The 288,358-nt window shown below is 36.9% G+C and overlaps 4 protein-coding genes across 5 annotated transcripts; 1 reads left to right on the top strand and 3 right to left on the bottom strand.

Moving 5' to 3' along the window:
- Nucleotides 1-17,850: 17,850 nt before the first annotated feature.
- LOC150084135 (uncharacterized) lies at nt 17,851-31,304 on the bottom strand. 2 transcript variants are annotated; one of them, XM_090375056.1, is made up of 2 exons: nt 31,054-31,304; nt 17,851-18,322 (listed from the first exon to the last, which is right to left on the bottom strand). In XM_090375056.1, exon 2 carries the CDS (start codon nt 18,296-18,298, stop codon nt 17,927-17,929), a length of 372 nt encoding a protein of 123 aa, XP_090231182.1. In that variant the 5' UTR covers nt 18,299-18,322; nt 31,054-31,304; the 3' UTR covers nt 17,851-17,926. The 2 variants fall into 2 exon arrangements, with proteins under 2 accessions (XP_090231182.1, XP_090231183.1); XM_090375057.1 differs by having other exon boundaries at nt 31,050-31,304.
- Nucleotides 31,305-57,345: 26,041 nt separating this feature from the next.
- Nucleotides 57,346-118,399, top strand: LOC150084136 (diphthine methyltransferase). Its single transcript, XM_090376129.1, has 8 exons — nt 57,346-57,374; nt 64,523-64,675; nt 69,421-69,761; nt 77,844-78,001; nt 96,730-96,802; nt 109,346-109,411; nt 111,965-112,131; nt 118,122-118,399. The coding sequence occupies exons 2-8, from the start codon at nt 64,523-64,525 to the stop codon at nt 118,397-118,399; spliced, it is 1,236 nt and encodes a 411-aa protein (XP_090232255.1). The 5' UTR covers nt 57,346-57,374.
- Nucleotides 118,400-132,366: 13,967 nt separating this feature from the next.
- Srp68 (signal recognition particle 68) lies at nt 132,367-226,610 on the bottom strand. The gene is made up of 12 exons (XM_090375058.1): nt 226,409-226,610; nt 219,528-219,594; nt 212,537-212,650; nt 198,676-198,871; nt 191,383-191,465; nt 183,596-183,791; nt 178,381-178,620; nt 176,268-176,480; nt 170,306-170,400; nt 165,869-165,986; nt 141,091-141,222; nt 132,367-132,731 (listed from the first exon to the last, which is right to left on the bottom strand). The coding sequence occupies exons 1-12, from the start codon at nt 226,503-226,505 to the stop codon at nt 132,501-132,503; spliced, it is 1,782 nt and encodes a 593-aa protein (XP_090231184.1). The 5' UTR covers nt 226,506-226,610; the 3' UTR covers nt 132,367-132,500.
- A 20,908-nt stretch (nt 226,611-247,518) lies between these two features.
- Nucleotides 247,519-279,209, bottom strand: LOC150084138 (uncharacterized). Its single transcript, XM_090376130.1, has 5 exons — nt 278,548-279,209; nt 269,565-269,700; nt 260,129-260,258; nt 256,195-256,330; nt 247,519-247,598 (listed from the first exon to the last, which is right to left on the bottom strand). The coding sequence occupies exons 1-4, from the start codon at nt 279,207-279,209 to the stop codon at nt 256,245-256,247; spliced, it is 1,014 nt and encodes a 337-aa protein (XP_090232256.1). The 3' UTR covers nt 247,519-247,598; nt 256,195-256,244.
- Nucleotides 279,210-288,358: the final 9,149 nt, after the last annotated feature.

Here is a 288,358-nt window from a genome sequence, read left to right on the forward strand (position 1 = left end):
CAAAACTTCAAAGGCAGATATTGTTGGGATAACAGAGACATGGTTTCACACAGATATAAGGAATGCAGAATTGGAGTTTGGGGAGTACGTGTACAGGAAGGGAGGAGGGGTTATGCTATTAGTTAAGAAACACAAAATCCAAGGAAGTATAGCCAGTTGACATGGCAGGACAGTGCAGTGTCAAGTCAGTTTGGTGACGTAAGCACTGGGAAAACAAAATTGAGAGTAGGAGTGTGTTATAGGCCTAATGACTCTGATGAGTATAATAAACAACTGTACAGAGAAACAGAGTGGGCCAGTAAATCAGTGTCTTATAATAGGGGATTTAATTTCCCAGATATTGACAAATTTGTGGGCGAGGTTACTTACACACTAGAAGGGCTTTTGTGTATTTTTTGGATGATTGTTTTCTACAGCAGCATGTTTGGGAGGCAACTAGAGGGAGTAATACTGCTGATCTCATTACCAGTAGTGATTCTTCATGCATTAAGAATCTGTAGATAAAGGAACTATTAGGCAGCAGTGTGCTGAAGTGGGATTTACTCAAAGAGATAACTACCATCAGGGGTAAAGGGAAGGGTTTTTGCTTTTGTAAAGGTGACTACGGAGGACTGAGACAATTTTTAAATTCTGTACGGTGGGGCCAACTGATGATATTACCAACAGCAGATTCAAAATGGGAAGCATTCAAAGAATTAATCTTGGAAGCTACTAGGCTTTACATACCAAGAAATATTATTGAAGGTTTAGGCCTAAATGGATGTCAGATTAACTAATGAGGCATATTGCAGAGAAGAAAAATGCATGGGATACCTATAAATTGATAGGTGACACGGAAGCCTATGATAGATATAAGCTGGTCTGTAACCAAGTCACAAAGTAAGTTACGCAGGCAAAGGCAGATTACGAGAAATCTTTGGCAAAGGTTTCTCGTAATCTGCCAACCATGTTTAAATGACAACCATCAGTTTCTTTCCGTGTTAGTATGAAATCTGTTTCAATGTTCTATTAAGATGAATGTGCATCTAAACTCATCAAGGGAACCATTTTCCAGTACAATTAAGATGCTGCTGGCACCAGATCAAATGGACTTTATTGTGTATAGAATTTAGGGAAACACTGGCAGCTAGTCATCTCACATAAAGACTTCCTCCCATGGTATTCCACAGAAATTGTTAAACCTGATAGTGGAGACTAATGAAAAATTAAGCACTAACTTGCAGAGATTGAAATCTGCCTTTAATTTCTCAAAGTACTAAATATTCTCAGATGTTACATGGCATTTCCTATATAACCTCTTCAATGATTACAAAGATGCAAAAAAAGATAACTAAATTGCATCACATTCTTTCTTTAATTTTGAGCTATTTTAATCATTTTAAATATAAGCTTGCTTAATTAAGACAGGATGTATATTAAGATCCATTGTTAATTACAGCACTATTAATTGTTTGTTAATTAAATATGGATGTGAGACCCTCCCATGTTTTAAAAACCACATCATGCCAATCAGTACATTCCTGAATCTTCCTGATCTATGTGATCCAGATGAATATATACAACCAGTTCCATTATGCAGTGCAAATGTCAGTTAAGTTTCACCAATAAAAATATACATCAGAGTAAACAGATATAGGTGGAATGAACATTCCACCTATATCTGTTTACTCTGATGTATATTTGCATCGGTAGCTTTAATAAATTTGCTTGATAAATCGGAAGCTGCTTATATAGCAAGCTTTTTTACTGTTCCTGAACACACAATTGGGAGATCCTTTACAAAGTAAAGTCTATTACTCATGTCATTACCAGACAAGAAAAGATTTATTAAGGAATGCAAAACATCACCACAAACAAAAAAAAAAAAAACATGAAACAGCCACAAACCTACACAAATAACTCACTAAATAAATAAAATAAAAAAGGTTCAACAGTAGGACAACAAAAGAAAATGGAAGCCAGAAATTAATATTTCTGGTATTACTAAGAATTTTTCTTCCTTGCATCATTTAGCAATTATGATATTGATACTAAGAATATTATACTGTCACGTGAAACTTTTTGGATGATAAATGTAAGTTGGTAATATAAAAATTACCATAAACTTCACCTGATACTATGGTGAGGAGACAAAGGGTTGAGGGGGGGGGGAGTCTGCTGTTGTTGAAAGGTTTTAGGAGCATCAGCAACTGAGGCCATATTGTTCTGTATATACTGTCTCTAAATTGCATATGTTCTATAGTCAATTTTCTGTTTGCTGAATGAAAAACCTTGAGTTTTCACGAGAAAAAACCATGCTACCCTTGCCTGACTAACTCATCCACAATGTCAAAATGCCCATAAACATTCCTCACATCATTGACAGGACTCAGGTCTTTTCCACCTGGATTTGGGAGGATGGTGATTCCACCAACTGTGCTACCCACGAGAGCTGGAGAGTAGGCTAACAGCAATAATAACCGTTACACAGTATGGTTGTTAAACTGCAGGGTGACACATCTGAAAATTGTGAAGGGGAGAGGGAGACCAAAATTTATAGTTTCACCTCTGTTTTGACGTGTGTGAATTTACTTTTAAGAACATTAACATCTTATGTATTGTATCATATAAGATGTAATAAACATTTTTATAAATTAACTATACCATACTAATAAGGTATTAGCTACTATTTATACTTCAAGAGAAATTAACTTTAACTGTCCATTGGGAAGGATTAACTAAAAAAAATAAATTACTGAATGTCTTATTTAGTTCCCCTATCTTGTTACTCATAACAGATTCTTTTTCTCCATTTACCACAAGTACTTATATATGTAGAGTCCACATAACAAGTACAGTCTACTATCTATGCCAAACAAAGGAGTGGTAAAAATATAACAAATGACTATGATATTAAGGTGTTTTGTGGTGGTATTAAATGTTACAGCCTTATAATTATGAAAGTGTCGGTTAAACAAAAATGTCTATTGTCATTTTCAATAGTTATGTTTTATTTTGGATTCTTAATACCAATGGCAACTTTTTCTGTACCATTCCATCTCATATAACCATGAGGAATCTATAAGTAGGTCTGGAAGAAACACTAGATGCCTTTCAGGATTGTATCTTTCAGCCATTCATACTTTCCAGTTGTAATTTTCCAAGTTAAAGTGAGTGTTCTATCATTAATAATAATAATGTTTGTGTTGTCTGTTATATACATAATTTAAAAAAAAAGAAAACATTTAATGCCGATAATATGTACAAATATACAAAACAGCCAATATCATTTTTGTGAACAATATGTTTAATCTCTGAAAATAGTACATGTATGCCATTATATATATCACTGGTGTAACAAGACCAATCAAAGAACTGGAATTTATAACAAAAGCAATGGGTCCACAATAATGAAACATTACTTTTTTTTTTTTTTTTTTCAGCTGTCCAGATATATATTTTTAAGAAATAAAAAAATGCAAGTAATAATAACTAATAATTTTCACTTTAAAGTTTTTTTAACATCTGTATAACTTATCTCAAATCCTGCTTATTTCAGCATTTAAAATCAGATAATCAAAAAGAAAACGATTCTTCTCTAAATAAAAAAAAAGCAACTTACAAAGTACAAAAATCATTAAAAATGCAAAAATTCTGCAAAAGGTATGACAGCAACAAAAAATAAAAATTCTTCCAAAAATTACAAAACACTGTATATACATTGATCCGTAATTTATGTAACAACATTCTAAAAATGCTAATTTAGTTCACTTAACTTTATGTTCTATTTATATTATGTTTTTGCTATGTGAATGCATTCACTACTGCATTACATTTCAAGATGCTGCCATAGCTGCAGCATCTTCAAATGTTTATAAAGTTAGTGCATGCTATAAGTTATGTTATAAGCACTGATAGGTATAATGCAAATACAGAATGTTGGATATTTTGAAATGAGCAAAATAAAAATACAAGGGGAGTAAACAAAATGATATGAGTGATGTGTAACAGGTAAATTAGTTATATTGTGTACGTTAATTACTATTAATTAGATGTGTATGAGAATAAATGGAAAAGGAAGGTAGGTGGATAGTAGGCTATTTGAAAAATGGAGTCATAAAGTGCATGGAGTCAAGTGCAAAGCACAAGATTAAAAATGACTCAAATTGCAATTAAAAGATTTATAAGCAAATAGACCTGGAAAATAAGAGAAATACTAGAGCAAGGGATGGCCATATATGTATAACCAAATATATCCCTACATTGTCCTGACTATGGAGATCCATATTAAACTAATGTAATTTAGGAAGAACATTATGTGATGATTATCTACAGATTAAGTATGTAGTAAAAACACCTATACTATGTGAATATTTTTTGTTTTTCAAAGTAGGTTTATGCTTATAACCTACTACAAGCACCAAATTGCACTACATCATCTATGGATCTGATGACAGGATCTGGCAAGGTTTTGAAATTTAATGTAACTTTATAAAAATTTTATAAATCAGAAAATACTCATATAGTGAGTTTGTTATTGTTCCTGGACATTTTTTTTTTTTTTTTTTTTGGCAGCCTGAATAGAGGGTACTCCATATAATGCAACTGTAGGTCTATTACAAAATCACTCAAGTCATGGAAATCCAAGAGATTTCTGTCATGGATGCAAAACATTACCGCAAACAAGAAAAATACACAAATAGCCATGAAACCTATGTGGCTGTTTCAAGCTTTCTTATTCACATGGTATAAGGGTTTTTACCATATAATCTATATTACTAAACTGTTTTAAAAATAAAAGTACACATCAGCAAACCTAGACAACTGCCAGTAGTCTTGTACATAACAGCTGAAAGAAATAAAACATGTAAAATTCAGAGACAATTCTACTAAACTCCTAAATAAAATTTTCAGTATACATTTGTCATAATGTCTGGTAATTATTAACCTGATAACATCTCGCACAAATGGCCATTGCATTCACTGGACAACCTGCCTAATGAGGAAATATCAGTAATGCTCCCATGGGTTTATCTAAGAAATACATTAAGCTTTCCACAATTTTAACACATTAAAAAGGGAGTTGTTAACTACGCAGAATAACCAAATTATCTGTATGTTGGCTACAGAAAATCATAATAAATATTAAGGTGAAATAAAAAAAAAACACAAATGAAGAGAAGTAGGAAATATTTGTTTCAACTATTCCTTTGCATTATATAAATTACTTTCCCTTAAGAAAAGATAAAAGATTCTGCTTAGAGATGCAGACTATTATTTCAAGATTCTGTTTAGAGATACAGACTGTTATTTCACTTTTTCTAATAAAAAAAATTATTTGAATAGCACTAGTCATAAAACCATGCATTTAGACTGATTTTACCAGATGTTATTTCTAATAATAATCAGAAACAAAATTGAGTAAATTTTTTTCAGAAGAAATTCTTACAGTTCAGACACCTAATTTACAAAACTCTTCTAAAATGATTGTCCTACTTAAAATTTGTATAAATTTACTACTTAAAGTTTTGAAGTTATGCAAATCATATAACTAATGCACAAATACTAAAAGCATAATTTAGGTCATTTAGCGCCATGCAAACTTTCCTTTCCTCTCCACTTTCATTCCAAACAAAGAATGATAAATAAACTGAGCATAAATGATAGCATCAAATTTTGCAAGATATGGATACTTCTGTAGCTTTTGTTAAAGTGGTTTGCTGAACATGAACAACGTGAAACATTGGCCCTAAAACAATTAAGGAATGTCACAAAATTAATGACAGTAGATCAGTTACTGATGCCAAATGCAGAGTAAGATCACTCACCATCTACAAAAAAATGTTCAAAAATGCAAGGCTATTTTTTATGCAGGAAGTTTTGTCAACAACAGTAAAGAACAAACTACATTTATGTCCATGAAACCAAAACTGAGTATCTGTGCTTGAAATATCATCCAGAATGGATACACCTTTCTAGCAATCACATCAACTCATTAACATTCAATTAATTTAGTGAATTATATGCATTAAGTTTAACTATATTAAAACATTGTGAAATGGGTATTTATTTTATTAATTACACATAACTTGCATTTATTTGTATATTGATATTAATACTTTATAATATATTAATATATATAATGTACAATATAATATGTAATATACAATATCTATATATATAATAAAGCTCCTTATTACTTTAATCATCTTACATGCTGAAAAGCCAATGATTAGTGAGCAAAACTAAATTTTATTTTTTAGGCTATTATTTATCACCATAACTGAAATTTTATTAATTTAAAAAAATAATGAAGAGTAAAAATTTCATGGATGGAAGGTTTGTACATTACTGATAATATTACATATTATATAGAGTTAGCAAGGTACCATTACATTCTTATATGTTAATGGTCAAATGAAGGCTTTACAAAGAATCCTGGCACTTGTGTGTTAATCTGTTTTGCTTATGAAATTAAACATTTCAATCAGGATTCCAATTTGACTAACAATTGGCCTTTCATATAAAAAATTTCCTTTACTGACTACAAATAAAGGATTAATGAAAAAAAATTTTTATCTTGCTATATACATGCATAGAAGCAGTTGTGAGAAAGAACATCATGCAGAGCCTGATCAGTTAATTATCAACTTCACCTGTTAATGTGGTAATATCAATCCATTTTGTATGGCAAATCTTTTGAACAAATGTTGATAGTTTTGAATTTCTTTGATGTCTATAACTGTAAAAATGATTACAATGGCAATGGTCTGTCTCTGTCAGTGTTGAAAGAGCAGCAAAAAAAAGTGTAGTGATGGATCACTCTTTTTTTCAAAATTAGTTTTATATTTTGGAAGTATGCTCACATTTCAAATTCCAGTTTTTGGAATGTAGTTCTGCTTTTTTTTTGGTTCAGGTTTGTAAATATATTCTAAATCTCATATACTAAACAAAACACATAACACAAACTATTGAGCGACACTTCAACTTGGTGCTTTTATGACAGTCTTAAAAGTAACCATGATCATTAAAATGCATTAATCTAAAAATACATAGAATAAGTAAATAAATATATATATGTAACAATAATAATAAAGGAACTAAAAGAAAACTACACATAAGAATTTCATGAGTCAGATTAAAGAATATCCAGGACGAAAAATAATCATGTCCAACATAATACAATACAATTATATTGAACCATGAGCCACATAAACCAAACCTATCTACATACCTCCTACTATATTATGTAAAAATATATTCTCATAAACATTTATAAAAATAATAATAAAAAACAAAACAGTCAGTGAAGAAGGTAAAATTATAAATAAATGGACACAGAAAAATAGATTTCTCTAATTTTTTTCTTAAAAATTGTATTAAAAAAAAAAAGTATTACAAATATATATGAAGCATTTCTCACTAAAAATTTGAATCCCAACTTATACCTACAACTGTTATGTGAAATGCAAAAATACAGTTATAGATTATTATTTTTTTTTTGTATTAAAACAAAAGAAGTTAATACTAGTATGCCTATATAAAATAAGCTTGGAAAAGTCATTACAGGCCATCAGTAAATCACATCCATATCTATTTTTTCTTTCTTAGCAATTTTTAACATTACACAAACTCACCGATCACCAATTAGCATATTGTGATTATTCGTATAGTAGACATTAAGCTGATATCGCAAAGTAGAGGAAGCAGGGATACCAATTACAATCACAACAAGCAAATAAAATAATAAGGAATATTGCTGAAAAGAGTGTAAATGAATGAGCTTGAGAGGTCAAATATATTACATAAAAAGCTACTCACTGCCTAGTGATTAGACATCTGAGTTAAGTAAAGATCTTCACTGCATTTTGTGGGCCAAATAATATGAAAAACCAAATAAGATCAAATAATATAACAATGAAATAGCAAATAAAAGAAAATAAGTGAGAAATTTAAGTGGCAGGATTCCTGTATTGGCCTACTGTTAGCAGACAACAGGTCTGTACTTAACTGTTATTACTACCTTGAAATAAAGTTTCCCAAAGTCAATTTCTAATTTAGTTGGACTAGTCAGGGAGTTTATCTCTGGAACAGGTTTCATTTCTCTCACAAACTAAATCAAATGAAGCTACTGTATAATAATTTTTAGACTAGTGGCTGATCCAGACTGTTCTAGGAGGGATGATATATGTGACTGATAGCAACTGAAAATTAAGCTCAAATTCAGCATAATTTTATTTTGAATGTTTAACCAGTCTTTATGCAATATCCATACAACACAAACAGTTACTATAAAACTTAATATCATAAAACACACAGTATTTGTTTCAATTTACTCAGGCCCTGGGGAGGGGAGGCAATTGTGGTGATCAACCTCCCACTCCCCAAGTGGATCTGCTATTGTTCTAGACAAGTATGCTCAAACCTTGAATAGGCAGCACACAGAGTTTAAGCTGTGACTGGCTTGAGAGAGAGATGGGGGGGGCATCTAGTCACTGTTTCGAAAAAAAAGCACAGCCCATTCTGAATCTGGTGGTCTTAGCCAAACCACAAGATAAATTTAAAAGTGAATTACTGGAAAGAAGAAACCTCTATGAAAATAAATGGGAACGTGAAGCCTATAAGAATATGAAAATGCATATTGCAACATTCTTTTAAATATGAATCAGTATTAACAGATTTCATGTAAATCTGAAAGTAAAACAACTCAAAAGAATATTATTTAATACTTAAATGAATGAATGCTACATATCCAGCATCAGCAAAATATGCAATACAGTGGAATTGTTAAAAAACTGCAGTTGTCAACTTTAAAATAAATTTTATTCCAGTAAGCAAATACTCTATTAAGTGAAGCATATGAGGGATTTGATTGATCTAAGCAGTGCCAGCAAGCATGTTAAATACTGCATATATAAATCATACTGGGTAATAAATCTTTATTACTTCATTACTGAAAATCATTGTTACTCAGTAAAAGATTTTTCCACTTAATCTCATTATTTAATTTTGTTTTCCTACCAATCTCAAAATGCAACCAATGTAAGCGTGAATAATAAATTTTTACAAATTCAGCCCTTAATATTACAGCAGATATGTGATTAGTAACTAAGTAGAAAATTTTCATCACTGCTACCAAATTTCATCTGTAATGCAGAATATATTTTTGATAAATATCAAGTATACTTTCTATATCATACTAAATATTATTATTAGTAATCTTTTGAGAAATCATTTCTGATTTTGTTATTTACATCAAATACCAATTTTGGAAATACAGCATAATCAGACAAACCATATTACTCAGATATACATCCCACTATTTAAAAAACTGAAAACTGAAATTTGAAGATTAAGGATATTTAAGAATTATTTAGTTCTACTGAGCATGTTTTACTAAACATATTTTCAGAAATAATTAGACAAATTCATTACTAATTTCAGATAATGCTACTGAAAACTTTATAGCTTTATTTAATGAATAATCACAAAACAGTGAGAAAGGCATACTCTGCCTTGCTGCTATATTACAAATTTTTGAAATATGTATATAAAGATATCAACATAAGCAGTAAGTTCAAAAAAATAATTTTTTCACATGTAGAGTTGATCACATTGTGTGTGTAAATAGCCAAGGATAAATTTCTTAAGGCAAAACTATTATATATATTGAAACCATTATTCCTGTATTATATTAATATAAGAATAATAACATACAAAATATTGCATAACTGAGTGTTTTTCTGACCCGAGTGTGAACTACATTTGAATACAGCCAACGCTAAAGAGGATGTAAATCCTGATTAAAACTGATTGTTTATAAAACCCATAACACAACTATTTAAGGTTTATGTTGGTGGAAATAAATTAAGAAACTCAAATATGACAATGATCATGATATGAAAGATTCAGAGATTTTAGAACTCAAAAAATGCAATATGACATTTAACCCTTAACCAGATGTATAAGGTCTAAGGGATTGAAAGGGCTTTTTTTCAAGAGAAAAAAATTATTAGAAGAGACATTCAAAACAGTGAGTAAAATTTACTTTACCTTAAACAGACATTCTTTTTTATTCTCCCATTCCTTCTAATAATTAGTCCATTGGTCATGTTGCTTTATTAGATATTTCATGTGTCTGGTTAACAGACAATGCAACCAGTATGCATGCAAGATCAAGCCCATATTGCAGCCACAAAAAATGAGGAGGCCATTGTTAACTGTGACACTAGGCTGTCAAGAAACAGCTGCAATGAAAATGTAAACTTTCCTAGCTATTTTGTGACTGTATCAGAGTGTAATTTTTTTTTTTTTTTTTAATCTTCACCCAGTTATATAGCTGTGAAAAATCATGGAGAATATATTTCATTTAAACTGTAGTTTGCAATTTTTTAAAATTCCTTTAAAACAAATTAATATTATGGTTAATTAATTAAAGAAATTAATATTATGGTTAATTAAAAATTAATTAAACAAATTAATATTATGGTTTATTAAAAATTCTGATAAATTCTGAGTTCGACTGCTCAATAAAGAACTAAAGCAAATATAAATGCTCACAGGGTGTCTCAAAAAGTTGCACAGGTTATTCCAAGATTTAATAAATTTGCATAACTGCTCAATAATATATAATTAAAGTGAAGATAAATGCCTAAAGAGTTCCTCAAAGAGATGTGCATACATATTTCAGGAAATAAATAAAATTAATTACAAACTTCAGAAAATTATTATTGGGTGTAAAGAAAAGCAATAGTCTGTGGCACATGGTGAATTAGCACAGAAGATATAAGCTAGTCTGTAATCAAGTCACAAAAGAGGTTAGGCAGGCGAAGGCAGATTCCGAGAAATCTTTGGCAAAGGGTGCTAAGAAAAACAGCAAGGATTTCTTTACTTATATAAACTCTAAAAGGAAGGAGATGAATCTGATTGGTCCACTCGATATCAATGGTTCAACTGTTGATCCTGCTCAGATAGCAAACAAACTGAATGAGTACTTTGCATCTACATTCACACATGAGGAGTTATTAAGGATTGAAAATTCCAGAAGGTTATCAAATTGTAGCAGGGTGCTTAATGATTTTGTAATAACTGAGAGCAAATTGGAGGAGAAATTGTTGAAGTTAAACATAAGAAAGGCACCTGGGGTGGATGGGATCTATCTAATTATATTAAAGGAGGCGGCAAAGGAAGTAAGCAAACCCTTAGCCATAATTATGAGAGCATCCTTAGACTCAGGGGAGGTCCCCACGGACTGGAGATCTACAAATGTATCCCAAATTCACAAAGGGGGATCGAAGGGTGACACGAGTAATTACAGACCAGTTAGTTTAACTTCTGTTCCGGGTAAAATAATGGCGTCACTGGTTAAAGATGCATTACAAGATCATCTAGACAAGACTACAGCAATAATTCAGAAACAGCATGGGTTTGTTAAGGGAAAGGTCTTGTCTGACAAATTTGATTGGATATTATAATGTGGTTACAAAGGAACTGGATGCAAAAAATAATTTTGATATCATATACTTGGATTTCAGGAAAGCTTTTGAGCATGGAAGACTACTGTACAAATTGGAGCAGAATGGTATCAAGGGTAATTTGCTACAATGGATAAAAGGATGGTTGAATGGGAGAAGACAGAGGGTGGTAATCAATGGGCGCTGCTCTTCATGGACTAATGTTATTTGTGGAGTCCCACAGGGTTCGATGTTGGGTCCACTGTTGTTTTGTATATTTATCAATGATATTGATGAAGGTATATCAGGCTTAGTGTCGAAGTTTGCAGATGATACAAAGATTGGCAGGGTTGTTAATGACAGTAATGGCAGTGTGCTACTGCAACAGGATCAAGAAAATTTGGGCAGATGGGCTGAGAAGTGGCAACTGAAGTTTAACCTTGACAAATGCAAAGGCATAGTGACACTCCGATTTCTAGGCAAAATGATATAGCTCTTTTGGGGATTACCCTGACTTCTAATCTCTCTTGGCACAAGCACATTACAAATATTGCTTCCTCTGCATCTAAAAAACTTGGTTTTCTCTTTCACTCTGGGCGTTACTTCACTTCCAAACAGCTGCTCACTCTGTATAAATCGCAAATCCGCCCTGCCATGGAATATTTCCCACATCTGGGGTGGTGCCCCCAAAACCTCTCTCAGGCTTCTTGATTCCATTCAGAAGAGGGCAGTTAGGTTAATTAATGATTCATCTCTAACAGAGTCTCTCCACTCACTTTCTCATAGACATACTGTTTCTGCTGCATGCCTCTTCTACAGATACTTCCATGGGCACTGTTCTTCTGAATTGGCTTCTATAATTCCCGCTCTATCTTTTAGAACAGTCCGAACACGTGCCGCCACCAGCCAACATCCATTTACTGTCCAATTTCAAACCCACAGAACTAACTTTTCATCTTCCTCATTTATTCATTCAACTGCCGTTTTCTGGAACAACCTTCCTTCATACGTATTTCCTGAAAATTACAATCTACAGAAGTTCAAATCCAATGTCAACAAATATCTTCTTTCGTCTTCTCAACCTCCAACCGAAGCACGGTACTAAGTACTATAGGTTCTAATACCTCTCGTGTTTGGGGTTCACATAAAAAAAAAAAAAAAAAAAAGTACTGCATATGGGTAGAAGTAACCCCAGAGGAATGTACCAACTGTGTGGTACTACACTTAATTAAGGTAGTAGAAAATGAAAAAGACCTGGGAGTAATTGTGCAGTCAGATGTGAAGTTTTCTGAGCAATGCAGACAGGCTGCCAGGGCAGGTCATGGAGTTTTGTCAATGATATATAGGAATTTTGCTAGCAGGGAAAAGGAGGTGATTGTCCCTCTGTATAAGGCAATGGTCAGGCCATGCCTTGAGTACTGCATAGAGGTCTGGAGGCCTCATTTTAGGAAGGATGTAGATTTGCTTGAGCATGTACAGAGAAGGGCAACAAGATTGGTGAGGGGAATGAAGAGATCCTCTTACCAAGAGAGGCTTAAGTTCTGCAAACTGCAGCGGCTGGAGACTAGGCACCTGTGAGGTGATCTGATTGAGGTGTATAAGGCCTTGAATGGGTTGAGCACGCTAAATTCTGATGGGATTCTTCCACTTGTTCAGATTACAAACCTAAGGGGACATAAATTCAAATTGAGGAAAGACAGCTGTAGAATAGATGTGTGGAAATTTGCCTTTAACCAGTGGATGGTTTGGTTAATTTCTGGAACAAACTTCCATCTGTCATTGTGGAAGTTGATAGGTTAAATAAATTTAAGGAGGAACTAGACAAACATTTAGAGGAAACGGTTGTGTGAATTTTTTTTTTTTTTTTTTGGCTGATGCTGCATAAGCTCATACGCTTGCTTTCTTGCATCACATGCCACTATTACTACTACTACTACATATGTTCAAACTGTCTGGCATTTGCTTCTAGGCAGTGTTCACAGTGGCAAACAACCAAATGACAAACATTCTACAATGCTGCAACAAACTGCTCAAACATTCTTTAATTTGGTAACAAACTCATATGATCTCCAAAACTGCTGGAATAGCTTCACATGATTATTTAATTTCATCCTTTAATATTTATTTTATCAAAGTGCTTGGGTGGTTTCCTACCACATACTACATCCTTCAGGTAACCCCATAAGTAGAAGTCAAGTAGAGTAAAATCTGAAAGGGGAGAATCATGACAATAATGTGGGATGCTCCAGATTATTATCTGTTAGTAATAAACCATTTCATCCTCTCACAGATAAAACTGGAGGGCACAATGAACACATTAAGGAAGTACATATTACTAGTAACTGTTCCTTAAAAAAAATATAGGCCAACAATTCTCCTGGATGAGATAACATACCAGACTAATTCCTGGTAAATTCACTGCCCTCTTTATGTGAACATTTGGATTATCAGGGGATCAACAGACACAATTATGTTGGTTCATTGTACAACTGAACTTGAACACAGCCTCATCCAAACAAACAATCTTGTCCAAAAATCCTGCATCCTCATCCATCTTTTCTTTAAAACCACTCACAAATCTCAACTTGGAGATTGGGATAATTTTCACAAAATTTCCACTTAGCTCTTCGAAAATGATGTACCTCTGCTGATTCCAGTCTCAACAAGCAGCTTACCATTTTTTTGTGGTGTGGTGATTTTTGTGGTGATTGTGCAAATAACTGCAACACTAAATCAGAATTTTCTTTAAGCACTGATAAATGGGATTTCCTAGATCTTTGCTTGTGCAACACTACATCTCAAATTCATGTCTTCACTGTCTTTGAACTTTGCACTCATTCTCAGATTCCCAGTACCACTTTAAAATTGCTTTGCATTTTTTGAATGTCATATATTCAGCTACTGCATTGTTCACACTTTGCATTACGGGTGTAATTTTGCTTTTGTTTTAAAAAAGCAAAGTCAGACTCATAATGCAAGATGGCTAACACTATCTTTTATCAGCAAAAAATACTAATCAAACACAAAAAATAAATACAATTAAAGAAATTAAAGAACATTGCCAAGGCTGCTGAAGGGGATGCTGCTGAAACTGATGTAAGTCCCATAAATGAAAAAAGTTTTAAGCGTATACTCCTGTCACCTAACAGTTGAGACAAAGTATATATGCCTTTATGAAACATTATCTGTGATAAGGAATAAAAGTTTCAATTTTGAAAAATTAAAAAACTCATGTCATTAGGTATAACAAATGATTGCAATTTTCTTTTGTTCATCGGGAATGTTGTAACTGTATTTTGTGACTATGTAAAGTTTTTTTTTTTTATGTATTAGCAAATATATAAAAAATATGCAATAAATAATTAATAATAAAAATAATTCCTTAAGGGAATTTAAATATGCAGATTTATAGAGGCTTGCTAGCTTTAAAAAGATATTTCTGAACCTACTTTTATTAGCATTTGCATAACTAGAAATGTTTTCAGGGTTATAATTTGCATCATAAATTATTTCTAGAAATAGTATCATAAATTATGCATCATAAATTATTTCTAGAAATATGATGGAATTTTAAACAATGTTTAAAATGAACCACATATGCCTTTTCTGGAGTTTTAGAAACTATTTTGAATTCTTATTTTGCCTATTTTCCTGTCTTATTTGTAGCTTTTTAGGAACAAACATCCAAGCTCTAGTCATAACTAATAATCATGGCATCTCTCCACCAAAATATTAAAACTTTTGGTGGAGAAATGTCCTGTTTTAATAAAGTAAAGAAGAGAAGGGCTATTTCAATACAGGTAATGAAATGGTTTGAGAAATAATGCTTGCACTGTGTTCCATATTGCTATCTATATTGCCAAGGAACCACATTGACCATCCTATAGCCGTGACAGAATTTGGGTTCTTCAGAAACAACTAAGTTATCTACAAGTCAACCTAAAGAAAAATCCCAGCCTATTTCTTCAAGAAATAGTTTTTTTTTTTTTATTTCATAGAAATAGTACCCCATTTCTTTACTCGATTAATGCATTATGCCTATGTTGCCTACCAATAGGGATTTATTATTATGTAATGAAAGTTACAATTTAAATTAGAAGTTTTTCTTCTGAACACCACTTGGTTACTCATTTAGATTCAATACATTAATTTGCCACTTGGCACAAGGTCACTAACTGAGGCTAACGGTTGTCTGATGATAACACCAAATAGTTCCAAAACTTCATTGGGTGCTGCTCTTCTTGGACTAATGTTATTAGTGGAGTCCCACAGGGTTCGGTGTTGGGTCCACTGTTGTTTTGTATATTTATCAATGATATTGATGAAGGTATATCAGGCTTAGTGTCGAAGTTTGCAGATGATACGAAGGTTGGCAGGGTTGTTAATGACAGTAATGGCAGTGTGCTACTGCAACAGGATCTAGATAATTTGGGCAGATGGGCTAAGAAGTGGCAACTGAAGTTTAACCTTGACAAATGCAAAGTACTGCATATGGGTAGAAGTAACCCCAGAGAAACGTACCATCTGTGTGGTACTACACTTAAGGTGATAGAAAATGAAAAAGACCTGGGAGTAATTGTGCAGGCAGATATGAAGTTTTCTGAGCAATGCAGACAGGCTGCCAGGGCAGGTCATGGGGTTTTGTCAATGATATATAGGAATTTTGCTAGCAGGGAAAAGGAGGTGATTATCCCTCTGTATAAGGCAATGGTCAGGCCACGCCTTGAGTACTGCGTACAGGTCTGGAGGCCTCATTTTAGGAAGGATGTAGATTTACTTGAGCGTGTACAGAGAAGGGCAACAAGATTGGTGAGGGGAATGAAGGGATCCTCTTATCAAGAGAGGCTTAAGTTCTGCAAATTGCAGTGGCTGGAGACTAGGCACCTGCGCGGTGATCTGATTGAGGTGTATAAGGCCTTGAATGGGTTCAGCACGCTGAATTCTGATGGGATCCTTCCACTTGTTCAGATTACGAACCTAAGGGGGCATAAATTCAAATTAAGAAAAGACAGATGTAGATTAGATGTGCGGAAATTTGCCTTTAGCCAGCGGGTGGTTAATTGCTGGAACAAACTTCCATCTGTCGTTGTGGAAGTTGATAGGTTGAATAAATTTAAGGAGCAACTGGACAGGCATTTGGAGGGAATGGTGTGATTTTTTTTTTTTTTTTTGGCTGATGCTGCATAAGCTCTTACATTTGCTTTCTTGCATCACATGCCAACTACTACTACTACTACTACTTGTCATAACAGTGCCTTTTGGGTGATGATGTTATTCCATTAAAAACAATAATACAATAAACAGTAAAACAATAATTAAAACAATAATAACTTACAGATAACATAATTATTTCTAAAGGGCCTAAGTTCTGTCACAGGAGATGCAACATGGTTCCCTGGCAATACAGACAGAAATATGAACACAGTGAGTATCAAGCTATGTCCCATTTTTATAAAAATGTTTTGCATATCAGTTATAATATTCTAAGAATTCTAAATATATTTACACATCAAGTAAACCTTACCACAGCCACATGCATCTTAAAGTTCTGAGCAATACAAATTTACCTGTATTATACTTGCTTCAACACTAATATTGTGAAATCTACTTAGATAATTTCATTATGTAACATTTTATTATCTGTATATATAAAATGCTAAAGCATAGCTTGGCAACCAACAGATTGCATTCGTAAATTACATAAGATATCTTTTAACTTCAATGATGCATTACTAGCAAGCCTAGTGCTCACAGGCTATATTATTTACCTATTTAAATAATGTTATGTAAATAAGGATGTATTATCTAATTAGGTAAAGTGCAGCTTTAAGATATTTGAACTTGCCTATTTACACAAGTACTTCCATACAACAATTTCATAAAAAAAAAACAATAGGAATCCTGTTTGTATAGCTTAAAGAGCATTTCTGTAGGTTACTAACTTGTTTTATAAACAATAGTACAGGATTATAACATGGATCTGAAAACTGCTAAAACTAGATGTCTAGTATTCATCTTTACTCCAATGTTTATCTTTATATATTTCAAGGTATATTGAAACTTGTTGCTAAACACATAATGCAGTTTTTAATCCCCCTACTTTATTGAGTGTCCAGAAATCTTCAATATATGAAGATTATAAAAAAAAAAAAAAGAATAATGCTACACTACTGCCTCTAAAAATAGTACTTCCACTATTTTAAATTTTAAATAATCACTTTTTTTATAATAATACTAGTGTCAGAAATATACACATTTATCATAACTTGCTCTAAATAGTATTCATATTAGCTACATTATGCATAAAATCATTCTTTAGCCTGTCACTTAGATATATTTTAACTTATAATATTCATTACAAACTGCACTTTTCTGTGAATTAAACTGAATTTAAAATCCTTAATTTGAAGGGGGGAAAAGTGACTATTTACTTTATATACCAAAATAAACAAGCTAATAAAAAGTATTCTGAAGTCAGTACACTAGATCGCTCTTCATGTTCTAGCATTTCTTTCAGTTTCCATGAGGCATTCTCGTACTAATATTCGAGCATGAACAATTCCACGTTTCAATCTTTCTGCAGAACTTCTGCTTCCAGCATATGTTGGACGAATATCTCTTCCTAGTTCCTCAATGACAGCTAACAGCTGAGCATACTTTGATTGATGCTGTTGTCGAATGGAATTTAAACCCAAGGCTGTAGCACTAGTTGTAACATGAACAGAAGGAAAGTAAGTTGATGATACCACAGGCATGGTCAGATCATCAGTGTTTCGATCACTACGCGGTGTTCCAGGATTGCTTGCAAGAGGAGTTCCAGGATTGCTATGAGCTGGCGAATCTACTGAATGGTTATCTTCATCCATACTTCACTGTTTGGAAAAAGAAGCCTAAAATGAAAGAAATATTGTTTTAGTGTTGAAGTGGCATGTATAATTTAAAAAAAAAAAAAAAAAGCAATAAATCTTTAGAGTTATAAATACTTAATTTCCATATCCATTTCATGTAAAATATATAATTTGTAAACAACAAATGAATATACACTTCAACTATACTGAATAATTGAAGTGTACATTCAACTACTTAATTTGAATATATGAATATTTAATGAACATAACATTACATATATGGCCAGATGTTTCTGAGTATTTTTCTAATCTCTTAAATTAGTAAACAACTTGAATGGAAATGAAAAATACAGACTTAGAAGTAGAGAAGAAGAAGAGATAGCTCTAAACAGTGTGATCAATTTCATCCCATTACTAAATAATCCCCAAAATCTGCCATACTTTGATCAAAAATATTTCTGACCCTCATACATGTGAAGCTCTCACTTTAAACTTAAAATTACATTTATTCTAGTTCGTCCTTGAATTTATACAAACTACCCACTTCCACAAGAATAGATGGAAGTTTGTTCCAACAATCAACCACCCACTTGCTGAAGGCAAACCTCCGCATATCTATACTGCAGCCATCCTTCTTCCAGTCCCATCATGTGTATAGGCTGAGCAAGAAGATGTCATCCTCACTGAGCTTGTGCAACCCATTCAAAGCCTTAAACATATCAATCAGATCACCTTGCAGGTGCCTAGTCTCCAGAAGCAGCAATCTGCAAAAATAAAGCCTTTCTTGGTAAGACCACACTTTCGTTCCATTCACCAATCTCATTGTTGCCGTTCTTTGTACCTGTTCGAGCAGATCTACATTCACCTCTTTATTCTTGCTAGCAAAGTTCCTATATATCATTGACATAGCTGTCCTGTCTGCACTGCACTGGCAGCTTGTCTGCACTGCTCAGAGAACTTCATATCTGACTGCATAATTACCCCCAGGTCTCTTTTCATTTTCTACTACCCTGAGTTTAGTACACAAGTACATTTTTCTGGGATTGCTGTTAATCATATGCAGTACCTTGCATTATTCAATATTAAACTTCAACTGCTATTTGTCAGCCCATCTGCCTACTTTTTTTAGATCTTGCTGCAGTAGCTTACCCCGATTACTCTCATTAACCATTCTGTCAACCTCATATCATCTGCAAACTTGGATATTAAGCTTGTCAATATCATTTATAAATATAGAAAACTACAATGGGCCCCACACTGAACCCTGCAGAACTCCACTAATACATTAGTCCATGAAGAGCAGTGTCCATTAATAACCGCCCTCTCTCTTCTCCCACTCAACTTTATCCAGAGCAGTAACTTGCCCTTAATGCCACTGCTCCAATTTATACCGCAGTCTTTTATGTGAACGAGTAACAAAAGCTTTCCTGAATCCAAGTATATGATATCAATTTTTTTTTTGCATCTGGTTCTTTTGTTATTACATTGTAGTATCCAGTCAGATTGGTCAGACAAGATTGCTCCTTAACAAATCTATGCTGTAAATGCATTCCTGTTTAGATAGTTCTGCATTACTTCTTTAACCAGATACTACTTATTTTCCCTGGAACAGAAGTTATGCTAACAGATATGTAATTACTCATGTCCCCTTTTGAAGTGGGGATACATTTGTATGTCTTCAGTCCACAGGGACCTCCCCTGAATCCAATGGTCTCATAATTATGGCTAAGGATTTACTTACTTCCTTTGCTGCCTCCTTTAATATAATCGTTTAATAAGTCTGTAAGATATCTCTTAATAGTTCTGCTAAACAAGTTAATACTAAATTTATTTAATAGTTAAAGAAAAGCGCTAATCTGAAGTAAGGGATATTTTAAAGTAGATATTTTCCAAATATATGTGTCACTAATTAATTGTAACTTCTACAGAAATGTTCTTGCATCTTAATAAAGCTGATAAAAGGCAATGGCATCATTATTTTAGGCAAAGTTAGATGCAAGAAAGCAAGCTTATACAGCCTCAGCGAGAAAAAAAAAAACATTCCCACACTATCCATCCCATTTAAGAATTTATCTAATCCTTCCTTAAAATTATTCAAACTACCTATTTCCACAACACCAGATGGAATTCAAACTACCATTATCAGTTATATTACTCTTAAGCTATGTTACTATCATCTCATTTGAATTAAAAAATGTCAATAAAAAATGAATTAAATGAAGCAGTAATTAAAATAATGATATATTAATATTTAAAAAGGCATTAATCATAATAGCAGCAACTATGCCAAAGAATAAAATGTTTCAAATGTTGAGTATATGTACAATATTATTAATGATGGACTTAGATCGACATTTTCGAATGTTGAAACAATTCTGAAAAGCCCACAGAGCTACATATGGAAGTTTACAGGAAGCCCACTGATACCGGAATCATACTAAACTACAAATCTTGCTATCCTTTCTCTACTAAAAAAAAGTAGTTCTAAAGTCCTTCATCATAAGAACTTACAGAATTTGTAATGAAGATAATCTACAACAGGAACTACAAACAATAACCAGGCTTGCCATGAAGAACAGATTTCCTGTACACATCATCAACAAAGCCATAAAAGGCACCTCCAAATCCATCACACAACCCCAACCCAGCAGGGACAGGGGAACCTCCATATGTATACCGTACGTACCATCAGTCAGGGGGCCCTGCAAGAGTTTAGCGCCTCAGGCCCCAAGAAGTGTAAGTACGGCCCTGGCTACAGCATCAAATAAAAATAACTTTAGAAATTCCTCCAACTATCAACAGGAATCGAATCCAGACCTCTCCAAACAACAAGGCAGGCAGTGATGTTTCATGCTGACTAGGATACTGTGGAGGGCATGTGTGGACTGAGCAAAGAGCAGAACATCACTGAAGTTTGTGTGGGGTCTCAAAGACCCCACATGCACCCAACTCAGAATTAACATACTTCTACATTTGTTAATCCAGTAAATAATATCACTACCTCTATTAGTATGCCATGTTATTCCTAGAATCACTCCAAGGCTATTCTTTTTTCAGGAATCAAGTACATTTTCTCCATGTGTATGACATAATTTCATCATTGTGAATATTGAAACTACCATACGTAGTACATGTACAAGCCCCAGTTAAGAGTGCTAAGTGTGGGGGGGATTCCCCCCACTTAGCACTCTTAACTGGGGCTGTAAAAACAGAGCATTAAATTAATCTGAGTCAATCCCAGGGGTTCACATCTGGTGAGTATGGGCTTGGCACACCAGGGTCTTGAGCTGGATATCGTCATTCTTCTTTTTCTTGGTGATTCTCTCTCTCTCTCTCTCTCTCTCTCTCTCTCTCTCTCTCTCTCTCTCTCTCTCTCTCTCTCTCTCAGGGTAATTCAGAATTTTTTTTTGGTTGGTGCAACATAAGCCTGAGGCTTCCTTGCACCATATGGCTAATAATAATAATAATAAATAATAATAAGAGGGGAGAGTTATATACAAGAAATAATGTAAATATTTCCAAACTGGTTGGTATAGCTACTGTTTCTGGCTGATTTTAAAGCCACCATTTCTCTAAACAACAATATGAAATGCAGCAGAAACATTTAAACCTTTAAATGCAGTATATATTTATTATTATGAAATAGTTTTATTGCATAATCATAAATAATGCAACAAAATATAAACAGCATCTTCAAGAAAAGGCAAATAAACTTTCCTTAAAATTACAGAACCTTATATGTATACTGTATTTACATTATTTCAATAATAACTTGCAAACTGTTAATTTGCAGATTGCTCAAAACCAACAAATTTAGTTAAATCAAGCACACTCCCAAATAAAGTCTTTTTAAGGATGATCAATTTAGTTTCCAATGACAAGTTTTTCTGACAGCCTTTCACCTTAATTGCACTTGCTGACTCACTTGATCTCTTTGAGGGCATTTTAAAAAAGGAGAAGTTGAAACTACCTACATGGTAAACTAAAATCGGCCATGCAAAAAATGCACATAAAACAACACACAAATCAGAACTGATTGGAAACCAAAACTAAACTGAAAACAGCAGCTGCATAGTACTACTAAAAAAAGCCATGTGCAACTAAAAGCAACTTTATATCAAGAAATAAAAGTTCCTAAAAAGAAGTTTTATAAACACTTCAATAAATTAGAACTCCTAAGCAGATATCCCTTTCCCATAACACTACTGGGCAAGAAGATGTATAAAGTGTATTCAAGAGGTAGCCACATGTAATTCGGCCCTGGAAAGATTGTGCAAGGCTCAAGGGGTAAAATTTTTTTCAGCCTGGTCTGTACTTGTTAACAGAAGAGACTGCTTCTACAGGGATGGGATACACTTAAATAGAAAGGGTACAAGAATATTTGCTGATGCTATTGAGGCAGTGTTAGGTGGGTCGGAAAACTGCTAGCTTGGTGGGATACAAGGACTAATAGTTTAACAATAGCCACTGGCAGAGGTGAAAGTGATTCTTGCACTGCTTCTATTGGAATGAGCAGCAGCCTGGAAAACAAGTTGCAGGATATTTCGGAGACTGCTGAGAGTCATTGCGGTACAAGTAAACACATGGGTTGTGTTAGGGTAGCTAAGAATAGGAACAGGTGCATGTATGCTTGCGTGTATGCCAATGCTAGGAGTTTGGTAAATAAATTTGATGAATTTGAGATTTTTGAGATTGTTGGGATATCAGAGACGTGGTTTCACACAGATATAAGGAATGCAGAACTGGAATTTGGGGAGTACAATGTATACAGAAAGAATAGACAGGACAGGAAGGGAGGAGTGGTCATGCTATTAGTTAAGAAACACATAAAATCAAAGGAAGTGAAGCCAGTCAACATCGCTGGACAGTGCACTGTCGAGTCAGTTTGGTGTGACATATGCATTGGGAGATTAAAATTGAGAGTAGGAGTGTGCTATAGGCCTAATGACTCTGATGAGTATAATAAGGAACTGTACAGGGAAATAGAGTAGGCCAGTAAATCAGAGAGTCTTATAATGGGGGATTTTAATTTCCCAGATATTGACTGGAATTTGTGGGTTGGACACTCACACACTAGCAAGGCTTTTGTGGATTTATTGGATGATTGTTTTCTACATCAGCATGTTCAGGAGGCAACTAGAGGGAGTAATACTCTTGATCTGATTATCAGTGGTGATTCTTCAAGCATCAAGAATCTGCAGATAAAGGAACCACTAGGTGGCAGTGATCACAGTGTGCTGAAGTGGGATTTACTCAAAGAGGTAACTACCATCAGGGGTAAAGGGAAGGGTTTTTGCTTCCGTAAAGGCAACTATGATGGTCTGAGACAGTATTTAAATTCTATACAGTGGGACCAACTGATGTTACCAACAGCAAATTCAAAATAGGAAGCATTCAAAGAACTTATCTTGGAAGCTACCAGGCTTTATATACCAACTAAGAAATATTGTTCAAGGTTTAGGCCTAAATGGATGTCAGATGAACTAATGAGACATATGGCAGAGAAGAAAAATGCATGGGATACATATAAATTAATGGGTGACATGGAAGCCGTTGATAGATATAGACTGTTCTGTAAACAAGTCACAAATGAGATTAGGCAGGCAAAGGCAGATTGTGAGAAATCCTTGGCAAAGGATGCAAAGAAAAACAGAAAAGAGTTCTTTACCTATATAAACTCTAGAAGGAAAGGGATGAATCAGATTGGTTCACTGGATATTGATGGTTCAACAGTTGAGGATCCTGTTCAGGTGGCTAAAAAACAAAACAACTATTTTGCATCTACATTCACACATGAGGAGTTATTCGGGAAGGGGAATGCCAGAGGTGAAGTAAACTCTGGCAGTGAGCTAGATGATTTTGTAATAACTGAGGAAAGTGGAGGAGAAATTGTTGAGGATAAACATAAAAAAGGCACCCGGGGTGGATGGGATCTATCAAGTTATATTACAGGAGGCAGCAAAGGAAGTAAGCAAACCCTTAGCCATAATTATGAGAGCTTCTTTGGACTCAGGGGAGGTACCCATAGACTGGAGATGTGCAAATGTGACCACAAGTAATTATAGACCTGTGAGTTTAACTTCTGTTCCAGGAACATTAATGGAGGCACTGGTTAAAGAAGCACTGCAGGATCATCTAGACAAGTTTTCAGTTATAGCTCGGACACAGCATGGTTTTGTTAAGGGAAAGTCTTGCCTGACCAATTTGATTGGATACTATGATGCAGTCACAAAAGAACTGGATGTAGGGAATAACTTTGATATTATATATTTGGATCTTAGAAAGGCTTTTGATACTGTTGCACATGGGAGACTGCTGCACAAATTGGAACAGTGTGGCATTGGAGGCAAATTGCTGCTATGGATAAACGGATGGTTGAGGGGGTGAAGACAGAGAGTGGTAATCAATGGACACTGCTGGTTTGTTTGGTTTTTTTTTTTTTTTTTTTTTAGGAGCATTAGCAACTAAGGCCATATTGCTCCGAGGATAATCGGTGATCCTTCCCTGACCTTTCCACATTCTCTGTTTTTGGTGTTCACAGGCTCGAACCCCAGTCTAATCAAGAAGCGTTTGCTACGCACTGCTGCTCCTGCCCACCTGGCTATGGAGGCCATCGTGGACTAATGTTATTAGTGGTGTCCCTCAGGGTTCAGTGTTGGGTCCATTATTGTTTTCTGTATTTATAAATGATACTGATGATGGTATATCAAGCTTAATGTCCAAGTTTGCAGACGATACAAAGGTTGGCAGGGTTGTTAAGGACACTACTGACGTTGTGCTGCTGCAACAGGATCTGGAAAGGTTGAGCAGATGGGCTGAGAGGTGGCAAATGAAATTTAACATTGACAAATGTAAAGTACTACATATGGGAAACAGTAACCCCAGAGCAACGTATCAACTGTGTTACTACACTGACTGTGGTAGAGAATGAAAAGGACCTGTGGATCATTGTCGTGGCAGATATGAAGTTCTCTGAGCAGTGCAGACAGGCTGCAATAGTAGCTCATGGTGTCTTGTCAATGATATACAGGAATTTTTCTAGCAGGGATAAGGAGATGATTATTCCCTAAATAAATTTAAGGCCACATCTTGAGTACTGTATACAGGTCTGGAGGCCTCATTTCAAGAAGGATGTAGAACTGCTGGAACGAGTACAGAGAAGGGCAACAAGATTAGTGAATGGAACAATTGCTCTTACGAAGAAAGGCTTAAGTTTTGCAAATTACACTGTCTGGAGACTAGGCACCGGTGAGGTGATTTGATAGAGGTGTATAAAGTCTTGAATGGTTTGAGCATGCTCAATGCCGATGGGATTCTTCCTCTTGCTCAGAATAATCACCTGAGAGGGCATAAATTCAAATTGAGGAAAGACAGAGATGTAGGATAGATGTGCGGAAATTTGCCTTTAGCCAACAGGTTGTTGATTGGTGGAACAGACTTCCATCCCTTGTTGTGGAAGTTGATAGCCTAAATAAATTTAAGGCTCAGCTGGACATTTATTTCAATCGAACGGAGGGGTGAAGTGGAAGTTTTTTTTTTTTTTGGCTGATGCTACATAAGCTTGCTTTCATGCATCATATGCCTCTACTAATGTAATGCTAAAGAAATGGTACATGTGACCACCTCAATATATTTTTCTCCTTATAGCATTAACTGACCATAACATTTTACAGCCACAGACAGGAAACTTATGCTACAAACAGCTACTACAGAAAATTGACGCAGATTTCAATTACTCTTGTGCACAAAATATAACTTATGGAGACATGTTGTTGTTGTTAAATGGTTTTTAGGAGCATTAGCAACTAAGGCCATATTGCCCCGTGAATATGCGGTGGTCATTCCCTGACCTTTCCGCATCATCCGTATTTGGTGGTGACGGGCTCGAACCCCGGTCTAATCAAGAAGCATGTGCTATGTACTGCTGCTCCTTCCCACCTGGCTACGGAGGCGCCTTTATGGAGACATAAACAGATAGCTTTCAAAATTTATTCTTGTCATAAATTGGCACTATTTTGCAGCATTTCCAGTTTGGCCAGCAAGTCAGTCATCATCATCTCATTAATTATAGTATCAGTTAAAAGTCACTTTTTAATAGCAAAATAAAAGAATCCACCTTTGAAGACAAATACTGCAAATTACAGTTGATTTAAAAATTGCACTGAAGATCACAAAAAAGTTTTTTGGGAACCCTCAGGCATCCAAATACCTCCTAATGGGTAGCTCCACCCAAGGCATTTGGAGCGAATAGCACTATTCCTTTAGCCATTATTATGGAAGCATCCCTGGTTTTTTTTTTTTGGGGGGAGGGGGAGTCCCTATACATTGGAGATGTGCAAATGTCTTCCCTATGACTTCATAAATGGATATCAAAAGAAGTGAGTAATTATAGACCTGTAAGGTTTTCTGTTCCAAAAAATTATGGGGTCAGATCAAAGCAGTAATGTGGAATCATCTTGACAGGAATGCAGCATGGATTCATTAAAGGAAGATGATGTCTGACCAATATGAATGCTGCTATAACACAGTAACTGAATGCATAAATATAAAATAATTTGATATTGCAGGGGGGGGGCAAAAAAGATTTGTATTCACCCAGAAGTAGTGATAGAATGTTGAAACAAACACCATGTATTACACTTTTTCAACATAGTAACCAGACAAAATCATGCATTTTTACCATCTTTCGATACACTTCCGCAAGCCAGTTTTGTGGAAGTCTTCTGACTTTTTCAAACCATGGCTCGGCAGCAGAAATCACCTCATCGGCAGCAGAAATCACCTCATCATCAGCAGAAAGCACTGTCCATGAAAAAAGGAGTTCAGGGCAGGAAGGAGGAAGAAATCTGAGAGTGCAGTCGAGGGACTAAGCAGGATGCATCAATAATTCAGTTTTTTCCTGCAATATTGACAATATTTTGTATGCACATTGCACCTTTTCCTTCTTCTGGTAAGAGATCAGAAGTCTGGGAACCCATCTAGTAGAAACTTTACTCATATGACTGTTGATGGATGATGTTCTCCACAGACCCTACACTAGTTTGGAACTCTACAGCTATTTCTTTGATGCTAATACAATGATCTTCCATGATTAACGCCTCAACTTTTGGGTCTCTTCTATTAAAGCAGTTGTTAGGTATCTTGGGATTTCTTCATCATGCACTGAAGTTCTACCACATTTAACTTTTTTATACCAATGTGCAATAACAATGTTACCTGGGTAGTCTTCTCCATAAACACTGATCATTTCTTCATGGATTGTTTTGGATGTTTTCCCTTGCAAAAAGAGGAACAGAATCACTGATCTGTATTCCACTTTATCCATTGTGACACTTCACCTCATTCAGCACTGCAAAGGAAAAAAATGAATTGTCAGATTGAAACCAAAATTTGTGTGGCTGCTATAGAGATTTCAAAGTATCAAATAAAAAAAAAAATTCTTTTTATCACAACTACTTCTGGATGAATACAAACCTCTTTTTACACCCCTCCCCCCCCTTACCATATATTGAACAGCATCACAAGCTTTCAGGAAAGCTTGTGATGCTGTTCAATGTATGGTATTAGAGGCAAGTTTCTGCTATGGCTAAAGGAATAGCTGAGTGGTAGAACACAGATGGTTATTAATGGGTACTGCTCTTCCTGGACTAATGTTATTAATGAGTAGTTCAGAGTTCAATGCTAGGTCCTTTATTGTTTTCAATATTTATTAATGATATTGATGAAGAGATCAAGTTTTAATTTTTTAGTTTGCAGATGTTACAAAAGTTGGCAGGGTGGTTAATTGCAAAAATCAGGTGCAATGCTAAAACAAGACCTGGAAAAATTAGTCAGCTGGATTGAGAAGTGACAATCAAGATTTAACATTGAAAAATTCAAGGTACTGCATATGGGAAGCAGAATAACATGCCAATTGTGAGGTACCACACTCAAGGTAGTGGAGAAAGAAACAGCTCTGGGGATAATTGAACAGTCTGACATACTTTTCTGAGAGTACAGACGCACTGCTAGCACAGCTCACGAGGTTCTGTATGTGATATAGGGAATTTTTCCAACAATTACAGCGGTAATTTTCCCGTTGTATAAGGCAATGGTTAGGCTGAATCTTGAGTACTGCATACAGGTCTAGAAGCTTTGTTTTAGAAATGATATGGATCTGTTAAAATGGGTGCAGAGAAGAGTAACGTGATTAGTCAAAGATACAAAAACAGGGTACTCTTTACCATAAAAGACTTCAGTTCTGCAAATTGTAGCAGAACTGAAAACTAAGCATGGCATGTGTCCAGAAACTAAGCATGTGTCATGGAACCTGACTGAAGTGTTTAAGGCCTTAAATGGAATGAGCAAATTAAATGTAGATGGCATGCTAACTCTTGCTGATGATGCCTGCACATAAGGGAACATACACTTAAATCGAAACAGGATGGTTGTAGGATAGATGCATGAAAATGTCCTTTCAACCGATGAATGATTGTGAAACAAATTTCCATCAGGTGTTGTGGAAGTAGGTAGTTTAAAAGAATTTAAAGAATAATAAAACAAAATATTAGTGGGGATAAGCGGATGAGGTGTGCAGGGTTTTTTTTTTTTTTTTGACTGATGCTATACAAGCTTCCTTCCTCGCATTAATTCCTCCAATTTTCCCAAAGGAGCGATGAGCAGTAAACCCTGAGGGGCTCACATCTGGTGAGTATGGGCTTGGCACACCCAGAGTCCTGAGCTGGATATCATCATTCTTCTTTTCCTTGGTGATTCCCTTCTAGTTCTCTCTCTCTCTCTTTCTCTCTCAGGGTAATTCAGAAAATTTTTTTTTGGCTGGTGCAGCATAAGCCTCAGGCTTCCTTGCACCATATAGCTAATAATAATAACCCACCTTATTATTATGAAGGGTATCTCATGTGTGTGAGTAATTTTTTAATCGTTTCATTTTTGGTGTGGGGGGGGGGAAGTTTAATTGATAATTCTGAAGTTTTTTTCACTAAGTATACCATATAAAAATTGGTAACACGTTGCCATTTTTCACATCGATTACTTTGATCTTGGTGTGACAATTCCTTCTGGCATGCCAATTTGCTTGCAAAGTGGGATGAAGGCCCTGGAAAAAATCACAAAAAACCCCACTAATCCATTTGCTCAAGATCAGCCAACTACATGGTTAATGAGCTATTTAAAAATTCCTCCCAGTCTGTTTGTTTTGTTTGTTTGTTATTTGGTTTTCAGGAGCATTAGCAACTAAGGCCATATTGCTCAAGGATATGCGGTGGTCATTCCCTGACCTTTCCGCATCCTCCGTATTTGGTGGTGACGGGCTCGAACCCCGGTCTAATCAAGAAGCGTGTGCTACGCACTGCTGCTCCTGCCCACCTGGCTACGGAGGCGCCATCCCAGTCTGCAATCGGATTCTAACGTAAACCTCTCTAAGCAAGTGATGATTAAAAACTTGAGTTTTGTTTTGTTTTTTTTACTGGGGGCCTTCCAGTGGCTTCTTATACCTTCATGAGGCCCAGTGGAATTTGGGGACCCCATCAGCATTAAATGTTGGGTGACAGAAGAACACGGAGAGCTGAACTTAGTTCAGTTCAGCTCTCTGTGCTCTTCTATCACTCAATATTTAATGTACTTACACTCGTTCATTTAGGTTTTGTACACTCATTAAAATCAAAAACTGCAGAATTTCCCGCTGCACCTCAGTTCTGATTGGACAATCACTGAAGATTGGTTGATAAAATCATGGCTACCTTCTTCCTGCTACTGTACTGTCTTAACCATAAGAGTGCCAGTTACATACAAGGCAGTTTTTATTTTTTCAATTAACTCAACTATTTACGGAAGAACTAAATATAAAATTTCATCAAATTTGGTAAAAAACATAAAAAAACATAATTTTAAAATTAATCTTCAAGCAAAGTTCATTGACATTGGCAGATGGAAAGTTCAGTTCACGATAAAAATCGCTTAAAAATATTAGTAAAAAACAGCAAATGATTTTTCAAAGTGATTTCAGGTCCCCCCTCTGATTTGGGCCCTAGGCAGGTGTCTTTTTTGGATATAGGATAACGTGCCACTGAGGTCTTCCCTGGCAAGTTCATGTGATGCCCAGGGTACGTCCCAGGCAGAGACCTTTCACACCCTACTGCCAAACCCACCTCCTAGTGATGCTGGAGGAAAACTAGGGGATTGTGGTGTTCCACGGGGTTTCCCTAGGCCAAGTAGCAGGAGGAACAACAGACCAACATAACTCAACACCATGTGACGCAGACTACACAATAAACACTCTCTGGTCTTGACAGAGTTTGTAAGAGGGCCCAACGTTTACGACACAGAATTGAGGAAACCCACAGAGCCATTTAACAAGGAACACTATACAGTACACTATCATGGGGGTTAAAAATATGGTATACAAAAGTTCGGTATTTTCCGCCTACTTTTCAAGGATTTCTAACTTTTTTCCATAAACATGTCAAATAAATTTCCATTTATTTATGAATGTATCAAGCTTACACCATCGATGAATACGGATATGGCTTTCAGTGGCTATAACTTTATGATAAATCTCGGTAAGAATAGATTTTTCATAGTACATACAACGATAACAATTAAAAAATAATAATAAAATGGAAGCGATTGAACGAACCACAATAGGCTTTTTGCCATTTAAATTTCATTTCTTCATTTTATCATTTGCTGGTGTGGGGGGGGGGCGAAGAAACTCAAGATGCCTCATAAAAGAAATACAAAAAACTACATTTAAATACTTAAATTAACTCACATACTTTGCGATACTGCGAACAAAGTAGTCTTTCTCAGAATATGTTATCCATATTCCATTAATTAAAAAGTTAACAAAATGCAATTCAACTGCATATATCATACAACATAATGGCAATCTCTAAATGATGCTGGGGTTTTTGTGTATGTTTACATAGTAGACTAAAGCCACTTTCTGTAACAACCAATAACATGATCAATGATAATTTCACTACACTAAATGCTGCACAATATCTATACAAGCACGTTCCCAAGGTCGTAGTTTTGCGACAGAAAGTAGATACGGTAACCACTACCTTCCGGTAAGTGTCGCCACAAAGGGGTATGTTAGCATTAGTAGAGGCATATGATGCAAGAAAGCAAGCTTATGCAGCATCAGACAAAAAAAAAAAAAAAAAAACACACGCTCCCATTTCACCACTCCGTTCTTTCCAAGTACCTGTCCAGCTCAGCCTTAAATTTATTTTGGCTATCAACTTCCACAACAAAGAAAGGATGGAAGTCTGTTCCACCAACCAACCACCCACTGGCTAAAGGCAAACTTCCGCACATCTATCCTACATCTGTCTTTCCTCAATTTGAATTTATGCCCTCTCAAGTGATTATTCTGAGCAAGAGAAAGAATTCCATCAGCACTGAGCATGCTCAAACCATTCAAGGCTTAATACACCTCTATCAAATCACCTCGCCGGTGCCTAGTCTCCAGACACTGTAATTTGCAAAATTTAAGCCTTTCTTCGTAAGAGCAACCCTTTGTTCCATTCACTAATCTTGTTGCCCTTCTCTGTACTCGTTCCAACAGCTCTACATCCTTCTTAAAATGAGGCCTCCAGACCTGTATACAGTACCCAAGGTGTGGCCTGACCATTGCCTAATATAAGGGAATAATCACCTCCTTATCCCTGCTAGAAAAATTCCTGTATATCATTGACAAAACACTATGAGCTACTCTTGCAGACCGTCTGCACTGCTCAGAAAACTTCATATCTGCCTGCACAACCACCCCCAGATCCTTTTCGTTCTCTACCACTGTCAGTGTAGTACCACAGAGTTGATACGTCACTCTGGGGTTGCTGCTTCCCGTATGTAGTACTTTACATTTGTCAATGTTAAACTTCATTTGCCACCTCTCAGCCCATCTGCTCAACTTTTCTAGATCCTGTTGCAGCAGCACAACGTTAGTAGTGTCCTTAACAACCCTGCCAACCTTTGTATCGTCTGCAAACTTGGACATTAAGCTTGATATACCATCATCAATATCATTTATAAATACAGAAAACAATAATGGACCCAACACTGAACCCAGAGGGACTCCATTAATAACATTAGTCCACGATGAGCAGTGTCCATTGATTACCACTCTGTCTTCTCCCCCTCAACCATCCCTTTATCCATAGCAGCAATTTGCCTCCAATGCCACTCTGCTCCAATTTGCGCAGCAGTCTTCCATGTGCAACAGTATCAAAAGCCTTTCTGAGATCCAAATATATAATATCAAAGTTATTCCCTGCATCCAGTTCTTTTGTGACTGCATCATAGTATCCAATCAAATTGGTCAGGCAAGACTTTCCCTTAACAAAACCATGCTGTGTCCGAGGTATAACTGAAATCTTGTCTAGATGATCCTGCAGTGCTTCTTTAACTAATGCCTCCATTAATTTTCCCTGAACAGAAGTTAAACTCACAGGTCTATAATTACTTGTGTCGGCCTTTGATCCTCCTTTGTGAATTGGGGTCACATTTGCACATCTCCATTCCATGGGTACCTCCCCTGAGTCCAAAGAAGCTCTCATAATTATGGCTAAGGGTTTGCTTACTTCTTTTGCTGTTTCCTTTAATATAACTGGATAAATCCCATCCACCCGGGTGCCTTTTTTTATGTTTATCTTCAACAATTTCAACTCCACTTTCCTATTTGTTATACTACTATTTGTACTATTTGTTATGCTACTACTTTATATACTACTTTTTGTTACGCTTGTTTTTTTATACTTTTTATACAACTATTAATTACTTGTTTTTAACTTGATACCACTGTCTCTCACTACTCTTGCATGGGTGTCGCTCTGCAAAGAACAAAGTTCACTCATTTTCCAATACGACCAAATTATAAAAATGATAGCCGTCTAATGTGCCGTTCCTTCCTTTAGCTGTGTCATATTTGGCCCCTGCAATACGCTCATATGCCTTCGATGAAATAGTAGTAAAATCACAAGATACTGTGATCAGTGTAGTTAACATAAGCTATCAGGTTGTATGTAACATTTCAACACACTGGAGATCCAATGACGATGATGGGTAATGTGAACTGCAAATGGAAGCAGACTGGTGTGAAAACAGTCACGAAGCAATCCAAAAAACTTCTGAAACTGGTGGAATGACAGGGGACAGCCGCCGGTCGCGTTCCATCAGTTTCAGGCACAGGCCCTCAGTGAGACGACTGAGACATAGTGGTAAAAAAAAATTGCAATAGGTTCACTCGGAAAGTTATTTCATATACATATATGTATTATGTCTGTAAACTGCGTGTGTTCTCTGATCGATTTGCCTCTTTTTCTGGAAAAACGAGAAAACCCCAGTTTCTGGGGAAAAACCTTGCTATCTGCGCCCGAGACCGACTAACTCAGCCACGGGGTGAAAAAAGCTCATAAAAGTTCCTCGCGTTATCGACGGGATTCGAACCCTGGCCTTTTCCACCCAGTGTGGGGAGAACAGTGACAATACCACCGTGCTACCAGGACAAAATCAGCAGCAGTACTTAAATTAGTTTATTAGAGTCACCAAGCATTGTTACTATATACCCATACAAGTATTGTGTCTGTAAATTGCGAATGTCCTCTGGTCGATTTGCCTGTTTGCTGGACGAAAAAACCCCAGTTTCTTGGGTTAAAACCTTGTTAGTCCTGAAACCGACTAACTCAGCCATGGAGTGAAAAGAACCCATTAAAGTTCCTCGCGTCATCGAAGGAATTCGAACTCAGCAGCAGTACAGCGCCTTACGTTTTACTCCCCAGCCAACCCTAGTGATTCGAGAAATCATCCCAATAAATTTCCTCACCTTTTCTGATAGATATGTAACATGTTAGTTGAAAGTCCAAGATTCGTCAAGCTTAATGCCTAGATATTTTAATTTCCTTTCCCATTTTAGGCTCGACCCATTCATTCTCACAACTGGGGGGCTTCTACCCGAAAAATAACCCTTGAGGACCATTGTCCTTCTTTTGGTTCCTGATACAGTCAGTTTACGTAACTTACATCAGCTATTAAATTCTAGAAAAACCTGGTATGACTTGGTTTCTAGTTGCATCCGTGAATTTCCTTCAATACGCAGCAGAAGATCATCAGCATACGCCACCATCTCTGTATGCCCGAAGTCCTTACCCACCTATCCTCCAAAACTAGGTGCCACATTAGCGGTCCAAAAACCGGAAATATGGGCATTGTACGAGAGGTGGCCAGGGCATTCCCTGGTCACCTCTCCACCACCTTTACCACCCTAAAGATCTTAGTTGAACAGCCTGGAAGTCGCAACGTCATAAGAACGCTGTTCCACTGAATGGCGTCAAAAGCTCCCTCAAAGTCAGTAAAGATTCCAAGGACATACTTACTGTTCGAGCCTAATATATCGTTCCGCAGCGCTCATAGAGCATCTTCTGTTCCACGACCTGGTAACAGTCTAAAGTGTAAAGTATTTAGGGTATAACAGCACCAGAGGTCACCCCCCCCGCCATCTCCATGTTGTATGCATTGTTTGTGAAACACACAAAACCTATATACTTTTTAAATTTCTGGCCTCCTGTGGAGGCCAGAGATTTATAAAGTATATAGAGGTTTTGTTCTGTTGTGTAATGTCGTGGTGCGTTGTATCTTCTAACCACACAGTGCACAGAAGCTGGTATTATGGGTTACCAGCATCGTGTGGCTGTCACCAATCCACTAATCCCTGACTAATAACAAACGCTGCCAAGCTTGCTGTAAGGCCAGCCGTACTTGGATTGTAGACCAATGGAAAGTTGTGCAATGGAGAGACAAGTCATGATATCTGGTGTGCCAATTTAATGTTTATGTTGTGTGTGCCAGATTCCCAGAGACAGTTACCTGCTGGACTGTATCATCCTGGCAATGAAGTTTGGCGAAAGCAGTGTGATGGTCGGTGCTGCTTTCATGGTTTGGTCTGGGAACAGACAGTTCTTTTAGACAAAACCATAAATGCTAAGGTCCTGAACAATAAAGCATTATCTAAGATGTGGCTGGCCATTGGAAACAGCCCATACCCAAATCAGCAGGACAACGTTCCATGTCATACTACCCGCGTTGTGAAGGACTAGTTTGAGGATATGGGCAATGAAAAGTTAGGTTGGCCAGCCACAGCCCTGACTTGAATCCTATAGAGAACCTTGGGATGAACTGGATCTTCGGCTGCGCGTATGGACAGAGCGCCCAAAAACATAGTTGAAATGGTCTCCGCTTTGAAGGCCAAAGGACGAAAAATGATGGAGGACACTTGTAAAAATCAGATTGAGAATGATCCACGAGGCCTAGAGGCTGTGATAAAGGCTTGGTTTCAGCGCACCTATTAATTGAGGTTCGTCATCCGTGAACACAGTAACAGCCTCTGTCATCGACAAAGCACACAACCTATCAGACCTGGAAAAAGGCATGATCATTGGCTATCGGGCCAGGGATGCCAGCATTTCTAAAACAGCGGACTTTGTGAAATGCTCCCATGCTGCAGTGGTAAAAGTGTTTCAAGACTGGACGAATGGGACAGTTTTGACACCCAGCACGCCAATTGTGGAGCCCCATGCGCCATTGATCCCAGAGGTGAACGTCGGCTAAAACGGTTGGCCAGGACCGATCGGGACGCTACTGTTGCTCAACTGGCCATCCAAATGAACCATGGGGACACAAGAAAGGTCTCCAACACGACAGTGCAGCAAACCCCCTTTGCGCATTGGGCTCCGGAGCAGTCGCTTGGTGACAGCACCCATTCTGACGGCCGTTCATCGCAAACAACGCCGTCGTTTGCACAGCAATACCGACACTGGACCCCGGCCAAGTGGCAACGGGTGGCCTTCTCCAGTGTGTCAGTTTCTACTCCACCAAGTGGGGTGGCAGAGCAGAAACGTTTCTATTAGGCGTGAAACCTCCGAGAACAGGCACCCAGACACGATTGTTGGCAGAAGTCAGGCTTGTGGCGGCGGCGTTATGGTGTAAAGTGTGTAATGTATGTTGATGTCAAAGGGCACCAGGGATTCTCCCCCCCCCCTTCTCCGCATTGCTTTCATTGTAGGTGAACCAGTTCACTCGGAAGGGCAGATATTTAAAAAGTGTATGGATATTGTAAATATGTGATGTCATGTACGGTTGTTCCTCCCAGGCGACAGAATTCTAATCTCTGCTGATGTAAACTGTCGTTTCCCCCCCTCTGGCACAGTACCACCCCAGAGCACAGAGGATCCAGGAACGGACAAAAAATGGAGGAATTCTTGGCAAACAGTGGCATTGTCGTACTAAACAGTCCAAACAATCTTCCAACTTTTGCCTCTACACTCTGGGAGGCAACTCTGGATGTTACCTTATCAACAAGATCTCTCGTCCGCTATATAATGGACTGGAAGGTCCAAGAAGGTTGGACCACATCCGACCACCGTGGCATCACTTTCAACATGCCAAAACAATACATCAAGAGTCAATCACCAAGGGTCCATAAGTTCCAGAGATACACTGTGGAAAAGGCAGAGTGGAATTTGTTTGAGAAAGCGATCATTACAAACGCACAGAGACTGTCGACTGAGCACTACCAGACTCAAACCCCTGACCTCCACCAGCATGCGGTCAACAACGGAATTTTAGATGCAGCAAACCAGGCCACTAAGAGAAAATGCCCACAACCAGGGCCGTTCCCTGGTGGTCTAGGGAACTGGATGCCCTGCACAGAGAACTCAATCAAAAGAGCCAGGCGTTCCTGTCTCCCCCCCCCCATAGAGGTGTAGGCCCTCAGGCAACAATACCGGGAAACCAGGAATGCCTACACTGCAATGATCAGGCAGCGGAAAAAGCTGTCCTGGGAGCACCTGGTCTCCACAGCGGGAAACTGAAACCTCTGGGGCATAGTCTATAAAATCACAATGAGCAAACTGCCCAGAGGTGAGGTGACAACCTCTACAAGGACGCCCCAAGGAAGCATGACGAAAAATTGGAATGAATCGGTCAACAACATCCTAAACGCCATATGTACAGTAAAAACTCCCCTGAGCAAGAGCAAATCTACCGGGAGAATGACACACATCGCACCATCCTCACAGAGGCACCCTTCATGCAGCTGGACCTAATATCCGCAGTCGGCAAACTAAGAAACAAGAAATCTCCAGGAATGGATATGATAGAACCTGAAATAATCAAAAAGGTGGCAGAGCTTGCCCCGAATCTTCTCCTGGACATATACAACCACTTGATGTTCGGCATCCGTGAACACAGTAGTTGTCTCCAAAGCGGTCGCTTTCCCACAGACTGGAAAACTTCCAACATTAAACTGATTCTGAAAATCCCGACGAAGCCACAACACATGCCTGATTCATACCGCCCAATCGCACTTCGCTGTACTAAGCAAAGTCTTTGAGCAGCTCCTACGTCAAAGGATAGAACCCTACTACAACTCAGCACAGCTTCATGCACAGAACCAATTTGGATTTAGCAGAGACCGATCCACCACTGACAAACTTGTAAGAATCATCACTGCAGCTGAAAACTCCCAAAGAAAATACCTCCTCGTCATCTCAGTCGATTTTGCTGGGGCGTTCGACACCCTCTGGTGGCCGAGCCTCCTTGCGTGACTGAAGTGCTCAAACCTTGCCATGAGCCTGTACAACTGCCTGCAGAGTTATCTCACCGAGAGAAGAGTGGTGATCCAGGCTCCTTACTCTAGGTTTGAAAGACAGATCTCCAGAGGACGCCCGCAGAGCTCCGTCCTTTGGAACTATTTATTGGATGAATTCCTCTCCATGGACCTTGGGGCGTCCAGGCGTTGGCTTTTGCGAACGACCTAACCCTGATCTTGGAAGCTGACTCAAGTGCTCTGATGGAAACAACAGCAAATGGAGCCCTATCCGTCCTTCAGGAATGGACCAGAATGCACCACTTGCAAATATCTCCAACCAAGACTCAATCCATTCTCCTCAAAGGATACCTAACACCCACAGGGCCTGCACAAATTAAAATTAACAACAAAACCATAAAACAGGTCATGGAACTAAAGCACCTGGGTATCATTCTCGACAGTAAACTATCTTTCCTACCACATCTTAACTATATCCAAACAAAGATGAAGAAATACACAGCAATGGTGGCAAGTATCGTCCGCCGGGACTGGGGCCTAAAGAGGCGCACACTCGTCCTCCTCTACAAAACAGTCTTCATTCCAGCAGCTACATACGGCTCAGGTGTGTGGTTTAACAAGGCAACAAAAGCGGCAAATAGCAGGAAACTCAACATTATTCATCGACGAGTTCTTGCTATGACGCGTGCCTGTAACACCATCTCCACCGACGCCCTGCAGGTGATCACGGAGGCCTTGCTTCTTGACCTGGATGTGATACACACAGGCATGCTGTACCAGCTTGAACCAGGAAAGAGCATGATATACAGGGACCACATCATGTACCCCGCTGGGAATCGATCTACAGAAAAGAAACGACTACAAAATTGCATCCAATCCGTATGGCAACAACGTTGGTTGGAGTTCACAAAAGGGGGGGGGGTAACTCGCAAGTTCATTCCAGACGTACAAACATCGTATCCAAAATGGCCTTCGTGGTTCTCTCCGGTATTTTATTGCACTTACTTATTAACAGAACAAGCTGCTATATACAGCAAGCTAACAACACTGGGAATAGCCAACAATCCATTTTGCGCATGTGGATCACTGGAGACCTGGCACCACCTGATGTATGACTGCTGACTCTATGAGGACCTCTGGGGTCTATTCATCACTGAGCTACAGTTTATCCCTAAAGAGAGAGAGCATCACATCCTAGAGAGTGACATCACCTACACAGCATTCTCCAAATATGCCCAAAGTCTCTTCACAAGAAGGCCAACCCTGCTGCAACCACCAAACGCATTTGACTAGACAGCAACCCGGTACCATGAAGACTACAGTGCAACAAACCCAAGCAGCAATGACTTGTTGCCTGGACAGAGGCACCTGACCACAATAGGATAGGATGATGCCCTCACGAAAATCAGAGCAAACCAGATTAAGACATACCCATGCTTGGGTGTGATTCAAATTCGGAGGAGACTGACCACAGAACGCAACGAAGCCTAGAAAGAGATCTCCACTTCCCTGACAAGTCATCATGAAATGTGACTAACTGAAACACAACTACTGGATGACCAACAGATCTGGTCAGTAAACACCACTTCCCGGACAAGAGTGATGAAACGCGACAAACACTGGACTTGACTACCACTTGCAAAGACTACAATCAAGACAGAATGGACCGGACCTGAATCTCATGAAGGACAACTACTTGATCAGACCTCTATGGAGGCTAGACGGATACCGCTGGATTTTACAGTGCAGCTCTGCTGCAAAGCACCTTATTTGTGATCTAAATCGAGCTCCCTGTCTCGATTTACTTTATACCCTACTCCCCGGCGGGGGGTTACATTTCTCCATCTCCCCCCCCCTCGTTGGCAAGATCGTTGGAATACAACTCCTAAAGGCAGAACTACATATAAATTTATACCAGATGTCTCCTTTACTACCAACAAGAAAAATTCCCTATGGTTCTCTCCAAACCTCTGCACATCATTTATCATAACTGGACATGGCTCTTTCAACTCCAAACTCTTTCAGTTCATAATAAGCAATACTGATTCTTGCCTTTGTCTCCAACTGAAAGACTGGAACCACCTGTTTTATCGCTGCCTTCTTTATGCTGACCTACGGCAATTCCTACAAGACTGTGTAAACACCGTCTCACCTGGCAACGAAAACAATTAGTAGAATCTGCCTCACACCTTAGAATTCTACAACAATTTGCTTCTGATTTATTTGCTAGAAGAAAACTTCTGTTGGCCAATCCTGCTTCAGCTTCACCTCCTACGGTGCCTCCAGCACCTTCAATAATGTTAGCCTCAACAGTGAGTGGTGTCTTGCAAAGATAAAATATTGTCACCTTGAATAGCTCTTAGAAGATCACATAGATCCAGTTTTTTTTTTATTATTATATTTTTTTAAATTTTCTTTTTTTTTTTTTTTTTTACTTTCATCCCCTCAGGCCTGGACAACCCGAGGAAGCTGGCACCCACTGGAATTGCACTGCCTCCAGTGGGTGCGGGATTTGTCCAATCTTAGACAATTCACTTTAATTTTTTTTATCTATTTTTTTTCTTTTAAATTTCTTTACATATTTTTTTTCTCTCTTTCTCTCTTCTTTTTTTAATTTTATTTATTTATTTTCTAATATATTTTATTTTTACTTTTGCGTAATTTTTTTTTGTTTTTTCTTTTCTTCTATTTTCTTTAATCCTATTGGCTAAAGAAAATAGAAGAAAGTCTGGGCAACTGGTTTTTTATTTACTTATCTTATTTTATTTTTACTACACCATCATTTTACTTATTTATTATTTATTTTATTAGCAATTTTATTTTATTTCACTCTAAACCACACTCCCCTGCGGGGGAGTGTGGTTTAGAGTGAAATGGGCTACCGTGCTCGATTCAGGTCCACAATAAGGCTATTGGCAGCTAGGGACGTAGTCCATGCTCAGTGTGTAGCAGTTCAGTCCTAGGATTATGGTTATTCGTGTGGCATGGTTCCACGTCCATGTTTCCTTCAGTTAGGTGTAGCGTTGTGGTCATTTTACAGTGTCCAATTAGTGAGTCTCTTGTTGTGGCTGCGATTCTGTTCTCCAGAAGGGTGGGTCTTAGTCCACCTACCATTTTTTGTACTTAGGCAGTTGAGTCTTTTGTTTATGGTTGTTCCTTGCCTCAGATTTGTTGTTGTCCAGATCCCCATGTCGGGTTCCTCCTATCCCCCTCGGTTGGGTTGTTTGGTTCACTTGTTGGGGTAGCAGGGTTCGGCGTCTCGCGAATAGTTCCTGTAAATATTCAGAATAGGCCTTATACGTCTGCTTGCCTTCTAAGAGACGTTGTCTTGGTCTTTGGGACAGTATTGTATTCTTGTGACCATTTCACAGCGAAGGTCATCATATTAGTGGCAGTCATACATAAGGTGCTGCCATGTTTCTTGCTCGCCACAGGTACAGTTGGGATCGTCTGTAATTCTGAGTGAGGTCAACTTGGCCTTCATGGCACCATGTACTGTTAATAGGTAGGTCTTCAATAATCCTGATGAATACCAGGTCGGCGTCTTCGGCTGAAATCTGTGAACTTTAAGGAAATTCCTATGCAGCGTGCCTGCCACGCCTGCAGCAGGTCGGCGTTTCCCGTAGGTGAGTATGGTAACGCCGGGACCCACGAGGGGGCCCGGCAGCCAGCACACCGCATGAACAATGGACGAAACAAACTACATACCACATACAAATACCACCCGTACATTATTTTTAAACCTCTGACAGACTGGGTACAGTCACTCGATACATAGAACATACGCGGAGATGGGAGAAATCCCCGGAGCCGTCTGACCCTCAATATATCTATATCTATATTGTCAAAAATGCATTCATTTTTATCCATTTTGGTTCATCCTTGAGGAGAACAGGCATCCCATGCTTTTGCCACTGTCCTATATTTATAGAAGAAACACTCACTTCCCGGAGGAGGCTGTAATACTTTCGGTTTTGCACGTGCAGCAGAGGCCGCACCCATGAAATGCCAAACCCCCATCAGGTGCCTGCTACGTAGCGGCCAGAGGTTATTTATTCGATTGGAGCGGACAGGCAATGGGCGCACTGTTGAAAAAACAGGGGGGGGGGGATATACGCGACGCTAGTCGTAGAGAAGAGGAGTCACATTTGGGAGAATAATACTTCTGTTGTAATTTGAATCAGGCATCGGCAGAGTGTTCATTATTTCGTAGATTCCTTGTGTCAGAGTGGGCGAGTTTTATGTCCGTTTGGCCTTTGTCCGGTCCAGAGGTGCAACCTCATACAAACATGAAGTTTTCTTTACTACCTTCATAAATCGGTCTTCTGGTTGAGTCAGGTCTCTGTGAATGACAGTTTCCCCAGATGTTGTTCTGCCAGCTGAAATTAACTAGAGGAATGCAAGAGGGGTGGCAAGAAAAAAGGGGACATATAAATACGCGAAGAGGGGGAGTTAGTGGGATATATAGTTGGCAGTTGGTAAGCTGATAAGTCGTCGTGATTGTGTTTTTTGCAGGTTGTGTTGAGTTTTCTTTTGTGTGAAAAGAAGACGGAGAACTGAGAAGAGAGGAGGAGAAAAATGAGAAGAGAAGAGAGAGAGAGAGAGAGAGAGAGAGAGAGAGAGAGAGAGAGAGAGAGAGAAAGGAATCGGTGATGAACCGCTGTTCTGAAACTACGGCCTCCGAGACGATGCTGAATTATTCGGGTAAGTCAACCCTTGTTGCTTTATGACAAACCGTACTAAGTGCCCAAAGTTGAACCTCCCCCCCCCCTTGTATTATTCGCGGCGCCTCCGTAGCCAGGTGGGCAGGAGCAGCAGTGCGTACCACATGCTTCTTGATTAGACCGGGATCTGAACCCGTGACCACCAAATACGGAGGATGCGGAAAGGTCAGTGAATGACCGCCGCATATCCCTGGAGAAATATGGCCTTAGATGCTAATGCTCCTAAAAACCAAATAACAAACAAACAAACAGTATTATTCGCATTTAAAGACATCTTTCCTTATGGACACTCACACTTTGATAAGAGTTTTGAATATTCAATAGATATTGTAACCTATCACCATGAATGTCTTAATATTAATTATAATCTACAAACTTACATGTTCCACAAGTGTGTTGTAATATTGGTCAGCTACATGGTGTACGTGCAATAATTGGCTGTACGAATCCACATGAAGAACAGAAAAACTTTGCAAATACATACCACTGCTATATTAATACATCGGTTACCTAAATATGTAAAGGTATAAAGCATAATGTTGCTATACTAAAGGTTATATGCACTGTTTTCGCCTAACTATATGTGTAACTTACTGTATTGTGTAATAAACCATGTTTTGTCCTGTTTGTTAAAGTTTGCCTCATGATTACTCTCTGATGACACATAACACCCTAGACGGGCTATTGATGAAGAGCTATAATTAAGGCGGCACTCTGGAGCCCAATTAAGTAAGTAGAGGGTTTAAAAGTGAGTACACAACGCAATCTTCGATGCTGCGAGCTTGCTCTCAGTGTCAATTTGAGTGTCAATCTTGAGGGCACAAGATTTTTTGTCCTAATATAAATCGCTAGACAATCATGGGAAACCCAGGTTTCTCCGGATGCAAATATTAGTGTTCGTTCTTGCCAGAGACCGTTTGGTTTCCAGCTAATTTTGACCAACTAACATATCACATCATAACCAAGAAGCTTTGGAACATTGGCAAGCACACACACTACAATGGAGAAAAAGCCTGCGCAAAAATATCTATATCTATATCTATACCTGCAGCAGATGAGCCTGGAGCCTTCTTTTTTCTGCAGCGTGGTTGTTTGCGGGGTTTGCATTGAAATCCAGCTGTACCCCAGGTGAGCTCATAGAGCATGCATCTGTTGACCACCTAAATGTCAAGGGGGAGGGCTCCTGCGATAAACTGTAATGTGTGCTCACCGTGCTGCAGGCGCTGGTAGAGGACAATAGCCTAGTTCTGTGGGTGGAATCCAGAATCCTTAGGTTGAAAGCAGTGCCGGCTTTTTTATACCAAAAAACTGAAAACCAAACTATTATTTTTAGGCCACCCGAATAATTAAATTCGTGTGCCGTGTTGTATGTCTTACAGTATGTCTGTTAATTGCATGTGTTCTATGGTCGATTTGTCTGTTTTCTGGACGAAAACCCCAGTTTCTATGCGAAAAACCTTGCTATCTAACTTGAGACCGACTAACTCAGTCATGGAGTGAAAAGAGCCGATTAAAGTTCCTCGCGTCTTCGACGGGAATCGAACCCGGATTAATTGCATTTGTTCTTTGGTCGATTTGTCTGTTTTTCTAGACGAAAACCGCTGTTTCTGGGCGAAAAATCTTGCTATCTACGCCTGAGACCGACTAACTCAGCCACGGAGTGAAAAAAAAGCCCATTAAAGTTCCTCGCGTCATCGACGGGATTCGAACCCAGGCCATTTCCACCATGCACCCGCTGCATATGTTGCTATTGGCAGAAGTGCTGCCTTGTAGTACAGCTTTATTGTGCATTGGTTTAATCCCCAGTCCCTGGGCGATTCTTTTAACCAGGACAGTGCAGAAGCATAGCTTCCTTCTTTGGTGCTTGAGGAGTGGTTTGAAGGAGAGTTGTGTGTCCAGTGTGGCTCCCAGATATTTGAGTTCTTTGCTGAATCAAATGGTTCTATTGCTCATTTTTATCTGGGGAGGTTTGGGTATATCCAGCATTTCCTTGAGGAGTATGGAGTTAGTTTTAATGGGTGAGATTTGGAGCAAGTGAAGTCCGACCCAACAAAAAAAATTACTCCTACGGAGTCGTCATTTTTTATTTTTTTTTAAGGCCCTTTCCATTGAAATCCCAGGAACGATTTGGCAGGGCCTGCCAGAGTTCAAATTATCTGCTGGTGTACTTGGTCTGCCTCCACAGGACGATGGGTGGGTTGGGTTGGGTCCCATTAGTGGCTTAGTGGCTAAACGTTGGGTTGGGTCCCATTAGGGGCTTAGTGGCTAAATGACTAGATGAACAACGGTACACAACACTACTCCATACAATATCTACACACTTTTAAATCTCTGGCATTTACAGTGTACTGAGTATCACACGACAATGTAAACTCGCGGTGATGGAGAAACCCCTGGTACCGTTTGACCCTTAACACACTGAACACTGTATTACAAGGCTAATGTCAAGAGGTATGGAACATGGTTCTTGTTGAATGGCTAGCCGACACCTTCAATTCCACAACAATGTTCTTTTATGCCGACGATCTCGTCATCTTGAATAGAAGGCCCACCAGGTCTCTGCTGTTCAGCCAACTCCTTCCTGGCTACACTTACTGACTGGGGCATCACACATAAGCTGCCAATTTGCACCTCCAATACAAAATTTTACTTCTCAAAGATTCACTGAGCTTGACGACCACCAGCAGTTAAACTTCATGGCCAATCCCTGAAAATCGGTAAATCCTTGAAATACCTGGGAATTATTATCGATTATAGATGGACCGCATCAAGAAGAAAATCAAGAGTTATATAGCTTGCTGGCAAGATTAATCAGGACTGACTGCGGCCTGAATGGAAGTGCTTTCAATCTCATGTACTCAGAAGTTTTCCTCTCCAAAGTTTCCTATGGGGTACTTGTGTGAGTTTGCCATGCTGATGAAGTAACCTTATCTCAGAAGTTTCAACAGATTCAGAGGCTGTTTTTGCTCTGCATGACCAGATCTTGCTGAACCTCATGAACACCTGCCTTGCAAGTACTTACAACACAACTGCCATTGGACTTATACATAGCCTTGAGTGGTCTACTATACAGTCGGTCCTCGTATAACACGTGTTTACATTACACGAATTCGATCATACACGATTTATAAATAGGGGAACGTTATCTTATATAACACGAACCGAATTCGCTTATGCACGATTCGCCTTTGTGTTTACAAGAAATGGCAGTCGAACGCGGAATCACCCCAACTGAACGCAACACGATAGGAATGAAGAAGATTCTGAAAATGTATTTATGTGTTTTATATCAGTGAAGGGGAAACACATTTCACCATAATAACGTAAAAACCAACACAATTCCAGTTATCGATATAATAGCAAATGCAATTAGATGGAGTTTACTACCAGTTTATAACAGATTCCACTAGCAGAAACGCAACTGGAAATTGTTTTTATTGTTTTATGGTAGTAACCCCCAGAAATGTGCTTTAGTAAAATGTGAGGTGTTAATAGTGTATCTCGGCCTTTACGGTGTTGTTTATTGAGTTGCTACACGCGCGCAGCTTTGTTTATGTGTATCAAGCGTGCCTCCTCGTTTTGTAATTGTGCTTTATTCCCTAAAAATTAGTAAAATACTAAAAGGTGTGAAAAGGAAGCGTTCTGGCTAAGACACTGCAGATTCAGTGAAAAAAAAAAAAAGCAATATCGATAAACAGAGGCGGACTGGATCAAAAATTCTTAACCGGGAAAATTTATAGTGGCCTCATACTACGGTTTATGGCCAAAATCACACCGGCAACCGGCTCACCGTGGTTTCCCCCGTAAGGCTTCTGTCCGCCTCTGTCGATAGAGAAAAAATATGAAATTGTGAAACGCTTTGAGCGAAATGAAAGGCCATGTGATATTGCACGTGCTATAGACCTAAATCAGGCAACGCCGAGAATTACAAAGAATGCAGAGAAAATAAAAACAACTTTCATAGCAGGAACAACTCAGTGTAATTAAAATCCATTAGATTAAGACACAAGAATTGGAAGAGATGGAACGGCTGTCATCTGTTTGGATAGAAAATCAAACAAAAAGCAAGTTTGCTTCCGATAGAAGCAAAAGCATTAGCAATATTTTATTACGACTTACGTATTATAATTTATACTTACGTATTATAAAATACGTAAGTATTTTATTACCACTATTTTATTTAATATAATAAATTTTTTACGAATAAAATACGTATTTTATTCGTAAAAAATACTTTTTTAGTATTAAAAAATACTTTATTATAATATTTTTATTACGTATTTTAATCGTTATAAAATACTTAACATATTTTATAACGATTAAAATTACCCGATTATTTATTGCTTGGTAATGTTTTGGTTCCAAATGTGTGTTCAATCTTGTGTGGTCGGCACCTAACCCTACTTTTCCCATAGGGCCTGTTGTTTATATTGCACGATTTCGCATTGCACGAGGGTTTCTAGGAACGCAACTATCGTGCTATACGAGGAGAGACTGTATTGTAAAATGCCAAACCAAGAAACAGAATTCATGGGTATCACCATCATCCCCAACCAAGACATCAAGGTTGAAAAGAAGCATCTGTGGGCTGAAGTAGCTCCACTTTGGCAAGATAGATGAGCCCTATGTTTAAAAGGTGAAACTAACTAGAAGAAAATGCTTCGCTTCAATTTGATTTTGTAACTTCTAAGGCTTTAACTTGGCTTACTCCAAACTTGGAGACAGCATATATACTAACCGGGCGTAGCTTTGTTAAAATCAGGCTTATGAATCTAGGACTTTTTCAGGATGACCGCTGCATTTGTTGTGGAAGAGAAACTTCGATTAACATGGTAACTAACTGTGACACCTCGACTAACGTTAACAACTCATTACAAGTGCTGAGTTTACATCTATCCAGTTTTCATTCGCTTATGGCCACCAAAAAAGTTTTTCACTGCCGTCATATCCTTTTGTACTGCTCTCTTTAAGAGAAGAAGAGGCGCTTGATGACAGTGGCTGTCGAACCATCGAAAATGTCAGGACACTGTCTTTGATAACCTGGAGGCTTCTTTTTGGACCGTCTTTTCACGCACTACTGCTAAAACAAGTTGGTGTTGCCAAAATTTCGGCTTGGTATTTCTAAAGTGGGTTCTTCTACACTTGATGCTAACCCCTCTTTGGCATAGGATGAATTCGTGAGGCACCATTTGGCGACTTCTCACTCCTTCGTCAATGATGCCTATGACCTCATCCCTGTTCCCTTCTCATTACAGGTGTTTGAGAATAGTAGGCTGGACACACTTCACGGCATATCCTCCCCTTTGCCTTCAGTACCTATCCCTAAATTCTAAGTAAGCTTAATCTTTTCCAGCTTTACCCTTACCTTCCTTAAGGGCTCCTCTCCCATTAGTATCTTCATTCTTCTGCTCATGTTGAGGGATATTCTCTTGCATCCCTTCTTTACCTTCCTATCCCTTTTTTTAGTATAATTCCCTGTTTAATTCCTTCTGCCCACTCTTTTCCTGCTCTGCTGGATTAGTGGTCCCCGACAGTTTTTCTCCTACTGACCTGGCACTACTCCTCGTGCCAATGGATGGATGCTGGAAGAACCTTTCCATGGTGAGCGAGCCTCCCAGTAACTAAGTGGCTAGATGAACAACACAAACAACATAACACAACTCACGCCCTACACAGCTCTTGACAGAGCTTTGCTTGAATACAGAGACACATCTTGCGGTGTTGTGGGTGACCACTGACACCGCCACAGCTACACACACTGTATCAACCCTTCTCTGCACTCATCCCAACAGATCCACATTCTAAAAGGATGCTTCCAGAACGTGTACTGTACTCAAGATATGGCCATAATTATTGCTGGATAACGGAATAATTACCTTCTTAACTCATCTGGAAAAATTCCAGTATATAATTGGCAGAACTTCAGGAGATACCCTTGCAGCCCGGATGCACTGCTCAGAGAACTTTTTTTCTGACTGCACAATTTCCCCCGGCTCTTTTTCGTTGTCTACAACTTTGAGTGTGTTACCGCACTCTCGTTTCGTCTGCATAATTACAACCATACACCCTCGTGGGTAACACAATTGATAGGATGGTCGTCCTCCACACACCGGATGGAAAAGACCTGAGTTCGAGTTCCGTCGAATGGAGGAAGTTTTATGGGCTTTTCACAATTTGGCTGAGTTAGTCGGTCTCAGGAGAATATAGCATGGTTTTTCATTCTGGAAACTCGAGATTTCGTCCAGAAAGTGAAAATCGACCGTACAACAGACGCTGTTGCTGTTGTTGCTGTAGTAGGATTTTTGGCGTGTCAGCGACTAAGGCTATATTGTTCTGTGTATGTGTGTCAATTTTCTGTTTGTTGAATGAAAAACCGACTTTCCAGGAGAAAAAACCATGCGAACCTCGCTGAGACCGAATAACTCAGCCACTTGAAAACGACCCATAAAAATTACTCACCTCATCGGCGGGACTCGAATCGAACTCAGATCTTTTCCACTCGGTGTGGCATGGACGATGATCCTATCAACAGTGCTTCCCATGAGGACAGAACACATGCAATGTACAAAAAATATACACAGGTGGAAGATGCCTTAGTCGCTGAAGCTGTTAAAACCTTACAACTATAATAGCGGGTGTTCTAAAGTGGATTTTCTGTTTGCTGGACGGATATCAGACAAACTTCCACTGATTTATTAAAAAAATTACATTGTTGCCATCACAGGTAGTAGAGAGAACTATGAAAAAACGTCAGAAACACCTAAAAGCAGTCCCTTGGTGGTGCAGGAAACTAGAAAACCTAAGGCGCCAAGTCCACACTGCCCGAGATGTTGCCATCACAGGTAGTAGAGAGAACTATGAAAAAACGTCAGAAACACCTAAAAGCAGTCTAGGGAACTAGAAAACCTAAGGCGCCAAGTCCACACTGCCCGAAAAGCCTTCCAGAGAGCGAGGCACTCCTGGCCTCCTGCTGAGGTCCAGGCTCTACGGGAAGCATATAGAAGATATCGTAACGACTACACAAGCCTCATTCGGCAGAAAAAGAAAGTGTCTTGGCAGAACCTTGTGACAACTACTGGAAACGCAGATCCTTGGGGGGTCGTTTATCGCATTGTTATGAACAAACTGCCCAGGAGAGAGGTGTTAAATGCAACCCTGACTCCTGATGGCAATCCAACACACACATGGGCTGAATCCATGAATAATATTCTGAATGCCCTACTTCAGACTGATGAGAGTCCCCTCAATGATGAACAAAAGCAAATTAAACAAGACAACCAAGCCTTCTCCAACAATAAAATAGAACCTCCTTTCACCTCTGAGGAAATGAACAAAGCACTAGACAGAACAAAAATAAATAAATGCCCTGGTCATGATAATATTGAGGCTGAGGTCATCACGAAAGCAGCAACACATTTCCCAAACCACCTATTAGCACTGTTCAACAAATGCCTTGCGAAAGGAATTTTCCCTGATTCTTGGAAACAGGCAGTGCTTCGACTCATCCTAAAAGGTCCAGATAAAGATCCTACTCTACCCAAATCTTACCGCCCCATTGCTCTTCTCCCGGTCTTGGGAAAGGTAATGGAGCGGCTGCTTCAATCCAGATTATCCACCTACTACCAGACAGCCAACTTAGACTCTCCAAAGCAGTATGGCTTTAAGCCAGGATGCTCCACTGAAGACACTATGAACAATCTCCTCAACACAGCAAACTCAACCACAGAAAAATATCTACTGGCTATCTCCATTGACTTTGCTGGTGCCTTCGATTCCATCTGGTGGCCCAGCATTGTCAGGAGATTACGTTAACTCAATATTCCACTCAACCTCTACCGCTGTCTCCAGAACTACCTCTTCAACCGCTCAGTAACTGTTCAAACAAATTTTCAGAAAACCTCCCGACCAGTTGTTAGAGGGTGTCCACAGGGCTCAGTTCTTGGGCCCTACTTCTGGAACTTGTTACTAGATGAATTCCTTCTTATGGATCTAGGTCCTGTGGACTGCATGGCCTATGCAGATGACCTCATCCTCCCTATCAAAGCTGATTCTAGAACTCAGCTTGAGCAAATTGCCTCCCCTGCCTTAACGATCCTCCAAAATTGGGCAAACAACCACAAGTCAGTCATCTCTGGGAAAAAAACGAAGACTATCCTCCTCAAAGGATCCTTGGACATAAGAAGACCGCCCCAAATTAAAATCTCTGGGCAGACATTGCAACTCAAAACACAACTAAAATATCTAGGAGTAACCTTCGACTCCCGATTAACATTCTTACCTCATCTTAATTACCTCTCCAACAAAATACGTCGTTATACTGCCATGATCGTAAGAATTAGCAGAGCAGACTGGGGTTTGAAGAGGAGGACTCTCATGCTACTTTACAAAACCATCTTCTTACCAGCTGTGTGCTATGGTGCAGCCATATGGTTCCCTCGTGCCATCATTGCCCGTAATAAAGCAAAGCTACATACAATTCAACGCAATATCCTATTCACTGTGACTAGAGCTTGCCGCACAGTCAGTAATCCTGCCCTGCAGGTCTTAGCAGGTACTCTTCCTCTGGACCTGGAGGTTATTCGTCGCGGCCTTGCATACCGCATAAAGAGAGGAATTCCCACCACCATTCTGGATATAACACTCGATCTTGCTAATGATCCAAAAAACAAAATGAAACAGATTTACTCTAAGCTCTTCCAGCATTGGCAAAGATCTTGGGAGCAAACAACCAAAGGTGAAACAACTAAAAGATTTCTTCCACAAGTTATGATAACTGCACCAAAACCTCCTCCGTGGTACTCACCAGGCCTTCACGTCCTATTCTTCCTCACTGGTCATGGATCGTTTCGGGCCAAGCTGCATGCCCTGGGTCTCACCGATTCTCCTCTGTGCACATGCGGTGACAATGAAGACTGGATTCACCTCATGTATAATTGCCCTCTTTATGATCTACCCAGAAGTCTCCTAATTACCAGAACTGGAAATATACCAAGTGGGCAGGAACATCTCTACATAATTGACGAAACCAACTACAAAGCCTTCACTACTTTTGCCCAGACTGTATTTGAAATGCGCCAAATTCACCTATAGCAAACTGTTCAACGCACCCCCATCATATAATGAACCCGAAACTCAATTCACAGAACATATCCTGAATGGAATCAAAGAAAACACAAACAGGATATTGATCTTTATCCTGACCTAACAGGAATCTCTCGACGTTCACAAAGGAAACTATCTGACAAACCCCCGAACCCAAAAAGGACTTTTCTACAATAGACACAAGAACTCCAAGCAATCCTCGAGCTTCATGAATCCATGTGCCTCCTCTCATCCCCTAAGAGAAGATTATCCAAGTCCTCTACCCAGTGTGGGACACTGCTCATTGCCTACAAGTCACCCTTGGATGAAGAAGATTAAATTGCTGACACTGGGCCCCTTGCCCAATGTGGGACCCACTCACTTGCCGGCACCTCTTCTCTTCAAGTTGTAGGACAATATCTGATTTTCCTACTTGTGTAGGAACTCATATAAATACTCCTCTGGGAGTGGGACTGGCATTTGACATCAAATGCAGGGTCATGCTATTAGGCAATCTGACTTTGTGGGTCACTTGACCTCACAATCTTTTCTCTTCTTCCTGAGGTAGGGTGGGCTCCCCCCAAAGGGGGAGCCCACCCTACCTCGCCCTCTTTCTTCTGCTTACCTTCTTTCTTCACCTCAATCTCTCACCCCTTCTCCTATTTCAAAAAAAAAAAAAAAAAAAAATTATTTTTATTTTATTTTTTATTTTTATTTTATTTTTTTTATTTTTATTATTATTATTTTTTATTATTATTTATTTTTTTTATTTTATTTATTTTATTTTATTTTATTTATTTTTTTTATTTATTTTTTTTATTATTATTTTTTAAATTTATTTTATTTATTTATTTTTTTTTTGGCTCTCCCTGGGAAGCTCAGGCGAACCCCAGGGTCGGCCAGCCAGAGTTCTCTTCCCACATACCTGGTCCGGCTCCCAGTGCCAGTGACAGTAACTAGCGGTCTGTGGTGTTCCACGGACCCTAGGCCAAGCGGCCAGATTAACAACATAACCCGCAATAAGCAAACATGAACATACACTAACATATGCTGGCCTTGAAAGTACTGTACTGTCTTACTTCACAAGAGATTCAAATGCGGAGTTGTGCGAAAGCACCGGTGCCGCTTGTCAAAAAACACTATGTCATTATCACAGGTAGTAAGATATCTTACTACGCTGTGGTTGCCATTACACACATGCAAGCCAAACAGTAGTGAATTCAAATTAGCATTAGTAGGGACTTACGATGCAAGAGAGCAAGTTTATGCAGCATCAGCCAAAAAAAACAAACCTTCCCATTTCACCACTCCATTCGTTCCAAATGCCTGTCCAGCTCGGCCTTAAATTTATTTAGGCTATCAACTTTCACAACAAAAGATAGAAGTCTGTTCCCCCAATCAACTACCCGCTCGCTAAAAGCAAATTTCCCCACATCTATTTTATATAACTGTCTTTCCTCAATTTGAATGTGCCCCCTCAAGTTCTTAATCTGAGCAAGAGGAAGTATCCCATCAGCATTCTGCTTGCTCAGCACATTCAAAGCTTTATACACCTCAATCAGATCACCTCGCAGGTGCCTACTCTCCAGGCGCTGCAATTTGCAGAACTTAAGCCTTTCTTAGTAAGAGCACTCCTTAGTTCCTCTCACCAATCTTGTAGCCCTTATTGGTACTCATTATAGCAACACTACATTCTTCCTAAAACGAGGCCTCCAGACCTGTACACAGTACTCTAGGTTTGGCCAGATCATTGCCTTGTATAATGGGTTCATCACCTCCCTGTCCCTGCTTGCAAAATTCCTATGTATCATTGACAAGACTCCATGACCTGCCCTGGCAGCCCATCTGCACTGATTAGCAAACTTCATATTTGACTGCACAATAACCCCCAGGTCTTTTTCACTTTCCACTTCCATGAGTGTAGTACCACACAGTTGGTATGTTTCTCTTGGGTTATTGCTACCCATATACAGTAATTTGCATTTGTCAATGTTAAACTTCCGTTGCCACTTCTCAGCTCTTTGCCTAACTTATCTAGATCCAGTTGGAGTAGCATATTATCTTTACTGTTGTTAACAACCTTCCAACCTTTGTATCATCTGAAAACTTGGACATTAAACCTGATATACCCGAATGACTCGAATGAGTACAATGAACAATTCTAAAGAGAAATAGTGCGGGCTAGAAAATGAGAATATCTTATAATGGATGATTGTAACTTTCCATATAGTGACTGGAACTTGTGGTTGGTCACTCGCACACTAGTAAGACTTTTGCATATTTATTGGATGATTGTTTTCTGCAGCAGCATGTTCGAGAGGCAACCAGAGAGGGTAATACTCTTCATCTGGTTATCAGCAGTGATCCTTCGTTTATTAAGAATTTGCAGATAAAGGAATCACTAGGTGGCAGTGATCACCTTGTACTGATATAGGATTTACTTAAAGATATAATTACCATCGGGTGTAAAGGAAAGGGTTTTTGCTCCAGAAGGGTGACTGCAGTGGTCTCAGACAGTTTTTAAATTCTGTACAGTGGGATCAATTGATGATGTTATCAACAGCAAATTCTAAGTGGGAAGCATTCATGGAATTAATCGTGGAAGCTACTAAACGTTTGATACCTATTAAGAAATATTGTTCAAGGTTTAGGCCTAAATGGTTGTCAAATGTACTAATGAGACTCGTGGCAGAGAAGAAAAATGCATGTGATGCATATAAATTATCACAGAAGCCTATGGCAAATATTAGCTGGTCTGTAATCAAATCACATAGGAGATTAGGCAGGCGAAGGCAGATTACAAGAAATCTTTGGCAAAGGATGCAAAGAAAAACAGCAAAGAGTTCTTTACTTATGTAAACTCTAGAAGGAAGGGGATGAATGAGATTGGTCCATTTCATATCGATGGTTCAACTGTTGATGATCCTGCTCAGGTAGCCAACAAACTAAATGAATATTTTTGCATCGACATTCACACATGAGGAGTTATTTAGCGAGGGGAATGCCAGAGGTGTATTCAACTCTGGCAGGACGCTAGATAACCTTGTAATAACTGAGAGTAAAGTGGAGGAGAAATTGTTCAAGATAAACACAAGAAATTCACCTGGGGTGGATGGAATCTATTCAGTTATATTAAATTAGGCAGCAAAGGAAGTAAGCCTTTAGTCATAATTATGTGAGCTTCCTTGGACTCAGGGGACCTACCCATAGATTGGAAATGTACAAATGTGACCCCAATTCACAAAAGGGGATTGAATGGAGACACGAGTAATTACAGACCAGTTAGTTTAACTTCCTTTTCGGGTAAAATAATGGAGTCACTATGCAGGGTCATCTAGACAAGACTGCAGCAATAATTCAGACACAGCATAGGTTTGTTAAGGGAAAGTATTTTCTGACAAATTTGATTGGATATTATGATGTGGTTACAAAGGAACTGCATGCAAAAAATAATTCTGATATCATATACTTTGATTTTAGGAAAGCTTTTCACACTCTTGCGCATGGAAGACTACTGTACAAATTGGAGCAGAATGGTATTAAGGGTAAATTGCTACAATGGATAAAAGGATGATTTAGTGGGAGAAGACAGAGGGTGGTAATCAATGGGTGCTGCTCTTCGTGGAATAATGTTATTAGTGGATTACTACAGTGTTCAGTGTTGGGTCCACTGTTGTTTTGTATATTTATAAATGATATTGATGAAAGTATATCAGGCTTAGTGTCGAAGATTGCAGATTATGCAACGGTTGGCAGAGTTATTAATGACAGTAATGACAGTGTGTTACTGCAACAGGATCTAGAAAATTTGGGCAAATGGGCTGAGAAGTGGCAACAGAAGTTTAACCTTGACAAATGCAAAGTACTGCATATGGGTAGAAATAATCCCCAGAGAAACGTACCAACTGTGTGGTAATACACTTAAGGTGGGAAAAAATGAAAAAGACCTACCTGCGAGTAACTGGGCAGTCAGAAATGAAGTTTTCTGAGCAATGCAGACAGTGCAGGTCATGGGGTTTTTTCAATGATATATAGGAATTTTGCTAGCAGGGAAAAGGAGGTGATTGTCTCTCTCTATATATATACAGGGTGATTTACTACCAGTGCGACAAACTTGCAGGAGGTGTAGGGGCACAAAGACGAGTCGGAATCACATAGCATTGCAGGGTCCGAAATGCCTTCGTCATGCGGTAGAGGAGTTGAACTGGAGGTTGCGTGAACAGTGATCCCGCTGGATGTCAGCATTTGCGAACCATTTCTGTTGAAGAGACCAAGTAGCAAAAGTCCTCCGGAGTGGATAATCCACAGGCGTTGCAGATGGTATGAACTCATTTGGTTTGTTGACAGTATCCTCCATACAGCGGATTGGGAAATACCCAATCGTTGGCCTATCGCTCGAGTACTCGTACTCGGATTGCCTTCTGCAAGACGTAGGACATTCTCCTCATTGTCTGGCGTCCTCGTCGTTCGCTCTCGATTCATGGTGCCTCTCGTGAAACAACCAGTCTCACGTAACCTTCTGTGCACACGTGCGAAAATCGTATGATGAGGAGCACGCTTGTGCGGGAATTGTTCCTGGTACAAGCGCAGAGCGGCGCGCCCGTTACAGTCGGCATCTCCATACGCGAGGTGCATGTCAGCCAGTTCAACGTTTGAATACTCGTCTGTCCTACTGCCTCGGGAACCGGTTCGCAAATGCTGACTTCCAGCGGGATCGCTGTTCACGCGACCTCACGTTCAACGTCCTCTACCCATGACGAAGGCATTTTGGACCCTGAAATGCTATGTGATTCCGATTCGTCTTTGTGCCCCCTACACCTCCTGCAAGTTTGTCGCACTGGTAGTGAATCATCCTGTATAGGGCAATGGTCAAGCCATGCCTTGAGTACTGTTTACAGGTCTGGGGGCCTTATTTTAGGAAGGATGTAGATTTGCTTGAGCGTGTGCAGAGAAGAGTAACAAGATTGGTGAGGGTAATGAAGGGATCCTCTTACCAAGAGAGGCTTAAGTTCTGCAAATTGCAGCGGCTGGAGACTAGGAATCTGTGAGGTGATCTGATTGAGGTGTATAAGGCCTTGAATGGATTGAGCACGCTGAATTCGGATGGGATTCTTCCACTTGTTCAGATTACGAACCTAAGGGGTCATAAATTCAACTTCTGAAAAGACAGATGTAGAATAGATGTGCGGAAATTTGCCTTTAGCCAGCAGGTGGTTAATTGCTGGAATAAACTTCCATCTGTTGTTGGGAAGTTGATAGGTTAAATAAATTTAAGGAGGAACTGGACAAACATTTAGAGGAAATTGTCTTTTTTTTTTTTGGCTGAAGCTGCATGAGCTCATACGCCTGCTTTCCTGCATCACATGCCACTACTACCTTCATCAATATCATTGATTAATAAACAAAACAACAATAGGCCGAACACCGAACAATATTATATCATCATTCTTCCCTTTCTTGGTGATTCCTTTCTACTTCTCTCTCTCTTTCTTTCCCGGTGCAGCATAAGCACCAAGCTTCCTTGCACCATATGCCTAATAATAATAATAATGACACTGTCTGTCACAGAATAATATCTTACTAGCCTCAGCTGTGTGTCATGTGGCGCAACAGTCGGGGAAAAAAAGAAAAAGGAGTGAAGTTAAAAAGTGTAAGAAAAAGGATTTTATGTAATAGTAATTAGGTATTTTTTTTTTTTTTTTCTTTATAGAGCTGAGAAACAGTTAGTTTTTGAAAATAAGAGGCATTAGTCTGATTAATGACTTCGTTCTGTTTTAGAACAAATAAGAATAGCCACGAGGAATAAAGATAAGTTATAAGATTTGCCTAGTTTGAAAATATTATTACCAGCCATATGGTGCAAGGAAGCCCGACGCTTATGCTACACCAGCCAAAAAAAAAAAAAAAAAAAGTTTGTTATTCATTAGGTTCGCCATAAGTTTACCGACCCAATACGGGATATGTGGTGTTCTCGGGGAAGGGATGTAGTTGGTTGAAACGAAAGACAAGATTCTTGCTTCGCAGTATCTTTAATGACTTCCAGCTTTAGTATAAACAAAAGAAAGTATACTAAAGTTTAACTGTAATTGTAACAAGAAAATAAATTCTAAACCAATTAAAGTACCAGTTTTATTATATTTTTTGTCATATCAGTCATACTTCTCTGAGCATTTCATATTTTTGAGTAGGGCTTTCTCATTTCAAACTTGTAAAATTCTGCGCAGCTGAAGTTAAAATTACAAAAAAACTTGAAGGATAGCTTCAACAGTATCGGGGTTTCTCTCGTTCATCCACTGCGCCTTCATCAAATAAAATATTCTTTCTACAGAGCCATTGTGGCCTGGAATGGCAAAAATGAAATGTACTCACATAGTTTTATTAGCCCCGACTTCTGCTTGTTATGTTTTGTTTCCTTAAGAAACTTGAGCCACTTCTGTTGCATATCATTTAATTCCATTTTTTATCATCTGACAGTTTATTTTTCTCTGTATAATATCTGAGATAAATAAACTGATCGAAATACATGTTCGAATTTCCCATATCCATGTTTTTTTCTTGGAGATAAAGAAGGGACTTTTTGACAGATTCCCAATTCGGATTATTGTTTAGACACATCCACTCAAAGATGGAGAACATTTGAAAAGACACCGCCCATTTCTGCATGTAATCATAGGCTGAATCATAAAAACTATTTACCTCCTTCAAAAAAATTTCAGTTGCTTTCAGAACTGTCTTTGTTTTTCAATTTATTTAGGGTTTGTTTAGTTTGCAATCCAAGAAATTTAGAATTTTTACACTCGATAATGAATTTGATAGACTGTTCTAGTAGAACTTTCACTTCAATCACTGTGATATTGGATTTCTCAGTTTTTTAATTTGCTTTTCAAAAGTGTATAACTTAAAATATATGAACAAAAAGTATACCTCTACAAGAGGATGTGAAAAAAATTCAATTATTTTGTTTGGAGGTTTACTGTTGGCTGCAAAAAAACTCTTTCAGAGGCTCCCAAATCTTCAATATTCGTTTGACAGTAAACATTAATGATATCCACCTAGTTCCTGAATGTGATAGCAATTTTTGATATGTAACGTCAGCATATTGATAAGTCTTTCAATCTTTCTGTTCTTACAGCATAGTTAGCAAAATAATTGAATATTTTAACCACAATCATTTCTACATCAAACTACAATTTTTCAGCTGCCGTTGAAATTGTATTGTGTAAAATGTGTGCTGGACATCCTACTCCTTTGACTTCTCTCCCTAATTCTGAGTTCAGTCTCCGGAAAACGTTATTTTGGCCTTTTCTTTCTAACCCGCCAGAGTTTGTGTTGGTGTTATCACCACAGAAAGCAACAAGTTTTTCAGCATGAATTCCAAGATTTTTCAGAGAAGTTAAACAAAATTCTCTGATAGTTTCTGACATCTCATTAGGCAATGAACTTATCTTAATTAATTTTTGTTGCTGACCTTCTGTTTCCATAAAATACTATACCAAAGGTGGAAATATTTTCTCTGCCTTATGGGTGCAGACATCCAAAACAATACCGTAAAATTATATTTTTTTCAGCTCTGCAATGCATTGTCTTACTGAGAAAGATGCAAGAATGTTTTTTATAATCACCGAAGCTTATTTCTTGCTGTTGATTGTTTATTAACTACTTTTGAATCTGGATATTTCAAGACATTGAGCTTTGTAGTACAATCTAAAGAAACAAATGACTCGTGATGTTTTACAACATTGTACGCTGTGGTCAATTTAGCAGCAGCAATCAAGAGATGTTCTGAGTCCTTTTTGATCATAAAAGTTCAAATATCTTTTGAACTTGAAGCTAGTTTGATGTTTGAATTATAAATCCTTGTTGATAAGTGTTGTGTTGCTGTATATCAGATTTGCCGCTGTGAGAAATTAAAATATAGGTGCTACAAATACAACAATATGCTTCCTCATTTGACTGTCCTTTCTTTATGTACGACCATTTTTTTGGAATAGTCTTCAGAAAAATGGCACTTTCTTTTTTGCATTTTATTTCATTCTACCCTATACACAAACAAAAATAAACTCGTAACGATGCAGATAAATAGGCAGCACGAGTGAACGTTATATCCTTACTATTGTCTGTGTCAAACTAAACTGTCACAAGGGAAGATTTCGCCACCACACTGTTTCTAAGTTAGAAGGTAGGCTAGTTAGTGAATTTAGCGGAAATTCCTTTATTAGGCTGATTCACATGACTTGAGCCACACGAATGAGTGTTCATGTGTTCAATTACTTTTACGCTAATTATCTTACATTTGATCACCTTTTTAATAAATACGGGACAATTTACATGGCATACGGGACACAAGACCTCAATATGGTGATATTCCAGTATGTATTGTTGATCCCGAATTGTCGATCAATTCGGCTCTGGAAAGATTGTGCAAGGCTCAAGGGGTAGAATTTTTTTCAGCCTGGTCTGTATTTGTTAACAGGAGAGACTGCTTCTACAGGGGATTTTAATGGGGGATTTTAATTTCCCAGATATTGACTGCAATTTGTGGATTGGTCACTCACACACTAGCAAGGGTTTTGTGGATTTATTGGATGATTGTTTTCTACATCAGCATGTTTGGGAGGCAACTAGAGGGAGTAATACTCTTGATCTTATTATCAGTAGTGATTCTTCATGCATTAAGAATCTGCAGGTAAATGAACCACTAGGTGGCAGTGATCACAGTGTGCTGAAGTGGGATTTACTCAAAAAGGTAACTACCATTAGGGGTAAAGGGAAGGGTTATTGCTTTCGTAAAGGCGACTACAATGGACTGAGACAGTATTTAAATTCTATACAGTGGCGCCAACTGATGATGTTACCAACAGCAAATCCAAAATGGGAAGCATTCAAAGAACTTATCTTGGAAGCTACTAGGCTTTACATACCAACTAAGAAATATTGTTCAAGGTTTAGGCCTAAGTGGATGTCAGATGAACTAATGAGACATATGGCAGAGAAGAAAAATGCATGGGATACATACAAATTAACACGTGACACAGAAGCCTATGATAGATACAAGTTGATCTGTAACCAAGTTACAAAGGAGGTTAGGCAGGCGAAGGCAGATTACGAGAAATCTTTGGCAAGGGATGCAAAGAAAAACAGCAAAGAGTTCTTTACTTATGTTAACTCTAGAAGGAAGGGGATTAGCATTAGCATTAGTAGAGGCATTTGATGCAAGAAAGCAAGCTTATGCAGCATCAGCCAAAAATAAAAAAAAACCACTTCCACTTCACCCCTCTGTTCGTTCCAAATACCTGTCCAGCTGAGCCTTAAACTTATTTAGGCTATCAACCTCCACCACAAGGGATGGAAGTCTGTTCCACCAACCACCCACCCGCTGGCTAAAGGCAAATTTCCTCACGTCTATCCTACATCTGTCTTTCCTCAATTTGAATTTATGCCCTCTCAGGTGATTTTTCTGAGCTAGAGGAAGAATACCATCAGCATTGAGCATGCTTAAACCATTCAAGGCTTTATACACCTCTATCAGATCACCTCGCTGGTGCCTAGTCTCCAGACACTGTAATTTGCAAAACTTAAGCCTTTCTTCGTAAGAGCACCCCTTTGTTCCATTCACTAATCTTGTTGCCCTTCTCTGTACTCGTTCCAGCAGCTCTACATCCTTCTTGAAATGAGGCCTCCAGACCTGTATACAGTACTCTAGGTGTGGCCTGACCATTGCCTTATACAATGGAATAATCACCTCCTTATCCCTGCTGGAAAAATTCCTGTATATCATTGACAATACTCCATGAGCTACTCTTGCAGCCCGTCTGCACTGCTCAGAGAACTTCATATCTGCCTGCACAACCACCCCCAAGTCCCTTTCATTCTCTACCACTGTCAGTGTAGTACCACAGAGTTGATACGTTGCTCTGGGGTTGCTGTTTCCCATGTGTAGTACTTTACATTTGTCAATGAATCAGATTGGTCCACTTGATATCGATGGGTCAACTGTTGATGATCCTGCTCAGGTAGCTAACAAACTGAATGAATATCTTGCATCAACATTCGCACATGAGGAGTTATTCAGCGAGGGGAATGCCAGAGGTGTATTCAACTCTGGCAGTAAGCTAGAGAATCTTGTAATAACTGAGAATAAAGTGGAGGAGAAATTGTTGAAGATAAATACAAGAAAGGCAGCTGGGGTGGATGGGATCTATCCAGTTATATTAAAGAAGGCAGCAAAGGAAGTAAGCAAACCCTTAGCCATAATTATGAGAGCTTCCTTGGACTCAGGGGAAGTACCCATGAACTGGAGATGTGCAAATGTGACCCCAATTCACAAAGGAGGATCAAAGGGCGACACAAGTAATTATAGACCTGTTAGTTTAACTTCTGTTCCTGGAAAATTAATTGAGACACTGGTTAAAGAAGCACTGCAGGATCATCTAGACAAGACTTCAGTTATAGCTCAGACACAGCATGGTTTTGTTAAGGGGAAGTCTTGCCTGACCAATTTGATTGGATACTATGATGCAGTCACAAAAGAACTGGATGCAGGGAATAACTTTGATATTATATACTTGGATCTTAGAAAGGCTTTTGATATTGTTGCACATGGAAGACTGCTGCACAAATTGGAGCAGTGTGGCATTGGAGGCAAATTGCTGCTATGGATAAAGGGGTGGTTGAGGGGGAGAAGACAGAGAGTGGTAATCAATGGACACTGCTCATCGTGGAATAATGTTATTAGTGGAGTCCCTCAGGGTTCAGTATTGGGTCCATTATTGTTTTCTGTATTTATAAATGATATTATATTGATGATGGTATATCCAGCTTAATGTCCGTGTTTGCAGACGATACAAAGGTTGGCAGGGTTGTCAAGGACACTACTGACACTATGCTACTGCAACAGGATCTGGAAAGGTTGAGCAGATGGGCTGAGAGGTGGCAAATGAAGTTTAACATTGACAAATGTAAAGTACTACATATGGGAAACAGCAACCCCAGAGCAACGTATCAACTCTGTGGTACTACACTGACAGTTGTAGAGAATGAAAGGGACCTGGGGGTGGTTGTGCAGGCAGATATGAAGTTTTCTGAGCAGTGCAGACGGGCTGCAAGAGTAGCTCATGGTGTATTGTCGATGATATATAGGAATTTTTCTAGCAGGGATAAGGAGGTGATTATTCCCTTGTATAAGGCAAGGCGACTACAATGTGGTCAGGCCACACCTAGAGTACTGTATACAGGTCTGGAGGCCTCATTTCAAGAAGGATGTAGAGATGCTGGAACAAGTACAGAGAAGGGCAGCAAGATTAGTGAATGGAACAAAGGGGTGCTCTTACGAAGAAAGGCTTAAGTTTTGCAAATTACCGTGTCTGGGGACTAGGCACCAGCGAGGTGATCTGATAGAGGTGTATAAATGGTTTGAGCATGATCAATGCTGAAGGGATTCTTCCTCTTGCTCAGAATAATCACCTGAGAGGGCATAAATTCAAATTGAGAAAAGACAGATGTAGGATAGACGTGAGGAAATTTGACTTTAGCCAGCGGGTGGTTGGTTGGTGGAATAGACTTCCATCCCTTGTCGTGGAAGTTGATAGCCTAAATAAGTTTAAGGCTCAGCTGGACAGGTATTTCAAACGAACAGAGGGGTGAAGTGGAAGTGGTTATTTTTTATTTATTTATTATTTATTATTTATTTTTTTTTTTGGCTGATGTTGCATAAGCTTGCTTTCTTGCATCAAATGCCTCTATTAATGCTAATGCTAACTTGGAAATAAAGGTTTTATTTATAGGGGGAATTGCTGCTGTTGAATTTTTTTGTAATTTTTTTTAGGAACCACAACACATTTAGCTTTAACTTAATTTGAGCATAAAGGCTAAGAGCTAACACTGAGTTTCTTCAGCTCAGCAGAGTTTGGGTGAACCCCTGGTTCAACTTGTCCAGTAACACTAAACTGTGTTTCTTCAGTCATAGCATCTATCATTTTTCCAAGGAGAATAGACTTAATGGTGCACTTTATTTTATTTTATTTTATTTATTTACTTATTCTTTTTTTTTTTTTTTGTGTTTATTTCTGATTATAGGCTTCATCTGGTCATGGCTTTGGCTTATATTATTGGATTCCTTACTTCATGGCATTACAGTCCTTGTAGAACCTTGGCCTTCTCAATGATTTTTCTCCAGCTGTCTCTTTTTGAGACAGTCTGGCTATTTCCTTGAGATTTATTTACAATTGTTTGTTTTCTGGGGTGGGGTTGTTAGCCCCACACCCAACCCCCAACATGGAGGACAAGGGTAACTCTCTTAGTCTGAGTGATCACCTGTAACCTCTCCAGCATGGGAGGCCCTGCTGGTAGTTAGACTACTGCCATTTTAGCTCACAGGATCATTTGGCCACACAAGCCCCACCACTACGTCAAAGTGGAGATACTTCCGGGAGGTATATTATTGGATTAAAACGTGGAATTTCACATGATTTATATTGCTAAGTATTGAGACTGGGTGTGCTTTTTTTATATTCATTCATGGGCAGTTTTACAAACTATCCTCTGATTTCTATTGGTGATAGCAGGAGTGTTTGACATTATTTTAATTCTCAGCAATTAATTTATGCTTATTAGTTTTGTGCTTACATCTGTAAGTTAACTTAGTAGCCATGTTTTCTGCCATTGCTCTCTGCTAATTTTTCTTACCTTCTCCCACCTTTGTTTCAAATCTTTGTGTGATATTTCTGCTTTTACCTTTCTGCAAAATATTACTTTATTAATATTAAGAGTGCGTGTGAAATAATATGCATATGTTTATTTGTTATTATATTTTGTTTTATTTCTATTTTTCAGATGGAAGCATTGGAAGTATATAAATTGGATGCTTCCAAATCTAGATCAACCACTCTTTGGAAGACAGAAACAGAGTATTGTGCAGATGCTGTAGAGTGGTGCCATTTAGAACAAAACAGGGATCTTATGGTTTGTGGAATGTATCAGCTTGAGGTATGTGCCACCATATTACTTAGACATTAAGTGAAAGAATAAATTTTGGATTTTAAATGCTGATGTAATGATTGTTCTTTCAAGAGAAAATTGATGACACAGGTAAATGACAAGTAAATGCCAAGTTTCTTAAAGTAAGATTTTCTTATAAAGGTGGGCGTTTGGGTGAGTTGTTGCTACATTTTTTTTTCAAGTTTCATAGTTTATTAACCCTTTCACGAGTGAATATGCCACATGTGTGGGTCCACCAATGGTGAAATTTTGAGTAGCAGGCTCTGCTGAATGAGTTTGTTTAGGAAATTTTGAAATTTTCCAAAAATGAAATCTTTGTATCTAAATGCTTTTAAATATATATTTTTTTCTTATTTTGATCTGATTGCCAAAAATCAAATCAGAAAAAGTTAAAATACTTTAAAAAAAAAATTGTAAAAAATATAAACTAGTGGATGTTGTTATTACTCTTTGCTACATTAATGTTCTATGTACAGTGAAATAAACAAATAATAAATAAAATAAATTTTCTGTTTATACTCCAGGACGACCAGGTCAGAGGAGTTCACAAGATAGTATTTAGCAGTCATGGGCTTGAACCCCGGTCAATCAAGGCAGGTGTACTTATGCACCTGTGCACTTGACCACTCGACTACGGTGGCCAAATTGCATTTTTGTATTTTGTAATGAAAAATTCAAAAATTTTGTGTTTCATGCTTATTTTCAGTGAACAAAACTTATTAATTTTGCTTGAAAAAAAAGAAAGAAAAACATTATAAACATGAAACTACAGTCTCTTCTATTTTCAAATTATAAAATTACAATAAGCACATTATAAGATGATAATATGATGTAAACAACCATACTCTTTTACACAAAACTGTAAACAATTATAACCTCAACACTGGCATCTCATTTACCAGCATGTTTCACTAAATAAATATGTAACACTGTATAAACAATCCCTGTCACTTCTAAAATTACTCAAGTAGGACTTTAGGAAGGTAAACAGATCAAAAGCCACTGATCTTGAACAACAATTAGCTGCTCAGGTACATCTTTGCCAAAGTCCAATTGAAACCAAATTTATCACACACATGACCGCACATCAGGGTGTTCAAGTGCTCTAGTAGAGAGGCCAATTTTATCTGCCATTTTGAAATAAAATTTGATCGAGATGACCAAGCCTTTCCCAAAAGATACTGAGAGATTTAGCATGACTGACATTCCATTTTTCTCTGGTAAAATTAATTAATTGGTAAGGTAACAAAGCCAATTTGATTTTTTTACCAAACCAATTTGTTACTTCATTGGATTTATTCCCCAACTTTGGTTGTACCAAATAAGAAGCTATAGTACCATAATATACTTCTTCTTTCTTATTCTGAAATTAATTGCATATGTATTTATTGCTGAATTGGTTAGCTTCTGATAGTACTAATAGAAATAAGTACAGTGGATTCCAGTTATTTGGGCCATCAGTTAATCGGGGCAGCCGTTTATTTGGGGTAAATCTTAAAAAACAGAACCCAATCGAGAAAATAGCCAGGGTTTACTTCGCTTAATTGGGACAACATGCCGTTTAATCAGGGCAAGAGACCGCAGCACTCTAGATTACCCTACGATTGTCTCCGACTGAACCACGTGGTACGGTCGGATTTCTGGAGGTCACAACCATAAAACAATAAAAACAATTAGCAGTCACCTGTTTATTGGGCTTTTCTGTTAGTTTGCTATCCATTTACTATCATAAATGGATAGTAAACTCGATCTTAATGAATTTGCGATAATACCGACAGATGGAATTCTGTGGGTTATTATGGTGAAATGTGTTTACACTTCCATGAAATCTTCAATCATATAAAAAAATTAATTTTCAGAATCTTCTCTTCATTCTTGTTTATAAAGCTTCATAACTTGTTACTCCATTCTCACTTGCGCGTATCGTGTTACTTGCAGTTTGTGTGTGTGCCGTGTTCTTTGTTATTGATTTCTTATCTTTTTACTGTTTTAAATTTTAACCCGCATACACAAATTTCAGTGAACAGAAATGTCAACTAGTTAGTATGTGTGTGCCGACCGGGCTAGCTGGGTGGGTAAAGTACCTGCCTGGCAACCCAAAGGTTGCGGGTTCGAATCCCGCCTCGGGCTTGGATCAGAGTAGTGCAAAAACTTTGGGAGGTGCATTATAGCCATAGAAGCCGATGCACCAACAACTAACAAAAAAAAAAAAAGAAAAAAGTTAGTATGTATTAATTATTCTGATTATCACGTATATTCTTCCGATTTTCATGTATCATTTAATTTTTTAATTGGTAAGGCAATAAAGGGTAAATTTGTGCTTAATATAGCTTTACTTTTATAGCCTGTGGATAATATTCCTTCTATTTTCACTAATTAGAATTGCTGTTTAATAGAATTAAAATTCAATTCACAAATGTGATCACAATGACCGGCACTTACTACACATCTTATAATGAATGGTACTTTACTATGGTGACTCCACCGTAACGTGATTTGATTGTACAGTGAACCAATTGTAAAGCGGGGGTCCATTGTATTTTTAACTTTTTTTACGTGAAACTTCAGATAATTGAGGCAGCTGCTTAATCGGCCCAAAATGCACTAGTAGTAGTAGTGGCATATGATGCAAGAAAGCAAATGTATGAGCTTATGCAGCATCAGCCAAAAAAAAAAAAAAAAAAATTACACCATTCCCTCCAAATGCCTGTCCAGTTCCTCCTTAAATTTATTCACCCTATCGACTTCCACAACAACAGATGGAAGTTTGTTCCAGCAATTAACCACCCGCTGGCTAAAGGCAAATTTCCGCACATCTAATCTACATCTGTCTTTTCTTAATTTGAATTTATGACTCCTTAGGTTCGTAATCTGAACAAGTGGAAGGATCCCATCAGAATTCAGCGTGCTGAACCCATTCAAGGCCTTATACACCTCAATCAGATCACCGCGCAGGTGCCTAGACTCCAGCCACTGCAATTTGCAGAACTTAAGCCTCTCTTGATAAGAGGATCCCTTCATTCCCCTCACCAATCTTGTTGCCCTTCTCTGTACACGCTCAAGTAAATCTACATCCTTCCTAAAATGAGGCCTCCAGACCTGTACGCAGTACTCAAGGCGTGGCCTGACCATTGCCTTATACAGAGGGATAATCACCTCCTTTTCCCTGCTAGCAAAATTCCTATATATCATTGACAAAATCCCATGACCTGCCCTGGCAGCCTGTCTGCATTGCTCAGAAAACTTCATATCTGCCTGCACAATTACTCCCAGGTCTTTTTCATTTTCTACCACCTTAAGTGTAGTACCACACAGTTGGTACGTTTCTCTGGGGTTACTTCTACCCATATGCAGTACTTTGCATTTGTCAAGGTTAAACTTCAGTTGCCACTTCTTAGCCCATCTGCCCAAATTATCTAGATCCTGTTGCAGTAGCACACTGCCATTACTGTCATTAACAACCCTGCCAAACTTTGTATCATCTGCAAACTTCGACACTAAGCCTGATATACCTTCATCAATATCATTGATAAATATACAAAACAACAGTGGACCCAATACCGAACCCTGTGGGACTCCACTAATAACATTAGTCCAAGAAGAGCAGCACCCATTGATTACCACCCTCTGTCTTCTCCCACTTAACCATCCTTTTATCCATTGTAGCAACTTACCCTTAATACCATTCTGCTCCAATTTGTACAATAGTCTTCCATGCGCAACAGTGTCAAAAGCTTTCCTGAAATCCAAATATATGATATCAAAATTATTTTTTGCATCCAGTTCCTTTGTAACCACATCATAATATCCTATCAAATTTGTCAGACAAGACTTTCCCTTAACAAACCCATGCTGTGTCTGAATTATTTTACCCGGAACAGAAGTTAAACTAACTGGTCTGTAATTACCCATGTCACCCTTCGATCTCCCTTTGTGAATTGGGGATACATTTGCACATCTCCAGTCCGTGGGGACCTCCCCTGAGTCCAAGGATGTCCCAAATAACCAGAATCGACTGTATTTGTTTGCACTTTTCATTGATTGAAAAATAGTTTATTAAGCCGGATTATAGAACAGCAGTTAACATTTATTAACTTTAGTAAATTAACTTTGAATAAATAAAGTAAATTGAAGTGAATTAACTTTAATTTATTGATACCATATGTTTTGACTTCTATTAGCAGATTTTGAATTAAAGAGGAAAAAACTCTTAACATTTTATTAGCTTATAGGTAGTAAATGCCGTTGGGTACTGAAAACTTTATGTAGTTATTCTTTATAATCTAACGAAATATTAGAGTTTTTTTGTAAAGTTTTTTTTGTTAGTTAATTTAAAAGTTTTCTTTAATTTTAAATGCATTGAGAATCACCCACAAAGAGGATGCTGGAACATATCGCTCACTAAATTTAAATGTTAATGTTAATTAATTATCTGTAATCCAGTTTGATAACCATTTTTCAGTCAATGTGATGAACTATGTTTCATTTGCAAGTTATTCTGCATTAAACTCTGCCTTTCAACAAATACAAAATAAGTGAAATAAATAATATAACTGAGTAATAAATAATTATAGTAAATAATAACTACAAAATAAGTACAAAATAAATAATATAACTGAGTAATAAATAATTATAGTAAATAATAAATAACTACAAAATAAGTACAAAATAAATAATAGATTTATTTATTTTTATATAAACGATAATTGTATAATCAATTTCATTTTTTTAAGGAATCCGATGCTGTCTCTGCTAAGCAATCTCGAGTTGGAGGTATTTGTCTTTATGAATTATTACCAGACAAAGGTGGATCATACTTCTGTAAATTAGTTAGTACTGTTGCCACTAGTGGTGTATTGGATATGAAATGGTGTCCAGATTTATTTGATGATATCTGTATATTGGGTGCTGTTTTAAGTGATGGTTGTATATGCTTATTTAATTTGGAAAGTTCACAAGAATCTTTTATAAGAAGTCAGAATAGAAAATTACATGAAATGTTCAGATTACATCTACAGCATTTGAAGGACAAATTACCTTTGTCTTTAGATTGGTCATCATGGATCCATAAACAGTAAGTATTTGAATAAAAACTAATTATTTCTAGAAACCAGTGCCGAATTTACTGCAGAAATTTAAAATAAAAAATTTAGATTTTAAATTTTAAAATTTAGAAATGCAGAAATTTAGAATAAACCATCAGAAATTTAACTATTTGAAAAGGGAAGGATATATGGCATTTCTTAGCAAATTATGTTAATATAAAGAAAGACACTATTAAACCACATGCAAATGCTAAGTACATTTATTGGAAAGGTTACTGTGCTGTGGTAGTTATCGTGTTCTCTTATAACTTTCCATTAAACATAAGTATTTGCACATAGTTTAATTAATAATGTCTTTATTTAAATTAATATCATTTGCTAGAAATCGAAATGTTTTCTTTGAATTATAAGTACTACTAATATTCATTATTTAGGTATATTCTTGTATTTTCTCAATTGCAGGGCAGTAATATGACTTTGTTCATATGAGGAGTAAGGTTTTAGTTTTTGTAACTTTAGTTTTTTCCCAGTATTAATCCTTACTGACAGACCACTTGCTATATTATTAATAGATTGGTATGGCCTCCTGCGGTCACTAATTGCGTGCTTACTATCTTTTCTGATTTTTGCAGATTTCTGTGAATTGTGTTTCTTTTATGGTTTTGTAGAAGATTAACTTTTTATTCTGGATTTCATTTAAATTTCTGTTGTTTTTCAAATACAGGCTTACTGTTAGGTGGCTGTGCTCATATTTAGAGAACAGCATATACGGCATGTGATCTTAGTATATGCATTTTGTTTATAGTTCTGTTAGTGATGCTGCTGTTACAGTAGCAGCATCACTGTTTTCTGTGATTTCTTCAGTCACTTCTTTACTTGTCTAGTTTTTCTAAAACAACTAATAATAATTATTTGCCCTTGAAAAAATATTGGGAACATACAGTTTGTCTGTGGAGTGAGTTGTTTTCTGTGCTTATTGTTTTGTACATATCTGTTACTTGTTAAACAATTATTCAAGAATAAAAATTCCTCCATTTCTTACATGGAGAAATGGTTATTTATTTTTCATACAAATTATTTTTTTCTTTTTCTTTTCTTTTTTTCTGTGTGTATGCAATAATGAAAAAAATATGGTAAATCATTACATTACTTCAAATACAAAGAGCACGTAATCAAGTAAAAAAATTAAGAAGTATTATTTTCAAAAATGGAACAAAATGGAATTAAAGTTATCTGCATCATTTAAAATATTAGAGCCTATTTCAATTCTAGAACAAAGAAAATTTGGTTGTTGCTAAAAACAGACTTTTATTGCAGATTTCCTGAAAAAAAGCAAGGGCCACTGTTATTTCTTTAAAAGTAATCCATCAAAATAGAGAATTGTAGGATTTTAATTGTGGTAAATGAGTAGTTTGAAGGTGCTAATCACTTATGTTAGTAAATATATACAGTATAAAATATATTTCTAACTAACTAATAGCAAAAAAAAATAAACTAAATATATGTAATATATACACTGTGCTGCCACTTTATTAGGTACACCCCTGCTGGGCACACAAATGTTTGTCCCACAACATTGCAAGTCACATGACCACAGTTGTGGATATGAATGCAGCAGAACAACCTTTCTAGTATCAGTTAAGCGTACAAACCGTAGCAAGAATGGGAAAAAGGAGTGATCTAATGGACTTCAAATGTGGCATGGTAGTAGGTACAAGACGTGCTGGACAAAGCATCTCTCAAACATCAGTTCTCCTGAACTTTTCACGCAGTTTCAAGGGTGTATCAAGAATAGTGCAATGAACAGAAAACATCCTCTCAACGGCACTCCTATGGAAGAAAATCGCTTGTTGATGAGAGAGGTCAGAGGAGGATGGCTAGAACTGTGCAAACAAACAGATGGGCCACAATGTCGCACATCACGTCAGAATACAGCCTTGGTGCGCAGAACAAAATATTGCAACAGACCATTAGTCGCACTTTGTCACAAATGGGCTACAACAGCCGACGGCCACATCGCGAACCTTTGTTATCAATGAAGAACAAGAGAGCACACCTCCTGTGGGCACGGCAACACCAGCACTGGACTATCGAGGATTGGAAAACAGTTGCTTGGTCTTATGAGTTGAAGTTCCTGGTGTATCATGTTGATGGAAGGCTCAGAATTTGGCAAAAACAACATGAATCCATGGACCCGTCATGTCTGACAACTACTGTGCAAGGTGGTGGGGACAGTGTTATGGTGTGGGGAATGTTTTCTTGGCACCCAAAGATTCATGTCTGAATGCCACATCGTACCTAAACATCGTTGCTGACCAAGTGCATCTGTTCATGTTGACAGTTTATCCTCAGTCAGATGGTTACTGCCAGCATGCGCTGGCGCACAAAGCCCGAATTACTATGGAATGGTTCCAGGAACATGACAATGACTTTTCTTTGCTGCAGTGGCCCCCCCTCAGTTCCGGGATCTCAATCCTATTGAACATCTTTGGGATGAGCTGGAAAGGGCTGTTCGCTGCAGGCCTACATCTCTGTTGAATCTCAAGGAACTGCATGACACACTCATGTCTGCATGGTACTCCATTCCTGCACAATGTTTTCAGCATCTTGTTCAATCCATGCCTAGACAAATTCAGGCTGTTTTGAAGGCTAAAGGAGGCTCAACACACTACTAGGTAGGTATACCTAATAAAGTGGCAGCACAGTGTATATCTTAACTAACTAAAAGCAAAAAATGTATTTATATATTTTTTGTTTTTAGTTAAGAAATTTTATTTATAGTTGCAAGTTACAATTACATTTGAAAGTTGCTGCAATTCTGCCAAGACTAATTTAAAATTCTAAAAACAATGGTATAGTATAATACATATAACGTAAACTTGATAGTATAATAGATATTATTGCAAATAGAGTAATACGTATTATTGCTGCATAACCTATGAATATTATTGCATTTAGGTATCTATTAGTTCAGAGTAGTATTCTAAAATTAAATTGAATTTAAGCAGAAATCAGACTAGAGTAGCAAAGCAACAGGCTCAATGTAGCAGAAGTGCTTTGACTTGGGGGAGAACTGAAGGGGACAGTTTTCTTATGAATCATGGCCTTACAAAATGTGCTACTTGTGAAATGTTTATGGATCTATGTGGAACAGGACAAGGAGGATGTCTTTGTGTATGTTTGGTGCAAAGAATGTAAGGAAATTAGGCATGAACTCAGTGCCTTGATGGGCATTTATGAGAGCTTGAAGAATAGGATCATGCCCTCAAATGAATTAAAATGGGACTGCCCATCAAGCTCTCAACTGCCCAACTCAATTCTAGAGCTTACACTTGTACATCATACAACACAGCAGCAATCCCCAAGGCAGATTGCACTGGTCCCACAGGAGGTAGTCATTGATGGTGACCCTGTTGTCAGGGAAGCAGGAAATATATTGTACAAAAAGATAGGTGAAATAGGACCATGGTCTGTCTGCCAGGATCAAAAGTAGGTGAAGTTGTAGTTGTGATATTGTTGTACACATTGGCCCTAATGATATTGTTGTACACATTGGCCCTAATGATATTAAGAGTAGAAGATCTGATGAGTTATTTAACATGTACAGGGAAATGTTGGGAAAAAGTTGCAAGTTACAATTACATTTGAAAGTTGCTGCAATTCTGCCAAGACACGATAGGAGGAAGTACATGTTGAGAACCTTGTCAGTAAGTTGAGTCTTGGAAAGGCTGTGCAAGGCTCATGGGTAGAATTTTTCTAAGCATGGTTTGTGCTTGTTAACAGGAAGGACTATTTTTAGAGAGATGGGAAATACTTAAATAGAAGGGATGCAAGAATATTTGCTGATGCTATCGTGGCAGTGTCCGGTGGGTTGGAAAATTGCTAGCTTTGGAGGATACACAGACTAATATATATAAATTAGAGTCACAGGCAGAATTAGATAAACAGGCAGAAGTGAAAGTGATTCTTGCACTGCTTCTGTTGGAATGTGCAGCAGCCTGGAAAGCAAAGTATGGGTCATCATGGAACAAGTAGGTACATGGGCTGTGTTAGGGTAAATAAGAGTAAAAACAGGTGCATGTATACGTACACATACACTAATACTAGGAGCATATTAAATAAATTTGATGAATTTGATGCACCGATGAAGTCATCAAATTCAGACATTCTAGGATATCAGAAAAGTATCACTCAGATATAAGGAATGCAGAATTTGAATGTGGGGAGTACCAAAATGTGTACCAAAAGGACAGACAAGACAGGAGATGGAGGTTGTTAGCATTAGTAGTGGCAAATGATGCAAGAAAGCAAGTGTATACAGTATCAGCCAAAAAAAAAACAAGATGCCTCCCATTTCATCTATTCATTCCCACCAGTATTTTATCTAGTTCTTAATTAGATTTAAGATCTATCAACTTCCACAACAATAGATGGAAGTTTGTTTCAGCAGTAAACCACCTGCTGAATCTCCAGATGCTGCAGTTTGTAGAACTGAAGCCTTTCTTGGTAAGAGCACCCTTTTGTTCACCTCCTGACTAATTTCTTTGCCCTTCTCAGTACTCATTTTAGCAGCTCTGCATCCTTCCTAAAATGAGGCCTCCAGACCTGTATGCAGTACTCAAGGTGTGGCCTGACCATTGCCTTATACAATGGAATAATCACTTTTTTAACCCTGCTAGCAAAATTCCTGTATATCATTGACAAAACCCCATGAGCTCTCCTGGCAGCCTGTCTGCATTGCTCAGAGCACTTCATATCTGACTGCACAGTTACCCCAAGGCCTTTTTCATTTTTCACTACCCTGAGTTCAGTACCATACACTTGATACATTACTCTGTGCCTACTACTACCCATGTGCAGTATAGGCACTCTCCGGCTTATGCGATACTCGACTTAATGAAATTCAAGTTATTTTACATAAGTTTTTGCCAGCCAGTGCAAACTTAAAAAAATTGTGGAAACATATTTTGCATTCCATAGGAATAAATGGAGGTATCATGAAAATATTGTTGTGAAAGTATCGTAATGTGAACTTAACACGTTTTTTTTTTTTTTTTTTTAATTCGTTCCAAGATCTTGGAAGTTGAAATTTTTGCTATATAACTAAGTATTTATCTCTCTAAAAGGTCATTTTAATAATGGAAATTGCACCACACTTTCATTGTTATCATATGTTCCATTATAAGAATCAATTTTGAACGCCTTTGTGATATTTTTCTAAAACCCATTTCTGGAGGTCACTACCATAAAACAGTAAAAACAATTTGCACTTTCCAGTTTATTGGGCTTTTCTGTTAGTGCAGTCTGTTTATAAACGGGTAGTAAACTCGATCTTATTACATTTGCGATAATACCGATAACTGGAATTCTGTGAGTTTTTACGTTACGGTATCATGGTGAAATGTGTTCCCCTTCACTGAAATTTTCAGTCATATAAAAATCATAAATAAATTTTCAGAATCTTCTCTTCATTCCTATTCACTTATTACAATGGTGAAGGGAAAGGGACCAACGGAAAGTGCAAGTGCTGGCAGTGCTAGGAAACGAAACAAAATTGATTTAGAAATGAAGTTGATTAATTAAGAATTACGAAGCAGGACAAAGTTGTCCTCTATTGCATGGAATTAGGTCTCGCTCTTCAACAATGAATACTATTTTAAGGGACAGTGCATGTATAAAAGAACATGTTAAAGGATCAACGCATTTAAAATCAACAGTGATCACAAAACAGCGTTCGGATGCTATATTGAAGATGGAAAGGCTATTAATAATATGGATGGAATCAGATTTGGAAGCAAGTTCCCCTGAGTCCAATGGCCATTCAAGCAAAAGCAAGAAGTATTTATGAAGATATTAAGGATAAGTATGGTGAACCCCAAGCCAAGTTCGTGGCAAGCAACAGGTGGTTTAATAGGTTCAAGCATAAGCATCACACTGGTTTCCAAAACATTAAAGTATGCGGTGAAGTCACCTGTGGCAATTCTGCAGTTGCAGAGAAATTTTGTGATGTGTTGGAAAAAACCCCTTCTAAATCTCCACAGCCCTCAACTTCCGCAGCGGCGTGCTTACCAGCTGGAGAGTTAATTCTGACAACAATGCTCGAAAGGTAAAACTTGATGACGTTATGCCTGTCTCCTCTTTCTTTTTGTAATTTTATAATTTTGAAATTTTTGTAATTCTGTACACTTTTGTAATTTTTCCTGTGCATGAGATAAAAAAAATTGAATAAATAATTCTATTTACATGTTCGTCGAACATTTCTTTTTTGCTTCAATCAAATTCAGCGGGCATAGTTGTGAGTGCTGCATAAGCATTTAGGGAAATTCCGACCTATGCCTATGTAAAATTCGACTTATATAGAGTTCTGCAGAATGAAACCCTTACGTAAGTCAGGGATTGGCTGTACTTTGCATTTGTCAATATTAAATTGCCATTTTTCAGCCCATCTGCCTAACCTTTCTGGATCCTGTTGCAGTAGCATTCCTGTCATTAACCACCCTGCTAACCTTTGTATTGTCAGCAAACTTGGATATTAAGCCTGATATGCCTTCATATTTATATTTATCAATCTCGTTGATAAATATAGAAAACAACGATGGGGGCCAACACTGAATCCTAGGGGACTCCACTAATAATATTAGTCCATGAAATGCAATGCGCATTGATTACTACTGTCTGTCTTCTTCCACTCAACCATCTCTTTATCATTTACAGCAACTTGCCCTTAATGCCATACCACTCCAATTTGTATAGCAGTCTTCCAGGTGCAACAGTATCAAAAGCTTTCCAGAAATCCAAGTACTGTATATGATATCAAAATTATTTTTCGCACCAAGTTCCTTTGTGACCACATCATAGTATCCAATCAAATTGGTCAAACAAGATTTCCCTTTAAAAAACCCATGCTATGTCTGAAGTATAATTACAGCCTGGTCTAGATGATCCTTTATTACTTCTTTTACCAGTGACTCCATTATTATCCCTGGAACAGGAGTTAAACTAACAGGTCTCTAATTACTTGTGTCACTCTTTGATCCCCTTTTTGAATTTGGGATATATTTGCACATCTCCAGTCTGTTGGGATGCCTCCTGAATTATGGATGCTCTCCTAATTATGGCTAAGAGTTTGCATACTTTATTTGCTGCCTTCCTTAATATAATTGGATAGTTCCCATCCACCTCAGGTGCCTTTCTTATGTTTAACTTTAACAATTTCTCTTCCACTTTCCTCTCAGTTATTATTACAAAATCACTTAGCTCATTGTTAGAATTTGATATACTTCTGGCATCCCCTTCCCTAAAGAATTCCTCACGTATGAATGTTGATGCAAAATAATAGCAGTTAAATGGTTTTGAAAGTTTCATTTTTAATTGTGTTACTAAAAATATGAGACAATTGAAAATAACAGGCTAATTGAATTCATTTTAAAATAAAATGAATTTGTCTTACTTTCTTCATCCAGTATAATGAAATTTCATTATAACAAAGTAATTTGTGTAGTCCTAAGAGTTTTAACAGGTATAACATCAGTTATAGAGGTGTGTTCTAAATTAAGTCCTAGTTTAAATAAAGTATACCTCTGAAATGAACAAAGGTACAGATATAATTCAAAGTGTATTTTACTAGAGTAGCCTTAAATTTTTTTGACAATTTGCAATTTAAAAATGCTCAATATGGCTGCCGCGAGTAACTCAACTGATGTCCCATCTGTATTGCAGCTCATCTCACACAGGTGAGCATGTTTGTATCTATATCAGCATCAGCTGGAATAATTCTGGCTCCGAGTTTATCTTTGGTGATTGGTAGAGGGGTAAGACACACTGTATCCTTGATGTATCCCCACAAAAAGAAATCCGATGGGGTTAAGTCTGGTGACCTTTACTTTTTTATTTGCCATCAGTGTCATCACCAGAAAATTGACAGGAAATGCCATAAACTAAAATAGACGATGTGAAATGCTTTTTTTTAAAATTGGGACTTAATTTACAATCATTCTGTATATTAGTTAGCTGTAATACAATATATTACTAATGTATTTGTATTGTTATTGATAAACTCATCACCATCATATGCAAAAGAAATACTCATAAATAAATAATTTTATCTTTAGGAATGACCATAATATTGCAGTTAGCGATAGCTCAGGATTTCTTAGCTTGCTCCAATTATCTGCAAGTGATTTTAAGTGTTTGTCTAACTGGAAGGCTCACGATTATGATGCATGGATTTCAGCCTTTGACTATCACAACACTTATGTCATTTATTCAGGTAGTATATATTCATTTTCAATTATCATGATAGTCTTTTTGTACATACACTGATGAGCCAAAACATTATGACCAGCGAGTCGTTATGCAAATCGAAGCAACTGAAGGTGAACTACGGCGTGTGCACGGGTTGGGACACGGTATAAAAAAACACCTGATACTGAGCCCCGTTAATCAGTGTTACTCTTGTTCTTCAGATGGGAAAGGCAGCAGGCTTAAGCGAGGGCGCCTCCGTAGCCAGGTGGGAAGGAGCAGCAGTGCGTAACACATGCTTCTTGATTGGATCGGGGTTCGATCCCGTCACCACCAAATATGGAGGATGCAGAAAGGTCAGGAAATGACTACCGCATATTCCTGGAGCAATATGGCCTTAGTTGCTAATGCTCCTAAAAACCAAATAACAAACAAACAACAAACAGCTTTAACGAGTTTGACAAAAGCCAAATTATAATGGCCAGACGACTGGGTCAGAGCATATCCGAAATGGCACGGCCGGTGGGATGCTCATGGTCAGCCATCTACCTACTGAAAGTGGTCCGAGAAGGGAGAACCCACGAACTGCCGGTGAGGTGTTGGACGACCATGGCTCATCAATGCTCAATGTAAGTGAAGGCTCTCCCAGATAGTACGTGGCAACAGAAAGCAACTGTGGTGCAACTCACCAGTAATTGGAATGCCAGTGACAGGAGTAATGTGTCACAACACACAGTACATCGAATCTTGCTGAAAATTGGGGCTGCATAGCCGCAGGCAGCTCCGAGTGCCCATGCTAACCACGTTTCACTGACGACAGCGTCTACAATGGGCACGCGAGCATCGAAACAGGACCTTTTGTGATTGGAAGAAGGTCATCTGGTCTGATGAATCACGTTTCCTGTTGCACCATGTGTGCATCATTTACCTGGGGAAGTGATAGTGCCTGGATGCACCGTGGGACGAAAATAAACCTATGGCGGCAGTGTCATGCTTTGGGCGATGTTCTGCTGGGATACCCTGGGTCCAGTCATCCATGTGCCGGGCACTCTGACGTCTACCATCTACCTAAACATCATTGCCAACCAGGTACACTCTTTCATGGCAACGGTCTTCCCTTCTGGTGGTGCCGTCTTTCTGCAGGATAATGTTCCATTCCACACCACCTGGATTGTTCGAGACTGGTTTGCGGAACATGAGGAAGACTTCCAGGTATTGCCCTGGCCTCCAAATCCCACAGACATCAATCCCATCGAGCATCTGTGGTTTGTGTTGGAACAGCAACTCCGATCTGCGGCATCTCAACCACAGACCTTACAGGAGTTAAAGGATCTGCTGGTTACGTGTTGGTACCAGATACCACAAGACACATTTAGAAATCTTGTAGCCTCCATGCCTTGCTGGGTACGAGTTGTTTTGGCTGCACATGGAGGAACAACATTATATTAGGTAGGTGGTCATAATGTTTTGGCTCATCGGTGTATGTGTACTAAATACAGTCGATTCTGGTTATTTGGGACACATCGGGACTAGTGCATTTTGGCCCGATTAAGTGGCTGCCCCAATTATGCGGAGTTTCACGTAAATAGTTAAAAATACAACTTTACGATTGATTTTCTGTAAGACCAAATCACGTTATGATGGACTCACCAAAGTAAAATACCGATCACTATACAATGTGTAGTAAGCGCCGGTCATTGTGATCATGTTTGTGAATTGAAGTTTAATTCTATTAAACGGCGATTGTAATTAGTGAAAATAGGAGGAATATTATCCACAGGCTATAAAAGTAAAGATATACTGTATCAAGTACAATTTTACACTTTATTACATTAACCAATTCAAAAATTAAATAATACGTGAAAATAGGAAGAATATTTTCCACAGGTTAGCAAAATAAAAATAAATTTACGCTTACGTGCATAGCTTAATTAATACTTACTGTAATATGTACATACTAACTAGTTGACATTTCTTTTCACTGACATTTGTGGGTAGGGGTTAAAATTTAGAACAGTACAAAAGATAAGTAATCAATAACAAAGAACATGGCACACACAAATGGCAAGTAACATGATACAGCGAAGTGAGAACGGAGCAACAAGTTACAAAGCTTAAAAAATAGGAATGAAGAGCAGATTCTGAAAATTAATATTTTATATGATTGAAGCACTGACAGAAAAGCCCAATAAACAGGGGACTGCTAATTGTTTTTATTGTTTTATGGTTGTGACCTCCAGAAATCCGACCGAACCACATAGTATGGTCGGAGACAATCGTAGGGTAATCTCGAGTGCTGCGGTCTCCTGCCCGGATTAAACAGCATGTTGTCCCTATTAAGCGAAGTAAACCCTGGCTATTTTCTCGATTGGGTTCTGTTCTTTAAGATTTGTCCCAAATAAATGGCTGCCCCAATTAACCGGTGGCCCAAATAACCGGAATCCACTGTATATAAAAATATATGGGGGTATCATTGTAAATAATCAATTAAAATGTGAATAACATTGAGTAAAAGATTGATGCTAGAGACATGAAATTTATAAATAACATCATTTATCCTGTGCATGGTGTTGTCATCTGTTAACAACCCATAAAACTACAAATGTACATGTGAATTGAAGACAGCAAATGGACTTTGCATTCACCATAGAAGAGCATTTGTTCATGGTGGATCGTTACCCCAAATTGGTCATTCAAAACTACTGAATTTTTACTGATTTTTGTAGACAATTTTGATGTTGTAAGGTGCTATCAAAATTGGCAATATGGAAATTTGTGAAAATATTCAAGGAGACTGGGAATTGAAAAGAAACATATCCATTGTCATTTCAAACATCACTCCTGAAATTCTACTGGAAGTGTTTTCAAACATGTTTTGAAAACATTGTTTGCCTCATACTCATTATGTTGGGATTGCGACGATGATCATTTCAACATTTTTTGTGATAAATTAAGTAGTATCAGAGAATAAAGAGTGTTACTTGTAAATTTCACATTTCTAGCACTCTTTTTAAGTTCTTTTATTGAAAATGTTACAAAGTTAATTGAACACATCTCGATAGAGCCACTCGGTTTGGTGATGTTTTGAGTAGTCAATGTTTCTCTTCACAAGCCTATTAGAATGGCTCCTGTATTGATGTAGAATGAGAGCTACTGGAGTTCTGTTGATGTTTTCCATTAACTTTGTAACTTTTTCAATAAGACAGCTGAACTTTTACACATTTAGATTGATGTCACTTCATTGAATTTCATATCTATGAGATGAATAATTACTCATATCATCTTTCAACTAATTAGAACTATTGCTTCCTTTTTGACATAGTGTTTATAACTCCTAATTACCTCATAAACGAGGCGCCTCCGTAGCCAGGTGGGAAGGAGCAGCAGTGCGTAGCACACGCTTCTTGATTAGACCGGGGTTCGAGCCCGTCACCACCAAATACGGAGGATGCGGAAAGGTCAGGGAATGACCACCGCATATCCCGGAACAATATGGCCTTAGTTGCTAATGCTCCTAAAAACCAAATAACAAAAATAACAAAACCTCATAAACGAGTTTCTTTCCTTCATGTTACAGAAGTATGGATTGTGACAAACAAATTAAAACTTGGTACTTTGCTGGATGAGATTGAATCACATCCATCAAAAATTGACACTAGTTTGGTTATAATATATTTGTTCCACAATTTTGCCCAGGCACATTATAAGGGAATATATGTTGATGGATTGGCAAAAAAGACTTGAGGGACTCTGCAAGGCTTTTGTAGGGAAATTTTTATCAGATTGACCTGCCCTATTAGGTAGGAGAAATCCTTTTTTGTAGACATGGATTGCATTTGAACAGAGGGAGTTAAAGGGTATTTGCTGATATCATTGAATAGGCTTTTGTGGATTCAGAAAAATTAGTAGTGGGAAGCACTGTAAATTTTATTGATAATATATATCAAAGTAACACTTACACACACACATCTCTCAAAGTTATTTGTGTAAGGCTATGTAAGTCAGTGAGTCTTCTGGCATTAGAAAGTTAGTGATGATTCTAAAACAGGAAGCTAAAACTAGGTCAGCAACAGCTTTTTTCTGTCACTCATAATTAGGAGATGATGAGTTTCAATATGGTTGTGTTTTTAAACCATTTTTTGGCAGTGGAACTGTTTTGTGAATTCAGTTTTTTCGTGTGAGCCCAGCACAGGTAGTTCTCGACTTTACAAGTTAATTCGTTCCTAGCGCGTGCTCGTAAAGTGGGAATTTATATCCCATAGACATAAGGTTAAAAATAGGGGTTACATTCTCAACAATAAAATTAGTTAGCTAATTAGTTTATGTTTAAACAATGATTGATTTATTGAAAGAAATGAAAACGTAGCCTGTAAAATCAAACAAATTATAATAATAGAGAAATTATTTACGACTTACAAATGTTAAAGAATGTTTATTCTTCATCATCATCGACTAAATGCACACTCATTAATCACTCATTATTGGCTCGGCAATCGTTGGTTTGTTGCACAAGGAGTCGTCTTCTTCAGAAATGCTTCAAGAGACATTTATTTCCAAGATAATCTTCTCTTTTAATTATAAATTTCACAATTGCATGCATAAGCATTTTTTAATGGCACACACAAATTGCAACTAACACGATTCGCATGGAGTAACAAGTTTATGAAGCTTAAAAAAAAAGGAGTGAAGAGAAGATTCTGAAAATTTTTTATGTATTTTATACGATTGAAGATTTCAGTAAAGGGGAAATATATTTCACCATAATAGCGTAAAAAACCACACAATTCCAGTTATCGGTATTTTCTCAAATGCAAGAAGATAGAGTTTACTACCCGTTTATAATTGCTTGCAGTAACAGAAAAGCCCAATAAATCGGAAAGTGCAAATTGTTTTTATTGTTTTATGGTTGTGACCTCCAAAAATGTGCTTTAGAAAAATATCACAAAGGCGTTTAAAATGGATTCTTATAACGGAACATATGATAACGATGAAAGGGTAGTGCATTTTAATGATTTGAATTGGTAATTAATACAATTTACAAGCCACGCTCATGACCTTTATTTGAACTTAAGGTCACGTTCGTGACCTTAAAAATGACATTTTAGAGAGATAAATAGCTTATTTATACAGCGAAAATTTCAATTTCTGAGACCTTGAAACGAATTACGAAAAAACAATGTGTTATTGGGTTCACATTACGATATTTTAACGAAATGATGGTGTCTCTAAAACTGATTAATATCGTAGAGTGGGGTGCACTCTATTGTATAGCTACACATGTGGTTTGGAATGAGGTATTTATGAATGTTTAACATTCATTTTTTGCAATTGTTCATATTTTCGGTTTTGTTGATACTTGATACTTGGGAAAAAAACTCGTAACCCCGGGAACTCGTAAAGCAAGAACTGCCTGTATATTAAAAAAAAAATTACCATTGTAGAATTAAATAAAAAATCAATAACAAAACATTTGCAGAACCCTTAAGATAACTTTTGTGAACTCCAGAATTCTGCAGGACACACTTTGAAAACCACTGCACTGTGGCATGTACAATGTATTTAGGAAGGATAGACAGGACAGGAAGGGGGGGGGGGAAGTCATGCTAGTTGTCAAAAGCATCGTGTGTGTGTGTGTGTGTGTGTGTTCCCAGATTTAGAAGTAACACATGTTAGAATTGTCTGTGTGATTGATATGAAGTAAAAGGAATCAAAGGAAAAATAAATGTGATATGCTAGAGGCTACTTTGTGGTTTCAGTGGTCATTATTTCCACATGCAAATGGGTTGGGGAGTGAGTGCTATGTTTTGGGAGATTTTAATCTCTCTTTGTGATTGGAGCAATCAGGAGGAAACTCTCTAAGGGGGACAAAACTTTTAAATACATTAGATAACTGTTATTTTTAGCAGCTTGATGAAGAAAAGAATGTCCTATAACTGATCATCACCCACAGTCCAGATGATATCATAGGGTTGACAATACAGGAATCCTTTTTTTTGGAGGAGTGATCATGGAGTGTTAAGGTGAGTGGTGATGAATGATATCTTAGTTGTTAAAGGTGAAACTAGGGGTTTTAATTTCGGGAAAGTAGACTGTGACAGTCATTGACAGTGTCAACTGGGAAGAGAGCATTGGGAGAGAAAGGAGAAAATATAGGCATTTCAGAATAATTTTAAAGCTCTCATCACATCATGGGAAAGCTCTCATCTCACACCACCATTAAGAAGAGGATACCTATAGACTAGTGAATTTAATAGAGCAAAAAAAACACAAAATAATAATAATAAATAGCACTAGTTAGTTGTAGAGTGATGAAAAGCTCTCAAGAGTATAATAAGTTGATCTGTAATAGTACCACAAAAATTATTAGGCTGAGTAAGAAATTGCTAGCTCAGAGAGCAGAGAAGGGATACAAGAATTTTTGCATATATACAGTATAATACAAAAAAGAAAAGTACAAATCGCATTGGATGTTTATATAATGGATCTAGGAGAGTCATTGATAACCCAGCTGACATAGCTGATGAATTGAATGGGTGCTTTCATCAATCTTTACAAATGAAATACCTAAAATCTATCAGTCTCCTAAATTTCACAGGAAGAAGAAACTCCAAAGCTAGTGATTTAGGAATTACAAACGATTGTTTTCTAGAAAAATTGAGCCTAAAGGTAAGTAAGCCTGCCTGGGACGTATTTTTTTTTTTTTTTTTATGTGAACCCCAAACACGAGAGGTATTAGAACCTATAGTACTTAGTACCATGCTTGGGTTGGAAGTTGAGAAGACGAAAGAAGATATTTGTTGACATTGGACTTGAACTTCCGTAGATTGTAATTTTCAGGAAATACGTATGAAGGAAGGTTGTTCCAGAAAACGGCAGTTGAATGAATAAATGAGGAAGATGAAAAGTCGGTTCTGTGGGTTTGAAGTTGAACAGTAAATGGATGTTGGCTGGTGGCGGCACGTGTTCAGACTGTTTTGAAAGAGAGAGCGGGAATTATAGAAGCCAATTCAGAAGAACAGTGCCCATGGAAGTATCTGTAGAAGAGGCATGCAGCAGAAACAGTGCGTCTATGAGAAAGCGAGTGGAGAGACTCTGTTAGAGATGAATCATTAATTAACCTGACTGCCCTCTTCTGAATGGAATCAAGAAGCCTGAGAGAGGTTTTGGGGGCACCACCCCAGATATGGGAACAATATTCCATGGCAGGGCGGATTTGCGATTTATACAGAGTGAGCAGCTGTTTGGAAGAAAAGTAACGCCGAGAGCGAAAGAGAAAACCAAGTTTTTTAGATGCAGAGGAAGCAATATTTGTAATGTGGTTGTGCCAAGAGAGATTAGAAGTCAGGGTAATCCCCAAAAGAGATATATCATTTTGCCTAGAAATCGGAGTGTCACTAAAGATAAGCATAGGAGCAGAAGAATCCTTTTTCCGAGATATAAGACAAGACTGAGTTTTAGAAGGGTTGAAATTAACTAAGTTGTCGTTGCCCCGCTGGAGAATTACCTGAAGATCGGCATTTAAGGAATTGGTAGCAGATTTTCTAGAAGTTGAAGCTGATTGAGCAGGACAAGGTTCTCAAAATGGAAAGTTGAATGCAATGTGCTATCATCGGCAAAACTATGGATAGGATTTCCAGTCAATGGAAGAAGGTCATTGATATACAAGAGGAAAAGAGTGGGGGAAAGAACTGAACCTTGGGCGACACCGGCATTAGTGGAGAAGTTAGAAGACAGAGAGCCGTCTACCATCACCCTCAGTGAGCGATCAGAGAGAAAACTGGATAACCAATTACTAAAAACAGTTGGCAAACCATAAGATGGAAGTTTGTTTAGAAGACCTTTATGCCAAACACGATCAAAAGCCTTTGAGATGCCAAGAGCAACTACTTGTGTTTCACCGAACCTTTCCATTGAATTAGTCCATAAATGGGTAACATAAGCCAGAATATCACCAGTGGATCGACACTGACGGAATCCATACTGGTGATCATTGATCAGACGGAAGGTTTCTAGGTAGTTTAAGAGTTGGCAGTTAATTGATTTCTCCATTACTTTAGAAAGAGTAGAAGTAATTGCAGTGGGACGATAATTGGATGGGAGGGATTTGTCACCCTTTTTAGGAACTGGCTGGATATGAGCAAATTTCCAAGCAGAAGGAAAAACACCTTTGGAGTAAGAAAGTGAAAAAAGGCGGCAAAGAATAGGAGTAAGTTCAGGAGTACAGGTTTTGAGAACAAGTGGAGAAATACCATCAGGACCTGGAGCTTTCTTAGCATCAAGATTCATCAAAATCCTTCTGATATCCTTTTGACGGAAGACCACAGGAGGCATTGAATGGAGCGTGTTGGGAATGGTGGGAGGTGTTTTACCAAGATCATTAATACATGAGCTGGAAGAAAAATGGGATGCTAGCAGGTCAGCTTTATCCTTGGCTGAAGTGACAACAGAACCATCTGGTTTGGACAGAGGTGGGAGCAGAGTTGGGCAAAAGTTGCGGCCAATAGCTTTGGCAAGAGACCAGAATGCTCGGCTACCATTAGGGCAAGAAGCAAGTTTTCTACTCTTAGCCTGTTCAAACTCTAGTTTGGACTTATTAATAACTGCTTTACAATTGTTGTGAGCTTTGGTGTAGGCAGAAAATGAAACTGAAGAATTAGAAACAAGCCAATTACGATATGCAACATTCTTCTCTTGGACAGCCTTAGCACATTTATTGGAAAACCAAGGTTTAGATAAAGGACGAGATTTTAAAGTGGAGTGTGGGATAAAGGATTCCGTTCCTGCAAGAATAATTTCACTGAAACGATCTGAGCAAACGTTGACATCAGAAGTTTTGAAACAGTAATCCGACCAGGGAAAAGAAGAAAAGAAGTCTCGCAGGTCATCCCATTTTGCATTCTTGTAATGCCAAACAACACGAGGTTGGGAATAGCCAAGAGATAAAGGTTCCATTGGAGAAGAGACAATCACCAAGTTGTGATCTGAAGTGCCTAAAGGACCTCTCACTTCGACCGTGTACTTAGAAGGGTTGTTTGATATATACCCAGTTATTTTTAGGGAAACAATAAGGGAGGCCTCAGATCCTTAACCAGTGGTAATGGCTGGTCACCTGACAGGTGATCCCCAAAAATAACGTTACTGCTTTAACTGCTAATCAGTGATTAAAATTATCGTCAAATTTTTACTGCAGTAGTTTCTTAAAGTGATATTTTTATAGTTGTGTGTGAGACCTCTCAGGGATCCCACTACTGTCTGCAACTATTTGCCTTTTTTTTGCTTGAAGAATAGTGGGATACCAGACAAGTACCAATGCAGTGTTTGTTTAAAGTTTCAGGTTACTTGTTTTTCTTTTTCCACTAGTTCCATGAACATCATCAATCTTACCCTAGTTATTCTAGGGTAAAAAGAAAGAAAAATGATTAAGTAAGATTTATTACTGTTTTCACAGATTGGGAAAATGAAACCCAAATGGCTGCTGCACTGCTGAATGCAAGATACATAAATTCAAATTTCATGCAACTGAAATCTGAAAACAAAAGGAATTAATAGTATTGAGTATATATAATGTTTTTTAATTTTATAATAATATGTACAGTATATACATAATCGGTAGAAATATATGAACATGCATATGTTTGAAATTTCATGTACTTAATGGTCTTTTAAACTGGAAAATGGAAGAGACCAAGAAACATATTTCTATTTTGTCTAAAATGGGTTTTTTTTTTTGCAATTTTCAGCAGAATTAATATTTTTTTATTTTTAAAAATAAAAGGTGTAAAATGCAGAGCATGTTTCAGATTTTCAAATTTTCTTTTAAAACTTAAAAAACGTACATACAGTAAGTATTCTAATCCATTAAGGAAATATGAATATTGTTACTGTTTAAGCAGAATGGAAAAAGCCCAAAACATTTTCTGAAAATTAAAAAGAAAGACCTGTCAGGTGATCTGCCACCATTTTTGTTACATTTTGGGCACCACCACTGCTGGATTAATGTTAATTACGAAGACTTCTAATGTATCACTAATCCATAACGGTGGCTCTAAGAATGAATTGGATAGTTACGGAACACTCATTCTGACTTGAGTGGTAGAAAAAATCATCAAGGCAATGATTAAGAATACAACACAAGGTCATCTTTACAAAACTCATATATTTTCAAGGGTATTTCCATACTGCATTTTCAATACAGTATGTCTTTTGTAAAAGGAAATCTTGCATATCTAATCTGATGAACAAGAGGTTTAGCTTTTATTTGGTAAGAAGGAAACTATGAATTCGCATGTCTGTACAACTACGAGGGACATTCAAAAAATAAGTTACACCTGCTGCCATCTCTTGGTATAATTGCGCAACAAATGTGGTGCCTGCATGGAATGGAGTTCTATCGTGTGCCTCCTGGTAGCTGAGTTTCGTTGACGTAGCGGTAACAGTTGTGTAGGAGCAAGCGTTCATGATGGCACATCAGCTAGAATGTTACTCCAAGTTTGAGGTACGCAGAACAGTATGATTTTTGTGGGCAAAACGTCTGAATTGTTCCGAGATTCATTGTGAAATAATGGCAGTGTATGAAGAAAATTCAATGTCGTGTCCAGCCATAGTGAAGTGGTGCCTGCAGTTTGAAAGTGGTCGCACAGAATTGACGTACTGATTGAAAAGGAAAGTCATCAACGTCGACCACTGCACACAACGTGATGCAGGTTGATGAAATGATTCGCAATAATCAAAGACTGACAGTCACAGAAATGCAAAGGAGTTGGATATTTCGATGGGCAGTGTTCATTCCATCGTCCATGAACATCTTGACTATCGCAAATTGTGTGCATGATGGGTTTCTTGTTCACTGACAGATGAACACAAAAGTCAACATTTTCTGTCTTCACCAGCCTTCCTTAAATGCTATTCTGTGGAAGGCCATGAATTCTTACACCGCATCATCACTGGCGATGAAACGTGGGTGCACCATTTCACCCCAGAAATGAAGAGAGCGTCTATGGAATGGAGACACACAACATTGCCTGTGCAGAAGAAGAAGGTGCCTCCCTAGCCAGGTGGGAAGGAACAGCAGTGCGTAGCATACGCTTCTTGATTAGACCGGGGTTCGAGCCCGTCACCACCAAATATGGAGGATGCGGAAAGGTCAGGGAATGACCACTGCATATCCCGGAGCAATATGTCCTTAGTTGCTAATGCTCCTAAAAACCAAAAAACCAAATAACAGCGGAAGAAATTCAAAGTTGCACCATCAGCAGGAAAGGTCATGGCCACTGTTTTTCGACTGTGAAGGAGTTGTTTACATGGAATTTATGGCAAACGACACAACAATTAATGCTGCCTCATACTGCCAAACATTACAGTCTTTGCGAACAGCCATGAAAAACAGGAGGCCTGAAAAGTTAAGCAAAGGTGTTGTTCTCATTCAGGACAATGCCACACCCCACAATGCACGCACAACATGACACTTGCTCCAAAGTTTTGGATGGGAGGTATGGCAACATCCGCCATACAGTCCCTATCTTTTGCCTTGTGATTATCACATCTTCGGCAAGCTGAAAGAACATCTAGGGGGACAACGATTTGCAAATGATAAGCAGGTGCAAACAGCAGTTCGACGGTGGCTGAATGACCAAGGAGTGGATTTCTATCATCAGGGAATCGAACGTTTAGTCACACGTTCCGAGAAGTGTTTACACCAACTCGGTGACTATGTGGAAAAGTAGTACAAGGTATGTTGGGCAATAATGGCCTATAGCTGCCGTTGCACCGTAAAACATACAACAACAACAACAACAGCAAGGTATGTGCTTTCTGTTGCATAATGTTACATACTTCAATAAATGTCTCTTGGGCTACAATGGTCAAGTGTAACTTATTTTTTGAATTACCCTCATATATACTAATTAATGATAAAGTTCTTTATTAACTTAGATACAATCATGATTCCTTACACAGATGATCAGAGGAATCTTACAATAAGCTGTGTCTACTGATAAACAATAATAAAATTCAAACATATGCTATGTAGTAGCAGTACTTGCAAGAAAGCAAGCTTATATAGCATCAGCCCCCTCCCCCTAAAAACAAAAACCTACACAGTTCACTCATCCATACCCTCCAAACATTTGTCTAGTTCTTCCTTGAAGTTATTTAACCCAACTACTTCCACAACAGTAGATGGAAGCCTGTTCCAAAAATCAACCACCTGATGGCTGAAACCAAACTTCTGCAAATCTATTCTGCAACCATCCTTCCTCAACTTGAATTTGTGCCTTCTCATATGTGCAGTCTCAGCAAGTGGAAGAATTCCATTAAAATTCAGCTTACTCAATCCATTCAAGGCTTTAAGCACCTCAATCAGATCTTCCTGCAGGTGCCTAGTTTTGAGATGCTGCAGTTTGCAGAACTGAAGCCTTTTTAGCTAAAAGCACCCTTTTGTTCCCTTCACCAGTCTGGTTGCTCTTCTCTGCACCCATTCCAGCAGATCTACATCCTTCCTAAAATGATGCCTGCAGACCTGTACATAGTACTCAAGATGCAGCTTAACCATGGCCATAACAAAGGGATAATCACTTCATCCCTGCCATCAAAGTTTTTAATATTATTGGCAAAATCCCATGAGCTGTCCTGGCAGCATGTCTGCATGCTCAGAGAATTTCATATCTGACTGCACAGTTACCCCTAGGTCTTTTTCATTCTCCACTACCCTGAATGTAGTATCACATAGTTACTCTGGAGTTACTGCTACCCATATTCATTACCTTGCATTTGTCAATATTAAACTTCAACTGCCATTTCTCAGCCCATTGTCCCAATTTTCCCAGATGACTGTCACTAACCACCCTGCTAACCTTTGTATCATCTGAAAACTTAGACATTAAGCGTGATATACCTTCATCAATATCATTGATAAATATTGAAAAGAATAATGGGCCCAGTATTGAAGTCTGGAGAATTTCAGTAATAACATTAGTCCACAAAGAGCAGTGCCCATTTATAACCACTCTCTGTCTTCTTTTTCTTCTTCTCCCAGTTAATCATCCCTTTATCCATAGAAGTAACTTGCTCCTAATGCCACATTGCTCCAGTTTGTATAACAGTCTTTTATTGCAACAATATCACTGCATTATAGTAACCTATTGAATTGGTTAGACTAGACTGCCTATTAACAAATCCATGCTGTGATAAGAGTATAATTGTATGTCTGTCCAGATGGTCCTGCATTACTTCTTTAACCAGTGATTCCATTATTCTCCCTGGAACAGACGTTAAGCTAACAGTTTCATAGTTACTCATGTCGCCTCTTGATCCCCCTTTATGAATTGGGGATACATTTGCACATTTCCAGTCCATAGGAACCTCCCCTGAATCCAAGGATGCTCTCATAATTATGGCTAAGGGTTTGCTTACCTCCTTTGCCACCTCCCTTAATAATTGTTGAAAGTGGACATAAGAAAGGCACCAGGGGTAGATTCCATCTATCTCAGGTGCCTTTTTTATGTCCATCTTCAACAATTTCTCCTCCACTTTCCTTTTAGTTATCACAAAGCCATTTAGCTCCTCATTAGAGTTTGATAAACTTCTGGTATCACCCATTCTCTAAAGAATTCCTTATGTGTGAATGTAGATGCAAAAATTCAATTTGTCTGCAACCTAAGCAAGTCCATCAACTGTTAACCATTAGACATCAAATGACCTAATGTGATTTAACACTTTCCTTCTATTGTTAAAATAAGCATAGAAGTCTTTGCTGTTTTACACTGCATATGTACAATCCATTCAACTGTATTGTCAGAAGGCTTCCATTACATTAATTTAGTGAAATAATGCAAATATAATAGATAAAAAAAAAACAATTGAAACTAAAAACAAAAATACCAGAAATTAAAAAAAAAAAAAAAAAAAAAAACATTAAATAGTACATAATTGAAACAAAATATAATAAAATTACATTATAAGGCTAGGATTGACAATGACACAGCTGCTCTTTACACACAGAAAGAGAGTCCAATTATGCTGTTGCAACCCCGGGGGCTCACATCTGGTGAGTATGGGCTTGGCAAACCCAGGGTCCTGAGCTGGATATCATCATTCTTCTCTTTCTTGGTGATTCCTTTGTACTTCTCTCTCCCCTCTCTCTCTCTCTCTCTCTCTCTCTCTCTCTCTCTCGTCTCTCTCTCTCGTCTCTCTCTCTCTCTCTCTCTCTCTCTCTCTCTCTCTCTCTCGTCTCTCTCTCTCGGGGTAACTTGCGATTTTTTTTTTTTTTTTTTTTTTTTTTTTTGGCTGGTGTAGCATAAGCCTCAGGCTTCCTTGTACCATATGGCTAATAATAATAAAAACAGAACTTGTCAATAAACCATAGATTCAGATCGATATTCAGCGAGTTGAGTGTATCAAGGTCACATTTGGGGGAGTGTCTATTGAAACTATGTAATCTCTGAATCTATGGAGCTTAGAACATAAGGAGTGGAGGGCTGTGGAGGGCTGGCAACCTCCATCTCACCATGTTCTGAATATTTATATGATCATGTTTAGATGAGCACAGAAGAAGGAATTCTTTTCATTTTCAGCATATGGTCCCTGTGGGCAAGTACCCAAGGTTGGTAGCCAGGTGTGCAGGAGCTGCAGTGTGTAGCACACGCTCCTTGATTAGACCGGGGTTCGAGCCCATGCCCTCCAAATACGGACGATGCGGAAAGGTCAGGGAATGACCACCGCATATCTCCGGAGAAATATGGCCTTAGTTGCTAATGCTCCTAAAAACCAAATAACAAACAAACAAACAAACCCAAGGTTGGAGCAAATTGCAGTCTTGGGTATAGTGTAGGTCTGGTGAGACCACTCATCGATCCATTTCAACACCCAGAATTCCAGACCCCCATATGTTTCTTGAGCATGGTGCAAGAAGTACAGCAAAGTACAGAGTAAATAAATGCTGATACTAATATTAATTATAATAATAATTTATAATGGCAGTGTTATTGTAGCTATTGATTTAATAGTGTTCATATATGAGTAGAATTTATTGGAATAGTATTTAATGAGAATTTGGAATAAGCAGGATTGCTATATTTGTCATATATATACTCATGAGCCAAAATGATATGACCAGAAAATGAGCAAAACATTATGACCAAAACATTTAAGTGTTGTGGGATGCATTACACAACACCTAGTGGCACCACTGACCAGTGAACCATATATAGTGATAGCATGGGTAATAAGTGTCAGTTCGTCAGTACAAAGCGCCTGTGCATAGTGGCATAGCCTCTGAGTTGGGGCACCTCCAGTGGTTTCCACACATCTGTGCCGTTTACTCTGTGTGGTGATACAGTACTCTGTAAAAGCCAAAGGTGTGTTGTTTTGTGAAGTGTAGTGTTGGGTTGTGTTGTGTTGTACTCTGGCCTTTTTCTATGGGGACCAGACAGGAGCCCCACGTTGTCTACTAATCTCTGGGAGGTAGCCAGGTAGTCCCAAAATCTCTGGCAGGTCCTGCCGCCTAATTGCCTGGGCTTTCAGCGGCAAAGCCCAGGCAATATACAGGGTGTCTCAAAAATATTGGTACAAACATTTAGGGGAGGTAGGTAACATTTAAAGGAATGTGAATTGCATAGGAACCCATAACCGGAAACGTCACCGTAAATCGGTACACAGCGCTGTTCATCAGTTTGTGAGAGGGAAAATTTCTGGTTTACTTATTCAAGCAGTAGTTTCTGCACGAAGAGCATGCATCGATATACGAACTGTGAGCGGGCAGACATGCACCTAGTGTATGGATTAGCAGAGGGCAATGAACAAGCCACTCAATGAATTTATGGAGAATGCTTCCCAGACAGACATGTACCGGACTACCATTTGTTTGCGTGTGTGTGCATCAAAATTTGTGTGATTATGGGTCATTTAGAGGTAATAGGAGTAGTGTGGTCAGACCACGTTCGACGCAAACTCCCTCCATGGAAGAAAGTAAGAAAGTGTGTTGAATGTCGTCCATTATAATCCTACTACCAGCACACATGCCATTGCCTCTGCCTTAGGAGTGGCTCGTTGCAGTGTACAGCGTGTCTGGCACCACGATTCCTTATACCCCTTTCATCTCCAAAGGGTTCAGTTACTGCTCCCCCAAGATCATCCTGCACGTGTGGCTTTTGCACAGTGGTTTCTCCAAGAAAGTGTTCAAGACTTGAGTTTTTCAGCCTATGTTTTGTTCATGGATGAGGCTTATTTCATTCGGGAAGGCTTATTCAATCAGCACAATGCTCATGTGTGGGCTCACAACAACCCGCACAGTGTGTACCCCATGCGGCACAACATCGCTTTGCAATAAATGTGTGGGCAGGTATGGTCAGTGACTGCTTAGTCGACCCATACCTGTTACCATCCTGCATGAACTCTGCTAAATATCGGATCTTTCTTGAACAAGTTCTACCAGGGTTACTTGACGATGTTCCAGCAAATGTGAGACACAACATTTGGTTTCAACATGACGGGGCACCTGCCCATTATGGAAGGTGTGTTCGTAACCATTTGAACAGGCATTTTGGGCGTCAATGGATTGGCCGTGGTGGACCTGTTGCCTGGCCCCCACGCTCACCTGATTTATCGAGCTTTGATTTCTTTCTGTGGGGCCCTCAAATCTATCATGCATGTGGAGATGGAAATGGATCTCAGGGCGAGACTCATCTGCGCTGCTGCTACTGTCAAAGAAACTCCAGGTGTGTTCGACCGTGTCCGCCAATCCATGCTGCGTCGGTGTCACTCATGCATCGCGTCTCATGGTGGAACCTTCGAGCATCTGTTGTAACATCATGAAATGCATCCATCTCGTACTCCATTGTTAATATTATGTCAAATAAATGCCACTAATTACTGTCATGTCATTTCTGCTTCTCGTGCCTCTGCTACTACTTTCCCATGACGTTTCCGGTTATGGGTTCCTATGCTATTCACATTCCTTTAGATGTTACCTACCTCCCCTTAACGTTTGTACCAATATTTTTGAGACACTCTGTATAAAAAAAAAAAAGAAAAAGTGAAGTTAGAGTGATGGGGGTTCAGGGTTGAAGAGAAGGGGGAAAAAAGATGGAAGTATGAGGATAAAAGGGAAGGCATCCCCAATTACAATGGAGACAAGACTCCATCAGGCAAAAGGAGGGGAGGGGAAGTGCGATTTGAAAGTAAGCCAGGCAAGAGAGCCCAGCTGATTGCCAGTTAGTGCAATGTCAGGTTTGTATAGATGGTCAAGTCCTTTTTCTATGTTGGGGTTCACTACTGGTGGTTATTGTGGCATCTTCTTACATTTCAGGTGGTGGTGGTCTGTCATTTGGTTGGAGCAGGGTTCTTCTGCCGAAGAGATCCTGTGTGAAATGTGAGAGAGCGTTGTATTTTTCTCTGCTGTCTAGAAGTGATTTTCCTGGTCCTTTGGAATGTAGGTGATCGTGGAGATGAGTATACTCCTAAGGTCATCATATAGAGTGGGCATTCATGGAGTGCCTGTGCAGTGGGGAAAGGGAAAAACCTGATAGAGTTTGATATGGGAAATGATTAGTGGCATTAGGAAAATGGGACCCAGCATCTGAACAACTGCAGGCATTGTTGGCTGTTTGATGGCCACCGTAGTGAAGGACTGGTGAGAATGGTCAAAAGAGGAGCACACAACCACCCAATGTGCTTGCATGGAGAGACCACTTGGTGAAGGTCAAAGTGAACAGTGGTTGGCATGTACTGTCCAGGACAATCTGATGTTCACGATCCTTCAATTAACAGCAGATTACAATCAGAATACACAGAGAAATGTTTCTGAGCACACCATCCAGCGGACACACTTGCAGCCTGCAGATTAGGCAACCTGTGGTTTATGTGCCGTGTTTGACTGACTGACAACATTTCGACCTCCAGTGGGTATGAGAGCATTGTTACTGGTTATTGCATGACTGGAAAAAAGTTGCCTGGTCTAATGAATAAAGGTTATAGCTCCGTCATGCAAATGGACAGATGCATATTTGATGGTGAGCAGCTGAATCAGATTACACAGTTAGGCATAAACAGGCCAGTGGCAGTGGTATCATAGTTTGGGAGATGTTTTCATGGACATCACTGGCCCCTCTCATTCTGATTGAACACACCCTCACTGCCAGATCTTATCTCAGCATTATTTTGGACCAAGTTTTGCTTTATATGGTGCCTATGTATCCAGATGGCATTGGAATCTTTCATCATGACAGCACCCTCACCCTTTGTCACAAAGCCCACCTTGTGCAGAATGGTTGAAAGATTATTTCCAAGCATTTCTTATGCTCCCTTGGCTGCCAAATTTCCCCAACATCAGTTCCACCAACCATTTATGGGATGTGGTGGAATGCAACATTTGCCAGTCCATGTCAGTGCTTCATACCATTGATGAACTCCAGGATGTCCTTCTGTCCAGCTGATCCAAGATACCCAAGAACACCTTCCGTGGCCTCTTGGAGTTGATGCCATGCTGGGTGAAAGTAGTTATCACAGCTAAAGGCAGCCCAAAATCACTATTAAGTAAGTGGTCATAATGTTTTGGCTCATCAGTGTATATCCTCCTCCATTGTTGTTTGGTGATAGGAAGCTGAATTTCTGAAATGCCATCCATCTAAATTCATCTTGAAGTGTCACTAACAAAGAAAATTTTTGAAATTTCGAAATTTCAACCACATCAATTGTATTATAATTATAATATGTGCACATGTAAATAAGCTGATAATATTCTTTTTATTGTAAGTGATCTAGGTGGTGATGATAATTTTTTGAATGGATGGGACATAAGGACATGTTGTGATACACCCATTTTTCATAAAAAAAAGTAAGTTGATCATTTTATATTTATACCAAAAAAAAGTGTGCACAAAATATGTTTTACACACACAATATGACATTATTTATGCAAACTTTTAAAATTTTTATTCTTTCCTTTTGACACAGTAAAATGTTCCTCTAAGTTTTCCTTTTGTATATTACTTTCTATGATAGTTTTGAAAAAGGTATTGATCACTTCTCAGTACAGTACATTGTAGTTATGGTTTGTTTCCTTGTAAATGGTAATAAAAAGAGTGCTAGTAAATAATGTGAGTTGTAATAAGCACTCAGCTATTGTGCTAGGGAATGTAACAAGAATGTGTTTCAAAGCAATACATGTTTTAAATTTAAATATAATTTAATAATGAACCATAAATTTTAGAAATTTAATTATGAGAGAGAGAGAGAGAGAGACAAAATCTTTATTGCAACCTAAGAAAAATATGGTTACAAAGAACTTAATGTTGAAACTGACCTGTCACGGCATGCAGTCCAGGGGTTAACAATGCCAAGACATACAAAGTGAAATAAACTAAAAAAAAAAAGGTCAGTCCAACTGATGTCATTGCATGGAAAACACCTTCTTTCTATATCTTTTATCACATGTGAATTTGTTAAGGTCAGCATCAAGTTTGTAGATCTGGGAGAGCATCTGAAAAGGGAGGAATTGATCTGTTAGGAAAAGTCTCTAATTCTGGGTGGCCCAATCTAGGAGTAGTTTGCAAGGCAGAGATAGGGATTCTCCAGCAGCATGTATCTCATATGGATGGTTCGGAGATAAGTTCCACAACCCTTTTTGCCGAGGCGACGCTGGGCAATGGGCAGATGGTATCTCATATGGATGGTTCCTATTGCATCTGCTGAGACATAGCAGATGCAATAGGAACCTTTGCTTTTGTTAAGAACCAACGGCATTAGCAAATGCAATGGGAACCCCCATTGCATTTGCTAATGCTGTTGTTCTACCTTGTGGTGGCAGATTGAATTTCCAATTGGCACATTTCGGTAGCCAATATTCAGATTCAGATGCAATGAGAGGCTTTTTAGTTGTTTGGATGGCAGAAGAGTTGTTTGGATAACTTCCAAGTACAGGGATTTTCCGGTAGGCTGACAGGTTGCAAGTAACAACCAGTTTCATCAAAAACTCTGCAACAGATATGTATGAAATGTTAAAAACTGTGTATGGTGATGAAATGTTAAAAATGTCGCACCAGTGTGTTTGAAGGATACAAGTGGTTTAAAGACAGATGGATGTAAGGATGTTTGCAATGACCCAAGAAGTGGGCATAAATCAACCTCTCAAAATAAGGATAGAATTGCAAATGTTCAAGAAATGGAGGCAAGAGATCATAATTTGATCCTCAGAACGATCTCTAATGAGTTGGATATGAATGAGATGTTTCGTCAAATTCTGCATGAAGATTTATGGAAAAGGAAGGAAGGAATGTGCAAAATTTGTGCCTCGTGGACAAGCAGAACTAGTGAAGAGTTCTTTTTATGGTGAAGAGTGTGAAGACTCCATCCAGACTTATCAGGATAATCCTTATTTTCTCGAATGTATTGTCACTGGAGATGAGTGTCAAGTGTTTCAGTACCACCCAGATGTGAAGCATCAGAGCATGCGATGGACTTCAAAGTTTCACTTACCTTGTAATTCACAAGGAATTTGTACCTAAAGGGTCTCCCCTTTAGGTACAAATTCCTTGAGAGAGAGTCAATACTGCATTCTAGGTGCTTCAGAAATTATTGAACCAGGTGATTCAAAGACTGATATGAAGCACATTTCTTGTAATTTTGAAAGGCAGCTAATTTTGCACAACAGACATTTCTATTGAAACATGATCTTGTACAGATCAGTCTGCTCTATTCTCCTGATCTAGCACTAATGGACTTCCTCTTTCCCAAGGCGAAAACTGTTCTTAAAGGAAAGCAATTTCAGAGTGTTGAGGACATAAAGAAAAATGTAATCACGAAACTCTACCTCATCTCTTCGGATGCTTGCACAGACTTTTCAGAAACTTTTAAAACAATAATAAGCACATTCAATCAAGGGATGATTACTTTGAATAAAATAAAACCATTTTTGAGCTCTGTTACTTTATGTTCTTTTTTTGCAGCAGTCCTGGAACTTGATTACCACACCTCATATAGTTATTTTATTTTACTTTATTGGTTAAAGCAGAAGTTTTATCAAAAAAATTTAAGTTGGTATATATCAATATTTAATTTCAAAATAAGAAATAATAGCTAATAAAACTGTATGTATAAATATTTACATCTAAAAACATGTAAAATATAACAAATAAAAATATAAAATATATCTAAGCTTCAGAAAATTACAATAAAAATATCTATAAAGTTACCTTTAACTTGAGGCAATATATGGTGTGCACCAAAAGTCCTAATTATCCTCATTACCATTAGTTCATTCTGCTGTGCATTTTCTCTTTGTATCTGTGATTTTAGTCATAGATATAAATACACATAGTTCTCGTGATACCATTACTGATTTTACTTGAGTAAATCTAATGAAGTGCATCCAGTTGACGTGGGTGGACAGTGCAATGTTGAGTCAGTTTGGTGTGACATAAACACTGGGAAAGGGAAAATGAGAGTAGGAGTGTGTTATAGGCCTAATGACTCTGATGAGTACAACAAATAATTGTGCAGAGAAATAGAGTGAGCCAATAAATCAGAATGTCTTGTAATGGGGAATTTTAACTTTCCAGATATTAACTGGAACTTGTGGGTTGGTCGCTTGCATGCTAGCAAAACTTTTGTGGATTTATTGGAGGATTGTTTCCTACAGCAACATGTTCGAGGGGCAACCAGAGGGGGTAATACTCTTGATCTGATTATCAGAGGAGATAACTCATGCATTAGGAATTTGCAGATAATTGGAGGACTGTTTCCTACAGCAACATGTTCGAGGGGCAACCAGAGGGGGTAATACTCTTGATCTGATTATCAGTGGAGATGACTTGTGCATTAGGAATTTGCAGATAAAGGAACCACTAGGTGACAATAATCGCAGTCTACTGATGTGCGATTTACTTAAAGATGTAACTGCTATTAAGGGTAAAGGGAAGGGTTTTTGTTTTTTTTAAAGGTGACTACAGTGGTCTCAGGCAGTTTTTGAATTCTGTATAGTGGAATCAACTGATGATGTTAAAAACAGTGAATTCTAAATGTGAGGCCTTCGGGGAATTAATCGTGGAAGCTACTAGGCTTTTCATACCAACTAAGACTCTTCAAGATTTAGGCCTAAATGGATGTCAGATGAACTAATGAGGCTTGTGGAGAGAAGAAAAATATGTGGGATGCATATAAATTAGCGGGTGACACAGAAGCCTATAGCAGGCATAAGTTACTGTGTAATCAAGTCACAAAGGGAGTTAGGCAAGTGAAGGCTGATTATGAGAAATCCTTGACAAAGAATGCAAAGAAAAACAAAGACTTCTTTACTTATGTAAACTCCAGAAGGAAGAGGATGAATTAGATTGGTCCACTTGATGTTGGTGGTTCGACTGTTGATGATCCTGCTCAAATAGCTGACAAACTGAATGAGTATTTTGCATCTACATTCACACATGAGGAATTCTGTAAGGAAGGGGAGGATAGAAGTTTACTAAACTCTAACAGGAGGCTAAATGATTTTGTAATAACAGAGAGCAAAGTGGAGGAGAAATTGTTAAATTTAAACATAAAAAAGGCACCTGGGGCAGATGGAATCTATCCAGTTATATGGAAGGAGGCAATGAGGGAAGTAAGCAAACCCTTAGCCATAATTATGAGAGCATCCTTTGATTCAGGGAAGGTCCCCATGGACTGGAGATGTCCAAATGTATCCTCAATTCACAAAGGGGGTTCAAAGGGTGATGTAAATAATTATAGACCTGTTAGTTTAACGTTTGTTCCACAGAAAATAATGAGGTCACTGGTTAAAGAAGTGATGTAGGATCACCTAGACAAGAATGCAGTAATAGTTCAGACAAAGCATGGGTTTGTTGAGGGGAAGTCTTGCTTGTCTGTCTGACCAATTTGATTGGATACTACGATGTGGTTACAAAGTAACTGGATGCAAAAAATAATTTTGATATCATATACTTGGATTTCAGGAAAGCTTTTGATACTGTTGCACATGGAAGACTGCTATACAAATTGGAGAGGTATAGCATTAAGGGCAAGTTGCTGCAATGGATAAAGGGATGGTTAAGTGGGGGATGGCAGAGAGTGGTAATAAATGGACACTGCTCTACGCGGACTAATGTTATTAGTGGAGTCACCCAGGGTTTGGTACTGGCCCCATTGTTTTGTGTATTTATTAATGATATTGATGAAGGTATATCAGGCTTAATGTCCAAGTTTGCAGATGATACAAAGGTTGGCAGGGTTGTTAATGATAGTAAAGACAGTATGCTACTGCAACAGGATCTAGAAAAATTAGGTAGATGGGCTGAGAAGTGGCAACTGAAGTTTCATATTGACAAATGCAAAGTACTGCATATGGTTGCAGTAACCCAAGAGAAATGTACCAACTGTGTGGTACTACACTCAGGGAGGTGGAGAATGAAAAAGACCTTGGGGTTATTGTATATGCTGTTCTTTGAGCAGTGCAGAGGGGCTGCCAGAGCAGGTCATGGAGTTTCATCAATGATATATACGAATTTTGCTAGCAGAGACATGGAGGTGATTATACCTTTGTATAAGGCAATGGTCAGGCCACACCTTGAGTACTGCATACATGTTTGGGGGCCTCATTTTAGGAAGGATGTAGAGTTGCTAGAATGACTACAGAGAAGGACAAAAAGATTGGTGAGAAGAACAAAGGAGTTCTCTTACCGGGAGAGGATTAAATTTTGTAAGTTACAGCACTTGGAGACTAGGCACCTGCAAGGTTATCTGATTGAGGGGTACGAGGCCTTGAATGGGCTCATTGCTGATGGGATACTTCCACTTGCTGAGATTAAGAACCTGAGCAGAGATTCAAATTGGGGAAAGACAGTTGTAGAATAGATGTGCGGAAGTTTTCCATTAGCAAGCTGGTAGTTGATTGCTGCAATAGATTTCCATCTGTTGTTGTGGAAGTTGATAGCTTAAATAAATTTAAGGCTAAACTAGACAAACATCTGGATGGGTGAAATAGGAAGGATTTTTTTTTTTTTTTTTTTTTTAGCTGATGCTTGAAAAAGCATCAGCTAAAAAAAGCTTGCTATAAGCTTGCTTTCTTGCATCATATGCCTCAACTAATGCTAAATAGTAATTTTATGTAAGTAAAAAGTGCATTAATTTAGCTTCCTTGGCATAGTATGCTAAGGAAGCTCAATTAATGCACTAGTGACAATCAGCAGACATTATTCAGAGATAACCTCAATTATTTTTAATAAAATCATAATAAAAAAGCAGCTTTGTGCTGAAGGTGGAATTGAACTATGTTTATCATAACAGGAAACATATGTGGAAACCACTGCACTATATATTAAAACTCTGTTGCTATAATACAAAGTTGTTATATTTTTAATGTGTAGAGGTCACCTACACATCAGTCCTTCTGGACAACAGTCCAGAAGGACTGATGTGTACTATCAACTTCCCATTCTCTGTTTTCTTCTCTGCTACCTTATTTTTTGTTATATCTTCAGCCCCAGCCAATGTACACTCTCTTTCCTTGAACGTTTTCCTGACACCATCATTGCACACTTTCATGGTATGCCTGCAAGCCTATCACCATTTATTTTTGCTTTGAATATTTGTTTAGCCAATTTCCCATCTTCTGTCCTTTCTACATACCTATACCATCTTAAGTTTGCTTCATTTACCTCTGATTGAATATTTGTTATCCTAAGATAGTTTTCTTATTTGTAATATGGTCTTGCCTTTGCTTCTGTCAGTTAGTTCCATTGATTTTTTCTTTTATTTTTTTCAGCTTTCAGCTCCATAGGTTAAAACGGGCTTAAAAATGTGTTATAAACAGCTAATTGTGTCTTTTAGATAATTTCTGCACTTCTTGTTTAGCTTATTCTCTTGTTGATTTCCATGTGTAATATTAATAAACAATATGAGGAGATGCACTGATGTTTTCTGTTCACAAAGGTGACTAAAAGGATGAAATGAGCAATTACAGATCTGTCAGTCTGATTTAAAGGCCAAGGAAGATTGTAGAATCCTTAGTTAAAAATGTAGTATAAATCATTTGGATAGGTTTGTTTGTTTGTTATTTGGTTTTTAGGAGCATTAGCAACTAAGGCCATATTGCTCCGGGAATATGAGGTGGTCATTCCCTGACCTTTTCGCATCCTCCATATTTGGTGGTGACGGGCTCAAACCCCCGTCTAATCAAGAAGCGTGTGCTACGCACTGCTGCTCTTTTCCACCTGGCTACAGAGGTGCCTGTTTGCATAGGTATAGAACTATAAGGAGTCATAACACGGTTTTGTGAAGGTTGCATCATGTTTGGCTAATGTAATTAGTTACTATGAGATTGTCAGTGAATAACTGGATATAAAGAATAACTCTAATGTCATTTACTTAGATTTCAGTAAAGCTTTTGATGTAGTCCTACATGAACAATTGTATAAATTGGAGCAGTTTGGCAAGGACAAGTTACTACTATGGATAAAAGGATTTTTAAATGATTGGAGACAGAGAGTAGTCCCACAAGGTTCAGTTCTTGGCCTCTTATTGTTTCTAATATTCATTAATGATATTAACATAGATATTTCAACTTTGCTGAAAATACAAAGGTGAGCAGGGTAGTTAATTGCAGAAATCAGGTTATGCTACCTCAACAAGACTTGGGCTGAAAAATGGCAACTGAGGTTTGACATTGGAAATGCATGGTCTTGAATCTGGGTAGCAGTAACCTAGAGTAATGTACCACTTGAGTAATACCAAGCTGTAGACAGGGACTTGGGAGTAACTACAATCCGAAGTTTGGAGTAATTATACAGTTTGAATCCGAATAGTGTAGACAGGCTGCTTACAGCTTATTGGTTTTTTTTTTTTTTTCAATGATATATAAAATATATATTTCCATAGAAATAAATAGGTGATTATTCCATTATAAAGCAATGTAATTCTTAGAACCTGTCGGAAAGAGTTTTTCTTTTATTTCTTACTCAGCTTTCAGCTCCATAGGTTAAAACATTCTTAAAAATATGTTATAAACAGCTAATTTTGTCTTTTAGATAATTTCTGCACTTCTTGTTTAGCTTATTCTCTTGTTGACTTCCATGTGTAATATTAATAAACAATATGTGGCATACACAGGAGGGTATAAATTTAAATAGAAAGGTGGATAATTATTGAATAAATGCTTCATATTTTTCCTTTAGCTAAAGAATGATTGACTGTTGGAATAAACTCTCACCTGCTCTTGTGGAGGGTGCAAGTTTATCTAAATTTAAGGAATGGAGTTGGATAAATACTTGAAAGAAATGGGTAATTGAAGTGAGGGATGGTAACATTGGTTACTTCTTTTTTTTATTTAATTTAAATTTGATTTATATCATTATTTTTATTTATCTGGTGCTACATAAGCTTGCTTCCTTGCATCATTTTGCTGATACTAATAATAATACTAATATACAAAATTATTAATGTTCAAATATTTTGATTATTTACACAAAAAATATTATATTTTAGGCAGATATTTTAGCCTTCTTACACTTTATATTCCAACGGTGATTTATTAGTTTTATTTGACCAAAATTTCTTTTAGTTTTTTTAACTGCTTCTTTAACTTCTTGAGTTCACCATTGAATTTCCTGTATTTAGAGACCTCTCCACTTACCTCTTTTGTAGCTTCCACTAAAGTTCTCTTAAATTTTCGCCATTTTTCATCTAAAGTGATGTTAACATCAGGTATGTCATTTAACTTTTAGGTGGTGCCTCCGTAGCCAGGTGGGCAGGAGCAGCAGTGCGTAGCACATGCTTCTTGATTAGACCGGGGTTCGAGCCCGTGCACCAAATACGGAGGATGCAGAAAGGTCAGGGAATGACCACCACATATCCCCGGAGCAATATGGCCTTAGTTCCTAATGCTCCTAAAAAAAAAAAAATAATAACAAATTTAAATTTTAAGCAAAAGGTTTTCTATGGTGGTTGGCAAATTTGAGAGCTTTTCAATTTTTATCCATTTAAGCACTTTTTGTACAGTGAAGACCCCTTTATCCAGCATCTCAAAACTTGAATATCCACTGTGATTTTTTTTTTTAATACATTTTTCTAAAATCTTATTGAGTTTGCTGTTCTCTAGCTTGCCACAACTTGGTATGTATAGAAAAATGTACATAGCTATTATTAATCAAATTGTATCATAAAAACTTGAAAAGCAAGTTTAAGAACACCATTGGCAATGGGAAAATAAGCACTACATCTCTTTGGCATTGGGCCATCATTATATAATATTCATAGTTGCCAACTTTTGACTTCCAAAAAAGCTGGAGATCAGGCAATTATAAGCAGGAAGAAAACAGGAGGTTTTTTAATGTCTACACTGCACTGACATTTAGTCAGTGAAATTAGAAATTAATTTAACTGACAAAATACATTTTATATCAAACTACAGCTATAAGAGTGTTTACCAGTTTAGTATGCTTTTGAACATTAACATACCTAACATTTTTCTGTCTGTGGATTTTCATGTGGTTTGTCTATTAGACCTCAACTAATTATGATTTCTTCAAGGAAGATATGATAGCAGACTTTGCATATCTTCAGAAATATTGATCAAAGTTCTGTCTATAACAATGGCACTACTGTTCAGGCTTGGCTGATAAGAGTATTTCCAAAACTACACCAGAAAGATCTAAATACAATTTTTTTTTTTCACATGGTTAAATATTCTTTGATACTCAGTATTGCTGTGAGAAATAATTAAAATTCCATGGATGACTTCAAATAACTTGTTATATTTCATGCTTCCATGTGCACTTGTCAGTACTCAGACCAAGGATTACTGTACATTCAGTTCTTTCTTCTTTGATAATAGTCTGGTAGGTTCTCACATTGAAAATGACAGAACCAAAAATATCTATTTTATTACCTTCAGTTATTTTGCAAAAGTAATTCATTTCAATTTAGTTGATAAAAATATTCTCAAATAGCATTACCAGGTGAACTGGTTCTCCAAATATGATTAAAGTTAAATATTATTTAACTTAATGGTTTCAATAACCCTGAACAATATTCTATCTATGAATTCTGTTTGGAACTAACAGATTTCTTGACTGTCATAAGGAAATCAGATAATTGGAGAATCAGATAATAATTCACAATAGAAAGTTAGCTGGCTGCTAGACTGTCTCCAATCTACCAAACTTATTTATTCACAAAATCATATAGCTTCTGCCTTGAGTATAACTTGCAGTAACTTTTTTTTCTTTTTTTTTTTTTCCATATGTATAAAACACTTTATGGTAAAGTTTTGACAGTCAATACATATTGTCTCTGCACTTGTCACTCATTGGTCTTTTATAATTGTAATTGACAAGGAAGGTGGCCTTTACTATTTGACAGAGAGGATGGTGTTTTGGCTAATATTTCTAGACTCTATCAGCAGTGTGAGATAGGAGTTGAAAATGTGTAATTTATTTTGTTTGAAAATAAATCCTTTTAATCAACTTTTAAGTTCTTTTATTAATCTTTATTCCTTTCTAAACTGAGAGAGGAATAATCCTTGGACCATATCTTATGTGTTGCATTGGAATTTAAAACCTGTGAATTTTTAATAGCTAACTGAACAATTGTGGGGAACTATTCTCAGATGTTTATCAAGGCCACATTTGATAACAAAAATTAGGGGGGGGAAAAAGAATTTTTTTTAAAAATTCTGATTTAAATATAGTTTTACAATTTTTTGTGAAAAGAAAAGATGGAGAAGATGGTGTTCTTGAAATAAAAAAGGACAGAAAAACTATGGTACTAGCTCTAGTACGAATGATAAGTTGTAGAAAGGGGGTCAAATCAAGTCAAAAAAGACTGATTCTCCATCATAAATATGGAGTTGGCAGCTGTGCACATTTATTCTGCAACTATCCTTTTTCAATCCAGTTTAAATTTTTATTTGTCATAACTGGAATGTATGCAAATTACACATAGAAGCAATGGTAGGGTATTATTACCTATATAAATAAATACTTGTAATAAGACTGTTATTAACAGGTAATACCATATTTGGCATTACATAGTTTTTATAAAGACTGATATTTTGAGGTGTTTCAAATTGTATAAAGAGGTTTAGTGGTAATGAAGTGGCACATGTTTCTGTAGCTGACAATTTCGCCGGTTGGCTGACAACAACAACAACAACACCGGCTACTCCGTCTTTCATGCTCGAATCCTGCCCGGTGCAACAGATTTCTCCAAACTTTCAGTCTTTTAGAACAGTGAACAGAGTGCTCTTTGGGATGCTGAACTGTTTGGTGATGTCAGCCTTAGAATGCATCAGCTTGCAAATGGCAAAACTATCTGCTTTCTTGGAGCCATACCAATAAACATACACATGTAATGAAATTAACATTAGCCAATGTTCATTCCATTACCGCAATGCAAGAAAAGAGAAATGGGAAATCCTGACCATGAGAAATGAATTCTCATGGTCAGGCTGAAAGCTTGTAAATTACTTCAATATATTTGAAGCTTTCTGTTATTTTTAAATGCAAATATTGTAATAAAAAAAGTAAAAATTCAGATTAAGAGGTAGAAATTTATGATCATTTTAGAGAAATTCTTTTATTTTCAGTGTTGTTGTACTGAATGTAAAATGGTATTAGGTTAATGAGATTGTGGTTAATTGGCTGGGACCAGCCATATAGGGACATTATAATGTGTTGGGACGTTAAAAAGAGGGTCACTATAAAGAGCTTCGACTGTAATATTTTTTTGTGTGATTTCAAAAATTAATTAAATTTTCACAGCAACTGAGCTTTCCGATCTTTTTTACTTTTTCTGTATAGCTGTCTTTTGACGCCTTTGCTATCTTGGTGAAAGAAAAAAAGGATCAGAAGACTTCTAAAATATTTCTATCTGAAGTTTCATATGTTATAGGCAAGAAAAGATTGGTTTCTTGTAGAAATTATCTTTTTTTATTTTAGAACTGCTTTTGAGAGAATTTTCTTCTTAGTCGACTTCTTTTGCCTGGTCTTGTCAAATTTTTTTGTGTGATTTAAAAAATTAAAAGCTCAAGACTTTTACAGTTCAATCTCAGTATAATGTGGGTGTTGGGAGATAACTTGAACACACAATTTTAAGGAGAAAGTCATAATTCAGTGGTGCTGTAATAATTCATATATTTACATACCTTGTGATTTATTACAATTAGTACATCCACTGGCATTTGAAACAGTTAACAATGTTGGTAATTTTCTTTGACTACAGTTGTCCATCTTCCTCTGCTTGTCCTTTAAAAAAAAGAATTCACCCTAGATAATTTTGGATTAATCACCTAGAAAGCGCATACTGCCAAGAGAGAAGGTTATCTGCGTATGGCTCTCTGTAAGGTTGTAATTCCAAAAATCATATCTATTTCAGTATAAAGGATGTTTTGTGAGTAAATATAATTCCCACATATTTGTTCCCTTTGCCCATGCACTTGAGATAAAACCTGCTATTTTATAACCCACTCACAAAACTTCAGCCTTCTAAATAGAAGTTTCCCCATAGTAATTTCTGATTATCCTTCCAAATGCTGTTTTACAACATCCTTTTTATTCAGCTGATCTTGTGTTATGTGGTCTTTATATTTTTTTGCCAAAACTCACTAAAGAGAGAGAGAGAGTTATCTATTGAAGCAGAATCTGTAGCAGCAATGACAAGCACAATCAGTGAACTCTCATAAATGGGGGGGGGGGGATGGCACTTGTGCCAAGCACGGATGGTAGATGTTTTTATGTGAAACATCCTTGGCTTGGAAGAGGTTAGTGAAATCCAAGCCAATAGCCTAGTTACCTGTTTGATTTTAGCCATTTGTTGAATAGTATGATTGCAACAATACAAGTATTTGTATTGTTGTAATGTTTGATTACAAATACTTATATTGTTGCAATCATACAAGTTACAATAATTGACCTCTGGTAGAAACTGCAGATGATGTCACTTCTGCGTCGCATTTTTCTTGACCAATTGGATTTACTCAGTTGAGGTGCCCCAAGGATGTTTCACATCAAAAACGTGTAAATAGTTGGCTATTGACACATTTTTTCCCAATGTCATTATTTTGAAAAATTCTTATGTAATTATCTGTAAATATTATATTTGTTTAAAATAAAAATTCAGTCCTTGAAGGGTTTTTTTTGATTCTTTGTATAAGGAAATATTATTTCATAACTGATTATCTTTTGTTATTTTATTAATCAAAAATTTGAGCAAATAACAAGATATATGATATTTTTCTGTTTGGTGTATCTGGCACTTTTTTTTTTTTAATCATTTAGATAACAAAATACATATTGTATGATATAATTTTTATTGAAGATGATATTTTTAAAATTTTGTTTTCTTTATTGTTTATTCCTTTCAGAGATTTATTAATATTTTAAATTTTTTGCAGGCATACTTCAGGTGTTACTAGTATCAGGAAAAGTTTAAAGAAAGATTTTCTCCTAGCAACAGGGAGGTATAGTATAAATCTGGATTGATTTAATTTCATATTAAAATCATACCCTTCATCATTTCAAATGGGACTTCATTTACCTACTTTTTATTTCATTTGCTTAATTTCTCTTGACTCATTTACTTCTAAATGAATAAACAGATCAGTAAGTAAATAAATAATTATACAGGGCCTGTTTCAATTTTTCTGAATACCGTGCATCTTGAAACATAGTACTGTATGTACTCCAACATTGTACTCCTTGATACTTCAGTAACAGGTAGATGTATGATGTTGATTCACAAATACTAAATTTCCTCAAGATACCAATTGATGGTACCTTAGCTGATTGTCTCTGAACTTGTTACACCATATATAGAGGGTCCTCTTCATAGGTGCATTCCAAAGTCTTGAACAGTACTTGATCAACCTCACTGTGTTCTCACTAAACTCTAGGAGAATATATTTTGTTTCTCATTTCCTAAGTTACTGTTAAAATGACAGAACAATTCAAGGAAGCATTAGCATTTATCAAAAAAAGGGAAAGTTTCTCTCTAGTTTCCTAATTTATCTTTTTCCAAATATATATCTGATCCTTCTTTAAACCTATGTAAAATTCTTAGATTATACAAGACTAGGCAGTACCTATTCTAATGATTACTCTTTGACTAAAGAGTAGTGGCGTAACTAGGGTGAGGCAGGTGGGGCATGTGCCCTGGGTGCCAAATTTGGGGGATGCCTTTTATGGTTAAAAAATGCAAAAATTCCAAAAGAACAGTTTTCAAAGGACACCATTTTTTTATTTTCCCTGGGTGGCACAACCCTAGTTACACCACTACTAAAGAGTAATCACTTATTAGCAAATTTTCTTCTATCCAATAAACAATTATCTTTCCTTAATTTGAATTTATGTCCCCTTATCCTAGAAAGAGAAAATTTGCATATAATTAAATTTGCTCACCCCTTTTTAAGGCATTTTAAAAGTAAATGAAGTAAACAATAATAGCAAATGGTGTGCAAGAATTTTAATAATTTTGATCTTTGAACTCATAAGTTATTTTAATTTCCTAATTAGAATTTTCTGGATTTGAAATTTAAAACCAACCAGTTTGATTGCAGAGTAGGTGTTCTATATTAATTACATCTGTAAGGTACAGCAGCTATTGTTTGAAGTGATTCTGCATTTATCATTCTGTTTCTCAGATAGAGAGTGATCTGTATGTTTGAAATCACTGGCTATTAAATTCAAAAACTCAAAAAAAAAAAAAAAAAAAAAAAAAAGCATGAAATGGATTTTTTAATTTGGTTTTTACATCTTGATTCCTAAGGAAATGTGTAGAAATCTGATAACATAGTGATCTAAAACAATTTATCATGCCAAAATACTCAGACTTCGATTATTTCTTGGAAATATTTACAATGGTACTTGGGATGTCTCATTGTAAAGTAAAGTAAAAGTAAAGTGCAGCCATTATCAACCCACTGCAGGATGGAAGCCTCCTCAACAATTCATGCTGAGGGAAATGGACCATAATCTGCCACACTGGTCCAGTGCAGGTTGGCAGATCGACCGTATTCAGCAGTCAGGGGCTTGAACCCCAGTCTACTCAAAGAGCGTGTGCTACTGCACTCCCGCTCCTGCCCATTCGGCTACGGAGGCCGTTGTCTCATTGTATCCTCCAGAATCCACTGAAACAACTCTTTTAAAACATCGATTTTCATCCTCAAATATTCTAATTGGTTTATGGCATTGGAAAGTGTTGTTTTTTATGTCATTTTAGTTTCTTGTGGAAAGTCAGTGGCCCTTTGATAATTTTAATCCTGTTCTATAAGTGCAATGATTTCATTCATGTGGGTCAGTACTTCTAGTGGCTATGAGCTGTTTTAGAATTAGCACTCAGGAAATAAGACTATAAAGTCAGTCACTGGTATAAAATATCTATAAATTGCATATTATGTGGTCCATATTCCTGTTCTGCTATATGAAAATCTCAAGTTTCCAGGAGTAAAAGCCATTACACTTGCTTGAGACTCTAGTATGGAATAAAAATTCTTCCTCAGCAAATTCAAACCTAGGTCTTTTTACACAATGTGGAATTGCATTCATAAACTACTGTATTAGTGATTATAGGGCTGGATCTTCTTTATATTACTACTTTTAAATTATCATTTTATTTTAGGATACCTTTTTAAAACCATATCATTATATTATGTTTCAATCATTTGAATGTGAACAGGAAAAAAAAAAAAAAACTGATAAAAAATATAGATATACTTTGAAGGTTGTAATGGTTGAAAATTTAAACTTTGATGAAAGTATTCATCAGCAATTTAAGGATGAGCCATCACTAGCATTTACACTGCAAAATTGAACACACTAAAAGGTTAACCACCTCATTCTGAACCTTGATCTACAAAATTAATTTTCATGATACATTTGTGAAAATTAATGTTGTAGATAAGATTCATGATACATTTGTACATTGCTATCCATAATGAAGTAGATTGAATAATCAGCTTAATTGTAAAATCCTAAAGTTGAAACAATTTTAATCATTTTATTTCCATCTTTTATAGCTATGATGAGAGTGTTATTTTGTGGGATACAAGGCAAATGTGCCAACCACTAGCAGATATTTCTGTAGGAGGTGGTGTCTGGAGACTTAAATGGCATCCATATTTGGAAAACTACATAGCTGCAGCTTGTATGCATAATGGCTTTAAGATTTTGGATGTTTCCAAAGGTTTGTTGAATACTTGAATATTAGCTTACATTATTCAAAATTAATGAGTTCTGTTTATGAATAAAGTTGCCCACCTGTTGACATACACATATTTTGTAATTATAGCAACAGTGAAGAAATATTTTTTATATTTATTCTCACAGACACATGAGATGTGGCAATAAAGTTACCAGATTGGTGCTATTGCAGTCATGTTTGAAAATAACAGAAAGTGGTACGTTGTAGTTCAAACTTCCTTCAACAGATGGTGGTACAGAGATTGTCCATTAGGCTGACAGGTTGCAAGTAACGATAAATTTTGTTAGTAGCACTAACGTTCATCATGATTTTGCAATGGAACAAAGAACAAATATAAAATTTTGTTTTAAACTGGAAAAAATTAGGCAACAGAAATGTATGAAACATTGTCATACCAATGTGTTTGAATGGTATAAGCAATTCAAGACAGATGTGAGGATGTTTTTCAATGAAAAGTGGGCATCCATAAACCTCTCAAAATGAGGATAGAGTTGCAGAATTTCAGGAAGCGGTAGCAAGGGATCATCATTTGAATATCATCTCTTTTAATGCCTTTGTTGCCTCTTTTCAGAAACTTTTAGAATGGTGTAATTAAGTGCATTAAATCAGGTGGTGATTATTTTGAATAAAAATAAAACCATTTTTGAGCTCCTTCACTTTCTGTTCTTTTTATTACACCAGCCTGGGAACACACCTCGTACAGTCTATTTAAGCATGAGCTAAGCTCATATTTTTTATTGTCTTTTGTCACACTGAATAAGACAGGTATCAGGAAAAAAATAGAAATGCTTTCTCCTCCCAAATTTTTTTGGGATACATCAATTGAATGGGTTTGTTGCTTGTAAAATGGATCTGAATAAAATAATTCGATCCCCCAGTTTAGATTGGAAGGGGAAGCACGGTGGTGATCTGAACATCAGTGTTGGGTGCTAACTAGGAATTATTTGTTTCATTCTAGAAGTTCATTTCTTGTTCATTCCAGAATAAGTAATTTTCACTGATATAACATATAAATTTTTTTTTTGTTGAGCCCTCTAAACCACACTTGCTGATAATAGTAATAGCCATATAGTGTAAAGAAGAGGCTTTTGCTGCACTGGTTAGAAAAAAAAAAAAAAAAAAAAACCAAGTAGATAAGAAAATACAAATTTGCTTCCCTCTTCACATAGGTAACTATCTAGTTGACTTTTGAATCTATTCAAACTGTTGGCTCTCAACTACTTCCCACAATCTAGTCTCTTCCCCTGTAATTTAAATTTATCCTCGAGTTCTGGAATTCTCTATAAAAGTGAAAATTCTGCCTTTGTTCATTTTACTAACCACTCGGAGCCTTATAAACCTCAATCAGGTCACCTCTAAGCTGCCTCCTGGTTGCCAAGCTCTGTAGCCCACATATACAGTCTTTCCTCATATGGTCACCCTTTTGCTGATCTCACCATTTGAGTTGCCAATCTTTGGACCCTTTCAAGAATCTTATTTTTTTTTTTTTTTTTTTTTTTTTTTTCAGATGAAGTCCCCATACTTGAACACAGTATTCCAAATGTTATACTAAAATTGCCTTATAAGTGGGATTATGACCTTCACATCACTACAGGATGTTTGATAAATCATCAATAGGACACCATGGGCTTTCCTGGCTGCCTGCCTGTTTATACTGCTCAGAAAACTTCATATTTGCCTGTATTATAACTCCAAAATCCCTTTCTTCCTTTATTGTTTTTAATTCAACCCCACCAAGTGTATAATTTATATTGTGATTACTATTTCTCAAGTGTAAGACCTTGCATTTTGCTGCATTAAAACATAGCTGCCACTTTTCTGACCATTCTTGCAGCCTTTTCAAGTCATCCAGTTTAAAAATATGAAATATGATTGTATATTTAGGAAGGATGTAGATTTGCTTGAGTGTGTACAGAGAAGGGCAACAAGATTGGTGAGGGGAATGAATGGATCCTCTTACCAAGAGAGGCTTAAGTTCTCCAAATTGCAATGGCTGGAAACTAGGCACCTGCGCAGTGATCTGATTGAGGTGTATAAGGCCTTGAATGGGTTGGGCACGCTGGCAACTGAAGTTTAACCTTGACAAATGCAAAGTACTACATATGGGTAGAAGTAACCCCAGAGAAACGTACCAACTGTGTGGTACTACGCTTAAGGTGGTAGAAAATGAAAAAGACCTGGGAGTAATTGTGCAGTCAGATATGAAGTTTTCTGAGCAATGCAGACAGGCTACCAGGGCAGGTCATGGGGTTTTGTCAATGATATATAGGAATTTTGCTAGCAGTGAAAAGGTGATTATCCCTCTGTATAAGGCAATGGTCAGGCCATGCCTTGAGTACTGCGTACAGGTCTGGAGGCCTCATTTTAGGAAGGATGTAGATTTACTTGAGCGTGTACAGAGAAGGGCAACAAGATTGGTGAGGGGAATGAGAGAGGCTTAAGTTCTGCAAATTGCAGTGGCTGGAGACTAGACACCTGCGCGGTGATCTGATTGAGGTGTATAAGGCCTTGAATGGGTTGAGCACGCTGAATTCTGATGGGATCCTTCCACTTGTTCAGATTACGAACCTAAGGGGGCATAAATTCAAATTAAGAAAGGACAGATGTAGAATAGATGTGCAGAAATTTGCCTTTAGCCAGCGGGTGGTTAATTGCTGGAACAAACTTCCATCTGTCGTTGTGGAAGTTGATAGGTTAAATAAATTTAAGGAGGAACTGGACGAGGGAATGGTGTGTGTTTTTTTTTTTTTTTTTTTTTGGCTGATGCTGCATAAGCTCATACACTTGCTTTCTTGCATCACATGCTACTACTACTTATTTTCAGGTTTAGGCTATTTGTCTTCTCAGTAGCTTTTTTTCTCAATGGGAAAGTTGTTACAAAACAATTGTAAACAAACAAGCCTGATAGTTGTAGCATGAGGAAGCAAACAGCAGTACCTATTGTTCAATGCCACTAAACATGTTATATCTGTTTAGTGGCATTGAACAATACCACACACCAACTATTATTATTATGTTGTTTAATTCAGTTAAAATCAGTTTGGCCTATGTTCCTTTCAGAAGTACACCAGTGACAATTTTAGACTAAATGGAGTACAAGGAACAATTTTTCCATTAGGAGAATTAAAAAAAAAACAGTTTATAAAGCAAAATTTAAATTTAGAAATTTTAAAATCTATATGATAATACTTAGTCCAGTTTTAAAATCAAATTCAAAATTTTCAGCTCTACAACAACAAATAGTCTAAAAATAATTCAAACACTGTATACTTTTGGTGTATTAAAAACAAATTACCTTTAACTACCAAAAATTGCTAGTTGATGCAACAAACTTTTTTCCGATGAGGGACTTCTGGTCCCTCATTCAACGTAAGCTAACATGCACTATGTGAACTTACAACTTCAAGATTATAAAACAATGAATGCTTTTTATTATTTCATTTCATTAACTATTTTTTTTAACCTATTTTAAGTATAGAAATCACTGTGTAAGGTTTTCAATCAAAATATTTATTTTTGATTTTATGTGATAAAGAATACTCATTACATTCCTGATGTGAGGGTGAGCTGAAATGTCAATTATGAATGTATTATCTTCCATTACTTTTTTTTAGTTTTTGGGGAAAGGACAAATAACTGCATTAAATACAACTTTGCTTTTATGTAAAATAATTCTTAGTTGGTGGGTGGAGATCAGTTCCTCACTGTATTTCCTGACAGCAGCTTTCTGGTGTAAGGTGTACAAATTAATTTTAAGGCAGTAATTTTAAGAAATAGACAGTCTTTTACATAGATGATGTATTAGCTAAAATAAATATCATAGAGGAACAATAAATGGATATATATAATTTACAAAATATTACTTATAGCTTCCTCCAAATGTAAGCATTTGGAGGAAGGTTCTTTGAAGGGCATGTTATATGTGCAGGGATTACTTTTGAGGAAACAGAACAGTACAGCATTCTATGTCCTTTACTGGGACATGCTCCTCAGTTTTCTTGTAGAATTATTGCTATTAGGCCACATCATGAGTATTTTGTATACAACATAGTTTAATTTAGAAATGGTTTAGTGTGGACCTGCTGGAAAGGGATAGAGGAGAACAGTGGGGTTAGTTAAGAGTGCAAATGGTTATTCTTAAAGGGAGAGATTTAAATTTTGTAAATTAAGAGTAAATTTTAATGCCAGTAAGTCAGTGGTCTGTTTGATCTTATTAAAGTATTTAAGGCTTTGAAAAATTAAATAAAAAGTGTTTATCTAATCTCTTTTTAAATTTTTTAAATATACATAAGGTTTTTAGTTCCAAAATATTACATGGTAGTTTGTTCCAGTAGCTAATTTATCCTTTGGCTGTGGGCAGACGTTTATAATTTAGTCTGCAGTTCTTTTTTTAAATTGAAATCTTAACTCCTTGTGCATATTGTCTGAGCAAGAGAAAAAAAAATACCCTCAGCATTTAGTTTTAACCTTTGCAAAACCTGATAAGGGATATGTGCCTTACATTTAGCAATTATTTTTAAAAAATGGTATTACATAAGCTTTACTTCTGTATATCATTTTGCCCATACTAATACTAAATGTACTGTTTTTCTAAAGGTTTCTCACCCAACCTTACTGTTGTCATTGTATGCCTTTACAAGTTATATTTCTGGAGACCTGGGCTTCTCAAACTCAGGCTACTACCTATATAGCCTGATCTTTATTCATGCAACTTTTGTTTTACCCCCATTTAATGAATCAGAAAATTCTCCTTATCATGCATGCAAGTAGTGCCAATTTATGTGCTAGAAATATTGCTGTATTTCCCATGGTTACATGTACTCCATGTTAAACCTCATTTATAAAACTTAGCTGCTTTTTTTTTTTTTTTTTTCCCCCTCAAACTCTGCACTAGGTAAAGAAAAAAGTCACATGAGTAAGCATGCTGTTGAATTGCTTGCAACACAGTATTTTTTGTGAAAGGGGACAAGAATTAGTTTAAGTTGTGCACTTTAAAATATTGTTCTTTATTCAGACACTATTGGGTAATAAGAATAAAAAATGCCTTTAGTAATAATATCCTTATTATCCAGACATTTATTTCTCAACTTCCAATGCACAGTCCTGGAATAAAATAAATTAAAGCTGAAACTAGATCTCTTTGGGAAAATTATACAGGGCAGTTTTGTACACTAACATAGATTTTTTTTCCAGTTAAAAATAATCAGTGATGCAAATCAAAATTGAAGAAAATTTTGGGAATATATTCAAAATTCATACTGACGTAATTCTGATAGGTATTTAAATTTAAAGCAGGAATGATGGATGTACAGCAATCTGCAGGGATAACTCTGTCAGCTAAGTAAATTTATTTTTAATCCACACAAGTGCTTTGGGGGGGAGGGGAACCTTTTATAACCTTAAAAATTTGCAAGAAATAATTCCTGCATTTATTTTCAATTTATTATAAACAAAAATTTGTGTAAAATTCATATCAAATCCCTCTGGTGCACTTTAAACATCCTTTTTTTTTTTAATACTACATTTTGGGTATTGTATCTTTGTTGGCAATCAAAACTTAAAAGAAACAAAAATCAAAAAATCCTGCAATGCTTCAAACAATTGGATGTCAGCCAGATGACATCAAATGAGTGCCAACAGCTGGGAGACACTGTGATCACATAAAGCCAGCGTGCTTGATAGGGCTGATTATATTATTATTTGTTCTAATGTTATATTTATTAACTGTACAGCTATTGTAATAGTAACCTGTAATAGCTATTTAAAAAGTTATACTGCCTGCAGTTTTACACTGTTTCCATATGGTCAAGGATTTGAAAAATATCTTTAATATTTCATATGATTATACTAAGTCCAGAATTATTCAAAATAACAAGCTTTACAATTTTCAGTTCTTAACATAAATCAGATTTATGGGCTCCCAAATGTGAAATATTGAAAGTTCATAGATATATATTTTTTTTCTTTTCTAGATTACAGCTTCTCTGACGTTATTTCATATTCTGAGCACTCATCACTTGCTTATGGAATTGATTGGTGTTGGTTGGCAAATCTCAATGATTCCAAATATGGCTTGACATCTGATACACATGAGAAGTTAGAGAAAAATTTTTCAAGAGATGTGGATAGCATTCCTGAATTTAGCCAGCAATTAATTTCATCTTGTTCATTTTATGATCACTCATTACAGCTGTGGTTCGGGAATTCTCAACAAAGTGTACAATCAAACATCATTAATAAAATTAAATGAATTTAAAAAATATACAGTCGATTCCGGTTATTTGGGACACATCGGGCTAGTGCATTTTGGCCCGATTAAGCGGCTGCCCCAATTATCCGAAGTTTCACGTAAATAGTTAAAAATACAATTTACCCCCCCCCCCTTTACAATTAGTTCACTGTACAATCAAATCACATTACGACGAACTCACCACAGTAAAGTACCGTTCACTATACGATGTGTAGTAAGCGCCGGTCATTGTGATCACGTTTGTGAATTGAATTTTAATTCTATTAAACAGCGATTCTAATTAGCGAAAATATGAGGAATACTATCCACAGGCTATAAAAGTAAAGATATATTAAGCACAGATTTACTCTTTATTACCTTACCAATTAAAAAATTAATGATACGTGAAAATCGGAAGAATATACGTGATAATCGGAATAATTAATACGTACTGTAATATGTACATACTAACTAAACTAGTTGACATTTCTGTTCACTGACATTTGTGGATGGGGGTTAAAATTTAAAACAGTAACAAGTTAAGCAATCAATAACAAAGAACACGGCACACACAAATTGCAAGTAACACAACACGCGCAAGTGAGAACGGAGTAACAAATTACGAAGCTTTCAAAATAGGAATGAAGAGAAGATTCTGAAAATTATTTTTTTTATATGATTGAAGATTCCATGGAAGTGTAAACACATTTTGCCATAATAACCCACAGAATTCCAGCTGTCGGTATTACCGCAAATTCAATAAGATCGAGTTTACTGTCCGTTTATGATAGATTGCACTAACACAAAAGCCCAATAAACAGGTGACTGCTAATTGTTTTTATTGTTTTATGGTTGTGACCTCCAGAAATCCCACCGAACTACGTGGTACGGTCGGAGACAATCGTAGGGTAATCTCCAGTGCTGAGGTCTCCTGCCCCGATTAAACGGCATTTTGTCCCAATTAAGCGAAGTAAACCCTGGCTATTTTCTCGATTCGTTTTTGTTTTTTAAGATTTGCCCCAAATAAACGGCTGCCCCGATTAACCGGTGGCCCGAATAACCGGAATCCACTGTATATTCTTTACAGAGTATAGCAATTTTCTGTAAATTTTTAATTTTGAATGTAGGAGAGCATTTTATAATTATTACATTGTTATTCTTTAAACAACAAAACAGTTTCATTAAGGAAAATGTTATCTGTACCTTAAATGCTCCTGTTGCTAAGTTAAAACTATCTTACTGGGTTAAAACTAAACTGGAAGCACCCTGCTGGTATTAAAATGCATTTTCCTCTCAGAAAAATTTAATTGTAATACCCAATTTCAGAATCAGAAAGGACCAGGAGGGTACTAAGAAAAATATCGGAGGTTCTCTGGAGCTTTACTGAGGCTCTGGAATTATTTAGCCTAGCTGAAATAATGAAAAGCATGAGGCTTCAGGGCAGAAAAGAGGAAGAAATCTGAGGGTGCAAGGTTGGGGCAATAAGCAGGATGCAGCAATATTTCAAACCCACATTCTTCGGCACACCTCACTGCAGCAGGCAAGGAATGCACAGGGGCATTATCATGGAGGAGGTGCAGACCTTTTGACAGTTTCCTATCTTTCTGCTTTTATAGTAGGACATAGCTTTATGAGGAAGGTTGGAATAATAACTGTCACAGTATGGCCCTTTTGAGGGTAATCTGTTAGCATTACACCATGCTGATCCCAAAAAAATGACAGCATCACCTTGCCAGCACTTGTTGCACCTTTGCCTTTTTTTTGGGGGGGGGTGATCTGCATGCTTCCATTAGTTTCAAGAAAGGTTTACTTCATTATCAATTGAGCATGAATGGGCAGGTAAAATAAATTACGATGATATAGTGAGTGATTTTGTGGCAAAAAGGGCCAGGAAACTGTATATGATAAATAAATACAGGGTGATCATAAATGAATAATAGTCACGTGACAACAAATTATCCACAATGTTATTAAAACTATATTCTGTTTTCCCAAGTTATTATTAGCTACATGGTGCAAGGAAGCCTGAGGCTTATGCTGCACCAGCCAAAAAAAAAAATAAATAAATAAAAAATTCCTGAGTTACCCTGTGAGAGAGATCCAAAAGTAGAAGGGAATCACCAAGAATGATGATGATCCAAACTACTTTCCGAAAATGACAGCATATATGTCAAAATTTAATTTTATTATTCAACTTTGGCCGTACGTTACATCGTTTACAATTTTGGTTACTGCATATATTTAGAAGGGTTCTTTTATTCATTTCTGTAACGATTATCAGTCATTTTTATGGCCATAATTCTGAATTAATAATGGATTTATATCAATTAGCAGCACATGTCATATTTCTATGAAGCGGCACACTTCAATAATTTTTGATAACCCTGTTTATGCAACAAGAGTAAAAAGTGGTGTATTATTTCACGAATTCGTATGAGTTAATAAAACACTTTACTCAAGTTGCATATAATATTTTTTCAACGCCCGTAATTAAAACAGTTTGAAAGAAATATTTGACATTTGTAATGGCATAACCTAATGAAAACAGTATAATTTGAATTCTACCACTTGACACTGTTTTCCCAAAGTTGAAGATTATTGGTTAAAAATGACTCGTAACCATGGTAATCAGTGTGTAAGAGTGAAATAATGACACGTAATGGACTTTTATCACACTCTTCCTTACTTTTTTTTAACTGTTAGAAAAGACACTAAACACACATATGAATGAAATATAAGGTACTGTTTATCTTGGGTGTAGAAAAACTAATTTATTGATATTTTTGGATAATTGTTTGAATGGATCATTACTGATTGTTTTTCTTTCCTTATTTTTGTAACATGAATATGCATATGATATTTCTAGTCAATTGTTTATTATTTATCAGTATATTATCATAATATCACATTATTTTCTTATATTCTTCCTACTTCCTGTATGAAATTTTGAAACATTGGTTAACCCCCCTCTTAGTCCGAACTTCCTAGACTGTTTGTCTCACCTTGCACAGGGCCCCCACAAAGTTTGTGGCTGGCTCTGACCACTGGTAAGCTAGCCTGACTTGGTTCATAATGTAGGCCCTATACATTATTCTCCAAGTAATGAGTCACCTCACTTCTGGGAAGGAATGGTTAATTATAGAGCTCAGATGACACATAGATGTTGTCAGTACCAATTAAAATAGGATGTAAAAGGCATGTTGGTGAGCATGTTATAAATAAAATTACATGCTCACCAACAAGCAGATATAACTGAATGGAACAAGAGGACCTGGATTTTTTCACCAGAAGTGATAGTGGGTATGTCCATTTGCTAGAACAGCAGAAAGAACCTAAAATCAGCCATTGGCCATATTCCTATTGAAATTATGCAATCTCCAAACAAGAGGGACAGCTTAGACATAGACACACATGTGAAGCATGACTTGTTGCACTATCTTGCTGAAACGACACTTTTAACAATCTCCTCCTCGGTGAGGTTAGGTGTCTAAGAAATTCATGGCCTACGTGTCAGTGTAATGCTGAGAGGTTATGGTTGCTGCAGAAAAGATGGCTGCAACAATCCCATGACAAGTTATTGCACACTACTCTGCAATCTTCAAAAGGTATAGGAGTTTCATATGCTTCACGGGGGTGGATTTTCTGTACACCACAGACAAGTAATCTGAGAATTTACATACTCAGTCACATAAAACCAGGCCTCATTGAGGAAGCAGCAAGCCCAGTCTACTCATCTGTCCATTCTGGTGGTAAAAGTTGATGCATGACATGCAATTTGTATGGAAAGAGTTTTAATTTCTTCACTGCCCTGGGACAACTGCTGTACGATATTCCCTTTTTTGTACAAACCTTCCTTTATATTCCTCAGGCAACAATCTACGTGAAATTATTACAATCACATTCCCAGTCTCCCTAAACATTTTCATACACTTCCATATTGTAGATTTCAATAGTGCTTTATAACAAAAATCCCTCACTGATTAGTTTCTGTTCTCAAAACAATTCTGTTTTGAGTTCTGCCATGAACAACGCATGCTCCTCTATGCTGAATTGCATATTCATTAGTTTCCCAGGTTGCTGATAGATGGCAGCACAAGCATATAATAAAGAATATTACTTGTAAATTTCATGTATGAATCACTCTTAAAAAGATATAAGGAGAGTTTCATATGTTACACTCTTTTGCTCAAAATTATTTGCATTTTTACGGGGTCTCATTTAAAATGATCACACTGTATTTTCCTTCATTTAAATAAATTGCAACAATCACTGAAGGTACGGATGTATCAACCAACATAAATTTAGATTTGGTTTCACTTTAAAATAAATTATTTTTTTGAAAAAAAAAAAAATTAATGAAAAAACTTCAAATTTCCATTAAGAGAAAAAACACTGACTGTAAAAATAAAGAGCAGTCAGATACAAACAGAAATCAGTAAAAAGGACAACGAAATATTCTACTATACAAGGTACCATAATTTATAAGGACCTGTGACAATTCCTGGCCCAGATCCTGTTGCACTGATTACATTATCTTTTGAAATTAAGCATGCATAAGCAGTTTCTTTAGGCAAGAGTACACCATTTTTAAAATAACACTCATATTTGCCAACACTGAGCATCATTGTAAAAAAAAAAAAAAAAAAAATCCCCACTGTTCCTCTATAAGGGCTCATATATGGATATATTGTCTGGGGCCAAAAAAAAAAAAAAAAAAAAAAAATATATATACACATATATATATAAATGCACTCCTGCATGTAGCCCTTCATCAAAGTGGTTGATTTTTTTTTTTTGGGGGGGGGGGAGGGATGAATGCAAGTATGCTGTCAAATAAATGAAATCATTTTGCTACAAAACAATTTTTCAGAAAAACTCACTATTTATTATTAGGCAAATATCCCAATGCTGTGTCATATATAGTAATTTTGTGGCTTCCAAATTCTAGGGCCATTCATGGCCCCAAAATGTGGGGCTCAAAATTGCTATGATTACTGCTTGTCTCAATTATCTGCCTTAAATCTGACAGTTTTCTAAGAGAATAACTTTTACTTATTAAATTTGAGTTGTTCACTGAATAAATAGAGTTTATACAAAATTATATCAAGAAACTTCTTATGACTTACTGCATATAATTATAATGAAACGATTTTGTTAATTAGGTATTTATAAAGACTGTTCCGTACACAAATAAATATAATTGAATAATTAAGCTAATTTATAAAATTAATGACGTGAAATAAGATAATGTTTTTATTTCTGATTGCTGTTTGATTGGTTAGTAGCTTTGTAGAAACATTCCTTCATACCACTCCATGAATTCCTTTTCAGTTCTGCACTTTAGAAAAGACTTTTTGTTTTTTCATTGTAAAGCATACAAATGGTGTAAGGTTAAATTTTTGTGTTATCTCTATTACTGGGATATTTTAATATATTTTTTTCCATGATTATCAGCTTCTAAAGCTTTATGGTCATAACTAACAAGAGATTTAAAAAATGCAATAAAGAATCACTAATGACAAAATTTTACTATCAAGCACAATGAACAATCATCTTATGCAAGAATCAAATAGAATGCAATGCCACAAGTGGTGTGGTTCAGCGTGGGTTTAATAAATGACATAACAGGATCTAGATAATTTGGGCAGATGGGCTAAGAAGTGGCAACTGACGTTTAACCTTGACAAATGCAAAGTACTGCATATGGGTAGAAGTAACCCCAGAGAAATGTACCAACTGTGTGGTACTACACTTAAGGTGGTAGAAAATGAAAAAGACCTGGGAGTAATTGTGCAGGCAGATATGAAGTTTTCTGAGCAATTCAGACAGGCTGCCAGGGCAGGTCATGGGGTTTTGTCAGTAATACATAGGAATTTTGCTAGCAGGGAAAAGGAGGTGATTGTCCCTCTGTAAAAGGCAATGGTCAGGCCATGCCTTGAGTACTGCGTACAGGTCTGGAGGCCTCATTTTAGGAAGGATGTATATTTGCTTGAGTGTGTACAGAGAAGGGCAACAAGATTGGTGAGGGGAATGAAGGGATCCTCTTACCAAGAGAGGCTTAAGTTCTGCACATTGCAGTGGCTGGAGACTAGGCACCTGCACGGTGATCTGATTGAGGTGTATAAGGCCTTGAATGGGTTGAGCACGCTGAATTCTAATGGGATCCTTCCACTTGTTCAGATTACGAACCTAAGGGGGCATAAATTCAAATTAAGAAAGGACAGATGTAGAATAGATGTGCGGAAATTTGCCTTTAGCCAGCGGGTGGTTAATTGCTGGAACAAACATCTGTCGTTGTGGAAGTTGATAGGTTAAATAAATTTAAGGAGGAACTGGACAGGCATTTGGAGGGAATGGTGTGATTTTTTTTTTTTTTTTGGCTGATGCTGCATAAGCTCATACACTTGCTTTCTTGCATCACATGCCACTACTACTACGTCAAAATTATGGTTCCATAGGTATGTGATTTAAAACATAAAAAAAATGTGCTGACTTATTTTTATTACAATCACACAATCAAGGTACAAGCTCTCAAAGGCTAAAATTGTTTTCACTAAATACAGGAAAATAATGTTTTTCATAGTGGGCTTCTGGCTCAGTGCTATAGGACTGCAGGGATATTCCAATGCAGCAGTTGAAATCAAATAAAATTTATACACTTTAACTGTATTTGATTTCAATCACAGAGAGACCCTTTTCTCTCACTGAAGATTGAGAGGGCAGAATATTCAACTCTGTGGCCGGTGCTTAAGTTCAACTTAGAGACAAATACTGTTATCCATAGTTCTACCTAACAAACTAATATTTTTTAGCATGTATAGCATCACCTGAAACCTGTTTGACTTTTTCAAATATCCTGGATGTAGCTTAACTAGGAAGGATTGGGGAAAGAGGAAGTTTACACAAGAATTCATCATGCCCTAAACTCTATATGGTGGGACAACAATATTTCCCACAGAACTTAAAAACATATTGAACAGTCTTTAGTGGAATCTGTACTTTGCTACAGATGTGAGGTGTGGACACTGAAAGAGTGTGACAAAAAGAAGCTTAGAGCCCTAGAGATGGACTACCTATGTCGGAGTGCTAGGGTTTTTAGGCTAGAGAGAATAACAAATGAGGAAATAAGAAGACATATGCAAGCAGATGAAGATATTATAGAATGAATAGAAAATAGGAGGTTGAGATGGTTTGGACATCTGCTGCACATGAATGAAGTGAGATATCTAAAATTATATATGAGTGGACACCATAGAAATTATATATGAGTGGATGCCACAAGGGAAGAGAAGGCGAGGATGCCCTAGAAAAACATGGAAGGAAGGTGCACTATCAGCCATGAGAAAGAGAAATTTGAAAGCTGAAAATGCCATCTCGCAACTTTGGAAAATATGCCAAATTGTGAATAATGATTTTGTTTTTAAGTGAACAGCTAGGCAGTGATAACATGGATAACAGTATTTATCTAAGTTTAACATAAACCTGAGCCACAAGGTCAAATACTCAGTCTTCAGTGAGGGCAGAAAGTCTCAACACAATAAACCAGATGCAGGTAAAGCACAAGAACTGATCTGATTTCAACTAGTGCACTGAAATACCCCTGCAATCTTATATTATTGTACTGCACAGGACAAACAGCCACGGTCCAGGGATTAAAGTTATGTTTATAAATGGAAGATTTCTTTCATATACCATTTGGCCGTTTGCTCAGACAAAAGTACATTATGCACAGTTTCACACACGTTCATTAATCCAACTCGTGATGATGATGAAGATAACAATAAAAGTGCAGTGGCCCAGTGGTTATGACACTGGACTGCCAGCCTGATGGACCCAGGTTCAAGTCCCGTCTTCGCAGAAGCAAACATGTCTCCATCAACGCAGGACTTCTTATGTAAGTCGATTTTTATGTAACTTGGGAATGACTAATAAAATATTGCTACTATATCTCTGACATGCCAAAATTACAAAAACCACATAATATCCTAAGGATGAAGAAGAAAAATAGTTACATACCATAACAATTAAAAATTGTTAATAAGCAATCTTGCGAACTTTTCTATTTTCAAGACACCTTCGGTGTTTTTATCCATTCCATCAAACATAGACCTTCCTGAATTTTATGAAACACTTCTGCCATTTCCTTTAATTTGAACTGCTTCTTGGGTTGCTCTGATTCCTCAACATATAACACTGTCCCTTGCTCCTCAACTCTTTGCAAATTCGACTGGGCTAAGTCTTCTGTTGTTAAATCTTCACCTTCGTTCATCCACAAGCTTGGCTACATCTTTGTCCTCCAGGACCAGCTGCAACTCCTGGGCTAAGTTTACAATTTCTTTGGTAACAGAAGACATCAGCTCATCTTTATTGAAATAAAGCCTTCATTGATAAGCTTGGAATGTTTTAGAAGTTTTTTCTGAACTTCGCTCATATAAGTTGTCACATCATTCCAGGCTCTTGAAATACTGTGCATTCCATCAAGGATGTTAAACGTCTTCCAAAATTGGTGCAGATCCATCTTCCCTTGCTTTGTTGCAGTTACAGCCTCAGAAAATGTTGTCGTTATGTAATAAGCTTTGAATACCTGGATAACAAAATCTCCCACTTTGCTCTCAAACAAAACTGAACTGACTCTACATTCCAGAAAGAAAGAGAGGAAAGGATGTAGCAATAAAGGGCTAGAGTGCAATTCTTTGAAGAAATAGCTGATGGGACACAGTCCACGTGGCTTGAATGCTGTGGGGTTTCTCTGAAGTGCTTCGATGTAGTTCACCTGTCTCAAACACGTCGAATATTTCTTCAGAATTTTTAAAGCAGAAAATCATATGTTAACTCTAGTTATTTACCTAGATTCTAGTTACACCATAGGTTATTATCCAATGTAGTTTGTAGGGGAACAAAAATAAAACTTATACTTATTGTTCCTTCATACAACTTCGCTCTTAAAAATTATACGATTTTATATCTTTATGATTTCACCAAAAAAATTTACGTAAGTCTGAAGTTACATAACTTGGGGACTAACTGTAATAATAATAATAAAATTGCAAAAGTCGCTTCAGCAGACCTACCTACCCCAAGGTTGAAGTGATGGCTGAGGCAGATAGTGTCGCTTCCAAAAACTAACACCACCACTGGACATAAGCCGAAGCTAAACAGGTCCACCTTCATTGATGGATGATGATGTTGAATAGAAGTAATGATCATGGAGTGTGGCACAGGATAAAGTCCTGTGCCACACTCCATGTTCAGGCCTTAGGCAGAGGAGTCGGTTTGAAAAGTCAGAAAGTCTCACGAGGAAGACAATGGAGCAAGTGGCATTGTCTCCCATATGGCTACCACAACGGAAGGTCAAGACCAACCAGCCAAACCAACTGGAAGTGCTTCCTGCACAATTGTCCTAGTGACCACTCAAGAAGGAAGAAAATGGCAACGCATGAAGAGGAGCATAGAAATGAATATATTTGTCGTGTGAACATACTACAAAATAACCAAGCTAGAGACTGATATGACAATGTATAGGCCGAGACTACGTACCAAGCCGCTAAAACAATTCCCAGATGTTCAGGTCACTGAACAGAAAATAGAGGACTAGAGAAAGACCATCATCACAAAGAACCTGATAGCTCCTGCAATCTTGGAAAAAATCAAGCAGGAACTACAAAGAACAAAGAATATGGACAACATGGAACCAGAGGAGGAAGAGCAAGAAGAAATACAACCCATAGCAACTTGAAGTGGAAAGAGATGACGTCATGATATCCAGAATAGAAGACAAGTAGAAGGCCTAACAGAATTTGAGGGAATGGACCCCAAAAAGACCCACAAGATATCAAAGCAGAGACCCAATAGAATCCTGTAGTAAGTCAGACCACCTCAATCACAAATAATACTACATTACCTCAACAACAACAGTGCAACACAGGAGGCCATCCACACAGTGTGCTGCCATAGCAGTCACTGGGATTAATGGAAGAGAAACAAGAGACCAGCAGTAGAAGAAACAAAAAAAAAAAAAAAAAAAAAAAGACAAGGAACTGCCAATTTGGGAAAGAAGACTTTAGCAGAAGACAGAAGAATTAAGAGACAGGATAGGTCAATTAATCCAATACCGAGTAACAGGAGTAAGGGATTTAATACCACCATGCTCCAGAGAAACAACATCCATGGCAAACACAAGACCAAACATCAGAATAGGAGAATACCTAAGTATTCTTCTATTCTGATTTTTCATCTGACTGAAGACACTGAAGCAGAACCTTGCTGCGCTCAAAAAGAGACTACTGATATAAAGGAAGCTATCAGAGGAAAACAAACAATCTTCAATGAAAACCAAAAAGACTTCTATAGGAATATGGAACATGAGGAGAAAGAAGGTACCCAAGCAGAAGACAATCAGGGAGTGCTGAGGCAATATATGGAGCAGTGAAATGACATAATACCCGAGCCCCCTGGATAGAACTAGAATGGAAAGAAAACCAAGGACATACAAGAGATGACAAAATGGGAGATTCATAAGGAAGTACAACAGATGATTAGGAAGTTCCATGACTGGTGAACCTCAGGAATAGATAACGCCTGCAACTACTGGTATGAGAAGTTCACTTGCACACACACAAGCACCTAGCAGAGTAGTTCTTGGATGATGTCACCCAGAAACAATCCCAGTTTCTTACTCAAGGAATCACATACCTGAAGACTAAGGACTAAAATACATGAAACCCGGCAAAATACAGTCTGATGACCTGAATCCCAACAATGTACAAGGTCCTGACCAAGAACATAATCAGACCACTTGGAGAGAGCCTGAAAATCATGACCGAGCAGCAGAAGGGTTGCAAGTGGATGAGCAAATGATGCAAGGAGCAATTAACCATTCATGCGCCACTTATGGAGCAAACCTACAGCCATCATAACCTGTACACAGCCTACACACCTACCGTAAGGCCTTCGACTCCATGCCTCATAGCTGGCTAACAGAGATGCTGAAGATATACAGTCAGTCTGACAGTGACAAACTTCCTAGAAGCAACTATGGAAAAATGAAGTACCACCATCAAGGTCAATAACATCACAACCAGACCAATCCCCATTAGGAGAGGAATCTTTCAGGGAGATACCCTGAGCCCACTGTGGTTGTCTTGCACTTAACCTGCTATCCACCATGCTCAACAATAGCAAGTATGAATATAACCTCAAAGAAGGAAGGAAAAACCTGTACATCTACTCCCACCTGATGTAATGGATGACATCAAGCTCTACGCTGTAACAGAGAAGCAACTCCAGCAGCTCACTACTTGGATCACCAAAGAATTCAACAATGATATCAAGATGGAATTTGATCTAGACCAGGGTTTCCCAAACTTTTTCAAACGCAGACCGGTGTTTGCAGATTTTTTTTTTTTCGCAGCCCACCTATAGCTATAAATTAATGTATTTTCTATAATTATACTAGTAGGTTCAGGAAATAATGACACCACCATTAGGACATTTAACATACCAGTAATAATGCAATTATTACTGGTATGTTAACATCAGTAAATATAAATAAAAGATGGGTAATTCATTTCTTTGTTTATTATCAAAAGTTTACATAAAATTGATATATTTTTTGTGTTTTTGGGCAAATAAATATTTATTTAATGAGTATTTTTAGTATAACTGGGTATTTGGTATTTTATTATTTTTATTTCTTCAGGAAATTTTCTTATAGTTTTATGTAGGTATATTTCAAATAAGTTGTTCGTGGACCGGTACTGGGCTGCGGACCGCACTTTGGGAAACCCTGGTCTAGACATATGCAAGACCCACAGATTACATCAGGGGAAATTAGTCGGCTGAAACTACCAGCTGGAGACTGGTAAAGAGATCAAAGCCATGACGGGAGAGACCTACAAATACCTGGGGATGATGCAGCTCAGCAGTTACAGCACGAGGAAATTAAGGCCTGCCTGACCGAAAAATACCATTAGACTCAGAACCCTGCTGAAAGCAAAGCTGAATGGAGGGAACACAATTAAAGCCATAAACACCTATGCAGTCCCAATGCTACCATACTCCTCAGGATCATAGATACCAGCTGATCAAAGATCAAGTACGAACCCTAGGCCACTCTAGAGATCCCCAACCCACAAGTTGTACTGGAACTGCACCATTATAATGGACAAGACAATCCTGCACAACAAACCAAATATAACCCTTGCTAACAAGAAGGAAAAGGCTACCTATCTGATCAACACAGCAGTGCCCAACACTGGCAACATTAGTTGGGGATTGCAGGATTGAGGAACTGTACCCCTCCACTCCACCATGACACAACATAGCACTCCTGCAGTGATCTATGCACGTTACATCTGTGAGAATGTCTTTACACTGTTATGTAAGCTGAAAAACCCCAGAATAACTCACAAGGGGGAAAACCTACTTCCTCCACCTAAGGTCAACTAACTACAGCCTCAACTGAAGAGTGCTAGAAATTTCTGCAGTCTTGGATGGAACTGAACCCGGGCCTCTTGAAATAAGTAGATAGTGAAGTTATCCTGCAGACTATGCTGCCACTGAGGATGCCAGCTGATGAGAAGTTAAGTTTTGAAACAGTTGTCCTGAGGGTGCCTCAGATTTTTAAATATACAATTAGCTCGCCTGAGGGTGCCTCAGATTTTTAAATATACAGAGGGCCAAATACTTGGCCCTCTGTCTTCAGTGAGAATGGAAAGTCTCTCCACGATCAGATTCAGATAAAGCATATGAATTTTGATTAGAACTTCAGAGAACATATATTCTCTTAAATATGATATTTTACTGTACATACAAATTTATTGTGTTGATTTCAGTTTACTGATCTTTAAAATGAAAAACACATTTTTCAAGTTCTCGTACTTCTATTTTATTTTTTGGATTGTTTATGTCTGTTCCATATTTTAACAAAGATTTGCTTTACTGAAAAACCTATTTCCAGCAACTGAGTCCCATATTCTCAAAACCAACACTATTCAAAGAATAAATGAATGCTAAAAAATAAAGGAATGTCAAATGCTAAGACATTTGACTTCAGCTGTGTGCATGGTTATTGACTGTAAATAATTTTTCTGCTCCTAACTCATCCCTTATTGTGTCTCTGAAAAGATAACAAAGGCTATATAAGAAGGGTCCCGATGAACCTGCCAATAAGTTAAATACAGCAATTTAAATAAATCAAACCCCTTGACTCTGAAGTTTTTGAATACTTGAGTGGGCCACTAGAAGAACATACTAGCAACCTTGATATAGAATGGAAAAATACTGAATGAAGACCTCATTCAATATGAATAAAGAACAAATAAAGATATAGTCAGAATAAGTGTGTGACAATCCCTACATCAACCCAATCATATGCAACTTGTTAATCAAAGCCATGCTAGTCATAATGAAAAACAACTTTTGAGAATTGATAAATCCTAAGAACAATGATAACATTATTAAAAATGTAATTAAATCATTTTTTTTACAACTTCCAGTAATTTCTCAATTATATTCTGCAAATTAAAATATTTGCTCATATTCTGATGTAGTGTAGTATAACAAGGAAAAATCTAATCAGTGAGTACAGGAAAATTTTTTTTACTACTCTATACTAACTGTAAAATTAAAATAAATTACACAACAGACCACTTCTTCTAAAAAAAAAAAGAAGTTTCTTCTAAGATTTTCTCCCTGAAAATCCATTTTAGTAATTTACAGTATACTTGTACAATTATATTAGCTTGTCTTAAGGATGAAAACAAGCAGAATATAACACATGACAGTGTCCTTTCAAGATTGGAAAATGAATTTTAAAATACTGTACATGCACATGTTTATTTTCAAATCTGCAAGAAAAAGCCTGTACAATATATAATTTTCAATAAACAAACTGACAGTTAGTAAATTTTTAATGCTGAAGAATTTTCAATAAATACACAAAAGATTAAAATATTCATCATTATTTACACCAAATTGATAAGGGCCCACCATTAATAATACCTGGACAGCATGTAAATAAAAAACAATTCCCTCAAATTGGAAAATATTTAAAAAAAAGCATATCATTAATTTGACTTTTTTTAATATATATAATTTGAACTGTAACATAATAAAAATATTCCTATTTTTTCCAACCTCCTAGCCAACCACGAACAAAACCCGTGATTCCACCACCTTTTTTTTGTTCCACACGATCTTCTAATGATGGAAATTCCATATGATTCAAAGCAAGATCGAAGAATAATGGTTTGCATGGAATAGGTTTAAAGTCAGGAGGAAATTGGGATATATGAGGCTGTCTTGAAGTAAGTTTTGGATCTTCATAGTATTCATCAAGTCGTTCAGCCAAAGTCTAGAAATAAAATTTAAAAATTTAGTAAATAAATACATTAATTTCTGTTAAAAAAGCACTTAAACCTGTACATGAAATTTCATTGACTAGAAAATTTTAATTGTCTTCTCATTAAACAAGTGTATTATGAACACCATTTTCTCATGGCATCTAGATTTTCCTTAAAAGTTCTGTTATCAAATGGTGGTTAGAGTATATCAAAGTTGTTGCAAATTGGATAGATGCAGATATCTACTCTGAAGTGCCTATTCTAACTCATCCCACAGGTGTTTAATTGGATTGAGTGACTGGAGAGGCCAGCACAGACTGAATTAACTCTCATGTCCCCAGAACCAATTTTGTATAATGCGGGCCTTGTGACATGGTGTATTATTCTGTTAGAAGAACACATTGAAGGGATGCGCCTAGTCAGAAACAATTTCCAGATAATCCATGGCATCCAAATGTTGCTACTGGTATCAAGGAGCTCAATGTGCACCATGAAAACATTCCCCATCATTACACTACCCACCACCACCACCGGCCTGAATCACTGACACTTTGCAGGATTGATCCACAGACACTGATTTCACCATATCCTGGTCTTCCCATCAGGGTAAATTGGGGAACCAGGTTTCATTGGACCAGGAAACATTTTTACAATCCTCCAGTGTTGGTACTCATTGAATTGGGTCCACACTAACCAGACCTCCTTGTTTTTGCTGACAGGAGTGGAACCTGGTTTGGTCATCAACGAGGTACAAGTTGTATACTCCGAAAGCCTCTTTGGTTACTACTGATGTACTGAGTTGTTATTTGAATGATCGTAGCTTTTCTGTTACTCTGCTCAATTCTTGTCAAAAATATTGCATCACCACATTTTTTAGGTTGTTTATCTTTATACTGGCAGCTAATCTTTTAGAAATACCTGAAAGACCATAAATAAGTAATAACAACATACATAAAATAATAGCATGTTAGTTATGTTCATATAATATCAAAAATTCTATGAAAGCAGTGATTTTTTTCATTACTTTGCTCATATTAAGATGGCAGGCAACTATACAACCAAAAAAGACAATAAAATGCACACTAATATTTCGTTGGTCCACCCCTTGCTTTGATGACAGCCACACACTGTTGTGGCATCAGACTGGATAAAGTTTTGAATGTATTCCAGGGAAATCTCATGGTACCAAACACAATAATGTCTCCTGCAGCTTTCTAAGTGCTTTTGGTTTCCTTTGCATTACTGAAACAACAATTTTGTTCCAACAACTTTTAGGGGCCATGTTATTGTACAAATTGATTTATCCTTCAACCATTTTTGCACCTGTAGTCAGTAAAGACAGCAAAATAAATTTAAGCAAGATTTATTTATTTAAGCAAGAGTGCAATGTTTCAAAAATTTAAAACTTTTGTTAATTTTATGAAATAGTATGAAGTAGCATGAAGTACTTATAGTTTTGGCTCTATGATATGGAGCAGAATAGTCCTGAAAAATGCAACTGGCCAATATTCCCATAGAGATCTCTAATTGTGGGAAATAATTTTGTCTGAAGAATGTCCTCGTACACCTCCGCATTCACTGTACTCTTCACAAATTTAAGATGGCTAACTCCTCTATGTGAAATACAAACCCACACCATATGGCATGCAGAATGTTTCACTATGGTGATGATATAGTCAGGAAGAAATTCTTCTTCGTATAAGTCTGCTGGTCATCCAAACGACACAAATTGAATTTTGATTTATCAGCAAAAATAACACATTTCCACTGATCCTCAGACCAATTAGCATGCTATTTTGCCCACTGCTTGCTAGCTGGGCTTTCATTTTTGCATCAAAAGTGGCATTTTCCATGGGCAACATGTTACTAATGTTGACAAGAAAAGATGTATAGGTACTGTAGCAGTGATTGCCTTTACTCCTGTATCCTCCCCCTCATACTATTCAGTGTGGATCTTCTGTTTCGGACACACAGATGGACCAGAAATCTGTCCTGCGCTGCAGAAGATATTTGTGGACATCCACTTCCTTTCTTTCTGTTTAGACTGCCAGTTTATGATAATTTTCATAATAAACATGCCACTGTTGACTAATCACACTGAATCCTTTTAGCTATTTCATGCATAGAATGTTCCTCTGCATTCAGTGCTGCAGCAGCAGTGCTTTTCCTATTGGTGTTAATTTTGAAAACTTAGCCATTGTAATAGCATACAGAATACTGGACTCGTGGCATATGCATTGTGTTTATACTGCTACTAGGATGATGCAATCATGTATGGCATGTAACATCATCTAAGAGAGATGATGCAATAGGGTAATGCTATTACAAAATATATAATATACTGCCAAATTTCACAGACATTCTGTGAATTTTGCAAATGGTGCAATTTGTTTTGAGTACCACTGTACTTTATAATACATAGTACAAACAGATGATGCTGTTACTAAAGGTGTGCTCCATTTCATAAAAAGGAGAGTTGTACCTAATAAAGTGACCACTCGGTGGTCACTTTGCAATCTATTCACAGAAAGGAGAAAGTAAATGTAAATAAACAATAATGCACAATTACCATATATTCACTTGTCAGAGTAATCAGGCTGTACGATTAACAGAACCTATAAATCATAATTTTTCTTAGGTGTTTACATGTACTGTCTCCTTTTTTTGCGAAAGGAGTATAGTTTCATAACGAATTACTACAATTAATTTCCACAGTACCCTGCAAAATCAAATTGTCTATCAAAAATGATTACAGCCTTTCAAAAATAAAAAATCATTATAAAGGCATTTATGGATTTCAGTTTTAACTTTATTATTCCATAGTATGCAATGAATTGGTATTAGTATTGGAAAAATGATCAATAAAGCAGAGCTTATGGCATCAACACAAAAAAAATCCACATCATTTTCCCATAATTTCCTTCTAATAATTTTGTCCAATCCTTCTTTAAACTTATTCAAATTACTCACTTCCATAACACTAGGCGGAATTTTTTCCAGCAATCAATTACTCTGGCCGAATGAACATTTCTGCACAGCTGCCAACTTTCATTCTAAAAGATCAGATGATTAGATATTTGTACACAAGAGGAAAACGGGAGGTTTTTTGGCCAAAACAAGTTTTTGTGCAAAATGCAGTTCAGAAAAAAAAAAAAAAAAAAAGATTTTTCAGAAAGTAAAGAGGTTTTTTAAAGTCCACACTGCACTATAAATTAATTTCAATGTCAAAACGCATTTTTACATCAAAATAGAGCTATAAGATTGTTTACCAGTTCAGTATGCTTTTAAACATTAACATACCCAATAATTTTCTGTCTGAATTTCTGTGTGGTTTGTCTGTTAGATATCAACTGATTATGATTGCTTCAGTAGCAGACTGTACATCTTCAGAAATATTGATTAAAGTTCTGTCTATAACAATAGACAGAACTTTGATCAATATTTCTGAAGCACTACTGTTCAGGCTTGGCTGATAAGAGCATTTCCAAAACTTTGTCAGAAAGAGATATGAATCTAATTTTAATTTTTTTCACCTGGTTGACTATTCTCTGACATAGCATTTTAGCACTGTTAGAAATTATTAAAATGCAAGGATTACTTCAGATAACTTATTATATTTCGTGCTTTTTGTGTGCACTTTGTCAGTAATCAGACCAAGGATCACGGTACATCAATTCTTTCTTCTTTCATAATAGTCTGGTAGGTTCTCACATTAAAAATGGCAGAATTGATCTACGCAATATCCATTTCTTTACCTTCAATTATACTGAGAAGTATTGGGATTTTTTTTTTTTTTTTTTTTTGTGAAATCAATTCATTTCAATTTGGATAAAAAAAAACACGTTCTTGAACTGGTTCTCCAAATACAATTATATTTAAGTTAAAGTTAACATACAGGATATAGGGCTAAAAGCGTCAGAATGTGAGAAGAGTTTACTGTCATATAAGTTAGTGCAACAGCATCATTTCTATACACAGTAAACCAATCAATATCGTGCAGTGGCATCAATACATAATATCTCATATAGCAAATTCCTTCACGAGTTGCCTATCTCATTATACTTTGAATAAGTAACACTTTTCCAGTAGAGAAGACTATTGTTACTTATTATCAGTGGGTACCACCACCACCCGGATGGCCATTTCAGGCTCCTCATCGGTGAGTGAGTAGGTACCCCGATGGTCTAACAGTTGTGAATTAATTTCACAATATGAGAGATGCCAAGTGGAGTATAGTTTAATACAAATATAATTAGGACTAAAAAGCATCAGACTACAAGAAAAGAGTTCACTGCCATCTAAATTAGTGCAATAGAATCATTTCTATACACAGTAAAACCAATGTTATGCTGTGGCATCATTACATAACATCTCATATTGTGAATTATTTCACAATACCTATCTCATTATACCTTGAATAAGTAATGTTTCCCCAGAGAGAAGGCTATTGTTACTTATTCTCAGAGGGTCCCACCCACAGACAGCCATTTCAGTGATAATTTGGCCCCTCACTGCTGAGTAGGAGTATCCTGATGGTATAACAGCTGACAACCTACTGGTAAATTAATTTCACAATATGAGAGATGCCAAATGCAGTGGAATTTGATACAAATAACATTTATGCCTAAAAAATATGAGATGCCACTTGGCATCTCTCATATTGCAAAATTAATTCCTATCTGAATTGTCAGCTGTTATGCCACTGGGGTACCTATCTACTCACTGACAAGGGGGCCAAACGGCCCTGAAACAGTGTCTAGGTATTGGTATCATTGAGAATAAGTAACAGTAGTCTTCTCTACTGGGGAAGCATTACTTATTCAAGGTATAATGAGACAGGAAATTTGTTGTGAAGGAATTCACAATATGAGATGTTAGGCAACTTGCTATCTATGAATTCTTTCTGTAACTAGCATATAGCTGTAAGAAAACAAACCTTGATCTCAGGAATTCACAGCAGAAAATCAGCTGGCTGCCCCTCTACATCTAAAATTTAACAAATTTATTCACAGTCATACATCTTCTGTTGAGTGTAACTTGAACTAATGCTTTTTTTTTTTTTTTTTTTTTTTTTGCCACATATATAAAACACTTTATGATAAATTTTAACATGTTAACCTGTTTGATTGTATCTGCACTTGTCTGTCACTGGTGTCTTGTAATTGACAAGGAAGGTGGCCTTTACTAATTAACTTGTGTTTTAGTTATAAATTTTTCATATATTAAACTAAAATGCAAAAGAGTTTAATTCTAAGAATGAATATCTTGTGTACACGTATGTGCATTTACATACACTATGCTTTTGTATTCCTTAACTGAAAGTAAAAAGGCCTTTTAAGCTACTTTTATTTTAACACCCAGTGGAAAATTTTATAAAAGGGATTTAAACTCATAGAAGAACATTAAACAGAGTACTACTAAGTAAGAAAAATTTTAAAAGTCCAGTTAAAGAATTATATTGTATTTTAACAATTATATTATTTTGCATAAACCTCTGTATGGGATAGTAGATAAGATTATCCTGTAGAGTAAATGTATTTTATGATAAGGATAATTCATAATTTAATTTTAAACTCTAATTTAAAACTATTAACTATAGAATTGGATTCATGTTATATTGTTAACCTTTATTAACTTCTCTTTTAGTCCTAATTTTATAGAACCCAAAACCTAGGCCTGAAGATGGATTTCGATATTAAAATCCAAAATGTAACCAGTTGATTTAGTTGTTGGGATTGTTTGGAGTTTTAACTGTCCTTTGCATACCAATAAACTAATTAAAACTCTTTACATGGAAAGATGTCTTACTTTAGATCTTTCTTACTTTCTGAAAGTGAGGAACTCTAAAAATTACCATTAGTATTAGTAGGTCTAATACTAATAATGGACTAAATCCATATAAATTTAACTGTCAAGAATAAACAAAGGAATTACCTTTATTCCATCTATAGGACCTTTTCTTATCCAACTCAAAATGCCAATAAATTACGAATGATAATTTAAAATAATTTAAAACTCAAAATGTATTTCTCACCATCAGCCCACGAGTAATTTAATACCCCAGGATCACGGTCGCAGACCCCAATCCGACCGCAGAAATATCAAACCTCGTGTAACCTTTAGTGATGGAAGACATTATGTCAGAAAATCACAGGTTAAAAATATAAGTTATAATGCCATGGTTTTCTGACAAAATGTCTTCCATCACTAAAGGTTACATGGAGTTGGGATATTGTGGGCTGATGGTGAGGAATTAATTTTGAGTTTTATTATTTTAAATTATTGGCATTTTAGGAGAGTGGGATAAGAAGAAGTCCTTGAAATGTAAATATAACAGGATAAATTGAGCCCATGGAAGCTCTTATTTATTTAGTATATATTTAACTGTATATTTTCAAGTGTGAGAGCAAAATAAATCACAAAAATAGTGCAAAAATATAGTTTAAATATACAGGTAGTTCTCGACTTTACGAGTTAATTCATTCCTAGCGCATACTCGTAAAGCGGGAATTTATTTCCCATAGACACAATGTTAAAAATAGGCATTACGTTATCAACTATGAAATTAGTTAGCTAATTAGTTTATGTCTAAACAATGACTGATTTATCCAAAGAAATGAAAACGTAGCCTGTAAAATCAAACAAATTATAATAATAGAGAAATTATTTATGACTTACAAATGTTAAAGAATATTTATTCTTCATCATCATCGACTAAATGCACACTCATTGATCACTCATCATTGGCTCGGCACTCGTTGATCTGTTGCACAAGGAGTCGTCTTCTTCAGAAATGCTTCAAGAGGCATTTGTTTCCAAGATAATCTTCTCTTTTCTTTATAAATTTCAATAGCATGCATAAGCATTTTTTAACGGAACGCACACATTGCAACTAACACGATTTGTGCGGAGTAACAAGTTTACGAAGCTTAAAAAAAAACAAGGAATGAAGAGAAGATTCTGAAATTTTATTTGTTTTCTATACAATTGAAGATTTCAGTAAAGGGCAAACACATTTCACCATAATAATGTAAAGACCCACACAATTCTAGCTCTTGGTATTTTGACAAATGCAATAACATCGAATTTACTACCTGTTTATAATTGCTTACAGTAACAGAAAGGCCCAATAAACCGGACAGTGCAAATTGTTTTTATTGTTTTATGGTCGTGACTTCCAGAAATGTGCTTTAGAAAAATATCACAAAGCCGTTCAAAAATTGGTTCTTATAACATATTATAATGATGAAAGTGTAGTGCATTTAATGATTTGAATTGGTAACTAATACAATTTACACTATAAAAACGACCTTTTAGGGAGTTATATAGTGAAAATTTGAACTTCCGAGGTCATGGAATGACTTACCAAAAAATAATGTGTTGTTGGGTTCACATTAGGATATTTTCACAATATGATGGTAAAGGATTAATATCGTAAAGCGGGGTACACTGTATTGTATAGCTACGTGCATGGTTTGAAATGCAGTATTTATGAATGTTTATCATTCATTTTTTGCAATTAATGTTCATATTTTCGATTTTGTTGATATTTGAAAAAAATAAACTCGTAAACCTGGGAACTCTTAAAGCAAGAACTACCCGTATATGCATTGCTCTAATGGCATAACTAACTTTGCCACAAAAAAGCAGCCTGACCATTTCACATAAAATAATTCAAATAAATAAATAAGATGTATTGCTCTCTTAAGAATATACTGCTATTTATTTTCAATGAGTGCTGTTATTCCGATGGATTGATTTTAGGCATTACTGTTCTTTCATTACAGCTCCTGCACTAAGGGTACCTAAGCATCCTCAATGCAAGTACTTATGGAAATTATCATAATCATACTTATGGATTATGATATCATAATTATCATAATTGAGTTTGTCAGTGCTACAATTTCTACACTGGCAGATATGATCATGGTGTATAAGGCAATGGAGGAAACAAAATGAATGAATGAATTTTCACATTGAATTCAGACCCAAAAATCAGTGGCTATAAATACAAACTACAATACTGGAGAAACTAAGATTATACACCTCAAGAAGTTTGGTCAGCATGCTGTTGATCACTGGAATAAACTGCCCCCCCTGGAAGGCTGAAAATGGATATATTTAAGGGGCAGCTGTATTGAACATTCTGGAGCAGGAAGAGTGGGATAAGACTGGATATAAGTTGTAAACATCAAAAGTTTTTTTTTTTTTTTGGTTGATGCAGTGAAAGCTTGATTTATTTGCATATTTTGGCCAATACTAAGTTACAGAGAAAAAGACATATTTCAAGCCATATATTCTGAAAACAATAGCAAAAAATTATCTATTTAATAACTGGAAAATAAGTAAGAACACTTTGAGACTGCTTACCCTTTTCTCTTTCTGAGATGACTCAATCAACTGGTCAGGAGATTTATCATTTCCAAGAATACTCAAGGCATGAGTGGTATATTTGCATCCTTCAATCTGACTTTTTAAATCTTCTAAAGATAACTTTAGTTTCTTTAAAAAATCCAAGAATCCAGTTTTACTGCTAAAGTGTCATATTTATAGCAATTATTGTATAAGAAAGCTATGCCTATTTATGCTTAAACTGTTATATTTTATAAAACATGAATCTTACAAGAGTTAACTTCTTTTGCTTTAGGTTCTTAAAGGAATGATGTATATTCTTCCAAAGACAACCAGGAAGGTGTGCAAGCAAGACTAATCACTACTCCCACTCAAGAGTGCATAAAAACTTGGTGATATACAGTAGTCTCTCAACAATCTGAGGTTACCACTAGCAAAAAATGAAGTTAACTTCATAGATTTGCATAAGTATCAAAATATGCATATCAAGTTGTTTTTAATTAAAAAAACTGTTTAAACAACAGTTTAAAAAAATTTGAAACACTTTAATTGTAAACCTGCTATAGAGCTGAAGAACACAAGTATGCACTTTGTGTTTGTTTTGCATCTTTTTTCATTAGTGATTTCATTTTAATATAACTTCTTTCATTAGTTTAAAAGTTATTTTTATTAATATTAATAAATAATACTAAAAATACATTTCTTCTTTTAATATTCTGTATGATCTTGTTGGCCTAGTCCTGTTTACCAATAATTATTAGGATAAATACATACAAGTAGTTAATATTTTGTACATTACTACTTCAAACAAACACTGCATTATTGAAAAACAAAAATTTCATCAGTACAAGGTATGAGAGCCAGATATAGCAAAGGTTTACAACTTTTAAGATCATAAATAAATATACTAAAACAGCAACACAGAAAAACCACTGACAAATGGCTGAAGTAAATTTATTTGTGTGGAACATTAAATTTACAATATTTTAATCCCTTCAGTGTAATCTGAGAAAATGAATATTTAGTATTTTAAAATATTATTAATTTATTATTTAAAATGGGTTCATTATTTACTGCTGGAGTAATCTGACATAACTAAGTTATAGAGGTTGCAGAGTAATATTTTTCAATTCAGGTATTGAAATAATTTGAAAATTGTATTTATTTTGGCATTCAATTTCCACCTTTTGGATGATTTTATCCCTCTAGTGAGGGACTAAAGCATCAAGAAGAGCAGATTCACCTTTTTATATAAAATGATATTAGCAATTTAAGTGAACTTGCAAATTACCATGTCGTCTCTAATGTGAGTATAACCTAAACCTTGATACTCAAAAGTCAGCCTGTGTTGCTGGAGGGACCAAAGTATCCCCATGATGGCAACCAAATGAAAAAAAAACAAATTTTAAAATATACTGCTACAATTAATTTAGCTGTATTGAATAAATTTATGGTTATTATGAATAAAGAGATTAATTAATCCATTATTCACAATTAAAATAAAAGTATTCTTTCTAGTATACAATTTTTATATATGTATAATACACATTTAAATATCAACAAAAGAGCAAGACCAAATGAATTGGAGATCACTCGTGATCTATCCTCACACACCATCTATAACTAAAACAGGGTTTAAAAGTTTTGCAAGCAGGTGACTTCAGTCTCTCAATGTCCGAAAGATGATGTAAGGAATAATTTATTTGAAAACTTAGTAACAGCTGGTTCTGTGTGTGTGTGTGTGTGTGTGTGAGAGAGAGAAAGAGAGAGAGAGGAATGTTGCAATAACAATAAGTGACTCTGCTGAGTACAACGAACAACTGTAGAGAGAAAGAGAGTCGGCCAGTAAATCAGAATGTCTTATAATAGGGGATTTTAACTTCCTAGATATTCCGAAATATCTAGGAAGTTAAAATAAACTGGAACTTGTGGGTTAGTCACTCGCACACTAGCAAGACTTTTGTGGTCTTACTGGATGATTGTTTTCTACAGCAGCTTGTTCGAGAGTAAACCAGAGGGAATAATACTCTTGATTTGATTATCGGCAGTGATTATTCATGCATTAAAAATCTGCAGATAAAGGAACCACTAGGTGGTAGTGATCACAGTATACTGATGTGGGATTTATTCAAAGATGTAACTACCATGGGGTTTTCATAAAAAAAAATAAAATAATAAATAAATAAAAGTAAAGGGAAGAATTTTTGCTTTCGTAAAGGTGACTACAGTGATCTCAGACAGTTTTTAAATTTTATACAGTGGTACCAACTGATGATGTTACCAACAGCAAAGTCTAAATGAGAAACATTCAAGGAATTAACCTTGGAATTTACAAGGCTTTTAATACCAACTAAAAAATACTGTTCAAGGTTTAGGCCCAAATGGATGTCAGATGAACTAATGAGACTCATGGCAGAAGAAAAATGCATGGGATACATATAAATTATCAGGTGACACAGACGCCATTAGTAGATATTAGCATTAGTTAAGGCATATGATGCAAGAAAGCAAGCTTATAGAGAATCAGCCAAAAAAAAAATTCACATATCCATTTCCTCTAAACATTTTTCCAGTTCCTTCTTGAATTTATTTAAGCTATCAACTTCCACAACAACAGATGGAATTCTCTTTCAGCAATCAACTACCCGCTGGCTAAAGGCAAACTTCCGCAAATCTATTCTACAATGGTCTTTCCTCAATTTGAATCAATGCCCCCTCAGGTTCTTAATTTCAGCAAGTGGAAATATCCCATCAGCATTGAGCCTACTAAAAACCATTCAAGGCCTTGTGCACTTTAATCAGATCACCTCACAGGTGCCTAGTCTCCAGATGCTGCAACTAACAGAATTTAAACCTCTCCTGGTAAGAGAACCCCTTTGTTGCTCTCACCACTCTTGTTTCCCTTGTGTGTACTTGTTCTAGCAACTCTACATACTTCCTAAAATGAGGAAGTATGTATTGACAAAACTCCATGACCGGCTCTGGCAGCATGTCTGCACTACTCAGATAACTTCATATCCGACTGCACAATTACCCCCAAGTATTTTTCATTCTCCACCTCCCTGAGTATAGTACCACACAGTTGGTACATTTCTCTTGGGTTACTGCTACCTATATGCAATACTTTGCGGAATTTATTGTAGCTTAAACACAGAGCGTACAGATAAAGTAGAAATATATGAGCTTTCGGCTATATGGTAGCCTTCGTCAGAATTAAAATACATGAATGGCAGTTGGAATAGAGATGTGCACTGCCAGGTGCGTGAGACGCGAGGTTTAATTGTTTGTTGACGTCTGTGGCTGTGACGCATGATGACGTGGCCAGCGCTTGTCCAATGACAGAACTACTGACTCTGTGATCGGGTTGACTTGGTAACCACTGTTCCTGTTTAAGGATTTATCCGAAGATTTTATATTTAATGATTCCAACCAGGTACGCTTTAGGTAATGGTGGGATCTGTCTACCACCACGACATCGCGGTGTGGGTCGATGTCGTGGTGGGTTGTCCAGACATGCTCGGCGATGGCTGAGTGTTCAACATCCGCTAAACGGATCGCTCTTTTGTGCTCCGAGAGACGTTTCTCGAGTCGACGTCCAGTCTCTCCGAAGTAGCAGCTAGTGCAGTCACGGCAAGAGATGCGGTAGACTAAACCGCTCTGCAGAAGGGTGGGGACAGGTGTTTTCACGTTGGAAATGAAAGAACGCAGTTTCCTGCCTGGGAGCTGGATGCACTTTATTCCGTGCGTTCTCAGGATTCTGCCGATCTGTTGTGACAGGTTGGGGTAGTATGGGATGAATGCCCTTGTGGATGGCTCGTCACTGTTGGTGTTGTAGCTGGTCGTCACGATGTCACGTGTCTGTAGATCACACCTGTCGAGGACGTCAATGGGGTAGCCACACCTCGTAAGGTCTACTTTGACCCTAGTGACCTCTTTGCGTCTTTCATCAGCGGAGCTGGAGTGTGTCCAGGCGCGAGTAAGCAAGGTTCGGGCCGTGGAGAGGAGGTGGCCTCGCGCGTGTGCTGACCGGAAGTTGGTAAACTGGCCAGCACACATGGGCTTACGATAAACTGTAGTCCTCAGGTATGTGCCTTCACGTCGGACAAGTGTGTCTAAGTATGGTAAAGAGTTGTTCGACTCCAGCTCAATCGTGAATTTTATGAAGGGCGATAGTGAGTTGAGGTATGATAGAAGTCGCTGACCTGAGTCTCTAGGGATTACCACGAACACATCGTCAACATAGCGACACCAAAAGGCGATGTGATCAGGTGCGTGTGCAAACGCACGTCCCTCTAACTCCTCCATCACGATGTTTGCTGTGACTGAGCTGACCGGGGAACCCATGGCCGTGCCATGTATCTGCTGGTAGACTGAGTCATTAAATATGATCGCACCCCCTGTTAAGCACAGTCTGAGGGCGGTGGAAATGTCATCGGGTGTGAGACCAGTTCTTTCGTTGAGGGTTCTATCATTGTCCAAGAGTTGTTTTGCACAAGAAATGGCAAGTTCCACAGGGATGGAGGTAAAGAGCGATATGACGTCGAACGATGCCATAACTTGATTCTGCGAGATGGATACAGTGCGAATCCTCTTTATGAATTCAACACTGTTGGAAACGGTGTGGGTGGTCTTGCCAACCAGAGGAGAAAGAAGTCTCGAGACAAATTTAGACAGCTCGTAAGTCGGTGATCCACAGCAGGATACAATTGGTCTCAGTGGTGTGTCTTCTTTGTGCACTTTCGGTAGGCCGTAAAACCGTGGGATCTGACATCCGGAAGCACGGAGGTGATTACGGGTTGACTGTGTGATCTTCCCTTGTTTCAGCCAACTGTTGATGAGGATATTCACCTCTGATTCCCATCGCTCTAAAACTCTGTTGGGGTTGATGGTCAGGGGTTTGTATACAGTAGTATCCCGTAAAAGTAGTAGCGCTTTCGCCATGTAATCAGTGTGATCCATTACAACCGTACGGCGGCCTTTGTCTGCCGGTAGAATGACGATGGACGAATCCTGTTTCAATGCCTTGAGGGCAGAGAACTGTGTACGGTTGAGGTTAGAAGGGACGGGGCGAGCACGGTGTAGAACTGCTGCAGTCTTCAAGCGGATTGTGTTGGCTACATCTTCTGGGAGGCGTGATAAGCTGGCTTCCACACCTAAGGCGATGTCGGTGATCGGCGGGTGCTTAGGAAGAACGGCAAACGTCATGCCAAGAGTCAATAAGTTTACTTGGTCCGCAGATAACTGTTTGCTGCTTAGGTTCAATACGAAGTCCGTGGAATTAGTGAGAGGGGTATTACATTGGCTGCGCAATTGACGGGATTCATTAATCAAATTACAAAACTTACGTTTCTGTCGGGTACAATAAAGATCTGATTCTCTGATGGCCTGGTGACATAAAGTGTTGACCACATCGGTGTAAACGGGATCGGGAATCAGAGTCTTAAGGTCGGCTAGTAGGGTTGCCTTGCTCGCTGAAGCACGTTGTATGTCATGATGGAGGCAGCCGATCCATATACGTAGGGTTTTGAGGCCGAAGTTCCGACAGGCACGTCTCATGCGCTCATTAGAAAACGGTTGTTTGTAGCGAAACCCTTTCGGTATAATCTCGTTAGCTTTGCACCTATGCGCAAACCTCAGGTGTTGTCTACTACGGGCTATGAAGATAAAATCTTTCTGTAGTCTCACGACCATGTCGTATGCTGGTTGGCCAAGAATAGTACGAACATAACGAAACAGGCCTAGGCGCTCTGGATTCATTGAGGAATTTATTGTAGCTTAAACACAGAGCGTACAGATAAAGTAGAAATATATGAGCTTTCGGCTATATGGTAGCCTTCGTCAGAATTAAAATACATGAATGGCAGTTGGAATAGAGATGTGCACTGCCAGGTGCGTGAGACGCGAGGTTTAATTGTTTGTTGACGTCTGTGGCTGTGACGCATGATGACGTGGCCAGCGCTTGTCCAATGACAGAACTACTGACTCTGTGATCGGGTTGACTTGGTAACCACTGTTCCTGTTTAAGGATTTATCCGAAGATTTTATATTTAATGATTCCAACCAGGTACGCTTTAGGTAATGGTGGGATCTGTCTACCACCACGACATCGCGGTGTGGGTCGATGTCGTGGTGGGTTGTCCAGACATGCTCGGCGATGGCTGAGTGTTCAACATCCGCTAAACGGATCACTCTTTTGTGCTCCGAGAGACGTTTCTCGAGTCGACGTCCAGTCTCTCCGAAGTAGCAGCTAGTGCAGTCACGGGTCCATGACATTTCCACCGCCCTCAGACTGTGCTTAACAGGGGGTGCGATCATATTTAATGACTCAGTCTACCAGCAGATACATGGCACGGCCATGGGTTCCCCGGTCAGCTCAGTCACAGCAAACATCGTGATGGAGGAGTTAGAGGGACGTGCGTTTGCACACGCACCTGATCACATCGCCTTTTGGTGTCGCTATGTTGACGATGTGTTCGTGGTAATCCCTAGAGACTCAGGTCAGCGACTTCTATCATACCTCAACTCACTATCGCCCTTCATAAAATTCACGATTGAGCTGGAGTCGAACAACTCTTTACCATACTTAGACACACTTGTCCGACGTGAAGGCACATACCTGAGGACTACAGTTTATCGTAAGCCCATGTGTGCTGGCCAGTTTACCAACTTCCGGTCAGCACACGCGCGAGGCCACCTCCTCTCCACGGCCCGAACCTTGCTTACTCGCGCCTGGACACACTCCAGCTCCGCTGATGAAAGACGCAAAGAGGTCACTAGGGTCAAAGTAGACCTTACGAGGTGTGGCTACCCCATTGACGTCCTCGACAGGTGTGATCTACAGACACGTGACATCGTGACGACCAGCTACAACACCAACAGTGACGAGCCATCCACAAGGGCATTCATCCCATACTACCCCAACCTGTCACAACAGATCGGCAGAATCCTGAGAACGCACGGAATAAAGTGCATCCAGCTCCCAGGCAGGAAACTGCGTTCTTTCATTTCCAACGTGAAAACACCTGTCCCCACCCTTCTGCAGAGCGGTTTAGTCTACCGCATCTCTTGCCGTGACTGCACTAGCTGCTACTTCGGAGAGACTGGACGTCGACTCGAGAAACGTCTCTCGGAGCACAAAAGAGCGATCCGTTTAGCGGATGTTGAACACTCAGCCATCGCCGAGCATGTCTGGACAACCCACCACGACATCGACCCACACCGCGATGTCGTGGTGGTAGACAGATCCCACCATTACCTAAAGCGTACCTGGTTGGAATCATTAAATATAAAATCTTCGGATAAATCCTTAAACAGGAACAGTGGTTACCAAGTCAACCCGATCACAGAGTCAGTAGTTCTGTCATTGGACAAGCGCTGGCCACGTCATCATGCGTCACAGCCACAGACGTCAACAAACAATTAAACCTCGCGTCTCACGCACCTGGCAGTGCACATCTCTATTCCAACTGCCATTCATGTATTTTAATTCTGACGAAGGCTACCATATAGCCGAAAGCTCATATATTTCTACTTTATCTGTACGCTCTGTGTTTAAGCTACAATAAATTCCTCAATGAATCCAGAGCGCCTAGGCCTGTTTCGTTATGTTCGTACTATTCTTGGCCAACCAGCATACGACATGGTCGTGAGACTACAGAAAGATTTTATCTTCATAGCCCGTAGTAGACAACACCTGAGGTTTGCGCATAGGTGCAAAGCTAACGAGATTATACCGAAAGGGTTTCGCTACAAACAACCGTTTTCTAATGAGCGCATGAGACGTGCCTGTCGGAACTTCGGCCTCAAAACCCTACGTATATGGATCGGCTGCCTCCATCATGACATACAACGTGCTTCAGCGAGCAAGGCAACCCTACTAGCCGACCTTAAGACTCTGATTCCCGATCCCGTTTACACCGATGTGGTCAACACTTTATGTCACCAGGCCATCAGAGAATCAGATCTTTATTGTACCCGACAGAAACGTAAGTTTTGTAATTTGATTAATGAATCCCGTCAATTGCGCAGCCAATGTAATACCCCTCTCACTAATTCCACGGACTTCGTATTGAACCTAAGCAGCAAACAGTTATCTGCGGACCAAGTAAACTTATTGACTCTTGGCATGACGTTTGCCGTTCTTCCTAAGCACCCGCCGATCACCGACATCGCCTTAGGTGTGGAAGCCAGCTTATCACGCCTCCCAGAAGATGTAGCCAACACAATCCGCTTGAAGACTGCAGCAGTTCTACACCGTGCTCGCCCCGTCCCTTCTAACCTCAACCGTACACAGTTCTCTGCCCTCAAGGCATTGAAACAGGATTCGTCCATCGTCATTCTACCGGCAGACAAAGGCCGCCGTACGGTTGTAATGGATCACACTGATTACATGGCGAAAGCGCTACTACTTTTACGGGATACTACTGTATACAAACCCCTGACCATCAACCCCAACAGAGTTTTAGAGCGATGGGAATCAGAGGTGAATATCCTCATCAACAGTTGGCTGAAACAAGGGAAGATCACACAGTCAACCCGTAATCACCTCCGTGCTTCCGGATGTCAGATCCCACGGTTTTACGGCCTACCGAAAGTGCACAAAGAAGACACACCACTGAGACCAATTGTATCCTGCTGTGGATCACCGACTTACGAGCTGTCTAAATTTGTCTCGAGACTTCTTTCTCCTCTGGTTGGCAAGACCACCCACACCGTTTCCAACAGTGTTGAATTCATAAAGAGGATTCGCACTGTATCCATCTCGCAGAATCAAGTTATGGCATCGTTCGACGTCATATCGCTCTTTACCTCCATCCCTGTGGAACTTGCCATTTCTTGTGCAAAACAACTCTTGGACAATGATAGAACCCTCAACGAAAGAACTGGTCTCACACCCGATGACATTTCCACCGCCCTCAGACTGTGCTTAACAGGGGGTGCGATCATATTTAATGACTCAGTCTACCAGCAGATACATGGCACGGCCATGGGTTCCCCGGTCAGCTCAGTCACAGCAAACATCGTGATGGAGGAGTTAGAGGGACGTGCGTTTGCACACGCACCTGATCACATCGCCTTTTGCTGTCGCTATGTTGACGATGTGTTCGTGGTAATCCCTAGAGACTCAGGTCAGCGACTTCTATCATACCTCAACTCACTATCGCCCTTCATAAAATTCACGATTGAGCTGGAGTCGAACAACTCTTTACCATACTTAGACACACTTGTCCGACGTGAAGGCACATACCTGAGGACTACAGTTTATCGTAAGCCCATGTGTGCTGGCCAGTTTACCAACTTCCGGTCAGCACACGCGCGAGGCCACCTCCTCTCCACGGCCCGAACCTTGCTTACTCGCGCCTGGACACACTCCAGCTCCGCTGATGAAAGACGCAAAGAGGTCACTAGGGTCAAAGTAGACCTTACGAGGTGTGGCTACCCCATTGACGTCCTCGACAGGTGTGATCTACAGACACGTGACATCGTGACGACCAGCTACAACACCAACAGTGACGAGCCATCCACAAGGGCATTCATCCCATACTACCCCAACCTGTCACAACAGATCGGCAGAATCCTGAGAACGCACGGAATAAAGTGCATCCAGCTCCCAGGCAGGAAACTGCGTTCTTTCATTTCCAACGTGAAAACACCTGTCCCCACCCTTCTGCAGAGCGGTTTAGTCTACCGCATCTCTTGCCGTGACTGCACTAGCTGCTACTTCGGAGAGACTGGACGTCGACTCGAGAAACGTCTCTCGGAGCACAAAAGAGCGATCCGTTTAGCGGATGTTGAACACTCAGCCATCGCCGAGCATGTCTGGACAACCCACCACGACATCGACCCACACCGCGATGTCGTGGTGGTAGACAGATCCCACCATTACCTAAAGCGTACCTGGTTGGAATCATTAAATATAAAATCTTCGGATAAATCCTTAAACAGGAACAGTGGTTACCAAGTCAACCCGATCACAGAGTCAGTAGTTCTGTCATTGGACAAGCGCTGGCCACGTCATCATGCGTCACAGCCACAGACGTCAACAAACAATTAAACCTCGCGTCTCACGCACCTGGCAGTGCACATCTCTATTCCAACTGCCATTCATGTATTTTAATTCTGACGAAGGCTACCATATAGCCGAAAGCTCATATATTTCTACTTTATCTGTACGCTCTGTGTTTAAGCTACAATAAATTCCTCAATGAATCCAGAGCGCCTAGGCCTGTTTCGTTATGCAATACTTTGCATTTGTCAATATTAAACTTCAGTTGCCACTTCTCAGCCCATCTACTTAACTTTTCTAGCATACTGTCTTTACTATCATTAACAATCCTGCCAACCTTTGTATCACTGCAAACTTGGACATTAAGCCTGATTAATAAATACAAAAAACAACAATGGGCCCAGCACCGAACCCTGGGGCACTCCACTAATAACATTAGTCCAAGTAGAGCAGTATCCATTTATTACCACTATCTGCTGTCTCCCACTCAATCATCCCTTTATCCATTGCAGCAACTTGCCCTTAATGGCATATTGCTCCTGATAACGCTTTTGATAACAGTATCAAAAGCTTTCCTGAAATGCATGGGATGCATATAAATTATCAGGCGACACAGAAGCCTATGGCAGATATAATCTAGTCTGTAATCAAGTCACAAAGGAGGTTAGTCAGGTGAAGGCAGATTACGCGAAATCTTTGGCAAAGGATGCTAAGAAAAACAGCAAGGATTTCTTTACTTATATAAACTCTAAAAGGAAGGGGATGAATCTGATTGGTCCACTTGATGTCGATGGTTTGACTGTTGATGATCCTGCTCAGAGAGCAAACAAACTGAATGAGTATTTTACATCTACATTCACATATGAGGAGTTATGAAGGTTTGAAAATGCCAGAAGGTTACAAATTGTAGCAGGGTGCTTAATGATTTTGTAATAACTGAGAACAAAATGGAGGAGAAATTGTTGAAGTTAAACATAAGAAAAGCACATGGGGTGGATGGGATCTATCCAGTTATTTTAAAGGAGGCGGCAAAGCAACTAAGCAAACCCTTAGCCATAATTATAAGAGCATCCTTGGACTCAGGGGAGGTTCCCACGGACTGGAGATGTGCAAATGTATCCCCAATTCACAAAGGGGGGATCGAAGGGTGACACGAGTAATTACAGACCAGTTAGTTTAACTTCTGTTCGGGGTAAAATAATGGAGTCACTGGTTAAAGATGCACTGCAGAATCATCTAGACAAGACTGAAGCAATAATTCAGACACAGTATGGGTTTGTTAAGAGAAAGTCTTGTCTGACAAATTTGATAGGATATTTTGATGTGGTTACAAAGGAATTGGATGCAAAAAATACTTTTGATACATTTTTTTTGGATATCAGGAAAGCTTTTTACACTGTTGCACATGGAAGACTACTGTACAAATTGGAGCAGAATGGTATTAAGGGTAAGTTGCTACAATGGATAAAAGGATGGTTAAGTGGGAGAAGACAGAGGGTGGTAATCAAGGGGTGCTGCTCTTTGTGGACTAATGTTATTAGTGGAGTCCCACAGGATTTGGTGTTGGGGCCACTGTTGTTTTATATATTTATCAATGATATTGATGAAGGTATATCAGGCTAAGTGTCAAAGTTTGCAGATGATACAAAGGTTGGCAGGGTTGTTAATGACAGTAATGGTAGTGTGCTACTGCAACAGGATCTAGAAAATTTGGGCAGATGGGTAGAAGTAACCCCAGAGAAACGTACCAACTGTGTGGTAATACACTTAAGGTGGTAGAAAATGAAAAAGACCTGGGAGTAATTGTGCAGTCAGATATGAAGTTTCTGAGCAATGCACAGGCTGCCAGGGCAGGTCATGAGGTTTTGTCAATGATACACATAAATTTTGTTAGTAGGGAAAAGGAGGTGATTGTCCCTCTGTATAAGACAATGGTCAGGCCATGCCTTGAGTACTGCATACAGGTCTGGAGGCCTCATTTTAGGATGGATGTAGATTTGCTTGAGCGTGTACCGAGAAGGGCAACAAGATTGGTGAGGGGAAATGAAGGGATCCTCTTATCAAGAGAGGCTTAAGTTCTTCAAATTGCAGTGGCTGGAGACTAAGCACCTGCAAGGTGACCTGATTGAGGGGTATAAGGCCTTGAATTGGGTTCAGCATGCTGAATGCTGATGGGATTCTTCCACTTGTTCCGATTACAAACCTAAGGGGGCATAAATTCAAATTGAGGAAAGACAGATGTAGAATAGATGTGTGGAAATTTGCCCTTAGCCAGCGGGTGGTTAATTACTGGAACAAACTTCCATCTGTCGTTTTGGAAGTTGATCAGTTAAATAAATTTAAGGAGGAACTGCACAACATTTAGAGGGAATCGTTTTGTAAATTTTTTTTTAGCCAATGCTGCATAAGCTCATAAACTTGCTTTCTTGCATCACATGCCACTACTACTACAAATATATGATATCAAAATTATTTTTTGCATCCAGTTCCTTTGTGATCACATTGTAGTATCCAATCAGACTGGTCAGACAAGACTTCCTATTAACAAACCCATGCTGTGTTTGAACTATTACTGCAGTCTTGTCTAGGTGATCCTGCAACACTTCTTTAACTAGTGACTCTATTATATAGGCTAGTCTGTAATCAAATCACAAAAGAGGTTAAGCAAGTGATAGCAGATTATGAGAACTCTTTGGCAAAGGATGTAAAAAAAAACCCAGCAAAGACTTCTTTACTTAATTAAACTCTAGAAGGAAGAGGATGAATCAAATTGGTCCACTTGATAACGATGGTTTGATCATTGGCATCCTACTCAAGTAACTGATAAACTGAACGAGTATTTTGCATCTACGTTCACACAAGAGGAATTCTGTATGGAAGTGGAGGCCAGAAACTTATCAATCTCTAACAGGGAGCTAAATGATTTTGTAATAACTGTGAGGAAAGTGGAGGAACTGTTGAAGTGAAACATAAGAAAGGCACCTAGAGTGGATGAGATCTATCCAGTTATATTAAAGGAGGCAGCAAAGGAAATAAACAAACCCTCAATAATTATGAGAGCATCCTTGGACTCAGGGGAGTTCCCCAAAGACTAGAGATGTGTAAATGTATCCCCAATTCACAAAGGTGGATCAAATGGTGACATCAAAGGGGCCCATTGTTGTTTTCTGTATTTATCAATGATATTGATGAAGGTATATCAGGCTCAATGTCAAAGTTTGCAGATGATACAAAGGTTGGCAGGCTTGTTAGTGACAGTATGCTAGTGCAACAGGATCTAGAAAAGTTGGGCAGATGGGCTGAGAGGTGGCAACTGAAGTATAACATTGACAAATGCAAAGTACTGCATATGGGTAGCAGTAACCCCAGAGTAACGTATCAACTATGCAGTACTACACTCAGGTTAGTGGAGAATGAAAAAGACCTGGGGATAATCGTGCAGTCAGATATGAAGCTTTCTGAGTAGTGCAGACAGGTGCCAGAGCAGCTTATAGGGTCTTCTCAATGATATATTAATTTTGCTAGCAGAGATACGGAGGTGATTATCCATTTGTATAAAGTAATGGTCAGGCCACACCTTGAATACTGCATATAGGTCTGGAGGCCTCATTTTAGGAAGGATGTAGAGCTGCTGAAATGAGTACAGAGAATGGCAATGAGAATGGTGAGGGGAACAAAGGGTTGCTCTTACCAGAAAGGTTTTTAAGTATTGAGGAAAGGCAGTTGTAGAATAGATGTGTGGAAATTTGTATTTTTTAGCAGGTGGGTGGTTGATTGTTGGATTGTTGTTTCCCATTTGCTGGTGGGAAAGTTGATAGCTTAAATAAATTCAAGGAAGTACTGGATAAACTTTTGGAGTGAATGAATGGGTGTAATGGAAAGGTTTTTTTTTTTTTTTTTTTTGCTGATTCGGTATAAGCTTGCTTTCTTGCTTCATATGCTTCTACTAATGCTAATCCTAAGTGTTGAAAGAACTAGAATATAGAAACTAATGTAGGAAAATATATATACAGTCGGATCTCCATATAACAAAATTGATAGTTCGCATGAAAAAATTCATTATACAGAAATTTCATTATAAAGAAATATGACCTTTTCAATAATGAAAAATACTGTAATTCAACTCAGAAATACAGTAAAATATGGAAAATAAATCAGAAATAAGTGGGAATGAAAAAATTTTCTAAAATTTTAAAACAATTAATTTATTACTACACACATATTAAGAAATGACTACCTACATGATAAACACAATGACAGTTGGACCTCTATATAACGAAATCGATCGTTCCCTTGAAAAAATTCGTTATATAGAAATTTAATTAAAGAAATATGACCTTTACAACAATGAAAAATACTGTAAATTCAGAAATATAGTAAAAGATGGGAAAGAAGTGGGAATGAATAAATTTTCTAAAATTTTAAAACAATTTATCAATACATACATATTAAGAGATGACTACTTACATGATGCCCACAATTTATTAGTACACTTTTAAGAATAATGTCATAAAATGTTTGGTTATTTTTTGTTGTACACTGGATTTTACTGTACACCGTTCATAAAAACATTCGCATCTGTTTAAACTATAAACAGTCAGATATTTACTGTTACATTTTCTTCCTACTGAAAGCCTCGATGCAAAGTTTCAAATGCTGCCAACATTTGTTTGCAAGGTTTAATATTGGCCTCATTTTCATCCAACCCATCGTCGATATTATCACTAGTTCTTTAAATACGGTCCAAAATGTTGACGTCACTCAGATATTCAGCTACTGTGACATCATTATCAACTCCTAAAAATCTGTCAAGAACAATTTCTCCACTGATCAAACCTCGCTTGGAACTCTTCCTAAGATTGCTCAATATCTTCTAGTAGTTAATCCCACTAATCTCTGTTAATTAGCATTTTAGCAAAACCTGCTTTTGTGAAACAATTCTTAATCATTATTTCCGTCACATCTTGACTCCACACTTTTGCCAACTCTGATATGCACATCCACAAATCTATAACAGAATCTATAGGTTGGTTGGCTTCTATTGTTAGTTTAATTTTTTTTCAGTATATGCCTTTGATAGTGCATTTTCAAATTCTTGATAATGCCTTGGTCCATTGGCTGCAGTTAAGACCAATTATTCAGAAGGAAGAAAACAAGCTTCACACTTGTAAGTTTTGAAGGTGGGCAGGGAAGTTGTCGACAATCAACGTGAGTTTTCTGGTTTCTTTCGTCATCTTTCTATCGAAATTCAAAATCCGCTGCTCAAAAATTTCGCTTGTCATTTAAGGTTTTTTGTTGTAGTTGTAGTCCAACTTTAACGACTTTACTCCTTTGAAACATTGGGGTTATTTACTTTTACCAAAAGCTTCAGTTTTTCATCACTAGCCTTATTTGCAACCAAGAGTGTAATTCTCTCCTTACTGTTTTTACAACCAAAATATTTGTCACTTTAAAAGACAGTGTCTTCTTCGGCAAATATTTAAAAAATAAACAAGTTTAATCAATGTTGAATATGTCTTTGGACTTGTAGTCCTCCATTGCAGCAATTTGCAGTATGGCATTAAGAGATGTTTGAGTGGGAGACAGCAGAGAGTGGTAATAAATGGACACTGCTCTATGTGGACTAATGTTATTAGTGGAATTCCCCAGGGTTCAGCGCTGGGCCCATTGTTGTTTTGTGTATTTATCAATGATATCGATGTTGGTTGGCAGGGTTGTTAATGACAGTATGCTACTGCAACAGGATCTAGAAAAGTTAGGCACATGGGCTGAGAAGTGGCAACTGAAGTTTAACATTGACAAATGCAAAGTACTGCATATGGGTAGCAGTAATCTAAGAGAAATGTACCAATTGTGTGGTACTACACTCAGGGAGGGGAGAATGAAAAAGACCATTGTGCAGTCCGATATGAAGTTCTCTGAGCAGTGCAGACGAGCTGCCAGAGCCGGTCACAGAGTTTTGTCAATGATATATAGGAATTTTGCTAGCAGAGACAAGGAGGTGATTATCCCTTAGTATAAGGCAATGGTCAGGCCCCACCTTGAGTACTGCATACAGATCTGGTGGCCTCATTTTAGGAAGGATTTAGAGTTGCTAGAACGAGTACACACAAGGGAAATAAGAGTGGTGAGAGGAACAAAGGGGGTGCGCTTACAAAAAAAAGGCTTAAGTTCTGAAAGTTGCAGCATCTGGAGACTAGGCACCTGTGAGGTTGTTGTTATTTGGTTTTTAGGAGCATTAGCAACCAAGGCCATATTTTATTTATTTATTTATTTCGTATGGCAAAATGAAGATACATTTGTAGCAAACAATATTTACAGAGTAAATTGTAGATAACATTTTGGTAAATTAAAATGTAATGTCCAGTTTATTCAGCCAATTAATAGCATCATCAGTAGCATTGTGTAAATCTTGGATGGGTCCTTCAAATCTCCTCTTTGGGCACTCCGTGACGACATGTTGGATAGTCTGAATCATATTGTCACAGTCACAGAATGGGTTTTCAGTTTTTCCCCACTTGTGCAGCCAGAACTTATATCTTCCGTGACTTGTTCCAATTCTATTTAGGGATGTCCATTCCTTTCTTGGTAAGTTGAAACCAGGTACAACTCTGTATGTTGTTGTTGTTTGTTTGTTTGGTTTTTATGAGCATTAGCAACTAAGCCATATTGCTCCAGAGATATGCAGTGGTCATTCCCTGACCTTTCCGCATCCTCCGTATTTGGTGATCACGGGCTTGAACCCCGGTCTAATCAAGAAGCGTGTGCTACGCACTGCTGCTCTTTCCCACCTGGCTACGGAGGCGCCAACTCTGCATGGATCATTGACTAAACCAAGGTGGTCGGGTTTGAAGTGGCCCATTCTTCACGCCAGGTCTGATCAGCATTAAATGTGACTTAATAAGTTTCTCACCTAGCTTCCATGGAGGGTTCCTGGATTTCAATCTCTCCGGTTTCTGGGGTTTGCAATTGAGCAATTGAGGATTTGCAATTGAGCAATTGATGTATGAGCAATTGAGGATTTCTGTGATATTTTTGCCATTCTTTCAGCAAAGCTGTTTCTGGATAATCAAAGGGCTAATTATATGCCTCAAGTGGAATATAAAGACCAACGACTGAAATATAACCCTTGCCCAAAATATCTGGGAATCACAATGGATCGGACACTGACGTACAAACAACACCTTTGTAATATTGCAGCAAAGATAAAACATCTTGCACAAACTCAGTGGAACAGGCTGGGGAGCAAACGCAACGGTGCTACGAACATCAGCCTTTGCCTCAGTCTACCCAGTTGCAGAATATTGCTGTCCCGTATGGCTTAACAGTGCACACATTGTAAAAGTTGACACCCAACTGAATGACACAATGAGGACAATATCAGGCACCATTAAATCAACACCTTTAAAATGGTTACCAGTATTATCTAACATCCATCCCCCTCATATAAGAAGGCCATATTGCTCCGGGGATATGCGGTGGTCATTCTCTGACCTTTCCGCATCCTCTGTATTTGGTGGGCACAGGCTTGAACCCCGGTCTAATCAAGAAGCATGTGCTACGCACTGCTGCTCTTGCCCACCTGGCTAAGGAGGTGCCCACCTGTGAGGTGATCTGATTGAAGTGTATAAGGCCTTGAATGGTTTGAACAGGCTCAATGCTGACGGGATACTTCTGCTTGCTCAGATTAAGAACTTGAGGGGGCATAAATTCAAACTGAGGAAAGACAGTTGTAGAACAGATGTGCGGAAGTTTGCCTTTAGCCAGCAGGCAGTTGATTGCTAGAAGACTTCCACCTGTTGTTGTGGAAGTTGATAGCTTAAATAAATTTAAGGCTGAACTAGACAAACATTTGGAGTGACTGGATGGGTGAAATGGTTTTTTTTTTTTTTTGGCTGATGCTGTATAAGCTTGCTTTTTTGCATCATATGCCTCAACTAATGCCAATAATTTTTTTCAAAAAACTGTTTCTTTCCAATGGCTATCGCCTTCTTCGATTGCAACTCCACTTTCATCAGAAATAACTTTTTTGAGCAAGCCATGGCACGCTTTGAATTTGTCAAGCCAACCAGAACTGCCATGGAATGTTTTGTGTCCCAAAAAAGATGCGTACTCCATAGCCTTTTCTTTTATTAATAGCACTGATATCACCATGTTTTGGTCTCAAATCAACTTCATTCACTCAAAAACTGATTCATCTAAATCTTCCCAAAAGCATAATTTTGCACTCTTCCAACTAGGTCCCATTTCCTCAAACAGTTTGAGAATCGAAACAGGGTTTTTCAGAATGGTTGACACTACTTGCAGGCACATCAGGTTTTAAAGCGATTTCTTTTTTTTTTTTTTTCAATGCCGCAATCTACACTATTAAGCACTTCCACTTTTTCCACTACAATCAAGGATTTCCTCTTAGACATTGTACGGTTACTTGCACAGCAGTTAAAACAAAGCTGAAATTAGGGGCCACTTGTAGCTACCATGTAAACACAGGTGAAATTTAGTGAAAGTGTGGATGACTCATTTCTTCGAAACAACAGATGAATTTCCGGGATAAAGATAAATCACTCTCTCCTAATTCTCTAATAGGATGCATACAGTAGAAAATAGGTTGACCAGAGCTAATGAATATGCTTGCCTTAATATTTGCCAATGGCTGTGGACAGCTGACCAGCAGGACTTCTCAGCATAGTAGTGTATAAGTTGTATAGGTTTTACTTCTTTTTAGCCATTGCTGATCCATTGTTGGCAAAGGCTTCTCCCAAACTTCCATCTTTTTCTATCCCATGACGTGGCTGGCCAGTTTCCTCCTGCAGGGTTTTACAGGCAAAACTGTAAAATGTTTTAGCTCTCAATTCATTGAATTAAAGCCTTTAGCTTTATTGCCTAAAGGTCAGAGGTGCGAATGATGCGTACCCAGGTTTCTCGAAATTAGTTCGTTATATGAAAATTTTCTTTGTTATACAGAAACTATTTTCAATGTAATGACCAAGGGGAAAGCAAAAAAAGTTCACTATATGGAAGTTTGTTAAAGAGAGGTCCGACTGTATTAGTACACTTTTAAGAATTATGTCATAAAATATTTGGTTATTTTTTGTTGTACACTGGATTTTACTGTACATCATTCATAAAAATGTTCGCATTTGTTTAAGCACTCAAATATATTTTCTGGCACATTTTATTCACACTGAAAGTCTCGACGCAAAGTTTCAAATGCTGCCAACATTTCATGTTTGGAAGGTTTAATATTGCCCTCATTTTCATCCATTTCATTGTCAATATTACCACTAGTTCTTTGAATACTCTCCAAAATATTGGAGTCACTCGGATATTCAGCTACTATAACATCATTATCAACTCCTAAAAATTCTTCAAGAACAATTTCTCCACAGATCAAACTTCTCGCTTGGAGTTCATCCCAAGATTCAATGCCTTGTAGCAGTTCGTCCCTCTCATCGCTGTTAATTGGCGTTTCAGCAAAAAGTATTTTTTTTTACAAAAAAAAAAAAGTAAGTTGTATTTTTATAATTTTAATAAAATCTAAAAAATAAATCACTGACATAGATTTGTTGTACATAAAATAGTTGGCAATTTGTATTTTTTATATATAGCCTGAAAATAAAAAATGGTAACATGAAAACAGAAACTTCCTTTTACATGTAACAAGATATAGAAAATGTAACCCACTAATTTTTCTTGAATCACTCAGTGTGGCCCACAAAACAAATCTAATTTTGAATATGGCCCCTGCAAAGGAAAAGGTTGGACACCACTGACCTAGATGATTTGAGGCTTTGCAATGTTCAATTAACAGCATTTTCTTTCACAAATTACAATGTATTTCTCTGTTAGTGTTTCCTCTACAGTTAATAAATAAAATATTGAGTTCTTTTCCTATACAGGTCTAGAGATTTCTTTCTGTAGGTATAAACAAATTATACCTGTGTGATTTCTGAAGTTTAAAATCAAATCAGACAAAAATTGCTTCTAAAATTAAAGTGTAGGTGGGTGTGTGTGTGTGTGTGTGTGCATATATATATATATATATATATATATATATATATATATATCAATGAATGCAACAGGTTAGAACATAATTTAATAGATCAGAAGTGTAATTTCCATTACAAAGCAGGCATAGAGGTTTATCAGGCTAGACTTTCCAGTAGCATCAGAGGGATAGTATACACAGGTGTTCAAAGAAGATGCATCACCTAGGAATTTCACATTTCCAACCCTTTTTTGCAATGGTATGTTACATTAATGACTAGCATCACAAATAGAAATATAAACAAAAGATATTTATTAATAGTTAAGGAGCTAAGTAATAATTGACAGATGCTCTCAAAATATTCCAAAATGAGCATTTGCAACCTTTATACAACAGTTTTGGTAAACATGACAATTATGGCTGAAATGTTATCAGAAGCCCTCAATTTATCATTTTAAATGGAAAATAAAATGAAAAGTTCACCAGGTGCAAACTAACATTTAGTTGAACCACCTCTGGCCCTGATGATAGCAGCACACCGTCAAGGCATTAACAAGATCAATTTCTGAAGATAATCAACTGATAGTTTGTGGTTCCAAACACAAATTATGGCTTCCTGATGTTCACGAAGGTATCACGAAGGTTTCTTTCTGGCAACTGCAGATTCCACATGATGCCAACAGTTCTCTATAGGATTCAGGTCCGGGCTGTTTCCTGGCCAGCTAAGAGTTGTAATGGACCGTTCTTCCAACCATTTTTTCACCTGTAACAAACGTAAACACATTACTGTCAAACCTCTAATGCAGAAATGAAGCTAAAGTAACTAAGAAGTACCTACTTACACTTTTCGTCCGATGACAAGGAGCAGAGCTGTCCTGAAAGATGCAGTTACTTGGCAGGTTGAAATGGTCTCTAATGGTTGGCAGCAATTTGCCTTCGAATATAGCCAGGTATCCATTGACATTTACGGAACCTTTTATAAACTGCAGGTGACCTACTCCACGATACGAAATGCACCTCCATATCATTTATTAGCTGGTAGGGAATTTCACTATAGACACCACACAGTCTGGATGATATTCTTCACGTCTACGGCAAATAGTTTGTATCCCATCAGAGTCATGCAGGTTGAATTTCTTCTCATCCGAGAAAATAACTGACTTCCACTGCTTGAGGGTCCATTTGACATGCTCCTTACACCAAATTAATCAGGCCTTTTTCATTTTTTGTGTGAGGAGGGGGCTGCTTCTTAGGACGACGGGCTATAAGTCAATTTTTGAAGAGGCGTCTTCTGGCTGTTACTGGCTCTTGCTACCACTCCTGTATATTCTTTCCATTCTCTTTTCAGCTCAGATGAAGAAGCTTTACAGTTTTTAAGGCATAAGCATTTCAAAACGCGGTCCTGTTTTGTCATAGAGAGTTGCATCTCGTTTGCGTCCGGTTCCTTTTTTCCTATCAGCAGAACCAGTATTCTTGAGTTTGGAAATAAATCTACTCACTGTCAACTGATTACAAGACACTCTAAAAGCAATATGATGGGAAGAACATCCTTCCTCATGTAAAGCAACAATAGCACCATTTCTTCGTGGCGTCAACTGCACATAACTCACCATCCTGACACAAGCAAGGAATGACTGCAACTCTTGCAGAGCATGCTTATATAGCTGAAAGTAACAGTTGATGCAATATTACGAGTAAATCATCACCTATGCGTGTCAATCTTATCTGATGCAATCTGTAAGAAATATTGCCATATACTTACGTTATTCAGACGACAATTACAATTTTAAGGGGTGATGCACTTTCTTTGAACACCAGTGTATATACTAATGCAGAAGGGTCTCTGTCTAGCATTTATACTAAATGCGGTGAAAATATAATGGGGTAAAGAAAATCAGAAACCACAATTCCTCTTGAAAACCTAATAGTTCAGGAGGTGGAATGTACTAGAAAAATAGCAAAAATGTCAAAAGAGAAGAAGAAAAGTCATAAAACCTAAAAGACCAGTGACACTGTTCCCAGGGAACATGGTTTACTGGGGACTTTGTTCTCGTCTCAGTAGCTGGGCCAGGGATTCCATCCAGGGATCAGCTATTGGGACAGGAATGAGGTGGAGCATGCATTGGACATTAACATGGTTGGGGTGTCACAGCCGACAGTCCACCCAAGTAACCTTGTCAAGGTCCTATTACAAGCAAATGAACCTACAATGGGAAGTGAGCACTGGAGCAGAGTCAGTGGACAGTGAATAACGAGAAACAGGTTACCTGCTCCAACGAATCACATTTCCTAAAGTAATACACATATGGTAAGTGAAGATGTAGCAACTCAAGTTTTCGAACCTTACTGAATGAAAGGAATTGTACAAGCTGGTCAGAGTGTGTAATCGTCTGGAGCATGTTTGGATGGGATAGTTCAGGGGCCCCCTGGTGCCCATCAATCAATGGCTCACTGGAAACTCAATACATTTCTAACCACATCAACCCTTATGGTAACTATCTTCGTGAGCTTGCAAGGCATTCAACAAAACAATGCTCCATGTTACAGGACTGTCATAAAACCTAAAAAGGTACTGTATACAGCTAGAAAAAACCAGGTGTTGGACTGGTTCAAACATTCCAGCAAGTTATGCATCCTATTCATGTCCATTAAAACTCATCCAATCCCAGCCTAATTGAACATGTGTGGGGGAAATTGTAACATGCCATTCAGAGCCTGGATCCAGTCCCATTTACCTGGCAACGAAGGTATGGTTGGCAATGTTTACCATACCTGCGGACACCCTCCAGTATTCATGGAATCTATATGATATATCCAGGAGATGTGCTCTGTACTATGGCACAACCAGGTTCTAGTTAAGTTCCTAAGGCAAAGCTAATCTCAGCTTTGCATTAGGAACTTTTGTCTGAATATTCAAATAGACCTCTGGGGTTGGACGGGGATGAATGATTCCGTCTGGCATGCTCCCGAGCCATTTCCGGTTTCCGTGCACAGGATACTGCTCATGCTCCTATGATAACACATGCTACCAGCCGTGATCCTGCAGTTAAGGATGTACTGTGACAAGTTAAGTCTTACTGTTGATAAAGAAGGCGGTTGCCTCTGAAAAACTATTGTTTTTATCGATTTTAATTCCATATAGTGTAATTTTTATATTTTTATTTATTATTTTATCACTTTTATTGTACAATCAGTGTATTTTATTTTATCACTTTTTATCCCACACAAAATGCAATCAGTGTATTTTATTTTATCATTTTTATTTTTACAAAATTTAATCCAGTCTTATATTATTATTATTTTAATAAAGTTTCAGTTATACAATTTTTGCCTGAATATGTGTGTGAGTACACACACATATTCAGGCAAATTTCTTTCCAAGTTTATGGAGTAGCCTTGTATCTTATAAGCACATAACCTTTTCAATGTTGCAAAATCTGCAAAAGTTATTTAGCAAATATTTTTTCCTATCATGCAAAGAAAATTTTTCCTGAATCCTTTATAGGAGAAAATGACCAAAAAAATTTTCTTTGGATTCAACAAAAAAACAGGTACAATTATTTTTATAACAGATTCTTTCAGCTGGCTAATTGTGATTGCCAGCTCTGAAATTTAAACCTCTGAATCTTCTGCTACACTCTGAAGGTGGAATTTTTAATCCCACACAAAATCAATGATTTCATATGCTACAATAACATAAAGTATCACTACTTATCCAGCTATTAAATTTTTCTTTTTTTCTCAACAACAATCCAACTATGTTCCAGCTGTTTCCATGATGACAAAAATATCCACGATAGAGACAACAGATGAATTTGACAGAATGAGGTAGAGAGATTTTAAGCCAGAGAAGATTGAAAAGAGGAGATTCCAAATTACCAAGTCTCTGACAGGGAATATGGGAAAGGACATATGCACAAGTACCACCTTTGAGGCGAAAGGAATCATACAGCGAATAATTTGGGCAACTTGATGGGCAGTGGTTGAATCAACCAATAACTAAGGTTCTGATATTCGAGTGACACTCAAGTCAGGTGGACCTAACTTCGGCAAATTCCAGACGGTATGTGACAGCCAAATCCTCTGCTTGCACCTTCACGATTGTGGGACTGTTAGTAATCCTGGTATAACCCCCATGCGCAAGTACACTGTGGGTGACCACCCACCAATGTAAGCAGGGGTCGAGGTGTGGTACCCACATCACACGGAGGAATGCCACCCCTTTGTGTTACCAGGCAAAACTAGGTGGTAGATGACTCTCATCAACTGGTGCAATACCACCACTTTGCTTATTGGAGGCTTGAAGTGGTGGAACCCATATCCAGCTTCTCACTCAGCAATAACACAAGAACTTCCTATTTATGTGTGATTCAACATAGCACAAATCCCAGATCACCTGTACAGCTCAATCAACTCTTCTCTGCTAGTTCAACGTTATAATAGAAGTTATAAAATCATGCAATGAATAGCTATAACTTTGAAAAATTACAAAGAAATAAGTCTGCTTAAATTAATGTAGTGCCACTATTATAAAGAGAAATAAGAAAATAATTTATTTCTCTTTGTGATAATTTTTTAAAAATGAAAGTCATCATTCCACTAGTGATATTCTCATGTGCAAGTGGTACTCACATAAAACAGTGAGTACCAATCACATGACTTAAAAACAACCATAGCATAGAAAAAACTTTCCAATATAAAGTTACAGAGAAAGTAAGAGTTACAAAGAAACTGCAAACCACTTAAAAAATTTAGTATAATTACTCAAATTATTTTTTTGGAATCTAGTTACAAAATATTACCTTTTTTAAAACACCACTATCCAAGGCACGACATAAATACTCTTCTGCTCTTAAGTAAAGAGCTATAGCTTCAGTCCATTTGTTGGCAGAGGCAAAGGCTTGAGCAATATAATAACACCTAAACAGAAGGAAGAATTAAATCTAAAATCACCACAAGAATTAATTTTCTTTTAAAACAGGGGTGGGCAACCTTTATACATGGCAGGCCAAATAAAATGTCTGTGAGGTACATGCAGGCCAAATTCTTTTTAGCTTTCCATGATTTTTAAGATTATTTTTAGAATTATTAAAATGGTGTATAATGAAAAAGTTATCATAAACAGTTTTATGTATTGTAATATTTATACACGTACACGTACATATAAATAAATTTATTGATAAGAAAAATGAAATACAAATTGAAGATAAAATTACAAAACTAAAATTAGTAACAAAATACAATTCCATTAACAAAAATTGTAATATTTTATTTTTATAATATTTAATGAAAGATTTGATACTGTTTATTTTTAATCAGTGAATCAATATCTGGATGAATATTTGTCATAGTAATGCACAGAGTATTTTCTAAATTTACGTAAGAAATTCCATTAATTCAAAAAAATATATAATAAACAGCGGGATGTTTATTGTATATATTTTGAAAACGAACACAGGCCAGATCACACATGTTCATGGGCTGGAATTAACCCACGGGCAAAAGGTTGCCCACCCCTGCTTTAAAACAAAGTTGACTTTCAACTGCACTGTTTCCAACTATATATACAGGATGTTTCAAAAATGATGGTCAATAATTTAAAGGTGAAAAGTACAAATGAAAATAAGCAAAAGGTCCCAGTGAACATCAGGACGCAAATGAACTGTTTTCGAGATAATGCACATTTTCTGTTAAGATCCGCCACTGACTATGGGAGCACTGGTTTAGCAAAAAGCTGTGAATCCTTTGCTAAGGGTGGTTTTATTAAACATAAGATAATATATTTTTAATTTTTGGTTTCAACACCACAGGATTTTACAGATGTTACGTGTTACGGAGTGATCTTTCTTCAGGTGTTATGCTTCTGGCCTACCTGCTCATACTCCATTTGTGAAGCACCCATGTTCTCTAAGGCGTTGATGTACCCTGATGAATATGCACCTGTTTGGCTGCCTTCGGCAGGGAAATGCTTCTTGGTACAAACATGCAGCCTCGAGTGCACTGCCATTGGCTTTACCATACATGAAGTGCATATCCGCATACTCTTCATTGCTGTAACCTCTTTCTATGTTGACTATCCTTTGACAAGTACTAGTATGCCTGCTACGTCTTGGAGCATTGAGAGAGGGGAAACGGAGAGAATGAGCATAATCTAACCTAAACAAACAAGTCAATGGTGGATTCAAACTCTGTACAGTTCACCTTGTCAGTGGTGGATCCCAACTAGAAATGTGCAATATCTCGAAAACGATTCACTTAACAAACCCGTGCTGTGTCTGAATTATTACTACAGTCTTGTCTAGATGATCCTGCAATGCATCTTTAACCAGTGACTCCATTATTTTCCCTGGAACAGAAGGCAAACTAACTCGTCTGTAATTACTCGTATCATCAGTCGATCCCCCTTTTGTGAATTGTAGATACAGTTGCACATCTCCAGTCCATGGAGACTTTCCCTGAGTCCAAGGATGCGCTCATAATTATGGCTAAAGGTTTGCTTACTTCCTTTGCCACCTCCTTTAATATAACTGGTAGCCGACCGGGCTGGCCGAGTGGGTAAAGTACCTGCCCGGCAACCCAAAGGTCGCGGGTTCGATTTCCGCCTCGGGCTTGGATCAAAGTACTGCAAAAACCTTGGGAGGTGCAATATGGCCACAGAAGCCGATGCGCCAACAACTACCAAATCAATCAATCATTAATATAACTGGATAGATCTCATCTACCCCAGGTGCCTTTCTTATGTTTAACTTCAATAATTTCTCCTCCACTTTGCTCTCAGTTATTACAAAATCATTTAACTCCCTGTTAGAGTTTGATAAACAACTGGCCCTCTTTTCCCTGAATAACTCCTCATGTGTGAATGTAGATGCAAAATACTCTTGTTCGACAGCTGCCTGAGAATGATCATCTACAGTCAAACCACTGATATCAAGTGGAACAATCTGATTCATCTCCTTCCTTTTAGAGTTTATATAAGTAAAGAAGTCTTTATAACCTTTGCCAAAGATTTTTCATAATCTGCCTTTGCTTGGCTAACCTCCTTTGTGACTTGATTACAGACTAGCCTCCATCTACCATAGGCTTCTGTGTCTCCTGACAATTTATGTGCATCCCATGCATTTTTCTTCTCTGCCACGAGTCTCATTAGTTCATCTGACATCCATTCGGGCCAAAACCTAGAGCACTATTTCGTAGTTGGAACAAAAAGCCTAGTAGCTTCCAAAATTACTTCCTTGAATGCTTCCTATTTAGAATCTAATTTAACATCAGTTGGTACCATTGTATAGAACTTAAAAAATCTCTGAGACCACTGTAGTCGCCTTTACAAAAGCAAAAACCATTCCCCTTACCCCTGATGGTAGTTATATCTTTAAGTAAATCCGACATCGGTACACTGTGATGCCTTCTAGTGGTTCCTTTATCTGTAAATTCTTAATGTATGAATAATCACTGCTGACAATCAGAACAAGAGTGTTACTCCGTCTTGTTGCCTCTCTAACATGCTGCTGTAGAAAACAATCATCCAATAAATCCACAAAAGCCGCGCTAGTGTGCGAATGACCAACCCCACAAGTTCCAGTCTATATCTGGTAAGTTAAAATCCCCCATTATAAGACAATCTGATTTACTGGCCCATTCTATTTCTGTATAATTGTTCATTGTTCATCAGAGTCATTAGGCCTATAACAAACTCCTACCCTCATTTTGGATTTCCCAGTGCTTATGTCACAACAAACTGACTCAACATTTCACTGTCTATCTATGTCAACTGGATGAACTTCCTTAGATTATGTGTTTCTTAACCAACAGCATAACCTCTCCTCCCTTCCTATCATGTCTATCCTTTCTGTACATATTGTACTCCCCAAATTCCACTTCTGCATCCCTTATATCTGAGTGACACCACGTTTCAGATATCACAACAATATCCGCCTTGGATGTCTTAACCAGCACTTCAAATTCACCAAACACATGGATTAGAAACTTAGTTCACAGGATGAGTGAGAGCCATAGAAAAATTTTGCTGTTTGTGATAACTGCATCCCTCATTGTCAGGTAAACGATCTACGTGCAATCACTGTCAAGTACCTACCACCACATATAATGCAAGTTCTTCGGCCACTGGATCAAGGTATAATCTAGTGTTTTAATAAAAACTACCAGAGAACGCTATTAAAAAAAATTGTGCTGTCTTGAAAGCAAAAATCAATGTGAAATTGACATCCTGCAGGCAATATGTGAAGCAATATGTATTTGTGTGTTTCAGCATGGGATGAAGTTGATGAAAAGTGATCACCAAATGCTTCAAGCTGCTTTTACTGCCTTGAATGATGCAAATGTGTGAAGTTTTTTATACTTCTTCCTCTATTAATTGCAAAGACCAGTCCAATAATAGGAAAGAAATATTTGAGAATGTGCTTCATCACCTAAACTTACAGGAAAACTCGAGTTTCAAAGATTACGCAGAAGTGGATGCAGACATCGAATGTTTCAGGATATACATGAATGAAGAGGAAAGACTATTATTAATGACTAATTCAATGTTAAATATACAAAGTACTTTAAACTCATTTTATTCCAATACAGTATCTTTTATTTTATTAATGTGAACCTGAAATTCTGGAATGTTGTTATTGATTTTGTAAAACAACAAGAGTTTTTAAAGAAGCCTGCACCTCTGTATTAGATACCACTTTCACCAAACATTGACCATCCTCCTCTCCTTCCCTGTCATCTTTATTACAATGCTTGTTTGGTATCGTAATAATTTATAATTAATAATAATTTTATTTATGAAGGAAAGTAGATAAAGTAAAGTTCTGATATATAAAATAAATAATAATGAATATTCAGTCTTCTCGTTACATGTTAGTTGAACTTCACCAGTGACTGCTAATAAAGAAAACAATGAAATTTTCAATTTGAAAATTGAAATTTTCATTATTTTCTCCTATAGCTCTTGCCAAAAAGATTGCTCCCAAGATGTGCAGATGCCTTACACTGATTTGCTATATATGCATGTTTGAAATCCTAAACTACGATCAAAGATACTGGAAGCAGTTAACTTCTACTGCAAAGAATAAAAAATAAGTAAAAAAGATTTTGTAATCTCACCTGATTCTCCCGAGTAACCTCATTCCACTCAAACATTTGGCTCAATAATAAATCATTTATAACTATCTTTTTACAAATATTTTAATTTAAAAATGTTCACTTATTGGAAAAAATAATCAAAATACCTGTGAGCTTTGTATGCTACAACTTGGGCATGCACCTCTTCAACAAAACTAGAATCTGGATCTACTCCAACAAGTTGAGTCATTTCAGTAAGGTTCTGAAAGTAAACATTTATTTAAAAATATTTTATACTTTGCTATAGTTAGAAAAGTGTGAAATATTACATCAATAAAATAATTAAAATCTCTAATTCATGCAGATAAAAAAATACAGAACCTTTAAAAAAAAAACTCAGAAAATATTCTATTTGTTACCTGCAATTTGATGACTTATAAAGATTAAATTTCATTTTTAGACCTATGATTCATTACTCTATTTCTACTGATACAAAAGTTCAATTTATTATGCTTGACTTGCATTATTTAACCATATTCTGTATAATTGCCAACATTTTCTCTTACTCTCTCTCTCTCTCTCTCTCTCTCTCTCTCTCTCTCTCTCTCTCTCTCTCTCCTCTCTCTCTCTCACAACATGGGAGTTTTCTATCAGGAGAGAAATAAGGAAACAGAACCTTTGTCAATTCAATAAAAATATCTAAAATTCATTTCTTGTATGTAGCTGACTAGAGATTAGAATGAAGCAGCAAGAATATTTACTTCGACAATTTACTTTTACCACCCAGTCTACTATAGAATGCATGGGTCCGCATATGATTTTCTTGTATTTTAAGAGATGTTAATGCCAGAAGAGCCGATCAACAACAAAGTTGATTTTCTTATAATGTAGTCACTGTTTTAACTATCATAAATATTTGAGTACAAGTCAACTTCAATTAAAAGTTGACCCCTAGTTTTGGATCTCAGGAAGTCAGAAAATGTATTGAACTATGTATAAATTGATAGTGATATAATGAAATGGGTGAAGTATGCAAAACTATTTGTTTACAAAACCTTTTTAGAAATAAATGAATTAAATATTTACATTAATGTATGTTATAAAATTAGAGACTGTTTTATCAGTTACCATAATGTTAAACAGCTAAGCAACTGTTTGAAAAATAATGTACTAGCAAAACTTGAAATGCAATTTTATTCAGAGCCACGAAAGTCCTCATCTCCACTAAGACAGTGGAGATGAGTCTTTGTTATCACTGAAAAGAAGTTTAGCTATTTTTCCTGTAATTTGTGGATAACTGTAATACACATCAAATGAGTCTTTATTATCACTAGTTTCAAACTTGTCATCATTATTTGATTTCTCAAACACAGCATTGTCTTCAGTACCATCCATAACATTACTAATGTTGCATTTTAAAAATGCACATTTAATAGGCAGAAGATAAATCCTTGCATGCTAATTGTACCCATTTGGGTTAACAGTTAAATTGAACTTGTTTCCTCAATGATACTGATGAAGGCAGGGAAAGCTGCCAAAGTTTGTTGATGATTTAAAGGTAGTTAAAGGTGGTTAACAATCGGGACCGGTGAAATACAGACAAGGGTATATGGTTTGTTCAGGATGAGAAAATTTAGGGGTTGTGATACAAGTAGATATGAAGTTTTCCTTGCAGCGTAAGCAGGAGGCCAGGAATGCTTGGCATACCGATGATCAATAAGATCATTGCCAGCAGGGAGAATGATGGTATTATTCCTCTTTATAAAATGATGGTGAGATTTAACTTGGAATATTGTATTCATATCTGAAGGTGCCAATTAAATGGATACAGAAGAGAGAGTTCAAAGAAGGGCAACTAGATTGGTTGAGAGCATGCTAAAGGATTGCTCCTGTGAGGAACAAATTAGGTCTGGATTGTAGAGCCTGGAGGCTAAACCTCAGGGGTGACCTGACAGAGTTGTTTAAGACCCCTAATTTTATCTGCCAATATTTTCACACTGGCAGGCGAAACAAGAACAAGGGAACAAATATAAAATTTTGGGAAGTAATAGAAGATTAGATCTCATAATTTCAGCTTTGAGCAGCACATTGTTAATCATTGGCATAAGCTGCTTCCCAAGGTATTTGAGGTTTATCTTTTAGCTGCTCTCAACATTGTTTTTATATTCTAATGAATGCATTCAAAAAGGTTCTAACTGTTCATTTGTTTCTTGAAACAAAATAATGTTATCTGCAGTTAAATTATCTATCTTGCATTATCTAAAAATGTAGTATTCATTAAAACGATAAATCTGTAGATAATGTAATGTAGATCTTTCTGCAAGCCTGGGAATGTTTACAAATAATTAAAACAACTTTTCTGTTGTTTACAGGATGTTGAAGAGAGGGCTGTGAGAAAAATAATGCCTTGTGCTCAAATTCATTGGCATTGCAAAAAACAACCTGCACATGCGCGCACACACACACACACACACAGAGAGAGAGAGAGAGAGAGAGAGAGTCAACCTTAAATGACAGCACTATCCAAAAGTGGATGTGTCACTTCAAAGAGTCAGAGATAAAGTGAGGATGACATGGGTCATCTTGTTGACATTTGACTAACCTTGTCATCAGGTTTGTCAAATATCGTTTCACAAATAAAGGCAACAGTTTCTTTGCCAAGGAAGTTACTGCACATATTTTTCCACATTTCACACAGAGTTGAACATGAGTAAGGTCTGGAATAATGACTACAGATTTTACTCTGAAGTCTAAATGCAAATAAAAGTGATGATTTCCACATCCATAATTACGAGACACAACAGAAACTCAGGAATTATCAGATAGGTCATTACAATGGATGAATCAAGATTTCCATTGTTTAACCCACAATAAACATAAATCTGCCCAATGAAGATACATATACGCTCACTACTACTGAAAAACTTTCAGACGGCTTTTTTGTTTGATGGTTCAACGTGCAATTTTATTGGATTCACAAAGAATCATTTGGCTAATGATACACTAAAGGGCATAACAATTAGTGGGGCAAGTTACTTAGGTCCTAAAAAAAAATTTATTCTGCCTCTGAAACAGAAGAGGCCAGAAGTGCTATCAAATGAAACTTCTGGCCTCCCCTCTATGTCACATTAACTTTCACATTCCTGCTCCATACTCACAAAACTCTCAAACAACTTCTGGCTTTTCAGAGGACTGAAAAATAATTGTCATGGATGCAGATATTCAACTCGGTTGAGATCAGCAATCTACTAACCCCCCCCCATCCCAAGCCTTCATTAGAGCCTTTAGGGTAGATAGAATATGGCAGAAAATACATATCATCACTAAAGGGTATGTTGTAAAAATGGTTGGACTGGACTTGTACCACTAGCAAAGTAATAAAAAATTAATGTACTAAATAAAAAGGTCACAAAATTCAACAAAAGATAAATGAAAATTAATAAATTAGTAATAAAATTAATGAAGAACTATTTGAGTACTGTACTATTTTTTCTTAGTATGACTACTCATTTATACTATATCCTGCTTGATGTGCATAAAATGTAGTGCTATACCTATAATGTATGTTGTAAACTCAGGATACATATATTTATTAAGACTGATAATTATATACATATATGTATGTAACACAGTAGCAACACTACAAATTCTGCCCTCACCTGTGAGACACACAAGCAATTCCATGTGTTTTAACAACCAACTTTTTTTTTTTTTTTAATGAAAACCCCAAACACGAAAGGTATCAAAACCAATAGTACTTAGTACCGTGCATGGGTCGAAGGAGAAGTATGGGGGGAGGGGGATGCTGGAAACTTTGCTCTAGAAACTAAACATGGGTTTCACCACTTCAAGCCTCCAATAAGCAAAGTGGTGGTACTGCCAACCCCCACAGGAAGCAGATCTAGTGGTATGGTAGTTTTGTCAATGCTTAAAGAAGCAATAATATAAATTAAAAATGTAACACACTGGAGATAACAAGTCTGCAAAAGTTAAAAATTTGATAGGAGTGAGTCAAATAAATACTTTTTTTTGAGTACATCTTGTTGAGAATCTAGACTGATATATCATAGTGAATTGCTGCTGGTCTAAAAGCAAAAATTTGCCAAGAAAGTGGTTTAAAGAGAATTTTGCCTAAATGATGTAGAAGGGGAAGAGCAGAGATAGGCTTGAAGTTGTTTGGTTCCTGTAGTTTTGCACACTCAAGAGTCTGTAGCATTTCCAGTCTTTAGATATATGAGCTTGAGTGAGAGTTTGGTTATAAAGATTCACCAAGGTAGCAGTTCGGAATATAATTTGGTTCCAACTGCAGAGAAGTTTAGAAGGGAGTTAATTAGCCACTTTTAGTAGGAGGATGAAATTGAGATTTTAGATGGCATGTCACAACATGGAGAGTCCTTGAACAGCGGCCCTGCATAGGTGGATGAGATAAGACTAAATTTGGTAATATAATCTACTAGACTTCAGGTTTTGAGGGATGAATGTGGATTTTTGTGAAAAGATCCTCTTTCCTTTTTAAGATCACACATTGATAAATTCAGTTATGGGCTCCATTCTCAGCAATATTAAACAGGGGCCAGTGAGCTCAGGTATCAGCATTCGTTCTGTGAGAGGGCTGCCTTCAAAACTTCTGAAATGTTTTTTGCTTGTTCTGGAAAAGGATCAAAAAGTTGAATATGCACCATAGTTTGTTTTGTAAGGAGAACCATCAATGTCACATGTGAAATAAAAGTAAGCCAATGAGCTTGCCGAAACCAGGCAGAAGGGGAGAGGAATCTAAAGGCAGATTGACCAAGAAAAAAGTGAACAGGAACTTAGCAAGATCTTTGTTCAGGAAAAGTGGTCATGAAGTTGTCTTGCCTAGAGCTGTAGGAAAAGGTCTTGAAGTCGCAAGATGGCAAGACACTGTGGATCTAGTTTGTAGGGAGAAGGTGAACACGAATTCTAAGTCAAAGAAAATTGGTAGATTTTTGGTGAAAACAGCAACTTCAGTATTAGAAAAGATTCTGTCTAACTTAGCAGCACTCTCTGTAGGTGGGGAAGTAGCTTCCAAGCAGTTGAGAATCAAAAGCTGGCTAGACAAGCAAATGTCTTTGTGGGCGGAAGAGAATTATACAAGTTAAAGCCATCAATATCAGATGGTTTAGTGATGAAGAATAACCAAGAGCTGAGATCATTGAATTGACCACAATACACCACAACAAGGACAGAGGTGGCACGAATATGGATGCAGACAGCTAGAGATTCAAGTTGAGAAGTCTGACACGATGATGGGAAATGACAGGAAAGTGAATGGGCAAATGCCACCATCCCATCGATTTTCACGACATGGAGCACAAAAATGAAAGTTAAAACTGGCAGTGAGAGTGGCAAAGTTAATTTTGGTATAAAGCCATGTCTCAGCAACTGAAATAAAATTGCAGTCATCACTGGCAAATAGATCCAGAATCTTTTTTCAGGAAATCCTGGAATTTTGGAAGAATATGAGGATAAGTGTTGAACAGTAACCATTAAAGAAAGTGGGATGGCAACATGAATGCAAGATGGATAGCTATATCACTAATGCAAACAGGGATTAACTCTGAGGACAGGCCAGAGTTAGTATGAGTGATATCACAACAGGCTTTTTTATCTGCCCAGTAACACTTGTCTTCTTGAACCAGCTTTCTTGCCTTGTGGTAGATTTTGGTGAAAATAGCAACTTGAGCAACAAAAGATTCTGTCTAACTTAACAGCAATCCCAGTAGGTAGGAAAGTGGCTTCCATACAGCTGATAATCAAAAGCTGAGCAGAGCAGCTACAACTACATGCAATACATATAAAGAAAACGTATACTTTAATTTTCCACTTCTAAAATTAAACTATTGTTTATATAGTAATACAAAGGCAAAGAGGATTTTAATCTAACTGCCATGAATGGATATATTTTCTTACTGTGACTTGGATTTAATTATTAAAATTTTCAACTATCATTTTTATTATTACCTCCAAAATCTTAATGTTTTGACTGGACATAAACAAATAAAAAATAATAATAATAAATAAAGTCAAATATTCTCTCTTGACTCTGCATGTAACCTTTAATAAAAAAAAAAAAAAAAAGAACAATTTAATAAAGTACTGCCATTTCACCTGAATGATTATTTCATATGGCCTTATCAAATCTTGAGGCTTTGTTGGCTTTTTTCCATCACTGTTACCCTCTGCCATGTCAATGTTCCTCTTCAGCGATTCAATGAGTAACAAATTTCTCTCTATTGTCATATTAAGTCTTAGGTACACCAAATAGGAATGCAAATATGTAAGGCTAGAAACAGGACCATCTGACTGTACACGTCCCTTTGTCTAAAGACAGATAAGAGATAAAAGTACATTACACAATACAATGAGAGAAATAGGAAAAATAATTAATTTATAAAACTTTTTTCTATCAATAAACAAGTTACCTTTCATATCTAAAGCAATTCTATTTTAGGATATTACTCTAATTTATTAATTTGAGTTATATTTCATCTAACAAGAGTCAAATTACATTCAAAGTACTTGAATATACCCAATTCATTGCAATTCAGTCATTGAACAAGAATTATCCATAATATAGCAATTCAATTTAATCTTAATTATTTATTAAACATTTTAAAAAATATTATTTTTAAAATTTGAAAATTTACAAGAGGCTATTTCTAGATATGTAAATATTATTCAGAAACATTATATTCAGTGGTTTCAACAAGCATCCATCTATCTAATGAGTATATTTTTAAACCTTGGCTATCCTGGAACTATTTCAGTAATTTTCCAATAAGAAACAAACTTAAAACATTTTCTTGAGCAAAACAAATATGAAAACTGTACGATGAGAAATCTGAGATGAATGGAGGAAGGAAAGGGGATCTAAATCCTACTGGCTGAAATAGAATCAGTAAGTTCATTGCACCTGCAGATGACTTTTTTGTTGTGCTTTATGGTGCATCAACATTTTAGGCCATATTGCACAAGAAAGAGAGAGGAGTGTGTGTGTGTGTGTGTGTGTGTGTGTGTGTGTGTGTGTGTGTGTGTGTGTGTGTGTGTCGCGCGCGCGCGCGCGCGCTGCATTATCGATCCACCTGAAAATAGCTAACTAGATCCCTGGTTAAAGACACTTCTATGAATTCTTCTAGTCGTCGCTGAAAGATTCAAACTGAGCCCTCTCTAAATAGGTGACCAAGTAGCAAGACCATCATTTTGTCACAGAACACTATTAATGTGAAAAATGTAAAGCTATAGCCAGGTGCATATAGATGGACAGTTTAATCTCTTTGGTTAAAAAATTAATTTTTTTAATTTTTTAACGTTTAATTTAAAATATTAAATTTTAATCTTTTTGGTTAAAAAAAAATAGGAATAAGTTCTTTACCCAATGGAATTCTAACCTTACCCTTTCCATGTGAAAGGTATGTAATAAATACCTCTTAAAAGGAGTGCCATTCCAGCAGTAAAAGATAATAAATGTTAAAATGATTAGTGTAACCGAGTCCTTGCTTACTTCAATCACAGCCACCATCCAGGACTCCATCCTGCAGTAGATTGACAATGACTGCAGATTTATTTATTATGTTATATAAACACACAAACACAAATATATATATATATATATATATTTCTGAAAATTATATTTCATACACATTTATCTTGGAAGAAACTTCTGGCCATTAAATCATTACTTCATTGTGTCCCTCTGCCATGTAACAACCAAAAGAACATAATCAAGTCCCAACCCCCCAGTTTTCAGAGAAAAAGAAAAACAACTCCACTCACATATCATTTCAGTACTTCAGCGAACAAGATGCCATAGCTCCAAAAAAAAAAAAAAAAAAAAAAAAAAAGAAGTGAAATGGCTAGGTTACAGAGATATTACGTTAGAGAATTCAAAAATATTATTTCGCAGGCAAAATGTTGTATTGAAAAGTTTAGCAAGGTGAGTGGTGGGTGTTCAAAAGAAGTTTTTAGTGGTTCAATGTCTGGTGCCTAACTGGTATCATATAAATAAATAAATAAATAAATTTTCTGTTTATACTCCAGCACGACAACCAAATCAGTAGAGTTTACAATAAATTGTCAATACAAATATTTATCGTATTTAGTAGTCACGGGCTTGAACCCCGGTCCACTCAAGGAACGCGTGCTATGCATTCTCGCTCCCGACCACTGGGCTACGTCAGGACTTACTAAAGTAGGAAGAAAATTAAATAAAATATTAAATTACCTGTTCTGATTTCAAGTCATCACGCAGTACTTGGAGAGCATCTTTAGACTCTAGAAGCAATCTTTCAAAAACAACAATTTTTGCCTCTGTGTCAGGAGCTTTGTTTAATTCAGCTTCAGATTCCTGAACATTCAACAAAAATACTCTAACTTTTTCTTGACGAACTGGTACAGAACGTCCTAGCCAAGAAATCTCAGAAAGAGTAACAGCTTGTTTTTCCCGTGTTTGAGCTATTAAATTCTGTAAAAAAAAAAAAAAAAAAAAAAAAAAATTTTAAAACACAAATTTAATTCAAATTTATCAATGAATAACTTTTAATAAATAAAATGAATATATTAAAAAGCAATGATATTTTATACTCAACAAGTTCGACGCTTACAATTAAAATTACAAAGCAAAATACAGATTGAGCATAAAATAATTTCTAATGATGAATTTAAATTTTATCAATGGATATATTTATTTATTGCCTCAAAAAAATACAAACTTTTGATTTGATTTGATATGCTGGCCCACTATTTCTCTGCACAATTGTTCATTGTAGTCATGGGTGCTGGCAGGATATTTTGCAAGTTGGTGCACGTAGGAATAAATATTTTGTTCACCAAATTTTCGAATACATGCAATATTTTAATTAAATCAAGTTCGACTAAGTTACGTGTACAGCCGAGCCAATGTTTCGTAATTAGTTAGAGAAAGTACTTGTATTTTGAAAGAAATCAATTTCTATTGTTTTAATGTTTCAATGTTTTACCATGCTGCCAGCACTCATGATTATAATTATTTGGCTTATAACATACTCAAACTCTCGTTTTTGTTTTCCTAGTGCCTATGCCACACCAATCTGACTCACCATTACATTGGCCATCCTTAACAACCAGTTGAACTGTCTTAGGTTATATACCTCTTAAACATTTCCCCTCCCCACCAGTCTGTCCTTTCTGCACACAATTTACTCACAAGATTCAAATTCTGCATCCCCTGTCTGAGCGGCACCATGCTTTTGATATCCCTGTAATGTCCAGATTGGACAACTTCACCAGTACTTTAAATTCATCCAGGTAATTTACAATCCACTTAGTATTAATATACAAGAGAGAGTATGTGTGCCTGTTTTTGCTCTTGATAACCATAACACAGCCCATGTATTTGCTTGTCCTATGATAACCCCTAGCAGGAACTGTAATACCCCACACCTTGCTCTTCAAGCTGCTGCATGTCCCAGTAGAAGAAGCACAAAATGAATCAATTATCAATTTCATCTCTGTTTGCAGCTGCTGTATCATCTGTCATCTGTATCATGCTGCTGTATCATCTCTCCCCCCCCCCACAAAACCTAGCATTTCTCTGACCACACTAAAGTAATTATTATCAATTCAGAAATTCAAATCCACAAATTTAAAATAATAGCTTCTGATAATGATGATCTGAATGTCCAGATACATCCCAATTATATGTTGCATTGAAAACAGTAATTCTGAAATAAATTATACAATATGAAACTCAAAAAGAATCGCACAGATGAGCATACTAAAACCAACTGTTCACAAGATTTTTAATGAAAGTCATCACATAGGTGTAAAAATTACATATAAAACAACTATTTAATTAATAGATAACAGAGCAGCAATGGCTCTGTATGTTCTGTTATAAGTAAATCAGTTTAGAAATGGAAGAATTGCCTCTACAATGTCTTGCAGAATGCTTCAGTGCTGATACTCTCCATAGTTGAATATACAAATCAATTACATGTATTCCACTCCCTCGTAGACAAGATCAGTGATCCAATGCACCGCGGAATGGGGGACCTGCGAACCCCAAGCCCGACCCCAAAATATATCACACCACCACCCCAATCTTTGAGCAAGAGAATACAAATACATCCGTATTTTAAAAATAGTTTAAATGCTTAGGGACCAAATAAATACATAGTGAATCCATACTTTTAATACTTTAAAAACTAATATAATTAAAACATAAAAAACATTAAGAATCCTCTAAAATATTAAGAGGCTAAGGAATTGTGTTACTTCCCTGAAGTGGACGGGGCTTTTTTGACCAGGGTGATCACAGAAAGTGAAACTGCAGGTATTGGGGGGGGGGGAGAAGATTTTATAGCATGGAGATGAGCTGCAATGCTGGTGCATGCACGTGAAGAACTATGAATCTGAGATGGGATAGGGGCGACGTACATTAAATTACATCAAAATTCAGTCAATTTCAACTGTCTGAAATTAATAGTTTGGTGTAAATCGTGTTGGATGCTGAGAATTTTTGCTTTGTTGAATAGAAAGGTGTGGTCTTTACTGATTGCATGGAATGCGAGTTCCGAAGCCAAGGAGTGGAATGAGAGGACAGATATTGAATGTTGTCTCATTCTCATATTGAGTGTACAACGAATGGATCCCTGGTATGAGGAGTTGCATTCCTTGCAAGATAAATTGTAGACTAAGTCATTTAATTGGAATGTGGAAGAGGACAGGACTTTGTGGTTTTTTAGGGCAGCATGTAGTTTTGTTGTGGGTTTGGCTATGATTTTGAATTGTGTGTCTTTGAAAATACTATTTACTTGTTTGAACCATTGTTCAATATACGGTAAGCAATAAAATATTTTTTTATGTTATTATTGTTGATAACAGGACAGGTATTACATAATCTGTTTTTTGCTTTTACTCTTATTTTGTTTATAATAGGTAGGAGTAACCTCTATTTTGAAATCTGTTTTGTAGCATTTGTATTTCTGTGTTTAGGACTGATTCAGACATTGAGTATTTTCAGGCATTAAGAAATTGATTAAAGATGATGGATCTTTTGTAGGTGAATGGGTGGTAGCTGTTGTAATGAAGAAGCATTCCAGTGTTGGTAGTCTTTCTGTATATGCTGAATTGAATTTTGTTCGTAACCCTTGTGAGGTGAAATTTAAAAAATGCAATGATTTTGTTTCAGTATTTTAGGATTCTAGAGTGAAGTTTAATCTTGCATGGATATTATTTAAGTTTTGTACATCCATAATAAATTAAGAAAATACCTTCACCGTAACGATTGGTCAAACTTGAAAACCACTATAAATTTTCGTCGCGAAGCACTAGCTTTGGAAATTAGAGACCGTCACCGAAATAAACTAAACAGTCTATCTCAGATACCTGAAATTCCACAAGCTAATTACCCAAAACCACCACTCTCAACTTGCAGCACAGCTTCCCAGCCCCATGTCACTAATCTCTCAAAAAGCTCTCTAACCTATGACTAAGTTTCGTTTCTGTCGAAAGGCTTAAACTACAATCGAACCCCCCCCATGCAATTTGCCTAAGAAACAACTTGTTATAGACATTGAATTTGAACTTTGGAATATCCCACAGAAAGACAATCATTCAACAGATAAACCAAGTAGTTATTTGTTATTTTTTTTGGTTTTTAGGAGCATTAGCAACCAAGGCCATATCACTCCAGGGATATGTGGTGGTCATTCCCTGACCTTTCCACATCCTCCGTATTTGGTGGTCACGGGCTCGAACCCCGGTCTAATCAAGAAGCGTGTGCTATGCACTGCTGCTCCTGCCCACCTGGCGACTGGAATCAATTATATCACCTTCCTAGGTAAAGTCTTCAAACAGGTTCATGGCCTACCCATAGGGTTAAATCTAAGGGTTTACTTGCAGAAATAAACATTACCAATATTGAAACAATACATTTAACTCCCTTTCTTCTACAGATCACCTACTATGGTAGATATCTGGGCAATATCCTCTGCATCACAGATGTGGAGACCATACAGGATACTACAAAACTTAAATAATATCCATGCAAGATTAAGCTTAACTCTAGAATCCGAAAATACTGAAATAAAATCATTGCATTTTTTAAATTTCACCCTCACATGGGTTATGAACAAAATTCAATTCAGCATATACAGAAAGGCCACCAACACTGGAATGCTTCTTCATTACAACAGCTACCACCACTTCGCCTATAAAAGATCCATCATCTTTAATCAATTTCTTAATGCCTGAAAATACTCAATGTCTGAATCAGTCCTAAACACAGAAATACAAATGCTACAAAACATATTTCAAAATAGAGGTTACTCCTACCTATTATAAACAAAATAAGAGTAAAAGCAAAAAACAGATTATGTAATACCTGTCCTGTTATCAACAATAATAACATAAAAAAATATTTTATTGCTTTACCATATACTGAACAATGGTTGAAACAACTAAATAGTATTTTCAAAGACATACAATTCAAAATCATAGCCAAACCCACAACGAAACTACATGCTGCCCTAAAAAACCACAAAGTCCTGTCCTCTTCCACATTCCAATTAAATGACTTAGTCTACAATTTATCTTGCAAGGAATGCAACTCCTCATACCAGGGATCCATTCGTTGTACACTCAATATGAGAATGAGACAACATTCAATATCTGTCCTCTCATTCCACTCCTTGGCTTCGGAACTCACATTCCATGCAATCAGTAAAGACCACACCTTTCTATTCAACAAAGCAAAAATTCTCCGCAACCAACACAATTTACACCAAACTATTAATTTCAGAGACAGTTGAAATTAAATTACATCAAAATTCAGTCAATGTACCCCTATCCCATCACAGATTCATAGTCCTTCACGCACATGCACCAAGATTGCAACTAATCTCCATGCTATAAAATTCCCCCGCAATACCAGCGGTATCACTTTCCTGTGATCATGACCCTGGTCAAAAAAAAAAAGAAAAAAAAAAAAAGCCCAGTCTGCTTCAGGGAAATAACAAAATTCCTTAGCCTCTTAATATTTTAGAGGATTCTTAATGTTTTTTATGTTTTAATAATATTAGTTTTTAAAATATTAAAAGTATGGATTCACTATATATTTATTTGGTCCCTAAGCATTTAAATTGTTTTTAAAATACGAATGTATTGTATTCTCTCGCTCAAAGATTGCGGTGGTGGTTGGATGTATTTTTGGGTCGGGCTTGGGGTCCGTGGGTCCCCGATTCCATGGCGCATTGGATCACTGATCTTGTCTACGAGGGAGTGGAATACATGTAATCAATTTGTATAGTTATTGAACTATGGAGAGTATCAGCACTGAAGTGTTCTGCAAGACATCATAGAGGTAATTCTTCCATTTCTAAACCAATTAAACAACTATAAATAAAATTACATAAATAGTTGCTCAGAAAAAATATAGCTAAAAATTAATGTTAACTTACATCAAGATCAACAGCAAGAATGTCCTTTCCTCCTGTTTTGCTTGCCAGGCGCATCTGCATCAGATCATTAATTGCAGATTCATCTCCTATATTATAAGCACAATAGCGTATATTAGGCATTAATTCTTCTACTCGTTGTACATACAATTCCTGTTCATCTTCATTTAGGGCACTGGAAAGTTTCTCGTAGATGGTTCTGAAAAATTGAAATTTTATAAGCTGAAGAGCACATAACAAAGCTATACTAGGTATTACACCAGTATACTTTTTTTTTTTTTTTTCATTTTTAAAATATTTTTTTAAAGCAGCTGGGTAAACTTTTACACACAACTTTTAGGTGCTAATTCAAAATCTATAACTGATTTTCAACACAAAAAATAAAAATGTATCACCTAAACAAAATGTATACAAATCACTGGACCATATTAACATGCATTAGAAAAAATATTTTATTGTATATATCTGAAATACAGAAGTGCAGGTGCTTACTGAACAAATGTCAAATGTAAATGCAGAATGAGGCATTTACTCATTACTGAATCTCCCAAAAACTCTTTACCGCTACCATCACACTCATTACTGATGTTATGGCTTGAACTCTCAAAGCAGGGTGAGAAAAGTGGGACTCGGTATTTCATATATGTTGAAATCAGAGAGGAACACCATGGTAATTCCTTCCTTATTTATTTAATATTAAACTCATTACAATTGCTTACACAACTGTAATATGAATCATTTGTGTAACATAATAAGTTTCCCCAAGACAGCATGCAAGGTGAGGTAGGGTTAAAATCAATTAGCACTTACTCGGTTATTTGAAAATTGCATACAATAAACAAGTACAGTTGGCCTTTGAATACAACAAAACCTTTAGTAAAGTTCATGCATTTTACAGAGTGGTGATCTTGAGCTGAGATTTTGGTTTCTATATCATGGCAATAACTAAATATGCAACACAATCAAAAATGCCAACCACTGAGCACTTTGAATATGGTTACACATTACTGATCATGAAATATATGCATTGGTGACCACCTACATTAAACTCAATATCACAGTCAATATGAAACATATTTTATACTATATGAAACCTACATACAGTACACCCCGACTGTTGAAGTAATGGGAATAATTGGAAGGCCATAAGAAATCTGCTGATATGACAAAATTTTGTAGGTTGCAATTTTCAGGAAATAAATGACATTATCAAAATACAAAGATGGCTCAAATGCAAATAAGAATTTTTTTATAAAAAATTTATTGGTATTAATATTGTTAAATATTAATAATACAAGCAATGTTACTTCTCAAGACAGTCTCCTTCTTTATCTACACTGGCAACCTTTCTGCTGACTTTCAAATGCCTTTTTAAAAGCTTTGTGACTGTTTTTGTCAAAATCAGAATTACACAGCATCAGTAATTTCCTCATTATTTTGGAAAGCTTGAAATTATTTTGAATTTTTTACTGCTTAAGAACTCTTTAAACAAATAATATGCAAATGTTGCTAAATCCACATTATAGTAAATAAGCACTTTCTATATCAGGTTCCTCACTGTCCTTGCAGTTGACATAACATGACACTGGGTTGATGGAAACAGATGCCTTTAGGCTACTGACTTTTGTGATTTGTTAATAATATCAGCCTTGCCTTATTCTTCAATAACTTGAAATAGTAATCTGCATTAACAGTTATCTATTGAAGAAACTCAATGAATATGATACCAGTTGAATCCCATAATTCAGCAGCTCCCAAACTACTGAGATGTATGGACCCCTTCAAAAATTAAAAAAGGTTTGCAGACCACTGCATATATATATATACATATGCAGGGACATACATCCATGCACGCACATGTATATGTGTACGTACGCATTCCCAGCTGTTTTTCCACTTCAGTCTTTTTAAGTTTTATGGCTCCTTCCAAGTAACAGAGGGTAACAGGTTTTGATTTTTTTTAATTATTACTTGATTAATTTATTGAAAGTTAATAAAACTTGTGACAAATGTTTGTGATCTCTTTCTCCTGTTATTCCTGTTTACAGCAATCTGATTTTATGGTTTCTTCCATATAATAGAGAGAAATCACATTCTTCCATCAATTTTTGGATAAGACAAGCTGTACTAAACTTTAGCAAAACAATTCAGCTGTAGTAATCAAATTAAGTATTACATTTCAGCTTTGGAGGCAACCACATGAGGAGAATTGTGGTTGCCTCCAAATTTTCCTCGATCAAATTCCCTCCCTCAAAAGCTGCAAACCTCAATCTTTTTTTTTGCATAGAAATGTGCAATAGGGATACTGTATAGCCCATGCATGTGAGGGTAAGCAAAAATTTATTATCTTATTATTTTTTTTATTTTTATTTTTTTCATTGTTAGCAAATCTGTGTCTTCGACACTCATCATTCTATCTTTCCTCCCCCAATGCTACAAACTATTACATTTCTCAATTTAAAAATAAGACTATGACTTAATATCAGGCACTCTGTATTTTAAGTAGTTAAATACCAAAACAAAACAATATTGTCTTCAGAATAGAATACTGAGCATTTAAAAATAAACATAATTTAGAATGCCTTCAATAAATCTTGCAGCAAGACAACAAGAAAATCTGACTGCATACATTTTTAAGACCAAAAGTAATATTAAAAGAAGATTCAGTCTTACATTAGTATAAGAGGATGATCTGAATGAAAACTGCAAGTTGCTGTATATTATATCAAATACAGAAAATGACATTTTTGTGGCATTATTATTTTCACAGTCTGCTGACAACAATCAGTACATGTACTGCTCTGATTGCTAACACTGTCCTTAAGCAGATAGTTACAAGTAGCAACTTCACTGCAGTCTTGCATAAAGATAGAGATGTTGTTGTTGTTGTTTTTTGGTTTTTAGGAGCATTAGCAACTAAGGCCATATTGCTCCAGGGATATGCGGTGGTCATTCCCTGACCTTTCCGCATCCTCCGTATTTGGTGAACACGGGCTCGAACCCCAGTCTAATCAAGAAGCATGTGCTACGCACTGCTGCTCCTGCCCACCTGGGATAGAGATGTGATTTGTAATTAGAGTTGCAGAAGGTGAAAACTGAAATTTATTGTAGAATGCTGTTCCAGTATGGTGAAGCTTCTACGAGTCAACTGCAAGTTTGAGTTAGTGAATAAAGCAAAAGCAGCATTAATGTGTTGAAGGTTCTCCATGGGCTATGCTGATTAGTTGATTGGTTGACTACAGTCAGTCCTTGAATAACACGTGTTTACACTACACAAATTCGATCATACACGATTTATAAATAGGGGAACGATATTGTATATAACACGAACCGAATTCGCTTATGAATGATTTGCCTTTGTGTTTACAAGAAATGGAAGTCGAACGCGGAATCACCTCAACTGAACGCAACATGATAGGAATGAAGAGAAGATTCTGAAATTGTATTTGTTTTTTATATCAGAAAGAAAGCCAGCTGATAACATACAAGAGTGGGGAAAGGACAAGCCAGATTGACCATATCATGTGCCGTTGGAGGCATCTAAAGGAAATGAGGAACAGCAAGGTGATAAACAGAGAAAGTGTGTCTGCGCAACATAGATTGCTCGTGGTCGATTGCAGTGGACAAAAGTAGGAAATATTCAAGACAGGAGAAGAAAAGGATAAAATGGTGGAGATTGAAAGAGGAGGGTTTGAAGAAGGAGTTTAGGGAAAAGGTGCTAAAAGGAATAAAGTTACCGGAAGACGTGCAAGAGTGGTGGAAGTTAAATAGTTATATCATAAGGAAAGTTGGAGAAGAGTTGTTGGGAAAAACATTAGGAAAGGGAGTGCCGGAGGGAAAGGAGGCCTGATGGTGGAATGAGGAAGTGCAAGCAGTGATAAAACAAAAGAAGGAGAAGAAGAAAAGATGGGATTTAACAGGTAGCCAGGATAATAAAGAAGCATATAAATTAGCAAATAAGGAGGCAAAAAGGACTGTGGCAGTAGCAAAGGCAAGGGCAGTGGACGAGGCCTATGGGGAACTGGAAAGGAAAGATGGAGATGGGCAATTGATGAGAATAGCCAAAGCGAGAGACAAGGCATCAAAGGACTTCTCATCAATAAAACAGATTAAAGATGAGAGGGGAGTTGTTATACAGAACAAGTAGAAGGTTAAGGAAAGGTGGAGAGACTATTTTAAGAAGTTACTAAATGAGGAAAACCCAAGAGCACTATGCGAGGATGGAGAGACGAATGAAAGAGTAGTGGAAGGCATAAGCAGGAAAGAAGTGGAAAGAGCACTCAGAAAAATGAAGAGGGGGAAAGCAGTAGGTGCGGATCAGATACCAGTAGAGGTATGGAGAAGTCTGGGAGAAGAAGGGATCGATATCCTATGGGACTTTATGGAAAAACTGTGGCAGCAGGAGAGGATACCCGATGAGTGGGGGGAAAGTATACTTGTGCCAATCTATAAAGGAAAGGAGGATGTGCAGGAATGTGGGAACCACAGGGGAAAAAAGTTAATGTCTCACTCGATGAAGATCTGGGAAAGAATTGTGGAAGGAAGGATAAGGCAGGAGGCGGAAACAGGAGAGGAACAGTTTGGTTTCATGCCGGGAAGAGGAACAACAGATGCGGTCTTTGCTTTAAGGCAGGTGATGGAAAGATACAGGGAGATGCAAGTAGAGTTGCACATGGTGTTCATAGACCTGGAAAAAGCATATGATAGAGTGCCCAGACAAGAGGTATGGAGATGCATGAGGGAGAAGGGTGCATCAGAAAAGTACATAAGGCTTGTGAAGGAAATGTACGAGAGAGCATTGACTCAGGTTAAGAGTAATGTAGGTATGACTGAGGGATTCTCTGTAGAAATTGGACTGCACCAGGGATCAGCTCTCAGCCCATATCTGTTTGATCTGGTAATGGATGTGCTGGTGAGAGAAGTGAAGAGTAGAGCACCATGGAGTATGCTGTTCGCGGATGATATCGTACTGTGCGAACCGTCTCAAGGAAAGGTAGAGAAGAAATTGGAGGAATGGAGGAAAGCGTTGGAAGAGAGAAGCTCTGAGTAAAAAAGTAGAAAAAAGATAAGTAGAACAAAGACAGAATATATGATATTAAATGGAGAAGATGAGCGCTCTATAAAACTGCAGGAGGAAAAGCTACCATCAGTTTCGAAATTTAAGTATCTGGGATCAAACATTGAGAGGGATGGAGGACTGAGTGCAGAAATACAGCATAGTGCAATGTGGATGGTTGAACTGGAGAAAGATGAGTGGAGTGCTGTGTGATAAGAAAGTAAATTGTAAAATGAAGGGAAGAGTGTATAAAACTGTGGTTAGACCCGCATTGATGTATGGTGCTGAGACATGGGCGATTACAAGGGCCCAGGAGAAAAAGATGGAAGTGGCGGAGATGAGGATGCTAAGATGGATGTGTGGTGTGACGAGGAAAGACAGGATAAGAAATGACTACATCGGAGGTACGGTTAAGGTGGGGTCTCTGAGTAAAAAAATGCAGGAATCTAGGTTGAGGTGGCTTGGACATGTGGAACGAAGAAGTGAGGAGTATGTGGGGAAGAGGTGCGAAAAGTTGGAGGTGATAGGGAAGAGGAAGAGAGGGAGACATAAGCTGAGATGGAAGGACAAGGTGGCAGAGGATTTAAAAGAGAGAGGATGGAGCAGAGAGGAAGCCCAGGATAGGGAGGAATGGAGGAAAAGAATTAAGGACGGAAATGCTGACCCCATATAAACGTGGGGAGAAGGCGATGATAAAGAAGAACACGAAGATATCAGGGAAGGGGAAACACATTTCACCATAATAACGTAAAAACCCACACAATTCCAGCTATCAGTATTATCGCAAATGCAATTAAATCGAGTTTACTACCAGGTTATAACAGATTCCACTAGCAAGAACGCAACTGGAAATTGTTTTTATTGTTTTAGGGTAGTAACTCCCGGAAATGTGCTTTAGTGAAATGTGAGCTAGTGAGGTGTTCATAGTGTGTCTCTGCCTTTGCGGTGTTGTTTATTCAGTTGCTACACGCGTGCAGCTTTGTTTATGTGTATGAAGCGTGCCTCCTCATTTTGTAATTGGGCTTTATTCCCTAAAAATTAGTAAAATACTTAAAAGGTGTGAAAAGGAAGCGTCCTGGTGAAGACACTACAGATGCAGAGAGAAAAAGAAAAGCAATATCGATAAACAGAGAGGGACTGGGTCAAAAATTCTTACCCGGGAAAATTTATAGTGGCCCCATACTAGCATTTATGGCCAAAATCACACTGGCCTCCAGCCCACTGGGGTTCCCCCCGGTAAGACTTATGGCCAGTCCGCCTCTGTCGATAGAGAAAAAATATGAAATTGTGAAACATTTTGAGCGAAATGAAAGACCATATGATATTGCACCTGCTACAAGCCTAAATGGGGCAATGCCGAGAATTACAAAGAATGCAGAGAAAATAAAAACAACTTTCATAGCAGGAACAACTCAAAGTGTAATTAAAATCCATTAGATTAAGACACAAAGAATTGGAATAGATGGAACGGCTGTCATCTGTTTGGATAGAAAATCAAACAAAAATCAAATTTTTCTTAAAATAGAAGCAAAAGCATTAGCAATATTTTATTACAATAATTTATTGTTTTTGGTAATGTTTCGGTTACAAATGTGTGTTCAATCTTGGGTGGTCAGCACCTAACCCTATTTTTCCCATAGGGCCTGTTGTTTATATTGCATGATTTTGCATTGCATGAGGGTTTCTAGGAACACAACTATCGTGCTATACGAGGACTGACTGTATTTAGATTTTTCTGGCAAACTAATTACTTCAGTCAGAATGTGCTAGTTCATGTGATGCACTATGTACTATGTCTGTTAAAGTGAGCGTGCATGTTCACAGCTGATTTGCATGTTAGAGAGTTAGGTTTTCCTCAGAGAGAGAGAGAGAGAGAGAGAACCCAACTATCCTGCCCAAGTTTAGCTAACCACTGCCAAAACCAAAGAGGCCTTTAAGAATTCCTGAACTGACAAGTGTTCCAGAGTCATGCATTCAAATTACACTGTGATACCAGAAAATACTGCAGCAATGGAATAGCTTATGTGGTAAACTCACCAATAAAGAGGTGGCAAAAATAATGTCAGTTCTGCTATAACTATTCAAGAACAGTTGCACTTAATGGAGCTATGCACTTGATGGGTTCCTTGGTATTTAATACCCAAGAAGTGAAGAAATCTTAAGAACATGCAATGACTGGTGATGAATCCTGAATGCATTATTCCTACCACAGAGGTTTAGAAGCAGAGTAGGGCTATAGTTGGTATGTAGGAATTGAGTTGCTATACCAACTCAATTTGAGTGAAGAAATCTGCATTCAAGTAAATATTCTGCAACACATTATGAGTACAATATTCTGATATTTAGTTGTAAATCAACTGAAACCAGCAATTCAAAACAAATGTTGAAGTTTGTTCTCCAGATGTGTGGGCTTATAGCATGATAATACTATTCCAACAAGCTAGACATACAGTAGATGTAGCTTAAAGTGTTACATCATATCCTCCAGACCAAGAAGTAATTTTCATTTTCTGGACTGAAAGAGGAACTCTGATGGCACAATTCATGAGACAAAGTCAAGACAATGGTATGTGAATGGCTCAAGACCAGTAGGAGTCATACATGAACTACATAAAGACTGAAATTGTTTTGCCTACTGTGTGATCAAAAACTTATATAGCTTGTGGTTTTCATACAAACCACCCTCATAACATGTTCTTTGGTTTTAAGCTCTTAGTTAAATTAATGAACTCACTGAGCCTTCCTGAAGCATTCCATTGCAGGCTGCCACTCTTGTAGCTCAAAAAAGAGGGAACCCCTAATCCATGCAGCATATGCCTTATTTAAAAAAAATATATTTCAGTTATTCAAAAAGGCACAATATTTTAACTTCAATATTTATAAAACCATTATTTTAAAATATATTCATGCATAATTTTTATTATCAGAATATGTGCATTAAACTATAACAATATATCATGAGATATAATGATAACATGTAGCCACCTCATGTCCTTAACAGACTACTCAATTGAACATGTTTGAATTGTTCAGAAGGATGATGATAAAGATATTTTTAAGGTTTATAGGAAATGCTCCCACACAAAAAACTATATGCCTTAGTAAAGGATAGGTGACCTTTTTGTAAGCAGGGGCCACTGCACATATAGCTTTTGCATTTAACTGGAAGCAACAAAAATTGATAAAATATATTATGGTGCCATTTGTTCATTTTTTATTAAGCATTAATTATCAAGACCTACAAAAATCTTACGAAAAAAATTAAAACTAATAACTACTACAAACAACAAAATAGCAACTTTCCAGATAAGCTCAAGCAGCTCCTGGCTACTTTTTCCAAACTTCACACAAGATTCAATAGCTAATCTGTTTTAAAGCATAAATAACATTTGCATCTGCCATGGTGAAATGTACTTCACAGATTATAAGTAGAAAACTATTTTTAATGGCAACTTCTATAATACTAATCAATACCCTTAACACTACCCCACAACATGCTAGGTCTCACTATACCCTTAACACTACCCCACGACATGCTAGCAGTCTCACTATACTCCTCTTATAGTTCTTAAGTGTGATCATTCATGGAACATTTCAACTCTCCTCCTCCACCCCCAAGTAAATGTGAAATGCAGTATAAATCTATCACACTGGCACTGCACTAGGCATAGATCAATATTGTCATATGCCACGTCAGCAAACACTACAGAACTTTAAAAATAAAAGGTTTACCAATACAGTAGAGTCCCGAATATCTGAGTCCCGATTTTCCAAGGTTCTGTGTTATCCGCGCTAGCTCGGATAACACAGTTAATTCCATAAGCATCTGTGTTATCTGAGCTAGCTCGGATAACACAGATGCTTATGGAATTAACCACAGATTTAATGAAGCATATATTTTTTCGGCTGTACTTACACTGGGCATTTTCTATCTTTCTTTGCTCTCAGCTGTCCTAAAATGATGTCAAACTGGTCATTGGCTCACACTAGCAAGTATGATCATTTGTAAGAGCAGCTTGCACTAAGTTATGAAGTTTAGCGAACAAGCAATTTCACTAAAAGAAAGAGAACTGTCGACCTTTTTCACATGGATTCTAAAAAGTCAAATTCGATCACAGATGTGAAGTGCTGGATTGTTATCTTAATATTTCCAGATTGTAAAATGATTTTTTTTATTTATTTATTTTTTTTTTTTGTAAAATGCATCGATTTTAAATAATTCTGGATTATAAAGTGCCTGATTTCTCAGTTTCTTGTAGTAGCAAGTGTGACTGTGGAAGTGATCAAACACTTCCATAGCCATACAATGAAACTGCTTGTCCCTGGAATTTTCTGCAGATTTTTTTCTCAGTAATGATGGTTAATACCACCACTGGGAGAATTTAAAATATTTATTAGCTGATATTCAAGTGTCACTTTCAAGTGAAGTGCATCAAATTTGCAAAGCCCAGTTGTTGCAACAAAATCCTCTGTTTGCACCTTCATGCTGGTGGGACTGCTAGTAACCCCATGGAAGTGGTGTAAAAACCACTATACTTAGTATAAGAAAGGTGGCCAAGCAAGAAATGCTTAACCTCTGTGGCAATAGGCAATATTAGATGTACATGACTCTTATCTGTTTAATATGTTCACTGCCACCTGCACGTGAGGGAGTGCATTCAGCACCAAATTTTCGAATCATAGAGAAATACCAGGATCAACTAGACAAGACTGCAGTAATAATTTAGACACAGCATGGGTTTGTTTAGGGAAAGTCTTGTCTGAAAAATTTGATTGGATACTGTTCTTAAGTGTGATCATTCATGGAACATTTCAACTCTCCTCCTCCTCCACCCCCAAGTAAATGTGAAATGCAGTATAAATCTATCACACTGGCACTACACTAGGCATAGATCAATATTATCATATTGATCTATGCCTAGTTATCTATGGTTTCAAAGGAATTGGTTGCAAAAAATAATTTTCATATCATACACTTTGATTTCAGGAAAGCTTTTGATAACTGTTGCACATGGAAGACTAGTACAAATTGGAGCACTATGGCATTAAGAGCAAGTTGCTACAATGCATAAAAGGATGGTTGAAAAGGATTCCCTCTAAAAGTTTGTCCAGTTCCTCCTTGAATTTATTTAAACTATCAACTTCCACAATGACAGATAGAAGTTTGTCTCAGCAATTAACCATCAGCAGGTTAAAGGCAAATTTCCGCACATCTATTCTACAACTGTCTTTCCTTAATTTGAATTTATGCCTCCTCAGGTTCGTAATCTGAGCAAGCAGAAGAATCCCATCAGAATTCAGCATGCTCAACCCATTCAAGGCCTTATACACCTCAATCAGATCACCTTGCAGGTGCCTAGTCTCCAGACGCTGCAATTTGCAGAACTTAAGCCTTTCTTGGTAAGAGGACCCCTTCATTCTCCTCACCAATCTTGTTGCCCTTCTCTGTACACGCTCAAGCAAATCTACATCCTTCCTAAAATGAGGCCTCCAGACCTGTACGCAGTACTCAAGGCATGGCTTGACCATTGCCTTATACAGAGGGATAATCACCTCCTTTTCCCTGCTAGCAAAATTCGTGACAATACCCCATGACCTGCTCTGTCTTCATTGCTCAGAAAACTTCATATCTGACTGCACAATCACTCCCAGTTCTTTTTCATTTGCTATGACCCTAAGTATAGTACTACACAGTTGGTATGTTTCTCTGGGGTTACTTCTACCCATATGCAGTACTTTGCATTTATGTTAAATGTCAATGTTAAACTTCAGTTGCCACTTCTCAACTCATCTACCCAAATTTTCTAGATCCTGTTGCAGTATCACACTGCCATTACTGTCATTAACAACCCTGCCAACCTTTGTATCACTGCAAACTTCGACACTAAGCCTAATATACCTTCATCAATATCATTGATAAATATACAAAACAACAGTAGACCCAACACCGAACCCTGTGGGATTCCACTAATAACATTAGTCCACAAATAGCAGGGTCCATTGATTACCACTCTCTGTCTTCTCCCACTCAACCACCCTTTTATCCATTGTAGCAACTTACTCTTAACACCATACTGCTTTTTTTTTTTTTTTTTTTTTGGTAATTGCTGGCACATTGGCTTGCATCTGTGGCCATAATGCACCTCCCAAGGTTTTTGCAGTACTGTGATCCAAGCCCGAGGCGGGATTCGAACCCGCGACCTTTGGGTTGCTAGGCAGGTACTTTACCCACCCGGCTAGCCCGGTCGGCACCATACTGCTCCAATTTGTACAGTAATCTTCTATGCGCAACAGTGTCAAAAGCTTTCTTGAAATCCAAGTATGTGATATCAAAATTATTTTTTGCATCCAGTTCCTTTGTAACCACATCGTAGGTCCGATCAAATTTGTCAGACAAGACTTTCCCTTAACAAACCCATGCTGTGTCTGAATTATTGCTGCAATCTTGTCTAGATGATCCTGGAATGCATCTTTAACCAGTGACGCCATTATTTTACCCAGAACAGAAGTTAAATTAACTGGTCTGAAATTACTCGTGTCACCCTTAGATCCCTCTTTGTGAATTGGGAATACATTTACACATCTCCAGTCTGTGGGGACTTCCCCAGATTCCAAGGATACTCTCATAATTATGGTTAAGGATTTGCTTAGTTCCTTTTCCACCTCCTTTAATGTATACTGGACAAAGGAATCAAATATGGAATGTGTTATATCATTGTGCCATCAACATTAACTGAGCATCAATGCCAAGAATACTGTACTTTACTAATCCTATGTAATACAGATGGACAAGCCAATTTCCTTATTTGATAATTTTTTTATACAGGCCTGTCAATATCTTTTTGTCATCCGTACAATCAGGAATTGTACAGGAAATAAAAATACTTCTCTGAAAATTGCCTATTTGGATCAAAGCTCAACCAAACCCTTTGAAGATATCTAATGTCAGCTCAGAATAACTGTAGAATGTCTCTAGTCATGCATTCTTTAACAGCAACCACAAGGTCAATCTGCTGAACAGAAGATGAATTGCTCAATGGTTCATACTAAACATCTTGTTTTGGTGATAGGAAGCAATTAGGACAGGCACAGCCTTGTTTTCTCAAAAAAATGCAAAAGTTCATATTTCCTTACATAAATACAGTAAAAATCCAGCATCCATCTGGAAAGCTAATGCAACTAACACATTTCAAAAATCACATATTAAAAAAAAAATAAAAATACAGCTACTTGACTTAACATTACAATAGAAAAGAGAATGTTAATTAAGATATTAAACATTACAAAATGCATTAAATTATAAATAAAATTATATTTATATTTTAAACTTATAATTATAAACTAATGGTTACATGCAGAAGACTACAGTAAACCCCCGCTATTCGCGGTATCTATATTCGCGATTTTGCATATTCGCGGTCGCTGATTTAATATAAAATGAAACCCAAAAAAATGTGAATTTTTAAGCGCCTTGAATATTTTCCGCCATAAAAAAACATGGGCATGGCTAAAATTATCTTTCTCGGTCAAAACAGCGCTCAGTGGGTTGGGGAAGAGGGGTGACAAAATTGCGAGCGTGGATGTTTCTCGCTAATCCTTGTTCAGTATGTGTTATGCGCTTGTTGTGGAAGTTTTCGTCGTTTGCTTTTAATTTATATGCTTATAAATTGATATGCTTACAAAAGTGATAAATCTATCGTTTTGCAGTGTAAAACAGACTTTTTCGAGTGTGTTAATGGAAGAAAGTGACTTTATTGTGGACAAGTTCTTTCTAACCCGTACAAAAATATGGCTACGAATAACAAGAGAAATGTGAAAATATGAAAGAAGGTGATGACATTAGCGAATAAAATTGAGTTATTAGACAAAATTTCTAATGGTGAAAGTGTCTCAGTGGCAAAACATTATAAAATCAATGAGTCAACGGTACGGTCAATCAAAAAATCGGAAGAAAAATTCCGCTGTAGTGTCCGTGAAAATGCGCTAATTGCTTCAAAAATTTGCTCTGTAACTCGTGATGTTAGATTAGAAAATATGGAAACCCTTTAAATCTATGGATAGAAGACCGAACTCAAAATAAAATTCCCTTAAGTTCACTCATCATTTGTGAAAAGGTAAAACTCCTTTATCAACACTTTAGCAAAACTGGTGATAGCACTGGCTGGATAAGTTTTTTAGCTAGCAAAGACGCTGGTTTGAAAGATTTGTTTGAAATTTCTAATAAATATTACATTTAATATTAAATTGTTTCTTATTTTCATTTCGATGCCATATGCTTGCATTTCACTATGTACTGTCTATGTACATAGTCATATTATGAAGGTACATATAATACATACATAGACAAAATTTTAGACTAGTTTTTCTTATATATTTCATACTTTGGAACGGAACCCCTTTATTACTATGGGAGCCATAACTCAGTATTCGCGTTTTCAGTATTCGCAACATTTTTCAGGAACGTAACCCCCATGAATAGCGGGGGTTTACTGTATATATAAAAAGGCGAAAATTGTAATGATCTTATGAAGGAAAGTACAAGTTTGGCTTTTGAAAAATTTATGATATAAAAGCACAATTGGTGATAAGTTTTTAGTAATAAAGAATAAAAAAAAAGTATTTTAAAATTAATCCAGAGGAAATAGTGTATGGTGTATTCAGTAACGTGACTAAGAAATTTAACTTCATCTTAGAGCATTTCATTGAATGGTATAGGCACTTAGGTAATTACTACTTGGATGAGCATTCCTTGTATAGTGTAGGCACCTAGAAGAGTAATGATCATTTAATCAGCAAATTCATGCATGCCCTTATTTATGCTGTATAATAATGGGCTTATAGTACATTCTAATAAATTAGAAGGAAATTCATACAATGGTAAAGTCTGTAGAAGCAGAAAAGTGAAAAAGAAGCCATTACCAACTTTTTATTGTGAATCTCCTCAGAATTTTCTTGAATTATATTACTATATTAATGGTATTTCAAGAAATTTTCATGTTCAAGATCATCATAAAATTATATATAAACAGGTGCAAGTTCAACAGCTTTTAAAACAAATACATTATTCAATACTGTATTATGTAGTCAATGCTGCAATTTGTTGGACTGCTTTCAACATGTTGGAGGAGGAAATTTTAAATCTGCAATGGTAACGAAATTATCAGACTCAAATGCTATCAAAAGTGTCATAATATTTGGTACATGATATTTGAAGCAATGCCACACAAGCCACTTATAAGTTCACTCATTAAGACTTGTCTTCTAACCTTCAACAGATACTATTTATTTTTCAGGACAAACCAGTTCACTTCTTAGTAGCATGCCATGGTGGGAACTGCTGTTATGTTTTGCCATAAAAAACACCAAGGTAATATGTGTAAAACACCAAGGTAATAGTGTGCATAGCACAACTGTTTTCTGTTCAGTGAATCTACCATGGCCTGTACAATCACATTTTGGACAAATAGCACAGTGCTTACATATTGCTGTTGTTGTTGTTTGGGTTTTAGGAGCATTAGCAACTAAGGCCATATTGCTCCGGGGATATGCGGTGGTCATTCCCTGATCTTTCCGCATCCTCCGTATTTGGTGGTCACGGCTCGAACCCCGATCTAATCAAGAAGCGTGTGCTACACACTGTTGCTCCTTCCCACCTGGCTATGGAGGCACCCGCTTACATATTGCCCAGAAGGCTACAAAGGCTGAAACCACTTGAACTTTGCAGCCAAATATTCTTCCTAATTTCATTTATATTAAGATGTGCAAACATGCCTTATTCTGAAATTATACAATGTCTTTCCAATTTCAACATATTCATAACAGATTACGAACACCTCTAGTATTCAGTCTCAAAAGCTTGTGACAACATAATTTTAAGAAATAAATACGAATCAGCAACATAACATAAATATGTATTTATGAACTTCATCTATGAATTACTATTTACTGTTTGTGAACATCATTCAGATTTCTAAAAAAATCTCCTTGAATCCCATAAATATACATATTTAGGCATTGGAAATAATACCTGAGCTTCAAGCTTGGTTCTAGCATCACATTTGACACTTTCACATAATTTCTCCAAATGATCTGCATGCTTTGAGGCCTTCCTCAAACGACTAATCAAGTGAAAACGCTTCCTTAGTTCAGTATTAGATTCTTGCTTAAGTTGCATTGCATAACCCCAAGCCCTCTCAGCTGTTATTAATGGAATGTATAGATATCTATTGAGCAGGAATAAAAATGTAACATTTTGATTAATATAATGCAATGTAAAATGATAAAGTATTTCTATTTTTGAAACATTTAAAAAAAAATAAGAAAAATACAAAAGTTTTATAGAATAACAAGCACAAACAAATAGTATACGTAAAAGCAATCCTGTCGCCTATCTAAAATGGATTTAATTTCCTAAAATTGTATTAAAATATCTTTTGAAAACATACTAATTTAAATTACAAAGTTATGGTATCATACAAAGATTTCATGAGAACAATTATTAAGATCTTGAATAAGTTCTATCAAAATGATAGGATCAAGTATACATCAAAATACATTATGGAATTACAAACACATGTAATAGCTACATGCATATATGAAGGTGGTTTAGAGTTGACCTAGATTGGCATTTCCTTTTTTTTTTTCTACAAAAAAATAAAAAATACCAGAATCACCAAGCTTAATACTCTTTCAAAAGATATATATTATCCCTTGACATTTACATATTTTTGCTATCATTACAGAAGGCACTGATGCCAGCAGGATAGAAAGTAGTTCACTGATTACATAACCAATTCAACACATTGTGCTTAAATTCATCATCTGTTTTTGAATTTCTGGCCAATGTAATCCTTCATTGGCCCAAACAAGTAATAAAAATCTGAACATTACAGAGAATAGTTAAAAGTCCAAGCCCAAGGCTGCCAAATTTGCTATATATGAACATACACTGTTGTGATTCCTCTTGAGAATTTTCTAAGTCTTTTCTTGTGTTTACTACTGTATCATGGACTTCCCATGAATCTTATCAGACTGCTGTCTTGAATTCTTTTGGGTAGTGGGGAATCCTTTGTAGCACCATTCAATACTGGACTTCTTTGATTCTAGAGTGAAGTAGTATATCCATGTCCTGTCAAATGTCACTATTCACCGAAGGAACTAACTCGAATTTTCAAAATTTATGCATACTTTCAATGTAATATGTCTGTTTTCAATACACACACTGTAATTCATCTGTTTTCCAAAATCAGAAAGATCAAAAAGATCCTTGATGTAACAAATGTTCACATCTATGGCTGCACATGAGCATATGGTACATTAAACAACTTCAAATACTTTGGAAAACTTCTTGCGCCAATTGTACACACTGGCAAACATGATAGGGTCTCTTCCCTTTATGGCATACTTAACTCAGAGAATTTCAACTTCCTGTTTTATATGGTGTTGATTGATACTTGGACTGACAGGGATTCTAATGCCATCTTGAACTACTTTCATTGCACAGGCATGGAGGGACAGCTATGCATCAGAGAATAAGAGCAGCATTCCCATCTGCCAGAAAGTTCTGTTGTTCTGGTGCACATGCCTTCTATAAAAAAAAAAAAAAAAGGTGACCTCAAACCACCCTTGTATATAAAAGGTATTTTCCTATCTCAATATGAAGTGGTATTATACCTAAGCAACTTATACAAGCAGGGATTTTATAATTTTATAACTGCACACATTTCTACATTTGATTTTTGTCTCGGGACACTTTAATCTCTGCACTTACAGAAACTGACTTTCCACCATCAAGACTTGGGCTTATTTTAACATCAGAGATAACAGCTGTTTTGAGACTGATCTCTCATTGGACAACAGGTGGTCTCTATCCATTAGCAAACTTTGCTGACTGGTAAATAATATATCAAGTTTGTTTGTTTGTTAGTTTGTTATTTGGTTTTTAGGAGCATTAGCAACTAAGGCCATATTGCTCAGGGATATGCGGTGGTCATTCCCTGACCTTTCCGCATTCTCCGTATTTGGTGGTGACGGGCTCGAACCCCAGTCTAATCAAGAAGCGTGTGCTATGCACTGCTGCTCCTTCCCACCTGGCTACGGAGGCGCCGAATATATCAAGTATACTTAAGTGAGCAGTCAAGTAGCATGTAGTCAAAAGAAATGGAAGAAGTGTTCATAATTATATACTGCCACTACTGTGAACAATAATTAAATGGAGAATTTCTAACTAGAGTTCTCAAGACAAAGAAATACAGAATTCAAGTATATCTGTGTATAAGTTCTCTTGATAGGCTAGTTACTGCCTGTTGGATAAACAGGTATCCTACTGGTTGAGATGTTCAAGAGGTAACTTTGGCCACTAACATTGCTTGGCCAGTGAGGTTAAGTTATTTCTGCTTAAAATGTTTTAGCCATTGTAATCAGACTGATACCACCTTTTCTAAGTACCAACAGAAATGCGTGAACAATAGGCTACTTTAAAACTGAATCACATACAAGACTTTTTCAGGCGCCTCTGTAGCCAGGTGGGAAGGAGCAGCAGTGCGTAGCACACGCTTCTTGATTAGACCGGGGTTCGAGCCCGTCACCACCAAATACGGAGGATGCGGAAAGGTCAGGGAATGACCACCGCATATTCCCGGAGCAATATGGCCTTAGTTGCTAATGCTCCTAAAAACCAAATAACAAACAAACAAACAAACAAGACTTTTTTAAATATATTTTTCTCAAATACCTACCGAGCATGGGAGGTCCAACCCACAGACTGCATAAGGCCCACTCTTTCACATTGTGTTGCCTGAAGTCACAGAAGTACCCTCCTAAGTGTTAATACATTCCTCCAGTTTAAAACTATCATATCATAAAATAGAGTTTCGCACTGACTTATGAAATTATCCATTTTTAGTAATATTCCATTTTACTTTCTTATAATGCTTGATGCACCATACCCAGTACTAATCATATAATAAGAATATCATTAGTTAAATGTAAAAAAAAAATTACTGCAAACAATGATAACAAAAATTAAGTTTTATTTTAAAATGTGCATAATTAGTGCTAAACTGTTCTTATAACCCACAGTCACCTTCCCATGAGAAGCCACACAGCATGTGACCTTCAGCATTTTATCTGTTTTGGCCCTCTAGCCAAAACAGGCCGAAGACCCTTGATCCAAGGCCATACTGCATTCTATGTATTATGTCAATACAAGTGTGCATGTTCATGGAATAATTTGCATGTCATATCAGCTGAAAAAACCCAGTAAAACTCACAGGAAAAAATGTTAATTCCTCTGCCTGAGGCTTGCTAACCATATGCCCCAAATAAATTGGCCTAGAAGAATTCCTCTAGTCTCTGATGGGATTCAAACCAAGATCTCTGCAAACAAGTGAAGAGGGGCAAAACCAGTGTTGCACAATAGTGTATATAGCAGTATGTCAAGGGCAAAAAAAAGCACTGCTGAAAAAAAATTATTTCTGTAACCATTAAAATTATACAAGTAAACTTTAATTCTAATTAATTGAAATTAACTTAAAGAATAGGAACTCATAAAAATAATCATATAACAATCTTCATTGATATCTCTTATTAAAAATTAATTTTATAAAGCAGCTTATCAAATGAAGTATGCTTATATAACCACTATTATAGACTCCCTATTCTGTAGTAATTCTTGAGGCTGTCACAAACATTCTCTCAGGTATGACAAGCTTGGCTTGCTACCAGGGAGTCTGGGACTGTTAGTAATCATGGGTATACAACCCCAATGTGCAAACCCTGACATACTGCACCTAGTATACTGGAGATGACGACAGAGGTGCAAACCAATATAACCAGGGGATGAAGTGTGGCTTCCACACCAGATGAACCAATGCCATCCCTCTGTGTTATCAGGCAAAACTAGGTGGTAGATGACCCTCATCAACCAGGGCAAAACCAAAACTTTGCTTATTCGGGGCTTGAAGTGGTGGAACCACATTTAGTCTCCAGATTGATTGATATCTTTTGATGTTGTGATGGGCTTCATGGCGAGATCCAATTTTCCTTACACTTTGAGGGAACAGCTCTAAAACAGTGTTTGCAGGCCAGTTACTAGATGTCCACTCCATCAGACCGAACCTATTAATAACTCTCTAGGAGGCTTCCGAATCAGCTAGTGTATAAATTCGCTGCCTCTATTCTGCCAGATAGTGACTGGAGAGATTCTGAGTAGTGTGTATGTGGAGGGGCGTTGTTAAGCCCACATTATGTCGAGGAACTGGGTATATTCTTGCTGTGTGTATGCCATATCTAAAAATTTTATTACTTCATACAACATATCCTCTCCCCACCTTTTCTTACTACTGAATAGATCATGAACAGTCAAACAAAAAAAAAAAAAAAAAAAAAACTTATCTCAAAAAAACCTAAACCTCCTAAACACGTCCTCATTCGTTTCACAAATATACGTGATCTCAGTTCCAGTCTCAGTGATGTCCATTTCCACTTATGGTCTGCCAAGCCCTATGTACTTTAATGACAGAATCCCAATTGGTTGATTCCACCACTGCTCATCTCAGTTGTCTTTATCCTCACTTTGAAACCTGACTTTCTCCAGTTCAAATTTCTAAAGTGAGGTAATTTTCCATGGTGATTTTAATATTCACAATTACAGCTAGCTTCTGTTTTCTACTCAAACGGACCCAACTAGCTGAAATGCTAAGGATTGTTCATTTATATACCAGAATACCAGACAATCCTCACAGAAATTATTCATTTACCTATCAAAACACCTGACAATCCTAACCACACTGCCAACTCTTGATTTTTTTTCTCACAAACAATCCTTTTAAGTACACGGTCAAGGTGAGTGGTTCTCTGGACACGTCAAGTGACAAACTGGCAATGGTCTCCTCTACAATGGAGCCCTTTTCTCATGGCCACTCAACCTCTTGTTCTTTTGGCACTACAAGAATGTAAAATGGGATAACAGTGAGGTTTCTATTCTTCCTTTCCTTGATTGGATTACTGTTTTAAATCTTCCGATGTCAATGTTTGCACAAGATCATGTCAGTGAAATTATTCTTGTAGTGATGAAATCCTTTACTCCACACTCCACCTTAAAATGTCATCCTTAAGCTAAACCTCGGTTTTCCAATAAATGCACTACGGCTGCTCAAGATAAGAATGTTACATATTGCAATTGGCTTGCATCCAAATCTCCAGGTTCATTTGCCACTTACAATGCTTGCAACAATTGTAAAGTAGTTATTAATCAGTCCAAACTTGCTTCTTGTCAAAATGGTAGTTAAGCATTCTAGTCTCTTGCCAAAGCTGTTGGCCACAACTTTTGCCTATCTCTATTCCCACCTCTGTCAAAATCAGATGGTTCTATTGGCGCCTCAGCTAAAGCTGACCTGCTAACATCCTGCTTTTCTTCTAACTTGTGTACTGATGATCTTAGTAAATTGATTGATTTTACCCTCATACACTCCATTCAATGCTTTCTATGGTCTTCCATCAAAAAGATGTCAGAAGAATTTTGAACAGTCTTGATGCCAAGAAAGCACCAGATCCTGATGGTGATGGTATTTTTCCACTTGTTCTCAAATCCTGTGCTTCTCAGTTACTCCAATTCTGTGTCGCCTTTTTACAATTTCTTATTCTACCAATGTCTTCCCTTCTGCTTGGAAATTTGCTCATATCCAGCCAGTTCCTTAAAAGGATGACAAAATTCCTCCCATCCAATTATTGTCCCACTGCACTTACTTCTACACTTTCTAAAGTAATACAGAAATTCATCAATGCCAACTCCTCAACTATCTAGAAACCTTCCATCTGATCAATGATTGCCTGTATGGATTCTGTTAGTGTCAATCTGTGATATATTGGCTTATGTTACCCATCTATGGACAAATTCGATGGAAAAGTGTGAAACTCAAGCAGTTGCTCTTCACATTTCAAAGACTTTTGATTGTGTTTGACATAAACATCTTCTAAATAAGCTTCAATCTTATGAATTGCCAACTGTTTCCTGTAGTTTTGGCCATCCAGTATCCTCCCTACCTGCTTCCTGCGGGTAATAGTAAATGGCTAACTGTCTTCTAACTTCTCTACTAATAGTAGCAGTAGTAGTAGTAGTAGTAGTAGTAGTGGCACATGATGCAAGAAAGCAAGTGTAGGAGCTTATGCAGCATCAGCCAAAAAAAAAAAAAAAAATCACACCATTCCCTCCAAATGCCTGTCCAGTTCCTCCTTAAATTTATTTAACCTATCAACTTCTACAACGACAGATGGAAGTTTGTTCCAGCAATTAACCACCCGCTGGCTAAAGTCAAATTTCCGCACATCTATTCTACATCTGTCCTTTCTTAATTTGAACTTATGTTCCCGTAGGTTGGTAATCTGAACAAGTGGAAGGATCCCATCAGAATTCAGCGTGCTCAACCCATTCAAGGCCTTATAGACCTCAATCAGATCACCGCGCAGGTGTCTAGTCTCCAGCCACTGCAATTTGCAGAACTTAAGCCTCTCTTGGTAAGAGAATCCCTTCATTCCCCTCACCAATCGTGTTGCTCTTCTCTGTACACGCTCAAGCAAATCTACATCCTTCCTAAAATGAGGCCTCCAGACCTGTACGCAGTACTCAAGGCGTGGCCTAACCATTGCCTTATACAGAGGGACAATCACCTCCTTTTCCCTGCTAGCAAAATTCCTATATATCATTGACAAAACCCCATGACCCGCCCTAGCAGCCTGTCTGCACTGTCAGAAAACTTCATATCTGACTGCACAATTACTCCCAGGTCTTTTTCATTTTCTACCACCTTAAGTGTAGTACCACACAGTTGGTACGTTTCTCTGGGGTTACTTCTACCCATATGCAGTACTTTGCATTTGTCAAGGTTGAACTTCAGTTGCCACTTCTTAGCCCATCTACCCAAATTATCTAGATCCTGTTGCAGTAGCACACTGCCATTACTGTCATTAACAACCCTGCCAACCTTTGTGTCATCTGCAAACTTCGACATTAAGCCTGATATACCTTCATCAATATCATTGATAAATACACAAAACAACAGTGGACCCAACACCGAACCCTGTGGGACTCCACTAATAACATTAGTCCACGAAGAGCAGCACCCATTGATTACCACCCTCTGTCTTCTCCCACTTAACCATCCTTTTATCCATTGTAGCAACTTACCCTTAATACCATTCTGCTCCAATTTGTACAGTAGTCTTCCATGCGCAACAGTGTCAAAAGCTTTCCTGAAATCCAAGTATATGATATCAAAATTATTTTTTGCATCCAGTTCCTTTGTGACCACATCATAATAACCAATCAAATTTGTCAGACAAGACTTTCCCTTAACAAACCCATGCTGTGTTTGAATTATTGCTGCAGTCTTGTCTTGATGATCCTGCAATGCATCTTTAACCAGCGACTCCATTATTTTACCCGGAACAGAAGTTAAACTAACTGGTCTGTAATTACTCGTGTCACCCTTCGATCCACCTTTGTGAATTGGGGACACATTTGCACATCTCCAGTCCGTGGGAACCTCCCCTGAGTCCAAGGATGCTCTCATAATTATGGCTAAGGGTTTGCTTAGTTGCTTTGCCGCCTCCTTTAAAATAACTGGATAGATCCCATCCACCCCAGGTGCCTTTCTTATGTTTAACTTCAACAATTTCTCCTCCACTTTGCTCCTAGTTATTACAAAATCATTAAGCACACTGCTACAATTTGATAACCTTCTTCCATTTTCAAATTGTAATAATTCCTCACGTGTGAATGTAGATGCAAAATACTCATTCAGTTTGTTTGCTATCTGAGCAGGATCATCAACAGTCGAACCATCGATGTCAAGTGAACCAATCATATTCATCCCCTTCCTTTTAGAGTTTATATAAGTAAAGAAATCCTTGCTGTTTTTCTTAGCATCTTTTGCCAAAGATTTCTCGTAATCCGCCTTCGCCTGCCGAACCTCCTTTGTGACCTGATTACAGACTAGCTTATATCTGCCACAGGCTTCTGCGTCACCTGATAATTTATATGCATCCCATGCATTTTCTTCTCTGTCACGAGTCTCATTAGTTCATTTGATAACCATTTAGGCCTAAACCTTGAACGATATTTCTTAATCGGTATATAAAGTCTAGTCGCTTCCACGATTAATTCTTTGAATGCTTCCCACTTAGAATTTACTGTTTGTAACATCGTCAGTTGATCCCACTGTACAGAATTTAAAAACTGTCTGAGACCACTGTACTCCCCTTTACGGAAGCAAAAACCCTTTCCTTTACCCCTGACGGTAGTTACCTCTTTAAGTAAATCCCACTTCAGCACACTGTGATCACTGCCACCTAGTGGTTCCTTTATCTGCAAATTCTTAATACACGAATGATCACTGCTGATAACCAGATCAAGAGTGTTACTTTCTCTGGTTGCCTCTCGAACATGCTGCTGCAGAAAACAATCATCCGATAACTCCACAAAAGTCTGACTAGTGTGTGAGTGACCAACCCACAAGTTCCAGTCAATATCTGGGAAGTTAAAATCCCCCATTATAAGACATTCTGATTTACTGGCCCACTCTATTTCTCTGTACAATTGTTCATTGTACTCATTCAAGTCATTAGGCCTATAACACACTCCTACTCATATTTTTCCTTTCGCAGTGCTTATCTCACACCAAACCGACTCAACAGAGCACTGTTCATCTATATTAACTGGGTGCACTTCCTTTGATTTTATGTTTTTCTTAATTAACAGCATAACACCCCCTCCCTTTCTGTCCTGTCTATCCTTTCTGTACACATTGTACTCCCCAAATTCCAGTTCTGCATTCCTTATATCTTTGTGACACCACGTCTCTGCTATCCCAACAATATCCGCCTTTGATGTCTTGACCAACACTTCAAATTCATCAAATTTATTTACTATACTTCTAGCATTGGTATACATGCAAGCATACATGCTCCTATGCCTATTCCTTGTTACCCTAACACATCCCATATACCCAACTATTCCATGATGACTGCCATCCGTCCCTGAAACCCCCAACACCCCTCGCTCCAGGTCGCTTCTTATTCTAATAGAAGTTGTGCAAGAATCACCTTCACCTCTGCCTGCGGTTACTGTTAAACTATTAGTCTTTGTATCCCCCCAAACTAGCAGTTTTCCGACCCACCTAACACTGCCTCGATAGCATCAGTAAATATTCTTGCACCCTTTCTATTTAAGTGTATCCCATCCCTGTAGAAGCAATCTCTCCTGTTAACAAGTACAGTCCAGGCTGAAAAAAATTCTACCCCTTGAGCCTTGCACAATCTTTCCAGGGCCGAATTGATCGACAAGGCTCTCATCATATACCCCCTCCTATCGTGTCTGGGCAGAATTGCAGACACTTTCAAATTCAACCCTATTTCACGGCTTTTTTTCAACAGTGACCTGTACTTGTTGAGTAATTCCGCCGGTCTCCTACTCTTAATATCATTAGTGACAACGTGTACAACTATATCACCTTTTGTGCCCTTGAAAGATGATATCCGCTCTACAACGTCATCAACCTTTGCCCCTGGCAGACATACCCTGGTCCTGTTCCACCTATCCTTTTTACAAAATATATTCCCCGTCTCCTTGACAATAGAGTCACCAACAATAACTAGTTCCTTTGGGACCAGCGCATTCTGCATGATGGTGTTTTGCAAGGTTCAGTTCCGTCTCCCAATCTTTTTCTCTTCTATTATATTAATGACTTTCATCCATTTGACTGGAAATTCTATCTACAGTTTGGCTGATGATAGCACATTGCATTCCACCTGCCATTTTCAGAAACCCTGCCTTGCACAAATGGCTTCAACTTCTCAAATCTCCAGTACCAATTCCATAAAGGCTGATCTCCAAGTAACTCTCTAATAGGATAAAGGTAACTTAGTTAATTTCAATCCTTCTAAAACTCAGTCCTGTCTTATATCTTACCAAAAGGATTCTTATATCTTTTTGTAAGATATTGTCTCATATCTTACAAAAAGGATTCTTCTGCTGCTATACTTATCTTAGATGACAATCAGATTTCTAAATAAGATCACATCTGTATTAGGGATTACCCTGACTTCTAATTTCTCTTGGCATAAGCACATCACAAATATTGCTTGCTCTGCTTCTAAAAAACTAGGTTTACTCTTTCGTATTCAGCTTTACTTTTTTTCCAAACTGGTACTCACACCATACAAATCTCAAATCCATCCCATCGTGGAATATTGTACCCATAACCAGGGCAATGCCCTCATAACTTATCTCAAACGTCTAGATTCCGTTCAAGGCAATCAGATTAATTAATGACCCATCTCTTACAAAGTCTTTCTGCTCTTCATCTCATAGACATTCTGTTTCTGCTGCATGCCTTTTCTATAGATACTTCCATGGGCAGTGTTCTTCTGAACTGGCTTCTATAATTTCACCACCACCATCTCTCTCTCTTTTCCAAACCAGTCTGAACACACACACACACACACACTGCAACTAGTCAGCATCCTTTTACTGTCCAGCTTGAAACTCAGAGAATCAACTTTTCTTCTTCCTCCTCATTTATTTCCTTAACTTCCGTTTCCTGGAACAACCTCCTTTCACACATATTTCCTGAAAATTATAATCTACAGAAATTGAAGTCTAATGTCAACAAGTATCTTCTTTCATCTTCTCAACCATTGACCCATGCACGGTACTTAAGTATTATAAGTTCTAATACCTTTTTCCTGTTTGGGATTTTCATAAAAAAAACTAAGGTTGTAGTTAATCAGTTAACTACAACCTTAGTTGAAGTCTTTTCCAAATTCTTCTAGTCCCCAATGGGATTTGAACCCAAACAATTGAAGTCATTATACTGTGACAGAGGACTATGTGACAGTAAGCACATAAAACTGGAAAAACTACAGTAGCCAAAGCATGAAATTCTGGATGCCAGACTTAATAAATGTGATAGTATAAATGATAGAATGTGATAGTATATAACAGAGCTATGTTGCTCAATATGTTCTACGTTGATATCAATATTTGTAGAAGAATATGTATCATATACGTATTCTACGTATCATATTGAGGTAAATTTTCTTATTCTTCTACAAATATAGACTTAATAAAATATGTTGGTATAGCAGTATACAACAAAATTCAAACCATTCAAAGAATCTGTAATTTACTTAATCACTATTGAAAACGTGAGGAATGAAGTGCCTCTACTGTGAAAGACCACAGGATGAACCATAGCAACTGGATTGAAATAAACCTCCAAGTTTTATTTCAAGCCACTTTTAATATTAGAATGGCTAAATAACACAAGAAAACAGACTTTTCCTGCATCTCCATAAATTAAAAAAAATAATTAAAAAATCTTTCCCACTGACACCTTTTCTATTATTAAGAAGTAACCACCCAAATTCCACATTAAACTTTATCAAACCCTTCACCATGCCATCTTGGGAAGTAACTTATTCCAATCGTCTACAAGCCTGAAGTTACACTTCATTAGATTCAGCTTGATTATTATTAGTTTTATAGAGCATCTTTGGCCATATTGTACGAGTGTACAATGTTTGTATAAATGTGTATTCACAGGCCGAGCAGCATGTGCACAAGCTGAAAAATCCAAAATATCTCAGATAAAACATTACTCCCTCTGCCTGAGATTTGCCAAGTCAAACTGAAAATGCTTTCATGAATTCTTCACTTTCCTCTTCTTTGCTACTTCACTTCTTTACTCTTCTTCTTTAAGACGAATTCCTCTAGTCTCTGACTGTAGGGACTGTTCTTAAAGGGCTCTTCAGTTTGGCTTAATGAATTTTCAGATTCAGCCAAAAACCTTTATTATTCCCTAAGACTTTATATCAGTGCAGGCTGAAAAACCCAGACTATCTCAGATAAAACATTACTCTCTCTGCCTGAGATCAACTAAGCCAAATTGAAGAGGCCTTTAAGAATTCTCCCATTCTCTGACAAATTCAATTGCAAATTCATTATTCCCTAAGACTTTATATTTGTGCCCCCACACCCATTCTTGTCTCTCCTATCAATGAAAATACCTCCCTCACTCATTGTTTCATGTACCTAACACACTGCAATTGGGTTCACTCTACAGAATCTTGTCATGCTCTGTAGGCTGCACCATTTAAACCATTCATCCTAAAGAAAATAATTAGTGTTTCTCCTTCTTTAAACCCTCCCTAAAAGTTCTACTTCTTTTTATTGGATGTAGCTTCCTAACCCAAATACTATATTTTAAGTGTAGTCTCATCATCTTATATAGAGGAAGAATGAATGATATCCATTTCACTCTATGTGCAAAGATCCAATATTTGAACAAGGGTGAAATTTTCACCCTTGTTTATTTATTGGAATCATTTATTATGTCCCCTATTTATGTTGAATTTATGTCCCCTATTTTTGGGATAATTTAATGATTCCAAAAATAGAGGACATAAAGTCAAATTACAGTGGGGAAGAAGTCTAGATGGATATTAGAGGATGCTTTCTTTTAGCCGATAAGAGTTGTTAATTATTGGAATAAGTTGCCCCTACGGGTGGTTGAAGGTTGACAGCTTGGGAAATTCAAAGCTCAGCTAGATAAATCTGTGAGAAAGGAGTCAAATAGGCAATATTTTCCTTTTTAAGCTGGTGCAGAAAGCCCAGGGCTTCCTTGTACCATACAGCTAATACTAAATCATTGTTAGGGCACACTATCTTTTCCTGCCCACCTGTTTACATTGCATGGTAAATTTCATGTTTGCTTGTATTATCACCCTAAGCCATTTTCATCTTAAAATGCTTTTCAATTCTCTCCCAGTCTACAATTTACTCCTGGTTTTCTATACAATAAGTGCAACAGTCCTTGAATAGTTTTTCTTTATCCTAAAATTTAATTCCCTCACAGTCTACAAGTTACTCTTGGGTTTCTGTTCCACAAGTGCAACAGTCCTTGAATACAGAGGATTCAAGAACTGTTGAACTGCTGCTTTTATAATCTATTATTTTGTAAATAAGTTTATGTTAATTTGTTCAGTAATTTCAAGTCATTCAGATGTTGCAAAATAAATATATTTCATTGCTTTTGCACATATGTAAATAGACTATTTTATAATCAAAATTATAATTATTCTAGCTAGTTTAAATACATTAAACAAGGTGGCCAGTCAATGTCTATCAAGCTATACAAAACTGTTATACAACCTTGTTATCCTGCTACAACAAAATTCATTTCAATAATAATACTTCAAATACTCATAAAGAGAGAGCAAGAAATTCCTAAAACACTGGTTAGTTACCTCTTCAGTGAGATCCAAATATTAAATCATCAGTAAGTTATGTGGCCTCAGTGAAATGACTAATTTGTTGCTTGTATGCTATACAAGCTTTTGTATTACATAAAATTTTCATGTTAAAAACTTGTATACAAAAAATTGAATTACAAACCTCCTTAATGTATTCCTACATTAAATGTAATTAAAATTAATGCACAAATGTAAGCCACAATTATATCTACTGTTTTTAATCAAGTTACAGAAATAAATTGTACACACATACAACATTACATAATAGAATCTTTTCAATTCTAATCATAACGTTCCAGTTATACAGATAGTTAATAACTACCTGTATAACTGAAACAATGTTACATTGTGATACTGAGACCTAACAGTTTATAACTGAATGCTCTACTACATACAACATTAAGGCTAGATTTAGGAGGATCTGAAATGGAAAGGCAATATTATTAGAAGCTCACATTATCACAAATTATCCAATTATGTTTAAGATATGACTCACTAACAGCTGTAAAACTTAAAAAATAACTTCTTGTCATTACACCACTTTTCTTTGCAATCTGATATAATAACAATAAGCATACCTCACATCTGTAAGAGAATCTTCTGTAACCTTTTTTGGCTGAAATCTGTGTTTCGTTCCTTGAACAAAATGTAGTGATTTCCTAATGCGTCGCAAACGTCTACTGCAATAACTCCTAAAATAAATAAATGTACATAATGTGTATATAAGATATTCTTTGGATTTCATGGATAAGTCTAACATACTCCTAAAAATAATTTTAAAAAAAAATCAAAAACCAATAAAAACAAAAAGAAAATAATACATAATCACAAATAACTCATTTGTATAAATGACTTACTATTGACAAACATCAAAATACAGTAAACCCCCGCTATTCGCGGTATCTGTATTCGCAGTTTCGCGTATTCGCAGTCGCCGATTTAATATAAAATGAAACCTAAAAAAATGTAAATTTTAAAGCACCGTGAACATTTTTCGCCATAAAAAACATGGGCGTGGCTAAAATTATCTTTCCCGGTCAAAACAGCGCTCAGTGGGTGGGGGGAGAGGGGTGACAAAATCGCGAGCGTGGATGTTTCTCGCTAATCCTTGTTCAGTATGTGTTATGCGCTTTTCATGGAAGGTTTCGTCATTTGCTTTTAATTTATATGCTTACAAAAGTACCGTTTTGCAGTGTAAAACAGACTTTTTCGAGTGTGTTAACGGAAGAAAGTGACTTTATTGTGGACAAGTTCTTTCTAACACGTACAAAAATATGGCTACGAATAACAAGGGAAATGTGAAAATATCAAAGAAGGTGATGACATTAGCGAATAAAATTGAGTTATTAGACAAAATTTCTAATGGTGAAAGTGTCTCCTAAGTGGTAGAACATTATAAAATCAATGCGTCAACGGTACAATCAATCAAAAAATCGGAAGAAAAAATCCGCCGTAGTGTCCGTGAAAACGCGCTAATTGCTTCAAAAATTTGCTCTGTAACTCGTGATGTTAAATTTTTAAAAAATGGAAAAAGCTTTAAATCTGTGGATAGAAGACTGAACTCAAAATAAAATTCCGTTAAGTTCACTCATCATTCGTGAAAAGGCAAAACTCCTTTATCAACACTTTAGCAAAACTGGTGATAGCACTGGCAGGATAAGTTTTTTAGCTAGCAAAGGCGCTGGTTTGAAAGATTTGTTTGAAATTTCTAATAAATATTACATTTAATATTAAATTGTTTCTTATTTTCATTTCGATGCCATATGCTTGCATTTCACTATGTACTGTCTATGTACATAGTCATATTATGAAGGTACATATAATACATACAGAGACAAAATTTTAGACTAGTTTTTCTTATATTTCATACTTTGGAACAGAACACCTTTATTACTATGGGAGCAATAACTCAGTATTCGTGTTTTCGGTATTCGCAGCATTTCTCAGGAACGTAATCCCCGCGAATAGCGGGAGTTTACTGTATTGGAATATCTCAGGAACGTAATCCCCGTAATTGGAATATTGGAATCTCAGGAACGTAATCCCTGCGAATAGCAGGAGTCTACTGTATTGGAATATCTTTTTTCTTTGTTTTGTTTTTTATTTATTGAGCTGGCATGAGTTTGATGTCATTATACATGCAAGATATGTGAGGCTTTTTTTGTTTGTTTGTTATTTTACCAGTTGCAGATGCACCCATGAGGAAAATTCTGCAAGCGAAATGGAACATGCTGCTACTTAGCAACATGTTTGAGTATGAAAAGGTTAATTGGCAGTTTGTTACAGTACATCACAAATTTAAAATGAGATTTGGTTGCAGAAAATGTCCAGAAAGATCAGCAATTTTGTGGATAGTAAAGAGATCTAGTTCTGCAACAGACAATAAGAAGTGTGTTTTTGGTAAAAAGGAGTCTGTGACAAGTCTAAAAATATTGCACATGTACTGGAGGTGATTATTCATATCCCAAGGAAATCTGTGATATAAGCTTCACAAGAGTTTCAAAGAACCATCCATTTACTTAAAATTGTTTCCTTACAAAATGCACATTCAACAATCCCCGACAAATGCTGACAAAAAGAGCAATTAAGCTTTTTTATTCATTTCATCAATATTTGGAAAACATAGCATTCACATATGGTTCACTGATAAAGCATGCTTCCACCTTAGCAGACATGTCAATAAACAGAATATACATGTATGGAGCAATGATAACTGCCATACAGTCATAGGAACACCTTGGAGTACTAGAAAGGAAGAACTAGAAAATCTGTTAGCAAGGAGGGACAGGTGATATGGGAAGTGTTGTTGTCATTGGTTTTTTATTTGTTGACGCTGTATAAGCTTGCTTTCTTGCATCACTTACCACTATTACTACTACTAATTCTAATTTGCAGAATTGGAAGTCTTTCATGGTAAGTGCACAAAAGGGTACTCTTACCATGACCCCAGTTCTGCAAATTGCAGTGCTTGAAAACTAATCACCTGCGAGGAGACCTGATTGAAGTGTTTAAAGCATTAAATGGACTGAGTAAACTAAATGCTCGTAGTATCCTTACATACAGTTAAACTGATTGTTTGTTTGTTTGTTGTTGGGTTTTATTGGCGCATTAGCAACTAAGGCTATAATGCGCCAAAACCTGGTCATTAAAAAATAAAAATTTTTTTTTTTTTCAGTGGCCTAAAGAATTAGGTCACCAAGTCAAAGTATAAAAAAACAAGTATAAACGGTAAAAGACAAATATCAGTAAACAAGTAACAATAACAAAGTAGATATTTTAAATATGAGTAAAATGGTTTACTGATTTCAAAAAGCTAAAAATAGCAGACACATGGTCATTGTCAGATAAAATCTGACTGAGTGTATAAGGCTCAGTCAGATGATTAAAAGCAGTAAAACGCAGTTAAACTGAAAAAGGATGGCTGGATAGATGTATAAAAATTTGATTTCATCCAAGGAGTATTGGAACAAGCTTCCATCTGGTGTGTTGTTGAAGTGGATAGTTTGAATAAACTTAAGGAAGGATAAGGTAAATTATTCGAGGAGATAGATGAGGTGAGCATTTCTTTTTTTTTTTTTTTTTTTTGGCTGATGCTGTATAAGATTGCTTCCTTGAATCAACCTTATTAATTTTTTCAATTAACATTAGAAATATAACAAAATAAGATAATACAAAAAATATATAAAAAAATTAAAATATATAACTGTCATTTTGTTTGTTTTTTTAATTTAATGCTTTTTGAGATAAACAGGATAGAAGACCAAAACTAAGTTGCACCATGGTACATTAAAAATAAAAACACAAGTATTCTAAATAAATCAAAATAATAATAAACAATAATTATGTTTAATAAATAGCATATAATTTTAATAAGCAATAATAATAAAAAATATTCAAAATTTAACAAGATCAAACTTTTAATTGGAACCAAAAATACAGTAAAAGAAAACCCATCTGCATTTTTAAATAAATTACATATTAGGAAATATTACTATTAATAAAATGAGTTATAATTCCTTCAGAATCCTGTTGCCTAACAGTTTGTTTCAGCAGCTAGTAGACTTATAACAGATGCAAAGAATATGTGTGGAATCATGTCAATTATCATTAGTAGAGGCATATGATGCAAGAAAGAAAGCTTGTACAGCATCAGCCAAAAAAAAATTTCCATTTCACATAACCATTCGCTCAAAGTTTGTCCAGTTCTTCCTTGAATTTATTTAAGCTATCAACTTCCACAACAACAGATGGAAGTTTGTTCCAGCAATCAACCACCCGCTGGCTAAAAGCAAATTTCCGAACACCTATTCTACAACTGTCCTTCCTCAATTTGAATTTATTAATCTGAGAAAGAGGAAGAATCCCAACAGCACTGATCTTGCTCAACCCATTCACGGCCTTATATACCTCAATCAAATCACCACACAGGTGCCTAAGTCTCGAGACACTGCAATTTGCAAAATTTAAGCCTTTCTTGGTACGAGCACCCCTTCATTCCCTTCACCAATCTTGCTGCCCTTCTCTGTACTCATTATAGCAACTCTACATCCTTCCTAAAATGAGGCCTCTAGACCTGTACTCAAGGTGTGGCCTGACCATTGTCTTATACAAGGGGATAATCACCTCCTTATCCCTGCAAGAAAAATTCCTGTATATCATTGAGAGACACCATGATCTACACTTGCAGCCTGTCTGCACTGCTCAGAAAACTTCATATCTGACTGCACAATTATTCCCTGGTCTTCTTTATTCTCTACCACCCTGACTGTAGTACCACACAGTTAGTACATTTCTCTGGGGTTACTTTTACCCATATGCAGTACATTCAGTCCTCGTATAGCACAATAGTTGTGTTCCTAGAAACCCTCGTGCAATGCAAAATCATGCAATATAAACAACAGGCCCTATGGGAAAAATAGGGTTAGGTGCTGACCACCCAAGATTGAACACACATTTGTAACCGAAACATTACCAAGCACAATAAATAATCGTAATAAAATAAGTAAGTATTTTATTATGACTATTACGTAATAAAATATTGCTAATGCTTTTGCTTCTACGATAAGAAAACTTGTTCTTTGTTTGATTTTCCATCCAAACAGATGACGGCCATTCCATCTCTTCCAATTCTTTGTGTCTTAATCTAATGGATTTTAATTACACTTTGAGTTGTTCCTGCTATGAAAGTTTTTATTTTCTCTGCATTCTTTGTAATTCTCGGCGTTGCCTCATTTAGGCCTGTAGAACGTGCAATATCACATGGTCTTTCATTTCGTTCAAAGTGTTTCACAATTTCATATTTTTTTCTCTATCGACAGAGGCGGACTGGACATAAGCCTTACCAGGGAAACCACGGTGGGTCAGAGGCCGGTGTGATTTTGGCCATAAACGCTAGTATGAGGCCACTACAAATTTTTCCAGGTAAGAATTTTTGACCCAGTCGGCCTCTGTTTATCGATATTGCTTTTCTTTTTCTCTCTGAATCTGTAGTGTCTTCACCAGGACGCTTCCTTTTCACACCTTTTAAGCATTTTACTCATTTTTAGGGAATAAAGCACAATTACAAAATGAGGAGGCACGCTTGATACACATAAACAAAACTGCACACGTGTAGCAACTGAATAAACACCGTAAAGGCAGAGACACACTATGAACACCTCACTAGCTCACATTTCACTAAAGCATATTTCTGGGGGTTACTACCATAAAACAATTTCCAGTTGCGCTCTTGCTAGTGGAATCTGTTATAAACTGGTAGTAAACTCGATTTGATTGCATTTGCGATAATACTGATAGCTGGAATTTTACGTTATTATGGTGAAATGTGTTTCCCCTTCACTGATATAAAAAACATAAATACATTTTCAGAATCTTCTCTTCATTCCTATCATGTTGCGTTCAGTTGGGGGTGATTCTGCATTCAACTGCCATTTCTTGTAAACACAAAGGCGAATCGTGCATAAGCGAATTTGGTTCGTGTTATATACGATATCGTTCCCCTATTTACAAATCGTGTATGATTGAATGCGAGTAGTGTAAACACATGTTATACGAGGACTGACTGTACTTTGCATTTGTCGATATTAAACTTCGGTTGCCACTTCTTTACTGAAAGAGCACTTCTATTACTGAGAAGTACACAACTCATCAGTTTCTCCAATCCCACCTTTTACCCCTTCCATATAACCTAGTCCTCTTTTAGATACAATTTATTTAAAAATTCTGTTTATTAACTAATGAAGTTTAATGATAAGCTCAGTGACATCCCTACTGGCATCGGTGATACCCTCATACACAGTCTTTTTTTTAGTACAACAGGACGTATATCATCCACACCCGGAGCCATATTTCTCTCAAGCTTTGGCAGATTTTCTAATATGCTTTTATGAAATTATTATATCACTTATCTTATTATTGTTCCTTCATGGTTCAAAAGGTATTTCTATCATAAATATCACTAAAAAGTACATAATCAACTCTTCTACCGTTTCTGTTTGTCTTTCTATGATTCTTCCACTTTGATCAAATAAGGGGACCTATCTGATTCACTATTCATGCACAAGTAGAGCTGGAATCCTTGTGCCCCATCCTTAGCTTTCTGCTAGTCTTATCCCACTAGTAATTTTGTCACAAATATGCTTACAACACCCATAAACTGGTGTTCATATATTCAATGCAGGGTATACACAGTGAATTAAGGGTAGCCAGATTTTCAGTGCCACAATTCACAATGGCTGTGCATTTTTATTGGCAGAATATGGTTGTTATGGTTGTTATTGTTATTAGGAGCATTAGCAACTAAGGCCATATTGCTCCGGTGCGGTGGTCATTCCCTGACCTTTCCGCATGCTCCGTATTTGGTGGTGACGGGCTCGAACCCCGGTCTAATCAAGAAGCGTGTGCTACGCACTGCTGCTCCTTCCCACCTGGCTACGGAGGCGCTGGCAGAATATGGACTTGAACCCAGAACCACATTGCTTGTAATTACACATGCTAACCACAGGACCACTATATGGTAAATCAAAGGAAGTGTTACAAGGCATGTGTATGGGCATGTGCAGGAGAGAGAGAAAGATTTAGGCAATTTAAAAATATTAAGTGTAGGCAATTTGCCAATGATTTAGAGAGCAAATAAATTGGTAAGCATGAATCTGCCATTTATTAACTGGCTAGATCTCATTATTAAATTATAATGATATAAGAAAACTGAAAAACTTTAATGGTCATGGACCCAAAAACTTCCCTAAACTTAAAACTACATGAAATTTGCTTTAGATTACTTGTTTATTCTTATTTTATGCAGACAAAATTGCCTACAAGGGGCCTGATTTTTTATGTATACCGTTACAGTTAACTGTTGGTAATTCAAGTTCTATTTAATAATTACTTGTCTACAGCAACTAATAATTTCCATTCCCAAGGATGGTCACTATAGACAAGTTCTACTTTGTGCATGTATTTTAAAACTTTGATATCAATGGCATAGCACTACAATTATTAAACAACAGGCAAAAAAAAAAAAAAAAAAGAAGCTTTTAAGAAAATTTCATTCAAAAGAAAACATCTTACCTATATCGTTGATAATCTCCATGACGCAGTCCATGTTGCTGCTGGGCATCTTTTATTAACTGGAGAACTATTTTTTATGTTAAGGCTAAACAAGTAAATCCACACTTTTCTCTTTGAAATTGCATTCACAATCTTTTTTTTTTTTTTTGTCAGTATCATACACACATTCAGTACATTAATAATTCAAATGATGGACCAAGCTATGACCATCACACAACTTTTTTTAAAAACTTTTAACTTTTTAAAAAGTTGAACTTCTTTTTAGAGTTCTTATACATAAAATTTGCTGGAAGATAACTAGTTCAATTCTTTGTTAGACTGGATTGTTTTGGATAAGCAGCTGGAGAGCTGAGGCTACAAGGCATTAGTATCCCCTGTCTGCATATATTCAATAATTAGTTTGATGATTTTAAGGGAGGTTAAATTACTCATAAGACACTAATTCTGCCACTACTTAAAGAATGCTTTGTAAGTAACTGCTGTCACAGATGGGAATATATTACTGCATAAAGAAATGAGAGGCAAGTGGCAAGTGGCATAACCACCGCATTATCATAGAGAAAAATTCTTTTATCAATTGGAGATACCAGCTGCAGCATTTGTTTATATAATGAACTTTATTATTTATAAAGTAAAAACCAATGATAACACGATTTATAACAGGAAAAAGCAGAAAAATGGATCATGCTTAATTATAAAAAAATATTAATTAATGACAGAAATGTTCTAATATGATTGTTGAATGACATAATAATGCAGGCTCTAAAAATTATGCAGGAGGGCATGCAGAGAGGTATTTTCCTTTATAATTACAAATTACAAATATTGTTTAATCTTGAAAAACTCTGATTAAAGAATTTTAAATAATGAAACATTTCTGCATAGAAATACTTCATTATTTAAAAATGGAACATGGCCATTTGGATAGTTAGTAATCTAGACCAGGAGTCGGCAAACTTTTTTTTGGAAAGGGCTCAGCGGGCCAGGTAGCAAGCTCGAAGATATTTACATGGGTAATTCTACTCATAGAGCAACAAAAAAACCAGGTTCAAATTCTTTTTATTAGGAAGTGATATTTTACACTTTTGTACAGCCAAATGGATTTTGAAATGGAAATGTCTTTTGCACTTGCATCAAGATCCGAAAAACGCTGTTGTAACTGTAGTTTAAGTTCAGAAAATATATCCGCCGCGAATTTTTTTTGGGAATGGGGATTTTTTTTACATCATGGAAAATGGTCAAACTTGGTTAATGTGATTTGTGTTTCAAACAATGCAAATTTTTTACGATATGACTTTACGATAGAATACGTTTCACATATGAGCACTGTTTTCCCCTGTAATTTTAAGTTAAATTCGTTAAGATATCCCACGATGTCTGTAGCAAATGCTAATTTCCACAGACATTCATTGTTAGATAATAGTGATTGTAGGCAGTTTTTCTAATTTAGACAAATTTCTATTGCTTCTCTGAGTTCAAAAAATCTGCAGCGCGTAATTTGATTTATTTTTAATTTTTTTTCATGTAAAAAACAATATTAACCCGCAAGCCGGATTAAAAAGAGGGGCAGGCCGGATTTGGCCCACGGGCCGTAGTTTGCCGACCCCTGATCTAGACTAAAGTATTTCTTTAATAATTTGCAAAAAAATAAAAATTATGAAAATTAATAAATCAAAACATATAAGCAAAAATATGGTTTCAAAAATTAAAAAAAAAAAGCCTTAAAATACTGAGCTAAAATACTAAGATATTAATTAAAATAAAATAAAAATTGAGCTTTTTCAGGCTATTTAAATCTAGAATACTATAAAACAGCATTGATATAAAAAAATTACAACAGAATTTTTATTATAATAATACATGAAATATAATTTTACATGATGGGATGATAAATTCACACTACATCAACAGTTGTTGGAAAAACATAGTGTAAATTAATGGCCAAAACTATTTAGGGTTATTAGATTATTTTTTTAAAAATAACCATTAACAGTATAAAAATGTCAGTTTATCTTCAGAGGTCATATATGATAACTAAAAGGGAAGATAACAACAAGAAACATTCAAAAATACTTATAAAGATTTAATTACCATCAGGGGTAAAAGAAAGGGTTTTTGCTTCTGTAAAGGTGAGTACAGTGGTCTCAGACAGTTTTTAAATTCTGTACAGTGGGATCAACTGACGAAGTTACCAACAGTATATTCTAAGTAGGAAGCATTCAAGGAATTAATCGTGGATGCTACTAAAAGTTTCATACCTATTAAGAAATATTGTTCAAGGTTTAGGCCTAAATGGTTATCAAATGAACTAATGAGACTCGTAACAGAGAAGCAAAATGCATGGGATGCATATAAATTATCAAGCGACTCAGAAGCCTATGGCAGATATAAGCTAGTCTGTAATCAGGTCACAAAGGAGGTTAGTTAGTTAGTTATTGTTAGTTATTTGGTTTTTAGGAGCATTAGCAACTAAGGCCATATTGCTCCGGGGATATACGGTGGTCATTCTCTGAACTTTCCGCATCCTCCGTATTTGGTGGGCACGGGCTCGAACCCAGATCTAATCAAGAAGCGTGTTCTACGCACTGCTGCTCCTGCCCACCTGGCTACGGAGGTGCCAAAGAAGGTTAGGCAGGCAAAGGCAGATTACGAGAAATCTTTGGCAAAGGATGCTAAGAAAAACAGCAAGGATTTCTTTACTTATATAAACTCTAAAAGGAAGGGGATGAATCTGATTGGTCCACTTGACATCGATGGTTCGACTGTTGATGATTCTGCTCAGATAGCAAACAAACTGAACGAGTATTTTGCATCTACATTCACACATGAGGAATTATTAAGGTTTGAAAATGGCAGAAGGTTATCAAATTATAGCAGGGTACTTAATGATTTTGTAATAACTGAGAGCAAAGTGGAGGAGAAATTGTTGAAGTTAAACATAAGAAAAGCACCTGGGGTGGATGGGATCTATCCAGTCATATTAAAGGAGGCGGCAAAGCAACTAAGCAAACCCTTACCCATAATTATGAAGGCATCCTTGGACTCAGGGGAGGTTCCCATGGACTGGAGATGTGCAAATGTATCCCCCAATTCACAAAGGGGGATCGAAGGGTGACAGAAATAATTACAGACCAGTTAGTTTAACTTCTGTTCCGGGTAAAATAATGGATTCACTGGTTAAAGATGCATTGCAGGATCATCTAGACAAGACTGCAGCAATAATTCAGACAGCATCGGTTTGTTAAGGGAAAGTCTTGTCTGACAAATTTGATTGGTTATTCTGATGTGGTTACAAAGGAACTGGATACAAAAAATAATTTTGATATCATATATTTGGATTTCAGGACACTGTTGCGCATGGAAGACTATTGTACAAATTGGAGCATAATGGTATTAAGGGTAAGCTGCTACAATGGATAAAAGGATGGTTAAGTGGAAGAAGACAGAGGGTGGTAATCAATGGGTGCTGCTCTCTGTGGACTAATGTTATTAGTGGAGTCCCACAGAGTTCGGCGTTGGGTCCACTGTTGTTTTGTATATTTATCAATTATATTGATGAAGGTATATCAGGCTTAGTGTCAAAGTTATTATTATTATTATTAATAGCCATATGGTGCAAGGAAGCCCGAGGCTTATGCTGCACCAGTAAAAAAAAAATTCCCGAGTGAGAGAGAGAGAGAGAGAGAGAGTCAAAAGTAGAAGGGAATCACCAAGAAAGGGAAGAATGATGATATCCAGCTCAGGACCCTGGGTGTGCCAAGCACATACTCACCATATGTGAGCCCCCGGGGTTTGCAGATGATGCAAAGGTTAGCAGGGTTGTTAATTACAGTAATGGCAGTGTGCTGCTGCAACGGGATCTAGATAATTTGGGCAGTGGGCTAAGTAGTGGCAACTGAAGTTTAACCTTGACAAATGCAAAGTACTGAATATGGATAGAAGTAACCCGAGAGAAAAGTACCAACTGTGTGGTACTACACTTAAGGTGATAGAAAACGAAAAAGACCTGGGAGTAATCGTTCAGTCAGATATGAAGTTTTCTGAGCAATGCAGACAGGCTGCCAGGGCAGGTCATGGGGTTTTGTCAATGATATATAGGAATTTTGCTAGCAGGGAAAAGGAGGTGATTGTCTTTCTGTATAAGGCAATGGTCAGGCCACACCTTGAGTACTGCGTACAGGTCTGCAGACCTCATTTTAGGAAGAATGTAGATTTGCTTGAGCGTGTACAGAAAAGGGCAACAAGATTGGTGAGGAGAATGAAGGGATCCTCTTATCAAGAGAGGCTTAAGTTCTGCAAATTGCAGTGGCTAGAGACTAGGCACCTGCACAGTGATCTGATTGAGGTGTATAAGGCCTTGAATGGGTTGGGCATGCTGAATTCTGATGGGATCCTTCCACTTGTTCAGATTACGAACCTAAGAGGGCATAAATTCAAATTAAGAAAAGACAGATGTAGAATAGATGTGCGGAAATTTGCCTTTAGCCAACGGGTGTTTAATTGCTGGAACAAACTTCCATCTGTCGTGGAAGTTGATAGGTTGAATAAATTTAAGGAGGAACTGGACAGGCATTTGGAGGGAATAGTGTGATTTTTTTTTTTTTTTTTGGCTGATGCTGCATAAGATCATACACTTGCTTCACATGCCACTGCCACTACTAAAAATGGTCAGACTATAAATATTTAAACCTTTAGGGGAGGAAAAGATTTACTGTACCATACACCATTTTTATCCAAACATTTCGGCACTAACTACTCGCACTAATTCTCCATTCCATTTTGGATACTTTCATGGCTCAAAATCTACCTCTATTCTTAATTCCAAATGAAACAATATCAGTATGCTATATATTTATTATAATAATACTTTATTAATCATTATTTTGATTACTGTTTATTCAGTTATAATTTTTTAGTTGGTACTTCATTCTTTAACAAGCAACCCACTTGGGTTTTGAAATTCTTCATACTTGTATTCTCACTCCTTATTCTTCCTTCTATCCTATTCAGTAATGATCAATTCACCCAACTTACCTTATTATATTTCATATATTTCATGAAATATATGAAATTTATGGCTGATAATTTAATATCTGGTACCCCCCTCATGTTATGCTACGTGACGAACAGAAATTTGAGTGAAGGATGTGAACTGAGAAAAATAATTGTAATTAGAAAGGGAAAAAACACTTATAAGAGGGGTCATGTTTTTAATCAACTTTCATTTTTGTTTAGCAACTTTCATATATTTCATATATATATATCTGCAGCCATTGTCAATCCACTGCAGGATGGAGGTCTCCTGTACAAGTCATGTTGAGGAAAATGGACCAAAATCTGCTTTGTTATTTGTTATTTAGGAGTATTAGCAACTAAGGCCATATTGCTCCGGGATATGCAGTGGTCATTCCCTGACCTTTCCGCATCCTTCGTATTTGGTGGTGATGGGCTTGAATCCCGGTCTAATCAAGAAGCGTGTGCTACACACTGCTGCTCCTTCCCACCTGGCCAAAATCTGCAACACTGGTCAAGTGCAGGCTGGCAGATTGACCATATTTAGTAGTCAGGGGCTGGAACCCAGGTCTACTCAAAAAAGTGTGTGCTACTGCACTTTGCTCATGACCACTTGGCTACAGAAGCCTTATATATATATATATATACGTGCACACACAGTCCTGGTTTTTTTTTTTTTTTTTTTCTTTCTGTGAAAATTTAAGAGATAAGGGCTGAAATTTGGTATCTGGTTACCCCTCATGTTACGCAACATGATGAACAGAAGGTTGAGTGAACGAAAAACATGAACTGAGAAAAACAGTTGTAATTAGAAGGGAAAAAAACGCTTATAAGAGGGGTCATATTTTTAATCGACTTTTATTTTTGTTTGGTGAAAAAAAAGTTAGGTTTTCACACAACTTCAGGAGGGATTCAAGCAAAAACAGTCAATGGTTGTTGGGCACTGGATACTAAAGTTTTACCAAGATAAGATGATTTTGGTAGTGGTAGCTTTGTGGAACCTTGTTTGAAAGCCTTTGACAAATCAAATTGATTTATTGCCTTAACAGTGTTTACTCTTTCTTGAATGAACCTATGTATTCACCTTGAGTGCTATACTTTGGTACTATTAATATATATATTTTTTTGTTGTGTTTCTTGCGAAATTAAGTGATAAGATAAAGATTCTGGAAGTGGTGGCTTTGGTGAACCTTGCTTGAAAGCCTTTGATGAATTAATCTGTCATAATAATGTTTATTCTTTTGTAAATGAACCCATGTGCTCATCCTCGGTTTGTGCTTTGGTTGGTGTGTATAAGCTCCCACCCTCCCCAAGCACATTATTTTATCTAATTGTACCATCATGAGCTGAAGCGTGTAAATTTCACTCCAGGGGCTCACATCTGGTGAGTATGGACTTGGCACACCGAGGGTCCTGAGCTGGATATCATTCTTCTTTTTCTTGGTGATTCCCTTCTACTTCTCTCCCTCTCTTTTGGAGTAATTCAGAAATTTTTTTTTGGCTGGTGCAGCATAAGCCTCAGGCTTCCTTGCACCATATGGCTAATAATAATAATAAGACAACCAATGTAGAATACAAGAACAAGCCTCCCCCCCCCCCCAGCACCACCAAACAAAATTCCACTGCTGGTCAATTTTTTTTTTCAGATGTTCTTGACACAAAATAACCTAGATTCAAAACATGCAAACACTATACTAAAATCGGGAGAGAACGCAAAATTAAAATAGCATTAACTACTATGGTAATGAAACATTTTATGCATCTTGTACATACAAAAACAGAGCCAATATGGAAGTAACAAACTGTATCTCAGGCATCACAGGCCCTAATAATGCTGATCTCCTGCGATCAACTAACATGAAGGATACTTTCTAGAGTAAAAGTCTGCTTGTGCACATTAGCATCTGTTGCCTTCTGTTCACTATTTTCATCACCAGCCACGCGATTCACATCACCTGTCGCCATTATAATGATAAAACTGCACTCTTGCGGGAAAAGAAAGCAAACACTTTACATCTTAATCCACAAAGTAATAACGGTGTATTAATTGGTAAGCTAAGAGAAAGACTGTACCACGGCACCAAAAATTTCCAGGTAGGATTCCTGTCATTGAGTCCCAAGCATGACCTCTTTAAACCACGCATTCACAATTCTTGATTAGCGAACGCTCCCTACAACGTAAGGAGCACAGAACTGTCCATAACGTTAACACAGGATGCAGCATTCGAGGTAGAAAACACATGCGAAACCCTTCATCTGATCCTGCATGAACAGTGTGTAAACGAAATCCCAGTTCTATTCATTAATTTAATTTGTGTCTTTATTTTCCTTTGATACAGAAAACCAACTAATAAAATAATACAAAGTATGTAAATATTTAAAATTGGCTCAAATTTTAGACATTTTCGTTTTACTTCTAGATTATGGGTACGCCTTGTCACAGCGTTGTGGGAATTGTCAATTTCTGGACGGATTCAAGCAAAACAAGTGTCGGTTTAGCATTAGTAGAACCATATGATGCAACAAGGGCATAGCTTATATAGCATGAGCCAAAAAAAAAAAAAAAAAAAAAACCTCCCTGTTTAACCGATCCATTCACTCCAAACGTTTGTCTAGATTAGCCTTGAATTTATTTAATTTGTCAACTTCCATAAAGCCAGATAGAAGTTTGTTCCAGCAATCACCCACCCGCTGGCTAAAGGAAAATTTCCGCTTAAATTTCACAACTGTCTTTCCTCAGTTTGAATTTATTTCCCCTCGGGTGGGGAATCTGAGAAAGAGGAAGAAACTCATCAGTACTGAGCTTGCTCAAACCATTCAAGGCCTTATACACCTCAATCAGATTACCAGTTAGATTAACTTCGGTTCCGGTTAAAATAATGGGGTCACTGGTTAAAGATGCATTGCAGAATCATCTAGACAAGACTGCAGCAATAATTCAGACAGCATGGGTTTGTTAAGGAAAAGTCTTGTCTGACTAATTTGATTGGTTATTATGGTGTAGTTACAAAGGAACTGGATGCAAAAAATAATTTTGATATCATATATTTGGATTTCAGGAAAACTTTTGACACTGTTGCGCATGGAAGACTATTGTACAAATTGGAGCAGAATGGTATTAAGGGTAATCTGCTACAATGGATAAAAGGATGGGTAAGTGGGAGAAGACAGAGGGTGGTAATCAATGGGTGCTGCTCTCCGCGGATTAATATTATTAGTGGAGTCCCACAGGGTTCGGCGCTGGGTCCACTGTTGTTTTGTATATTTATCAATGATATTGATGAAGGTATATCAGGCTTAGTGTTGAAGTTTGCAGATGCTACAAAGGTTGGCAGGGTTGTTAATGACAGTAATGGCAGTGTGCTACTGCAACAGGATCTAGAAAATTTGGGCAGAGGGGCTAAGAAGTGGCAACTGAAGTTCAACCTTGACAAATGCAAAGTACTGCATATGGGTAGAAGTAACCCAGAGAAACGTACCAACTGTGTTTTTTTTTTTTTTTTAATGAAAACCCCAAACACGAAAGGTATCAAAAACATATAGTACTTAGTACCGTGCATGGGTTGAAGGAGAAGTATGGGGGGAGGGGATGCCGGAAACTTTGCTCTAGAGACTAAACATGGGTTTCACCACTTCAAGCCTCCAATAAGCAAAGTGGTGGTATTTCACCGGTTGATGAAAGTCATCTACCACCTATGGTTCTACACTTAAGATGGTAAAAAATGAAAAAGACCTGGGAGTAATCGTTCAGTTAGAAATGAAGTTTTCTGAGCAATGCAGACAGGCTACCAGGGCAGGTCATGGGGTTTTGTCAATGATATACAGGAATTTTGCTAGAAGGGGAAAGGAGGTGATTGTCCCTCTGTATAAGGCAATAGTCAGGCCATGCCTTGAGTTCTGCGTACAGGTCTGGAGGCCTCATTTTAGGAAGGATGTAGATTTGCTTGAGCGTGTACAGAGAAGGGCAACAAGATTGGTGAGGGGAATGAAGGGATCCTCTTACCAAGAGAGACTTAAGTTCTGCAAATTGCAGTGGCTGGAGACTAGGCACCTGCGAGTGATCTGATTGAGGTGTATAAGGCCTCGAATGGGTTAAGCATGCTGAATTCTGATGGGATTCTTCCACTTGTTCAGATTACGAACCTAAGGGGGCATAAATTAAAATTGAGGAAAGATGGATGTAGAATAGATGTGCGGAAATAGATGTGTAGACCAGCTCGTTGAGCTCCCACAATCTGCCCTTTATGAAAGTCCGATAAATCCTTTCTTTTACCCATCACGCTCGGAATTTGACTACCTACTGAACCACTGACCTTATCTATGCTACGTAGGTTGACTAACTGCGCACTCTCGTACCTCTCGTGATCAACGGGTCGCATTCAGTTTTCATAGATTGATCATAATTCAGTGATCACTCAGTGTATAAATGATAATTAAATGTAAACCGTACTATATTCTAGGGCCCTTAGAATCGTGGGCCCCCTGGAAAAGTGCCCTGTGTGCCCATGGGTTAAGATGGTACTGGTTGGGACATGAACCTTCAAGGCAAGTTCCCTGAACCGACTAGAGGCGTTCAAAATGTTAATACATTGCAAGATGTTGCGAATACCATGGATGGAGTTAGTAAACAACAACGAAATTCTCCGCAGAGTAAGAGCAGAAAGAATATTAACAAATACCATCCAATGTATGAAAATCTCATATCTCGGCCACATTCCACGGGGAGAGAAATATTACCTACCTCAATTGATAATAAATGGCACGACTGAAGGAAAATGTGGAATTGGTAGGCAGCAAACATCTTGGCCACATAACATCCAACAATGAACATACAAAATGTAGAACTATTAACAATCGGCAACATCCAGGAGACCGGACAAGGTACATGAAGAAGAATCAGTTCAGAAAAAATAACTTTTTATGAACAGTTTACGAGATGTAGATAATCTTTTCCTAATCTTTGAAGATAGCAACGTCCATTTATTATTATTATTATTATTATTATTATTATTATTATTATTATTATTATTATTATTATTATTAACTGTAGGGTGCAAGGAAGCCTGAGGCGTATGCTGCACCAGCCAAAAAAAAAATTCTGAATTAGCTGACATTCATTATAAGTAGCATATAAGTAGCTGTGGTGGATTATTATTATTATTATTATTATTATCATCAGTTTATTTAACTGATAATATGCACTAATGCAGTCCCAATGTTTGCGATGTCAATTTTATTAATTTTTTAAAATCATAATTAGTTAATTTTTCAATTCATATATATATATTCATAAATTTAATTGTATTTTAATGTATTGCTGCTAGATGGTGGTAACCCAACCACTAGATGGGCCAGGGATGTGAAGAATTTATAAGTAACGCACCGACCAATCAAATGTGTTCAACGAACGATGGTTCGGCTGTTCCTCAAGAGTAACTCCAGAGCTGGAGAGCTCAAGCTAGTTCCTCAAGAATAACTCCAGCTCTAATAACTAGTAGCTCAAGTTGTTCCAGCTGGAACAGCAGAAAGACATGCTCCATCTGGAACATCTCTTTCTGCCAGAGCTAATTATTGGAGATGTCTCCAGTAAGTTAAAAGATATAAATAAAGTATAATAAGAGTATGAACTGCACTCTACAATTACGAGTAACTACAATTCCGACAATTTGAACATTATTACTTGGTTACGTAAAAATATTGAAATTGTGAAAGACTAATACACAGGAGGGACAGGAACATTCGTCGTGGGGGTGATGTAGCAATATCCATAATAAAAACTTTGTATCCAACTACACCAGAAAATTTCCCAATTTGGAGGCAATTGCGGGGTTTTTCCAACTGGGCAACAAGCAGGTGATAATTATGGTGGTGTATCTTCCGCCTCCTGTTCATCTTAAACACATTAAAAAGAGCTCTTAAAAATATCCGAAGCCATATCAAGTTGTCAGATTTGCAATTGTGGCCGGGGATCTTAATGTTAAAAGTGCTCAGCAGGGAGCAGTCCCCAAGTCCTGTTACAAAACAATTATTCGAAACTATGAGTAGATTGGGTCTGCAGCAATATTGTAAAATAAACACGCTAAACAATGCATACATTGATCTCATATTCGCCTCAAATTCAGTTACAGTCAGGGAGGCACGACATATTATAGAATCAGATCACACACTGCTGTCTTTTATAGTAAAGAATTGAAGAAGAAATGAGGAATGGTAACATAAATATTTGCTTATATTCAAATCAATTTTAGATAGCATTTTGGTATTTTCATTAAAATATGACGATTATATATTAATGTTTATAAAGAAAAATTAAATAAATTCTCTTTTAAATATAAAAGCACTTTTTAATCGAGGACTATGGTGCAAAATGGAAAAAGGTACGAGGATATTCATGTGCCTAATTGCGAAACTTTACTTAGATCTGGAAATGGTGTATTGTTTCTGATGCCCAAAAAACAGTTGAAAAACCTTTCTTAAAAATATAACTTATGTATGTATATATACGGTGGCGTATCCAGGTATCATCATAACTGCGGGGGGGGGGAAGGACGGCCAGGTGTTTGAATGTTTTTTTTTTTAGATAGACCTAGGAACACTTATACACCCACACGTTTTTTTGATTGATCAATGTTTTATTGATTATAATCTTTATTTGAATATTAGGAAAGCATGTGAATAATAATATTAATCACAAAAAATGACAATAATATATTATTTTCAAACATTTGGCAATAGAACACATGGAACAAACAAGTTTACGAAATACACATGTGTATATAAGAAAATTATAAAAGGAAAGAATAATAGAAGTACGTGCAGAGGCAGATTTACAGTGAAGCTTAGTTTTCAGGGCCCCTTCACTTGCACAGGCCTTAGCAATATGTTCTTATGGTCATATGTTTTTGTAAGATTTGAAAAAGTAAGATATTTTAACCACCTCTGTCGCTTTCCATTCCAACTTCCCCTCCGTCACACTGTCGTGTTGGGTGGCGTTGGAGTCATGGAAGGTGGCAGGATATTTTGCAAGGTGGTACATGTAGGAATAAATTTTTGTTCACCAAATTTTGGGAGAAAAAAATGCATTATTTTAATTAAGTTAAGTTTGACTGATTTACGTGTACAGCTGAGTCAACGTTTCGTGATTGGCGGGAGAAAGGACTTGTATTTGTTTTTAATGTTTGAATAAATTACTTCGATATCCAAAGGTAGTACACTTGCACCACCTTCAGACTTCGGATGTCGATGGTGCACTTTGCACGACCATGCTGCCGGCGCCCATGGTCTGAGTGAGCATCAGCTTTAAAAAAAATACAAAGAAATTTTGCAATCTTCTTCTTAAGGAGGGCCCACAAAACCTCCCTCCTCCTATGAAAAATGCTGTGCTGCTTTTTGCCATTGCTCTTTCTGTATCGCCAATTTTCTTGAACGGCAATACTCTGATGCTGAAAACTAAAGGTCTCTTCGGTTTTCTTGTAATTCGTTTGTATTACAATGCCTTTCAATATCACTTAAATCGGCTGTCAGCGTGCATTTACAAAAACGTATTAAATAATCATCGTCGAATTTGCAGAGGTAGTTCTTAGATTTAACATCTTTGAACCATTGATTAATATACAGTCAACACGAAAGTGTTCACAATATTTTTTGCTCATTTTCAAAAGGGGCAAAATTACACACTACAGTTTAATATGAAAATTCATAAACTAAAAAAAAAAAAAAAAAAATATATATATATATATATATATATATATTTTTTTTTATTTATATATATATATATATACGGCATATATACGGTGGCGTATCCACCTACTCAAAGTAATTGAATCATCACACATGAAAAAGGGCAAGTTTTCGTCAACCCTCTCTATTAAACCTATTCAGAACAGTGATTTGTATGCAGAGACGATTTAACTTACTGCATCTTTATTATTATTATTATCATTATTAGCTATATGGTGCAAGGAAGCCTGAGGCTTATGCTGCGCCAGCTAAAAAAAAAAAAAAAAAAATTCCTGAGCCACCCTGAGAGAGAGAGAGAGAGAGAAAAGGGAATCACCAAGAAAGAAAGAGAAGAATGATGATATCCAGATCAAGACCCTGGGTGTGCCTTGCCCATACTCACCAGATGTGAGCCTCTTGTTCTAGGCAGTCTACTCCAGTAATTCGAAAAGTGAACCAGGATAAAGTGACCTTCCGTATCAGGAAAATTAGACCGTCAAATTTCGAAGAAAGGAAGCTGAAGAGTTCTGAATGATTGTGGAAATTCCTATTATATTTTTCTCTGATCTGTAAATGATCCAGCAACGAATTTTCAATTAAAAATAAATAAATACTGACATCAGAGTAATAAAATTACAAACCGTTCTCTCAAATTGTTTGAGACATCATGGGCCATTCATAATTTGTGAATGTAAACTTATGAAAACTGGAATTATAAATATACTTACCTGAAGGCCGTCGAAGTCGAGTGATCAAACGCGAGGGTGCATAAGTACCCGTATCTTGAGTGACCGGGGTTCAAGCCTATGCATGACCATGGGTGCCGTCAGCGTGGTGCAAGTGCACCACCTTTGGATTTGGAAGTAATACACAATTTTTAATATTTTCATTAATTTATTGAAAAGTTAAAACAATACAAATTCTTTCTTTCAAAATAAAAGTCCTTTCTCCCACCGATCACCAAACCTGGCTCATCAGTACACGTAAATCAGTCAAATTTGACAATTTAAATATTGCATGTATTCGAAAATTTGGTGAGCAAAAATTTTATTTCCGCATGCATCACATTTCAAAATATTCTGCCAATGCCCGTTAAATATGGAACCGTTTCTTCTATTCTCCATATCTTGTGAATTGGAATTAGATCCGTGTGGTCGCCCGGAGCATAAAGAGGAAATTCATTCATAAAATCATTTATTACAGACTCATTACAAAGTTAGCAATGCATTGCGCACGTAAAGCAAATTAATGCACACTTCTCTCTCTGTTCAGAGGTGCGCATTCATCGTTTGCTGTGCGCAAAAGGGGAAAAAGGCGAGGACCCAAAAAATAACTTTCTGAAAAACTCATATTACATCTTTCTATAATCTGTAAATGATCCAACAACAAGTTTTCAAAAAAAAAAAAAAATACTGACACCATAGTAACAAAATTACAGATCGTTCTGTCAAGTTGTAACAAAATGCAAAGAATAGTACAAAAAAAAAAAAAAATGACATCCAGGAATGATATACAGGAATTTTTTTAACAGGGATAAGGAGATGATTATCGCCTTGTATAAGGCAATGGTCAGGCCACACCTTGAGTACTGTATACAGGTCTGGAGGCCTCATTTTAAGAAGGATGTAGAGCTGCTGGAACGAGTACAGAGAAGGGCAACAAGATTAGTGAATGGAACAAAGGGGTGCTCTTACGAAGAAAGGCTTAAGTTTTGCAAATTACAGTGTCTGGGGACTAGGCACCAGCGAGGTGATCTGATAGAGGTGTATAAAGCCTTGAATGGTTTAAGCATGCTCAATGCTGATGGGATTCTTCCGCTTGCTCAGAATAATCACCTGAGAGGACATAAATTCAAATTGAGGAAAGACAGTTGTAGGATAGATGTGCGGAAGTTTGCCTTTAGCCAGCGGGTAGTTGATTGGTGGAACAGACTTCCATCTTTTGTTGTGGAAGTTGATAGCCTAAATAAATTTAAGGCTGAGCTGGACAGGTATTTGGAACGAATGGAGGGGTGAAATCGGAGCGGTTTTTTTTTTGTTTTTTTTTTTCGACTGATGCTGCATAAGCTTGCTTTCTTGCATCGTATGCCTGTACTAATGCTAATGCTATAAGACCTGCAGAACTTTGTTTCTGTGCCAATAAAGCAAAATGAAAATATGTGGTTGGCTGAATTTTTTTGTTTCGTTTCCCATTCTAGTTTCCCCAGTTTCTCCTTCAAATAACTTTGCAACAAATTTTGCCGCCCCAAGCGAAAACAGACATATATATATAAAACGGTTATAAAATGTATTAAAAGCGACAAAGTCCAGTCTTGTTGGCTGTATAGAAAGAAAGCAATAGACAAGGGTAGAATGTTGTTGTGAAAATAGCAAATGAACTCAAAACCATAAAAACTGCATGCTTTTGAGACATGTTGGACAAACAACTTGTGTGATCGAAACCCGCTAATTTTGGGGTGACTGAAGTAGACATTTTACTCTTCCTTGTCATTGTTTAATTCGCTCTTTGAACACCACGAGATAAACGCTAATTATGCGAAGGGTTCCTTCCACTGCATCGGTCACTTACAGAACGTCAACGACATAGGTGAGGACAAAGTATCTGACAATTTAGATGTCTCTGGTTAACATAGTGATAATTCATTTGTAGTCGTGTAGTTTTTCATTTCAGATAAACAAAACAAAAGGGAAATCTAAGGCAGTAAAACGACAACACTGCCATAGCTAGACTGTTATGGAACAAATTTGTGTATTGTAAAATAAAACATATTGCCCTGCGACAACAATCAGTGTACCCATACACACAAAAAATATAAAATAAATTCAACACTAGAATAAAATCAGACGTGATGTACACACTGTGTATATGTATATTTAGCACTGGTTTTACTGAATATTTCACGACTATCTGTTATTTGATACTATTTCTATAAGCGTGGCACGGTCAAAACAATACTCGGATGGCCAGTCGCTGTGCTGATAAGAATGTGTTACCTTTAATTAAAAAAAAAAAAAAAATTCTCGTTTATTAATGTAATTCGTTGTCTTAGAAATGAATCCGCTTCTAAATTTAACGGTTCCCTTTCAAGATCGGACCCAAATGCAGCTGCATTGGAATAGTTACGCCACTGAACAAAATTATTGATTTTTCTGGAGATTGTCTTTCAGTTAGCGCTTCGTACACTGAAAACCCCTTGAGGAAATAGAAATTTCTTTAATTTCTATTTTCTCAAGGGGTTTTTCTTTAATTTCGAATTTTTGGTTAAGGGAAGGTATATGCCCCCTCTGTCCCTCCTGAATACGGCCCTGTATGTATATATACGAGGGTGTGTATTCAAGGTGTGCGGTGCACACCTATGGAATCGCAAGGTCACCGATATTATATTTTTTATTTATTTATTTTATTTTATTTTATTTTTTGTTAGAGAATCCCAATTTAACACAATTAAATCAATTTAACACGATTAAAAATCAATTTAATGCAATTAAAAATATTAAAAAGAATCTAACGAAAATATTCAAAACGATTTTTCTTCCAAAACGAGAAATCGTTTTGAATATTTTCGTTAGATTCTTTTTAATATTTTTAATTGCGTTAAATTGATTTTTAATTGTGTTAAATTGGTTTTTAATTATTTTTTACTTTAATGTAAGTTTTTAGATTTTTTCGTTTTAATTTCTGGAGAGTATCATACGGAAGTGTTCTACGTACTATATTGAGGTAAACTCCTCTTATTATTTTACAAATATTAATATCAACCTAGAACATATTGAGCATTACAGCTCTGATTCATACCATAGAATTTTTAAATGTGCTCCATGAGTATGATCCTCTGTTAGACAGTCATTTAAAGGCATCGACTGTATTTCGAGGAACTTCTTCCACAGTACAAAATGATATAATTAACGCTATATCTGATGTGGTTAATGATGCTATAAAGAAATGTCTTCCGCTACATCTGTGGCCATTCTTCTGGATGAACTTCTGATGTCATGTCAAAATCGCAGCTATCAACTATTTTCCGTTTTGTCCATAACGGGCAAACACAGGAAAGGTTCATTGGATTTACAGACGTAAGTGATGATAGAACGTCTAGTTGAGGAATTCAATATTAAGAACAAGTTGGTCGGCCATACTTATGATTCCTGTGTCATGAGTGGCATATTAATGGGTTGCAGAGTAAAGTTATCGAAGCAATTTATCGAAGTAAAGTTATCCTATCCTTTAGCAATTTTTACGCATTGCTACGCCTACGTTTTGAGCTTAATTCTGAAGCAAAGCCTCTCAAAAAGGGGCTCACATGTGGTGAGTATGGGCTTGGCCCACCCAGGTTCCTGAGCTGGATATCACCATTCTTCTCTTTTTTTGGTGATTCCCTTCTACTTTTCTCTCTCTCTCTCTCTCTCTCTATCTGAGTAATTCAGAATTTTTTTTTTTTTTTTTTTTGCCTGGTGCAGCATAAGCCTCAAGCTTCCTTGCACCATATGGCTAATAATAATAATAAATATCAAGGAATGTACATTATTTTTTCCAAACTATCAGTGGAAAGTAGCTTACTTTTCTAAATCATCGAAAAAAGTAAATGCTTTGCAAGATTTTGTTGCTAAAATATTACCCTCAGTCGCACCAACCAGATGGAACTTTACTTCCCGTTTAAAAACACAGTTAAACGTCACAGAATTTAACTTATTGAATTTTTTGTGGAGAATTCTGGTGACTCTGACGTGATGCTGTAATCAAAGCTCGTGGTTTTTTGTATTTCTTGCAAGATTTTCAAACAATTTTGTTACTAGATATTTTTTCTGTTGTTTGGCTATACTGATGTCTTGAATAATATATGCAAACTTCATCCTATGACATATTGTACTGTTGTGAAAAGGTGCACGATGCTATGAAACAGTTTAGGAATAAAAAGGAACATGGATTTGATGATATTTGGGTTTCTCCAAACGAAAAGCGCATGGTTGAGGAGATGAAGAATAAAAGATGAAAAGGATCAGAAGAAGAGAAGAGCACATGCCTTCGATTATACCGAGGAATAGTCGACCGCATGTTCCTGGAGATGGCAGAAAGATACTCTTCACTTTCGAAACTTGAATTTTTTCAACTCCTTTGTAGGGAAAGACATGACCAATATGCAAAAACTTTTCCTAATGGTATTCTGGAAAAATTAAAAGGATTTCTACGAACCAGTTTTTGACTATGTTCGTTTGAAAAATTAACTAAAAGTACTCATTTCTTTTGATGAATGTGCAAGGAAACCAGCCCATCACCTATTAAAATTCAGGAAAGAAAATCTGCTTCAAGTTGCATTCAAGTAAATTCATAAATTAGCATTAGTACAGGGCATATAATGCAAGAAAGCAAGCTTATATAACATCAGCCAAAAAAAAAAAAAAAAAAAAAAACATTTCATCCAACCATTCACTCTAAATGTTTGTCTAGTTGTGCTTTGAACTTATTTAAGTTGGTGACCTCCACTGCAACAGAGGGAAGTTTGTTCCAACTATCAACCACCCACTGGCTAAATGCAAATTTCTGCACATCTATTCTACAATTGTTTTTTCTCAATTTGAATATATGTCCCCTCAGGCGAGTAATCTAAGCAAGAGGAAGAATCCCATTAGCATGCTTGCTCCATCCATTCAAGGTATTATACACGTCAATTAGATAACCTCACAGATGCCTGGTCTCTAGAAACTGCAATTTGCAGAACTTAAACCTTTCTTGGTAACACCAACCCTTTGTCCCACTCACCAATCTCGTTGCTAGATGTAGAGCTGCTGGAATGAGTACAGAGTGCTCGTTCAAGCAGCTCTACATCTTTCCTAAAATGAGGCCTAAACGTTGCCTTATACAAGGGGACAATCACCCCCTTATCCCTGCTAGCAAAATTCTTGTATATCATTGGCAAGACCATGAGCTACTCTTGCAGACCATCTGCACTGCACAGAAAACTTCATATCTGCCTGACAATTATCCCGTACCACTGTCAGTGTAGTACCACACAGTTGATACAGTACTCTGGGTTACTGGCACCCTTGTATAAGGGTAGCAGTAACCTTTATTTATCAATGTTAAACTTCAGTTGCCACCTCTCAGCCCATCTGATCTTTTCTAGATCCTGTTGCAGTAGCATACTATCATTACTGTCATTAACAACCCTTCCAACTTTTGCAGCATCTGTTATTCGATATTAACCCTGATATATCTTCAATATCATTGATAAATACCAAAAACAATAGGCCCAACACCAAAACCTGGGGGACTCCACTAATAACATGTCCATGAAGAGCAGTGTGCACTGATAACTACACTGTCTTCTCCTGCTCAACCATCCTTTTATCCATTGTAGCAAATTACCCTTAATGCCATACTGTTCCAATTTGTACAGTAGCCTTCCCGTGTGCCACAGTATCTTAGGCTATCCTAAATCCAAGTATATATCAAAATTATTCTTTGCACCAGTTCCTTTGTTACATCATAATATCCAATCAAATTTGTCAGATGACTTCCCCTTAACAAACCAATGCTCTGTCTGAAATATAACTGCAGTCTTGTCTAGATGGTCCTGTATCGCTTCCTTAAGCAGTGACTTCATTATTTTCCCTGGAACAGCACATCCAAGGAACCTTTCATAATTATGGTTAATGGTTTGCTAACTTCTTTTAATATAACTGGATAGATCCCATCCTTCCCAGGTGCCATCCTTGTTTTTCTTAAACAATTTCTCCTCCACTTTGTTCAGTTATTACAAAATCACTCAGATCCCTATTAGACTTTGATAAACATCTGGCATTACCCTCCTTGATTAACATGTGTGAATGTAGATGCAAAATACTCATTGTTTATCAGCTACCTGAGCACGATCAACAATAGTCAATCCATCTACATTAAGTGGACCAATCTGATTCATTCCCTTTCCTTCTAGAGTTTACATAAGTAGATGTCTTTGCTGTTTTTCTTTGCATCCTTTGCCAAAGATTTCTCATAATCTTCTTTTGCCTGCCTTCTTTGTGACTTGATTACAGACTAGCTTATATCCACCATAGGCTTCTGTGTCACCTGATAATTTACATGCATTCCATGTATTTCTCTTCTCTACCACAAGCCTCATTAATTCATCTGACATCCATTTAGTCCTAAACCCTGAACAGTATTTTGTATTGTAGTTGGTATGAAAAGCCTAGTACCCTCCGAGATTAAGTCTGATAGTTTCTGATTTAAAATTCACCGTTGGTAACATCATCAATCGATCGATCCCACTCTATAGTCACCTTTATGAAAACAAAAACCCTTCCCCTTATTGTAGTTACATCTTTAAGTAAATCCCACATCAGTACACTGTGATCACTGCAACCTAGTGGTTCCTTTATCTGCAGATTCTTAACGTGTGAAGAATTACTGCTAATAATCAGATCAAGATTATTACTCCTGCTGGTTGCCTCTTGAACATGCTGCTGTAGAAAAGGCATCCATAGCACTGGCAGGCTAAGTTTTTTTAGCAAAGGCTGGTTTGAAAGGTTTAAAAATCAATGAGATCTAGAACAATTACTCTTGCCTTAGAGAGAAATCCAAAAGCTCAATAAAAAAAAAAATGAAGAAACTTCGATTAAGTTATTTTTCCCCCAGCAACCCATATTCTTGATATGTTTTTGAAATTTCTAATAAATGTTACATTTAATATTAAATTGTCTTATTTTCATTTTGATACCTTATGCTTGTATTTCACTATAATATTATGTAGGTACTTATACTATAATACATACACAGGAAAATTTTAGACTACTTTTTCTTATATATTTCATACTTTGGAACGGAACCCTTTTATTACTATGGGCACCATCACTCAGTATTCATGCCATTTTTCAGGAACATAACACCCACTATTTGCAGGTTTACTATATACCAGTCTTCACAAATTGGAAAATGAGGGAGAGAGTTTATCACACACTCTCTCTTTCTCATTTTCTGCCATCACTGCAGCACAAGGACAGCCTTACCTTAGCATATCCTTTAAACCACTACCACCATCAACTATCACCAATACACTTAAACATACCAGCTAACTGTGCTCACATTATCATGTTCCCATAAACATTCTTCTAATGTTGGTGAATTTCAATGGGTATAATGTTCTCTGCATTCTGGAACTCAATAACAACGCACCACTGCTTCATATGTACATCATTACTCTCCATTTTCACAGATTACTAAATTTCTGGCACCTTGTGTGGGCAGTGTTGAAAGCTTTGAGATATTGGCATTAAAATTTAAATTTTCACCTGACACCATTACATTTGTATGCAACATGACATGTAGGAAAAAAATTTGGAGGAATTAGTTTTGGAATAGTCCTCACGTCTGTAACAGCCAACTCAACTAAAAATTGCATAAATATGAAGAAACAAGATACAGTTACATACAAGAAAATGCAATTTATTTCATACTATTTACATATTTTTGAATTATTACAAATTTACAAGAATATTTTTTGAAAAATTTTCCCGTCATCAGTATATTAACTTGTTACAGGAATAAGGCATTTTCCTATATATTAACAATCACAAAATAATATAGCTAATTACAAAAATCATATTTAAAATAAATATAGAAAAAGAAATTATAATAAATAGCAATACTTTTATTTATACATATTTATCTATATATTATTTATTTATATTCATTTAACTATTCATATGAACCAGTAATCTGGCCAGAATTAGAATGGGGGAAGGCATTTTTTCAGCCAGTTTCAACTGAAAAAAAATAAAAAATAATAAAGTGTTGCAATAATGCATAAGAAATATGTATTGCTTAAATATTTTATCAGCTTTTTAATTTGTTTAAAAAACTTGCATTTTAGGTGACTATACCACCCAACTATACCACTAAAGTCAACATAATTAAAGCACTTTAAGCTTTTATATTCAACAAGGATTTATAAAAGTTCAAAGTAAATATTTCTAAAATTCAACAGAGAGCACTGTTGAAGAGAAGACATACATCAACTTATAAACCAGGGCTGTCCAAAAGACTTCCCTTCAGTTAGTTTTGTGTAGCCCACAAAGACAAAAAAAAAACTGGTGGACAAAAGACCATGTGGTCTTTTGTCCACCGGTTTTCAACCGCTTTCCTCCTCTTTAAAAAAGGCACTGAATCTTGTTGAAAATGCTTTGTAAAACAATTACTAATTACAGCAAGTAATCATTCAGTTTATTTCATGTGACATCTAGTAAACAACTTTTTGTCAGAAGCAATAACATTTTTCTATCATAATTTGGTATGTAATACTACAATATATTAAATTTTAAAAAAAATTATTTTTAACCGTATGGTTCTAATTCTTATTTATGTGCTGCTGCTGTTTCATACATGTAATCATTAAGGGCACAGTTTTATCAGTATACTGGAAAAAAAATTTTTTTTATAATGCATAGCCCACAAGTGGTTATGAAAAGTACAATGCGACTCTTCAGTGGTTTAAAGTTGGACTGCCCTATTTAAAGGAATATATGCAAATCAAAAAGCCTTACTTCAAAAATTCAGATCACCCATGCACACAATATTAAGTTTTAACAATGTAATCAAGAAATGCACATGTTGTAGGTAGTACTGACAGAAAAAAGCATCACTAAAGATATCACTGTGCACTCAAGGATGTCTCCTCTAAAAGTACAGTAGAACATTGGTTATCTGGAAGTCAGTTATCCGGAATAAATTTGAAAAGGCTGATCTTTTTTCTTTTATTTATTTTTTATTAATAATGGTAGTGCAATAAGCCCGGGTTATAGTGATCGTGTCTGCAAACTGAATTTTGATTATAATAAGTGAAAGTTCAAGTTTACTACCCGTTTATAGCAGATTGTACAAACAAAAAGCCCAATAAACCGAAAACTGCTAATTGTTTTATGGTTGTAACCTCTAGAATTTTGTGAAATGTGCTTTAGAAAAATATCACCGAGACCTGGGTTGTCTCGGAAATCACGAGTGAATTTCAGATTCATTTAGCTCCAGATTCGGTAAGAATAATATCGGCCCGAAACTGTGCGATTTATTATTTTTCTCAATTTTTTACAGTAAAATGTGAATGAAAAGAAAACGTGCAGTTTTAACATTGCAACAAAAAACGGAAATCAATAGAATTAGAAATGGTGAAATTTTAGGAAATCTCTCCAAAGGGGAGAGATTTCCTAATGTGGGGACTTCAACAATTTATGACATTAAGAAAAATTCCAGTGCTATAATAGAATTTGTTGATTATGGATAGTGGAGGAGGATCTAGCAGGAAAAGGACGATGTCGAAAGTACTGCTTTAGAGAGAGCACTTTATTTGTAGTTTCTTCAGAAGCGAAGTTTAGGTGAACCAGTGTCTGGCCCAATGTTATGGGAAAAAGCATTGGATTTTAATTGAAAATTAAAAAGTAATGAAGATTTTAAGGTGGTGGTTGTTGTTATTTGGTTTTTAGGAGCATTAGCAACTAAAGCCATATTGCTCCGGGGATATGTGGTGGTCATTCCGACCTTTCTACATCCTCCGTATTTGGTGGTCACGGGCTCGAACCCGGTTTAATCAAGAAGCACTGCTGCTCCTGCCCACGGAGGCACCAAGATTTTAAGGCAAGCTCGGGTTGGCGGAAAAACTTTAAACGAGACAGGGTATACATGAACTAGATATTCAAGGTGAGAAACTTTCTGCAGATGAATCAGCAGAGGCGTCCTTTAAAAAGTAGGTTTGGTCCAATTATAGTAAATTACGAGAAAGAAAAAGTTTATGTTGATGAGACGGGTTTATTACGGAAAGCATTACCGAGAAAAACCCTAGCCACATGCTACTGGGATGCACAGATTGTTCATGCTCGTTAATCGGCAAGTCGAAAAAACCGAGCATTTAAAAATCTTTCTCATTTTTCCTGTTTTGTATAAAAATCATAAAAATGCCTGGATGGATGATTCAGTTTTCTGAGATTGGTTTATAATTTTTTTAATCTTAATTATTTTATTTAATTGTAAGGTAATATTAAATTCATTTAATCTTACCTTATGTTCGATTATCGGGAAAATTTTGCTATCTGGAAGAGATCTGACATCAGTTATTCCGGATAACTGACACTCTACTTTAGTCCTAAATAGTGTATGTAAAAAAAAAAACTTTTTAAAAACAAAGTGCACTAAATAAGAGTAGACTGCAAGCAGCACATTAGTGCCATATAAAAGAAGTAAGTTTTTGTGCATATCCATGTGCAAGTACATGTATTTGTTACATTCGTGAAAAATACACTGTAATGTAATTATTAAATACTAAACTATTAACTATTAAATACAGTAGACTCTCGATTTTCTGGGATAGATGGTAAAAAACAAATCCCGGATAATCGATTTCCTGGTTAATCCAAAAATACAAAAGTCCCCGACATACGTAAGAGATACATTCCAGGATTTCTTACTTCGTCGAGTTTTACGTAACTTGGGAATGACCAATAACATATTGCTACTATATTATTATTGACAAATCTGAATTCCGCATGATACTTGTTAATATTTGGCCATTTTGATACGTCCTTATTATAATGATTCCTTAGAGATTTAATAGATGCACCGTTTTCAAACTTTTGAATAATTTCAAGTTTTTGTTTAACTGAAAACGCAACTCTTTTGCATTTACCCTTCATTTTTGTGATTTCTAAACAAAAATAAATAAATAAATAAAAAAAAAAAAAAAATACTATAAAAAAAAAAAAATTCCGACATCCCTGACATAAACAACGAAACAAAATTTGCCCTTTTGCGCTGCAGCGGAACAATCGACGCGATGCACTAAAACAAACTAAACATTTGGTCTCTCTTTTTTCTTATTTTTTTCAAGCGGCGGATGTGAAGACAGCAGGGAATGCAAGATAATAGGTACACTAATCTTCCAATGACGACTTATAATGCCACTTGTCGCTTATTTATGACTTACAAAATATTTGTTAATACCTATTCTAGTTATTACTTGAATTTTTTTTGATTTCTGGTTGATTTTTTTTTATTTTTTAATTTGGAATCTTGAAGTGTTCCGGTTAATCGAGAGTCTGCTGTACTTCTGAATCAAGTTTACTTGTAATATGGCTGCTAAAAGGCATAATTCTAAATCAGGTATCTCAAATGAAAAGAATAACACATTAACTTTATTGTAAAGTATATGTTGAATTCACTACTCACATCAAGGCTGTGGCTAGTGAATTTCCAATATTGGTCAGGTTCTGGAGTGAGTTTTTTGGAATTTTGAAATTTTGTAAAATTGAAAACTTTTGCATGACTGCTTTCAATTATTCATTTGCATTTATTTAGCTTCCTTGCTCAACTCTGGAGACCCATCATCTGAAGTGACCTTCAAAGTGCAAATCTATATAAAGTATTTCTAAGTCCATACATGAAAAATGTAGATCTATATATGTATACCTGAAAAGGTTAAATGTGTGTAACATAAATATACACTATTTTAGTCTGATCTTTCAAATCAAGTTTATTTTAGTATTAAAATTAAAGATATCCACAAGTACTTGTATATACAGTGCATTCCGGTTAATTGGGCCACCGGTTAATCGGGGCAGCCGCTTATTTGGGGCAAATTATGAAGAACAGAAACAAAACAAATATTTAGCCTGAATTTGTTCCGCTTATTTGGGCCAACTCGCCGCTTAATTGGGGCAATGAAGGTCTTGATTGAACAATAAACTATATTTAGATGGCACGCACAAACATCTAAATATAGTTTATTAGGCCTGACGTAGCCCAGTGATCAGGAGCGAGAGTGCATCGCACGCGTTCTTTGAGTGCACCGGGGTTCAAGCCCATGACTACTAAATACGATAATTGGCGATTTATTGTAAACTCTACTGACTTGGTTGTCGTGCCGGAGTATAAACAGAAAATATTTTTAATTGAACAATAAACTAATTTAGATGGTTCGTAACAAAGAGATCATGTGGGCAGCAGCAGAATCAGTTATTGCGAAGTCGTGCTGTACAGTGGTTGTTTTACGTTTGTTCTGTGTTGTGGTAATCGCATTCTGAAGAAATTTTGCTTGCAGTTTTTTACAATCACGGTCGGTACATATGTATACATCTTGTGGGTTAGAACAGATTAAAAACTGTACCAAACAGTGCACTGATTTTGGTTTCTACCTCCCCTTTTTTTCAGTACATTTAAGACACGTAAATCTTTACGTGGCATCTTGACAGATGCCACGTAAAGATTTGCACTTTCAGAAAAAAATCGCTATTCTTGACAAGATAAAAAGTCAACCTCCTAACATCAGTCATCGTCAGCTAGCGGAGATAATAAAGGTGCCAAAATCTACAATTTCACGACTGCTACAGCAACAAGAAAAACTTAGAGGAGTGGACATTGCGCATGGATTTAAAGAAAACATCTCATAAGCGAAAGAGGGAAGGCAAAGATCCAGACGTCGAAGATGCTTTGAATCAATGGTTTTCCAGTGTATCTAAACGAGGAGTGCGTGTAAGCGGCCCTATGCTAAAACACAAGTCAGAAGAGTTGGCCAAAAAGCTAGGTCACGTAAATTTCAAAGCAATGGATGGTTGGTTGTCTCGATGGAAGTGTAGACATGACATTAGTTACAAAAAAGCACATGGCGAGAAGGACAGTGCTGATGCTACGAGTGCTGAGCAATGGAAATGTGAAAAACTGCCAGAGTTGCTTAAAAAATTTAGTGGGGATGACATTTACAATGCCGATGAAACAGGTCTATATTATCGTGCTACGCCGGATGGTTCCCTCAGCTATCAACACATAACACTGTCTGGTTCAAAGAAAGCAATGGATCGTGTAACAGTGTTGCTGCTCAAACATGTCAGGAAATGATAAACTCAAACTTTTGGTTATTGGTAAAAGTGCCAAGCCTCGTTGTTTCAAGGGGCTTACAATAGGCAGTTTGCCAGTTTCGTATTATGCCAATAAGAAGGCGTGGATGACCACATATATTTTTACGCAATGGCTAATGAACTGGGATGCGGAACTGCAACGGAAGTCCAGAAAAATTCTGTTGATACTGGACAACTGCACCGCACACTCTAATGTAGCTGGTTTAAAAAATATTGAACTGGAATTTTTACCCCCTAACACCACATCCCTGATACAGCCTATGGACGTGGGAATTATAAAAAATTTGAAGACCTATTATCGCGGAAAGCTGGTTAATCACATCCTTGAAGCAACTGAGGAAAATTTGCTGACATCATCTTCGAAATCAATAGAGGTTAGTGCAAAAGTTTCAATGTTAAAAGCTGTACAATTTATCGCCAATAGTTGGCGAGTAATAACCAGTAAAACAATTCGGAATTGTTTTGCTAAATGTGGTTTCGCGACTAATTGTGATTCAGACGCGATAAGCTGTACAGAAAATGAAATGGCTTTGGAACTGCAACAGGTCCAAAATTGTGCAGAATTTTTAATGATTGACGATAACCTTCAATGCCACGATGAAAATGAAGATTATGAAGAAACGATTATTGAACAAATTGCGGCAAAACACTCAGAGACACCAAAAGACCAAGAAAATGATGACGATGATATACCTAAGCGAGTGACTAACCAGGATGCCAGGAAATGTATCGCTAAATTGAGATGTTATTTCATGCAGGAAGGCAACAGGGGCAGTCCTTTATCAGCATTAGATACCTGCGCCGACTTTGTTCAATTGCAGTCCATAAAGAGGACACGTCAGGGTACACTTCATAATTTTTTCAAAGTAAGAACCCTTAAGTAATGTGTAACCTTTGCCTGACACGGACATTATTCTGTACTGTATCTTCATTTTACACATGTACATACGTACATTTTGTTTGCTTTTAGCTTTAGTTATTTTTAAATAGATGTTTGTACCAATATAACTTAAATACAGTGTGCTTTCTTTAAATACCACATTCCCTTTATTTTATTCATACCTTTTTTGCCTCCGTTAGAATGTGCTTTTCAGCTCATTAAAATTTCGCTTAATTGGGGCAGCCGCTTAATTGAGCCAAAGTGATCTGTCCCAATGTGTCCCAATTAACCGGAATCGACTGTATTATTAGTTGAAATATACGTCATAATTCTTAAAATTAAATAATTTCTAAAATTTTCAATTTTCTTAGTCTTAAATTTCCTTTCAAGTTCAACACAACATCAAAACACACGCAGATACATAACTATTTTACAATTTTGATGATCTTGAGTCTGCTATAATTTATTGCTTTAATTATAATAAGTTCAGGTTGCTTGTTCAGTTGACACAAAAATCATCACTTTCTTTTTCCTCACTGTTCTGGCATAATATTTCTGTGACTATTTTGCCTGAAAGTGAACAAAGCAAAAAATCATAATAGCATGCCATATAGAATAAGTTTTCTATCATTAATTAAAAAGCACTATAAGTTAGGTAACATATACATGTAATTATAATTCTGGCAGAATTTTTTTCTTAAATTAACTGAATTTTTTCATTACTGTGATTACTTTAGCAATGAAAAATCTTATTTGGCATTAATTAATAACAAATTAATAATATATATAAAAGTAACTGTTTTCAAATCACAGCACATTACTCATCACTCTTCTCGGTAATACTTATTTCCTTTTGGATTTTAATGAAAATTGAAATACAAAATTAATTTCACAGATTTCCATGATTTAAAATATAAAAAAATAAGCACGTACCTCATTATGTAATATCCTATAATATTAATATACTTATTTTCTCCTGGATTTTAATAAAAATGGAAATTCTACAAATATTTCAATTTTTAATAAATGAAGTTCTGGGATTAATAGAATAAACATAAGTAGAGCTGCACTGATAAGAAAATTCACCAATTACCGATTAATTGGCTGATTAATCAGTACTGACATTCTGGCCAATAAGTCCTTACAATGCTTTCCCACCTTAATAGTCGGCAGCCCACTGAAAAAGTCACCTATTGTTTAATTACAGTACAATACATACAGTCAAATATCAACTAAATAATACTAATATACGGAATATTACAATTCATGTCTAAGAATGTTCAATTACAAAATTAGTTACATATCGGTAACTAGTTTTATAAGTATCTGTAACTAGTTCTTTTAGACTACCTTCCCGCAGGCATTTTTTGCATCCTGGCAACACTGATACATCATTTGCATCTCAGAAGCACTTCTGTGATATACACACAGATAGTTAAACACCAGTCACATGACTCCTACTTCAGATAGTCCATCCATCTCAGTTGAACCCATTAAGAAGAATTGCAACTTGTGGATGAAAAATATTTTTTCTACTTAACTCAATACGTTTTAACCGTTCTGGACTTTTGGCAGTGCTTGGGACTTTGACAATTCTACTCAATACCAATGAGTTTAATGATTTTTAATGGCTTTACAGGTAAATTGAAGTGATATTTTGTTATTTGCAGTATTAATAATGGTGTTAGAATACATATTGATGATCATTTTTGTCAAACTTGGAACTTGAAAAAGTTGTTTACAAGGGGGAAGCTGGAAATTTGGAACGAAAGCCAACACGAGAACCATAGCAAATTACTGGAAACTTACCTGACAAACTGCTTTGCCACTACTGCAGTTTCTTGCTGCATTCTCAGTAAACAAACAATGCGTGTTATCGGTTAGTTTCTCGTGTCGGCTTTCTTTGCCTTTGTCCCATTGTATTCAGTTTGTTCGTACACCTTATTAATCCATAATTTGTTTCTCATCCTCTTAATATTTTTCAGACTACATTTTATTAAGATTTAAGCAGTACTAAAGTCATAAAATTAGCAGGTGTACTCTACGAATGTTAAGAAAAGCAGAAAGTATACTGTGCATACCAGGCTTATTAATCAAATTCGCTTTGGTCACATAGAAGTTGCATAAAACTATAAGTATTGCCTATTAATCAAATTCTAATAAATTTAGTTTTTAATTTTCAGTAAATATTTTAATAATATTTGTTTTTTCAAGTCTTTCAAAAACCAGAAGCTATTCACCTAAAAAAATTCAGAGGGTATACAAAGTACACAACTACAGCTCTGGATTTAAGTAATTGTCAAGGTGACCATTATGGCACCAAGTATTGCATGGAAGTATTTTACGATAAATTCAAAGGACAAAACTGTTTGCATATGTAATTTACGTGATACCACCATATCAAGGGGTGGTAAAACAGCCAAAACATTTACAACTACAAATATGATGAATTATTTTAAAAGGTTCCATCCAGAAGAAATGTCAAAAGAAACAGAAGCATCAGATAAGTTGAAAAGGACATATGCTGAATGTTCAAGAAGTAGCAGTGCCATTGAACCTCCTGCTAAAGTGAAAACTGCTACAGAAGCAGTATTAACAAAGAAGCTTTGGGATAATAATGACCACAAGGCCAAAGAGATCCATTGTTTAATTGGAGAAATGATAGCTGTTGACTTTCAACCATATTCTGTAACACATGACATTGGATTGCAAAGACTATTAAAAAAATTTGCCCAAATTACAATATTCCAAGTAGAAAATATTTCACTGATAAAATCATTCCAGATATATTTCAGAAGGTAAAAACAAAACTTCAAACATCTCTTGATAAAACCACCAACATTTCTTTAACCACTCATATTTGGAGAGCTACTACAAATAATTCTCCATTTCTGATTATTAGTAAAAAATTCAGAGCTACAGGGTTCAATAACTTCCACGATTTTTTAATATATTAAAAAAGTAAGAGATTACTTCAATCTTTTTCATGGAATGCTTCCAGTCAATTCTCTCCCAAACGTGATGAATAAAATAAGATGAAAAAAACGAATTAATGAATTTCCTCACTCATAGAGATACGACCAAATCCTATAAGCAACGGAATCAAAAGCCGAGGGCCCCAACCCGACCCTGAAACACATCAAACCACCGCAGCAAGACCATGAGTGCAAGAAGACATTGTCAGAATAAATAGTTAAAACTGCTTCTGATAATAAATAATTAAAATCACAATTAAAAACACGATTAAAATTAAAAGAATTAAAAGTTACAATTTGGATAAATACTCAAATTAAACAAAATGCACAGCTGTTTCCCTTCCTCAAGCAAACCACACTTTTCGGTTGATCGCCGTGTTCACAGGATGGGAATATCGCAAAGTGTTTGTGTGTGTATTTGACTCTGAAATAGGGAGATTTATATTGGTGCAAAAGAGACCAGAAATCCGAAATTAGGTAAGGCCGTCGCACATTGATAGAATTTTCGTGTAGTTTCAGCGATCAATAATTTTATGTAATTGTGTTGTATTTTTAAAATTACTGCTTCGTTGAATAGGAATACGTGACCATCATTGACCGCATGAAAGGCCAACTCTGACACATTTGTGCATGACATGCGGACAAAAGCAGATGTTGCTTGACACGTAAGTCTAAATACATAGTAAGTCTAAGGTACAGTGAGTGGGACCCTCGATAGTAAGTCTAAAGTACAGTGAGTGGAACCCTCATACGATGAATCACACTGACTACATGATCATTTACCTGTGCCGAGCAAGAAAGAAGAATTGTGTGATTTTTTAATATGTTATGGAGATACATACACATACGTTCTTGTGGGGAAGACATCTACGTTCTTCCCAACATCATATGCATAATAAGGCGACATATAAACAAGTTACTTTGTCTTCATATGCATTATCTGAGGATCAGATTTCTCTCCTTTTGAAGGGTCTGAACTTTAATTTACCCCCTCAAACTCCCCAAGAAACAATTTGTGATAGACTTTGAACATGGTCTCCGCAAAAAGACTTATTAGTTTAGCAAGTCAACCAGGTAATCAATAACTCCAAAACTCTTCGGGTACCCAGACTTAATATGAATGAAATTATAGCATTGCGTAGTCTTAGAGGGAACAAAGATATTGTTATCCAAAGAGCAGATAAAGGGGACACTGTAGTTATTAGGGATAAAATGGACTATTTTAGAAAATTGGACTCTATTATATCAGACATTCCTACTTACAGGGTGATAGACTGGTCTGTATTCACAAATTTAGTAAACCAATAAAACAAAACCCTAACTGCATACCGTAAGAGTGATTTTATTTCCATGGTCCAATTAAAAGAGCTGAAAGTGAGGATATACAATATTCCTGTACTTTTTGGACAGGTTAAACTTAATAAACCTGGTTTTCCCGTACACCCTATTGTATCATACAAAAATTCAGCGTTTTCCCACTTAGCTGTTCACTTATACATCATTAAACCATTTAGACAGTTGATAAGGTTTGGCATAAAAAATTATGACACTTTATTTAATAGTATTAAAGATATTACGCTTGGCGTTCATGATAAATTATTTTCGTTAGATGTTACCTCGTAGTCCACATTTACACCAATGTAAATGTGGACTACGCTCTCGATGTAGTTTGGGAGCTGTTAAAGATTCTATTGCGATAAATCACACTAAATTATCCAAAAAAAATTTTTAAATTAATCAAGCTTCTTCTTGAAGCTAACTATTTTGTGTTTAAAGAGATTATATACAAACAGGTTTTGAGTTTGAACCTGAGCAGTCTTATAGCAGAAATCTATCTTGCCAATATCGAGGACATCCATTTAACACCATTTCTCCCCCGCATTAATTACTATGGGAGATATATTGATGTTATACTTATTATAACATATCACAACACCACTCAGGACATTCTATGGGTATTACATGAGACTACATTTTACATGAGACTACATTTTACATTGGAGGAGGAACAGATAGAAACAAAAGCCCTGAATTCCTTAAATTTCACTCTCATATGTGACATGCAAAAAATCCAATTTAACATTTACCGAAAACCCACCAATTCGGAGATGTACCTGCATTACCAGAGATATCATCCAGTCACATATAAGAGATCCATTATATTTAACCAGTTTTTCGACACTTACAAATATTCCAGGTCTGAACCCAGACGTGGAATATTTAATTAGAGGCTATCCTCACTCCGTTATGAATCAAATCAGATTACAGGTTAAAATGAAACAGCAAATATGATACCCATTAATAATACCAATAAAACACTATGTCCATACCATACATCAAACAATGGTACAGGCAGCTTAATAAAAACTCTTTAGATATACTGAATTCAAAATTATAGCTCCATAATATATTAAAAAAAATTGCACAATTCTTCCTTCTTGCTCAGCACAGGTAAATGATCTTGTATACAAGATTTCAAGTAGTCAGTGTGATTCATCTTACGAGGGTTCCACTCACTGTACTTTAGACTTACGTGTCAAGCAACATCTGCTTCCATCCGCACGTCGTGCACAAATGCGTCAGAGTTGGCCTTTCATGCGGTCAATGATGGTCATGTATTCCTATTCAATGAAGCGGTAATTTTAAATATACACAATTACATAAAATTATTGATCGCTGAAACTACACGAAAATTCTATCAATGTGCGATGGCCTTACATAATTTTGGATTTCTGGTCTTTTTTGCTCATGCACCAATATAAATAATCTCCCTATTTCAGAGTCAAATACACACACAAACACTTTGTGATATTCCCATTCTGTGAACACAGCAATCAACCGAAAAGCATGATCTGCTTAAGGAAGAGAAACAGCTGTGCATTTTGTTTAATTTAAGTATTCATCCAAATTGTAACTTTTAATCCTTTTAAATCTTTTTAATTGTGATTTTAATTATTTATTAACTATTTATTCTGATGCAATGTCTTCTCGCATCATGGTCTTGCTGCGGTGGTTTGATGTGTTTTGGGGTCGGATTGGAACTCTCGGCTTTCGATTTCGTTGAGCATTGAATTTGGTCGTATCTCTATGAGTGAGGGAATTCATTAATTCATTTTTTTCATCTTATTTTATTCATCACATTTGGGAGAGAATTGACTGGAAGCATTCCACGAAAAAGATTGAGGTAATCCCTTACTTTTTTAATAATTTCTGAGTATTATAGGCCACTGGCTTTCAAATGAGTTTGAACAACACAGGACTGTCCTAAGAATTCTTCCATTTTCAGGCTCTCATGCAGGGATATGGATCAGTGAAGGGTTGAACAATGTGCTAGAAGAATATAAGATCTCAAAAAGTAAAGTCTTCCTCATACTGTGAGATTCTGGAGCAAATATGGTAGCTGGTGTCGCTGGCAGCAGTTTACAGTCACAATCATATTTCATACACACATTACAACTTTCAATAAATGACTCCATGTTTGCCCAGCAGGCTGTAAGGACTGTTGTTACTGCCAACAGGAATATTGTAAAATATTTCAGTTATTCTGCTTCACAGGAGCAGCTAAATTTAAAAAACATAAATTAATTGAAGATGTATCCACTCTTGGAATTCAACATATTACATGCTGAAAAGAAACAGAACAGCGAAAAGTTCTCACAACATATGCTGTGGATAACAATGTACCAACATTACGTTCATACCAGTGGGGTCTTGTAGAAAAAAACTGTCCGACTCCTAGGTCCATTTGAAGAAATCACTAATGAAGCTAGTAAAAGAATCTACCACTTCAATGATAATCCCTACAATTCTGACTCAATTTATTTTTGTCCAAAATGATAATTTCAGTGGAATTCTTACCACAGTTTAGGAGTTCAAGTCATCAATTGTGAAAAAAATTTTCCGCTTACATGGAAAATAAATCTTTGTGTTTATCTATCTTTTATAGATTCTAGATTTAAGATGAAATTTCGAAGAAGTGATATGAAAAACAAAATAAAGGAATGGGTTTTAGAAGCTCTGGAGCAAGATTAAATGGAGGTAAGAGGGGATTCTCTTGATATTTCAACAGGATATGCTTCAACCAGTTCTACCAAAGAGAAAAATACCCCAGGCTTTACTATGACTTTTTCAAATTTGTTTGATGAATTAGCTTCTGATAAGATGGATAGTGTTCAAAAGGAATGAATAGAAGAAATGTCACCTAGAGAAGCAATCCTAAAAAAAAAACAAGCATTATTCAGCGTTGCACTCAAGAACTGAATCAGTAATTAAAATTTCTGTTACTGCCTAAAAATAATAGCCCATTTCTGTGGTGGAAAAACATGAGACAAAATACCTCTTTCTGAGTAAACTGACCGATTAATGATTATGTACAGATTAATCGGTGCATCCTTAAAACATAGTAATTCATTATTTCTACACTTATAAATTAATAATAATTAACTACATTAAACTACATTAACTATATAGATAATCCATTATATATATGAAAAAAAATAATAATAAATAAATAAATAAATAAATTTCTAATTGTTGGATTTGTCTGATTTTTCTGAAATTTAATAAAACTCTCAAAGTGGCAAATATAAAATATCATGAAAATCCATTTGCCGTAAGCCAAATTATCACATGCAGAGCAGATGGACCACCAAACGTGATAAATCTAATAGACACTTTAGACCTTAAAAGTACCCCTGAAACAAATAACCACTTTCAAAACCATGTTTCTGAGAAATTAAAATGCAAAAAAATTCTTGAAAATTACAGAACACTGCTATTCGAGCCGAGTTTAATAAAAACAGAAACAGTTAACTAAAGAAATCTGAATACAACCTTCTTTTCTCAAAAGTGTCCTCTGTTACTATGCATGACAGAATGCAAAAAAAAAAACTGGAATTTGTTAACATGTTAAGTGACTTGACATATTTTTGCAATGAAAGAACTGTCTGTTAACCTAGACAATTAAACATGTAATAATATTAAGTATTACCTACAAGGTGCAAGGAAGATCAGGATTTTGTTGAAGCAGCTAAAAAAAATAAATAAATAAAAATAAAATAAAATAAATTAAAAACTACCCATGTGATTTCCTCCTCATGTAGGTACCTATCCAGCTGACCTTTGAATTCCTCCAAGCTGCCAGCTTCGACCACCCATTCAGGCAACTTATTCCAAATAATTAACTGGTTGGCCAAAAGAAAATGTCCTACAATCCAATCCAATCTAAATCTTCTCTGCAATTTGAATTTACAGAGCCCCTAGCTCTAGAATCATTTATTAAAAACACTACATCCAAATCTATTTTAGTGCACATTACTTTAGATGCACACCAAAATTGGAATATGTAATTTCCAAAGTATATCTGTTGTTAGCTGACGATTTTAGTATTGAGTAAGGTGTATATTTCATAAAGCAATTAGTGCTCAAGTTGATTTTAATTTGGAGTAAAGAAAAATTTCTATAAGACCATTAATGTCTAAGATTATATGGAGTATTTTCAAATACACTATATAATATAAAATATAATAAGGGATATTTTTTCAAACATGTTTTAAAATTATTTTTCACCGAGAAATAGAATTCTGCAAGTTAACAGAATTTAACAAATTTTTCTGAGACAAATCAATAGCCTGGTAAAGTCAAACTTGACTAACATGTGCAATTAACTTTAATTCTGCTTTATGTCACCTAAATTTAACTGGATATATGCATTTCTTTTGGTAATGATTTTTGCATTTTTTCCCCCCTGAATGTCCTCTGACCTTGGTCATACAAGGTAGGTATAGTAGGGGTGTGTTGCCTTGTAAGCGCATTTCTTCTTAGCAATAAACTAATATTCAGTTATTTATATTCTTATTACAAGGGATGTGTAGGATGTTCTTTTGTTTTGTTGTATGTGTTTACTAAAATCAATAAAATTTTGTAATAAGGATCACATCACAGTTATCATTTGATTATATTATTTTAATGATTTCTTTCAACAGGTATGAAAAGTTTTTCGTGTGTTTTTAAATCCGTCTACTCCCCATTCTTAGAGTTTTGATAGGACTGGAAAATTCAACTTTGCAATATTCTAAAATATACTATATAATGTAAATTAAAATAGCAGTATTATTATAATTCTTTATAGTGAACTGCAAAAAAAAAAAAAAAAAAAAAAAAAAAACTTAATATGAAATTTCCTACAATACCTTAAACTGTTAATTGCACTCTTGCTAATAATAATGCTTGGCACATAATATTAGTCATATTCTGAGCCAATAGTAATACTGATTTCTCCAGGATGGATGAAAGTTGAATGGTACCACCGATTAGTATCCACAAGGACTGAAAGATAAAAATTAAAATACTGTTATAACTATTTGCTTATGAGTATCATTTATAAATGAAATGTCACATATACACAATATTGCTTAACTAACCAAAAAAAGATAAATATACTTTAGTGTAATTTTTAGTTTTTTTCAATTTTATATTTTTGTAAAAATCAAAATATTACCTTCAGTAACATTTTGATTTTTACAGGTGAAGGTGTCTTAAGAACTAAGACTGGTATAAGAATATGAAAATTCAATACAATGTTAAGCGTATCTGACTAAAAATTTCTCTTTAATACTTACATTCTAATCTTGTATGGATACTTTGAACCAGTTTAAATTAAATGGACATAAGTGAGAGATTGGTCCCTGAAACTTCAAATTGACCTTGTTAATTTGAAGTTTCAGAGACTTGCATTACTACACTGAAGAGCATGGTGAGCTATATTAGATATTTCTATGTTTCCCTGACTGCACATTGGTTTTGTGTCCTCTCCATATGCTTATATTAAGTCTTATGTAGGATTAACCTATGTAGACATCACTCAACCAAATGATATGGTACTCATAGATGGGACAATCTTCCTGAGTGATTTGAACCCCAAAAATAATAGGTTATATAAGGATTCTGTGCATCCTAGCAATTGTCTCACAAATTTTATATATGAATGAACTTTTGTGGTTATGGAAGTAGACAGATCTGGGTTGGAATTGTTGTGAAATCTGATTGTGCTGGTGATTGCCTTGGATATGATATTAAACCCATCATACTCAAAACTACCCATTTTCTGACCTGATAATGGAATCAAGCAACTGATTCAGAAACACAGCCCATAACACATTAATTTAGCAAGAAATTGCATTAGATGTGAATGCTTAACAGCTGTACAAATATATACTAAACTAAAAAAATTTTGTGAAAACACTGGGAAATAATTCTTTACCTAACATTATATCAGTGCTTCCATTTTTTTTTTTTTTTTAACTGAGGAACTCCTTTGCAAATCTAAATCGTCCATTACAATCTTTTTAAAAACACATTAATCATTAAAACATGTGCAGAATTGAAATTAAAAAAAAAAAAAAATTAACTAAATATTTGCAAAACCTCTAGGATTTGTTTGTGGAACCCTATAGCTACATTGAATGCTCTGAAAAATTACAGCTCTAGACAATTCTGAATCTTGGATATTTCTTAATTCATATTAAAATATTTTTATGTATCTCAAAATTCTGATGCTAGAAGGGTACAAAACATAGAAAGATGCCTACATTTTCTACCCTTCTTTCATTAAAAAAGCTAAAACAAACAAAGATAGTAAAATCATCTTTCTCATTAAAAATCTCACAGAATCCTACAGTTACACAGAATAGTTTTAAAACCTATCAACTATATGACCAAAAGTATTAGGATACACCTCCATGAATTTTATGCATTGTGCATAAAATTCATGGAGGATGGAGATTGTGCCAGAGATCCCACATACATGCATATCTGCTGAGACATACCAATAATAAATCTTATGGAGCTGTCTGTACAGCAGCAATGAGGCATGGATCAGAATTTAGTTTTTTAATATGGAATGGCTCTTAGATGCCACATCAGTAACCTTTCTGCACACACAACTGTTGTAACTCATCTGAACCTCCCAAACCCACTGTGATGGATGTTATTCAAAGATGGAGAACACTATAATTAACATTTTGATGAAAAAAGTTCTCGATGGCCAAACTCGTAGGTATTCAAGCAAACCATAAACAGAACAAGTGTGTCTCACACATATCATCTGTGAAAAACATCACACAGTAGGTTTAAGAGGCCACTGGGGCATCCATCAGTACATCATAAACAGGGAATTGTATAGCCTTTGGTTCAATGGTGGAGCAACGGCACATAAGCCCAATATCACAGTCACCAATGCAAAACTTTGTTTGCAGTGGCATCATTCTCAATGTTCATGGTACATTAGAATAGTGGCAGAAGGTGATGTGGAAGACAAATCTCACTATACAATGTTTTGTTCTGATGGTTTGGATAAGGAAATTATCTACAGGGTACTTCCTGTCAGAGTACTGTCTTGACTTTGAAGTTTAGTGGAAACAGTCTGATAATATGGAGCTGTTTCAGTGGTTTGGACTTGGTCCATTAGTGAATGATAGTGCCTGAAACCATGAAGTCCATAACCTGCTTGGATGTTACTGTGCTAGTACTAGGGAAATGGGCTCTGTCAGTATCAACAAAAATGATTCATTTCATACAGCCGTAGTCATACAGGATTGGTTTATAGACAAACCAATGGCATCAAAAAAGATGGACTGGCTGGCTCAGAATCCACACCTCAACTTCACTGAACGTGTTCCTCAAATTGCAGAACAAACTCAAGGGATGAATTAAGCTGCAGCCAATCAAAATCACAGTTCTGTCAGCTGTTTTGCAGGAGACTTGAAAGGAAACTGTCCTGGAGGATTCAGGCTGTCATAAGCCCAAAAGTGACCAAACTATGTTTTATATAATTTTTGCATTAAAATCTCTTTTTGTAAACACCTATGCATATTCAAATACAGTATACAGTAAACCCCCGCTATTCGCGGGGATTACGTTCCTGAGAAAGCCGCGAATACTGAGTTATGGCTCCCATAGTAATAAAGGGGTTCCGTTCCAAAGTATGAAATATATAAGAAAAATTATTTTAAAATTTTGTCTATGTATGTATTATATGTACCTTCATAATATGACTATGTACATAGACAGCACATAGTGAAATGCAAGCATATGGCATCAAAATGAAAATAAGAAACAATTTAATATTAAATGTAATATTAATTAGAAATTTCAAACCAGCGCCTTTGCTAGCTAAAAAAAACTTATCACGCCAGTGCTATCACCAGTTTTGCTAAAGTGTGGATAAAGGAGTTTTGCCTTTTCACGAATGATGAGTGAACTTAACGGAATTTTATTTTAAGTTCGGTCTTCTATCCACAGATTTAAAGCTTTTTCCATTTTTTCTAATTTAACATCACGAGTTAGAGCAAATTTTTGAAGCAATTAGCGTGTTTTCACAGACACTACGGCAGATTTTTTCTTCCAATTTCTTGATTGATTGTACCATTGACTAATTGATTTTATAATATTTTGCCACTGAGGAGACACCTTCACCATTAGAAATTTTATCTAATAACTCAATTTTATTCACTAATGTCATCACCTTCTTCGATCTTTTCACATTTCCCTTGTTATTCGTAGCCATAATTTTGTACGGGTTAGAAAGAACTATACACAATAAAGTCACTTTCTTCCATTAATACACTCGAAAAAGTCTGTTTTACTCTACAAAATGGTAGATTTATCACTTTTGTAAGCATATCAATTGATAAATTTATTCAATTTATAAGTATATAAATTAAAAGCAAACAACGAAACCTTCCATGACAAGCACATTACACATACTGAACAAGGATTAGCGAGAAACATCCATGCTCGAGATTTTGTCACCCCCCCCCCCACCCACTGAGCGCTGTTTTGACCGGGAAAGATAATTTTAGCCATGCACATGTTTTTTTTATGCCGGAAAATGTTCACTGCGCTTTAAAATTCACATTTTTTTAGGTTTCATTTTATATTAAATCAGCGACCGTGAATAGCAGGGGTTTACTGTATTAGTATCAGTCATATGACATATAGTGCGATGAATGGTATATTTTCTATTTTAAAATAGACTAAATGATAAAAAAAATTATATCTCTAAATTGAAAGATTTGATTTTTTTTTTTTTTTTTTATAATTATTCATTATTTAATATTGTCTTACTGATATCTCCCTTGTGAACTGTAACATTAAAAGAACTGCACACAGTTTCACACTCGGGAGTAGGAAGAAGATGCCATATCTTAGAGCCAGAAATTTGAGCTTGCCAAGATGGTCGATGGACATAATCAAGCTGCAATACAGAAAAAAATAGAGTATGACAAATGTGAAGAAGAAGCAGTTGGTGTGTGTAGCCTTGAATATATTCCAACTTCTGAAATAAATGCAAACTGATTTTATTCAAATTAAAAAAAAAAAAAAAAAAACAATGGCTGCATGTTCACTCTTCAGTATATGCATTTCATTGGATAACATTTCAATGGGAATATAAGGTTAGTTTGTGTTGCATGTACTGCACTACAACTGCTTTCTTCAAATAAAATCAATGTTTACAGTTATTTCAGAAGTATACTAATGACATTTTAGACTAAATAAATAAAAATGAAACAACTTTCCCATTGAGATAAAAAAAAAAAAAAAAAAGCAGCAGTTGATTAAGCAAAATTTAAATTTAGAAATTGTAAAATCTGAACATTTAATAATCAGTCCAATTTTAACATGAAATTCAAAAATTTCCCTGAATATGACAAAAAAAAAAGTCCAAACAACAAATAACCTAAACTTAAAAAAAAAGTGAGATATACCCTGGGACCTTTTAACTGAAACTACCTGTACATTTATGTATTTATAAACAATGCTAAGATTTCCTTTATTACATTCATATACACTCAGTAATCACTGAATTATTGCCATCCCAAGCAGGATGGACTATGCTGCATAGCTTGCAGTATAAAAATATTAACAGCTTCATACACTAGAGCACAGGTATCTGGTCTTATAAGTCAAAGTGATGAAGTAGCAGTTATGGGATGTAGTAAAGACATCGAAGAGTTTCAAAAGGGCATGATGAGGATCTCATGCATCAGATGCTTCACTATCAAAAATAGCATGCCTTGTCAGCTGCTCACAGCCCACTGCGGTTAAGGTGCGCAAAGAATGGTGTTGAACAGGTCAAACCACCTCCCACCAACAGAACTGTAAAGGATTATATAAGGTTCATGGTGAGCGAAGGGTGCAATGCATTGTACAGGCTCAATGGTAGGGTCACTGTACAACAGCTGACATTGCAATACAATATGGAGGAAGCAAGAACAATATCACAAATGATGACGCAATGCACCTTCAAACATATGGGGTTCCGCAGCCAACAACCCAAGAGACACCTTCTCACCACTGATCATCATTGACAGAGAATGCTGTGGGGTCAACAACAACAACACACTGGTTGGACAATGGAAGACTGGAAAGAATTGTTTGTCAGATGAGTCCAAATACTTGCTGAAACACACCAACAGATGCCTTCATGTGTGGAGCAAGCAACACAAGACCATGGTGCCCATTATTCAGGCAAATGGCAGTGATTACTTAATATGGGACACCTTTTGCTAGCAAAAACCAGGACCCCTGGTATGTATGGACAAATGTTTCACTGATGAGATCTAACAGCAGCTCTTAGGAGACCATGTGCACCCTGCCATGTTGCATTTTTCCCCAGAAAATAATGCACCACGTCACAAGAACACTGTGCATGAGTGGCTTGAGAAACACAGCAAAGATAACGTCCATATTGATTGGCCTCCAAATTCGTCTAACCTCGATCCAATTGAACACTTCTGAGATGTTTTCAAACAGGAAGTGAGGTGTATGATCTATTCCAACACTGCAGAAAACCTTGCAGGCAGCATGGCTGCAGATCCCTATGGATGTCTTCAGACATCTAGTTGAGTCAATGCCTAGGTGAATAGCAGCTGTACGAATGGTGGCCCAACATGGTATTAGGTAGGTGGTCATAATTCAGTGATCACTCAATGTGTATATATATAAAAACAATACTTCAGTAGAGAAAACTGTGAATGCCACACACGTGCGCAAACACAAAAAAAATGATATCATAAATAAATACTTATTTTTAAAAATAAAATATAAAATTTGCTATTTCTTACAATCAGGAAAATGGCATGCAACATGAGCTTTACAGAAATACTTATTAACAAAAAAACATGTTGTATTAGTTTTATTATCACATTTTGAGTGACAAAATGTGATAATAAAACACGCACCCATCTTGAAGTTACTGAATCCTGCTGTTCTCCTTTGGTTTGCTATATACTTATTTCCCTAGCATTAGCTTTTGGTTCATTTGAAATGTCACTACCCTTCACACACTTGGCCAATATAACAAACAAGAACTCTTCCAATGTATGCAGGTATTTCTTTGACTGATATCCACATATCTATATTACTCCTGTTATAACTACCAATTTTCCTAAACTCTTAGAGTCTCTTCCATGATAATGGCAAAGGACCTTGCACCACCTTTGTTCAAATATAATCCCTATCTATAAAATAAAATTCTTCTACCTTCAAATGCAGGTCATGTAGTGATAAAAATCTTCCTGTCCCAAAAGCCCTGCATATTTGCTCGAGTCTTAAATTAATCCACAATTCTTACAGCATATTGTCTATAAAGAATTGCAGACACATATACAATCTGACCTATCACATGGCACTGTTTCAGCATGGTCATATATTTATCCAATGCATCATGCGATTAATAAAATTAATCCCCACAAGAATAATAATGCTGTCTTTAACAGCTGACAATCTCTTTGCCACTTCATCAACCATTGCTCCCAGCAAACACAATGTCATTCTACTTTACTCATCCTTCACTCTGACAATGAAATCTCCCAATAAAACTAAATCCTCTTGAACCATAGAAGTACGGCGTGACTATTCTGTTTGAGGCCCAAATCAAAGGTACTCCACCTGGCAGATCACTAAATACATCAGTTCCTGACAAGTCCTCTTTTTTTGTGTCTCTAAGACCTGTTTCTTCAGCGACTGAATTTAATTTTGCAATGCACCAAGTTGTAACTTAAGATCAGCACACTCCTCACATTGGGAACAAATGAAAGAATGATCAGGTTGGGCTAAGATTACTTACTATATTAATCTTAGAATACATGCCAAAGGCATGTATTCTAAGGTCATTCTCATTTGAGGTCATTCTCAAATTTTAAGATCATTCTCATTTGAGGTCATTTTAAGGCCATTCCCATCTGAGGGAGGAATACCTTTGGACAAAGAATTCAAAGTACAAAATTAACACAATATATCAGAGAATTAAATTAACAAAATATTACAATAATTATGCAGATACCAAAAATTTATCAACTACCGAATTTAAACTTACAACTTACCAAATATCGCAGAAAATAACTTCAAAAATTACATTTATAAGGTACTAAGGAAAAGCAAAATAAATCTACTGAATTATTTAGAGCAATCCTTCAGGTGACAGTGAGAGATGCACCTGCTCTCTGCAAATGCAAAATGATCAACTGATTTTCATAATATTTTGTAAGTAAAAATTCTTTTGTTCCTATTTTAAATATTATATTTTTATGCAGTGAGATTGCTTAATTATAAATTGTTATATAAAACATACCACAAAAAATTCTAGTCTCAGGCTCTTGGTTCCACATAATTTGAAGTTAGATTTTTGCTGGCATGACTCTCACTCTCTCTCTCTCTCAAACATAAGAAAGAAAAGCACCTGAGGTGGATGGGATCTATCCAGTTATATTGAAGGAGGCAGCAAAGGAAGTAAGCAAACCCTTAGCCATAATTCACAAAGGGGATTCATAGGTGACACAAGTAACTATAGACCTGTTACTTTAACTTGTGTTCTGGAGAAAACAATGGTTTTTGCTGGTTAAAGAAGCATTGCAGGATCATCAAGACAAGGCTGCAGTAGTATTTAAGACAGCATGGGTTTGTTAAAGGGAGGTCTTGTCAGAGCAATTTGATTGGATACTACGATGTGGTCACAAAGGAACTGAGTGCAAAAAATAATTTTGATATCATATACTTGGATTTAAAGAAAGATTTTGATACTGTTGCACATGGAACACTACTGTGCAAATTGGAGCAATATGGCATTAAGGGTAAATTGCTGCTATGGATAAAGGATAAGACAGATTGGTAATCAATGGACACTGCTGTTCATGGACTAATATTCAATGTGGGGCCCATTGTTGTTTTCTGTATTTATTAATGATATTGATGAAGGTATATCAGGCTTAATGTACAAGTTTGCAGATGATATGAAGATTGGCAGGATTGTTAATTACACTAATGACAGTACACTACTACAACAGGATCTAGAGAAATTGAGCTGGTGGGCTGAGAGGTGGCAAGTGAAGTTTAACATCGACAAATGTAAAGTAATGCATGTAGGTAGCAGTAACCCCAGAGTAACATATTAACTGTGTGGAATGTGTGGAACTACACTCAGTGCAGTGGAGAATGAAAAAGACCTGGTGGTAATTGCGCAGTCAGATGTGAAGTTTTCTGAGCAGTGCAGACAGTCTGCAATAACAACTCACAGTGTCTTGTCAATGATATCCAAGAATTTTTCTAGCAGGGATAAGGAGCTGATTATCCCCTTGTATAAGGCAATGGTCGGGCCACATCTTGACTACAGTATACAGGTCTGAAGGCTTCATTTTAAGAAGGATGTAGAGCTGCTGGAACAAGTACAGAAAAGGGCAATGAGATTGGGGAAGGGAACAAATGGTTATTCTTACAAAAAAAGTTATGTTCTGCAAATTGCAGAGGCTTGAGATTAGGCACCAGCAAGGTGATCTGATTGAGGTGTATCAGGCCTTGAATAGTTTGAGCAAGCTCAATGCTCGTGGGAATCTCATCTTGCTCAGATTTATCGCCTGATGGGACAAATTCAAATTGAGGAAAGACAGTTGTAGAATAGATGTGCAGAAATTTGCCTTTAATCAGTGGGTGGATGAAATTTCCACCTGTTCTTGTGGAAGCTGACAGTTTAAATCAATTCAAAAGAAAACTAGACAAACATTTGCACCGAATGAATGGGTAGGTTTTTTTTTTTTTTTTGGCTGATGCTGTATAAGCTTGCTTTCTTGCATCATATGCTCTACTAATGCTAATGATAAAAATTCTCTCATTCTCTCTCTCTCTCTCTCTCTCTCTCCATAACTTACCAAGAGGTGCGTGTGCATATATAGTAGAAGTAATCAAGGCATGTGATGCAAGAAAGCAAGCTTATGTAGCATCAAACAAAAAGAAGCCATTTCACAGATCCGTTTCCTCTAAACGTTTGCCAGGTTCCTCCTTGAATTTATTTAAGCTATCAACTTCCACAACGACAGATGGACGTTTGTTCCAGCAATCAACTACCAACCGGCTAAAGGCAAATTTTTGCACTGTCTTTCCTTAATTTGAATTTATGCCCCTCAGGTTCATAATCTGAGCAAGAGGAAGAATCCAATCATAACTGAGCCTGTTCAACCCATTCAAGACCTTATACACATCAATCTTAGATCACCTCGCAGGTGCTTAGTCTCCAGACACTGCAATTTGCAGAACTTAGCCTTTCTTCGTAAGACAGCTCTTTCTTTCCCCTCATCAATCTTGTTGCCCTTCTCTGTACTCACTCAAGCAACTCTACATCTTTCCTAAAATGAGGCCTCCAGGCTTGTATGCAGTACTCAAGGCATGGCCTGACCATTGCCTTATACAAATAAATAATCATTGACAATACCCCATGACCTGCTTTGCCAGCCTGTCTGCACTGCTCAGAAATTTTCATATCTGACTGCACAATTACACCCAGGTCTTTTTCATTTTCTACCACCCTAAGTGTATTACAACACAGTTGGTACGTTTCTCTGGGGTTACTTCTACTCATAATGCAGTACTTTGCATTTGTCAATGTTAAACTTCAGTTGACAACAGACCGTCTGCCCAAATGTTCTAGATCCTGTTGCAGTAGGGCACTGCCAATACTGTCATTAACAACCTTGCCAACCTTTGTATCATCTGCAAACTTCGACATTAAGCTTGATATACCTTCATTTTTGTATATTTATATTTTTTGTATGTTTATCATTGATAAATATACAAAACAACACCGATCCCAACATCGAACTCTGGGGACTCCTCTGATAACATTAGTCCATGAAGAGCAGCATCCATTGATTACCACCTCTGTCTTCTCGCACTTAACCATCCTTTTATCCATTGTAGCAACTTACCCTTAATACCATTCTGCTCCAATTTGTACAGTAGTCTTCCATGTGCAACAGTGTAAAAAGCTTTCCTGAAATCCAAAAAAATGTATCAAAAGTATTTTTTGCATCCAATTCCTTTGTAACCACATCATAGTATCCAATCAAATTTGTCAGACAAGGCTTTACCTTAAACCCATGCTGTGTCTGAATTATTACTGCAGTCTTGTCTAGATGATTCTACAATGCATCTTTAACCAGTGACTCCATTATTTTCTCCGGAACATAAGTTAAACTAACATGTCTATAATTACTTGTGTCACCCTTAGATATCCCTTTGTCAATTGGGAATACGTTTGTACATCTCCAATCCGTGGGGATTTCCCCTGAGTACAAGTATGCTCTCATAATTATGGCTAAGGGTTTGCTTACTTCCTTTGCTGCCTGCTTTAATATAACTGGGTATATCCCATCCACCCCAGGTGCCTTTCTTAGGTTTAACTTCAACAATTTCTCCTCCACTTTGTTCTCAGTTATTAAGAAAACATTAAGCACCCTTTTACAGTTTGATAAACTTCTGGCATTTCCCTCCCTTAATAACTCCTCACATGTGAATGTAGATGCAAAATACTCATTGAGATTATCCGCTATATATGAGCAGGATCATCAACAGGTGAACATTCGATATCAAGTGGACCATTCTGATTTATCCTCTTCCTTCTAGAGTTTATACGAGGTGTGCCAATAAAGTTTCAAGAATAATTCATTTAAAAATTTTATTTTGAAAATTATACAGATGTGAGGCCATCGCTTTCAATGTGGTCCCCTTCTGACTGTACACACACATTCCAGCACATCGATCGTAACATTTCTGGTATCTGTTTTAACACCCGTGTTACATTACTCTGAATTTCAGAAACTGACTGATAATGCATTCTTTTCATGACTCCTTTTAGTCAAGGAAATAAAAAGTTACAAGGAAGGAGACAAATCAGTCGAATACAGATGGTGCTGCAATGTTGTGATAGATTTTGAAGTTAAAAACTTTTTCACTACAATGGTGAATGTGCGGAAGCATTGTCATGATGCAAAATCCACGACGAAGCAATTTCAGGTTGAACCCAGTTAACTCACTTGCAAAGCCTTTCCAAAACTTAAAGGTAAAATTTTCGATTGATAGTTTCATTAGGTGGAACGAACTCTTTGTGGACGATTCCTTTTCACTTTGACATTCTCACTTTTTTTGGGTCTTGGCGAGGAAGCTCCCTTCCATTCCCTTTTTGTTTCGGGGTCGTAAGAAAATACTCAGCTTTCATCCCCTGTAATCACGCAAGAAAGCAAATCTGGAACATCTTCAATGCTTTCCAACATCTCCTGAGAATGTCGCAACCAACTTTCTTTCTGCTCATGAGAGGTTTTTCGGTACCAGCTTTGCACACACTTTCCTCATTAACAAATTTTCCGTCAAAATTAATCTAACGCTTTCCCGATTAATGTTTAGTTTTTCGGCAATCATTCTTGTGGTTAACTGCCTATTGCTTCGAACAAGATCATGCAAACAAACAATGTTTTCGTCATGTCGAGTTGTGGAAGGATGCCATGAACGCTCAGCACCTTCAACGAATTCACATCCTTCTCGAAACTGTTTTGCCCAATTGAAAACATGTGGTTTCGACCTGGTATCATTTCCATAAACTCTGGTCAACTTTTCATAAATATCTGTTGACAATTTGCCACTTTTCACCAAAAATTTTATCACAAGGTTTCTTTGCTCTAAATTGCGTTCCATTTTTCCCGTAACAGAAACATGACTTTACACAAACCAACTTTACAATGACTGAAATGACTGACGATGTTTACCTTTTGCATGCAGGTAGAGGGGTGGATCAGGCTACACAGTGGGTGGATATAACGGTTTAGAGTGTGGCCATTTTTAAGGAAACAAAATTATTTTCGAAACTTTGTCACACCTTGTAGAAGTCCTTGCTGTTTTTCTTAGCATCTTTTAGCATTCAAAGATTTCTTGTAATCTACCTTCACTTGCCTAACTTCCTTTGTGACTTGATTGCAGACTAGCTTATAACTATCATAGGCTTCTGTGTTGCCTGATAATTTATATGCATCCCATGCATTTTTTTTCTCTGCCACGAGTCTTATTAGTTCATCTGACATACATTTAGGCCTAATTCTTGAACAGTATTTCTTAATCGGTATGAAAAACTTCCACAGTAAATTTCCACGATTACTTCCTTGACTGCTTCCCATTTAGAATTTGCTGCCAGTAACATCATCAATTGGTCCCACTGTATACAACTTAAAAACTGTCTGAGACCACTATAGTCACCTTTATGGAAGCAAAAACCCTTCCCTTTACCCCTAATGGTAGTAATATCTTTAAGTAAATCCCACATCAATACACTGTGATCGCTGCTACCGAGTGGTTCCTTTACCTGCAAATTCTTAATGCATGAATAATCACTACTGATAACCAGATCAAGAGTATTACTCTCTGATTAGTCTCTAACGTGTTGCTGTAGAAAACAATCATCCAGCAGTATTTTCAATATTCAAAACAATATCATATTTAGTGTAAGTTAGATTAGGCAGCCTTACAACTCATTAAATAAACTTTGCTTTAAAGCAAAAAAGTTTATATTCTCTGTACAGTTATTCCTCGACTTATGTAACTTCGAACTTACGTAAATTTTTTTGGTAAAATCGTAAAGTACTTTGTGTATCATTTTTAACATTGAATTCAAATGAAGGGACAATAAGTATAAGTTTTTATTTTCACTCTCATACTCAGTTTTGTTTGGGAGCGAAGTGAGGGCCTTTGTTTACATTGTGTATGTAATATATGTTACACATGTTGAGTTATTGTGGAGAAGTTCAAATTCACGTTGTCCTACCATTCTGCATGTTTAGTGTGCACTTCATTCACATGTCGTAAGGTGTGACAGCATCTCTTGTAACTTAACCCTGTGAGGTTCTTTACAGAAAATTTCACTTTGACTGTTATCATGGTGCCACCCAAGAGAATAAGTAACAGTACTACTTCCCCGCTGTCCCCAGATAAAGTTCTTAATTGTTATGGTATTTAACTATTTTTCTTCATTCTTCTGAGGATATTATATGGTTTTTGTAATTTTGGCATATCAGGGATATAGTAGCAATATTTTATTAGGCATTCTCGAGTTACATAAAACTCAACTTACATAAGAAGTCCTGGAATGTATCTCTTATGTATGTCGGGAATAGACTATTAGATTCTACACAAACACTATTATTTAAAATTTGAAACCCTTTTAAGGGTAACTTTATATTAAACTTACATGCATGCTAGCTCCATGACCAGCATATCCCATAAATATCCAATCTATGGCACTTGATTCCGAATCATCTGGCAAAAAATATGGTCGTGAATAATGCATTCGTAGAACATCAGCTATGTCTGGATTACAGTTGCTCCTATGAATAGATAAAATAACTTATTTTTACGACAAAAAAAATCCCCTTTAGCTTCATACCTTAAGCATGATATATAAGGAGATTACCTAGAAAATGCTACCTTTGAGTAGCATTTTCCAGGTAATTTGCAATCCACAACAGGAGCAGTGCCTGAAAATCCATATAAATAGGAAATCATGTTTGAAATTGAAGTTCATGACCCTGTAAGTTATGGACAATTACACTACCTGCCAAATGGTAACAGGCCCTATAAGTACAAACACAGCATTCCATATCATATAAAAAAAAGGGTCAATACAAGACTGGTTTGTGAACCAGTCTTGCAATGACACAGAAAAATTTGACTAGCTGACTTGGAGCCTAAACTTCAGCAAACACATGTGGGATGAATTGGGGTGCTCCATTAGCTGGGACTAAAATGGCCAATCTCCAAACCAGCTCTGGTAGCTACTTTGCAGGAGGAATGGAGACACTCAACTAATATCTACCAGAAGTTGGCAAAATGTATACCCAGGAAGGTTGAGGCTGTCCCACATTAAAAGCTCTTTTTAAAACTACTTTTGTGTGTGTCTCCAAATACTTTTAGTCATGTAGTTTACCCAAATATATAAATGGAGGTATGTTTAAAGATTCAAGCATTACTATAAAGGAAGGTTGAACTGACAGCCACAAGCCAGGTCCACTCCCCCCAACCCCAACAAATCCACATAAATATGAACTGATGTTTTGGCTTTACTTGAAAATAAAAAGGTTATTATTACTGTATTTTAATTTTATGTTATTTTAGAAGTTTGAACTTTCCACCTATTTTACATACCTCTAGAAATTTTTTCATCAACTGCATGGCAAACCAATGTATCCAAAGTTTAAATACTGTTAATCTCAGAATTTATGCACACTGTGTTCAGCAGAAGTAATTTTTCCTACAAATAATGATATAATGGGAGGAAGCAATCCAAAGGTTTTTTATATTTTTGAAATACTTTATACATTGCACTTTATTTTATAATTAAAGTAGGTCACTTTGACCACCTATAGGTAGCAAATTATGAAACACCCAGAGAAAATTTAGAACAGGCAGTATCTAGACCAATGCTTTTAAAACAGGAGGCTAACACCCTCCCCAGGAAACCATGAAGCTTAACTGAGGGAGGTGCAAACTATTTCAGCATTGAAAAAAAAAAAAAAAAACTCAAAAAATTAAACAAGTGAAAATTTAAAAAAAAACAAGTCTTTTATGTACATTAAAAAAATTCATTTTATATTTTCTGATTGTTAAAGAAAATTAAATAAATCTTCAGTTCAGAAGGGTGCCAATATTCCTTAGTGACTCTGGTATTGGCCATGCTCTTTGTAAAGACAATCAACAGTATACAATTGCCAATCAAGAGATTTAAAGTTTTAATGAAAGTGAAGTAGTCAATAAATTATAAAATATTAAGTATTTGTAATTTTACCCAATGCAAAAACAAAAGAAAGTAAACAAGAAGTAAAAAAATCAACAGAAGTGTTACTAATATCAGTGCCAACTTCACAGGGCCATTTATGTCAATATTATCAAGTGGTAGTTGCTGGGATTTTGGCACATCAGTAACCAAAACCATATTGCACTACAGTACATTATGTCTTACAAGTGTTTGTCAGAGGATGATTTGCATGCCAAAAAACAAGGTGTTGGAGACTACAAGGCTGGCTGATGGCCCTCACAGGATGACAGGTATTAGAACCTATAGTACTTAGTAACGTGCATGGGTTGGAGGCTGAGAAGATGAAAGAAGATATTTGCCGACCGGGCTAGCCGGATGGGTAAAGTGCCTGCCTGGCAACCCAAAGGTCACGGTTTTGAATCCTGATACGGGCTTGGATCTGAGTAGAAAATGCAAAAACTTTGGGCGGTGCATTATGGCCACAGAAGCCGATGCGCCAACAACTAACAAAAAAAAAAACAAGATATTTGTTGACTTCAGACTTGAACTTCTGTAGACTGTAACTTTCAGGAAATACGTACGAAGGTAGATTGTTGCAGAAAACAGCAGCTGAATGAATAAACAAGGAAAATGAAAAGTTGGTTCTGTGAGTTTGAAGGTGGACAGTAAATAGATGTTGCTGATGGTGACGCACGTTCAGACTGTTTTGAAAGAGAGGGAGCGGGAATTATAGAAGCCAATTCAGAATAACAGTGCCCATGGAAGTATCTGTAGAAAAGGCATGCAGCAGAAACAGTAAGTTTGTGAGACAGAGTCAGGGGTTTGGCAAACTAAGTAGAAATGGACATCATTGAGATTAGAACTGAGACCACATTATTTGTGAAATGAACTAGGAAGTGTTTGGGAGGTTTAGATCTTTTCACAGATAAGTTTGCTCTATTAGTTTGAAAATTCGTGGTGTATTTAATAGTAAGAAAAAGTGTGGGTGGGGCATGCTGCATGAAGTAATGAAATTTTTGTATATGGTATACACATGGTAAGAATATACCCAGATCCTTGACATAACGTGGCTTCAACAATGCTCCCCCCCCCCCCGCATACACACTACTCTGACTCCCTCCAGTCACTATCTGGCAGAGTAGAGGCAGCAAGATTATACATTAGGTGATTCAGAAGCCTCCTAGAGAGTTACCAATAGGTTCGTTCCGGTGCACTAATCAGCAGCAGGCCTCCGTTTTTGGAGCCGTACGTCGAAATGTAAAGAAGTTTGGATCTCGCCACGGTTTTCATCATAACCTCAAAAGACAGCAATCATACTGCATGATAGAAGGGATGGGGGGGGGTTGACCAGAACTTAGCTCTGGAGACTAAACATGGGTTCCACCACTTTATGCCTCCAATAAGCAAAGTGGTAGTATTGCACCGGTTGATGAGAGTCATCTACCACCTAGTATTGCCTGGTAACACAGAGGGGCGGCATTCCTCAGTGTGATGTGGGTGCAACACCTCGACCCCTGCTTACATTGGTTCACACCTGGACAGTCACCCATAGTGTCCTTGCGCATGGAGGTTATACCCAGGATTACTAACAGTCCCACCATCATGAAGGTGCAAGCAGAGGCTATAGCTGTCACAGACCATCCAGACTTTGCCGAAATTGGGTCACTTGACTTGAGTGTCACCTGAATATCAGTTCCATCAGCGATTTAGACTCCAAGGTAGCAAGCACAGCTTGTCTAGCATACCTGAGAGAATGTCTATGACAGCCTCAAGGACCCTTCCTTGAACTCAGGGGAGTACCCAGAGATTGGAGATACAAATGTCTCCCAATTAATAAAATGGGATTAAAGGGGGGGGGAGAAAGTCATTACAGAACTGTAAGCTTGATTACTGTTCAGGCGAAAATAACAGTCTGATTAAAGAAATATTGCAAGATCATCTTTAGAGGAAATTTATTATATGGAAACCACAGCATGGGTTTGTTATGGGAAGAGGGGGGAGGATTCTGTCTGACAAACCTGATTAGCTGTTGTGATGCATAAAATAATTTTGACATCATGCACTTAGATTTCAGTAAAGCTTTTGATACTGTCATGGAAGACTGTTACAGAAATTGGAGCAATGTGATATTAGGAGAAAGTTACTGCTAAGGAAAAAGTTGAGTGGCAGAAGAACAGAGTGGCTATTAATGGGCAGTACTGTTCTTGGACTAATGTTATTAGTGGAGTCCCTCAAGGTTCAGTGCTGCCCCCTTACTGTTTTTTTTTTTTTTTTTTTATATTTATTAACTATACCAATGAAGGTACATCAAACTTATTGTCTAAATTTGCAGATGATACAAAGGTCAGCAGAGTGGTTGACGACAGAAGTCACAGTATGATGTCAACAAAAGATAAATTAGCCAGATGGACCGAGAAGCGGCAACTGAGGTTAAATATTGAAACAAGGTGCTAAATATGGAAAGCAGTAACCGCAGAATACTATAACACTCAAGATGGAGAAAGAAAAAGAGAGGGGTAATTATACGGTTTGAAGTTCTCTGAGAAGTGCAGACAGGCGGCAAGGATAGCTCATGGGGTACTGTAAACAATATACAGGAATTTTACCAGCAGGGAAAAGGAGGAGATCATCCTTGCATAAGTTATCTGAGACCCTCATTTTAGGAAGGATGTAGATATGTTTGAACATCTTATTCTTTCTTTCCCTAGTGTGTGTCAGTTACATGGTAGATGTACAAAAATTATGAGTTTCAAGAGAATCAGTACATACACAGACAATTTGCTGATACTGCACTGAAAGAACCTTCAAAGCATATACAGTAAACATCCATTATAACACTCCTGCTTATAGTACTATCCTGCTTTTATAGCTCCTTTTCTCCGGTCTCATTAGGTTTCTCTGAAGTTCCATGCATTTTTTAAAAACTGTGGTGCCCTCATTTAAAATAGTTTCCTACATGAATAAGTTAGTGCAAAGCCATCATTTTAATTTATAGTAAATCACCAAAGTAAGTGAAATGGCATCATTTTTGTTACATCTCATATTGTGAATGCCTTCACAATGAGTTGCCTGTTACTGCACTACCTCAAATAATCCAGTGACACTCAAGTGAAGTAAGTCTGGTCAGTCTGTGATAGCCAAATCTTCTGCTTGCACCTTCACAATGGTGGGACTGCTACTAACCCTTGAGCAAGTCATAAATACAGTACCTACGTGCGAACCAACATAAGCACGGGTCGAGGTGTGCTACACACACACGCGCGCGCATGCATGCATGCACACACACACACACGCCACCCCTCTGTGTTACCAGGCAATACTATGTGGTAGATGACTCTCATCAACCGCTGCAATACCACCACTTTACTTAGTGGTGGCTTGAAGTGGCAGAATCCATGTTTAGTCTCCAGAGCAAAGCTCTGACAACCCATCTCTTTCATCATGTAGTATGATTGATGTCTTTTGAGGTTATAATGGACATCATGGTGAGATCCAATCTTCTTTACATTTCAAGGGTACAGCTCAAAAAGGATGTTCACAGGCCGGCAACTAGACAGTCCACCAGTCCAAAACTACTGGCAACTCTATAGAATGCTTCCAGATCAGCTAGTCGATGTATCTACTCTGCCAGATAGTGAATGGAGGGAGTTCGAGTAGCGTATATGCAAAGGGCATTCTCAATGCCACAGTATGTCAAGGAGCTAGGTATATTCTTGCCATTTGTACATAGTGTCCAAAAAATTTCATTGCTTCATACAGCATGTCCTCCCCACCTTTTCTTACTACTGAATACATCACGAATTGTTAACTTAATAGAGCAAACTTATCTGAGAAAAGGTCTAAACCTCTCAAACACTTCCTCATTCATTTCAAAAATATAACATGGTCTCAGTTCTAATCTCAATGTCCGTTTCCACTTACAGTTTTCCAAACCCCATGCACTTTTTCTGACAGAATCTCAGTTATGAGCTGAATCAACCACTGCTCATCTCAGTTGTCCAAATTATTTGGACTGTATGAATCTTTTCACTTCAAAGGTGGCACTTGTGCATATGTCCGTTCTGATATTCCCTATCAAAGACAATCATTTGGAACCTCCTCTTTTCAACCACATTCTGTGAAATTCATCTTTTGCCTCTATCATTCTCCCAGCTCCACTAATCACTTGGAACTCTGACTTGCTATCTTTGAAACTGGACTTTCTCCAGTCCAACTTTCCTAACATTGAGGAAATTTTTCTTGATGATTTTAATATTCACAACTACAGCTGACTTCCATTTTCTAGTCACATGGACTCGGCTGGTCAAGATGTTGAGGCTCTTGCAATTATCAATGATCTTACACAGATTGTTCATTTACCTAGTAGAATACCAGACAATCCTAACCACACAGCAAACATGCTTAACATTTTTCTCACAATCAACCTTTCTAAGTAGACTCGAGGTGGGTCCACTAGGCACCTCAGATCACAACTTGGCAATGGTCTGTTCTCCAATGGAGCCTTTTTCTTGTTGCCATTCTCACCCTTGTGTTGTTTCATATTCAAATGCCAAACAACACAATGTTTGCAGCCATTCATGAAGAAAGTGCCAGGTAAGAGAATTCTTCTGCCTTAAAATTATAATATTTCAAAAATTTAATATTCCAAAAATAGCCTATACTATCCTTTTTGAAAAAAATCCACAAAGTTCATCTTAAATCCATAATGAGATCGCAGATCCACTACAAGGAAAAATTACAATAAATTATTAGCATTTGTCCGACTTTACGAAAATTAGCGGGTGTTGACTACTCAAGTTGTCTGGTCCAACTGTCTAATAAAGTTTCGAGACTTTAGGACCTCCATATTTTTTTACATTATATCTGTTTCACAATGTGCAGAGAAAGAAACAAACAAAAAAAAAAAAAGTTTAGCTACAGAAATATTGTATTGTTATAAAGGAAATATTTGTTTTCTGGAAACTAGACGCTTTCTGCACGGAGACCTAAGTGAGATATTTAAAGCTTTAAAAAGGGTTGAGTAAATTAAATTCTAATGATATCACTATTCTTGAGTGAGTGAGTGAGAGAATTTAATACATTCACTTCCACTTGTGAGCCTTGGGTATTCTGTGAATCTGGAACAAGCAGGCTCTGCTTTTTAGTAAATGGAAAGGATTTCATCTGTGAAGAACCACCACTCTATGTAACACCAGCATCTGTGATGTTAAATCATCAACAGATGTATTTGAAAGAGATTCAGAATCCACACCACTTGAATAGAATTCTATTTCTGTATCAGATGACATATTATAAAAAGCTGATTAAATTTCATCAATGTCAATGTGCTGTACATCCCTGTTCTTTTTCACTCCTGATGTCCCAGGCTGTGGATCACTTATAACACCCTTTAGGGTAAAATTTTATAGGAAACACATTTTACACAAAATTTTACCAACATACACACACTAAGGATGTTTTATTTTTCACAAACTATAGAATTAAAATTCAACAAGCAAAATCTTCAAAAAATTTTACCTTTTCTTGTGGAAAATACCAAACTGGATAAAGTAACTTCAACATAAACATATCAAACTATCAACACATCAAACAGAACATATAAAACTATGAACCAAGTAGGCAGCTTTTATAGTGCTCTTTTATAGTGTGAACAGGCCATGGTTCAATTAGAATGCTGCAATCAAACAGTTGTTCATTTCATGTGCCTTTCCTTTTACAGCACTCATTTACTGGCCACAAATGAATGTATACAAATTTGCATTAAGGCACAAAAATTGTGATTCACATTGATGGAAGTTTGCATCCCAGCAGCAAACATGTAAATCGTTGGCCAGTTGCAGATACGTGGAAATTTTCCACAAAACGTGCATAGGATTTAATTTTTTTTTCCAAAAGTTAAAAAAAAAAAAAATTTAAAAGTGGCCTGTCAGAAAATTAAATTTCTCACCTCACTTATTAGCAAAGTTTGCTTCCTTATATCATTTTGCTAACACTAATAAGTGAGGTAAGAAATTTAACTGTAGTCTCATAGACCTCTCATAAGTATTTGTGTAATTGCTTTCACAAAAATATTGTACAACTGATGTGCAATTAATAAATAAGCCATTATAAAAGTGCGGGAATTTTAAACAGTTGAAAAATTAATTAATTGCAAGTTTAAAACTTGTTATTAACCCTTCAATATTCACTTGGTATCTGCGAGGCCACTTTTTGTTTTTTAAATTTTGGGAAAAAAAATTAAATCTTCTCGTACATTTTCCCCCCACCAATATTTTCTAATGATGGTAAGGTACATTATTTTCTGTTTTTGTTTTTATTTACAAGCTACAAAATGGTATCTGACAGATGGCATATAAGCAATGTTTTTTTAGCTAAAGTATATAAAAAGTGATCATCCAGCAACCATAATTTGCCACCCACCCACTGCGAAGAGTAAGTGGCAATATGAATTGGGTAATGTATCTGTATCAACAGCTTATTAAAATGTGGGTGTTTTTACCTGGCATGTGCAGTTTTTGGAAATTTTTTTCTTTCATGAGTGGGGGAAGTAATTTGCCAGATAAAACACCTGAAATTGGGGGAGGGAATTATTCGATGAATTGCAGGCAACTGGAGATATTAGCCAGAAAACATGACAAGAAATTTCAAATAACAAAATTGGAATAAATTATATAAATTCTAATTAACAAAACACTATTTTGAATTCAACAAAAAAACTATAAAATTTAAATATTTATAATAAAAAACTGATGACTGACAAGCACTATGCAAACAGATGTTATCCATTTAAGGGTATGACCAACAGAAGGTTAAAGAAAATGGTAGTAAATGATATATTGTGAAATTATCTCTTGGCACAAATAGCACCATGAGAGTATTTCACTTAATTGTACCAACAATGTGCTGCTGTGAAAATGACCATAAATGCACACAGGTGAAGCCATGTTCCGATTATTTCAATGTGGAATTCTAAATGCATTTTGGAATCCCCCACTTTAAATATATCCATTAAAAATAAAAAAATAAAAAAAAAAACAACAAGTAGTTTCTTTACACATACAGGGAAATTTCCTTACACAATACACACCTCTACTTTCAAAAATTCAGCAAGGGTAACAGAGTGAATGGGGCACCTGATTTTTCTCCAGCAGAGTGAAGCTGGTATGCCATCTCTGAAAAGTTGGCAATCCCTGTGCTAATCAATAAAAGCATGGCTACAGGAGACATATTCTAACATGTATATTTATCATTACAACTGTCTTGAACTAGTACTGAATATGGGGATTAATATATAGCATTCACAGTGATTAAAATTAGCAGAATGCAATATTAAATGCATAAAGCTGACTCAGGATGATAACTGCATTTTTTTTTATTAAAAAAAATCTATATACTCTTGATTGCTTTAAACAATTCTTACCATCCAATATACCATGATTTGGCACCTGAGGTGCTCATATTAGCCCTCTCATTTGGCATATTAAATACTTCGTGGAGGTGGAGAAAATCGGTTTTAAATGGAAAAAACTGGCACTCCTCTTCAACACTTCTATAAGCACCACTTGTATCATTATACAGCTTCTTAAAGAAATAAAAATTAAAAGTTTTCAATGCAGTCCAGTTATCTATGGCACCTTTAACTAAAAGTGGGCGCCCTAAATATGCATATTTCGAAAACAAGTCTTTAGTAACATTCTCTAGGATCATGGCACTGCGAACACCTTTACATATATTGCAACTTGTCAGCGGTCTAGCAATTTCCATCACAACGTAATTGTTTTCAATTATACAACGTGCAGTGTGAATATCTTCATTCTGAAGAAATACTGAAACAACAAGCACGAACAAACATAAACAAGAAATGAAATCGCTACCTAATACGAATGAGCACCATTTCCTCTTGACGACTTTTTTTGGTAACATTTTCCATTTAGATCTGTTTTTACAAATAAGTTCCCTTATTTCTTCAAGACTAATTCCAGATCTCAAGGCCTTTTTCCTAAGAAAAATAAGTTGTACATGAAATTCTTTAACACTATACTCTGTCTGAAGTTGAAATCCGTGACTACTAAATGGTTCCATCACGTTTGTAAATACATCACACGGAACATTCAAGTACGAATTCACTGATTCATTATTTTAGCCGGAAGCTGAACTATATACATGTATTTGTTGAGCAAAACTGCAGACAGTAGCAACAATAACTGAAATAAAAAACAGCCCTGTACAGTAGACTCCATCTATACTCCCGTTATCAATTTTGGAATTTTTTTTTTTTTTTTTTTTTCACTTTACTAACCAACAAGCTCAAATACAACGGTAGCAAACAGCAGTAACATATATCTTACTACTCTCTAGCTGTGACTATTATGGCCATTCATCCATCAAATGTAAAATGGCAGCGCCCCCTAAAACAAAGCAAAAATAACACGTTCACTCAAAGTGAAAAATGGCAGCGCTACCTAGAAAGCAAAGCCCAAAACTGCACGCACTCTCTATCAATGAACGGTAACGACATCACATGGAGGCCAACAGAGTGGTATGTAATACTATATTCCGTTGTATGTCTGTTCTAGATAATACTCTACAGAATAATTTACGCTCCACATCAGACAATCTATTACCGAGTAGCTGCCTAGAAAGCAAAGCACAAAACTGCACGCACTCTCTATCAATGAACGGTAACGACATCACATGGAGGCCAACAGAGTGGTATCTAATACTATATTCCGTTGTATGTCTGTTCTAGATAATACTCTACAGAATAATTTACGGTTCACATCAGACAATCTATTACCGAGTAGCTGTACTACTCTGTGCACAACAGGATTACATGCACGCGAATTCTAAAGCAATACAGACAGACCACAATTCGACGTTTAAGTCGTGTATTCAAATCAATTCATTGGAAAGGGGGACTGAACAAGCTTTCATAAACTTCCAAAGGAGTATGACTGTCGAGGAGGGTAAATGAACTGGCAGAGGACATATGCAGTTGAAGCGTCTTCGGGGACTGGCATTAATCGAATCTTTAAGAATTTGTGACCCCAATTCACAAAGGAGGATCAAAGGCTGACACAAGTAATTATAGACCTGTGAGCTTGACTTCTGTTCCAGGAAAATTAATGGAGGCACTGGTTAAAGACACACTGCAGGATCATTTAGACAAGACTTCAGTTATAGCTCAGACACAGCATGGTTTTGTTAAGGGGAAGTCTTGCCTGACCAACTTGATTGGATACTATGATGCAGTCACAAAAGAACTGGATGCAGGGAATAACTTTGATATTATATACTTGGATCTTAGAAAGGCTTTTGATACTGTTGCACATGGAAGACTGCTACACAAATTGGAGCAGTGTGACATTGGAGGCAAATTGCTGCTATGGATAAAGGGGTGGTTGAGGGGGAGAAGACAGAGAGTGGTAATCAATGGACACTGCTCATCGTGGACTGATGTTATTAGTGGAGTCCCTCAGGGCTCAGTGTTGGGTCCATTATTGTTTTCTGTATTTATAAATGATATTGATGATGGTATATCGGGATTAATGTCCAAGTTTGCAGACAATACAAAGGTTGGCAGGGTTGTCAAGGACACTACTGACACTATGCTTCTGCAACAGGATCTGGAAAGGTTGAGCAGATGGGCTGAGAGGTGGCAAATGAAGTTTAACATTGACAAATGTAAAGTACTACACATGGGAAACAGCAACCCCAGAGCAACGTATCAACTCTATGGTACAACACTGACAGTGGTAGAGAATGAAAGGGACTTGGGGGTGGTTGTGCAGGCAGATATGAAGTTCTCTGAGCAGTGCAGACGGGCTGCAAGAGTAGCTCATGGAGTATTGTCAATGATATACAGGAATTTTTCCAGCAGGGATAAGGAGGTGATTATTCCATTGTATAAGGCGATGGTCAGGCCACACCTAGAGTACTGTATACAGGTCTGGAGGCCTCATTTCAAGAAGGATGTAGAGCTGCTGGAACGAGTACAGAGAAGGGCAACAAGATTAGTGAATGGAACAAAGGGGTGCTCTTACGAAGAAAGGCTTAAGTTTTGCAAATTACAGTGTCTGGAGACTAGGCACCAGCGAGGTGATCTGATAGAGGTGTATAAAGCCTTGAATGGTTTAAGCATGCTCAATGCTGATGGGATTCTTCCTCTAGCTCAGAATAATCACCTGAGAGGGCATAAATTCAAATTGAGGAAAGACAGATGTAGGATAGACGTGCGGAAATTTGCCTTTAGCCAGCGGGTGGTTGGTTGGTGGAACAGACTTCCATCCCTTGTGGTGGAGGTTGATAGCCTAAATAAGTTTAAGGCTCAGCTGGACAGGTATTTTGAACGAACAGAGGGGTGAAGTGGAAGTGGTTTTTTTTTTTTTTTTTTTGGCTGATGCTGCATAAGCTTGCTTTCTTGCATCAAATGCCTCTACTAATGCTAATGCTAATGCTAATGCTAATGAACTGGCAGAGGACATATGCAGTTGAAGCGTCTTCGGGGACTGGCATTAATCGAATCTTTAAGAAATGGAAAAATTCTCCAGAAAGTGCCATTGAATACATGTAACTGCAGCCTAAAATGTAAGGTTACAGAACATGTTGCTCAACGTCAGAGTGGATATCATCCAATGTAATAGTCGCCAAATGATGGAAAACTAACGTCTGCATTTAATACAGAAACTTCACAAGGCATCAGTATGCTGACCATAATAGTCCTATAAACAATTTCCTGAAGTCAACCTTCGCAAAAACCGCTGATTTTCGGATTCCATCTGAAAAACACGGTCACGTACCTGGACAAGGTAGTCTCTAGGGAACTACCTTGACCATACAGTATAAGAATGTGCTAATTACATTTTTGTTGCTCTTTGGCCTTTCACCTTTCTTCTACTACTATGGACAAGTATAAAAACGCAGTTCCAGATACATGGTCAGTTGTAATGCCCCGTTGTAAATACCTGATCATGTGTCAATATTTGATTCAGCTAACATCAGATTCTACGCATTTCCCTTTCTTATATTCGACCATTATCTAAATATGTTTCCAACCATATCTGATGACAGCTGTACCACTTTTTACTTATTTTTATTTTTATTTTTGTTTTGTTTGTATTTTACAGTACTAATTTTATTTTACAATTCACCCACCTTCCATTGGTTTTGTAATTCAGCCCATAATTTTCTTAATCCACCATAACTTTTAGGGTATTAACATTCTTTCGCTTTTCACACAAATGTTAACAATTTCTATTATCCACACCCTTCTAGTTACTTTGCGTAATTTTCACATCCATTTATGCATACTTTATTCAATATATTAATGCCAACTTATATATATATAGTGCTTCAAAAATGATGGTCAATAATTTAAAGGTGAAAAGTACAAATTAAATAGGCAAAAAAAGTCCCAGTGAACATCGGGCCGCAAATGAACCGTTTTGGAGAGGTGCACATTTTCTGTTACGATTCGCAACGGACTATGGGAGCACTCTGGGAGGGTAGTCTGTATTGTTGACAGCTTGTACACGCTGGATATGGAAGGGATACAGTAATTGGCGAGGGAAAATTCGCCACACACTGCTATGACTCAGTATACGCTATTGCAGAGCAACCCTCCTTGTCGAAATTCCTGGATTTTGTTATATCCAGGAATTTCGCGCAGATGTGAGAAATCACAGGTGGCGCCTGACCCTAACACTATGCACACTATGCACACTATATCCAGGAATTTCGACAAGGAGGGTTGCTCTGCAAATGTTAAACTTATATAATAAATGCTTACTTCAAGGTACCTTTCCTGGGATCTGGAAAGTTGGTTTGATCAAGCTGTTAGTTAAGCCGGGTAAAAAAACCAAATGACCCAAGAGGGTATAGACCAATTTTGTTATTGGCCAATCTTGGCAAAGTTTTTGAAAGATTGTTATTTTTAAGATTGAACCAAGTCATGGATAAAAATGGTTTGACCCTGCCTTATCAGTATGGTTTCAAGAGAGGGCATTCTACAGAGGATGCCATTAATGATCTCATGAATTTCACCAACCAGGCAGAGGATAAGTATGTGTTAGCCATCTTTATAGATTTTACTGGAGCTTTTGACATGGTGTGGCATGAGAGTATTCTGTCTGCATTAAGGGGTATGCAATGTCCAGACTTATTGTATAGGACGATACAGAGTTATTTGTATTGTAGGAAAATTATACTGAAAGCTAAGCATCTACAGTTTAATAGGAATCTTTCGAGAGGGTGTCCTCAGGGGTCTGTATTGGGCCCACTTTTTTGAAACTTAGTACTTAATTTATGGCTAGAACAATCAGTTGAAAATCTGCATAAGATTGTTCATGCAGATGATTTGGTTTTATGTGTTACTGGTAAATCCAGGGCTGTGCTTGAAATAAGAGTGGCCCAGGTATTGGAAAGTCTAGTGTCATGGGCTGATCTGCATAAACTATTGATATCTACAACTAAAACTGTTATGATGCTTCTTAAGGGGAAACTAAATTATGCGCGACCGCCAAAAGCTTTAATTAAGGGAAGGCAGATTCCCCTATTATCTGAGGTGAAATATCTAGGTATAAGAATTGGTGATAGATTATCGTTTTTCCCACATTTAAATTACTTACACGAAAAAGTTAAAAAATTTAGTGCAGCAATAATTCGTTTAACCAGGTCAGATTGGGGGTTGAAAAGAAGTAAAGTTTTAAATTTATACTACAAGACAGTCTTCTTACCTATAGTTGCGTACGGAGCGTCAGCGTGGTACTTCAGAGTTACTAACGTTAAATTTAAACAGAAATTGTTATCGATTCAGCGCTCAATGCTGTATGTTATTTCTAATTTGTGCAGAACAGTCTCAACGAATGCCATGCAGGTTTTGCCTGGGCATTTGCCTCTAGACTTGTACATTGTGTATCAGGCCCTTTGTTATTACTTAAAAAAAGGCATAGTGGTTTCTTTCATGAATATTACATCTGATGTCATTATAGAGATGGCTAAAGCTAAGAAAAATGTTCTAACACAGTTGATTGGTATGTGGCAACAGAGATGGGATCTTAGTGTAACTGGAGAGGTGACTAGATTGTTTATTCCAACAGTTAAATTTACTTATGATAGTAACAACAAATAGTTTTTTCCTTCTATGGTAACATCGTTTATTTTAACTGGCCATGGGTCATTGAATTTTAAACTACATTACTTTGGTCTAGTCAGCTCTCCTTTATGCACTTGCGGTCAACCTGAGACTTGGAGTCATTTATTATATGATTGTAGTTTGTATGTTCAACTTAGAGAAAGGCTAAAAGTGAAGATTGGTAATTTAGTTAGAGGCTGTGAAAGTGATCTTATTGCTAATCAGGATAAATTTCAAACACTGCATGAGTTCTGTGTAACTGTTTTTCAACGGAGAAGGCATTGAAATAATCTAATGATTACTAATTAAGATTTGGTTATATACATTTTGATTATTTGTGTTGGTTTTTTTTTAGTTTGTTTATATTGTGTGTGTGTTTATATATATGTATTTTATTTTATTTTATTTTATTTATTTATTTTATTTATTTATTTTTTTTTTTTTTGCTAGTTCTCAGGTGTGGGCGACCTGGGAGCGGGATTGCTGGTACCCTGATATAGCACTACTTCCGGTGGGTGCGGGATTTTTGTGCATGAGGCACTTAAAATAGAAGACCAGGCCCAGTACCAAGTGAATATGGGCGGCCATTAGGGTCTCTTCGCCACCAGGGAGCGGCTGTGCAGGTAACAGCTGCTCCCTGGTGGCGAAGAGACCTTCCATACAGGTCTATTTTGCAGAGGTTCTGCACAAAGTCAACTTTATCAGGTGGAGATAGACGGAAGTCTAGGTGCCACCAGACAAATCGACCATAGAACACACGCAATTAACAGACATAAGACACAGCATGGCAGATGAATTTAATTATTCGGGTGGCCTAAATATAATAGTTTTTTTATTATTTCTAACGTCTGCGCGGTAGCACAGTGGTATCGTCACCGTCTTCCCCACACCAGGTGGAAAAGGACGGGGTTCGAATGCCGTCGATCACGCGAGGAACTTTAATGGGCTCTTTTTTACTCAGTACCTGAGTTAGTCGGTCTCAGGCGCAGATAGCAAGGTTTCCACCCCCCAGAAATTGGGGTTTTTTTCGTCCATAAAACTAGGCAAATCGACCAGAAAATACACGTAATTTAGAGACAGATAAATATATGGGTAGATGTAAGAAATTACGAGTGGACCTAATATAATAATTTGAATATTCTTTCTAATACCCTTTCCTCAAAATCAGGTGTTATGTTTCTGAGCCTACCTGCTCGTACTCCATGTGCGAAACGCCCATTTTCTCTATGGGATTGATGTACCCTGATGAATGTGCACTTGTTGGGCTGCCTTCGATGGAGAAATGCTTCTTGGTACAAATGTGCAGCCTCGAGTGCACTGCCGTTGGCTTTACATTACATGAAGTGCATGTCCGCGTGCTCTTCGTTGCTGTAACCTCTTTCCATGATGACTATTCTTTGACAAGTACTAGTATGCCTGCTACGTCTCAGAGCATTGAGAGAGGGTAAATGGAGAGAATGAGCATAACCTAACCTAAACAAACAAGTCAGTGGTGGATCACTACACTGTACAGTTCACCTTGTTAGTGGTGGATCCCAACTAGAAATGTGCAATATCTCGAAAACGATTCACTTAAGGACCCATGTGTACGAGGCTTTTTTTGCATATTGTAGTCTGTACAGTTCACCTTTAAATTATTAACCATCACTTTTCAAACACCCTATATATATATATATATATATATATATATATATATAGGGTGTCTCAAAAATATTGGCACAAACGTTTAGGGGAGGTAGGTAACATCTAAAGGAATGTGAATCGCATAGGAACCCATAACCGGAAACGTCACGGGAAAGTAGTAGCAGAGGCACAAGAAGCAGAAATGACACAAGACAGTAATTAGTGGGCAAATATTTATTTTACATAATATTAACAATGGAGTACGAGATGGATGCATTTCATGATGTTACAATAGATGCTCGAAGGTTCCACCATGAGACGCGATGCATGCGTGACACCGACGCAGCATGGATTGGAGAAACGGTCAAACATACCTGGAATTTCTTTGACAGTAGCAGCAGCGCAGACGAGTCTCGCTACGAGGTCTATTTCCATCTCCATAGGCAATTCATACACGATAGATTTGAGGGCCCCACCATGGATCCACCAACGGATCCACCATGGCCAATCCATCGACGCCCAAAACACCTGTTCAAATGGTCACGAACACACCTTCCATAATAGGCAGGAGCCCCGTCATGTTGAAACCAAATGTTGCGTTGTACATTTGCTGGAACATCGTCAAGTAACCCTGGTAGAATTTGTTCAAGAAAGATCTGATATTTAGCGGAGTTCATGCGGGATGGTAACAGGTATGGGCCGACTAAGCAGTCACCGACCATACCTGCCCACACATTTATTGCGAAGCGATGTTGTGCGCCCCCGCACGACTGCGCGGTAGTACAGTGGTATCGTCACCGTCCTCCCCACACCGGGTGGAAAAGGCCTGGGTTCGAATCCCGTCGATGACGCGAGGAACTTTAATGGGCTTTTTTCAGTCCGTGGCTGAGTTAGTTGGTCTCGGGCGTAGATAGCAAGGTTTTTCTCCCCAGTAACTGGGGTTTTTTCGTCCAGCAAAACAGGCAAATCAACCATAGAACATACGCAATTTACAGACACAAATACGGGTTAATGTATTTAATTACGGGAAACCGTAAAATAATAATAATAATAATGTGCGCCCGCGCATGGGGGCGCACACCGTGTGGCTTGTCGTGAGCCCTCACATGAACATTGTGCTGATTGAATAAGCCTTTCCCAGTGAAATAAGCCTCATCCGTGAACAAAACAGGCTGCAAAATTCAAGTCTTGAACGCTTAAAGCCACTGCGCAAAAGCCACACGTGCAGGATGATCTGGGGGAGCAGTAACTGAACCCTTTGGAGATGAAAAGAGTGTAAGGAATCGTCGTGCCAGACACGCTGTACACAGCAACGAGACACTCCTAAGGCAGAGGCAACGGCACGTGTGCTGGTAGTAGGATTATTCTGGATAGCATTCAAAACACTTTGTTCCATGGCGGGAGTTCGCGTCGAACATGGTCTGTGTAACGCCGCCTTTTCTCTCCGTTATAGCGCGGGCATGCTACTGTAACTTTCACCAATATCCATACAACCTTCAAGCATGCTCAACACTAAAATGAACATCCAGAGAGTCGGGTTTTTAATGTGCTCGTCTACCAGTTTGTATTAGGACATAAACCTCAACGTGTTCTTCAATCTTATTCGTGGAATAAAATTGGCAACATCGGAGGGCGCTGTGTTCTCCACCCCGATTCTCTATTGACTTAATAGAGCCTCGAGAGTGGCCGCAAATAAAGGTTCTTTCTTAATTCGGATTCCGTGGTCCGTGTGTAACCAGAGAATGTCATGAGGCAAAATTAGCAAACAAACACGGTTTATTAAACAACAACATAACATAACAACATTACATATAAACATACAATAAACATAATATAACCATATCTAGTATCCAGATAATCGTTAAGTTAGTTTAAGGGATATTTGGTTGGTATTAAATCTGTGTATCTTCATGTAGTTAGGCAAACAACGATTCCTTTCCTTTAGATGATGACATAGATATTCTCCTATCTTAGTGTTAAATGAGTAGCAAAGGTAATTGCTGGGTAAATAATAGAACACAATATGGTATCATTGGATAATATTACTTTACTGTTACAATCTCATCAAACACATCTTGAAGCTTACTTCAATGAGAAGAAAGGTGGGTATAATATGACATACTATCATATACAATTCTATGGATTAAAATGGGGTGAACTTACCGCAAAGTTCCGAGCCACGTCGGAGCGAGGACTTCACTACCTCCGGCATCATCTTATCTCGCTTCTACTCGGGGTAATACCGCTCTCTGCCTCTTTTCTCCTTACTGCTCTCGAATCAACTCGACTGCGACCACTGGACCACGGCAACTGGACAACTTTCTGATCAACGAACTGGACCACTCCCTCGACGACGACTCCAACCTCTCCTTTGTTCTCAATCTCTATATATAAGTTTGTCCCCTTTCTGCCTTCCCCTCTGAGATGCAGGTGTTCATTTGGAGGGTCAGGCAAAAAGGGTTTTTGCTTGACACTT

The sequence above is a fragment of the Mastigoproctus giganteus genome, chromosome 6 (genome assembly GCF_048544385.1).
Source record: "Mastigoproctus giganteus isolate SK-2022 chromosome 6, ASM4854438v1, whole genome shotgun sequence".
NCBI lineage: Eukaryota > Metazoa > Arthropoda > Arachnida > Uropygi > Thelyphonidae > Mastigoproctus > Mastigoproctus giganteus.

Excerpts from the sequence above, each read along its gene's own strand:
- Srp68 (XM_090375058.1), bottom strand. The coding sequence starts at position 226,505 with ATGGCGACAGGTGATGTGAATCGCGTGGCTGGTGATGAAAATAGTGAA. Across the intron at positions 170,401-176,267 it reads CATATGAAATAATCATTCAG|AACCTTACTGAAATGACTCA; the intron begins GTGAAATGGCAG and ends GTTTACTTTCAG. Across the intron at positions 165,987-170,305 it reads GTAGCATACAAAGCTCACAG|GTGTTATTATATTGCTCAAG; the intron begins GTATTTTGATTA and ends CCTTCTGTTTAG.
- LOC150084138 (XM_090376130.1), bottom strand. The coding sequence starts at position 279,209 with ATGGAACCATTTAGTAGTCACGGATTTCAACTTCAGACAGAGTATAGT. Across the intron at positions 260,259-269,564 it reads GTCATGGAGCTAGCATGCAT|CTTGATTATGTCCATCGACC; the intron begins GTAAGTTTAATA and ends TCTGTATTGCAG. Across the intron at positions 256,331-260,128 it reads AGTTCACAAGGGAGATATCA|TCCTTGTGGATACTAATCGG; the intron begins GTAAGACAATAT and ends TTTATCTTTCAG.
- LOC150084136 (XM_090376129.1), top strand. The coding sequence starts at position 64,523 with ATGGAAGCATTGGAAGTATATAAATTGGATGCTTCCAAATCTAGATCA. Across the intron at positions 69,762-77,843 it reads TCATCATGGATCCATAAACA|GAATGACCATAATATTGCAG; the intron begins GTAAGTATTTGA and ends TTTTATCTTTAG. Across the intron at positions 112,132-118,121 it reads GATTTTGGATGTTTCCAAAG|ATTACAGCTTCTCTGACGTT; the intron begins GTTTGTTGAATA and ends TTTCTTTTCTAG.
- LOC150084135 (XM_090375056.1), bottom strand. The coding sequence starts at position 18,298 with ATGGATGAAGATAACCATTCAGTAGATTCGCCAGCTCATAGCAATCCT.